The following is a 288,358-nucleotide window of genomic DNA, read 5'->3' as shown; positions in this document are numbered from 1 at the left end:
AGACAACGTGGTGGCCGACTGCCTATCCCGCCCCGCTGTCCACGGCGCCCACCTGGCAGTGGACTATGCTCAACTGGCAGCGGAGCAACGCACCGACCCCGATCTGCTCTCTGCGCCCACAACCCTACCAGGGCTGCGACTGACCGATGTCGCCTGCGGCCTGTCCGCCGTCACAGTCAAATGCAACACCTCCTTGGCGCAACCCCGCCCCATAGTCCCGGCGTCCTGGCAAAAACGGGTGTTCGACATCGTCCACGGCCTCTCACACCCCGGCACCCGCGCGTCCATTAAACTGGTGGCCAACCGATTTGTCTGGCGCGGCCTGCGCAAAGATGTGCGCATCTGGTCCAGATCCTGCATAGCTTGCCAGCGTGCCAAAATCCACTAGCACGTCAAAGCCCCACTCGAGGAGTTCACCGTGCCAGAAAGAAGGTTCGACCACGTCCACATCGACCTCGTCGGCCCCCTGCCGCCATCACAAGGTCACACGCACCTGCTGACAATCGTGGACCGTACCACCCGCTGGCCCGAGGCCATTCCACTGACGTCCACCACCACCGCCGACATCGCGAGGGCGTTCATCGGTACCTGGGTCGCTCGGTTCGGCGTCCCCTCTGACATGACATCGGATAGAGGCCCGCAGTTCACCTCTGATCTGTGGGCCGCCATCGCCCGAAACCTCGGGGTGGCCGTTCACCGCACCACGGCTTACCACCCCCAAGCCAATGGACTGTGCGAGCGATTCCACAGGTCCATGAAGGCGTCCCTCCGCGCCAGCCTCGAGGACGAGGCTTGGATCGACCGCCTCCCGTGGGAGCTACTCGGCCTACGCTCCGCGGTCAAGGAAGACCTGCAAGCCTCAGCGGCAGAACTCGTGTACGGCCAGCCGCTGCGTGTACCCGGAGAGTTCCTGCCCACCGCCACGACCCCCTGGTCGGCTGACCAGCAAAGCCACGCTTTTGCCAACCAAGCACAACAGTTCGCTCCGGTACCCACCGGCCAGCACGACGAACCAGCAACCCGCGTACCACCTAGCCTGCACATGGCCAAATTTGTTTTCGTGTGCCATGATGCCCACCGAGGACCTCTACGGCCCCCATACGACGGACCCTACAAGGTACTCCAGACGGGGAACAAGTCCTCGAAGTGGGCGGCAGAACTGACAAGGTGTCGGTCGACCGGCTCAAGCTGGCGCACCTAGAGCCCGACGAACCCTTTCAAGTGGGCCAACCCCCACCGCGGGGCAGACCGCCTAAGAGCCCGATGCGTCCAACCGCCCCACTCCCGACACCAACCGCCAAGAGCCGTTCCGGCCGTGCCATCAAGCCGCCACGCCGGTTCGTACACTCCCTACTAGCGGATTCTGGGGGGAGCTGTGTGGCGTACCGATCACAGAAAGGACACAATCCGCTTTCCGGTCCGTAGACTATAAATCAGGCGTCATGCCTTTAAGAAGGATCACACCTTTAAGAAACTCGATCTGCAACATAGTTAAGCCCAGAGCGGGGGAGGAACAGTCGAAGCTGTGCACTGATGAAAGGCAGTCGTACTTTGTGTAGTCTCTGACTCCATTTTGTGTTCAGCATGCAGCCTCAACAATTAAACCTTTTCTGTTGAACCTCTCCGAGTTCAGTATTTTTTGCTCGGAGCACGTAGACTCCTACAGGTGCATTTAAGGGGAGGCTGGACAAGCATATGAGGGAGAAGGGAATAGAGGGTAACGCTGATAGATTTAGATGAGGAAAGATGGGAGGAAGCTCGTGCGGAGCATAAACACCGACATGGACTGGTTGGGCTGATTGGCCTGTTTGTGTGCCGTATATTCTATGTAATCCTATGTAAAAGAAAGAGAGAGATAGGCAATGTCAGAGATATTGTGGTTGATTAGAACATCAGTACTTTTGTATATACTGAGATTTTTTCCCGTATACAATAAGAATTCAAAAGCAGGTCATTGTTTACATAAGTATTTAATTATGTAGCTGTGCAACCTACTTATCCAGTTGCAGTGGATAAGAGAAACACTAATTATTTATTTTCCAGTGATCAATCAAGAAACACTTGCTTTATATTCTCTAAGCAAAAAAACGTATTTCTTTCCATATTCTCTCATTGGAGGTGTGCAGCCTTCCTCCATTATAACAGTATAATCTAACTCACTGTAAAAAATACAATATATTCGGCACTGGTTTGTCACACTTCTGACATCATACCATCATACAAATCGGAACTCTCCAATCAGCAGTGAGGAAAATCTAATAAAAAGCAGAAACTAAACCAACCAAATCATTGAAAAAAATCAAAATCCTTTCACCTGCCATATTGTTTCTCACTAACCTCAGAACACTGATGCAAATAAAGTTTTCTAATATATCAAAAACATAAACAATACAAAGCTTATCCTGACTCATGCAATTGCCTGTATGATGCCTACGGGTTGTGCAGCCTGGCCCTCAATTTCCTTCCAGCCCCTCTCCTTCTGTTCATCTTTGCTCCTGTTATTTTTTACTTCCCAACAGCCCTCTAAATGGTGCATGTGCGCATTCTTTATCTCTAATGCTCATCTCTCTACCCCCGACCAACATGGAGGAGGTTAGAGATAGGGAGGGGTAAGGCCATGAAGGGATTTAAACAAAAGGATGAGAATTTTAAATCTGAGGTATTGGGAGTCTGGGAGCCAATGGTAGGCCAGCAAGGACAGGGTGATGGGTGAGTGGGTTAGCTATTGGTGCTGCGTTCCTGAGGTGGGCTCAAATCCAGCCCAGACTAATGTAATGAAAATCTCCTTTTGCTGCAAGCTGGAAAGGCCCTATGTGAAATGAGATTACCAGTTTCAAACCCATTTACAATGGGTTTTAGTACACAGATTAAAATGACCTATAATTTAGCACAAATTGACAGTAACACTCAATTACCCTTAGAAGCCCGAAGGTTGGGTTGTGTAATAGGAAATGCCCTGCAGAGGTTGTAGCCAAAGCACATTGTTAAAAGAGAGTGAAGAGAAAGACATTGTCACATGCAGCAGTGTAACCACGGCCTACCTGCAGCTCCACATTAATGCCATTCCTCCTTCTCTGCCCATTTTCTGAATACAGCTACAGACATCATCCAAAACTAAAATAACAACAGAAAACGCTGGAAACACTCAGCAGGCCAGGCAGCATCCGTGGAGAGAGAAACAGAGTTGACGTTTCAGGTCTGGGACCCTTCATCAGAAATCATCCAAAACTACATCGGCAAGAACTGACAAACTTATACCCAGCACCCTGAATCACCGCAATCCTTTTACCTGCTGCAAACTTTCTCCCAGCACCACCAACTCCATTCTTTTCACTCAGCATCTCCTCACTCTCCTCCACCACTGCATTCCACGACCACTGCACTGGTCTCGTTCCTACCCATCAATGCACATTTTACCAATCTCACATCTCTTTCATCTATACTCCATACCTATCAGCCTTTCATCTTCTCCCAGTCCTTCCCGCTGCCTTTTGCATATAAACCAATGCCTCACTCCTCCCCTCTTCTACTTCTTTAGCAGTACCCCAAAAATGAAATATTCACCAATATAAATTCCATATATGTAAAATTATAACAATACTACATACACATAGTAAATGTGCCTATTTATACAAATTCTATAAACTATTCTATAAATAACTTTTCATTTGCCATTTAATCTATTTCACATTTGTTTACTTTTAACTGGAGCTTGTTGAGATACCGCGGCAAACGTGGGAGTCGAGACAGAGCTATTGAAAACACAGCTTCTTTATTCTGACCACATGGCAAAAAGGAACTAGAAAAGCCCGCGCATCCACTTAAATACTTCCCAGACAGGAAGTGCTCCCGGCAGCCTGTCCCTGCGGGAAACAAGTTGCTGGAGGAAAGGGCCCCCGGCTGGGGGCTTCTGCTTAGACTGTCTGTGCCGCCGTGAGCGGATTATGTCCAGTGGTGGCGTGTCGCCACAAGCTGTCCTTTTCTTGTCAAATCTTTACAATTATATAACAACCTAATTATATGCATAGAATCATAGAATGGTTACGCACAGTAGGAGGCCATTCAGCCCATCCTGGCTCTCTGCAAGAGCACTTTAGCTAGTCCCAATCCCCTGCCCTTTCTCCGTAGCCCTGCAAATTTTCTTCCTTCAGGTACTTATCTAATTCCCTTTTGAAAGCCGCGATTGAATCTGCCTCCACCACCCAGTGCAGTCCAGGTCATAACCACTCGCAGCGTAAAAAGGTATTTCCTCATGTCGCCTTTGGATCTTCTGTCAATCACCTTAAATCTGTGACCTCTGGTTCTCTTCCCTTCCGCCAATGGGAACAGTTTCTCTCTATCTACTCTGTCTAGACGCCTCAGTCAGATTCTTCAGTCAGTAAAATAAATATATTATATATATTTATATATATATATCTATATATACACATTTTTATTTTCCCAGCATTTACTTTATACCCGACACCCACAAAGCTATAATTCTCCTATCCGTATTATAACATCTTCTGACTCCCTATGAGTAATGTCACAGGACATCCACCAACAGATTAAACAAATCTTACATCCAACATCATCACACTCCAGATGACAAACTTTGTTAAATACAAAATAATCGTTTGAATAAAAAACCTCCCATTGACCTGGAGCCTTAAATTTACAAGCAGCTATGATTGACCTCTGAACGACTTCAGGAACTTACAAGCAACTACAATTACCTAGATTTGTCCATTGAGATCACTTCTCCACAGGAAGTACTTGAGCAAGGGGTAGACCAGGTTCACTGTTAAACATCACAACCATCCTCTTGATAACCAGGTTACTCGTGAGCGACATAATTGGAGATTTGTCAGCTCCATTTAAAAAACAGAACTGTACAAGAGAGCCAAGCGTTTACTGTTTCAATCTAAACTACCTCCCTTCACCCATTTATTTTTTCAACAAAAATTCCTCCATACCCAGATTAGCTTAAACTCTGTAATCCAGTAGCTAAAGTAGCAGATTTGCTTTCTGTGGCAAAACCCAAATTATAGGGTTGATGATTGTAACCCTGCCCTCCTGGTGGAACCCGGTGGGCGGGCATTAAAATTGCCCGCCGACATCCTCCACTCCACTCGCAGGCTACGATGTTAACCTGCTCTTCTGAGCAGGCGAGAAGAACACCTGCAGTAAATCAGCGGGATCCTTCTTTAAATATGCAGTCAGGCTCCCAAGACATAATTGTCAGGGTTGGGGAGCCACGGGGCCGTGTAGATACGGGGCCGTGCTCTCCGGGCAAGGTAGGTTCTGGACCCAAGTGCAGAAACCAGGCTAGAGGCAGGTATACAATCTTAAGGAACAGTACTTTATTCATTACTTAACTAGATTCACACATAACTAGATTCATACAAGGAACACAACAGCATACGTAAGAACTCGAGACAGGAACACCACAGCATACATAGAACTCGAGACAAGAACAATATACATAGAACTCGAGACAAGTTACAAAACGGCTAGTCAAGAATAGGAACTCAGGACAGCTTCCATGAGGCAACCTACTTGTCCATACTGAGCTGGGATAAGCTTACCACAAGCGCAACCAGCTTGCCGAGACGAGACTCCAGACAAGCTATCACGAGGGGCTGCCGCAGGGGTAACAGGCTTATCAATACAGAGCTCAAGACAAGCGCCAGCATGGCAACATGCTAGTCCAGCCCAGCACCTTATCAAGACTAAGAACAACAAGAACACAGGCTTAGTTACATCTTAAATACAGAGCTCGAGAGAACCATGGCAACCAGCTAGTCAAAGCCAGGAGCCACAGAGCGAAGGCTAGTCCCCGGATCCCCGGTTAGGACTGAGCAAAGAGGGAAGCAACCACAGAACTTATATACCAAGAAAACCAGGTGAAACCCATGAACAGCTAACAGGCCGTTAAGAATTAACACAGGAGGCTAGGAACAATTAACAAAGGGCTAGAAACAAACAAGTGAAGGTGCCATCTAGAGGCTACAGAAGGAACTGACTGGCACCCTCACAGTAATGGGGGCAGCACTTGTGGCTTTCCATCAGGCCAACCTAACGGAAACAGGAGTCGGAGCTAGAAAAAGCCCAGAAAGGCTAAGGGCTAGTAATTTGTTATAGCCAAGAAATGGCCAGTGTTTAGACTAAAAATGGTTAAGTAGCGCCAATTGAAAATCATCTAGGCTGCATGCAAAATTCGTCCTCACTCCTCATTAAAATGATTGCAGTCATGATTCTTGTGTAAAAACCCAAGCTCATTGGCGTTACACTGAAAAGATGGACCAATATCGGGGGCAGTCTAAACACAAGTAATGATTGCCACAGGCTTTTTTCACTGCTTAAAGGGGAGGTTCATTGATACTGCAGCAGCTCATTCCCAGCACTGCTGGGTGTGCAGCTGCCTCAGCAACCATAAGAAGGACAAGGAGAAGGAGCACTTACTTACAAATCCTGATGGCAGATTGCTGCCCCAAGGAGAGAGCCCGGAGGTTTTCCGATGAAGATTTGGAGGCATTGGTTTTAGCAGTGGAGAGAAGGCAGGCAGTCCTGTACCCGCCAACTGGCAGGAGGCCCTCGCCACAAGTCTGTCGGACTATATGGAGGGAAGCGGCACACCACATCATGGGCAGCACTGTGGTCCCCAGGACCCACACCCAGTGCAGGAAAAAGTTTAATGAGCTCACACATGTGGTCAGGGTGAGTGAAGGCTTCAACAAATGCTACATATCACCATATGTACCACAAGCTTCACAAACTGTTCAATGCACCACACCCCCAGCACTCACCCACCAACAATCTCTACCTAGCAACACTGACAACCACATCTCACACCTTGCACACAATGACAGCTATTCAACTATGGCAGGCACAAGGGTCAATAGTTATTAGAATTCATGCGATATGTGTGATATGTTTATAGATAAATTTATTAATTGTGTTTGGAATAGTTTGTGGTCTCTCTCATTTCACCTTTGTGCCCAGGAGGATGCTGTGATATGGCATGAGGCAGGGATTGTATGATGAGGATGTGGTCAGCTACGGGGATCTGGGGTTTCGTTCATGCGAATCGGAGTCTGATGAGCCGGTCACAGACAGCTGGTCCAGAAGGCCGATTGTCTCGCTGCCTCCGCCGTAGATCCTGGAGGGCGAGGGCCACTGCTACTGCAGCCCCTGTGACTTTTAGCAAGTGTTGTAGGTTGGAGCTTTTTAGAAATATGTATGGAGTTTTGTACTTGTCACAACACTCCCTGATATCAAAGAACCTTGAAATGAATAAAGAAAACTCTTCCGTGTGATGGGCGATGATCCCTTTAAATAGCATCACTGGAGCCAGCTTCCTGCTGCTGCACGCCACCTGAAGCTGTCGTTGTTTACTCCAGCTGGTAAGTTCATTGGCTGTAATGAAGTTGGGAGATCGGGTGTCAAGTGAGCGTTGCACATGTCATTATCTCCATGATGGCGAGGTCCCCGGCGATCGCATTCAGTGGCAGCGCTACCGGCAACACCGATATGGCGTGCGGCACTAGAACTGGCATCAGATGGCGTTAAAGCTCTCAATGGCGTTTTAGCGCCATCTTGTGGTGCTAACGTGTGGCACAAACCACACAAATTTCTGCGCCTAAGTCTTTTTACTTTCTTTTTAAAACTTTCCTTGTGGGGCCAGAAGGAGCTGGAGTGCCCCAAGGAAAGTTTAGGCCACCTATGCCCCAGGCTCCCCCCTCCCCGATAGACTGACACGAACAGCTCCTCCAGTCCCCAGCAGAGGCCTCCTGCTGTCTGACATTCCGTTTTGCGGTTTCAGGCAGGAAATGGACCAGGGCATGCAGATAGGGCCTGGGAGTTAAAATCCCCTGGGCCTCATGCTGCCGAGGTCAGGAAGCTTTACTGCTCACCTCGGCTAACACCTGCCCAATTTCCACCCCGAGTTAAAATTGAGGCTTATATTATTATTTACAAACCGTGTCTTTATCAGGTACAACAGTGCTGACAACATAGCTTTTGATTTAAAAGAGAGCACTTTTGGCATAGCAGACAGCAGCAGATTATACTAGAAATTGGATATATACTCAAAAAGGAAAGATTTGAAGGGCTACAGGGAAAGAGCGGAGGAGTGGGACCAATGTTCCCTCTAATTTTTTTTTGGGTGCCCGGCCCATTAATATTTTCGCACATGTGCGGTTTTTCCATTTAAAAGCTGGTGAGCTGGCTAGCTCTTTCAAAGAGCTGGCACAGGCATGATGGGTCGAATGGCCTCCTTCTGTGCTGTAAGATTCTATGATTCTACAATACTGTATAGAAGATTAAAGGCTGAACTCTAGTTTATAAATAATGCATGTGTACCAGAGCACTATACTTTTGCACCCTGCATTTTTTTATTCTAATCTGTGACGCAAAATGCGTTGTAGTGCCAGATAAACACATTTTTATTTTGCGTTGATTTTGCTGTACTTTTTCATTTCTCGTGGGAAAGTATTTTACAAGAATATTACTTATCCAGCAGATGGCAGTAATAAATCTACTCTTTTCTGCGTACAGGAGCAAAATAAATCCAACTTTTACAAAGTGGCACTATCACAAAATGTTTGACGTTATTGAAACAAACACATTCAGTGGTTAAAATTAAACTGAATGTGTGCATTATATACACATCACTGAATACAAATGTTAGTTTAATCATTCTTTAAACACGCCAAAAATTATATCCACTCCTTTTTATAATATTTCAAACTAAAACATAAACCCCATTCACTGCCCCTTTGTATTCTGCAACAAATCTAAAACTGGTTCATTGTAAAAAAGTAACTTCCATTTAAAATTTCTAACTACACCACAAATATTCAAAAATCATTGACTTCAGGATTGCTTCCACTAGAGGGAGTAAAATGCAATGTTAAAACTAAAACATTGCAAGAATAACACACTCTAAGATGCTACCCACAGGTGAGGTATTGTACAGCCAGATGGTGAGTAAATCTCTCTTCAGTCTCTTTCAACAATGCGCCAACCTCTGCTGGGCATTTCCTATTACACCACCCAACCTTTGGGCATCTGAGGGTAATTGAAGTTTACTATCAATTTGTTCTAAATTATAGGTAGTTTTGATCTGTGTACTAAAACCCATCATAAGCGGGTTTGAAACTAGTAATCACATTGCACATGGGGCCTTTCCAGCTATCAGCAAAGGGAGACTTTCATTACATTAGTCTGGGCTGGATTTGAGGCCACCTCAGGAGCGCAGCACCAATAGCTAACCCACTACACCATTTATTTCCCCAACTAAATAGAACAGCACTATAGTAATGACTTTTCTATTTAAATCATATCTTGTACTTGGCCAAAGTCTGAATTACATACACAGACACTCAGGGCCAGCATGCATGTTCACAAATGTGTCTGCCAATAGAGGTAAAAAATTGGGACTGCGTTTTTAAAAGTAGGATTCTTGATGAATATGTTCTTTTTGAAAATAATAAACTTTGATATCGAAACTCATAATTAGAAGTCCCCACGTTGAAATAATTAAAGTTGTTCAGATTTTCAATGCATATTCATATAGCTGGTTCAGAAAAAGAAATGAATCCCTGGACTATGTGAATCTACTAATAAGAACCGAAAATGTTGGAAATACATAGAAGGAGCATCAGCATTTGTAAATTGAGAAGACAGTTTAAAGTTTCTTATACTTGAAACATTAACCTGTTTTTTCTCTTTACAGATGCAGATTGACATGCTGCGCATTTCCAGCATTTTCTGTTTTGATTTCAGGTGTCGAGCAAATGCAGTTTTTCTTTTTATGTGAACCTACAGGTTTGCATCCATTTGAAGGCCAAGTCAAATTGGATTAAATTTGTGAAAATAAACAAATTAGATACAATTTGATTTAAAATAGTACCACCTTCTTCAACATAGCAGCCACTAGTGTCTATATACTGTATGACATTAACATTTTTGCATCACTGCTATTACATATAGATTGACAGTTCTCAAGTGAGCCTGCTTGGCAATATGCCATATTATTTCTACTAGTGGACTAACTAGAGTTGGGTCAGTTCAAGGTCAAAACAAACAAAAACTGATTGCTCACTTAAAGAATTTTGTGTGGTACAGTCCTGGGAAGACAGATTTATTTAAAGAAATTGTAAATAATGCAATATGACATTCATTTCATATACTTAGTAGAGGCATTAAATTGTTCCCACTATTATAATTATCTTTCTGTTTACATCAGAAATATTTTTCTTACAATATGGAAGAATCAGGCTTTTTGCCAAAATGTGGAGAAAAATGAGAATGCAAAGGAAACGACAATCTAAATAAACTCTCTCAGATAAAGGAAGAAAGGAATCACTTGGTGCTAGTGAGTGGTAGGAGAGGGGCAAAAGAGAATGAAAAAGCCTGAACATAGAAGAGAAAGTGACGGAGAAAGAGTCCTTCCTGGCTCTGTGGCAAAATAAATAACTGATATTCTCTAATTCCGCCCAACTGAAGATTTACCCTTTAGAGTCTCACTATCCGTACTCCTTTTAAAACAATATTGCAAAGAATTATGGTCACTTTAGCTACTCATTTGTTTTGTTGACTTGGTAAACAGTTAGTTCAGCGATGAATGTTGATGACATCACGGGGATACCAGCCTGGAAAGTCACCAAGTTCTACAGTGCGTAGAAACCAAACTAATATGTATCGCTGATGCTGCAGGATCATTACATTACTGATTGTCTCTACTAATGTTAATCCAGTTGCCTGTTACTGAGCTTCATTAACTTGTTCAGGGCAAATGTTGTAACCAAAAACTATCCAAACGCAAATGACAAACAACAAGAATGTTCAGCATTTACTGCTGAAAAATGCTGTTTACAAAGTGAACAAAACAAATAGATATTAGAGTTGACTATAATTCTTGAGAACTATTTAATTTTTAAAAGCAGCCCCAATAATAAAAAGAAGATAAGCTAAAAATTTACATAACACAATCTACCTTTTTAAAAAAATATATAGTATTTTCCATCCTGCCACAATGTATATACAAACAGAAAGGTTAGAAAATACTGTACCTTCAGGCCTATCCATGCTCACCCTGTCTATTAGATGGTGCAATCCCATGCACTACCTTCCCCGGCTGCTGGTAATGTTAACCCCTGGGGGAGGCAAAGCAAATTGGTCAATTTCAAGATAAGCTCAGGAAATTCTGCCTTGACTCACTAAGTAATCACGCAAGCTACAGGAAACCATGGTTGCCAATAATGCATAGTTAAACTAATCCCCAAATGTCCTAATTTCCTTACGATCATAAGATTGGCAGTGGCCCTTGGGAGCACTGTGGGGCCGGGTGGAACACTGCTGCTCCTCCTGGTTCCACATCAAACCCCCCCCAGAAAATTACTCACTTTTTTGGTGGTGGCTGCTCGCTAGGCCACATCCGCGCCTGGAATACCTGAGCAGAGCAGGCGTCCAATTTCCCTGAGGCATCAGGCTCCTCATGAGCAATGGGCTTAACATCTGTTTTAGGCGGCTGGCCCGGACGCAAGAAAAGTGGCCTGACCAAATACCTGGTTGGACGTCTTTCAGGTGTCCTAGGGGCACAGGATGTAAAACAGGTGCAACGAAGTCCAGTTTCTACCACCTAACGTGCTAATCCATTTCACCACCCTGTTACCCGACATGTAGCTAGCTTATATTTGACTGGATTTTACCATACTGTTATTGAACAGTAGATGAGGCAACACAAGCCCTTAGTAAGCTTCCTTTAAAATAAACTGAGTTGATGCTGGCTATTATTTCCATGCCCCTGATATTTAGCTGCCTCTAGACAATCTTAGGTGTAGTTGAGATAACACTCAAAATATCATGCTATTTTGGACTGACACTGTGGGGAAGATTCTATATTAATTATGAAAACATGGTATTCTTTTAGACAGTGAGATACCACCCAAAACTGCAATTGCGCATACGTACATTTTCATTTGTATGCACAGCAAATGCAGTTATATGCCACTCATTCTGCTGGTGAATGGTCACAAAATTGCAGCTAAGACCAAGCCACAAGGTTTGTATACATATCAAAGTATTTTTTGGCTCAGATAGACTTTATGGGGGTGATTTTCCCAGCCTGAGGAGGCGGGACAGTTGGGAAATCGCAAAAAGTGAGGGCGGGTTCGGAACCCGCCTCCAACCCGCCTCCGCGCAATTTTGCCAGAGGCGGGTTTCATGGGTGCGATTCGGTCCCGCCTGTAATGTATATACCTTTAAGGGGGGAACTACTTCTTACAGCTCATGTATACTGTAGTACCTGCAGTGACCACACCTGTATATAGCACTGAGTAGTAATCTGTACAGTCAGTTCCACTGTGAGCCACGTTGAGTAAACACCTGTTGTACCGTTTCTCCTGCAGTCTGTGTCTTATTATACACAGACACAACATTGACGATGAGGCAAGTTCGAACCTACCTGCAACTCTGCATCACCTCCCGGGGATTCGTTCCTGGAGATCAGTGGATTGGAGGTCAAGGCCAGAGACTCGGGCGTCGACCACGGGCAACCGCCCAGTCATCCAGCAGAGACTCGAGAATTGCGGGGGAGGCTGTCGAGAGCCAGGCTTGGCTTTCCAGTCGAGGTGGTCCAGCGAAACGGGCTGGCAACAGGTAGTGCGCAGACCCTTCCCGGACAGCGGCGGGCTACAGCCCGACCGAGCGGCACAGCAAAGGGCCGAGCAGCGTCGACGGGGGAGGGAGAGAGAGGGCAGAGCGCACAGGGCGCAGCCGGTGTTCAGGGGCCGAGCAGCGTCGAAGAGAGGGAGAGAGAGACGCGCAGAAACCCGCGAGGCGCCGGCATTGCCACGAGGACCGCCGAGAGCAGCGTTGGCAGCAGCGCAGGAGAAGCGCGCGAAACCTACAGGGTGCCGCCATTGCCACGAGAACCGCTGGGAGCGGCGTTGGCAGCAGCGGGGGAGGAAGGAAAGCGCGGGAGATGCCATTTTAAGCCATTGGGAGATGCCATTTTAAACCACACCCAAAATGCCGAAGAGTGGCAGTATCACCGCATTTGACAATGAAGTCAAAGATTGGACTACATATGTCGAACAAATAGAGGTGTACTGCAAGGCAAATGAGGTGTCAGATGACAAGCGTCGGTATTGTTAAATTTAATGGGTGCAAAGACGTATGGTTTATTACAAAATCTAGTAACCCCAACGAAGCCAATGGAAGAGAGTTTTGAAGACATAGTAACGATACTACAGGGACATTTAAACCCCACACCGCTGCTGATAGCAGAAAGATTCCAGTTTCACAAACGGAACCAGCATAAGGATGAAAGCAATGCTGATTATTTAACAGAACTGCGCAAACTATCGAAACACTGCCAGTTTGGAGCGGGACTGGCAGATACCTTAAGGGACAAGTTTGTGTGTGGGCTTCAAAGTGAAGGAACCCAGAAACAGCTTTTATCTGAAAAGGACCTTACGCTGGAAAAGGCTTTCAGCATTGCGGTATCATATGAAGCAGCAGCACGGGGCGCTGCAGAGATACAACAGAGACCGCAAGAATATGGCACAAACGAAATGTCATACAGAACAGAGAAGTGCTATCGCTGCGGCAGAACAACACACGACCGGAATGATTGCTGGTTCAAAGACAAAGTGTGCAGACAGTGTGGAAAAGTAGGACACATAGCACAAGTCTGCAGGTCGGGGAAGAAAACCAGCAATAAGAAACCTACCAAAGGAAAGTACCAGAAGGTACATAAGATGACGGAGAATAGTTCAGACGAACAAAAGAGTGATAACGACTCCGAAAGCAGGGAACTGAGTTGTCTGAAACTACATAATGTGATCACAACGGAGGATCACCGAACCATTTGGGTCACTCTCAAGATAGCAGGAGTCCAGGTAAAGATGGAATTGGACACAGGATCAGCCCTAACAGTCATAAACCGATGGGACTACGAGCGGCTATTCTCACACATACCCTTGAGAGACACAAAAATTATTTTGAAGACGTACATGGGGCAAAAAGTCTACCCCAAAGGAAAAATAAGGGAGACCGTTATATATAACGGTAAGGAAACACCAAAACTAGACCTGTATGTATTGCAAGATGGAGGACCACCATTACTGGGACGTGAATGGATCCGGAAAATACAACTGGATTGGCATTCCATACAGGCACTGACTGTGGCTGACAAAAAGGATGACGACGTCACACCTGGGCGACTGTCAAAGATCCTAACTGACGTGAAAGAAGTGTTCCAGCAAGGACTCGGAAAACTAAAAGGCATGACAGCGACAATTAAAATTGAAGAAAACGCAAGTCCAAAATTTTTTAAGGCCAGACCGGTAACTTATGCGATCCGCCCAGCCGTCGAAGCAGAGCTGGAGAGTTTGGAACGTTCAGGTGTACTGTCCAAGGTAGACTGGAGTGAGTGGGCTACACCCATCGTCCCTGTGATGAAAAAGTCGTTGAGCAGCACGCCTGGGGAACCAAGGAAGGTTCGCATCTGTGGGGACTTTAAGGTTGTAATCTCTGGATTACTCCCGGTGCCACGTGCTAGTGAGTATAGGAATAGGAGGATAGAGCAGATGAATGCGTGGCTAAAGAGTTGGTGCAGGAGGGAGGGCTTTAGTTTCATGGATCACTGGGCCTGCTTCTGGGAAAGGTGGGACTTGTACAAGTCAGACGGGTTGCACCTGAACCAGAGCGGGACAAATATCCTTGCGGGGAGGTTTGCTAGCACTGTTCGGGGGGGGGGGTTTAAACTAAAATGGCAGGGGGTTGGGAACCTGAGCAGGGAGACAGAGGAAAGGAAAACAGGGATAAAAGCAAAAGATAGGAAGCAGAAAAACAAAAGTGGCAGTCAGAGAAATCAACGGTTTAAATCAAACGTGGCCACAGTAAATAATAATTCTAATAGGTCTAAGAGTGTTAAAAAAACAAGCCTGAAGGCTTTGTGTCTTAATGCGAGGAGCATTTGTAATAAGGTGGATGAATTGGCTGCGCAAATAGAGGTAAACGAATACGATTTGGTTGGGATTACAGAAACGTGGCTCAAGGATGGCCAAGACTGGGAACTCAACATCCAGGGGTATTCGATATTCAGGAAAGATAGGCAAAAAGGAAAGGGAGGTGGGGTAGCATTACTGGTTAAAGAAGGGATTAATACAATTGTAATGAAGGATATTAGCTCTGATGATGTGGAATCTGTATGGGTAGAATTGAGAAATACTAAGGGGAAAAAAACATTAGTGGGAGTGGTATATAGACCTCCAAACAGTAAGGTGGAGGTTGGGGATGGCATTAAAAGGGAAATTAAAGAAGCGTGCAATAAGGGCACAGCAGTCATCATGGGTGACTTTAATCTACATATAGATTGGGCCAACCAAATTAGTAACAATACTGTGGAGGAGGAATTCCTGGAGTGTTTACGGGATGGTTTCCTGGACCAATATGTCAAGGAACCAACCAGAGATCAGGCCATCTTAGACTGGGTATTATGTAACGAGAAAGGATTAATTAGCAATCTTGTTGTACGAGGCCCCTTGGGTCGGAGCGATCATAATATGATCGAATTCTTCATTAAGATGGAGAATGAAGTAGTTGACTCAGAGACAAGGGTCCTCAATTTAAATAAAGGAAACTACGATGGTCTGAGGAGCGAGTTGGGTAGGATTGAGTGGGGAATGGCGCTCAAAGGGTTGACGGTGGATAGGCAATGGCAAACATTCAAAGACCGAATGGATGAGCTACAGAATTTGTTCATCCCAGTTTGGCATAAAAATAAAACAAAAAAGGTGACTCAACCGTGGCTAACAAGGGAAATTAGGGATAGCATAAGATCCAAGGAGAGGACATATAAATTGGCTAGAAAAAGCAATAATCCTGAGGATTGGGAGCAGTTTAGGAGTCAACAAAGGAGGACAAAGGGATTAATTAAGAAAGGGAAAATAGAATATGAGAGTAAGCTATCAGGGAACATAAAAACTGACTGTAAAAGCTTTTATAGATATGTGAAGAGAAAAAGATTAGTGAAGTCAAGCGTAGGTCCCTTACAGTCAGAATCAGGGGAATTTATAATGGGAAACAAGGAAATGGCAGATCAACTAAATACATACTTTGGTTCTGTCTTCACAAAGGAGGACACAAATAACCTCCCAGAGATGCCGGGGAACATAGGGTCTGATGAAAGAGAGGAACTGAAAGAAATCAGTATTTGTAGGAAAATGGTGTTAGGAAAATTGATGGGACTAAAGGCCGATAAATCCCCAGGGCCTGATGGTTTACATCCCAGGGTACTTAAGGAAGTGGCCCTAGAGATAGTAGATGCATTACTGGTCATCTTCCAGAACTCGATAGACTCTGGAACGGTACCCATGGATTGGAGGGTAGCTAATGTCACCCCACTATTCAAAAAAGGTGGTAGAGAAAAAGCGGGGAATTATAGACCGGTAAGCCTGACATCGGTAGTGGGGAAAATGCTAGAGTCTATTATAAAAGATGTAATAGCAGAGCACTTGGAAAGCAGTGACAGGATCGGACAAAGTCAACATGGATTTACAAAAGGTAAATCATGCTTGACTAATCTACTGGAATTTTTTGAGGATGTAACTGGTAAAATAGATAGGGGAGAACCAGTGGATGTGGTGTATTTGGACTTTCAGAAGGCTTTCGATAAGGTCCCACACAAGAGATTAGCGTGCAAAATTAAGGCACATGGGATTGGGGGCAAGGTATTGACTTGGATAGAGAACTGGTTGGCGGACAGAAGGCAAAGAGTTGGAATAAACGGGTCATTTTCCGAGTGGCAGGCAGTGACTAGTGGGGTACCGCAAGGATCGGTCCTAGGACCCCAGCTGTTCACAATATATATTAATGATCTGGATGAGGGAATTGGATGTAATATCTCCAAATTTGCAGACGACACAAAGCTGGGCGGGAGGGTAAGCTGCGAGGAGGATGTCAGGAAACTCCAGTACGATTTGGACAGGTTGAGTGATTGGGCAGAAACATGGCAAATGCACTATAATGTGGATAAATGTGAGGTTATCCACTTTGGTGGCAAAAACAGGAAGGCAGATTATTATTTGAATGGCAATAGATTGGGAGAAGGGGAAGTGCAAAGAGACCTGGGCGTCCTTGTGCACCAGTCGCTGAAGGTAAGCATGCAGGTGCAGCAGGCGGTTAAGAAGGCAAATGGTATGTTGGCCTTCTTAGCAAGAGGGTTCGAGTACAGGAACAAGGATGTCTTGCTACAGTTGTACAGGGCCTTGGTGAGACCGCACCTTGAGTATTGTGTGCAGTTTTGGTCACCTTACCTGAGGAAGGACGTTCTTGCCATGGAGGGAGTGCAGCAAAGATTCACCAGGCTGATACCTGGGATGGCAGGAATGACGTATGAGGAGAGATTGTGTCGATTGGGCTTATACTCACTGGAGTCTAGAAGATTGAGAGGGGATCTCATCGAAACCTATAAAATTCTGTCAGGTCTGGACAGACTAGATGCAGGAAGGATGTTTCTGATGGCCGGGGAGTCCAGAACCAGGGGTCATAGTCTAAGGATAAGGGGTAAGCCATTTAGGACTGAAATGAGGAGGAATTTCTTCACCCAGAGAGTGGTGAACCTGTGGAATTCTCTGCCACAGAGGGCGGTGGAGGCTAGTTCATTAAATATATTCAAGAAAGAGTTGGATATATTTCTTGAGGCTAAAGGGATCAAGGGATATGGGGAAAAGGCAGGGACAGGGTACTGAATTTGGATGATCAGCCATGATCACATTGAATGGCGGAGCAGGCTCGAAGGGCCGAATGGCCTACTCCTGCTCCTATCTTCTATGTTTCTATGTTTCTATGTAACAGTGAACCCGGTCCTTCACACCGTACAATATCCACTTCCGCGGATTGAAGATATTTTCGCCTCGCTATCTGGAGGGAAACGCTTCACTAAGATTGATCTGGCCCAGGCGTATCTGCAAATGGAGGGAGAAGAAGCATCAAAAAAATACCTCACAATCAACACCCATAAAGGTCTCTACCAATACAACCAGCTGGTATTTGGGGTAGCATCAGCTCCGGCTATTTGGCAGAGGGCAATGGAACAAGTCCTGCAAGGGATCACAGGGACCCAGTGTTATTTGGACGACATCCTGGTCACGGGCGAAAAATACAGTGATCACCTTGCCAACCTGGAGCAGGTGCTCACTAGATTGCAGGAATATGGGCTCCGAGCTAACCGCCCCAAATGCAAGTTTTTTAGAAAACAGATCTCGTATTGTGGCCACGTTATCAATAATGAGGGGTTACATAAGTCCCCAGAGAAGATTGAGGCAGTAGTCAAGGCTCCAGCACCGGAAAATGTGTTACAACTGAGGTCGTTCCTCGGGCTGGTAAACTACTACCATAAGTTCTTGCCAAATTTGTCTACAATACTACACCCACTGAACACCCTACTGCAAACTGGGGTGCCATGGAAGTGGAGTGACGAATGTAGACGAGCTTTCCAGAAGAGCAAAACAATAATCACATCAAAAGAGGTATTGGCCCATTACAACCCAGCATTACCAATTCGGTTGGCATGTGATGCGTCACCCTACGGCATTGGAGCGGTGCTGTCGCACAAATTTTCGGATGGCTCAGAGAGGCCAATAGCCTTTGCGTCACGATCACTAACCTCAGCCAAGCGTAACTACGCCCAGATTGACAGGGAGGCCCTCAGCCTAGTGTGGGGAGTGAAAAAGTTCAATCACTATCTGCATGGGCAGAAATTCACCTTGCTGACAGATCACCAGCCTCTTGTCTCCATTTTTAATCCGAAGAAGGGCGTTCCGGTGATGATTGCGCAACGACTACAAAGATGGTCACTTTTTCTAGGGGCGCACCACTATGAGATTGAATATAAGGGCACGAAACAGCATGGAAATGCTGATGGGCTATCACGCCTGCCACTGCTTACTACGGAGGAAGCACCAGCAGTGGATCCTGTCGAAATATTCCATTCGACTATAGTTGAATACCTACCGGTAACTAACGCTTGTATCAAAAAGGAAACCCGAAATGACCCGACACTGTCTCGGGTATATGATTTGACGGTGAAGGGATGGCCAGCACATGGCGACTCACTGTTGCCAGCATTCTCGACAAGGAGAGAACAGCTGTCAGTGTGCCGGGGGACCTTGATGTGTGGATCCCGAGTGGTAATTCCACCCAAGTTAAGGGATAGAGTGCTCAATGAGCTTCATGAGGGTCACCTGGGAGGGGTAAAAATGAAAAGCCTAGCCAGGGCTTATGTGTGGTGGCCGGGAATCGATAAACAAATCGAGGACCTGACCAAGAGCTGCTCAGGATGCCAGAAAGTCCAAAATGCACCACCACAGGCCCCTCTACACCCATGGGAGTGGCCCTCATCTCCATGGCAATGGGTGCATATTGATTTTGCTGGTCCATTCATGGACTCAATAGCCTAGAAATTCAGTTGGCTGCGCCAGCCGTTAGCGCCTTAGGAGGAGCAGATCTCGAGCGCTAGGTGCTTAGCGCCCGGGCGCAGTGCGATCTGCGCCTCGCCCCAACTTCAGTAGACATTTAGCGCCGGCGCAAAGTCTTTGCGCGCGCTCATCTGCGCGCGCAGATCATGATGTCATTTCGTCGTGCAACGCCCTTTGTGCGCCAGGAACCGGAACTTCACTCGCGCCGCCCCATTGTGCGCCGGGCGGCCCTAACGACTGTTGAGTGGAACGGTACACAGCCGAGGCGGGCCGCGGGGAGCGCAAATTAAAGGGCACTTACCCTGCACTATAAAGGGCAGCCATTTTGCAGCATTCACTCTTGTGCAACGGATTTTTGGAGAGATACCAAGGAAGAGAGCTTACTGCTTTGGCCCAACACTAGGACAGATATTTTTGGCTTCAGGCCAGAGCTTTGCAATTATCTTTGCCTTCATTGAGATCTCAGTGTTTGCCAGCATATTATGGGGGCTGCATTGGGTGCCAACGCTGAGTTTCAGCATTATGTCGGAAGGGCTTACAGACGCCGTGAGAGAGTGGCAGCCCTGGCTAGACACAGAGGGGGCAACAGGCGTCGCCAAGTGAGGCCTTACCCACCCAGGGTATACCGCCAGCAGTTCTCCTATCTCAACATGTCTGCCGCGCAGTGTGTTAGGAGGCTGCGATTCAGAAGGGAGGTGGTTGCAGACATCTGCCAGCTGCTTCACAGAGATCTGCGTCCACAGCTGATGCGCAGGACGTCTCTGTCGGTGGCAGTGAAGGTGACGGTGGCTCTCAACTTCTATGCCACCGGCTCCTTCCAATCCGCTGCTGGGGACATCGCTATCATCTCCCAGTTCGCCGTGCATTGCTGCATCCGCCAGGTGACCGAAGCCCTTTTCAGAAGGAGACGTCAATTCATCTCCTTCCCCATGACCCTGGACAAGCAGCAGCAGCGTGCAGTGGGATTTACAAGAATAGCGGGCTTCCCCATGGTGCAGGGCGCCATTGACTGCACGCATGTGGCTTTGCGGGCACCTCTGGAGCATGCCGAGGATTACCGCAACCGGAAGGGCTACCATTCCCTCAATGTACAGCTGGTGTGTGACCACAGGCAGCGCATCCTAGCTGTCAATGCCCGCTTTCCAGGCAGCAGCCACGATGCCTTTATCCTGCGACAGACAACTGTGGCTGACATGTTCCAGGCACAGCCTCACCAAAGAGGATGGCTTATCGGGGACAAAGGCTATCCTTTGTGTACCTGGCTCATGACCCCGCTCCGCGTGCCCAGGACACCTGCTGAAGAGGCATACAACGAGAGCCATCAAGCGACCAGGAACCTCATCGAACAAACAATCGGCGTCCTGAAGCAACGGTTCCGCTGTCTCGACCGCTCCGGGGGAGCCCTCCAGTATTCGCAGGAGCGAGTCTCCCAATTCGTCGTCGTTTGCTGCATGCTGCACAACCTGGCTATCCGCAGGACTCAGGCACTGCCACCTCACGTTGGACCACCACCTCAGGAGGAGGAGCAGGAGGAGCATGAGGAGGAGGAGGAGGAGGAGTACCAGCCCAGGAGGGAGGCAGAAGGTCCAAGGGCCGCCCGTTGGCGGCTTATTGAACGTCACTTCTAGGCCCCCTGTCAGGGAATGGCTTGTGCCAATGAAAGAACATGATTGCAGCCGCTCCGCAAGCCCTCAGCCGGTTAAGGCAACAAACACTTCAAAGATCAAACATGGACAATGTGAATAAATAAAATGGTTTATTGTACAAACTCAGGGCCCTTCCCACATGAAAACCAACAACACACGAAACCCCCAAAAAACACTCACACACATGACTCACTCCCACAACCTGGGGAGGATTAACAAAAGATGTAAACAAAAATGGCCTTCATCCTCGGCCTTCACAAAACACCCATTCCAAAAAACAAAACATTTGGACACACCCTCTACTTTGTGGCCCGTGAGGGCGATGCCTTCTGCAAACTTTGGCGGCCCCTGCACGCCCTGCTGCTCCTCCTCAAAGTGAGGCCAGTGGCTGCTGCAAGGCTGGGGGAAGGCTCCTGAGGGGCACATGTCGTGACAGCAGATGCCCTTGGGGGTCGGCCTAGACGAGGTCTGGCCCTCGAGGGGCCGGCTGGTGAATGCTGCAGCTGTGGCTGGGCAGCATCAGTCGCTGTAGCAGCTCGTGGCAGCTCCACTGGGGGAGTGGCAGTGGCGGCTGGAGGAATGGGGGCAAGCTGGCGGATGGCAGGCGCTCGCTGGTCGCCTGAGACACTGGCACTCGCCCAGGCCAGCACTGCAGCATGCGCAGCAATCTGCCGAGGGACAGACCGCTGTGCTGCTGCAGCGCGGCGGGTGCCCTGGCGATGCCTGGCTGACACAGCGAGTGTGGCAGCAGTGAGTGCCCGTGTTGCCCTGTTCTGTGACCGCATCAGAGCAGCCAGTGACTGCACGGCACCACTGATCACCTGGCCAGTCGCTGCCTGAGCCGCCCCGAATTCCGCCCGACTCGCTGCCTGATCTGCCCCGAATTCCGCCAAACTGGTGGCCTGTGAGGCCCCGAATTCGGTCACACTCCGAGACAGGGACTCGATGGCCTCAGGCATCTGTGCCACTACCCCCATGAGCTCCGTGTGCCGGCACTCCGAGTCCGCAGACATGTCCTCGAGGAGGCGCATCTCCTCGGTGTTGACCGTCTCCGGACTGGAGGCCGGACTCTCCCTCTGGGGAGAAGGCCGCCAAGCTGGCCGACCCTTCCTGCGTTGCTGGACGCCGCTGGGCCCAGCAATTGGACTCCCCTCCGACCCTTCCCCCCTCTGGGGAGAAGGCCGCTGAGCTTCCACCCCCCTCCCGCATTTCTGCAGGCCGCTGGTCCCAGGAGCTACACTCCCGTCCGACACTTCCCCCAGGCTCCCCTCCAGGGAAGATGTCTCCCCTACATTGGCATGGCTTGCCGCGGCTGAGGGTTCCCCTGATGGGCCGCCTTCCTCTTGCTCCTCCTCCTCCTCCTCTTCTGAGGGGCTGTCACTGGCAACTTCAGGGACCTCCTCCTCACCATCTGAAAGCAGGAAGGCACAAGAGTAGTGATGTAAGAAAAAGGAGTCTTACCATCAAGTAACTTTAAAGTAAGCTTTAAGTAACTTATAAACACACTATATACAAGAGAGGTCTTTACCATGCCTCTGGTAGAAGCCTCTTACAATACTGAACAGACCAGTATTTATACCAGTCTAACAGGAAGTGACATGACAGGAAGTGAGCTATGTACACTGTTCATAGTTCATAGTTCACAGTTCACAGGAAGTGATGACATAACTTCCCGGAAGTTATTATTATTATCACATTCTTCCCTCCTGCAGGATTAGGAGGCTGTGGTCTACCTTTTGGTCCGCAGCTGCCGAACAAGGAAGAGTCGCACCCGTTTGGATTCCCGTCGTAGAGGGTCGCTGGTCCGCTTACATGCGGTTGGCCATTGGTCAGAGTCTGTGTGGCCTGGATTGCCCTGTGAAGGGTCGGGGAGATCATGGCTTCGAGTACGAGCCCCAATAGGTTCAAAGTCGGACTGCCTCTGTTCAGAGGGAGGTGCAGAGCTGGTCTGTGGCGGATCAGTACTTTCATGCGCGGTACTGGGAGGGTCGCAACCTTGAGTACGGGCTTCTACCGGCAACAAGCTAGTTGGTGTCCGATCAGGATCCTGGAGAGGGGTACCCGATAGGTCCCAAGAGTTTCCTGGTGAAATGCCATCACCCGATGTCCCACTAGGTCCTGGTGGGCAGGGAGCCAGATCCCGTAATGATACGGTAGATTCTCGGCCGTCGGAATATCGTATGTTTGCATAGGTGGGGTTGGCATCGGTTAGTTCGACCTCGTCTATGAGAGGGTCATTTTTAGACGTCCGAACATATCTTCGGAGTAATACAGGTCCAGGAGTAGTTAGCCATGACGGGAGTGATCTCCCATGAGATGAGCGACGCTGGAATCCAAAGAACCGCTCATGAGGTGTAGTATTTGTGGCTGTAGAAAGCAGGGACCGTATAGAGTGCAATGCATCCGGAAGCACTGTTTCCCATTGCTGGTCTGGTAGGCCCCGAGATCTTAAAGCGAGACGTACGGAATTCCAGATGATACCGTTATACCTCTCTACCTGCCCATTTCCGATGGGATGGTATGGTGTTGTTTTGCTTGTAGCAATTCCCCGTTCTGAGAGGTAGTCCTTGAGTTCCCTTGACATAAAGGATGGACCCCGATCTGAGTGAATATAAGCCGGCATGCCACAGAGAGAAAATACCTGCTCAAGGCAGCGGATTACTGGGGACGCCAGCATATTGGAGCAGGGGAAGGCAAACGGAAAACGTGAATATTCGTCGATCATGGTGAGCAAATATGTGTTCCGAGTTGAAGAGGGCACTGGGCCCTTAAAATCGATGCTAAGTCGTTGCATCGGTTGGGTTGCATGTATGAGTATACCATCTGAGGGGCGGAAGAACTGAGGTTTTAATTCCGCACAAAGCCGGCATTCTGAGCATACTTTCTTTACATCTCCAGTGGAAAAAGGGAGATTCCGTGATCGTACGAAATGTAGCATGCGCGTAACGCCAGGATGACACAATCCATTGTGGACATCCATGAGAGTAGAGGATGACATAGTGGAGCAGAATGCCCGTGTGAGGGTGTCCGGGGCCACATTCTCCTTGCCAGGCCGATAGAGAATGGTATAACCAAAAGAGGCCAGTTCCATCCTCCAAAGTTGTATTTTATTATTCTTAATTTTGGTTCGTTTTCGATTATCGAGCATGAAGGCGACTGATCGTTGGTCCGTGATCAATGTAAAGTGCTGGCGAGCTAGAAAATGGTTCCACTTCCGTACTGCCTCTATGATGGCTGTGGCTTCTTTCTCAACCGGAGGATAATGTAGCTCGGCACCTTGTAAGGTCCTGGACATAAATGCTACAGGACGACCTTCCTGATTCAGAGTAGCCGAGATCGCCACCTCCGAGGCATCACATTCAACCACGAAAGGGAGATTCTCATCGATGGAGTGAAGAGCCGCTTTCTCCAACTGTTTTTTGAGAAGGTTAAAGGCTGCAACAGCCGCTGTTCCCAGTGGAAATGATCTAGCATGCAGCAAGGGTTGGATTTTGTCCAAAAAATGAGGAATCCATTTAGCGTAGTATGCAAACAGACCGAGAGCCCGACGTAAAGAAGCCGGATTCTTAGGTGACGGGAGCTCTTGGAGCGGGCGAAGTCTTTCTGGGTCTGGCTTAATGATACCATTGCCTACGCAGTAGCCAAGGATGTTGATGGTCGGTTGCGACTCAACAGATTTGGATTCATTCAGGGTCAAATTACGGCGATGGAGGGCATCCCGAAATTTTTGGAGGTTGGCGTCGTGTTCCTGTTGATCGTGACCTGCAATGGTAATGTTATCAAGATAGGGAAAAGTGTCCCTTAGGTTTTCCTGCTTAACCAGGCCATCCATTGCCCGTTGGAAGACAGCCACTCCATTAGTAACCCCGAATGGGAGGCGACGAAATTGGTACAGCCGTCCATTAGCCTCAAAGGCCGTGTACTGCTTATCTGAGGCCTTCAAGGGTACCTGATGATAGGCACTTTTTAAATCGTAAGTTGAGAACACTTTGTATTCGGCCAGTTTATCAACCATATCATCAATGCGTGGCAATGGGTAGGTGTCCAAGTCAGTATATTGATTGATGGTTTGCGAATAATCGATGCATAGTCGCTGTTTGTGAGGTTTTAGAGGGTTCTTGACAATGACGACTTGAGCCCGCCAGGGCGACGAACATGGTTCGATGATATCCTCTGCTAGAAGTCGAGAGATTTCAGCCGCAATAAAAGATTGGTCTTCCTGATTAAAGCGCCGCGATTTCGTTATTATTGGTTTGCATCGAGGCAGAATACTGGCAAATAATGAGGGTTCATCAAGTGAAGCTGCTGACAATGCACAAAACGGTAATTTAGACGGTATATTAGAAATAGTAAGTCCGGGTTTGGATCCACCAAACTCAATGGTGAGTTTCTTATGCTGTTTTTGGAAGTCCAGCCCTAAGAGGAGATCACTACATAAGTCCTTGAGCACCGAAAGTCGGGTGGAGGGATACATACGACCATGAAGTGTCATATCAACAACACAAAAGCCGGAGATTCTGGTACTAAGTGATGACTGAGCCATCGCAATTGCCTGGTCCGATGGGAAGACATGTAGTTTCAATTTTGCAACAATCTGTTCCTTAATGAAACTATCAGTACTTCCTGAGTCAATTAAGGCATCTAAGGTATGCCCTTTAATTGAAATTTTTGTGGCTGCATGAGACAGGTTCTGTGGGCAAGCAGCTGTAATTGGTGTCATTGCACAGAGAGTGGCTAAAACTCTCGGTGTGCTTCTTCGGGAGAGAGCTCGAGAGGAAGCTTGATAGGTCCTAGCTGGAGTATCTTGATAGGCCCTAATTGGGGCAGTTCGATAGGCCTTAGCTGGATTGGCCCTCGTAGAGGCCCTTGATAGGCAAACTTTAGCAAAGTGTCCTTTTTTTTGCAATAACTGCAGATTGCATTGCGAGCAGGGCAGGCTTTCCTAGGGTGAAAAGCATCTCCACAAAAGAAGCACTCCTTCCTAGATTGCCAAGAGGCTGCTAAAGTGGGGTCATCCTCCTCTTCATCAGAATTAGATTCCTCCATGATAGGGTTCACCTGAGACCGCTTGAATTGTCTGGTTGCAGCTACAGCAGCAGATCGAGATCTGGGCAGCTGATAGAGGTCTGCATTTCTCTTTGCCAAATCCAGAGAACAAGCTAGGTCAAAAGCTTTTTGTAGCTCAAGTGTTTTACTTTCTAGTAGATGCTGGCGTATAAATGGAGAGGCAATCCCGCAGATGAAAGATTCACGAATCATTTCTTTGCGGTACAGCTCAGCTGAGGCTGCCTGAAAGTTACAATCTATGCTGAGCCTGCGAAGTTCTTGCAGGAATTCGTCAATTGATTCCCCTGGCCCTTGTTGGGCTGTGGCCAGTAGATGTCTAGCATAGACCTCATTTGGGGTCTTGGCATACAGTTTCTTAAGTGCCCGAATCACCTCATCGTAATTATCCCATTCATCAACATATTCGAACACTTTTGGGGTCACATAATTGATAAGTATCCTCAATCTAGCAGGAGCATCCGCTTTACATTCATCCAGAAAATTCTCAAAAGTACGGTACCAATGCTTCCATACCCTGCCAGCTGCTGGTGTATTCGGGTCCAAGTCCAGACGAATAGGTCTAAGGATTCTCTCCATGATGGGTGGTTCCCTGGATCCTTAACTCCGAGTTTGTCCGAAGGTCTAGTATTTGTGAGTGTAAATATTTAAGTTACTTAAATTGATGTAAGAAAAAGGAGTCTTACCATCAAGTAACTTTAAAGTAAGCTTTAAGTAACTTATAAACACACTATATACAAGAGAGGTCTTTACCATGCCTCTGGTAGAAGCCTCTTACAATACTGAACAGACCAGTATTTATACCAGTCTAACAGGAAGTGACATATGACAGGAAGTGAGGTATGTACACAGTTCACAGTTCATAGTTCACAGTTCACAGGAAGTGATGACATAACTTCCCGGAAGTTATTATTATTATCACAAGTAGCTTTAGAGTGAGGAGAGGGCATCAGCGAGGGATGCATGAGTGGTGGCATTCAGCGCATTGGTCGGACAGTGGCAAAGGATGTAGATCTGATGCGCAAGTGGGACGAGAGAGGTCCAAAAGGTGATGGCCTTACCATTGGTGCCCAGAACAGGGTCGGCATCTCCAGATGCAACGGGGCCAATCACCCGGGCACCCATGATGCGCTCCATGCGCTGTTGCAGCTCGGTGAGCTGCTGGATCTGGGGTCCGCCTCCCCCGGTCTCAGTCCGGCTCCTCTTATTATTGGCCAGCTTGGCCTGCAAGAGAAAGGACGGCCTCTAAGTACAGTGTGTAGCCCTGATCTTGTGTGCACTGCCTCCCATGGTGGAATAGCCTGGCCAGTGTGTAGCCCTGATCTTGTGTGCACTGCCTCCCATGGTGGAATAGCCTGGCCAGTGTGTAGCCCTGATCTTGTGTGCACTGCCTCCCATGGTGGAATAGCCTGGCCAGTGTGTAGCCCTGATCTTGTGTGCACTGCCTCCCATGGTGGAATAGCCTGGCCAGTGTGTAGCCCTGATCTTGTGTGCACTGCCTCCCATGGTGGAATAACCTGGCCAGTGTGTAGCCCTGATCTTGTGTGCACTGCCTCCCATGGTGGAATAGCCTGGCCAGTGTATTAAGTGCACAATGTGCAATTGATGTTCATGACTGTCCCATAGCTGCTGCATGAGGGCTGGCCATTAGGGCTTTCAGGTCCCTTTGCCCATAATGTGAGGTGCACATGCAAGGATGAGGAGGACACTGGAAAGGGTACTCACCCTGACAATCCTGGCGAGGTCATTTAGCTTTTTGCGGCATTGTACAGCGCTCCTGGGGACCTCACTGTTGGATGTCACCCTGGTGGCGACATGCCTCCAGGCTTTCCGGTAGACGCGGGCCGCCGGCTTCTTCCCATTGTCCGGAAACAAAATATGGCGTCTCTTCTCCACAGCGCCAACCAGCACCCTCAGATCATGCTCTGAGAAGCGCTGCGCTCGTTCACGGGCCTTCTCCATCCTTTCAGGCGCTATTTGGGTCCAGCAGCAGTGTTCAGGCCTAGCTGGAGGGCTGCAGTGTCCAGGGCGTGGCAGCAGACCAACTCGACCCTTCCCCCTTAAGAGCTGGCTGGCGCCAGGGTGTCTGCTGTCAATCAAGAAATGGCCACACCTGCGCTGCGCCCGGCCTCGGCGGTATCGCTCAGCACCGCCGGCTTAGCGCCTAAAGAGAGCCGTGCATCGCCAGTTTTAGCGCTCGAGCAAACTCTTAGGGCGAAGCTAATGAATATCGGCGAAGTGGCCTCGAATTTGCGCCGGGCGCAAACTTTAGCGGCCGCCCGACTTTACCGCCCCAAAAGTGGCTATAATGAATTTCTAGGCCAATGTTTTTAATAGCCGTGGATGCGCACTCGAAATGGCCTGAGGTCATCAAAATGTCCTCCACCACCACGGAGAAAACTATTGCAGTCCTACGGACCATTTTTGCCAGGAATGGCTTGCCAGAACAGATTTGCTCCGACAACGGACCACAGTTTGTGTCCGAAGAGTTCCGGAGGTTCTTGAAAAGAATGGGGTAAGGCATTACACATCCGCCCCGTATCATCCAGCCACAAATGGATTGGCTGAGAGGTTCGTACAAACCTTTAAGAAGGCAATAAAGGCTATGTACAATGACAACATTCCGCTGCAGCACAAGGTGGACAATTTCCTGTTCGCCTACCGGAATGCGACACATGCAGTCACCAACCAGGCTTCAGCCATGATGTTCTTTGACTGAAGGTTAAGATCTCGCCTGGATTTGCTCAGACCAAACGTACGAAGAGATGTTGAGAGTAAGCAATTCCAGCACATCCATGAGAAGTCAACAAGGAGCTTCAATGTAGGGCAACCAGTCTTGGCCCGCGACTACCGAACAGAAAAATGGCAGCCAGGAACGATATGCACACGGCAGGGCCCACTAATGTACACAGTGGATGTTGGGGAGAGCATCGTGAGACGCCATGCTGACCAGATCCTAGAGTCACAGGAACAAGTCAACCCCATGCCTTGCCCATACGTACCTGGTGATGAACCCGACGTACAGGTCGCATCTACCCCAGAAACAGTAGCATCGAAAGCTGATGAACCAACCGACGACAGGGAGCCAGAATCGCCTCCGCACCAAGAGCAAGACACTCGGGAAAGGCGCTATCCAGAAAGGATCAGGAAGCCTCCCCAAAGACTGAATATATAAATAGACTATTTTCAGCTAATGTTGCATGTTAAAAGTGTTAATTGTAATTAGTTTGATATTTAATTGTTAAATGAGTGTTATGGTACTGTTAATCTAAAAGGGGAGGAATTGTAATGTATATACCTTTAAGGGGGGAACAACTTCTTACAGCTCATGTATACTGTAGTACCGGCAGTGACCACACCTGTATATAGCACTGAGTAGTAATCTGTACAATCAGTTCCACTGTGAGCCACGTTGAGTAAACACCTGTTGTACCGTTCCTCCTGCAGTCTGTGTCTTATTATACACAGACACAACACCGCCTCCATAGAGTCATATAGTCATAGAGTTATACAGCACAGAAAGAGGCCCTTCGGCCCATCGTGTCCACGCCGGCCATCAAGCCCTGTCTATTCTAATCCAATTTTCCAGCACTTGGTCCATCGCCTTGTATGCTATGGCGTTTCAAGTGCTCATCTAAATGCTTCTTGAATGTTGTGCAGGTTCCTGCCTCTACCACCCTTTCAGGCAGTGAGTTCCAGATTCCAACCACCCTCTGGGTGAAAAAGTTCTTCCTCAAATCCCCTCTAAACCTCCTGCACCTTACCTTGAAACTATGCCCCCTGGTTATTGACCCTTCTACTAAGGGGAAAAGTTTCTTTCTAGCTACCCTATCTAAGCCCCTCATAATTTTGTACACCTCAATCAGGTCCCCCCTCAGCCTTCTCTGCTCCAAGGAAAACAACCCCAGCCTGTCCAGTCTCTCTTCATAGCTGAAGCGCTCCAGCCCAGGTAACATCCTGGTGAATCTCCTCTGCACCCACTCCAATGCAATCACATCCCTCCTATAGTGTGGCGACCAGAACTGCACACAATATTCCAGCTGTGGCCTAACTAACGTTTTGTGCAGCACCATCATAACCTCCCTGCTCTTATATTCTGGCGGTAGAGGCCAGTTCATTAAATATATTCAAGAAAGAGTTGGATATATTTCTTAAGGCTAAAGGGATCAAGGGATATGGGGAGAAGGCAGGGACAGGGTACTGAATTTGGATGATCAGCCATGATCTCATTGAATGGCGGAGCAGGCTCGAAGGGCCGAATGGCCTACTCCTGCTCCTATCTTCTATGTTTCTATGTTTCTATGCCTCGGCTAATGAAGGCAAGTATCCCATATGCCTTTTTAACCACCTTATCTACCTGTTCTGCTGCCTTCAGGGATCTATGTACATGCACACCAAGGTCCCTCTGATCCTCTGTCCTTCCTAGGGTCCTACCATTCATTGTGTATTCCCTTGCCTTGTTAGTCCTCCCAAAATGCATCACCTCACACTTTTCAGGGTTAAATTCCATTTGCCACTGTTCTGTCCATCTGACTAACCCGTCTATATCATCCTGTATCAGTCGGGAGAGGTAGTTAAGACCCTTAAATAGTGGTTAAGGGCCTCTATAATCCTATTTTGCCAGGCCTTTGTTATTTTACCACATTTTCAACGTGTTGCACGACCCTCCTAAACCACGCCAGCTAATCCTGGCGGGTTGACAAGTGGGTGGCCGCCTCACAGCTGCAGCTCCATTAAAATGGAGCTTTCAACAGGGATCAGTTGCAGGTGGCAGAACTTTTGTTGCACAGGTCTTTCAGCACTTTTAGCCGGCCTACTGAAGTCGGAGGTACTGCAGCTTTTATCTCTCCCCGCTTGGACTGAGCGCTTCCCCAATGGAGGTATCGGCCAGCGTCATGGGAACCATTTATTTCCTTTCATCATGGACCTCAGATTCGGATGAGGAGCAGCCATGGCAGCAGCAGAACCAGGCAGCCTAGCAGCAACAGCAGCAGGAGTGCCAATCTCCTGCTCACCAACCTGATGGTGCATTGGGCAGAAGGCGCCAGCGCATGGAATCAAATTGTCGTAAGAGATAACCCCCTCTCAGGGTTTACAGACAGAGGATGAGCTACCTCAACATGACTGAGCAGCAGTGACAAAGGAGGCTGAGAGTTTCACGAGAGGTTGTCGGAGACATCTGCGCACTGCTGCAACCAAACCTGGAGCCCAGAGGAGCGGGTGGACACCCCTTACCAGTAGCTGTCAAAGTCACCATCGCACTCAATTTTTTTGCCTCAGGCTCCTTCCAGGGATCATCAGCAGACATCAGCAGCATCTCCCAGTCGGCCGCCCACAGTTGCATCATGCAGGTTACCGATGTCCTTTTCGCAAAGGCACAAAATTGCATCCACTTCTCAAGGGATCAAGCAAGTGTAACCGCCTGTTTGGTTGGCTTTGCAAATATGGCAGACTTGCCAATGGTTCAGGGTGTCATAGACTGCACCCCATCACAACCCAGCTATCTTTGTCAACCGCAAGGGCTTCCACTCCCTCAACATACAGCTGGTGTGTAACCACAAGAAGGAGATTTGGCATGTTTGCGCCAAGTTCTGTGGTAGTTGCCATGACTCGTTCATCCTGTGGAACTCTAGTGTTCCTCGGCTCTTCAATCCGCCAAACCAACGTAATGGATGGCTCCTTGGTGACAAGGGCTACCCCCTGAAGAAGTGGCTATTGACGCTGATCAGGAGGCCAGCTAACGAGGCTGAGGAGCGCTACAATGCCAGCCACATTTTGACAAGGTCCATCATCGAACAAACCATTGGCGATTCCGATGCCTTGACAGATCAGGTGGAGCCCTGCAGTACTCAGCAGCCAGGGCCTGTAGAATGGTCGTGGTCTGCTGTGCACTGCACAACATCGCACAGCGTCGTGGCTTGCAGCTTCTTGATGAGCGAGTGGCTCGGGATGATGATGATGATGAGGAGGAGGAGGCGGAGGTGACGACTGAGCGGCAGCAGCACACGAGCAGATTGCTGGCCGTGATGCAAGGGATGCACTAATCCTGGCCAGATTTCCATAGGCTGCCCATTGTGGCACATGTGCTTGGCTCCTTAACACATGATAGACAATGGACATGACTCTCTGGCCTCCTTTCACTCTGACCACCAACCTGAGAATGCAAGTGTCGCGGGGCCCACAATGTGAAGCTGCCTAAGCTGAAATAACAAATGCCATCACGCCAAGTTTGCCATCACCTCATTTTAATACATTCACACAGGGATGGCATTTCATCAATAAGCAGAAACAATCACCCAATCTGCACACAGATCTGGAGGTTATATCCCTTGCCAGCTGGACCCACACAGCCTTGGTTTCTTTGGGAGGCCTCTTCCTCCCAGATGAGGGGAAGAGCACCTAACTGCTAGCTCTCGCCCCCTCAACCAGGATACCCAGCACCTCATCCAAGAACCTTGGGGAGGCCCTTGCCTTGGAGCTGGCCATTCTTCAATGAGATAAAAGTTTTGAGGTGGTGCAGCATCAACCAAAAACCGGTGGAATGAGCCAAGGCAGTAACCAGCCCTTAAATGAAGCTGGATAAGTGACATCAGCAGAGGTGAGTTTCAGTCCCAAAAGACTCATTGGCCCAGGGGAACCCACACCTCTGAAATTAACTGGCCAATTAGGGGAAAATCACAAATTTTTCCCACCTGACAGTGGAGGCGGGTTTGGAACCCACCCAAACCGAAACCCGCCTCCAATGGGAAAATCGCCCCCCTGGATTCCAGTGAAAAATTGTGGTATGTGTCCTCCACTACATTACCAACAATATTAAGATCACTCAGCTCAAGCCTTTGCAAAGCCATTGCTTTCACCAGATGCGACTGGTGCATTCGATATACTGCATCTATCTATACTTATTGTCCCTGTCCTCAACCTTTCTCCAGAAGCACAGCACCATTTAACATAGGACAGAATGTTTTTTTAATGGCACAAAAAACTGCAACATACATTGTCTTGCTAAACATAAACACTGCTGTTTCAAAAATGGTAGAATCCTGCAGTGTATAGCAAAATAGAAGTAACTGTGCCTCAATTTACCTTGAATTAATTTCACAAAAATCATGATGGGTACAGATCTGAGCTCATCCATCCAAAATTTTGAAAGCTTACATTCCCCTCATCACATCATCTAACTGTCTCTTGATGGAACCTAAGATTTTTGCCTCCACGACACAACTTGGCAGATCATTCAAAGTGTTGGTCACTCTTTGTGGGAAGAATTTCTTCCTGATATCTGTCCTAACTTTCCTTTTTATAAGTTTTAACCTATGCCCCCTTGTTCTAGTATCCTAATAGACTTTGAAGTAGTGCTCCAGATTTGTCTTTGCTGTTTAATATCTTGTATATTGCAAAGGTCCCTTTTATTTGCCTCGTGTCTCTGAATTGGCTTTGTGAAAAAAATTGAAGTTTTTTTTGGTCTAGTTTTGGCTTGGTGATTTTACCTTTAAATCCAGTCACTGTACATAAGGGGATCAACAGTCTGGGTTGAGGGAGGGCGGAAAATGAGATTTCCGATGGGTGGGTGGGAATTTGGGGTGGAACCTGAATCCTCCGGGTTTCCATCCCATTTGCACTCTGTCCCAATTGTTGGTAGATGTGAGTCCTCTGCCCACCCTCCATGTTCTAGAACTGCTTTGGGGCATATCTGGGGGTGTTCCCAGGCTACCCCAGAATTGGCCCAGTGGAATTCTTGCCAGCTCAGTTCCATTGAGGCCCTTCTAAAGGCCACCCATTCCTAGGGATGTTAGTTTTTAGTCCTTTAAGCTAGACTCAAACCACTGTCTAGATAGCAAAGTCCTTAAATTTACATACAATATTTCTGTTAATGGAGGTCATATTCTTCTTCGTTGAATACTTCAAGTAAGTATTGATTGACTATATTAACTATTCTCTGCTCATTCTCAGTTTCATCCCCATTTGGAATACTTTAAGTATGTCACCTCTTCCATGACTGTACTTTTACTGTTAAGAATTTTACCACGGTGAGCTTCAAACCCAATATCCTGTCTATAAAAAAGACCATTACTTCCACATCAGCTGCATTTACCATCTCCACCCAACTTCAGCCCCAAAGCTGTTGAAACGTTTACTTATGCCTTCATCATCTCTAAATGTGATTACTCCAACACTCTCATTTCTGGTCTCCCATTCTCCATTAACTCCAGCCTGTCCAAACCACTACAACATGTATTGTACTCACCAATTTGCCACTTCCAGGGGGAGGGGGGGGAGAAATCAGGCGCAGGATATTGCATCTGGAAATTGGTCCCCTCAATGTCCATTTTGCGCCCAAAAAACAGGCACGACAGGGACCAATTCCCCCATTATGTTTAAAAATTATAGTGGCTCAAGGAATAAACCAGAAAAGCTATTTTTATTTTAATGGTACCAATTGCGCAAAAATAGGGATATTTATTTGTAAAAATATTTCCTGTGATTTTTTTAAAATAATATAAATGTATGAATCGGTGTTTTAAAGAATCCTTACTTAAAAATAAACTTGAACAACAAATGAATTAAAAAAAACAGAGCTTTTGATATTACCATATGGCTACCCTCTTCAAATAATTGCAGCAGTTTTTATCCATAGTTTGAAATGTGAGATACATAGAAAGGTAAGTTATATTTTAAAATTCCCATCCTCGTGTTCGAATCCCTTCATGGCCTCACCCGCTATCTCTGTAACCTCTTCTAACCCTCTGAGAACTCTGTGTTCCTCCAACTCTGGCCTCTTGTGCATCCCCTACCACCTTTGCCCCATCATTGGCAGCCGTACCTTCGGCTGCTGAGGCCCTAAGCCCTGGAATTCCATAGGAACAGGAGTAGGCCAATGAGCCCCTTGAGCCTGTTCCGCCATTCAATGAGATCATGCCTCATCTGTGACCTAACTCCATACACCCACCTTTGTCCCATATCCCTTAATACCTTCAGTTAACAAAAATCTAGAGATCTCAGATTTAAAATTAACAATTGATCTAGCATCAATTGCTGTTTGTGGAAGAGAGTTCCAAACTTCTACCACCCTTTGTGTGTAGAAGTGTTTCCTAATTTCACTCCTCAAAGGTCTGGCTCTAATTTTTGGACTATGCCCCCTAGTTCTAGAATCCCCAACCAGCGGAAATAGATTTATCTACCCTATCTGTTCCCCTTAATATCTTGAAAACTTCGATCAGCTCGCCCTTAACCATCTAAATTCTAGGGAATCCAACCCTAATTTGTGTAATCTCTCCTCGTAATTTAACCCTTGGAGTCCAGGTATCATTCTGGTAAACCTATGTTGCACCCCCTCCAAGGCCAATATATCCTTCCTAAGGTGCGGTGCCCAGAACTGCTCACAGTACTCCAGGTGTGGTCTAACCAGGGCTTTGTATAGGTGCAGCATAACTGCTACTCCCTTGTATTCTAGTCCTCTAGATATAAAGGCCAGCATTCTATTATGTCCGTGTGTAATTGAGACACGGACTGCAGGAGTAGGTTACAACAGGTGTTTACTGAGTGGAGACAAAAGTGGAACTACTATGCAAAGTTACTATACAGGCTTATATACAGGGGTGGTCACTACTGGTGCTGCAGTATACAGGGGCTGCAGAATATAGTTCCTTCTGCAAAGTACATACACTACAATTCCTCCCCTTTTAGCTAAACAGTACATAACATTCGATTAATAAGTAAATAACATATTTACAATTACAGTTGCTAGATACATTAGCTGAAGTTAAGCAATTATAAGTTCAGTCTTTGAGGAGGCTTCCTGATTCTGTCTGGATAACGCCTCTTTGGGGTATCAGGTTCTTCTGGCAAAGTTGATTCGGGATCAACGTCGTTGTTTGGTTCGTCTGCTTCCAATATCACCGATTCTGGGGTAGATGCAATTGGTACTTCGGTTTCATCACCAGGTGTATCGGATCGTGGTGTGGTATTGACGTTTTCCAGTGACTCTAGAATCTGGTCAGCATGGCATCTTACAATGCTCTCTCCAACGTCCATGGTATACATTAGAGGTCCTTGCCGTGTGCAGATCGTTCCTGGCTGCCATTTCTCTGTGCGTTAGTCCCGGGCCAAAATTGGTTGACCTATCTTAAAACTCCTGGTCGGCCTTTCATTCATATTCTGAAACTGCCTGTTCTCCACATCTCTTCTGATGTTTGGCTTAACCAAATCCAAGCGGCATCGTAGTCTTCGATTGAAGAACATCATGGCTGGAGTTTGGTTGGTAACCGCATGTGTCGCATTCCGGTAGGCAAACAAGAAGTTATCCACCTTGTGTTGTAGGGGTATGTCTTCATTACACATTGCCTTGATAGCCTTCTTGAATGTTTGAACGAACCTCTCAGCCAATCCATTGGTGGCTGGATGATATGGGACGGATGTGTAATGCTTAACACCATTGTTCTTTAAGAACCTCCGGAACTCTTCAGACACAAACTGTGGTCCATTGTTGGAGCAAATCTGTTCAGGCAGCCCATTTCTGGCGAATATGGTTCGTAAGACTGTGATAGTTTTTTCTGTGGTGGTTGAGGACATTTTTATTACCTCTGGCCACTTTGAATGTGCATCCACCGCAATTAGAAACATCGAGTCCATAAATGGACCAGCAAAATCAATGTGTACCCTTTGCCATGGAGATGAGGGCCACTCCCATGGATGTAGAGGGGCTTGTGGTGGGGCGTTTTGGACCTTCTGGCATCCTGTACAGCTCTTGGTCATCTCTTCGATTTCTCTATCGATTCCCAGCCACCACACAAACGCTCTGGCTAAGTTCTTCATTTTTACTCCTCCCAGATGACCCTCATGAAGCTCATATGCCATATGGTGTAAAGTCCACTCCCAAAGTCCCAAAGACTTCCAGGCTATGCTGGATAAGATTTTGCAAGGAACTGTAAATTTATGCAATCAAGATGATGTGCTGATCGCAACAAGCAGCAAGGAAGAAAATCTAGACGTGTTAGATTTAGTGCTTCAAAGTTTGAATTCTCACAATGTCAAATTGAAAAGGAGCAAATGTGCTTTTGTGCAGCCTGAGGTTGTGTACCTTGATCTGAAAGTTGATGCAAATGGCTTGCAACCAGTTAAGGAAAAGGTTGATGCTGTCATCAGCATTCCAAAGCCACAGAAAGTGTATGAGTTAAGGGGCTAGATTTTCAGTATAGACAGTTTTGGGGCGCTAACCTTAGCGCCCGCCCGAAGTTAGTGCCCGCCCCAAAGTAGCGCCCCGTTGCCGGAAATTCAGTGGCTTCGCCCTAAGAGGTTGGTGGAGCGCTAAAAGAGGCGTTCCACTACTATCTTTAGGCGCTAAGCCGGCGGTGCAGAGCGCAACACCCGAGCTCGGGTGCAGCGCACGGCAGACACTCTGGTGCCAGTGAGCTCTTAAAGGGGAAGGGTGCATGTGTTTTTTCAAAGGCAGAGTCTGGGGGGGAAAAGAGGAGGAGGAGGAGGAGGAGGAGGAGGAGGTGGAGGAGGAGGAGGAGGAGGAGGAGTAGGTGGTGGTGGTGGTGATGGTGGTGGTGGTGGTGGTGGTGGTGGTGGCCGGAAACATAAATAAACCGTTCACAACAACACACTGGATCCTTCCACACAACACATGCAGACTGCCTTTTATAGTGCAGGAGGAGTGCCCTTTAATTTGCGCTCCCCAGGGTGTGTTGCGTTCCATTTTACAAACGCTCTGGACGCCAGCCGCACAATGGGGCGGTCCGACTGAAGTTTGGATTCGGGGCGGCCAAAGGGCGTTGCACGAGGATGTGACGTCATTTTCTGCGCGCGCATCCGGGCGGCCGCTAAACTTTGCGCCGGTGCTAACGGGCAACTTAATTTGGGGCGGGGCGCAAACTGCGCTGCGCCCGGGCGCTACACGCATAGCGCCCGAAAATCACTTCTCTTAAGGCGCTAACTGCTGGCGCAAGCAACTGAAAATCTAGCCCAAGATCTTTTCTTGGAATGGTCCAGTACTACGCACGTTTCTTACCTGAGTTAGCAGCCATGTTAGCTCTATTGCACAAGCTCCTCAAGAAGGATGTCCAGTGGAAGTGGACAAAAGCGCAACAGGAAGCTTACGACGCTTGTAAGAGAAGTCTCTCTAGCGCTGCTCTATTTGTGCGCTACGACACAGAGCGTGAGCTTAAGCTTAAGTTAGCGTGTGATGCTTCTAGCTATGGTGTGGGAGCTGCCATGAACCACGTAATGGATGATGGCCAAGAGAAACCAATTGCATTCGCATCACCCTCACAAAGAGCAAATTGAAAAGGAAGCACTCGCAGTAGTGTTTGGAATCAAGAAAGTCCAACAGTTCCTGATCAGCAGAAACTTTACCCTGATAACCGATCACATACTGCTCCGAGCAATATTGGGGCCCAATTCTGCTATCCCTGCAATGGCCGCATCAAGAATGCAACATTGGGCAGTGTCGTTGTCACAATATGACTACACGATTGAATATCACACTTCAAAGCAAAACACAATCGCAGATGCCTTGTCCAGGTTGCTTCATGAAGACTCATGTGTTGGGAGTGAAGGTGAGATTTTCATGCTAGGTGCAGTTGACAAAAGACTTTTCTGTGAATGCAACTGAGATTGCAAATGAGACTCAAAAGGATTCAGTACTGAAGGGTGTATGAAAATACCTTAAATGGATGTACTGATCAGTGTCTGGACACAATTGAAACCATTCCATAACCGTTGTACTGAATTGTCTTATGAGCAAGTTTGTATCAAGTGGGGAAACAGAGTGTAATGTTATCTTATATCGTAGTATTAAGAAGCTTACGAGTAGATATCGTTGAGTACTCTTTATTAGGTCTTGAGTCAGTGCCAGCTCGTGTAGTACTGCCGCATGGCCAAGATGGCTTCCTATTTATCCGACTGCCATCAAGCAGCTGTCTTTACTACAGCTACCGTCAAGCAGCTGTCTTTATTACAGCTACAGTTATCTGTACATCTTTCCCCCTCAACGATGACATAAACAGTAAACACCATAACAAAACATAACACATATTAACAACATATAAAAACAGTCAGTGTAACTACTATTAATTACTATTAACAACATGTAAAAACTGTCAGTGTAACTATACCTTGCAATAACTGCCGGTACATATAAACACTACCCACACCCAGAAGTCCATTAGCTGTTTACAGTCTTTCCCTTGTCTACAGGTTGAGTCTAACGACAGGCTTTCTGGTGCGCTGTGACCTGCATAGCTGAGCGGGTATTTGCTGGGCCAACCCAGTTGTGTCCATTAAGTTCATGTCTGTACCACATGGATCCCTTGTCTCATTGTCACCCCTGTGTACTTCATCACTTTGTGGCATTGCCTTCATCTCGTCACTCTGTTGGATTTCCATCATCAGCTCATCCTCTCTGTCCTCCTGCGGCTGATAGGTCTCGGTGGTGTTCAGTAGGTGCCTCCTGTTTCTGCGATACACATTGCCATTCTCTGTCATGACACTGTATGACCTGGGGGCAACCTGTTGTAGAACGGTGGCTCTTTGATTCCATGACCCAGGCCCTTCAATGCGAACTACATCCTGCTCCTGTAGAGGCACTAGTGCAGTGGCTGTGCGGTCATGGAGCGTTTTTTGTTTCCGCTGAAGTTTCCGGGCCTTGTCTGCCCATACCTCATCTCTGTGATCAGGTGTGACATGCCTGGGAAGTCGAGTACGGATCTTGCGACCCAGTAAGAGCTCAGCTGGAGACTTGCCACTTTCCAGCGGGGCCGCCCTGTACGACATCATGGCCAGATATGGGTCAGTGTTGCTGTGTGCTGCTTTCTTTAATAGTCTTTTCACAATCTGCACCCCCTTCTCCGCTTTTCCATTGGCTTGAGGGTAGAGCGGGCTGGAGGTTACATGCTTAAACTCATACTCTGTAGCAAACGACTGAAACTCATGACTGGCATAGGGAGAGCCATTATCGGAGACCAGAGTTAGAGGGATGCCCTGCCTGGAAAAGATTGACTTCAGGTGAGTTATCACAGCACTTGACGTGGTGCTGGGTAGGAGAGCAATCTCAGGATAATTAGAGTAATAATCAATAACTAACAAATAGTCTTTTCCTTCGTAGTGAAAAATATCAGTTTCTACCTTTTCCCAAGGTTGTGATGGGAGCTCTGTGGTAATGAAGGGCTCTTTTGTTTGCTTGTAGTGATACTCCTGACATGTAGCACACTCACTGATCATCTGGTCAATATCAGAGTTCATGTTTGGCCAGTAGAGTGCCTCACGTGCTCTCCTTTTTGACTTTTCCACACCCAGGTGCCCTTCATGTATCCTGTTAAGCATTTCTCGTCGCATAGAGATGGGCACTACAATCCTGTCATACTTAGAAACATACAAACATAGAAACATAGAAGATAGGAGCAGGAGTAGGCCATTCGGCCCTTCGAGCCTGCTCCGCCATTCAATGTGATCATGGCTGATCATCCAAATTCAGTACCCTGTCCCTGCCTTTTCCCCATATCCCTTGATCCCTTTAGCCTCAAGGAATATATCCAACTCTTTCTTGAATATATTTAATGAACTAGCCTCCACCGCCCTCTGTGGCAGAGAATTCCACAGGTTCACCACTCTCTGGGTGAAGAAATTCCTCCTCATTTCAGTCCTAAATGGCTTACCCCTTATCCTTAGACTATGACCCCTGGTTCTGGACTCCCCAGCCATCAGAAACATCCTTCCTGCATCTAGTCTGTCCAGACCTGACAGAATTTTATAGGTTTCGATGAGATCCCCTCTCAATCTTCTAAACTCCAGTGAGTATAAGCCCAATCGACACAATCTCTCCTCATACGTCATTCCTGCCATCCCAGGTATCAGCCTGGTGAATCTTCGCTGCACTCCCTCCATGGCAAGAACGTCCTTCCTCAGGTAAGGTGACCAAAACTGCACACAATACTCAAGGTGCGGTCTCACCAAGGCCCTGTACAACTGTAGCAAGACATCCTTGTTCCTGTACTCGAACCCTCTTGCTACGAAGGCCAACATACCATTTGCCTTCTTAACCGCCTGCTGCACCTGCATGCTTACCTTCAGCGACTGGTGCACAAGGACACCCAGGTCTCTTTGCACTTCCCCTTCTCCCAATCTATTGCCATTCAAATAATAATCTGCCTTCCTGTTTTTGCCACCAAAGTGGATAACCTCACATTTATCCACATTATAGTGCATTTGCCATGTTTCTGCCCAATCACCCAACCTGTCCAAATCGTACTGGAGTTTCCCGACATCCTCCTCGCAGCTTACCCTCCCGCCCAGCTTTGTGTCGTCTGCAAATTTGGAGATATTACATCCAATTCCCTCGTCCAGATCATTAATATATATTGTGAACAGCTGGGGTCCTAGGACCAATCCTTGCGGTACCCCACTAGTCACTGCCTGCCACTCGGAAAACGACCCATTTATTCCAACTCTTTGCTTTCTGTCCGCCAACCAGTTCTCTATCCAAGTCAATACCTTGCCCCCAATCCCATGTGCCTTAATTTTGCACGCTAATCTCTTATGTGGGACCTTATCGAAAGCCTTCTGAAAGTCCAAATACACCACATCCACTGGTTTTCCCCTATCTATTTTACCAGTTACATCCTCAAAAAATTCCAGTAGATTAGTCAAGCATGATTTACCTTTTGTAAATCCATGTTGACTTTGTCCGATCCTGTCACTGCTTTCCAAGTGCTCTGCTATTACATCTTTTATAATAGACTGTAGCATTTTCCCCACTACCGATGTCAGGCTTACCGGTTTATAATTCCCCGCTTTTTCTCTACCACCTTTTTTGAATAGTGGGGTAACATTAGCTACCCTCCAATCCATGGGTACCGTTCCAGAGTCTATCGAGTTCTGGAAGATGACCAGTAATGCATCTACTATCTCTAGGGCCACTTCCTTAAGTACCCTGGGATGTAGACCATCAGGCCCTGGGGATTTATCGGCCTTCAGTCCCATCAACTTTCCTAACACCATTTTCCTACAAATACTGATTTCTTTCAGTTCCTCTCTTTCATCAGACCCTGTGTTCCCTGGCATCTCTGGGAGGTTATTTGTGTCCTCTTTTGTGAAGACAGAACCAAAATATGTATTTAGTTGGTCTGCCATTTCCTTGTTTCCCATTATAAATTCCCCTGATTCTGACTGTAAGGGACCTACGCTTGGCTTCACCAATCTTTTTCTCTTCACATATCTATAAAAGCTTTTACAGTCAGTTTTTATGTTCCCTGATAGCTTACTCTCATTTTCTATTTTCCCTTTCTTAATTAATCCCTTTGTCCTCCTTTGTTGACTCCTAAACTGCTCCCAATCCTCAGGATTATTGCTTTTTCCAGCCAATTTATATGTCCTCTCCTTGGATCTTATGCTATCCCTAATTTCCCTTGTTAGCCACGGTTGAGTCACCTTTTTTGTTTTATTTTTATGCCAAACTGGGATGAACAAATTCTGTAGCTCATCCATTCGGTCTTTGAATGTTTGCCATTGCCTATCCACCGTCAACCCTTTGAGCGCCATTCCCCACTCAGTCCTACCCAACTCGCTCCTCAGACCATCGTAGTTTCCTTTATTTAAATTGAGGACCCTTGTCTCTGAGTCAACTACTTCATTCTCCATCTTAATGAAGAATTCGATCATATTATGATCGCTCCGACCCAAGGGGACTCGTACAACAAGATTGCTAATTAATCCTTTCTCGTTACATAATACCCAGTCTAAGATGGCCTGATCTCTGGTTGGTTCCTCGACATATTGGTCCAGGAAACCATCCCGTAAACACTCCAGGAATTCCTCCTCCACGGTATTGTTATTAATTTGGTTGGCCCAATCTATATGTAGATTAAAGTCACCCATGATGACTGCTGTGCCCTTATTGCACGCTTCTTTAATTTCCCTTTTAATGCCATCCCCTAACCTCCATCTTACTGTTTGGAGGTCTATATACCACTCCCACTAATGTTTTTTTCCCCTTAGTATTTCTCAATTCTACCCATACAGATTCCAAATCATCAGAGCTAATATCCTTCATTACAATTGTATTAATTCCTTCTTTAACCAGTAATGCTACCCCACCTCCCTTTCCTTTTTGCCTATCTTTCCTGAATATCGAATATCCCTGGATGTTGAGTTCCCAGTCTTGGCCATCCTTGAGCCACGTTTCTGTAATCCCAACCAAATCGTATTCGTTTACCTCTATTTGCGCAGCCAATTCATCCACCTTATTACAAATGCTCCTCGTATTAAGCCACAAAGCCTTCAGGCTTGTTTTTTTAACGCTCTTAGACCTATTAGAATTATTATTTACTGTGGCCACGTTTGATTTAAACCGTTGATTTCTCTGACTGCCACTTTTGTTTTTCTCCTTCCTATCTTTTGCTTTTATCCCTTGTGATGAAATATTCCATTCATCACTCATCAGTATTTCTCTGCCTGTGACTGTGGTTGGTTTCAGTTTCATTTCCATTGTATTGTACTGTGTGTAGGGCTCCGCCCATACCTGGCTCCTATGTAAGCTGGCCCAGCCTGCAGCACATCCAGTACGGCAGACCTCTGGATGGAAGATACATTCTCCTCTGTGTGTTACCTTCTAAGTCAATAAAAGCCTTGTTTTGTTTCGCTAACATCGAGTCTCGGATTTATTGAGGCACATCAATTTTATTGACTTAATTTTCAACACAATGGATCAACTCTTGAAACCTGAACGTTTGGATTTGGACCAGCATGCTTCGGACGCATTGGCACGCTTCGGACACTGGTTTATGTGTATGGAATTCTTCCTGGACAATTCTGCAGCCGTCAAAGACGCTACGGACGCTGCGAGTATGAAACTCGGAATTCTGCGGAATTGGGTAAGCCACCGAGTTTACCCCCTCATCCAAGACGCCGACACGTACCCGGCCGCCTGCGACATCTTAAAGGCGCATTACCAGCAGCCTACGAATGAGGTGTATGCTAGGCACCTGCTCGCTACTCGCGCACAGCGACCTGGGGAATCGGTGGAGGAGTTCCTAGGCACCCTGAAAACGCTTGGCAAAGACTGCAAGTGCCAAGATGTAAAAGCCGCAGTGTACACTGACGAGCTTGTTCACGATGCCTTTATCACAGGCCTCAGCTCCACTTACATCCGGCAGAGACTGCTGGAAAAAACGGGATTGGACCTGAAACAGGCTGCGGACACAGTACGATCCCTGGATGTGGCCCAGAGAAACTCGGACGCCTACTCTTCAGCCCGCGCCGTCCACGCCGCCACATGTGCACCAAGGGCGCCGCCATCTTGGAAGGCATCTTCCCCGCCCGGCAGCCCGACACCGTTGGGGCCCCGCTCTCCCCCCAGAAGCCCTACGACAGCCGCGACGCGTCGGGGACCCAACTGCTACTTCTGCGGGCAGCCGAAGCACACCAGAAACCTGTGCCCGGCGAAAGGCACCACCTGCTTTAAGTGCGGTAAGAAGGGGCACTTCGGGAAGGTGTGCAGAGGGAACCCCGCCGGAAAACCTGCCACCGCCGCGTGTGCGCCGTGGGAGCGGCCATCTTGGACGCCATCTTGCCCGACCTCGTGGGGTCCGCCATCTTGTGAGCAGACAGCGTGGACGCCATCTTGTCTCGATCAGGGCCCTACAGTGGCATCGGTCACAGTGGACCAGACCAGGCCGCACCCACTATCCAAATCAATGGTGGACATCGAGGTAAACGGGTGCAGGGTTAAATGCTTAATTGACAGTGGAAGCACGGAGAGTTTTATCCACCCTGAACTGGTACAACAACTCTCCCTAAAGGTGGTCCCTACTCGGGGTACCATCTCCATGGCTGATAAAACCCAGACATCGACCATTATGGGTTACTGCACGGTACAATTGTCCGTTAACGGAACTGTATACGATAATTTTAAAGTATTAATCATGAAGAATCTATGTGCGAGCGTGATCTTGGGCCTGGATTTCCAGTGCTACCACCAAAGCATCACGCTCAATTACGGTGGGTCCCAGCCGCCCCTCACAGTGTGCGGTCTGGCTACCCTGAAGGTAAAGCCGCCTTCGCTATTCGCGAACCTTACCCCTAACTGCCGGCCATTAGCGACCAAAAGCAGGAGGTACAGCTGGGAGGACAGGCGGTTTATCACGACCGAGGTAGACAGGCTCCTGAAAGAGCGCATCATTGAACGCAGCAACAGCCCGTGGCGCGCCCAAGTGGTGGTGGTAAGGGGTAGCGAGAAGAAACGGATGGTGATCGACTATAGCCAAACGATCAACAGGTACACCCAACTAGACGCCTACCCGCTACCCCGCATATCAGAAATGGTGAACCAAATCGCCCAATACCGGGTGTTCTCCACCATCGACCTCAAGTCAGCGTACCACCAGCTCCCTATCAGACCAGAGGACCGCCCGTACACCGCCTTCGAGGCGAACGGACGCCTCTACCAATTCCTCAGAGACCCCTTTGGGGTGACGAATGGGGTCTCGGTCTTCCAGAGGGAGATGGACCGCATGGTCGATGACCACCACTTGCAGGCAACCTTCCCCTACCTCGACAACGTCACCATCTGCGGTCACAACCAGCAGGATCACGACTCGAACCTCGAGAGGTTCCTGAAAAACCGCACAAAAACTCAACCTCACCTACAACGAGGACAAGTGCGTTTACAACACCACGCGCCTCTGCATACTAGGCAGCGTGGTGGAGAATGGGGAAATCGGACCAGACCCTGACTGATTGCGCCCCCTACGGGAGCTGCCCCTGCCCAACACTCCCAAAGCCCTGAAAAGGTGCCTGGGGTTATTTTCTTATTATTCCCAATGGGTACCCAACTACTCCGACAAAGCCCGCCTCCTCTTGAAAGCACCCTCTTTTCCGCTCTCTGCTGAGGCCCATGCCACCTTCAAAAGCATTAAGCAGGATATTGAGCAGGCCACGCTACAGGCAGTGGACGAGAACACTCCCTTTCAAGTGGAAAGTGATGTGATGCGCTATCAATTACTCATAAAAGACTGAGAGTTAGAAGAGTAACCAAAGGCTTTTATTAACAACAGAATGGAGGTCTGCCTCGCGTGGTTGACCGGTCCATGATACTAAGGGCTGGGGAGCAGTCACCTTTATACTAGGACCTGTGGGAGGAGTCAGCCGAGGCATGTCCAGGCATGTACACAGTGGAATACAAACAGGACAAACAGGAATACAAACAGTGGTTTACCACATGATGCATCTGACTTTGCCTTGGCGGCCACCCTCAACCAGGCGGGGCGGCCCGTAGCTTTCTTCTCGAGGACCCTCCAAGGGCCCGAGATCAGACACTCCTCCGTAGAAAAGGAGGCCCAAGCCATCGTGGAGGCAGTGCGCCACTGGCGCCACTACCTAGCCGGCAAACGCTTCACCCTACTTACCGACCAGCGGTCGGTAGCGTTTATGTTCAATAATAAACAGAGGGGGAAGATTAAAAATGATAAGATTCTTAGGTGGCGGATCGAGCTCTCCACCTTCGATTATGACATCATTTACCGGCCAGGGGCCCTTAATGAATCCCCTGACGCCCTCTCACGAGGGATGTGTGCCAGCGCCACCGGGGATCGGCTACAGACCCTCCACAATGACCTCTGCCACCCAGGGGTCACGCGGCTGTTCCACTTCATAAAGTCCCGCAACTTACCCTACTCGATTGAGGAAGTTCGGTCCCTGACCAGGAACTGTCGCACTTGCGCTGAGTGCAAGCCTCGGTTCTACCGCCCAGATAGAGCCCACTTAATCAAAGCTACACGGCCCTTTGAGCGGCTCAGCTTAGATTTCAAGGGCCCCCTCCCGTCCGTCGACCGCAATGTTTACTTCCTGAACATTGTGGACGAATACTCCCGGTTCCCATTCGCCTTCCCCTGCCCAGACATGACCAGCGCCACGGTCATTAAATGCCTCAACAGCCTGTTCTGCCTGTTCGGTATGCCGAGCTACATCCATACGGATAGGGGGGCGTCCTTCATGAGTGAAGAGCTTCGCCAGTACATGCTGTCCAGGGGGATCGCCACGAGCCGTACCACCAGCTACAACCCCCGGGGTAACGGTCAAGTGGAGCGAGAGAACGGGACAGTATGGAAAGCAGTCACTCTAGCTCTAAGGACCAAAGGCCTCCCTATCTCCCGCTGGCAGGAAGTCCTCCCAGATGTGCTCCATTCGATACGCTCGCTATTGTGTACTGCCACTAATGCCACGCCTCATGAGCGAATGTTTGTCTTTCCCCGGAAATCCACTTCAGGCGTATCCATGCCGTCATGGCTCTCCACCCCAGGTCGGGTATTCGTGTGAAGGCATGTGAGGGGCCACAAGACGGACCCTCTCGTGGAGTCAGTGCACCTACTCCACGCCAACCCCCAATACGCGTATGTCCGGCACGCCGACGGAAGGGAGGACACCGTGTCCATAAAAGACGTCGCCCCAGCCGGTAACGACAACAACCACGACAACAGCAGCAACAACGACCACAGCAACTCTTACCCACCCACTACTCTTTCATCACCCCCGGAAGAACACCGACCAACTACCCCTTCAACAACCCTGGCGGCACCCCCAGCAGAGACCCAGGAGGCCACCGGGGACACCCAGCCGACACCCGTGGCACCACAACAACCACGTCGGTCGCAGAGGACTATCAAACCCCCGAACAGACTAAATCTATAGAAGGGGTGAATGTGATGAAATATTCCATTCATCACTCATCAGTATTTCTCTGCCTGTGACTGTAGTTGGTTTCAGTTTCATTTCCATTGTATTGTACTGTGTGTAGGGCTCCGCCCATACCTGGCTCCTATGTAAGCTGGCCCAGCCTGCAGCACATCCAGTATGGCAGACCTCTGGATGGAAGATACATTCTCCTCTGTGTGTTACCTTCTAAGTCAATAAAAGCCTTGTTTTGTTTCGCTAACATCGAGTCTCGGATTTATTGAGGCACATCATCCCTGTTTTCCTTTCCTCTGTCTCCCTGCTCAGGTTCCCAACCCCCTGCCATTTTAGTTTAAACCCCCCCCCCCCCGAACAGTGCTAGCAAACCTCCCCGCAAGGATATTTGTCCCGCTCTGGTTCAGGTGCAACCCGTCCGACTTGTACAAGTCCCACCTTTCCCAGAAGCAGGCCCAGTGATCCAGGAAACTAAAGCCCTCCCTCCTGCACCAACTCTTTAGCCACGCATTCATCTGCTCTATCCTCCTATTCCTATACTCGCTAGCACGTGGCACCGGGAGTAATCCAGAGATTACAACGTTTGAGGTCCTGCTCTTTAATCTGCTACCTAGCTCCCTAAATTCTTGTTGCAGGACCTCATCCCTCTTCCTACCTATGTCGTTGGTCCCAATGTGAACCACGACCTCTGCCTGTTCACCCTCCCCCTTCAGAATGCCCTGCAGCCGTTCAGTGACATTGACATAGGCAGTAGTCCATTGACCACAGAAAGCTCAGACTGAATATGATGATATTGTTTACATGACCCTTTCTTCCAACCCTCTTGAAGATTTCTCATCACTTTCCTCAGAACAGGGTCCTTTGATGTCTCTGTGGTTATCTTTGATAGTTGTTCCTATGAGGCAGGCAATGCTGCATAGACCATATCCACATGAAGGGCCGCATCCTCTTCTGTTTCACTGTTTTTTGTGGCACGAGGCACAGCCCTGGATAGTGTATCTGCAATGAACATTTGTGTCCCTGGCACATATGTGAGCTCAAAATCATAACATTGTAGTCTCATCATTAGGCGCTGTATCCGTGATGACATGTCACACAGATTCTTTTTTGCGATCCCTAGCAGTGGCTTATGGTCAGTTTCTAGGATAACCTTGGGAAGTCCATAGATGTTGGTATGAAATTTTTCACACCCAAATGCCAAGCCCAGGCACTCCTTCTCTATTTGCGCATACTGGCACTCTGTAGCCGTCATGGAGCGTGACGCATATGCCACTGGTCGCCATTCTCCTTCATCTTCCTGTAGAAGGACAGCCCCTAATCCATCCTTAGAGGCATCTGTGGACACTTTTGTCCTCTTTTCAGGGCAGAAGAACTTCAGTAGGGGTTCACTTGCTAGAATGTGTAGCAGCCCCTTCCATTCATTCTCATGTTCATGTCCCCATTGGAACTCAGTCTCTTGGTGCAGCAGTTTTCTCAAGTGAGCGGTTTTCACTGCCAGATTTGGAATGAATTTCCCTAGGTAATTAACCATGCCAAGGGCCCGCTGAACCCCTTTCTTGTCCTTCGGTTTTTCCATGTCATGTATGGCCTTTACCTTTGACTTGTCTGGCTGAATCCCTTCTGCAGAAATCCTGTCCCCGAGGAATGTGATTTCATTGACGCTGAACTGACATTTGTCTTTATTTAGTTTTGAGTCCATACTGCCGTATCCTCTGAAGTGTTTTTTCCAGTCTGGTGTCGTGCTCTCCCTGAGTGGAGCCCCATACTACCAGATCATCCACGTACACCCGCACACCATCCAGGCCCACGATGATTTGCTCCATTGCTCTGTGGAAGATTTCTGGGGCGGAGCTAATGCCGAAGGGCAGGCGCTGGTAAGAATATCGACCAAACGGGGTGTTAAAGGTGCACAGCTTAGTACTTTCTTCATCAAGTTTCAGCTGCCAGAATCCATGCGAGGCGTCCATCTTGGAGAAGAATTTTGCTCCTGTCATTTCGCTGACTATTTCCTCTCTCTTTGGGATTTGATAGTGCTCTCTTTTTATATTAGCGTTAAGGTCCTTGGGATCCATGCAGACACGCAATTTATCAGTCTTTTTTGAATTGACGCAAACCATTGAATTTACCCAGTCAGTCGGTTCCTCAGTCTTCTTTATGACACCATGGCCTAGAAATTCAGTTGCGTGCACCAGCCGTTAGCGCCTTAAGAGGAGTAGACTTCGAGCGCTAGGCACTTAGCGGCCGGGCGCAGCGCGATCTGCGCCTACGCCCAACTTCAGTAGACATTTAGCGCCGGCGCAAAGTGTTTGCGCGCGCTCAGCTGCGCGCGCAGCTTATGACGTCATTTCGTCGTGCAACGCCCTTTGTGCGCCCCAAACCGGAACTTCAGTCACACCCGCCCAATGTGGGCGTGGCGGTGCTAAGAACTGTGAAGTAGAACGCAGCAGAGGCCCTGCGGGCCTCGGGGAGCGCTAATTAAAGGGCACTTACACTGAACTATAAAGGCCAGCCATTTTGCTGCAATGACTTTTGTGCAACGGATTTCTGGACAGAGACCAAGGAAGAGACCTTACTGATTTGGCCCAACATAGGAGAGGTATTTTTGGCTTCTGGCCAGAGCTTGGAAATTTGCCTCATTGTGATTTCATTGTTTGCCAGTATATTATGGGGGCTGCATGGGGTGCCAACCCTCAGTTCCAGCATTATGTGCGAAGGGCTCGCAGACGCTGTGTGAGAGGGGCAGCCATGCCTAGACGCAGAGGGGGCATCAGGCGTCGGCAACGTAGGCCTTACCCACTCAGGGAATACCGCCAGCAGGTGTCCTATCTCACCATGACTGCCGCGCAGTGTGTTAAGAGGCTGCGCTTCAGAAGGGAGGTGGTTGCAGAGATCTGCCAGCTGCTTCACAGAGATCTGCGTCCACAGCTGATGTGCAGGACGTCTCTGTCGGTGGAAGTGAAGGTCACGGTGGCTCTGAACTTTTATGCAAGCGGCTCCTTCCAAGCCGCTGCTGGGGACATAGCTAACATATCCCAGTTCGCCGTGCATCGCTGCATCCGGCAGGTCACCGATGCCCTGTTCACAAGGAGACACCAATTCATCTCCTTTCCCATGACCCTGGAGAGGCAGGAGCAGCGTGCAGTCGGATTTGCGAGGATCGCGGACTTCCCCATGGTGCAGGGCGCCATTGACTGCACGCATGTGGCTTTGCGGGCACCTAGCGACAATGCCGAGGATTACCGCAACCGGAAGGGCTACCATTCCCTCAATGTACAGCTGGTGTGTGACAACAGGCAGCGCATCCTAGCTGTCAATGCCCGCTTTCCAGGCAGCAGCCACGATGCATTTATCCTGCGCCAGACTACTGTAGCTGACATGTTCCAGGCACAGCCTCCCCCAAGAGGATGGCTTATCGGGGACAAAGGCTATCCTTTGTGTACATGGCTCATGACCCCGCTCCGCGCGCCCAGGACCCCTGCTGAGGAGGCATACAACGAAAGCCATCAAGCCACAAGGAACATCATAGAGCAAACGATTGGCGTCCTCAAGCAACGGTTCCGCTGCCTGGATCGCTCCGGCGGATCTCTGCAGTATTCGCCGGATAGAGTCTCCCAGTTCGTCGTCGTTTGCTGCATGCTGCACAACCTGGCTATCCGCAGGACTCAGGCACTGCCACCTCACGTTGGACCACCACCTCAGGAGGAGGAGCAGGAGGACCATGAGGAGGAGGAGGAGGAGGAGTACCAGCCCAGGAGGGAGCCACAAGGTCCAAGGGCCGTCCGTCGGCGGCTTATTGAACGACACTTCTAGGCCCCCTGTCAGGGAATGGCTTGTGGCAATGAAGGGACATGAATGCAGCCGCTCCGCAAGCCCTCAGCCGGTTAACGCAACAACCACTTCAAACATCAAACATGGACAAGCTGAATAAAGAAAAAGCTTTATTGAACAAACTCAGGGCCCTTCCCACATGAAACCCAAAAACAGACAACACCCCCAAAAAACAGTCAAACACATGACTCACTCCCACAACCTGGGGAGGAATAACAAAACTTTTCCATCCAAATGGCCTTCATCCTCGGCCTTACCAAAACAACCACCCCCATATAAAAAAATATTTGGCAACACCCTCTACTTTGTGTGCCGAGAGGGCGAGTCCTTGTCCAGCCTTTTCCGGCCCCTGGCCGACCTGCTGCTCCGCCTCAACCTGGGCCCTGTGGGTGCTGCAAGGCTGGGGGAAGGCTCCTGAGGGGCACATGGCGTGACGGCAGATGCCCTTGGGGGTCGGCCTAGACGAGCTCTGGCCCTCGAGGGGCCGGCTGCTGACTGCTGCAGCTGTGGCTGGGCAGCATCAGTCTCTCCAGCAGCTCGTGGCAGCTTCACTGGGGGAGTGGCAGTAGCGGCTGCAGCAATGGGGGCAAGCTGGCTGATGCCAGGCGCTCGCTGCTCGCCTGAGACACTGGCACTTGGCCGGGCTGGCACTGCAGCAAGCGCAGCAATCTGCTGACGGCCAGACCGCTGTGCTGCTGCAGCACGGCGGGTGCCCTGGCGATGCCTGGCTGACACAGCGAGTGTGGCAGCAGTGAGTGCCCGTACTGCCCTGGTCTGTGCCCGCATCAGACCAGCCAGTGACTGCACGGCACCACTGATCAACTGGCCACTCGCTGCCTGTGCTGCCCTGAAGTCGTCCCGACTCGCGTCCTGTGCTGCCCTGAATTCGGCCCGACTCGCGTCCTGTGCTGCCCCGAATTGCTCGAAACCCCTGGCCTGTGAGGCCCCGAAATCGGACACACTATGAGCCAGGGACTCAATGGCCTCAGGCAACCATGCCACAACCCCCATGAACTCGGTGTGCCGGCGATCCGAGTCCGCGGACATTTGATCGAGGAGGCGCACCTCCTGGGCGAGGACCGTCTCCGGACTGGAGGCCGGACTCTCCCTCTGGGGAGGAGGCCGCCGAGCTGCCCGACCCTTCCCGCGTGGCTGGACGCCACTGGGCACAGGAACTACACTCCCCTGCAACACTTCCCCCCTCTGGGGAGAAGGCCGCCGAGCTGCCCGACCCTTCCCGCGTGGCTGGACGCCACTGGGCACAGGAGCTACACCCCCCTCCAACACTTCCCCCTGGCTCTCCTCCAGGGAAGACGTGTCCCCTCCATTGCCATCCCCTGGCGCGGATGAGGGTTCCCCCGATGGGCCGCCTTCCTCTTGCTCCTCCTCATCCTCCTCTTCCGAGGGACTGTCACTGGCAGCTTCAGGGACCTCCTCCTCACCAGCTGAAAGCAGGAAGGCACAAGAGTAGCTTTAGAGTGAGGACAGGGCGTCAGCGAGGGAGGCATGAGTGGTGGCATTCAGCGCATTGGTCGGACAGTGGCAAAGGATGTAGATCTGAAGCGCAAGGGGAACGAGAGAGGTCCAAAAGGTGATGTCCTTACCATTGGGGCCCAGCACAGGGTCGGCATCTCCACATGCAACGGGACCAATCAGTCGGCCACCTATGAGTTGACCCACGCGCTCCTCCAGGTCACTGAGCTGCTGGAACTGGGGACGGCCTCCCCCGGTGTCAGTCCGGCTCCTCAGATTCTGGGCCAGCTTGGCCTGCAAGAGAAAGGACGGCCTCTAAGTACAGTGTGGTGCCCTGTTGTTGTGTGCACTGCCTCCCATGGTCGAATAGCTTGGCCAGTGTGGTGCCCTGTTGCTGTATGCACTGCCTCCTATGGTCAAATAGCTTGGCCAGTGTGGTGCCCTGTTGCTGTATGCACTGCCTCCCATGGTCGAATAGCTTGGCCAATGTGGTGCCCTGTTGCTGTATGCACTGCCTCCCATGGTCGAATAGCTTGGCCAGTGTGTAAAGTGCAGAAAGTGCAATTGATGTTCATGCCAGTGCCATAGCTGCTGGATGAGGGCTGGCCATTAGGGCTTTGAGGTCCCTTTGCCCATAATGTGAGGTGCACATGCAAGGATGAGGAGGACACTGGAAAGGGTACTCACCCTGACAATCCGAGTGAGGTCGTTAAACTTTTTCCGGCATTGGACACCAGTCCTGGGGACATCGCAGGTGGCTGTGACCCTCTGGGCGACATCCCTCCAGGCTTTCCTGGACACCCTGGTGGCAGGCTTCTTGCCACTGTCCGGGAACAAGATATGGCGTCTCCTCTCCAAAACCCTAACCAGCACCTTTAAATCATGGGCAGAGAAGCGCTGCGCTTGCTCACGGGCCCTCTGCATCCTTCCTGGCGCTATTTCTCTCCAGCAGCATTGTTTAGGCCTAGCTGGAGGGCTGCAGTATCCAGGGCGTGGCAGCAGACCAAGTCGACCCTTCCCCCTTTAAGAGCTGGCCGGCGTCAGGGTGTCTGCTGTCAATCAAGAAATGACCGCACCTGCGCTGCGCCCGGCCTCGGCGGTATCACTCTGCACCGCCGGCTTAGCGCCTAAAGATAGCCGTGCATCGCCAGTTTTAGCGCTCGAGCAAACTCCTTGGCCAAAGCTACTGAATATCGGCGAAGTGGCCTCCACTTTGCGCCGGGCGCAAACTTTAGCGGCCGCCCGACTTTACCGCCCCAGAAGTGGCTATACTGAATTTCTAGGCCCTAGTCCCTCCATGCGGTCTAGCTCTTTCTGCAGTTTCTCACGGAGGGCCACCGGAACTCTCCTGGGTGCGTGAATCACAGGTTGATGGAGTATGTAAAGGGCAGTTCTCCGAAACCCTGAAATACATCCGCGTACTTGTGTGTTATAGCATCATCATCATGCTTTATATTTGTACTGTCTTGGGGGGCACTCTGCACACAGTTCAGTTCATTAATAGTATAGACTCGTTTTACCAAGCCCAAATCCACACATGCCTTATCCCTCAACAGTGACTCATGTCCTTCAGGCACTATAACAAACGTCAATGGGTGAATGCGATTTTTTACCTTAACATTCAGCCTACACGTTCCTTTTGTTTCAATACTTTGTCCATTGTACGCCTTCAAAGCCACTGTCTTGTTCAGTATTTTTGGTCTCACTTTGAGATTCCGTGCATCACTCCAGCTTATGAGGTTTGCCTTAGCACCTGTATCTAGCTTGAAGGGAACAATGGTGCCATTTACCAGCAAGGGGGCTATCTAAACTTCAGTCTTTAGTCCTACGGAATGTACTTCCTTTTCCATATCTTTACCCTGTTTTAAGTCATTTTGCACCATTCCAACATACAAAGTCTCCGATTCCGTGTCTTCAGTCTCAATAGCATGCACTGTCTTTTTACCTTCGGTTTTCTCTTCCCAAAAGCACATTTTAGCAAAGTGATTCCTGCCTTTACATTTTGCGCAGTTCTGCCCATAAGCCGGACACTGTCTTGCCACGTGTCTATTGCCACACCGTCTGCAATCGTATGGCGTCATAGTCCTGAACTCTGTGCACCCTCTTGTGTCCCTTCTGTGTACTACATCCACTGGTAGGTTGTCCTGTCCCAGCGCTCTCACGCCCGTTGCTGTCGTTCTCCCATCGAATTTTTGCGTGTGCATGGCTGAGAGTTCACTAGCATGACATATTTTTACTGCAGCATCCAAAGTTAAGTCATTGTCCCTAAGCATTCTCTCCCTCACCTTCTTGTCAAGTATTCCGAAAACGACCTGATCGCGTATCATCGATTCCTTCAAGTCTCCAAAGTTACATGTTTGTGCTTTTGTTTTTAAGTCCGTCAGAAAAACATCAAAGGATTCTCCTTGCTTTTGCCCGCGGGAGCGAAAAACAGATCTCTCGAACGTTTCATTCTTTTTAGGTGTGCAGTATTTATCGAACAAATCTATCACCTTGTCCAGATCATTTTTGTCTCCTTCAGCTGCGAATGTAAATGTATTATACAGCTCGATTGCCTGCGAGCCAGCCACTGTTAGCAACAAAGCTACCTTACGTGTTCCAGAGCTAGTCGTGACGTCGATCACTGTGAGGTAGAGAAGAAAGCATTGTTTGAATTCGCGCCAATTTTCGTCCAAATTTCCTTCAAGTTGCAGGCTAGTCGGTGGTTTTATCCCTTCCATTGTTGTGGTATGCCCGTATCGTGCGTTCTATAAATCCTGGTACCATGTAATGTTATCTTATATCGTAGTATTAAGAAGCTTACGAGTAGATATCGTTGAGTACTCTTTATTAGGTCTTGAGTCAGTGCCAGCTCGTGTAGTACTGCCGCATGGCCAAGATGGCTTCCTATTTATCTGACTGCAGTCAAGCAGCTGTCTTTACTACAGCTAAAGTTATCTGTACACAGAGTGGTGGTACTTACTCCTTTGAGTTTGGAACCAAAACAAAACAGCCCGAAAATTGGATCAACACCAAAGCCTTATATCAAGATGACTGCGGAAACCTGTTATTAAAGGGGATTTGTAGTTCATTTAAAAGAAAAAAAGCCAGAAGTTTTTGTTATGTGGTAGATGTAATACTGGGAAAAGTCGAAACATAGTTTTGTTGTACTTGAGAAGGGAATATGTGCCTTTTTTTTCCAGGGGAAAGCAGTTTACAGTATTATCACATGACTTGTCACATGGTTTAGTAAGAGCTTGCTCAGTTTGCTCTGGCCTAGTAAAGCAAGCACATTGGTGTTTTTTCATGTTAATTATATGAAATGAAGGGAGCCTCAGTCTGCCCAGATTGATGGAGCGGCCAGCTTTGGCCAAGGTCTACCACAGGCAGCAGGAATGGGGAGGCGGCGGCAGCGAGCGAGCAAAGGTCGGATAGACCGGGCCGGGCAGCGCAGTGAGCGGCGTCTGCTGACGTCAGTGCAGCGGTTGCGAGGGGCGCGGCTCTGCGCACCCTGTGACCGAGAGCCCAGCCCAGCGGCGGCAGCAGCCACAACAACACGAACACAAGCCACCTGCATTCGCCCAGCCTCCGCGACATGGCGGCCACTACCATCGCCACCCAGAGGGGCCCGGTAAGATCGCTCTCTCTTTCCCTCCCCTCTCTCTCTCTCACAGCAGGTATCCTCCACTGTCAAGTGATGGCGGAGGCTGGGCCTGTTCCTCCTCCCCACTGAATATCGCTGCCCTGGGCCCCGGCCCCGGGGAGAGTGCCGGTGACATCCTCCTCCCCTCGCCTTGTTGTGAGCGGACTGTCCGGCTTCGGTGGGGGGGTGGGGACAAGCTCCACTGCGGCAGGTCCCCAGGGGGGGTTGGCTGCACCATCCTGCCGCGGTTACCAGGCCACGGCTCATGTACCCTGGAGTTGGTCCCCTTGTGTTTTTATTTTATTTTACAGCTGTTTCGCAATTCATTGTGTGAAACGTAACAGCGAGAAGGAGCCTGGTGTTTATTAGCTTCTCATCTGTTTTAAGGTTGCTCAAAGGACCATGGTGGTCTTCAGGAAAACAAAACTTGGACAGGTTCGGCCTGGGAAGCTGAAAAGCTGTCATTTTCATCAGGATATGGCCAGTAAATTATAGTTGGGATGTGTTTTGATGAGACAAGTCACTGTTTGTAAATACAGTTTGCTTCGTCTGTCCCCTGAAGGCTATGCCATCCTTTGAGTATTTTTTCAGATTACAGTGTTGCGCTGAGGAATAGGTTAAAACAAATCTATCTATTGTAGGGTTGCCAACTCTGGATGTATTCCTGGAGATTTTATCACATGACCCCCACCACCAACCACCCCGTCCCCCGCTCCTGCTATTGGTCGCCCAATGAATTCATCCTCACTGAGCACCACCTTCCGCTGGAGATGGAGCACGCGGTGTCCGCCGGCGAGCTCGAGCTCTTTCGAGACCGGTGGGCGCCGCGGGGACTGGAGTGCGTAGTTGGTTTAAACCACCAGATTTTAATTTAATGGGTTAAGTTTTGTTTTGGGGTTTATTGGATTGGGTGTATTTGTTTAATGTTTTTGTTTTATTGATTTAAACAAAAGAGGAGCACCACCTTCCTATGCTAATTGGAAATTAAACAGTCTCTTAATTACCTGATTGGATAATCCTTGAATCAGTCAAAGCCTCTTTTGCCATCTCCAATATTTTTTATATACCTAAAACAAAAATGTTCAAATAAAATGAAAATGCACAATTTTTTAATGCCCCTATGATTTTTCTCTCTGGTTGCTTGCAACAGTGTCCAAGTCAATCTTTAATTTCTGGAGACTCCAGATCAATCCTGGAGAGTTGACCACCATAATCTATCTTGCAAGATAATAAGTGGGGCTCTACTCGGCCATCTCACAATCACCACCATTTTGATGGAAAGATAGTGAGCTTGTGCAGTAAACATTTTCATTCTGTCCATTTGTTAAATTGTTCAGCTCACATCACCCAATAGCTGAATTTTTGGACCAGTTTTCCATTCATGTTGAGAATATAGCAAGAGAGCTAGGAACTTCAGTTTTTATTTCCACTTTGGCTAAGGCTCAAGAGTTCTGAATTGATAAATAATACAGCAGTTGGCAGTGTATACTATACACTACCAACTCTATAAATGGGGCATTATTCAAATTGATGGTGTGTAGCAGGAAGTTAAAAGAAGTGAACATTCAACAAAGAAGACAGAGCATTCCTTTTTAAGGTTATTAGTTGACTTCATGTGGCAGTCGGTGATTAGGCTGGTTTTTGAACTTGCGTTTATGGTCGTTGGATCTGATTGGTCCATGTTAACTATCCACAGTTACTTGACAAGGACCAATCGGAAAGCTAGGAAGAACTATTCTGCATTCAGAAAATTTTGCCTTCTAATTTCTTGGCCGCCATCCCACCCTGTGCCAGTTGTGCACATCATGCTGCTAAGTCGCTGCGTCCTACAAGGAAATATATAAAGTTGATGTGGTGACTGCACCTTGAATTTTCTTTTCATCCTTGTCTAACATCTGCATAGCACCTCCCCAAAGCAGTACTGCTGAGATTGGGAACTCGGTGTGGAATTCTAGCCTCTGGAACATTTTAACAGGTCTTTCACCCATTTATAAAGCTTACAAAACTGTTTTCAAATCTTGTTTTAAATGTTTACTGTTAATACATTTTTTTAAATGACACTTTTAAAGAGAGGTGACTATTGTCCTGAGAACACAACATCCACTTGTTTGGTGTATATTGAGTGATCAAGTTGGAAATTGTGCTCTTGATTTAAAAACACACTCACTTGAGATGCTGGGTTTTGCTTCAAAATTGGCTAGTATAAATTGGAAAAATCCTTTCTAACATTTCCTGTATTTTATGCTTCAACATATTTTGACATTGGAGTTACTGCACTGTATGTAAACAGGGCATTTCTCATGCTTGTTTAGCAGTGCATCAGGTAAGCTGCCGGAGTTTTCTAGGTACCAATGTAACTGCACAGCTAAAACCATTATCTAGTTAACTGAGAACCAGTCAATATTGTTATAGAGACTCGCAGATTTGAATTACAGAAAACCTAGAAATACATGGTCACTTTTGTAGGCGTTACCATTCTGGTGGCATGGGTTGATAAATTCTGGTTAGTTACACTCTGAATGTTGTCAAGTGACATAAGAACATAAAAAATAGGAGCAGGAGTAGGCCATTCGGCCCCTCGAGCCTGCTCTGCCATTTAATAAGATCATGGCTGATCTGATCTTGGCCTCAACTCCACTTTCCCGCCCGCTCCCCATAACCCTCGACTCCCCTGTAGCTCAAATATCTGTCTATCTCAGCCTTGAATATATTCAATGACTCCGCCTCCACAGCTCTCTGGGGTAGAGAATTCCAAAGATTCACGACCCTCAGAGAGAAGAAATTCCTCCTCATCTCCGTTTTAAATGAGTGACTCCTTATTCTGAAACTATGCCCCCTAGTTCTAGATTCCCCCACGAGGGGAAACATCCTACCTGCATCTACCCTGTCAAGCCCCCTCAAAATCTTTTGTGTTTCAATAAGATCACCTCTCATTCTTCTAAACACCAATGAGTATAGGCCCAACCTGCTCAACCTTTCCTCATAAGACAACCCCTTCATCTCAGGAATTAACCTCGTGAACCTTCTCTGAACTGCCTCTAAAGCAAGTATATCCCTCCTTAAATAAGGAGACCAAAACTGCACGCAGTACTCCAGGTGTGGTCTCACCAACGCCCTGTACAATTGTAGCAAGACTTCCCTACTTTTATACTCCAGCCCCCTTGCAATAAAGGTCAACATTCCATTAGCCTTCCTAATTACTTGCTGTACCTGCATGTTAACTTTGTGTTTCATGTACAAGGAGCCCCAGAACCCTCTGTACCGCAGCATTTTGTAGTCTCCATTTAAATAATTTGCTTTTTTATTCTTCCTACCGAAGTGGATAACTTCACATTTCCCCACATTAAACTCCATCTGCTAAATTTTTGCCCACTCACTTAACCTATCTATATCCCTTTGCAGACACTGTGTCCTCCTCACAACTTGCTTTTCCACCTATCTTTGTATTATCAGCAAATTTGGCTATAGTACACTCGGTCCCTTCATCCAAGTCATTAATATAGATTGTAAATAGTTGAGGCCCCAGCACTGATCCCTGCGGCACACCACTAGTTACAGTTCGCCAACCTGAAAATGACTCATTTATCCCGACTCTTTGTTTTCTGTTAGTTAGTCAATCCTCTATCCATCCATGCTAATATATTACCCCCAACCCCGTGAGCTCTTATCTTGTGCAGTAACCTTTTATGTGGCACCTTATCGAATGCCTTCTGGAAATCCAAATACACCCCATGTACTGGTTCCCCTTTATTCACACTGCTCGTTACATCCTCAAAGAACTCTAGTAAATTTGTCAAACACGATTTCCCTTTCGTGACGTGATGAATGTTTCAAAATAATTGGCTAGCATTGCAGCTAATAGCATTAACCTTTTGACAGGTAATAACATTTATGATGCTTTACTGCCAGTTGATGTGGAGTATGTGGCAAGCAGCTAAATACCGTATATACATTTTGCTTTTTCGTTTAAGGTGTTCATTGGAGAGTTGCCACAGGACTTCCTTCGCATCGTACCAACTCAGCAACAGCAGCAAGTACAACTCGATGCACAGGCAGCGCAACAATTACAGTTTGGCACTGGTATGGCTACTATGGGCAGACTAAGCATCACTGTGGTACAGGTAGGGAATGTTTACTTTTTACATTTTTTTTTATATGCACAGAAACCTTGCTTTGCTACCAGGAGTAAATGGAGTGTTTTCTCTGTTCATGTAAGGATGTTTGTGTAAACCGTGTACATCCAGATCTACTTATTTGCTAGCAATAATAAAGAAAGGTTGATGTGCCAGTTCAGAGCAGCACAAGTGGTAAAGTAGCCATCTATGCTCCCATGACCCCATGCAGGTTGTCTTCTGTGACAGGGTAAATCATCTCCGCTCATTCTTGTGCTACCCTTGATAACTGTGAAGTGTTGCTGTAATTTAATTAGAAGACAGTTTATCTTGCCTGTGCTACCTAAACTTGGAGCTCAATACAGATCACATTGATTTATTGCTGTTTTTGACTCTGAACTGGACTGTATACTGCAGTGTGCTGCTTGACATTTTCCTCATGGTGGGAAGAATTGATTTGAGGTCATTTGTACAAGGACAGTTTAACTTAGTTTTTAAGAATTATGTTCTGAATCATGATTTCTGTAAACTGTGGATTAAAGAACAAATTTGAAAATTTTTGTATCCCAATTCACTTAACCAGCAATTTCAAATAAAATCTACAAAAAACACTCAATAAAAACCTACATTTATTCAAAACCAGCTATTCATAATATATATTAATGATCTGGACGAGGGAACTAGATGTAATATTTCCAAGTTTGCAGATGACACAAAGCTGGGTGGGTGTGTGTGCTGTGAGGAGGATGCAGAGAAACTCCAGTATGATTTGGACAGGTTGGGTGATTGGGCAGATGCTTGGCAGATGCAGTATAATGTGGATAAATGCGAGGTTATCCACTTTGGTGGCAAAAACAGGAAGGCAGATTACCTGAATGGCAATAGATTGGGAGAAGGGGAAGTGCAACGAGACCTGGGTGTCCTTTTGCACCAATCGCTGAAGGTAAGCATGCAGGTGCAGCAGGCGGTTAAGAAGGCAAATGGTATGTTGGCCTTCGTAGCAAGAGGGTTCGAGTACAGGAGCAAGGATATCTTGCTGCAGTTGTACAGGGCCTTGGTGAGACCACACCTTGAGTATTGTGTACAGTTTTGGTCGCCTTATCTGAGGAAGGATGTTCTTGCCATGGAGGGAGTGCAACGAAGATTCACCAGACTGATACCTGGGATGGCAGGAATGACGTATGAAGAGAGATTGGGTCGATTAGGCTTATATTCACTAGAGTTTAGAAGAATGAGGGGGGATCTCATTGAAACATAAAGTTCTAACAGGACTGGACAGACTAGATGCAGGAATGATGTTCCCGATGGCCGGGGAGTCCAGAACCAGGGGTCACAGTCTAAGGATAAGGGGTAAGCCATTTAGGACAGAGATGAGGAGGAATTTCTTCACCCAGAGAGTGGTGAACCTGTGGAATTCTCTACCACAGAAGGCAGTTGAGGCCAATTCATTAAATATATTCAAGAAGGAGTTAGATATATTTCTTAAGGCTAAAGGGATATGGGGAGAAGGCAGGGACAGGGTACTGAATTTGGATGATCAGCCATGATCACATTGAATGGCGGAGCAGGCTCGAGGGGCCGAATGGCCTACTCCTGCTCTTCTATGTTTCTATTTCACACACATTATGACTAAGATGTTCTGTTTTCACTTGATATTGACAAAGAAATTACCTTTTTTTGAACAGTAGAGTATTTAATTGAATATGCTTGGATCAATAATTCTTATACAGCAGTAGTAAATAGGAACTACTTTGGAATTTTGCTATAAATATTATTGGAGCATAGATCATAGACAGGACCGCTGATCTGCAGTGACCGAATAAGTCAATATGAATTTTTTATTTAATATGGCATTCTAAAATTTATACTAGTGTTTTGAGGATCATGCTGTGATCCTGCTAATTTTCCCATGAAAATGATTAATCATGGCCTTAAACATAGATTTAGATGGGTATATTGGAATGAATTGAAGTAAAATTGCAGTCTTTGCTTTCCCTCTTTCAGGGCAAGATACTCATATTTTACTGCTAACATATGGGGAAACTGTCAAAATAAAAGACTCACTTCATCAAATTGAACCTTTTTATCATTGATGCATTGTGGCTTTCTTTTCCTCATTCTCCTTCCTCAGCCCTAAGACCTGCCACTTCAGGACTCCTTGCACCATGGAAATACACTGCTAAGGTCTGTTTTAGGGGTCAATCAGGAGTCATCTTCATAGCGAGTTCCATGGATGCTGCCTGGCCTGCTAAGTATTTCCAGCATTTTCTGTTGTTATTTCAGATTTCCAGCATCCGCAGTATTTTGCAATTATATTAAAACAGTTATATGCTGTTTCAGTGCCTCTGCTGCTCTGATAGTGAAATTTAGAAGAGGAAGTGACTGCATATGAGCTCTGAGCTGGTTACAGTTACAAAAGTTGGCAAATTGGCTAATCTTTACAGTTCTCTCTTCTAATCTGGGACTTTGGTCACACATTGTAACTGTTTAGTTCTAATCTTTCCTTCTTGCTGCCAGCCTCTCCTCTTTGGGTTAAGCCACATTACACATAATATCCATGTGATAGAATTCTTGGTGTATTGGATCAGATTGCAAAAGAATGTTTTCCAATTTATGTACCAAATAACCATTAGTAGACACCAAATTAATTTGAATGAAAGCACCACTATTTGTGCATAAAAGCCAAAGGAGGGGATATTTGGAGTGAAAACCAAAAGCTTGGTCAAAACGTTGGGTTATAAAGAGGGCCTTTAAAGGAGGAGAGGGAGGTGGAAAGGCATGGGTGTTTAGAGAGAGAATTCCAGAGCATGGCACCTAGATGGCTGAAGTTATGGACATCAGTGGGAGACAGAAGGGCCGGGAGATGCACAAGAGGCCAGAGTTGGAGGAATTTTTTAAAAATTTGTTTTTATGCGACGTGCGCATCGCTGGCAAAGCCAGCATTTATTGCCCATCTCTAATTGCCCTTGAGAAGGTGGTGGTGAGCCGCCTTCATGAACCGCTGCAGTCCGTGTGGTGAAGGTACTCCCATAGTGCTGTTAGGTAGGGAGTTCCAAGATTTTGACCCAGTGACGATGAAGGATCGGCAATATACTTCTAAGTCAGGATGGTGTGTGACTTGGAGGGAAACTTGGAGGTGGTGGTGTTTCCATGCGCCTGCTGCCCTTGTCCTTCCAGGTGGAAGAGTTCGCAGGTTTAGGAGGTGCTGCAGTGCATCTTGTAGATGGTACACACTGCAGCCACGGTGCGCCAGTGGTGCAGGGAGTGAATGTTTAAGGTGGTGGATGGGGTGCCACTCAAGCAGGCTGCTTTGTCCTGGCTGGTGTCGAGCTTCTTGAGTGTTGTTGGAGATGCACTCATCCAGGCAAGTGGAGAATATTCCATCACACTCCTTACTTGTGCCTTGTAGATGTTAGAAAGGCTTTGGGGAGTCGGGAGGTGAGACACTCGCTGCAGAATACCCAGCCTCTGACCTGCTCTTGTCGCCACAGTATTTATGTGGCTGGTCCAGTTAAGTTTCTGGTCAGTGGTGACCCCCAGGATGTTGATAGTGGGGGATTCGACGATGGTAATGCCGTTGAATGTCAAGGGGAGGTGGTTAGACTCTCGCTTGTTGGAGATAGTCATTGCCTGGCACTTCTGTGGCGCGAATGTTACCTGCCACTTATCAGCCCAAGCCTGAACATTGTCCAGGTCTTGTTGCATGTGGGCACGGACTGCTTCATTATCTGAGGAGTTGTAAATGGCGCTGAACACTGTGCAGTCATCAGCGAACATCTCCATTTCTGACCTTATGTTGAAGGGAAGGTCATTGATGAAGCAGCTGAAGATGGTTGGGCCTAGGACACTGCCCTGAGGAACTCCTGCAGCGATGTCCTGGGGCTGTGATGATTGACCTCCATCTTCCTTTGTGCTAGGTATGACTCCAGCCAGTGGAGTGTTTTCCCCCCGATTCCCATTGACTTCTGTTTTACTAGGGCTCCTTGATGCCACACTCTGTCAAATGCTGCCTTGCTGTAAAGGGCAGTCACTCTCACCTCACCTAGAATTCAGCTCCTTTGTCCATGTTTGGACCAAGGCTGTAATGAGGTCTGGAACCAAGTGGTCTTGGCGGAACCCAAACTAGGCATCAGTGAGCAGGTTTTTGGTGAGTAAGTGCCGCTTGATAGCACTGTCGATGACAACTTCCATCACTTGGCTGCTGATTGAGAGTAGACTGAAGGGGTGGTAATTGGCCGGGTTGGATTTGTCCTGCTTTTTGTAGACAGGACATAGCTGGGCAGTTTTCCAAATTGTCAGTTAGATGCCAGTGTTGTAGCTGTAGAGGAGCGGCTAGTTCTGGAGCACAAGTCTTCAGCACGAGAGCCGGGATGTTGTTGGGGCCCATAACCTTTGCTGTACCCAGTGCGCTCAGCTGTTTCTTGATATCACGTGGAATGAATCGAATTGGCTGAAGACTGGCTTCTGTGATGGTGGGGACCTCGGGAGTAGGCCGATATGGATCATGCACTCTGCACTTCTGGCTGTAGATGGTTGCAAACGCTTCAGCCTGGGCTCCACCATCATTGAGGATGGGGATATTCATGGAGCCTCCTCCTCCCATTAGTTGTTTAATGGTCTACCACCATTCACAACTGGATGTGGCAGGACTGCAGAGCTTTGATCTGATCTGTTGATTGCGGGACTGCTTAGCCCTGTCTATAGCATGCTGCTTCTGCTTTTTAGCATCATGTAGTCCTGTGTTGCAGCTTCCCCAGGTTGGTACTGGTACTGCTCCTTATTGAACCAGGGCTGGTCCCCTAGCTTGATGGTAATGGTAGAGCAAGGGATATGCCGGACCATGAGGTTACAGATTGTGGTGGAATACAATTCTGCTGCTGCTGATGGCCCACAGCGCCTCATGGATGCCCAGTTTTGAGCTGCTAGATCTGTTCTGAATGTATCCCATTTAGCACAGTGGTAGTGCCACACAGCACGATGGAGGGTGTCCTCGGTGTGAAGACGGGACTTCATCTCCACAATGACTGTGCGGTGGTCACTGCTACCAATACTGTCATGGACGACAGGTAGATTGGTGAGGACGAGGTCAAGTAGGTTTTTCCCTCGTGCTGGTTCTCTCGCAGGCCCAAACTGGCAGTTATGTCCTTCAGGACTTGGTCAGTAGTGGTGCTACCGAGTCACTCTTGGTGATGAACATTGAAGTCCCCCACCCAGAGTACATTCTGTGCCCTTGCTACTCTGTGCTGCTTCCAATGGAGAGGTTGGTAAGGCTGAAGGAGGTTGGAGATGGGGAGGGCATGGTTATGAAGGGATTTAAACACGAAGATGAGAAATATAAATTAAAGGTGTTGGGGTCCTGGAGCCAATATAGGTGAGGGGTGCGCAGGACTCGGTGTGGCATAGGATACAGGCAGCAGGGTTTTGAATGAGCTGAAGTTTAGAGGTTGGGGAGGCTGGCACTAATAGTTGAGTCTGGAGGTGACAAAAGCATGGATGAGGGTTTCAGCAGCAGATAGGCTGAGGTAGGGGCAGATGCAGGCAGTGTTATGGAGGTGGAAGTAGGCGGTCTTTGTGTTGGAGAGCATATGTGATGCTGTAAATGTGAACAACCTGGTGAGGAGGGGGATGAAATTGGAGGCAAGGGGCCGATCAGGGCCGAAAATGATGGCTTCGGTCTTCCAACTATTTAAAATTGCGGCTCATCCAAGACTGGATGTCGGACAAGCAGTTTCACAATACATAGGCAGTGGAGGGACTGAGAGAGGTAGAGCTAGGTGTCATCAGCGTATTACTATCATTCAAGGATGGTGAAGGCCATAAGAACATAAGAAATAGGAGCAGGAGTAGGCCATACGGCCCCTCGAGTCTGCTCTGCCATTCAATAAGATCATGGCTGATTGTCGACCTCAACTCCACTTTCCCGCCCGATCTCCATATCCCTTCATTCCCCTAGAGTCCAAAAATCTGTCTGTCTCAGCCTTGAATATACTCGAAGACTCAGCATTCACAGCCCTCTGGGGCAGAGAATTCCAAAGATTCACAACCCTCTGAGTGAAGAAATTCCTCCTCATCTCAGTCTTAAATGGCCTACCCCTTATCCTGAGACTATGCCCCCTAGTTCTAGACACTCCAGCCAGGGGAAACAGCCTCTCAGCATCTACCCTGTCAATCCCCTTCAGAATGTTGTATGTTTCAATGAGATCACCTCTCATTCTTCTAAACTCCAGCGTATAGGCCCATTCTACACAATCTCTCATCATAGGACAGCCCTCTCATCCCAGGAATCAATCTAGTGAACCTTTGTTGCACCGCCTCCAAGGCAATTATATCCTTCCTTAGATAAGGAAACCAAAATGGCGCAGTACTCCAGGTGTGGTTTCACCAAGGCCCTGTACAATTGCAGCAAGACTTCCTTACTCTTATACTCCAACCTGCTTGCAGTAAAGACCAACATGCTATTTGCCTTCCTTATTGCTTGCTGTACCTACATGCTAGCTTTCTGTGTTTCTTGCACGAGGACATCCAAATCTCTCTGAACACTTGAAAGTTTCTCACCATTTAAAAAATATTCTGTTTTTCTATTCTTCCTACCAAAGGGAACAACCTCACATTTCTCTACATTAAACTCCATCTGCCACCTTACTGCCCACTCACTTAGTCTATCTATATCCCTTTGCAGACTCTGTGTTCTCCTCACGGCTTACTGTCCCAGCTAGCTTTGTATCATCAGCAAACTTGGATACATTACACTCGGTCCCTTCATCTAGGTTCCCCTTTATCCACCCTGCTAGTTACATTCTCAAAAAACTCTCATAAATTTGTCAGACACGATTTCCCTTTCATAAAACCATGTTGACTCTGCCTAACGTTATGATTTTCTAAGTTACTTGATGCCACTTCCTTAACAGTGGATTCCAGCATTTTCCCACGACTGATGTCAGGCTAACTGGCCTATAATTTTTTTTTTTTTTCCCCTCTCCCTCCTTTCTTGAATAGCGGTGTTACATTTGCGACCTTCCAATCCGCTGGGACTGTTCTAGAATCTACTATTTCTACTATGCATCCACTATTTCTTCAGCCACCTCTTTTAGAACCCTAGGATGTAGGCTGTCCGGTCATGGGGATTTGTCAGCTTTTAGTCCCATTAGTTTCTCTAGTACTAATGAGTAGGGTGGTCCTGGCTAGGTAAGACTGCACAGTTTTAGCAGGTTAAACTCCAGCAGTATTCCTGTGCGCACTTGGGGTTCCCTATGCCCAGACTCTCTGGACTTGGATATGTAGTGGGCTATGTCCTTATAAGGACAAAGTGCAGTTAATTGCAGCTACTGCAAACTCTACTGATGTAGATTTATAAGTATCTTGCTTTGGAGATGGTGATGGATTTCTGAGCATGTTTCAGTCATTTGGCTAAACGAAATAAGCTTGTGCCCATTAAGCATGCCCCAGAGTAGAGTGTCTGAAGCTAACTCTTATCTATAGCTTTATTAAACTTCTGACCGAGACCAAAAATTCAGATCATAAGATTAAGCATTTTATGGTTAGTGCTCCTGCACAAAGTTCTTAAGTTTGAGGAAATATTCAACTAGAAACAGGCACTTGTTAGAAGACCCTCTCTTTCCCCCCACACACCTCAAAGTTGAAAGACACATAGAGATTCTTTTTACAAAGACATTTTAAGTTAAGATTATGTTGCATTGTGATCTTGATGTCCTTTCCACTTTAAAAATATTTTGACATGTATTGAAATTTCTGTATGATTACTTCAGAACATTGGTTGGCAATGAAGGACATCAAGAAAGATCCATGTTCAGAATTGAGTTTGTTTCATTCAATATATCCAGAGGTTCAGGTTCTAAGCAACTGGGGCCCAATCAGATGACCGATTCTCTCTTTCCATTACCTCTCAATTAAGGTTGCCACAGGTTATAGCTTTCTGTTTGGGATAAGGGGAGTGGTGAGAAACTAGGAGGATGGAGAGACAGAGAGGGGAATTTTCAGCAATTGTTAGAGTAGAGGCTCAAGTAACAACAACAGGCTATTAACAATTACCTATTCGAGATTGAATTTTTATGCCTAAGCAAGTAATTCTAGAGGCTCGCAGGGCCGAATGGCTTACTTGTACATTATTTTTTGAAGAAATAGGAGCAATTGTTTGAAAAATGTTCTCCTCTAGACAGTTACAAGTGGCAGTGAGTAGCTACTGGCTTAAAAAAAAATGGTATAATTATGGAGCAGATTAGAAAGAAATCAAGTTCATTTCTCCAGCTGAAGGTAGGCAAAAACTATTCCATCGGTGCTGTGCCCTCTCCCTTTCCCCCCCCCCCCCCCCCCCCCAAAAAAAAAATTGAAAAGCTTTTGATATCCTCTCAACAAAAGAAAATGTGCGTTTACAAAATTACTGTTTGTGTTCAGTGATTCAGAAAAGCTGCCATCTGGATCTCTCTTAATGCTGATGGCTACATTTAGGTAGTGATCTGTGATTCCCAGCAGCATTAAATGTTTGGCTTTGAAACGAGTGTTTAAATATTACATCGGAAAATGTAATTATTCTCCTTTAGTCTTTTTTACTCATTCCTCTCCTCCTGTCGAGCAAAAAGACAGCATGCCATTCACTAATGGAAGGAAACAGCATTACCTGGTCTGGCATCCATTTGAAGCAACAGCAGCCTAAGAGCAGCATGAAGTGACATATACTTCATTACTTTATAGTATCAGTCTTTGTACTTCATAGAAAAGATGGGTTTGTTTTATGCGTACCTGTAGTTTGGAATGAATTGTCCCCTATATGAATAGTGAATCCATAAACATATAAATCACCTTCTGAAAACCTTTTATAGTCCAAACCCTGACTGGGATCTGTTTCAAATATCAATTTCAGGCAGAAAAGTGTCACCTACCACTAGTTAGAGCTCAATGTTAACCCCTTAGTACCCCACATTTTACAATGGATGACTTGTGAAGCTTTGGAAAAGAGATCTTACTCTCGGCCTCATCAGGACAAGAGTTTATTCAACTAGTATCTGGTAAAACTTGACCATATTTTCTGCATTGCATAGAAATGATCTAACTCTGTCTATAAATTCCATAGGCAAAACTGGCAAAAAACTATGGGATGACCCGCATGGACCCATACTGCAGAATACGTCTCGGGTATGCAGTATATGAGACACCTACAGCACACAATGGGGCAAAAAACCCAAGATGGAACAAAGTTATTCCGTGCACTGTGCCACCTGGTGTTGATTCATTTTACTTGGAGATATTTGATGAGGTGAGATTCTGAACTGGGTTTTTATTGCATATTATTCATAAGTTATGTATGTTGCTTTTCAGTATAGCAAACTATGCTAAGAAACCATATTTTTGGTTACTGCTTTAAATGTCTGAAGTTTTTAGACTTGCTGACTTTAGATAGCAGACTTATTTAAAATTATGCTGTCAATTGTTTACTACGGTTTTAGTAATTACTGGTATTGTAACTTGTGTGTTATGTTTTATCATATACACAGTAGGAAAAGGGGCTAAAAACTTAATTTTGAAGTAAGGAGAAATTCTGTTGATGCATAATATTTCCCCAAATGGGCCTGATTTTTGCACAGGAAAAGTCCAGGCTGTGGTCTGGGGCCTGCTAGAATATAATGGTGTTTTACAAAGTTGCCCTAAGATGGGAATGAGGGATGCTGAGCCATACAGTTTTTATGTGCTAAGCAGATGTGTATTTTTTGACTCCATCCCAATATCCTGAACTATTTTGTAATTCCTCATGGTAATTGATATATCCAGTGGTGCTCAAAATTTACATGCATTTAAATTGTAATTTCATGTTGTCCTCTGTTAGAACCTTCCTTTTTAACAGACCAACTCGGAAGGAAAAAAAATCTATTTTCAAAACTTGCCTGTTATTGCATCAGTGTATCTTTTCTATTGAAACATGACTTGTATTTTTATACCTGCAGCGAGCTTTTTCCATGGATGATAGAATTGCGTGGACTCACATAACTGTCCCTGAACTACTAAAAGAAGGGAAAGTAGTGGATGAGTGGTACAGTCTTAGTGGGAGGCAGGGTGACGACAAAGAAGGAATGATCAACCTCGTTCTGTCTTACGCAGTAAGTGGAACATGTAGATTTCACTTATTTTAAACTTTTTGCTTCTAAGGTTTTGATGGAGTGATACATTTCAAGAACTGTTTAACAAATGAACACTGCAATTTAAGATTAAAAATGTAGATTACAAGAACAATGATATAGGTGATATTTAAAGACTTCCATTAGAAAACTAAAACTGGAATCCAAATTAGTTATATCAGAATAATTCAAAGATGGAAACAAACATAAGCTTATTAAACTTTCACTTCCTTACCTAAATTACAGATTGTAGTTTAAGGAGTTTTCTAAAAGTTATATTAAAAATAATTGTTACATATAACCTTTTGCCAAAGCCTCAATTCTCAGATCTGTTAGAACTAGGCATGACTTGACCTCACAAGCTGGGTCTACAGTCCTTGGATGATTAGGTACAGTTCTTGTCAAGACTCTCCATTGATGCTGTTGCAGTGTGCTGGTCATACCTTGTGAAGCATTGTATTCTGTTTAAGGGTCCCCACCGTAGGAAGAATTTACTAGCCTTTCCAAAGAGCTCATTGTTGATTCACCAGGATACTACCTGAGATAAAAGACTTAGTTATGATCAGACACTAGGTAAACTTGGGTTATAGTTCCTGGAGATAGAGGTTAAGGGGTAATTTAAATTGAGATGTTGGAAGCAAGGAGGCTAGATAAGGAATGACTGTTCCCTCTGATAAATTAAAGCAAATTTAGGGAAAAAATTCTTCATGCAAAGGGTTGTGCGAATGCAGAATGCATTGCCCTATAAGGCCGTATTGGCTGAATCAATTGAGGTTTTTAAAGGGGAGATGGATGCCCACTTGGGAAGTAATGGTATTAAAGGATGTGCAGAAAGGGTAGGGATTTGAAATTAAAAAGATAAAAGTTGTTGTGGCTAACAAAATGGCAGAGCAGGCTTGATGGCTGGCCTATTCTTCCTATGTTTGACTCTTTAGGGAAACAAACTGCTAAGTAAAGGTTGTCTGTTTTCAGTGGCAAATACTCTGTCGCGAAAATTATCTGCTATAAAGGCACATGGTGGGATGTAGACAAATGTTTCATAAGAACCTAAGAAATAGGAGCAGGAGTCGGCCATTTGGCCCCTCGAGCCTGCTCCGCCATTCAATAAGATCATGGCTGATCTTCTACTTCATCTCCACTTTCTTGCACTATCCCCATATTCCTTGATTCCCTTCATATCCAAAAATCTATTGATCTCTGTCTTGAATATACTCCATGACTGAACTGCCACAGCCCTCGTGTAGAGAATTCTAAGATTCACCACCCTCTGAGTGAAGAAATTTCCCCTCATCTCAGTCCTAAATGGCCAACCCATCATTCTGAGACTGTGATTCCTGATTCTAGACTCCCCAGCCAGGGGAAACATCCTCCCTGCATCTACCATCAAGCCCTGTAAGAATTTTGTATGTTTCAATGAGATCACCTCTCATTCTTCTAAACTCTAGAGAATATAGGCCTAGTCTACTCAATCTCTCCTCATAGGATAATATCCCCATCCCAGGAATCGGTCTGATGAACCTTCATTACACTCTCTCTATGGATGGTATATCCTTCCTTGGGTAAGGAGACCAAAACTGTACACAATACTCCAGGTGTGGTCTCACCAGGGCCCTATATAATTGCAGTAAGACGTCTTTACTCTTATACTCATGATCTAACCTTAGGGGGCAATGTTTTGCTTTATTTGCAAAATTGATTTTATTGCAGCTTCAAACCTAGCTATGTTAATTGTGTGAGTGTGTGTGTGTGTTGTAATAAATCCATAGAACATCCTGTCCCTGGAAGATTCGAGCCTTTTGTCAGACTAAGATACAGAATGGGGTTAACAATCATTTAAACTTGCACTACTTTTGAGCTTTAATCTTGTATGGTCTTCAATTTCTTATGTTTAAGACCATAATGTTCCTGTGTTTTGTTTTTGGTATGTTAAGTTGCCTGTTGTAGAAGACTAGCTGCAGTATTTTGTTCACAATTTGAATTGGGCCACTCCTAAAGCACCTTCAAAATTTTTATATATTTCAAATTACAATACAGGAAACTTTGTGATATCCAGGACCGGCGTGTTGCCGATCTATCAAAACTGCCGGACATACAAAGTTAATGTTGAAGCATACGGAGGTTTTCATCTCCATATCTGACAACAAACACTGTTGCTTAGCAACAGCTTCTAAAGAGTTGGCTGCAGCTGCAAGTGTCTGTAGCTGAAGCTGTTGCTATAGCTACAGACCTTGCAGTGGCTGACTGGGGGGGAAAAAAAAAGAACAAGATCTAAAAAAAAAAAAAACTTACAGAAAACGGTTCCTGATTTTTGCCGTTAGATCGAGTATTCCGGACATACAACCTCCGGATAAACCAAAGTTTCCTGTACTTAGAATCATAGATGTTTATTACACAGAAGGAAGCCATTGTGTCTGTGCTGGACAAAAAAGAGCTATCCAGCCTAGTCCCACTTTCCAACTCTTGGTCTGTAGCCCTGTAGGTTACGGCACTTCAAGCGCATATCCAAGTACTTTATAAATGTGATGAGGGTTTCTGCCTCTACCACCTTTCAGGCAGTGAGTTCCAAACCCCCACCACCCTCTGGGTGAGAAAAGTTCTCCTCAACTCCTTCTACCAATTACTTTAAATCTATGCCCCCTGGTTATTGACCTCTCTGCTAAGGGAAATAGGTCCTTCCTATCCACTCTATCTCAGCCCCTCATAATTTTATACACCTCAATCAAGTCTCCCCTCAGCCTCCTCTAATCCAAGGAAAACAACCCCAGCCTATCTAATCTTTCCTCATAGCTAAAATTCTCCAGTCCTGGCAACATCCTCGTAAATCTCCTCTGTACCCTCTCTAGTGCAATCACATCTTTCCTTTAATTTGGTGATCAGTACTCTAGCTGTGGCCTATCTAGTGTTTTATACAGTTCAAGCATAACCTCCCTGCTCTTGCCTTTATTAGCCGAGGCTTAGAATACAAGTATCCTGTATGCCTTCTTAACCAACTTGTCTACCTATCCTGCTACCTTCAGGGATCTGTGGACATGCACTCCAAGGTCCCTCTGTTCCTTTACGCTTTTCAGTATCCTACCATTTATTGTGTATTCCCTTGCCTTGTTGGTCCTCCCCAAATATATTATCTCACACTTCTCCATATTGAATTCCATTTGCCATGTTTCTGTCCACCTGACCGGTCCATTGATATCTTCCTGCAGTCAACATCTTTCTTCATCACTATCAACCACACGGCCAAATTTTGTATCATCGGCAAACTTCTTAATATTGCTCCCTACATTGAAGTCTAAATCATTGATATATACCACAAAAAGCAAGGGACCATTGGAAACAAACTTGCAGTCACAAAAACACCCATTACCCTTTGCTTCCTGCCACTGAGCCAATTTTGGATCCAATTTGCCACTTTCCCTTGGATCCCATGGGATTTTACTTTTCTGACCAGTCTGCCATGTGGAACCTTGTCAAAAGCCTTGCTAAAATCCATGTAGACTACATCAAACGTGCTACCCTCATCGACCCTCCTGGTTACCTCCTCAAAAAAATGTAATCAAGTTAGTCAGACACAACCTTCTCTTAACAAATCCATGCTGACTGTCCTTGATTAATTCGTGCCTTTCTAAATAACGATTGATATTTGTGTCTCAGACTTTATTCCAGTAATTTGCCCAGCACCGAGGTTAGGCTGACTGGCCTGCAATTACTCAGTCTAGCCCTTTCTCCCTTTTTAAATAACTGTACAATGTTAGCAGCCCTCCGGCACCACGCCTGTAGCCAGAGAGGATTGGAAAGTGATGGTCAGAGCCTCCGATATTTCCTCCCTTGCTTCTCTTAACAGCCTTCATCCGCGCCTGGCGAATCTACTTTCAAAGATGCTAAACTCCTTAATATTTCCACTCTCTCTCTCTCTCTCTCTCTGTTTATCTCCTAATATTTTACAATCCTCCTCCTTAACTACAATGTCTGCATCGTCCTTTTCTTTTGTGAAGACAGATACAAAGTATTCATTAAGAACCGTACCCATGTCTTTTGCCTCCACACACAGGTTACCTTTTTATCTCTAATAGGCCCTACTCTTTCTTTAGTTATCCTCTTGCTCTTTATATATTTATAAAACATCTTTGGGTTTCCCTTGATTTTATTTGCCAATATTTTTTCATGCCCTCTCTGCTTTCCTAATTTCCTTTTTAATTTCATCGCTGCAATTTCGATACTCCTCTAGACTTTCTGCAGTATTGAGCGCTCGGTATCTGATAAAAGCTTCCTTTTTTGTCCTTCTCCTACCCTGTATGCTCCTTGACATCCAGGGGGCTCTAGATTTGTGAGTCCTATCCTTTTTCTTTGTGGAAACATATTTGCTCTGAACCCTCGTGCCCTCCTGCTTGAATGGCTCCCACTGCTCTTGACACTGATTTACCTTCAAGTAGCTGTTTCCAGTCCATTTTTGCTAAATCACATCTCTGCTTAGTAAAGTTAGCTTTTCCCCAATTGAGAACTTTTACTCCTCGTCTATCTTTGTTCTTTTCCGTAACCATGCTAAATCTAACTGAATCATGATCACTACCACCAAAATGCTCTCCCACTGATACCCCTTCCACCTGTCCAGCTTCATTCCCTAAAACTAAGTCCAGAACCGCCCCCTCTCTAGTTGGGCTTGCTATGTACTGGCTAAAAAAGTTCTCCTGAATGCATTTTAAGAATTCTGTGCCCTCTATACCTTTTACACTGATTCTATCCCAGTTAATATTAGGGTAGTTGAAATCCCTTACTATTAAATGTCCTATTGTTTCTGCACTTCAGAAATTTGCCTACATATTTGCTCTTCTATCTCCCTCACTGTTTGGGGGTCTATAGTATACTCCCAGCAGTGTGAGTGCTCCTTTTTTTGTTCTTCAGTTCAACCCATATGGCTTCATTTGATCCTTCTGTACATTTTCTAAATGTTTGGGTTCTGTCCAACACACAATTTTCTTTAAGAAATTTTTGTAAGTTTTACCCAGTTTTCATATATTCAGACAATTTGTCTACTGTGTAGGTTTTACTTGTAACTGTACAGTTGAAACGAGGATTGTGTGACACAACTTTTTGTTCAAATTCTTTCAATCTCTCAATACTTTCATTTTTACCTTGTTTTGGGGAGGAAAATACTCCTTCCATAATTAATTTTTTGTTGTATTCCAACAGACACTGCCGCCAAACATGTTGGTGCAGCCACAGCCAGTAGTGTTAATGCCCACTGTCTATCAACAAGGACTAGGATATGTGCCTATTACAGGTATGGTTAAACCTTTCCAAATTCTTTTTACGGTGCGGAGGGAGTTTTTTGGTCTTTCCCTTGCCCCTACCCAAAGAAAGTGTGGAATAGTATTGATTGTTGCGGAAGGCTGAAAGATGAGATGTGATTGTTGCCTTCTTGCTAGCCTCGATATAACTTTTTTAATGTAAAGACCAAGTAAATGTTCCGATACATCTATTTGAAATCGCTGAAATTTGAAATCTATTTTTCATTGCTGTTTAATTTAACGTAATGAGGTCGATAATGCAGTTCTGGTGCAGTATCACTGGGGCCGCCATGAATCGTGGGCTGTGCCCAGTTGGGCTTGACATACCTTTGTGACTCTCCCTGCGCCTCATCCTTAAGGGGTTCAGGAGCCAAAATGTCGAGTACCAGCAGCTATTTAAGGATTGTTGGCTGCTCTTAAAGAGCCACTATGTTTCTTCAACAGAAAAACAGTTTGAGATACAATAACCTATTTGACCTTTTGAAGGCCAAGGAAGGATGACCCTATTGGGAGGAGAGGGCTATTGAGAAGAAAAATATTTTTTTTTTAAACAAATCTCCCTTAAAATGCACATTTTAAATGCCAGGCACCTAGTGCACTACACACTGCTCCAGCGCAAAGGATGTGTAGCAGGCCTCAGGCCGCCTCTATGCCTGACAGTACAGGCCTCCCAAGCTCTAAGGCTGTGGTGTTTTGAATCACTGGCATCAGATAATTGGCCCCCAAATGCTTTTGTACACTTGATATGGAAGTTCATTAATTTAAAAATGCAGTACAGTTGCATTGTATCTGAAAGTACATATAATTGTAACTATATGTACTACAGGTTGAGCGTCTGAAATCCAGAGTCCTGGAATCTGGGACGATTGGTGGCAGGGTCGTCCGGAATCCGTAAAATGTTCTGGAATCCAGGGAGGGAGGGAGGCTTACCATGCATTGTGAAGAAGCGAGGACTAGAAGGTGACGTCCAAAAACCGAAAATATCACAACCTGGGCCCAGGCATTTCCGGACTCGGAACGTGTTTCTGATGTCCGAAGTCTGGAAACGCCAGGGCCCAGGTTGCGATATTTCCGGACTTCGGACATCAGAAACACGTTCCGAAGTCTGGAAAAACATGAAAACTGGCTCGGCCTCCGTCCCGAGGTTGCCGGATTCAGGATGCTCAACCTGTACTAAAATAAAGTAGTAATTGAGTTTATTTGTATCTGTGTAAATAGGCAAGTATATGCTGAAGTTTGTTGGCTGGCTGACCAGCTGATGCTTCTGCAATGCGAGAATGGTGTTACTAGTCTTTTAGTCCTTCAGTATTGTACTGACTAAGAAAAAGTGTAATGGTGAGCACACTAAATTTTTGCGCAGCTGCATTGAAACAGTTTATTTACCCACTAGAATTTCTGTAAAATAAATTAAATTTTCATTTTGTGTCCACTTGAAGTGTCCATTAGAACTCAGGATTTTGTTCTTATAAATGTGTTCTCAATTTGTTCTTGGAGAATGCATTTTGAGCAAGACAACACTAGAGTGAAAGTACTAGTGGTTACAGCTCTTTGTGGTGGTAGTAGCCTCAAATAAATCGTTACTGTGTGCCTTTGCAGCACAGTTATTACTGTAGCTGTAGCAGATGGGTCCTGCTCTGCTGCAAAAGATTGGACACCCATGCTGCAGTTACCTGAGTCTCTACGTCTGTTGTTTAGCAGATGCATCCTTTGTAGGACTGCCAAAAATACTATTATTCCATAGATTTAATGGTAAAATAAAGTCCCAAAACTTTACCCCAAATTTGGGTAGATTTTGTCAGGATCCCATTTCAACATGGAGTCTCACTCATTTGGGATGTGGATCAGAGATCGGGGTGCAAAGTTCAGTACGCCAGATCTGCAGCTCACGATTTCTAGTGGTGATTGAAAAATCTGGAGTTCTGTGAGCTGGATGCAATGTCCTCTGCACCCAGTTCTTGTGTCTGCATTTCAATTGAGCAAGGTTCCACACTGACAGCAGAACTGTGGAAAATGTACTTTTGTATTATGGCAAGGCTTGTGATGATTGCATTCTTTCTGCAATATATTCAGATGATAAATTACTGAATCCAAATAAAAACCTGTTGGGTAGGATGCTGGTTCATTCCTCAGCATTTACGCAGATGTCCAACTTGAGTTCGGGTTCTTGTATTTTTTTCCCCCTACAGCATCTCCATTAGGAGAGCGATTTGCATGTTCTTGCATGGTTCAATGTGTACGCTAGCTCTGCAAAAGAAACCTGTGAAGTATAATTTAGCTGTTAACAGGCTAGTATTACTTTACTTCCAGAGACAGAATATATATAATTGCTCTTTTCTTAAAACAGTATCATTTCCATAAAGTTATTTTAAAAACTGGAACTCCTATGGCTCATTAACTTCATCATCTGATACTAAACTATTATCAACTAGGAAGGTCCCAGATTCATTTCCCATATTTATGAATTTATTTCTTGGCTGAGGAGGCATTTGGAATGTGACAATTTTCTGCAGCATATGTGGGCTTGGCAGGTGAAGAGAGGTTATTGCACCTTATTGTTGAGGACAGGATTGAGTTCAGCTATGATTTCCCCTCAAATAGGCTACCAACATTCATTGGACTCCTGCATGGAAGTACCACCAAAAGGTGTCAATGCTTGTGGAAGGATACCTCGGCATGAACCATTGCATTCAGGAGAGTAGGGAGTAAACAGGGAGCAGTGATTCAAAACTTAAACACTCATGGCTTTTTTTTCCCCTCCGTTGGATGTTGTAGTGTTAATTCAAATTTTGGTAGCTTAATTATTTTCCTTTTTGTATCTCTTCCCTCTGCCCAGCCCCCCCCTTTTTTTTGGTCTATATATTTCTACCACTATTGCCCCTTCACCTAACTGGGAGTTTGTTTGAGTTTTCCGTGTCAGCTAAATGTACAATATGGAACAGAATGATCCATAGAATGCCCAGTTACTGTGTGATGCCCTATCCAGTAACCTGGGTGTGAACTAGTTTAATTTGCCTAGTGATAGGATATGAGATTGAATCCCAGTCAAGGTCGGAACTGTGGTCCTATGGCTAAAGTCCACTCTGCTACTAAACTAGTATTTGGGGGTCTCTTCCCACCAAAACCTCACCAGTGACCTATGAACACCTGTACAACTTCTAGAATCAGTCTGTTATTTAGAATGTTTGAAATTGGTTAATGGCACCTATTTTGAGCTCAAGCCCTTTGTGTTAAATTTGATTTCTGGTTTGAATTGTCATTTTCTTTTCCTTTTCACCTGTTCTGAACCTTTTGGAACTATCTAATTAAAATGTAATGCAATTTTCCAGGTGCTAAGAATTTGCAAGAAATATAACATTGGATGAGTAAAAAGGAGCTTACCAACCTATGGTACTTTTTAATATTGTTCAAAATCTGAGCGGGCTGTACAGAAATCTACCATACTAGTTTCAGCAGCACAGAGCAGGAAGAATTTGCTGACATAGAAGATAGGAGCAGGAGTAGGCCATTCGGCCCCTCGAGTCTGCTCCACCATTCAATAAGATCATGGCTGATCATCCAAATTCAGTACCCTGTCCCTGCCTTCTCCCCATATCCCTTGATCCTTTTAGCCTTAAGAAATATATCCAACTCCTTCTTGAATATATTTAATAAATTGGCCTCCACTGCCTTCTGTGGTAGAGAATTTCACAGGTTCACCACTCTCTGGGTGAAGAAATTCCTCCTCATCTCTGTCCTAAATGGCTTACCCCTTATCCTTAGACTGTGACCCCTGGTTCTGGACTCCCCGACCATCGGGAACATCCTTCCTGCATCCAGTCTGTCCAGTCCTGTTAGAATTTTATAAGTTTCAATGAGATCCCCTCTCATTCTTCTAAACTCCAGCGACAAACTGTAGTAGCTTTGCTCATCTCTGAAGTGTGCACAACTCTTTAGCTGTAACTTTAGGAGCTACTGTCTTGATTTGATAAGCGATTGTGCCAATCCAGCAAACCAGAATCCATAAGGGTATTGTTTTTTTTTAAACTACAGGACACTGCACTGATGATGAAACCAGATGGCAGATTAAATATTCTTGATTGATTTGAACTGTCAGATCAACATAGAAAATTAACATAAAATAGTGGTGGATTTAGAAATTATGCAGTGCTGAGGGCAGGAGAGTTATTTTCTCGGGCATCTGATGGAATTACCTTCTCCCCCCCCCTTTGATAATTTTAGTTGGTTTGATTTCCAACATTATGCAGCCTATTGTCGTTCTGCCTTTAAAGCCAAAATTAATTTATCCTGAAATAAAATTAGTGTATGAACTTAACAGTTCTCATCATTAAGATAGGCATGTCAACACTCAGAGAGTGGTGAACCTGTGGAACTCATTGCCACAGAGGGCAGTGTACGCCAGCTCATTAAATATATTTAAGAGGGAATTAGATATATTTCTACGGGCAAAAGGGGTTAAGGGTTACGGAGAGAAGGCGGGGACGGGATACTGAATTAAAGGATCAGCCATGATCTCATTAAATGGCGGAGCAGGCACGAAGGGCCGAATGGCCTACTCCTGCTCCTATCTTCTATGTATCTATGTATGTATATGAAAAACTAGCAAGCGGTGAAAGGCCTTCGGACACAAGACAAGGTGTTCTATTTAAAGTGCAATGGGACATGAGCTAGCCATAGCTTGAACTGCAGGAATATTCAAGTTGGTTATTCTTATTGCTATGGTAAAAGAAAAAGCCGAGTGCACACATGCATAATTTGCAGCAGTGGCAGATCTAGAAATTATGCAGTGTTGAGGGCAGGAGAGTTACTTTCTAGGGCATCTGGTGGAATGAACCTTCTCTCTTTCTCTCCTCCCCCCCCTCCCTTTGATTTTGATAACTTTATTTGGTTTGATTTCCAACATTATGCAGCCTACTGTCCTTTAGCCTTTAATGCCAAAATAAATTTATCCTGAAATAAAAATAGTTGGATGAACTTAACCAGTTTATTTTAACTGTAAAGTTATCACCTCTGTTAAAATAGTACAGGAAACTCTCGATTTACCGGCACCTAAATAACCGGAAAAATGCAGGAGTAGGTTCAGGTAAGTTTTACTTCATATTAGTGGCCGTTCCTGGATCTGTGGCCGTGTAACCGGGGTTCCTGCACCTGTTGCTATGCAACAGGGACGCCTGGATCTGTGGCCGGGGTTCCTGCACCTGTTGCTATGCAACAGGGACGCCTGGATCTGCGGCCGTGTACGGGGCTCTCGTACCTTTTACTATACCTCTCTGTAATCCGGACTTTTTGATAAACCGGCACCACGCTGGTCCCGTCAGTGCCGGATAATAAAGAGTTTCCTGTAGGTGGAAGAATGTCAAACAAACTATTATAAGCTTCTATTTTTCCTTTTATAAAATTGTGTGTATAGCAATATGATCTTTCACTTTGAAACATTGCATTTGACGTTTTGGAAAATTGATTGAAGATTACCCACTGCACCATAATCTTAATAACAAAAGCACCATTTACAACAACCTGCATTTATGTAAATGCCTTTAACGTCAAAAAACATCCCAAGGCGTTTCAGAAATAAATAAACACCAAGTCAAAGGAGATATTAGGAGTGGTGACCAAAAGCTTGGTCAAAGAGATGCACTTTAAGGAGGGGAGAGGGAGGTCAAGAGGCAGAAAATTCTCGAGTTTGGTTCTTGGGTGGCTGACGGTACAATTGCCAATGGTCTGGTGAAGGGGGTGGGGGAGGGCAGGATGAACTAAAGGCTGGAGCCAGAGGAAGAGAGTTTGGTGGGGGATGTAGGGCTGATGGTGGTTAGAGATAGGGAGGGGTGAGACTGTAAAGGGATTTAAACACTCAGATGAGAATTTTAAATTGGTGTCATTGGGGGACTGGGAACCGATGTAGGTCTACGAGGACAGGGGTGATGGGTGCGCGTGGCTTGGTGCGGAATAAGTTACAGGTAGCAGAGTTTTGGATGAGCTGAAGTTTAGAGGGTGGTGGATGGGAAGCCAGCCAGGAAAACATTGGAAGAGTTGACGGAGGCATGAATGAAGGATTTCGGCAAGCAGGTGGGCTGAGGTAGCAGCAGAGACGGGGTTGTATTTAGTCAATAAAACATAGTGACCACTGTTTCTTTTAAATAGTCTGATGGTAACTAGTTGATAACATTTCACAAAATATTCTGATACTATGTTAAGTAGCACTTGGTAATAGCATTCCTTGAACTAATAATCCAGAGAACATGAATTCAAATCCCACCATGGTAGTCTGAACATGAATTTTTTTAAAATCACAAAAATCTGTAAGGTACACAATTTCTGACAAGTCGAGCATGATGACTTCAGCTTTCCACGGTTGAGTTGAAGGGAGCCTTGCTTGTCAATGATTTGATGTCCGATAAGCAGTTGGACAGCACATTAATGGTTAGGAGCCAAGGGTGGTGGCAGAGACATGGAGCTGGGGGTCATTGGCATATGTGCAAAAGCTAACTTCATGCCTACAAATGATATAATTGAGGGGCAGCATTTAGACAAGGATGGCAGTGAACTGAAGATGGTGCATTGGGGCATAGCCAAGTTGAATGCATGAGAAGCTGGCTTCGTTAGAGCAGATAGGATTGAAATTGGGATTAGGAACCAAGTTAAGATGGTTGCAGTCACGTAGGATGTCACTGGGAACTTTGACCAAATCTATCTTGGTGACATAGGCAAGTTGGAAATTGGCTTCTAAACGGGAGTCCTGAGAGGTGGACACAGAGCTGAGTGGTGCGGATGCAACTGAGGACTTGAGTTATGGGAAGTCAAAGGCTTTTTATAAAAGGAGTGATGATGGCAGTCTTGAAGGATGAGGTGGGAGAGGGAGACAGAGCATAAAGGAGAGGAAACCTTTGTCTGTGAGCATTGAGCCGAGAAGGGAAAGTTATCAAAAGGAGTCAAAGGCGCAGGAAAGAAAGAAAAAAACTTGCATTTATATAGTGCCTTTCATAATCTCTGTGCTTTACAGCCAGTGAAGTACTTTTTGAAGTATAGTCACTGTTGTAATGTAGAGAAACCTGGCAGCCAATTTGCACACAGCAGGGTCCCACAAACAGCAATGAGATAAATGACCAAATAATCTGTTTTATATAAATACAGGTTGTTGGTGCTGGCTGAGACAAATGTTGGCTTGGACACTGAGTCTTCCCCTGCTCTTCTTCGAAAAGTGTCATGGTGTGGCAGAGCCACCAAGGGACTCTGATCTAATGTACATAATTATCTTTAACAAATTGTTAGCTACAGACTGAATCTGTATCTTTGTTCATATTATTGCATGTACATAGCGCGGTCCCTTTTAAGAATGAGACCAAACGCGATGACGTCATCACGTTGGTCACGTGCTCCTCCAGCGGCAGGAAAACGTGATGACGTCAGGCTAGGGAGCTGCCCTAGCCAGTCCTCGTGGAGCCAGGCTAGGGAGCCGCCCTAGCCAGTCCTCGTGGAGCCAGCGAAGAGTACAGACCTGTTATTTAGTTCTCCTGCACTTGCATGTTAAACTCTGTTAAATAGTATTAAACATCGTTTGTTTGATAGACTGACTCAACCTCAGTCCTTTAGTTAGGAATCTAGCCATTCCTACAATGGGATCTTTTATGTTCACCTGAGAGGGCAGACAGGGCTTTGGTTTAATATCTCAGTCAAAAGATGGCCCTGCACTGAAACATAGAAGATAGGAGCAGGAGTAGGCCATTCGGCCCCTCGAGCCTGTTCCACCATTTAATGAGATCATGGCTGATCATCCAAATTCAGTACCCTGTCCCTGCTTTCTCCCTATATCCCTTGATCCCTTTAGCCTTAAGAAATATATCTAACTCCTTCTTGAATATATTTAATGAATTGGCCTCAACTGCCTTGTGTGGTAGAGAATTCCACAGGTTCACCACTCTCTGGGTGAAGAAATTCCTCCTCATCTCAGTCCTAAATGGCTTACCCCTTATCCTTAGACTGTGACCCCTGGTTCTGGACTCCCCCGCCATCGGGAACATCCTTCCTGCGTCTAGTCTGTCTAGTCCTGTTAGAATTTTATAAGTTTCAATGAGATCCCTCTCATTCTTCTAAACCCCAGTGAATATAAGCCTAATCGACCCAATCTCTCCTCATACGTCATTCCTGCCATCCCAGGTATCAATCTGGTGAATCTTCGCTGCACTCTCTCCATGGCAAGAACATCCTTCCTCAGATAAGGTGATCAAAATTGCACACACTACTCAAGGTATGATCTCACCAAGGCCCTGTACAACTGCAGCAAGACATCCTTGCTCCTGTGCTCAAATCCTCTTGCTATGAAGGCCAACATACCATTTTGCCTTCTTAACCGCCTGCTGCTCCTGCATGCTTAATTTCAGCGACTGGTGCACAAGGACACCCAGGGCTCATTGCACTTCCCCTTTTCCCAATCTATTGCCGTTCAGATAATAATCTGTCTTCCTGTTTTTGCCACCGAAGTGGATAACCTCGCATTTATCCACATTGGGCAAATGCAGTATAATCACCCAACCTGAAGTGTCAGACTGGAATATGTGCTCAATTCTATGAACCCCATGACCACCTAACTCTGAGGCAAGAATGCCACCATAAACCATGACTGACACTTAAAAGTTGGTCTTGTGAAAGAAACGAGCTTGGATGGGGGAGAAGCTGTAGTGATATGGGGTCAGGGCTGTGGTATATGGGGCATATTGTGAGGGGGTGGGGGAAATGGAGTCTGGGATGGGGTAAGAGGCAGCTGCGGCTCCAAACGGTGGTCTCAATCTTTGAAATCAAGAAAAACCATGAGTTCCTCACACTTGGTGTTTGTGGTGATGTGGGGAGCAGAGGAAGATAAGATTTTGCACTCTTAGCTTAACCCTGGAATGGTGTGAAGATTGAATGAGGAGATTGAGGGAAGATATGCATTTGGTGACCAAACCAGATCTGGCAATGAACAACTAGAGAGGACATGCATCAGGTGAGCTCCAGCCTGTTGGCCTCCACTTTAAAGGCACAGAGATGAGAAGTATACCAGAGGGATGGTGGGTTGGGATTTGAATGGGATCCTTGAGAGCTGAAGTAAAGTCCAAGTCATTACTTCAGGGCGTGGTAACTGGTGAGGCAGAAAGGATTGAATGAGGTGAGATGATTCTGGGGAAAAATCTTTGGGGTAGAAATTGGACCTCATTCACCCATAGGGCCAATTTCAGGAACTGCGGTCCAAAGGACACCTGAAAGATGTCAGACCCAATATTCAGGTGTCCCAAGCGGCCGCCTAAAATGGGCATTGGGCTCCTGCATATCTAAACGAGCTGCCTGTGGAGGCATGACTGGCACCGGCAGCTCGCCAAATTAATAATGAGACCTGATGTCCAATTTCAGGCCCAAAAACAGGCCTAACCTACAGGAATTTCATCCTCTAACTAACTTCCAAGTGTGGCAAGAGTGCCTCAAGCAGCAGAGGTAGCAAGCACTGGAACAGTTTTTAAGAATTCTTATTGGTTAAAGACTTGGTTTTGTGCTCCTGCTATGCCCACATCATGATCTAAGGTTTCTCATAAATGCTTTTACTGAGCATTAGTGTTTAACCTGTTTAAAACAGGTGGTTCTGTGCTGCAAGCTAGCACCAAAGTGAAACCATGGTTTTAATGTCTGTTTTTCTGTACTATATTGATCTGATTCATTTGTATTTGGAGGTTGAACAGATTATTACATAACATGCCATTCAACTTGAAATGCTTTATTGCCCACGGCAACTAATACGGCCCTTGTCTAATGCCATACTGTTAAAAGGACAGTGGCCCAATGGTTCTTTCCCTGCTTTGATGATTTGTTGACTTGTGCAGCTTTAACTACATTCAGAAAATGAAGACCACACCTACTAGAGCTAATGTTAGTTTTTTGATCTTTTCATAAGAATCCGAGCTGAGGGTTAGAATTTGTAATGCATGGGATAATGATAGTTGTGGCTTGTAAGTTCTTTCATTTAAAAAAAAAAAACTGGGTATGACTTGCTTTCTAATTAATCCTAAATTTTCTGACATGTGATTAATGTTGCTTCTTGGTGTTTTTGCTGCTTTAATTTCCTTATTACACAATTCAGGGCTTGAGTATTTTGCATTGGGTAAGTTTTGAGACACATTTACTGCCTTTCATCACAGGCTAAATCTGTGCATGAACACATTCAGTATGCCATTTGCTTGTATACTTTAAAGTGGCTGTTTCATAAGCATTTGTTTGCAAGATATCAGTAAATGATGGATGGCTTATAGTATAACCAATTTGGTTTTGGTAATTTTGCTGTGCTTTGCATACTAAATCTACACCACCAACAAATAAATTACAGATACTATGTTCTACTGGTATAGTGAGTAAAGACCATAAAAATACACATTTCTGTGCTCCAAACTTTACTCAGTCAGGTAAAAGTGGTGTGTCCAGTAATGCTCTACATTGAAACCCCCTTTTCCTGAAAGTTTGTGCATAAGCCTGTCTGTTGATTTGTTGAGGTGCTAGTTTCAACCATTTACACTAGGTGTAACATACAGGGAATTCAAGTTCACTTAACACTTTTTTAAAAAGTGTCTTGTCCACAAAATTATTACAGTACTCAAATAGATATTTTTTTAAACCTGTCAATGACTGTGTTGGTGCTGCAACTGGGATCATTCTTGCATAAATTAACTTCCAAAAGTAATGTTTAGAACTGGCTTTATATATTCTGCTTCCTTTATTTAGAATTTTTTTTATGTTTTTGGAAACCTACTAATAGAATCACTTGTAAAATTGCAGCTTCCTTAAAGCATACTGTTTTGGACAGTGCCCTTTTAGTAGGGAAGATTAAATTATATAGTACTGACAAAAATTACTGTTTCCTTTTAAAATCCCTAAGGAACCAATACCTTGATAGTCAGTATTTAATATTTGAATGATGAAAATTACACTGATCATTAAAGTATCACCTGTTACATTTGCAATGAATTTGCATAATCCATAAACTGGACTAAGTAGACTAAATTGCAAGCATTAATGTCTAAATAAATTTGCCTTCAAATTAGTATAAACAATTGAAATACCATAAGTACAGACTACTGCTGCAATACAGTGCCAATGTATGTGTTTATAATACATACGTATTAGAGTGTGTACGTACAGGTACTTACATGCAGTAAATTAAATCCAGTCTGATGTCCCTTAATGGATTCTTTTACCCTCACTATTTAGCATTTGGTAACTTACCTATATATGAAATGTCACTGCTTACAGCTTGAAATTCGCATGCTAAGCCATTTCCCATATCATTGCTAAAGTTCTCATTTGCTCCTGATTTCTGGCATGTCATTGTATTAAATACCATATTCCTTCATTTACCAGGAGTGCCAACTGTCTACACACAAGGAATGATCCCAGTTGCAGCACCAACACAGGTATCTGCTCCACAAAGTCTGTACAGTGAGGAAGATCTCAAATCCATCCAAGATATGTTCCCTAACATGGACAGAGAAGTGATCCGCTCAGTGCTGGAGGCACAGAGGGGCAACAAGGATGCAGCAATTAATTCTTTGCTCCAGATCAATGAAGAATCCTAGGAGTATGTGCAGTCACTTGTCAATGCCCCATAATAACCAACGTATCTCTGCATCAAAGACTTTGAGCTTTCTCGCTTAAGAATGCACGTGTCCGGTAAACAGCACATTGTACAAAGTTTGTAACTGTATTAAACATAAAAAGCATTCCATAATCTAAGTGCATATGTTTAAGTTCAGAAAGGCTGGTAAAATCATCTCGTGTGGTTATCGTATACCCAAAGTTTCCCGACTGAGCTTAGTTGAACTTGATGCTTATGTTTTTGAAGTATGTCTGTCGTGCATTCTGCAGCATTCAGTGCAGATCGTCCACTTGTCAAGTGCTTTGACAATTGTCTGTTATTTCTGAGTTTATTAAAAATGTATATAATTAATTGGAAATATGCAGTTGGTTTTAATCTTGCACCACTGAGTTGAAATTGTCATGGACTGAAGCATTAGCATTGGCCACTTGCATTTCACAATCCCAAATTTCCATTATAAAAACACAAAATAATTTCATACATTGTATTGTTGGCATGAGGCTAGAAGTAGCATTCAATATGACCGGTGAACCAGATCATTTGCAATTGAACATGAAGCATAGCCATTTAGGTGAGGTACCAAAACTGCACCAGCAGCACCTGTCATCTTCAGAAGTGGACAGACCAGGAGAAATTTGGAGCGTAAAGTGGAGGAAACAAAAAACAAAGCTGAGAAGTTGAAGAATATGCCAGCTTCTGTTGACTAGCAATAACTACTCAAGTTGTGCTTATGAGGCCCATATCACTACCAGACATCTCCAGCCTTCATTGCGTGTTACTGTATCCTAATACCCTCCTACTTCTTGCTACATGCAAAGGGTGGTAGAAGTTTGAAACTCTTCTGTAAATGGCAATTGATGCTTGGTCAATTGTTAATTTTAAATGAGATTGATATTTTTGTTAACCAAAGGTATTAACATATGGAGTTAGGTCACAGATCAGCCATGTTATTGAACAGTGCAACAGGCCTGAGGGGCTAAATAGCCTACTGCTGTTCCTATGTTCCTATTATACATGATCATCACCAAGATCGCTCCATTCTACTATATTACCTGCCCCTACCTTGTGCTCCTCCACCACTGAGATGACCTTTGTTACCTCAAGACTCAATTACCATGGTGCCCTCTGTGCTGATCTCCTATGCTTCATAAACTGCAACTTGTCTAAAACGCTGCTGCATGGATCCTGTTCTGGTCCCCCCATCCTCACTGACCTATCCTGTCTCCTTGTGTCTCAATGCATACAATTCAAAATCCTTGTCTTTAAATCTCTTTCATAGTCTTGCCCCACACTCTGCAATCTTCTTTATTCCCCTCCAAAATGCTCCATTCCACATCTCTAACCGTCTGAACATTTTCCACACTTTTGCTCCCACCCATTGGTGCCACAGCCTTCAACTGCTTCAGTTATGCTCTTTGGAACTCTGCCACCTCTTCTCTCTATCCTAAATCCTTTATATCTAATTTCATATCTGTGGCTCCTTGTTCTAGACTTCTTGACCATTGGAAACTGTCTACTTCCATAATATTAGTCATCTCTGTCCTTGCCTCAGTCATGCCTTTGTTACCTCCAGACTACAATGCACTCCTGGTCCATCTCCCATCAATGTTCCACTCTAAGGTGTGCGGGCATGCCAGCTGCTCACCAGTTATTGCCACTGAAAAAGATATTGTGCAGCAAATTTAAAGGGACCACACATGGAAAAAAAAAATTAGAGGGAACATTGCCTCCCATTCTCGGTAAACTTGAGCTCATCCAAAACTCTGCTGCCCATATCCTAACTCGCTCCCAGTTCCGTTCAACCGTCACTTCCATGCTTGCTGACCTAGATGGGCTCCCTGTCCAGAAGCACATAGATTTTAAAATTCTCATCCTTGTGTTCAAATCCTGTGCTCCAATTCTGGCCTCTTGTGCATCCTGATTGTTGGCTCTGGAATTCCCTCCTTAAACCTCTCCTTTAAGTTGCTCCTGAAAAACCTACCTCTGACCCAGCTTTGTCACCTGTCATATCTGTGGCTCGGTGTCAAATTTTGTCCAATAATGCTCCTGTGAAGTGCTTTGGGATGTTTTTACAACATTAAAAGTGCTATATAAATGAAAGAAGTTGATGTTTCTATCAACACCCATCCCTTCATAATTATAAACCTTGATCAAATCACTCCATAATCTCCTGTGTTCTAATTAAAAACCCCAATTTTTCAAGTTTTTCCTTGCACCAGGTAGCGTTCTAGTGAAACAGTGCTGTACCCTCTCTGTTGCCTCAACAGCATTACTATAGTGTTGAATCCAGAGTTGCAAAATACACCAACAGTGGTTTTACTACAGCTATATAGATTCGCCATTACATACTGACTTTTATATTCCATTCCTCTTGCCATAAAACTCAGTATTCTGTTATTTCTTTTATGGCCTTAACAACTTGTGGTGCTGTTTTTAATGGCCTAGATTTTGTGGTGGGTATGACTGCGTACTCCGAGTACGCATGTGCTAAATCCCGAACTTGCGCTCTGGGCCAATGTCTTGTGAACCTGAACCTCCAAATCCCTCTGCTCTTCTAAATAATCTAGCCTTTCCCCCCCCCCATTCAAATTAGAATAATTACTTTCATTTTATTTTAGTATAACTTCCAAATTTGGACACTGCTCCCTCTAGCCTTATATCCGAATCATTGACATACACAGCAGTCCCAGAACAGAACCCTGTGGAACACCACTATTCCCTTCCAACCGCTCTAGGAGGAGGTCCTAAATTCCTACGGTTTCCTCCCTTCTAACCAGTTTTTATCTAATTTTCTACCCTTCCCCTAATTCCATACCCCTTAATCTTCTCCAATAATCTCCTGTGCGATATCTTGTCAAAGAATTTCTAAATATCATGCACACCACATCCACTGTATTTCTCCCATCCACTTTGTTATCCCCTCTTATCAGGTTTGTCAAGCAAATCTTCTTTTCTGATGTGTTGGCTGCTTCTAATTATTTTCTATTCATGATGTAATTTCAAATTTAAAGGTCCCAAAATTTTCCCCATCACAGAAAAACTAACTGGCCTTTAATTACCTGGGTTAGCAGAGCCTCCTGTTTTGCAAGTGGGTATTACATTGGCCACTCTCCAGTCCTCCAGCACACATTCACTCTCTCTCAATAGAGCCCTGAAATGAGTTACACGAATGTTGCCCCTTTAAAAAGTGTTGAGCCTGCCAGTGGCCTCTAGGGGGAGTTGTGTATGTTTCCTGGGTTTGCTTATTTGCATTCCCATTGGTTTTAAAACTGTGATGTGGAGATGCACCCGGTGTTGGACTGGGGTGGACAAATGTAGGAAGTCACACAACACCAAGTTATAGTCCAACAGCTTTATTTGAAATCACAAGCTTTCGGAGCGCTGCTCCTTCCACTTCACCTGACGAAGGAGCAGCGCTCCGAAAGCTTGTGATTTCAAATAAAGCTGTTGGTACTATAACCTGGTGTTGTGTAGTTTTAAAACTGGTGTAAGCAGCTGAATGACTGAAAACTTCTGTGCAGCCTTTACAGAGTTCAGCAGCAGACAGGTAGGACAGGAACAGTGCTTGGCTCTTTCACTTCACACTCTAATAACTTCACTGCATGTCTTACTGATACTTTTATTACACTTGTACAGAATTAGGACCACACAAGCAACATCTGCACCTAGAGGGCACCAAGTCAGACAAAAACACACAACTTCACTCAGACATCCAAGCCCTGTTGGAAGGGACACCTGGGTTTGAGCGCCACCTAAATCATTCCGAATGATCACTCATGCCATTTAGAGGGGTGACTGCCTACACCCTCACCTCCAGGACTTAAACAGTGCTGCAAAAAGTTCTACACTCTCAGCTGGGTAGCAAGGTACTTCACATCTCTTCCATTTTTTCTTTTCCCACCCTTGGCACCAGCACACTCTTCACCCTCTTACAGTAAATGCTGCACAAGTCTCCTTTGCTCCATTTTGTGCTAATGGTCTCCCTTCACAATCGCAGCATACATGCTCGAGAAGGCCAGACTGTGATGGTCTACCCTGTAAGGAGCAAGTGCAGGTGGCTGTAGGCATAATGGAAAACAATGGCTTTAAACATTGAATATAGTTTTACAGGCAGGAAACAAAGAGCTCCAGTCTCTTCTGCGCCAAATACTCATTTCCACCATGATCAGCTGATCCTAGGAGCTGCTGTGCCTCATAGAATTGAGTGCAACTTACCCGGAGTGCAGTAGCACAGGAAACTCAGTTACTTCACCACTGGCTCTCTCGCTGACATATGAAAATATGTCCACTGAGCCAGCAGAACATGGGAAGGCTCAGAAGCACAATGAAGCTCAGAAGTCATTCAAAAGCAAAAATTGGGTTGAGCGACTTCCATCCACCTCTAACATTTATTACACTATTCCTGCACCTGAAACAGCAAGGAAATTCACCTCACAATGCTGCTCGTGTTCAATGTATTGCCTTGCAGAATAGCTTGACCCAGCGGATTCTTACTTAGATTCAAGAAATACCTGGACTGATACAGTAATGGAGAGATGTACAGCTCTGTAAAAATATTTTTCCTTGGGCAACAAGATCCAACCTTAGAAACAAATGAGATGTATTGGGAAAGGCAGTGCATTTTTCAGGAGTCTTCAATGGCCTACTTCATCTTAGTTTAGGTCCCTCGTCATCTGCATTCAGCATTTTCTTTGGTATGACCTGGTAGTTAAAACCAAATTGCAAAGTATGAGGAAAGTTAAGAAATAGTCGACAGTGAGGTGACCTAACTGGAGTTTAAGATCACAAAAGAGATTGACAATTTGGTACAGGCAAATTATTCTGTTTCTCTCCACGGATGCTGCCTGACCTGCTGAGTGTTTCCAGCACTTTGTTATTTCAAATTATTCACTATACTGAAATGTGCAAACACCAGCTAAAAATTAGTGAGGGAAATAAATCAGTTATAACTTTTAAATAGAAAACTACTAGACAAAAGAAAATGTTGAAAATCAATAAAAGATTTCTAGAAGGGTGGTGATGTGCATTTGCACCAAGTTTAAAATTCAGACTGTAATTCACATCTCTATATTATCATGGTAAGTATATTTTTACTGACTGGATTTCCTCACCGCAAGTGAAAAATGTAATCTACTGAGAAAATAATCAATTCTACATTAAATTGCCACCAAATCTTATTGGTTAAAAGCACGTAAATGTTACTGGAAAAAGTGTTCGAGTGATAGTGAAACGTGATGTAGATGAGCTTGAAATCACTCAAAAAAGGACAGAATTATTGACCTTTTCCTATTCCTAAATTTGTTCTTTGCCTGTGACATTATTTGATATGAGGAAGACATGGAAGGGTCAGTCTGTTCTCAGAAGTGGGGGTGAAGACCCACAGTTTCAATTCATCCAATCCTTTTGAATGTGTTAGCCGTTCCATTACAATTAATGAAATTGATATTTACTGCAGTTGTTCCTTTAAAATTCTTCAGAATACAAAAGGGATTATACACAAGATGAAGAGTTGTTCAAGGGAAATACAGGTACTAAAATAAGTGTTGCAAATTTCCCAGATCTATAAATAAAAAGACAAGGTGCAAATGTTACATTGGAACATGTGCAATTCACAACTCGTAATGTCAGTGGAAGAAAAACTGAACATAGAAACATAGAAGATAGGTGCAGGAGTAGGCCATTCAGCCCCTCGAGCCTGCTCCGCCATTCAATGAGATCATGGTTGATCATCCAAACTCAGTACCCTGTCCCTGCCTTCTCCCCATATCCCTTGATCCCTTTAGCCTCAAGAAATATATCCAACTCCTTCTTGAATATATTTAATGAATTGGCCTCCACTGCTTTCTGTGGTAGAGAATTCCACAGGTTCACCTCTCTCTGGGTGAAGAAATTCCTTCTCATCTCTGTCCTAAATGGCTTACTCCTTATCCTTAGACTGTGACCCCTGATTCTGGACTCCCCGGCCATCAGGAACATCCTTCCTGCATCCAGTCTGTCTAGTCCTGTTAGAATTTTATAAGTTTCAATGAGATCCACTCTCATTCTTCTAAGCCCAATCGATCCAATCTCTCCTCATACGTCATTCCTGCCATCCCAAGTATCAGTCTGGTGAATCTTCGCTGCACTCCCTCCATGGCAAGAACAGCCTTCCTCAGATAAGGCGACCAAAACTGCACACAATACTCAAAGTGAAGCCAGTCACTTAAAAGGTATCTTTGTATAGAGGAAGAAAGATATTGTACTCTGGATAAAATAATCAGATGTTTAATAGACTGTTTACCCACAGATTGAGAGCAAATAAAGGGTACTGGATAAGAAGCTGGATAAAATTAAGGAAGCATCGAATATTTGTAGATGCAGTGTTAGACTGAGAGATGCTAAGGAGTTAGTGCTTGGACCTTGTTGTTTATCATCTAAATAAATGGCCTGGATGCAGAAACCAATTGTAAGCATGTTACATTTGCAGACAACAGTAAAATAGGGAAAACAGCAAGGGTGGAGAATACAGTTAATGATTTCCAGAAGGATTTAGATCAATTATGCAATTGGGAAGACAAATAGATTAGTAGCAGAATAAAAACCAGACACACTGCAAAGGGATCAGAATGAGCAGAAACCTACAAAGAGACCAGAGAGTGACAGTTGAATAGTCACTTGCAATAAGACAGCAGGGAAATGTATTTAAAATGGTAGTGTTGGAAAATATGAGGCACAGTGGAGCATAGGGCTTCACAGGGTTGTGCTGAGGCTTAAAAAAATTATAATGCACTGGTCAGACCATATTTGGAGTATTGTGTACAATTTTGGTTGCTACACTTCAATGGGGATATACATGCATTAGTGAGTGTTCCCAAGTATAAAGAGGAAGATTTATAAAGACGATAGAAGTCCAAGATCTACAGGATGCATAGAAAGTTAAAGAAGAATGTCCTTGAATTATATAAAGTATTTAGTATAGACAAGCTTTACCCAAAATATTACTTCAAAGTATGGCAAAATTGAAAACACAAACATTGGGAAAAAATGTCGACTCAAAAGGATGAAATACTTGACCTACCAAATTAGATAGCAGAATCAGACAATGCAGTTGAATGCTAGATTGCTGTACCAGAGAGTGATGATCTGCAGCGAGGAGGGGTGCATAAGAGGCTGGAGTCTGAGAAACGGAGTTATGATTAGGGCAAAGTATGTTTGGGAGAAAATGTGACCACCTACCCCTGCAAATAGTTTTGGATAACTAACTGCGAACATGCAAAGGCAAGTGTGTCATCTCTCAAATGACAGACCACAACACTAAACTATGTGATTAATCTCAAAAATCTGCAGTAAGCAAAGTGGAGATAGTGAGATTGGTTTATCTACAATACAGGAAAGGGAATCTTTTGCATACAGAACAGGAAGCCATTTAGCCCATCACAACTGTACAGCTCTCTGAAAGAGCTATCCATTCAGTAATATTCCCCTGCCCTTTCCCAGATCCTTTACAAATTGTTCTTCTATTATTGCTTCAGCATTCCATGTCCCAACAATTCTCTGCTTGAAAAAAGGTTCTTCTAACCACTCCCTTTGATCTTTTGGAAATGATTTTAAATTTACACCCTCTAGTTATTGACTCATTAACCAGTGCAAATAGTTTTTTGAATTTACTAGATCAAAACCCAATCAGGTTTCCTCTTGACCGTTTACATTTTAATAAGAGACCCAGTTTCTCAAATCTCTTCTCAAAACTAAAGCCTTTTATCCCTGGTATCACCTTACTGAATATTTTCTGCACCCTCTCCATGCACATTTCCTAAAGTAATTTGTGTAGGTTTAGCATCAACTCTGCTTTTGTACTCTTATGCCCCATTTAGAAAAAAACAGGTTCACCTTGGCTTTCTTAACTATATCTTTATCAACTGGTCATCTCGCTTTATGATCCATTGATCCACAGGAGGCCAGATGAGTGTAGAGTTTAGCCTCAGCAAGAATTAAGCCTTAGAGGAAGTTTAGCACTGAGGTGCAGTCGGACAGTTCTTCTTTCTACAATGAATTGCGTGTGAAGTAAATGGAGTTTAATTCTTTCACGAATGGGCGTTCAGGCTATTATCTACATGAAGTTAGACAAAGAGGGATAGCAGTGCAGAAAGCCAATGTGAAATGCAGGGAGTATGAGTCATCTAGGCTCTTCAGTGTATCCAGGGGTAGCACATTTGCACTATATGTCAAAAAAATCAATGTATAATCTCTGTGTTGGAGCAGGAATTGGCCACACTTCTCGGCATCAGAGGACGAGGGATTTCTTGATTATATTCTCCAGAATGTTGTCACCCAGAAAAGGATAATGAAGAGTGAAAGATAAGGGTGCTGGATTGAAAAAAGTTACATTCCAATGAGTTGGGGGGGTCTTGTCCAAATTAACTGGGCCGATAAATTCACAGATCAACAGTTCAGCAGTGCGAAATCTTAATTAATAGATGAATAGTGTGAAAAATATATTTCTAAGGCAAAAGGGGTACATCAAAGAAGAGTTCTGTGGATAAGGAGATTAAAACTACACAAACTATAAAGAGAGACATATGAAAGTAGTGCTAAAAATACTAAAAGATAATTATGAGTATAGAAAGTGTACTGGGACGAGGTTTCATATTCCAAGATTTCTGATCACTTTTTTTCTTCATAAAAGAATTATGGGATTGAGTTATATTTCAGAGTTGTTTTAAAAGAAAATAAATTCACCCAGGTTCAAAGGTATATTGAAGCCAGATGGGCCAGTTTGTGGAATTCACAACTGATACAATGAGGCTCAATTGTCTCATCTCAGGCCCATTATCCAGGATAGCCCCATTCCTATTGAGAACAAGAAATGTCATCTTTAAATTCACACCCTCAGAGGGGGAGAAAAGTGGACGAGAAGTAGCTGGTTTTATTTTCAGACCTACAATAAATCACTACAGGTGGCAGGTCAGCATCCCAGACCACCACCTAGCCGAGAACACACAAAGGGACACATGGGCAATAGGCTTTGAACAGAAAACGGAGACACAGTCCTTGGTCCAAAGCTGGAAGCTAAAATGCAGGTGGTCTGTATTTGCAGTTCATAGTCTGAAGGAAAGGTAATGCCAAAAAACAAGCAGCTCAGCTCGCAAAAGGAATAGGGAACATGGATAATTATTCTTTCCAATATATTCAAGCAAAGAAATGAGATTGAGCCAAGTGGAATTTTCTTTGACTATACATTCACTTGCTGTCTGTGAAATAAAGCAGCTCAACAATTCATATCTGACCTCATCTTACCAAGTGTTTCTCAGTCTGCCTCCAAAAAGATTGGAAAAACACAATACCCAATTCAGCTCACAAACTGTTACATTATTGTCTAGATATTGAGTACCATGCGCACCTTCCTAAAAGCAAGATGCCAAGATAGCTTACAGGAGTAATCATCACTACTGTAGTGAGAGAATATCTAAGACAGACCCATAACTTGCAACAGAAGGGATATGAATAAGGAATATGTAAAAAGACTAGCAGGTAAGATGAAAGAAATGGTAAAAAAAAAATCCAGTCATTTGTGGGACCTTGCTGTGCACAACATATATGCCCATATTACAACTGTGAGTACACTTCAAAAGTACTTCATTTACTGTGAAACACTTTGAAACATCTGAGAATGTGAAAGGTGGTATATTGATAAAAGTTCTTTTTGGGGAAAAAAAAAAGTAGAACTAAGGATGGCTAAGTCAATGGGCTCTCATGTCATGCCTTCTAAGCTGTTGAAAAAAGTCAAAGGTGAGATAGCAGAAGCTCTGGCCACAACTACACAAATTGCACTGCTGGACTGGAGGATAGCCTTTGTTCAAGAAGGGAGAATGATAAAACTAGTAATGTTTAGAATTTGTAATTCAAGATAAAATTAGTGAGCATTTGAAATGCATGGGCTAATCAAGGATCACAGCACCCAGCATGAATTTTTTTTTAAACTTGTCAAATGTGACTTGAGTTTTTTGTTTGAAGAAGTGATCAATTGGATAGATAAAAGAATGCAGTATATGTAGTCTATATGGATTTTCAGAAGGCAAGCAAGAGGCTTTGGGGAAAATAAATCATGTGTATAAGAAGAAATGTAGCATCATGGATAGCAAATTGGTTGATGGACAGGAAACAAAGATGCAATAAATAGGTGTTGCTCAGACTGGAGAAAGGTTGGAAGTGGTGTGCCCTCAGGGTCAGTGCTAGGTCCACTTTTGTTCTGGGAAAAATTATGGGACTTGGGTATAGTAAACACAATCTTAAAATTTACTGACAACACAAAAGTAGGGAGTTTGGCAAACAGTGATTATTGTTAAAAGCAGCAGTTGTGTTAAAAGAAAGACAGACAGGACAGGTTAGCAGAATGGGCTGGAGTGCCTTAATTCCATCACCAAGCGTCTTATGCAACACCTCATTAAATGCCTTCCGAAAATTCAGACATCCACTGCATTTCCTTTATCTATATTCTCTTTCCTCAAAAAGAACTAATGTGGTCAGGCACAATTTGCCTTTCACAAACCCACAATGCCTGTTCTTAATTAGCCCAAGTGTTTCTAGGTATCAATTTTATCTTGTATTATGACCTCTAGAAGTTTACTCACTAGATACTAGGCAGACCGGTCTATATAATTACCTCTTAACCCTTTCTCCCTTTTGGAACAGAGGTGCTACATTGGCAACCCTCATCTGCTGACAACTTCCATATGTCCTATGTCCGACTCCAAACATTCAAGAAGTATGCCTTCAGGGCCCATTGCTTTTTCCACCATTCTCTTCAGAACTACTTCTCATCTATAAGAGTACTACCTGTCATCTATAATTACCCCATCATTTCCTGTTGTACCCTTTAATTCTCACAATCACACTTCTGAAAATTGAGGCAAAGCCCTCATTTAGTATCTGACATCCTTTATCCTCCATAAGATTTCACTCAACTGTATTTTACTTTGTGATTATAAAATCCTTTACTATATTTCTTTGGTCCCTACCAGTCTTTCTTCATGTCCGCTCTTAACCGTTCTAATTTTTTTTGCTTCCCTTCTATATTCTGCACATTTTCTTTTGTATTATTAGCCCTAAATTTATCATATGCCTGTCTCATTTTAATGCATGGATTAGTACAAGGAACACCAGTATTTGCTGCACTACCGTTTCTTCTTGTGGAAATAGGTCTAGTGTTTGTGCATGGTCTCAATTTTGCCAATTTTTCAAGGCTAGTTCCCTTTTTCTCTCATTGGAATCTGATTTTCTCCAAGTATCTTTATCTTTGACTGCTCCTTCTCCGTTTTTATTTTGAGCCTAATTATGTTATGGTTGCTGTTCTCTAGATGTTCCATATACACAACTTACCTACTTGTCCCACTTTCTGAACATTGTTCAAACCCCTAGAATAAAAACTGAAAATACAAAGCAAGTCAGTCAGCATGTTTAAAGAGAAAAGCTGACATTTTGATATTGTACCCTTTCAGAACTGGGTTTCAGCAATTTCGGTTGTATTTTCGACTGCCATCACTTGCAGATTTCCTTTTTGTTTTGCCACTTGCTTTACTTTTACCCCAGTTTAGCTTCGGATAACTCAAGTCACCCACTATTATGTCTGTTGTTGCTGAATTTTTCTCTAATTTGTCTATACATCTCTATCTTCTTTCTATTGTTCAGCAGTCTATAATATACTCCCAAAAAAGCATCAGTTGCCTTCTTATTCCTTAACTCTAACCAAATAGATTCAGCTTTTGCACTATCCTTGCTTTTCTGGATATATATTAATGACTTGGATGTGAGTATACAGGGCACAATTTCAAAATTTGCAGATGACTAATATAGTGAACAGTGAGGAGCTAGTGCTAGACTTCAAGAGAAGAGACAGGCTGGCGGAATTGGTGGACATGTGGCAAATGAAATTTAACACAGAAAAGAGTGAAGTGATATTTTGGTAGAAAGAATGAAGAGAGGAAATATAAACTAAAGGGTACAATCCTAAAGGGGGTGCATGAACAGAGAGACCTAGGAGTATATGTGCACAAATCGTTGAAGGTGCACGGCAGGTTGAGAAAGCAGTTAAAAAAGTTTACGGGATCCTGGGCTCCATGGATAGAAGTAGAGTACAAAAGCGTGGAAATGATGATGAACCTTTATAAAACACTGGTTCAGCCTCAACTGGAGTAGTGTGTCCAATTCTGGGCACCGCACTTTAGGAAGGATGTGAAGGCCTTACAGAGGGTGCAAAAAAGATTTACGAGAATGATTCCAGGGATGAGGGACTTCAGTTATGTGGATAGACTGGAGAAGCTGGGGTTGTTCTCCTTAGAGCAGAGAAGATTGAGGAGATTTGATAGAGGTGTTCAAAATCATGAGCAATCTGGAGAGAGAGAAACTGTTCCCATTGGTAGAAGGGTCGAGAACCAGAGGACACAGATTTAAGATGATTGGCAGAAGAACCAAAGGCAACATGGGGAAAACTTTACTCAGCGAGTGGTTAGGATCTGGAATGCAATGCCTGAAAGGGTGGTGGAGGCAAACTCAATCACGGCTTTCAAAAGGGAGTTGGATGAATACCTGAAGGAAACATTTTTGCATGGCTACGGGGAAAGGGACTAGCTTAAGTACTCTTGCAGAGCCGGCATGGACTTGACGGGCTGAATGGTTGCAGCACGGAAGGCGGCCATTCTGATTCTATCCCTATTATAGTGCTCTAATGGAATTTTTGGTAACAGTCACCCTTCCTCCCTTTTTCGCTACTCTATCCCTCTCGGAATATTTTGTAACTAGGAATGTTCAGCTCCAACTCTTCTAGCCTACCGTTAATAACGTTATCTACCGCCATTTCAATTTGTGCCTGTAGCTCACAAATCTTAGTCACAATACTTTGTGCACTTACATCCACATGCAAACAGACAAGTTTGAATTGTCAGTCTTGTTTTAATCCCTCCTTCTGATCAGTTCTTTATAATTATCCTATACACCTAGTTTTGCTTTCCTTTCTGCTTCTCCATTTTGTTTCCCTTCTCTATGCCGTATTAGTTTACATCATCCACCACAGCATTAGTTACTTGGCCAGTGAGGATACTGGTTGTAGCCCTATTTGCATGAAGCCCATCTATCCTGTATAGGCCATTCCTGCCCCCAAACTCATCCAATGTCCGTGTTTGAACCCTTCCCTCCAGCTTTGCATTTAACTCACTTATTTTACAATTCTAATTAGTGTGTGGCACTACGAATAATCCTGAGATTACTACACTCAAAAGTCCTGCTCTTTAAATTATCTTCTAATTGCTGAAACTCCCTTTGAGTGCCTCCAATGTAATTGATTCCAACATCAACTACTGTTAGCTGTTCCCATTCACTCTCCAAAATCTTTTACACCCATTTTGTGATATCTCTTCTTACATTTGGTAGGCAACACAACATTCAGGATTCTTGGTTATAGCTGCAATGGTGCCCGTCTATTCCCCAAACTATGGAACCCCCTGTTGTGACTGTGCTTCTGCACTTCACTTACCAATTTGGCCATCACTTTTTGTTCATGATTTTGTTTGTGTCGTCATTGTCTCACATATTCAGCACTGAATACCGATGTTAAATTAACACTGACGAGAGCCCTGCACTGCTTATTATCTCCTCTTACTCTGACGGTTACTCTAATTCACTGTGCCATACAGGATGACCCATCTCCTGGAATGTGCATACCAAGAACCCTTGTGCCTCCCAATGTTATGGAGTGTCACCAGCTGCTCCTCAAGCTCTGAAACTTTGCTCAAACTCAAGCAGAGACGGTACGTGTGGTCCTCCCAGCGGTTTCTCAACTGAGTGATTTAACCCATCAAATTTAACTTTGGACCCACTCCCTCCAAGGCTAAACTCGCACTGAAGCTTAACTCTACACTTGTCACCTTTTACATTTGACTGGTTTCTCGTTGCTCGAGACTAATTGGTCACCATTAAGCTCAAGCCTGTACTGTCTTAACTTACACAATAGCCTAATTGCCACAGTTATAAAAAAACTTAATTATACCATTTATGTAACCAATTAATTAATCTGCATCAGTTCAAACTAGCAGGACCTGAATTTACTCCAAAGTAGAGATTTATAAACAACTGCATGGAACTCCCTGCTGATAATCTCAGGCGTGTGTGTATGAAAACCAAACCTTACCGGATCCTTTGAGCAACCAAATGCAATCCATTTTATTTATTTATTTATTTTTTATTTAAGTAAAGCAGTTCAAAGCAACTTGTAAGCAACCCTTTTTATTCAGCAACCCAACATTTTAATCAAACCATTATACATCTTTTAAAAAGGGGCACGTTACTAAAAATTGCTTTAGTTCACTTTATAGTGCATGATAAGTTTAAATATTTTTTTAAAAAACAGGTTCCCAAGGATTGCAACTACTTTTGTGGATAAATTTCAAATAGTAAGCTCAAGAATAGTATTGGCAAGCCAATTATGGGCGAGTTTGTTTTCGTACATCCAAGCAATGAGGAAGCATTTGGCAATAATTTGCTCCACTGGACATGTGACTAATAATTACTGGGTCACCATGCTCATAACTTAAACAATTCACTTTTGTACAACTTAAGCAATTCACTTTATTGCAAACTTTAACTAATGGCATATTATTTTTAACAAGGTATATTTACATTGTATATTGGATGTACATCTGAAATAGGACAAATGAAAAATGTATCATACAACCAGAATAATCTGACAGTAAGAAGCCAATACTTTTTACATTTTGTACTTGCTTGCGTGAGTGGTTAATGTCCATCCTAGCGCAGTATTAAAAAAAATTGTTGCCATGTTTTCATGCAACTGAACACACAAACATTGCAAATGAAGATTGTCAAGACAGAACAGATTATTTTTTCCTATTTGGCAGCCACAGCCAAATAACACCTCTATTTCCCAATGTTTTGGTTTGGAAACATTTCACCCTTCCCCCTCCCATCTTTTAGAACACTTAAAAAAAAATTGTATACTATAATCCTACCACAGTTTTAAATGATTGCTACACTGGGATGTCTCAACATCCCAGCCTTCAAGTATGTGATCAGCTATTTCAGAAGATTAAGTGGTGAATCAAGCATTGACAGCTGAATTTGGATTTCACTGCCCCACAGCAATTAGGAAGATCACAGAAAATTGCATTGCTTGGTTTGACGATTTTTTCCAAATACGTGTAGAACTCTAAACCCAAGCTGTCACTTTTTTAAAACCAGTGATGAAGTTGACAAAAAATATTCCATTGACTTTTGAATGTATTAAGGTGCTTGGAGGGTCGAACAATATAGTTACTATAGATGCTGCAAAGAACAGGCCACACAAATAGGTGAGTGCACATCTCATTTTACTTTCCTGGAACAGACACTATTTTCTAATGTGAAAGGATTCTTCCACAAATTCATCATGCATTACCATCATTTCGTTTCTGACTTAAACCAGTACCATAGGCACTTTGTCAAATGACACTTTTTCAAAACTGCCTTAGCTTAACCCAATACTAGCTGCCACTTCCATTAACAGTACAGTAAGGTCCCAATGAATAAGGGTCAACCTGTCATAACACTTTAAATCCCTGAATTTAAAAGTTGGAGTTAACCTCTTTCTTGTCGTACTTTATCAAAGTCGGGCTCTTCTCCACTCCTTCGAAGTTTATGCCAACAGAGCCACTTTTAGCCAACTAATGTTACATTAAGTGCTCAGTTATCAGTTCACCCTGATTAAGTTCTATTGCCCTGGCAACTGAAATAAAGGGGTCATGTTAAAAACAAATCAATTAGTTGGTTCAATAGAATTTTTAAAAATAGTAAAAATAAGATAGTTTAAATCAGTCAGGCAATGTACTGATGCAGATCTTTAGCAAAGAGAAATGTACACAAGCCACATGCAATTCAAGGCTAATCTTCAGTGTTCTTCACCCTTGATTTGAACAATTTCTTGGTCTGAAAATGTAAAATACAGAGGGATGAACAAGCTTATGGCTGTTCAGTGACATACCAAATGACCAACTAGTCTTCAGTAACAAATATGTTTAAACTCCGTATCAAAGAGCTTGCAATACTAATGTTCTAGAATTCAAGAAATGTTTACAAATAAAACCTGAAGCAAAGAGCCACTGTTGAACATTTACAATTAGATTTTTCTCTAGCAACTGGTTTAATATAGGCAACTCGATCAAAATAACACTTTTACATTTGCATTTCACTTCTACAATTTACTTTGCCCACTTGGAAGAAACACTGAAAGTTAAAATTTTATACAAGATGAAAAAAAGTATGAAAACTTCTAAACACTTTGGTCACACTATGTGTTCCAATTGGTATACTTCAATTATATACGTCAGGTTTAAGTATACACATTTTTATAAAATACTCTACTCTTATAACCATTTAACTATGGCAACAATACTAATTATCACGTGAGTGGCAAGATATTTAATGGACTGATCATCCTGTTTATAAGAACATGTATTTGATACAAATGCACGCAAGAGTTCTTTGTATCTGCCAACATGTAATACCCTCATTTATACATTTCATTCAAACTCTTCTTTGCACATCCATCTTAAAAAATCTGATAAGAATATTGCTGGTCCTGATCCCATGTGAATTTAGTGCAGCAGTGGCTGGCTTTGACAGGCCTAGGCCCAGTGCCTCCAGTGAACCCCACTGATACCCCTGGATAGTAGCTGCTCAAGCTGGAGTTGACAACAGCAGACAGAATTAATCATGCAGGGCCATTAACTGAAGCTTCAGGTGACAGGACTTGTTGAGTTGCCCTAAAAAAAAACACAAAAAGCAAATTTTCAGCAAGATGGGATGAAATGTTATATCCATGAGCAAAAAGTCAAATTTGTGTTCAATTATAAACAAAACATTTCTAGTTAGAGCAAAGGAAAAAGCAACCTTGTATAGCTAACAATCAGTGACATTCATACTATAAATTAGCTCCTTTCTTCCCACACATGGTGCACTTATTGAAGACTACAAGGGATACAGGGAATGTTCATAACTTTCAACAGCCAAGCAGGAATTATATGGTTTTAAAGTCAATTAAAATTATGCATGAGATGATTAAATTGCCCAGGTACCATTAGCTTCTGAACTACAGGGTTTGGGGTTTCAGTCTCACCAAAGCATTAGCATTAATTTGAATCCACTTACCTCAATGAGAACTAGTTTGATCAGTTCTTGGCTATGCTGCTAGGTGGAATGGAAGCGCATTATTGGGCTTTCTGATTTGCATAGAATCTACAGTACAGAAACGGGTCATTTGGCCCAACTGGTTTATGCCGATGTTTCTATGCCACACAACCCTTCTTCCACCCAAATGACCTCTTCCCAATCACCCCCCCCCCCCCATATCATGCTATTCCCATCCCCCATATATGTGCAACACACCTCTCCTTAAATGCATCAATGCTTTTTGCTTCAACCACTCCATGTGGCAGCGTGTTCCACTAGAGAAATGACTCCTAAATTGTCTATTTGATCGGTTAGTGGCCATCTTATATTTATGCCCCCTTGTTCTGGACTCACCCACAAGTGTAAACAGTTTTGTAGTCTTAGCTAGATTTGAAGCCAGGTTCTAGAAATGTAAGAATTGCATGCTAACCCACTTTGCCACTCTTTTCCAGTTTTATATTTCTCCCTGAATTAGAACACAAGAACAAGAACACAAGAAATAGGAGCAGCCACTCGAGGCGGCACTGCCATTCAATAAGATCATGGCCGATAAGGATTTTTAAAAAATACAGACGAAATCAGATGTGAACAGGAAGACCTTTCGCGGGTCAAAAATAAAACAGAGTTCGTAACCAGAACAGTAGGTTTAATCAGCAAAACAATTTTTGAAGAGACAACTGGCATATTTTCAACCATCTTCATGAAGTATCATGCTAAAGTCAACTTGCATCATTAGCACCTCCTTGCCCATGGAACATCATTCAGCAATCTGAATGTAACATAAGCAAATGCTGCCCATCAGTGTATTAAGATGAAGTGCACTCTATACCAAACTAAATACAGGTGTACATCACCACCAGAACTGCAGTATACCAATGTTAAACACAGCAAAACCTGGAAATGTTAATGCTAATTTTAGAGTTCTTCATTCTGGGGATGGGAGGAGGAGAAAAGATAGTATAGGGGAGGGAGATTATCTACTTTAATCTTAAATTCAGAAGGATTAGCAATCATACAACAATAATGGCAATTGACAGATCCAACATATTAACCTGGTTACTGAGCACCATTGTGCTGCAAAAAACAGCTGGAAGAATAGGAAATTGTCAGTTAGGATACAGCTATGAAAGGTCATCTTCACCAAGAGCTGCATGTTGGTTCATCTGGTTCATCACATAAAATCCAAGTTGCAGACATAATAGCCTTTTCCAAATGTAGCAACAGTAGACAAGCTTGTTGCATACAATCTTTAGTGCTTACAACTTGAAATCCATTTAGACACCAGAATAGACAATACTTCAGTCTTCAACAAAGGTAGGTTACTTTCTTTGTATAAATGATTTGGACTTGGGAATTGGAAATACAGTAATCCCTCCCCAACCGCAGGGGATATGTCCCCGAAATCCCCCATGGTTGGTAAAACCGCAGTTGGCAAATAAGACCCTATGGGAAAAATGGGGTTAGGGGGAACGCGGCTGCATTTACACTCGTCAGAGCCTATGTAAGTTGCTTGTTCTTTTAATAAACACAAATAAAATACACAATAACCTAACAAAAGCAATAAATGTTCAAATAAAAAAAATCAACTGGGCGGTTTCTTGAATTCTGTGACGGATGGTTGACTCATTTTTTTCTGAATATCTTTTTGGACCTGCTTGTATGGTCTCATTAAATCCTCCAAACCTCGCTTGAATTTTAAACTATGCTCCAAGAATGGGTCAATCTCCATAAAGAGGTCCGAGAGATTGGCAAGGAGCATTGCCTTGCTAAGGTTGGCACTTGTCATCTTCGACTTCTCCACCATATCCTCATCTTTGTCCTTGCCCTCTGCCTCACAAGAATGCTGTATCAGCTCATCAAGGTCCTCCTCCATCAACTCCTCGCCGTGCAACTCAAGGAGCTCCTCGATGTCATCAGGCTGTATGTCGGCCAGCCCCTCGCCTCCCAAACGTCGCGCATCCTTCACAATGCGCTGAACTTCAGCGTCAACTGTAGGGAAGCCTCGGAAGTCATTCACTGCCTCCTTCCAAAGTTTACCCCAGCAAGCGTTGATTGTCGTCCTTTTCAGTTCATCCATCAAATCTTTTATGTTGGTGATGCAGTCAGCGATGGTGTAATCCTTCCAACAAGTTTTCACCGTCAGTGTTGCGTCATCCTCCATAGCCTCCATCATGCGGTCAAAGCTGCGTCGTATGTAGTATGCCTTGAAGGTGGCTATCACACCTTGGTCCATGGGTTGAAGGAATGTCGTCGTGCTGGGAGGCAGGAAGACGACTTCAATATTAGGGTGGGCGAATTGGAGTGCTGGCGGGTGGCAGTCGAGGATGAGTAGGACCTTGAAGGCCAGATTTTCTCACAAGGTACCGCTCCACATCATGCACAAAGCAGTTATGAAAGCAGTCCATAAAGACTGCAGCAGTAACCCATGCCTTGCGGTTAGAACGGCAAAAGGCAGGTAGATAGTTTTTGTTTTTGCCCTTCAGAGCGCAGGGATTAAGAGAGCGGTAGAGCAGCATCGGCTTCACTATACAGTCTCCCTCGGCGTGAGCACAAAGGAGAAGGGTCACCTTATTAGCCACCTTTCCTCAGTGCGGCATCGGCTGGAGGCAGAGCAGAGCGACTACAAAAGGCCCCAGAGGCTCAGGTAGGCCTCAGTGCGGCATCGGCAGCAGGCGGAGCAGAGCGACTACAAAAGGCCCCAGAGGCTCAGGTAGGCGTACCAATCTCCAATCTCAGGCAAGGAGAGAGGTAAAAAGTATTTGAGGTGTGACGTCACCACAAAACAGGTAGGTGATTGGTTGGAGTATTTCTCTCGTTTTAAAACTTTAAGTCTGTGGTTTATAGTTTTTATAAGGTTGCTGTGGTGTAGCGGGGACAGTTTGTAAACCAGGGCCCTTAAATCTATCATTTAACTGTAGTGAAATTGGTGGGATTCATTTAATTTTAATTAATTAAAGGGTAAGTCATGGCAGGACAGCCCAGCCCCGTAGTGTGCTCCTCCTGCTCTATGTGGGAAATCAGGGATGCTTCCTGCGTCCCTGACGACCATGTGTGCGGGAAGTGTGTCCAGCTGCAGCTACTGACAGACCGCCTTGCGGCACTGGAGCTGCGGATGGATTCATTTTGGAGCATTCGCGATGCTGAGGACGTTGTGAATATCACATATAGCGAGTTGGTCACACCGCAGGTAAAGGGTGTACAGGCAGGAAGGAAATGTGTGACCAGCAGGCAGAGTAAGAGGCGCAGGCAGGTAGTGCAGGAATCCCCTGCAGCCATCCCCCTCTCCAACAGATATACCACTTTGAATACTGTTGGGGGGGATGACTCATCAGGGGAAGGCAGCAGCAGCCAACTTCCTGGCACCATGGGTGGCTCTGCTGCACAGGCTGGGAGGAAAAAGAGTGGAAGAGCTATAGTGATAGGGGACTCAATTGTAAGGGGAATAGATAGGCGTTTTTGCAGCCGCAATCGAGACTCCAGGATGGTGTGTTGCCTCCCTGGTGCAAGGGTCAAGGACGTCTCGGAGCGGCTGCAGAACATTTTGGAGGGGGGAGGGTGAACAGCCAGTTGTCGTGGTGCACATAGGCACCAACAATATAGGTAAAAAAACAGGATGAGGTCCTAAAAGCAGAATATAGGGAGTTAGGAGGTAAATTAAAAAAATAGGACCTCAAAAGGTAGTAATCTCAGGATTGCTACCAGTGCCACGTGCTAGTCAGAGTAGAAATAGGAGGATATTTCAAATGAATACGTGGCTAGAGGAATGGTGCAAGGAGGAGGGATTCAAATTCCTTGGACATTGGAACCGGTTCTGGGAGAGGTGGGACCAGTACAAACGGGACGGTTTGCACCTGGGCAGGGCCGGGACCGATGTCCTAGGGGGAGTGTTTGCTAGTGCTGTTCGGGGGGGTTTAAACTAAAATGGCAGGGGGTTGGGAACCTGAGCATGGAGACAGAGGAAAGGAAAACAGGGATAAAAGCAAAAGATAGGAAGGAGAAAAACAAAAGTGGCAGTCAGAGAAATCAACGGTTTAAATCAAACGTGGCCACAGTAAATAATAATTCTAATAGGTCTAAGAGCGTTAAAAAAACAAGCTTGAAGGCTTTGTGTCTTAATGCGAGGAGCATTTGTAATAAGGTGGATGAATTGGCTGCGCAAATAGAGGTAAACGGATATGATTTGGTTGGGATTACGGAAACGTGGCTCAAGGATGGCCAAGGCTGGGAACTCAACATCCAGGGGTATTCGATATTCAGGAAAGATAGGCAAAAAGGAAAGGGAGGTGGGGTAGCATTACTGGTTAAAGAAGGGATTAATACAATTGTAATGAAGGATATTAGCTCTGATGACGTGGAATCTGTATGGGTAGAATTGAGAAATACTAAGGGGAAAAAAACATTAGTGCGAGTGGTAGATAGACCTCCAAACAGTAAGGCGGAGGTTGGGGATGGCATTAAAAAGGGAAATTAAAGAAGCGTGCAATAAGGGCACAGCAGTCATCATGGGTGACTTTAATCTCCATATAGATTGGGCTAACCAAATTAGTAACAATAATGTGGAGGAGGAATTCCTGGAGTGTTTACAGGATGGTTTCCTGGACCAATATGTCGAAGAACCAACCAGAAATCAGGCTATCTTAGACTGGGTATTATGTAACGAGAAAGGATTAATTAGCAATCTTGTTGTATGAGGCCCCTTGGGTCGGAGCGATCATAATATGATCGAATTCTTCATTAAGATGGAGAATGAAGTAGTTGACTCAGAGACAAGGGTCCTCAATTTAAATAAAGGAAACTACGATGGTCTGAGGAGCGAGTTGGGTAGGATTGATTGGGGAATGGCACTCAAAGGGCTGACGGTGGATAGGCAATGGCAAACATTCAAAGACTGAATGGATGAGCTACAGAATTTGTTCATCCCAGTTTGGCATAAAAATAAAACAAAAAAGGTGACTCAACCGTGGCTAACAAGGGAAATTAGGGATAGCGTAAGATCCAAGGAGAGGACATATAAATTGGCTAGAAAAAGCAATAATCCTGAGGATGGGGAGCAGTTTAGGAGACAACAAAGGAGGACAAAGGGATTAATTACGAAAGGGAAAATAGAGTATGAGAGTAAGCTAGCAGGGAACATAAAAACTGACTGTAAAAGCTTTTATAGATATGTGAAGAGAAAAAGATTGGTGAAGTCAAGCGTAGGTCCCTTACAGTCAGAATCGGGGGAATTTATAATGGGGAGCAAAGAAATGGCGGACCAACTAAATACATACTTTGGTTCTGTCTTCACAAAGGAGGACACAAATAACCTCCCAGAGATGTCGGGGAACATAGGGTCTGATGAAAGGGAGGAACTGAAAGAAATCAGTATTTGTAGGGAAATGGTGTTAGGAAAATTGATGGGACTGAAGACCGATAAATCCCCAGGGCCTGATGGTCTACATCCCAGGGTACTTAAGGAAGTGGCCCTAGAGATAGTAGATGCATTGCTGGTCATCTTCCAGAACTCGATAGACTCTGGAACGGTACCCATGGATTGGAGGGTAGCTAATGTTCCCCACTATTCAAAAAAGGTGGTAGAGAAAAAGTGGGGAATTATAGACCGGTAAGCCTGACATCGGTAGTGGGGAAAATGCTGGAGTCTATTATAAAAGATGTAATAGCAGAGCACTTGGAAAGCAGTGACAGGATCGGACAAAGTCAACATGGATTTACAAAAGGTAAATCATGCTTGACTAATCTACTGGAATTTTGAGGATGTAACTGGTAAAATAGATAAGGGAGAACCAGTGGATGTGGTGTATTTGGACTTTCAGAAGGCTTTCGATAAGGTCCCACATAAGAGATTGGCGTGCAAAATTAAGGCACATGGGATTGGGGGCAAGGTATTGACTTGGATAGAGAACTGGTTGGCGGACAGAAAGCAGAGAGTTGGAATAAACGGGTCTTTTTCCGAGTGGCAGGCAGTGACTAGTGGGGTACCGCAAGGATCGGTCCTAGGACCCCAGCTGTTCACAATATATATTAATGATCTGGACAAGGGAATTGGATGTAATATCTCTAAATTTGCCGACGACACAAAGCTGGGTGGGAGGGTAAGCTGTGAGGAGGATGTCGTGAAACTCCAGTACGATTTGGACAGATTGGGTGATTGGGCAGAAACATGCAAATGCACAATAATGTGGATAAATGTGAGGTTATCCACTTTGGTGGCAAAAACAGGAAGGCAGATTATTATTTGAATGGCAATAGATTGGGAGAAGGGGAAGTGCAAAGAGACCTGGGTGTTATTGTGCACCAGTCGTTGAAGGTAAGCATGCAGGTGCAGCAGGCGGTTAAGGCGGCAAATGGTAGGTTGGCCTTCGTAGCAAGAGGGTTCGAGTGCAGGAACAAGGATGTCTTGCTACAGTTGTACAGGGCCTTGGTGAGACCGCACCTTGAGTATTGTGTGCAGTTTTGGTCACCTTACCCGAGGAAGGACGTTCTTGCCATGGAGGGAGTGCAGCGAAGATTCACCAGGCTGATACCCGGGATGGCAGGAATGACGTACGAGGAGAGATTGTATCGATTGGGCTTATACTCACTGGAGTTTAGAAGATTGAGGGGGGATCTCATCGAAACCTATAAAACTCTGTCAGGGCTGGACAGACTAGCTGCAGGAAGGATGTTTCGGATGGCCGGGGAGTCCAGAACCAGGGGTCATAGTCTAAGGATAAGGGGTAAGCCATTTAGGACTGAAATGAGGAGGAACTTCTTCACCCAGAGAGTGGTGAACCTGTGGAATTCTCTGCCACAGAGGGCAGTGGAGGCCAGTTCATTAAATATATTCAAGAAGGAGTTGGATATATTTCTTAAGGCTAAAGGGATCAAGGGATATGGGGAGAAAGTAGGGACAGGGTACTGAATTTGGATGATCAGCCATGATCTCACTGAATGGCAGAGCAGGCTCGAAGGGCCGAATGGCCTACTCCTGCTCCTATCTTCTATGTTTCTATGTTGAATCCCGAAGCATACTTCTCAGCCTTTGCGATGAAAGTTCAGGAAGGCATCCGCTTCCAGAAGAGACCAGTCTCATCCGCATTAAATACCTGCTCCGGTAGGTAACCCTTCTCGGCGATCAACTTCTTCAGCTCCTCCGGGAACTTGGCAGCGGCCTCGTGATCGGCTGAGGCCGATTCCCCCACAACCTTGAGGTTAGTCAAGGCAAACCTCTTAATTTTTCAACCAGCCCTTACTCGCTTGAAACTTTGTCATCTATACTTTCCCCAGCAGCCACAGTAAGATGCTTGTAGATACTAAGGGCCTTCTTATGTACCCATGCGGAATTAACATTTGCTTTTTTCTGGTTCTGGTCTTCCAATCAGATATTAAATGCCTTCTCCATTTTTTTCAAGCTTATGGTCCCGTGGCATAAACGACACTTTAGCACTTTTCGAAGAGCCACCCGCAAAACTAGCCCTTATCGACACCTCTTTTTTTTATGGTTCTAATGGTGGACTCATTAACCCCCATTAGTCGTCCAACCAACGCTGTACTTTCACCACGGGCAAGTCTATTAACGACATCGAATTTCCTATCTAAGGTTGGTACATTCTTTGCCCTTTTTGCTACTGATTCACCTTTACCAGAGATTACGCTTAAGGGCCATGATTAAGGGCTAAACGTTCACACACACACACAGTACAGGTACAGTATATCCATGAGTGGAGCGAGGCCACGTGTGGTAGTAATTATGCTGAAAAGAGCGGGGCGGATGAATGAAGTCTCGTGTTTGGAAGCGCGACCCCTGAAACTTGAAAATTAAAAACCGCGTATACGCAAAATTCACTGCTGCGGTTGGCAAAAATTGTCGCAGAGAGGAAACCGTGTATACGTGAAATCCGCGTATGGCAAAACAGCGGTTGGGGGCGGGATTCCTGTACAGTATCAAAATTTGTGGATGACACCAAATGGCATGTATAGTTAATACTAAGGAAGACGGCTACAAAATACAGTATGACATCAACAAACTTGCAGAATGGATATGTAAAAGGCAAATGCATTTGAATATAGGTAAGTGAAAGGTGGTGCATTTTGGTAGGAGGAATAAGGAGAATACTCCTTGGAAAATAAGAGTCTAAATGGGGTAGAGGTGCAAAGGGATTAGGGGTACAAATTCGCAAATCATTAAAAGTAGCAACACAGCATAACAGCTTTAAAAAGTGCAAACAAAGCATTGGGGTTCATTTCTAGAGGGACAGAATTCAAAAGCAGAGAAAGTATGTTAAACCTATATAGAACCTTGATTAAACCAGAGTACTGTGCAGAATTAACAGGGTTTATTGCTTCACACAGAGCTCAGAAGCTCCGTATGTTTTAACATTAGCGCTGGTTTCTCCAGCATTGATGGAACGGCAACAGCTTGGTCCCGTCAGTGCCGGATACCAGGAAGTTTCCTGTAGAAGCACTCCAGAAGTGCAAAAAAGGTTTACAAGGATGATGCCAGAACTGAGAGAGCACAACTATCCGTGACAGTCAAAAAACAAGGTGCCATAAATATGAGTGTGACTAATAAGGCCTATTGCTGTGCTGTAAAATTCTATGTAATGTACTTAATGCATGACAGTGACAGTCCCTAAGCCTCCAATATACTCGATTAAAAAAGCACAATTTGTCCATCTATAAAAAATTTCAATGTGAAATCACACTATTTTGTCTCTTTCCTCTTGGATAACAAACTTGCCTTATCCCATGTAATCATAGTTACATTTTAACCAGTCAGTCCACATTCATCCAATTTAACCACTTTCAAAAAGTGAATTAGATGCGTGAAATATTATTTGAAGACTACCACAATCTTTCATATATAAAGCACATCATGCTACATTGGGAAAGGGAAAAATCAGTCCCAGAACCCAGCTGCGCATTACATGCATATTTTATTTAAACTTAAAACTAAACTTGAAGGTGTTTCTTTCAGAATATCTGCTGTCACCAGCTGGAGAAAATCAAGATCTCCTTTGAAACAAAGTGTGAAGACACAGGTAGCCATGGAAACATAGCCAAGTACACATTCCACAGTATAGAAATGCAGATTACCTTTAAGGCAACAGGGATGAGGGGTTGTTGGAGAAAAGGGGAATAGAACAGCAGCATACAAGCTCAAAGTAATGAGTTTAGTGTCTCATTAAGGAAAGGGAGGAGGACAGAGTGCTGGTGTGCATGCTGCTAAGTTGAAACCAGTTACTTTAAATAGAATTCAAGCTCTGGATTTTGTGCAACGGAAAGCATCTGTCCTGCTATGCTCCTCAGTGTAAATGCTTAATTTTCAGTAGCGTATTAAAAGACTTGCATTTATATAGCGCCTTTCACGACCTCAGGACATCGCAAAGCACTCGACAGTCAATGAAGTACTTTTGTAATGTAGGATTAATCATCTAAAAATGAAAAACTGCAATTGTGCTATACGTAAACAAAACTAGCGTTAGTCCAGCAGGCTGCCTACAGGGTTGCTGTACCAACGAGCATGTGTCAAATTGGTAGAAATGCCAAGAGGTGAATATCCATATTCACAATTCTCCAAAATTAGTGAAACACCAGGGCCCAGTCCAAGCAATCTAGGGCCAGAATCACATTTGCTACTCAGGAAGTTGGAACGAAGAGGTTAATTTTTCCATCAATACTGGTTACTTTGTTCAGAACAACAAGATCTTACACGTGTCTCCATTTTCTTTGGTGTCATGCAACTGATGTAAACCCATGTACTATTGAAATATAACTTACATGGACATCTTGTAATTACATTACAGTATAATGGCATAAACTGGATTTACCCCCAAATGTATTCTTGGGTTATATAATTCAATATAATTGGTTGTGATTTATTTAAATATTCAGAACGGGGAAATATTTCTGTACAATAGGAAAACATAGGCAACTTGCATCAGTGACAGCTGAACTGAATGAGTCACTCTAATCAAGTGAGCAAGACTTTAATAACACTCTACACTGAAAAAAACCCAAAAATCGCTCACTTGCAATTCTACAATACAAATATTGGGCTCAGAATGTGGGTACTAGTTTAATTATTTTATACATTATATGCTACATTGAAATGCTTCCCTGACAATTTATAAACAAAAATAGATTTTTTGCTTTAGAATGAGATTCCCATGTTTCCTAATAACAATCAATGGCTAAGATTAAGACGGTCTTAAGCAAGCCATGCTCATAATTTAAATCAATGCTATAAGTAATTTTCCTTTTCTGGAGTTATTCAACACCCTAGGTAATTTAATTTGTTTGGATTACATAGGATATACAGCACACAAACAGGCTATTCGGCCCAACCAGTCCATGCCAGCATTTATGCTCCACTCGAGCCTCCTCTTGCCTTTCCTCCTCTATCAGCGTTACCCTCTATTCCCTTCTCCCTCATATGCTTATCTAGCTTCCCCTTAAATGCATCTATACTATTCGCTTCAACCACTCTCTGTGGTAACGAGTTCCACATTCAACCACTCTCTGGGTAAAGAAGTTTCTTTTGAATTCCCTATTGGATTTCTTGGTGACTATCTTATATTGATGGCCTCTAGTTATGCTCTTCCCCACAAGTGGAAACACTCTCGCTGTGTATACTCTATCAAAACATTTCATAATTTTAAAGATCTCTATTAGGCCACCCCTCAGCCTTCTCTTATCAAGAGAAAAGAGACCCAGCCTGTTTATCCTTTCTCGATAGGTATACCCTCACATAGTATTAAAGCCTAAACTATTTAATAGTAACAGTATACTTAATTCATGTTTGATAATGCGTAACTCAGGAGTATTTGAAACTAATCGCCAGAGAGGACAGTTAGATAATGCATTGTGATCCACATTCATTTGCACAATGTGTGCCCACTGCATTTCCATTGAAAAAATGTGGCATGGAACTATTGGAAATAAATTAGCAATACAGACGCTATATACTGCGTGAGTATAATGCAGACTGCCGTGGAAGCTTACTTGACTTCTTCCATTGACGTCACATTGTCAACGGGCCCATTCAAGGTATCTTTTGCTCGAGATTTTATATTCTCTTCAGAAGGCTTCAAGCTGTTGATAAAATAGTTTGTGCTAAATATGGAAACTAAATGGCAGTGACACATTCATTCTACGAACAATCAATCTTTACTCTTGTAAACTGAAAATCATCTGCTTTTAGTACTGATATATGCATATATGACTTTACTGAAGAAAATGCAAACCATAAATCATTCCAATATAAAAATTGTGTGGAGAAAAAATTGAAATGGTACAATTCATGCTACGGTATAATTAATAGCCACACTACTATCTAAAGCAAAAGCCGGCTAGTAGTCATTCTATGCAGCTGCAGTTGTGTCGACTGCGACTGGTTAACTTTGAAAAACAAACTTGGGAGTCACCCCCTCCCCCCTTTTGTTTCCATAGAAAAAATTAAGTAATGTGGAGCATCAATGTCCTACTGTTCTGTACTGAAACTATGGTCCTCATGCCAGTTAAGAGGGATTTCATTAGACCACAATTAGAAATTCTTCAATAACTCATGCAGCTGATTATTTGAATTTCACACACGAAGTACGATAATTAAGATGCCTTTAAGATACAGCTTTAAACTAAAGTTGACTATATAGTAGCAACAAAGCCGATGTAGCAAATAATCCTAGATTCAAGCCTGCTTGCACATCCATTTACAAAGCAATGGGTTCCTCTAAGAAAACTAGTAAACTACAAGTTAACCTTTCAGATTTTATCAGGCACAGTTAAATTCATTATAATTTGAAATGTGCATACCCATCTGTTCGATAATCATTAGACTGCGATGTTGGAGTCACTTTCGGAGCTTCTAAGTTTTCCGGTAATACATATTTTGAAGAAACATCTTCAGAGGTAGACAACTTTACTTCCTCACTAAACAGAAAAAGACAAGTTGATCAATAAAGTTTTCAAAACAATAAAATGCATGTCCTATCACACAAGTTATGAAAGTCACTCTCCAATCATGCAGTATGTGAAAATCTTCACATGCAAATGAAAGAAAAGCATGAATAAATGAGGATCAGCTTGCAGGCACTTTAAACTTTAATGTAGTATTTTGGATGTTGTCTCAAAATCATGCCATAATATGAAAAGGAATCTATGCTTACACATACAGCATTCAGTTAATTTAGACTTAATTGTAATACATACCGATAGGATTTCAACACTCTGAAGCCACAAGCACGAGAGAAAGAGAAAGGAAGCTTAAATTGTGAAAGACTCCAACTAAGCAAGTATGATCTTGTTTTTGATTTTCAAAAAAGTTTCACACTCAAATGTTAACTGAATACAGCTGCATTAAAACATCTGGTATACTTCCATTATACTGTAAGAAGCCACTACCTAAATGTTTCCACACAACAGATCAAAAGTCTCATCATAAGCAGAATAGACAATTTTTTTCTGTAAGGAAATCTTTAGTTTTATGTCACAAAATGCAATATGCTAAAATATTAGATCATAAACTAAATATACAACTGTAATAAATGGCAGATATTCACAGACTATGTGCTACTACAGAAAGTCCCAGCGTCACAATTTTTGAAACTTTTATGACAAAGCACATTTCGAATTTCCTTCACCTAATCTAAATAAACCAGTGACAATATTTAAAAACTGTATCCAAGTGACTTGTCATGTGGGGAATGGTTACTTTTCTCTAGGTCAACTACAGGAAACTTTCGATTAACCGGCCCCTAAATAACCAGAACGCTCTATCCACCGGCAAAATTCAGGAGTCGGTTCAGGTAACTTTTTTTTTTTTTTTTACTTTTAGTGACTTTTTTTTACTCCATTTGTTGCTGTGCAAGGGTGTAGCTGAAGCTGTTGCTAAGCTACAGAGACGCTTGCAACTTGTGCCGATTGTTTTGAAGCTGTAAGCAACAAGGTTTGTTGCTTTATACGGAGCTCTGAGCTCCGTTTCTTTTACTATAGCGTTCGGTTATCCGGAATTGATGATGAACCGGCAACACGTCGGTCCCGTCCGTGCCGGATACCAGAAAGTTTCCTGTATATGGATATATAAAAACAGCTTAGTTTTTGCATCAGCTGAAGTTCAGGCATTAGTGATCAAGATTAACTAGAAGACCCGATCTCAAATCCAGCTTCTTTTTTAAAATACCAACATTGTACTTACATAAGAACATAAGAAATAGGAGCAGGAATAGGCCATTTGGCCCTTCGAGCCTGCTTCGCCATTCAATATCATGGCTGATCTTCTACCTCATCTCCACTTTCCTGAACTATCCCCGTATCACTGGATTCCCTTAATATTCAAAAATCTATCGATCTCTGTCTTGAATATACTCAACCAGAGCCTTACACTATTACAGTTCTCAAAACATTTATGCCGAGGTGCAAGTGGGGAGCATGTAGTTTTTCGAGCTGCTTTTTGTACATTCAAATACATGGATAAAATTTATGAATTTCCTGTACTCTAGTAATCTTTCACTGATTTGAAAGAAGTAACTGTTGCATCAATTCTTTTTATATCAGAGGATAATAGAAAGGCAGGCTTGCATTCTGCCAAGTGTTTTTGGAAAAAGTAGTGACTGCGGTACAGTTGCTATTTAAAGAACTGAGCGACAGTATAGCTGATACTCTGAAATGAGTTGCATTACATTGCACTTCCGGTACCAATACATCACCAGATGTGCAATGTAATGTATGCATTTTCACACATAAAATGTAATATTTTAGCTAGGTATAGCAAACAGAACATGTACAACAGCATCTGCAACACAAAGTAATATTGTCTGAATAAAATATATACATTTAAATTTTCCTTGAAAACCAAAAGCCCATCCAAAAGTAGGGAGATAATGTTAAAATGTATATAGAAACTTGGTTAGCCCACATTTGGGAGTACTGTGTACAGTTCTGGTACCCATACTGCAAAAAGGACATTGAAGCACTCAAAAAGGTGCAGAGAACATTTACAAATGTTATCAGAATTGAGAGGATGCAACCATCAGGAAAGACTGAGCAGGCTGGCTTTTTTCACTGGAAAACAGAAGACCAAGAGGGAGACCTGATAGAGAACTTTAAAATTATGAAATAGTTCAATAGGGTGGATGCCAAGAAACCACTGCCACTTATGGATGAGCCCAGAGCAAGGGGGCATAAATATAAGATAGCCACTAACAGATCAAATAAAGAACTTAGGAAGAATTCTTTATACAGTGATAAAAATATTGAACCCAATATTGGAGTGGTTGAAGCAGATAGCATTGACACCTTAAAGGGGAGGGTTAATGTATATACACGAGGGAGAAGGGAATAGAAGGGCATTAGGGGCAGGGTGGGAGGAGGTAATTAAAGTGGGAGGAAGGCTCATGTGGAGCATAAACACTGGCAAAGACTAGTTGGGCCCAAGGGCCTGTTTTTTGCACTGTAGATTCTATGTAATTCAGCTCAGAGAATGCTCTGTTATTCTCATGGATGTATTAAATGATTCAGTAGGTCTTTATTTGATTCCTAGCAGAAATCCAGTCATAAATGCATTGAGAACAGTTTAGTGATGCAAGGTGCAAATATCTATTTAACTGTAAATTGCAAGACCTGAAGAAATGAGGGCATCAAGAAAATGCAAGACAAATAAAACTTGAGTTTAAGAATGGAAAGGTCCCATGCATCAAAATTTACTTTCCGCTTACGACAGATATTTGAAACATTTATCACCCTTCAAATCATCATCTTCTCTACATCACATAATTCATCCCCTCCCTCATCTTCAGTCAAAATCCAAATCAAATTTAATAAACAACAGACGAGATTGGAATGTCATTTTGTATTGTCAGTATTTTGAGTCCCAATATTATGGACAATCACTGAAGTTTGTACGTTAACCTTCATCGTGAGAATCTGACTAACATCATGAAATGCCCCAATTCAATTTTGTGGGGTTTTAAGTTAGGAATGGAGGAAGAAAAAAAGTTCACTAAATATTCAAAAAAAGACAATGAATACAAGATCGAAACACTCAATATTCTGGGGGATTTCAGTACACTCAACCTACCTTTTAAACACAGCAGTTTCAGTTTTGGCATCTACAGTAAGGCTGACTGTCTCTTTCATGGAGCCATTTGTAACTGTCTCTGTTATTTGGTCTGTAGCCACCTCCTCATCCTCTCCATCAGACAAGTTGGCTTCTACATTTAATGTGGTTGACACTGCTCTTTGTTCCTTGCAGGCAAGCTGTGAGGTTGCAACAAAATCTGTAGTTTGAAGACAGGATTAAAGATCTGTAGAGCTCCATAACTAGGCATGTAGATGGAGATCACATTTGAAAACTTGGTTGACCTTTACCTCAGACAATGTACAATGGTGTAATATGTGTTTTACTTTAAATGATTTGTTTAACACATTAAGCTCATCTGACAGCATAGGTACCAATTTTTTTTTTTGAAGCACAATTGAAGAGTACAATTTACCAAGAAAAATCAGAATATATAACATTTTATAATTGTATTAGGTTTTATTGTATTGTATTTTCTTCCTCTAAAAAAAATCAAATTTATTTTCACCTCTTAACTAGTAAACTTTTAAATTTTATACAAGTTTTTTTAAATAAGATATAAAGACATTTAATATAGAAAGGGGGGGGGGGGTGGAGAAAGAAATAATTGATAAACTAATCAACTAGAAAGGATAAAACACCTGGTCTGCATCATGCATATTAAAAGTAGTTAGGGAAGAGATAGCAGAGGCCCAGTTACATATATAAACAAATAGAAAAGGGAATAGTGCTAGAAGAATGGTGGGCAGCTAATGTTCTATCTCCCTTTTTTAAATATAGGAATCACAAGTCCAGGGAACTATAGACCAATTAGCTTAACATCGGTAGTAGGAAAGATATTGGAATCCTTACTCAGAGATCCTCTCTCCAGAAAACATCTAGAAACTGAAAATAATAGAAGTCAGCATGGATTCCAAAAGGGAAGGGCATGCTTGACCAACATTATTGAATTCTTTGAAGAAGTAACAAAGGGTAGGTAAGGGTAATGCAGTAGACGTAACATATTTGGATTTCCAAAAGGCCTTCGATAAGGTACTGCATAGTAGACTCATGACTTAGGTCAGAACATGGAGTCAGGGGACCAGCAGCAGAATGGATAGCAAACTGGCCTCAAAGCAGAAGAGGTTAAAAGGTAGTTACTCAGATTGGCAAAAGGTGGTTTTACACAAGGATCGGTGCTGGGACCACTGATGTTCACTATTTACATAAACGAATTATACTCAAGAATCAGGAGTCCAATTTTGAAATTTGCAGATTACATCAAATTGGCAGGTGTAGTTAATAAAGGAGGACTGTGACAAAACACAGGAAGACATTAATAAACTTGCAGAATGGGTGTATAATTGGCAAAATAACTTCAATATCCATCTCAGCCTACTCCTGAGGTCCCCACCATCACAGAAGCCAGTCTCCAGTCAATTCGATTCACTCCACATGATATCAAGAAACGACTCAGCGCACTGGATACAGCAAAGGCTATGGGCCCCAACAAAATCCCAGCTGTAGTGCTGAAGACTTGTGCTCCAGAACTAGCTGCGCCTCTAGCCAAGCTATTCCAGTACATCTACAACACTGGCATCTACCCAGCAAAGTGGAAAATTGCCCAGATATGTCCTGTCCACAAAAAAAGGACACATCTAATCTGGAAGATTACCGCCCCATCAGCCTACACTCAATCATCAGCAAAGTGATGGAAGGAGTCATTGGGAGTGCTATCAACTGGCACGTACTCACCAATAACCTGCTCACCAATGCTCAGTTTATATTCTGTCAGGGCCACTCAGCTCCAAACCTCACTACAGCCTTGGTCTAAACATGGACATGGACAAAATAGCCAAATTTCAGAAGTGAGGCGAGACTAACTGCCCTCGACATCAAGGCGGCATTTGACCGAGTTTGGCATCAAGGAGCCCTAGTAAAACTAAAAGTCAATGGGGACCCAGCACAAAGGAAGATGGTTGTGGTTGTTGGAGGTCAATCATCTCAGCCCCAGGACATCACTGCAGGAGTTCCTCAGGGCAGTGTACTAGGTCCAACCATCTTCAGCTACTTCATCAATAACCTTCCCTCTATCATAAGGTCAGAAGTGGGGATGTTCGCTGATGATTGCAGACAGTGTTCAGTTCCATTCGCAACCCCTCAGATAATGAAACAGTCCGTGCCCGCATGCAACAAAACATGGACAACATTCAGGTTTAGGCTGATGTGGCAAGTAACATTCGCACCACACAAGTGTTAGGTATTGATTATCCAACACGAGACAGTCTAACCACCTCCACATCACATTCAATGGCATTACCATCGTCAAATCTGCCACCATTGACGAGAAACTTAACTGGACCAGCCACATAAATACTGTGGCTACAAGAGCAGGTCAGAAGCTGGGTATTCTGCAGCGAGTGTTTCAGCTCCTGACTCCCCACCATCTACAAGACACAAATCAGGAGGTGTGATGGGATACTCTCCACTTGCCTGGATGAGTTGAGCTCCAACACTCAAGAAGCTTGACACCATCCAGGACAAGGCAGCCTGCTTGACTGGTACCCCATTCACCACCTTAAACATTCACTCCCTCCACCACTGCACATTGTGGCTGCAGTGTGTACCATTTACAAGATGCACTGCAGCAACTCGCCAAGGCCTCTTCAACAGCACCTCTGCCACCTAGAAGGACAAGGGCAGCAGGCGCATGGGAACACCACCACCTGTAAGTTCCCCAAGTCACACACCATCCTGACTTGGAAACATATTGTTGTTCCTTTATCGTCGCTAGGTCAAAATCCTGGAACTCCCTCCCTAACAGCACTGTGGGAGTACCTTCACCACACGGACTGCAGCAGTTCAAGGCAGCAGCTCACTGCCACCTTAGAGGGCAATTAGGGATGGGCAATAAATGCTGGCGATGCCCACATCCCGTAAATGAATTAAAAAAGACATAGAAAAGTGTGAGGTGCTACATTTTGGGAGGGAGAATAAGGAGGCCTCATCCTCCTTGGAAAATAAGTATCTAAATGGGGAAGAGGAACAAAGGGATCTGGGGATAGATACACAAATCACAAAGTAGCAACGCAGGTTAATACGGTCATTAAAAAAACAAAGCACTGGTGTTCATTTCTAGAGCGATAGAATTGAAAATCAGAAGTTATGTTAAACTTGGAGAGAACCTTGGTTAGACCACACTTGGAGTACTGTGAACAGTTCTGGTCTCCATATTATAGAATCACAGATATAACAACAGAAAATGCTGGAAAAACTCAGCAGGCCAGGCAACATCCGTGGAGAGAGAAATAGAGTCAACGTTTCAGGTTGAAACCCTTCGTCAGGACTGAAAAAGCACAGGACATGAAACAGATTAAAAGGCCAGTTTGGGGGCTGGGAAATGGGGATGAAAGAACAAGAGAAGAAGAGACATTAAGAGGTATTCAAAACGAGGCGAGATGGTGATAGTACTAGTAAAGAGACAAAAGACAGCTCTAGATTAGGAGTAAAATGCGCTGGCAGAATGACAGACAGCTGCCATGTGGGCAAGAAAAAAAGGGGGGGGGGGGAAGGGCACAAAACAAAGGTGTGGATAAAAAATGTAAAAATATAATGGGGGCCGAGGTTATGATCTGAAATCGAGTCCGGAAGGCTGTAAAGTGCCTAATCGGAAGAGGAGGTGCTGTTCCTCGAGCTTACGCTGGGTTTCCATGGAACAATGCAAGAGCCCGAGTACGGTGAGGTCTGAATGGGAATGGGGCGGTGAATTAAAATGACAGGCGACCGGAAGCTCGGAGTCACCCTTGCGGACTGAACGGAGGTGTTCCGCAAAGCAGTCACCCAATCTGCATTTGGTCTCCCCAATGTAGAGGAGACCACATCGTGAGCAGCGAATACAGTATACCAAATTGCAAGAAATACAAGTAGATCGCTGTTTCACCTGGAAGGGGTGTTTGGAGCCCTGGACAGTAGGAAGGGGGGAGGTATAGGGGCAGGTGTTACATCTCCTGCGCTTGCACGGGAAGGTGTCGGGTGAAGGCGCTGGGGGTGATAGAGAAGTGGACTAGGGTGTCTCGGAGGGAGTGGTCCCTACGGAATGCTGAAAGGGGAGGGGAGGTGAGGGGAAGATGTGTTTGGTGGCAGGATCACGTTGGAGGTGGCGGAAATGGCAGAGGATGATCCGTTGAATGTGGAGGCTGGTGGGGTGAAAGGTGAGGACAAGGGGAGCCCTATCGTGGTTCCGGGAGGGAGGGGCAGGGGTGAGGGCAGAAGTGCGGGAGATAGAACGGACACGGTTGAGGGCCGTGTCAACCACGGTCGAGGGCAGTGTCAACCACGGTAGAGGGGAATCCTCGGTTGAGGAAAAGGGAAGACGTCGAAAGCACTGGTGTGGAAGGTGGCATCGTCGGAGCAGATGCGGCGGAGACGGAAAAACTGGGAGAATGGAATAGAGTCCTTACAGGGGGCGGGGTGGGAGGAAGTGTAGTCCAGGTAGCTGTGAGAGTCAGTGGGCTTGCAGTGAATGTTGGTCAATAACCTATCCCCAGAGATGGAGACGGAGAAGTCGAGGAAGGGAAGAGTCGGAGATGGACCATGTGAAGGTGAGGGAAGGGTGGAAATTGGAGGCAAAGTGAATGAAATTGTCTCGTTCAGGGCAAGAGCAGGAAACGGCACCGATACAGTCATCAATGTACCGGAAAAAGAGGTGAGGGAGGGGGCCAGAGTAGGACTGGAACAAAGTGTTCCACATACCCAACGAAAAGGCAAGGGATAACCTGCTGACAAGGGTGGTGCTGTTGTTGTTTGGCGAACCGACCTCTACCTAGCGGAAGCTGAATGCCAACTCTCCGACAGCTCCTCCTACCTCCACCTGGACCATGACCCCACTACCGAACATCAAACCACCATTTCCAAGACTGTCACTGACCTCATCTCCTCTGGAGATCTTCCCCCTGCGGCCACCAACCTCACAGTTCCCCAACCCCGCACAGCCCGCTTCTACCTTCTTCCCAAGATCCACAAACAGGACTGCCCTGATAGGCTGAAACGATGGGTCTGTTCTTACCCCATGGAACTTATCTCTTCCTATCTCGACTCTATCTTTTCTCCCCTTGTCCAATCTCTTACCACCGACATCTGCGACTCTTCTGACGCCCTCCGCCACTTTAACAGTTTCCAGTTTCCTGGCCCCTACCGCCTCCTTTTCACCATGGACGTACAATCCCTCTACACCTCCATCCCCCACCAGGATGGCCTGAGGGCGCTCCGTTTCTTCCTTGAAGAGGCCCAACCAGTCCCCATCCACCACCACCCTCCTCCGCCTGGCTGAACTTGTTCTCACATCGAACAACTTCTCCTTTGACTCCACTCATTTCCTCCAAATCAAAGGTGCTGCTATGGGTACCCACATGGGTCCTAGCAATGCCTGCCTTTTCATGGGATATGTGGAACTCTCTTTGTTCCAGTCCTACTCGGGTCCCCTCCCTCAGCTCTTTTTCCGGTACATTGATGATGCATCGGTTCCGTTTCCTGCTCTCGCCCTGAACTAGACAATTTCATTCACTTTGCCTCCAATTTCCACCCTTCCCTCACCTTCACATGGTCCATCTCCGACTCTTCCCTTCCTTGACTTCTCCGTCTCCATCTCTGGGGATAGGTTATTGACTAACATTCACTACAAGCCCACTGACTCCCACAGCTACCTGGACTACACTTCCTCCCACCCCGCCTCCTGTAAGGACTCTATTCCATTCTCCCAGTTTCTCCGTCTCCACCGCATCTGCTCCGACGATGCCACCTTCCACACCAGTGCTTCCGACATGTCTTCCTTTTTCCTCAACCGAGGATTCCCCTCTACCGTGGTTGACACGGCCCTCGACCGTGTCCGTTCTATCTCCTGCACTTCTGCCCTCACCCCTGCCCCTCCCTCCCGGAACCACGATAAGGTTCCCCTTGTCCTCACCTTTCACCCCACCAGCCTCCACATTCAATGGATGAACCTCTGCCATTTCCGCCACCTCCAACGTGATCCCACCACCAAACTCATCTTCCCCTCCCCTCCCAGCATTCTGTAGGGACTGCTCCCTCCGAGACACCCTAGTCCACTCCTCTATCACCCCTTCCCCTTGCACCTTCCCGTGCAAGCGCAGGAGATGTAACACCTCCCCCCTTCCCACTGTCCAGGGCTCCAAACACCCCTTCCAGGTGAAACAACGATTTACTTGTACTTCTTGCAATTTGGTGTACTGTATTCGCTGCTCACGATGTGGTCTCCTCTACATTGGGGAGACCAAACACAGATTGGGTGACTGCTTTGCGGAACACCTCCGTTCAGTCCATAAGGGTGACCCCGAGCTTCTGGTCGCCTGTCATTTTAACTCACCGCTCCATTCCCACTCTGACCTCACCGTCCTCGGGCTCTTGCATTGTTCCACGGAAACCCAGCGTAAGCTCGAGGAACAGCACCTCATCTTCCGATTAGGCACTTTACAGCCTTCTGGACTTAATATCGAGTTCAACAATTTCAGATCATAACCTCGGCCCCTATTACATTTTTACATATTTTTATCCACACCTTTGTTTTGTGCCCTTCCCCCCCTTTTTTTCTCTCCCACATGGCAGCTGTCTCTCATTCTGCCAGCGCATTTCACTCCTAATCTAGAGACATCTTTTGTCTCTTTACTAGTCCTATCACCATCTCATCTCGTTTTGAATACCTCTTAATGTCTCTTCACTTCTCTTTTGTTCTTTCATCCCCATTTCCCAACCCCCAAACTGGCCTTTTAATCTGTTTCATTTCCTGTGTTTTTTCAGTCCCGATGAAGGGTTTCGACCTGAAACGTTGACTCTATTTCTCTCTCCACGGATGTTGCCTGGCCTGCGGAGTTTTTCCAGCATTTTCTGTTGTTATTTCGGATTTCCAGCATCCGCAGTATTTTGCTATCGTTATAGAATCACAGAATGGTTACAGCACAGAAGGTGGCCAGTCAAGCCCAGGCCGGCTCTCTGCAAGAGCACTTCAGCTCAGTCTCATTCACCCGCCCTTTCCCTGTAGCCCTGCAAATTTTTTTCCTTCAGGTACTTATCCAATTCCCTTTTGAAAGCCACAATTGAGTCTGCCTCCACCACCCTTTCAGGCAGTGCGTTCCAGATCCTAACCACTCGCTGCGTGAAAAAGTTTTCCCCTCATGTCGCCTTTGGTTCTTTTGCCAATCACCTTAAATCTCTGTCCTCTGGTTCTCGACCCTTCCGTCAATGGGAACAGTTTCTCTCTATCTACTCTATCTAGACCCCTCATGATTTTGAATACCTCCATCAAATCTGCTCTTAACCTTCTCTGCTCTAAGGAGAACAACCCCAGCTTCTCTAGTCTATTCATGTAACTGAAATCCCTCATATCTGAAATCATTCTCGTAAATCCTTTCTGCACCCTCTAAGGCCTTCACATCCTTCCTAAAGTGCAGTGCCCAGAATTGGACACAGTACTCCAGTTGAGGCCGAACCAGTGTTTTATAAAGGTTCATCATAACTTCCTTGCCTTTGTACCCTATGCCTCTATTTATGAAGCCCAGTATCCCGTCTGCTTTTTCTAACCGCTTTCTCAACCTGCCCTACAACCTTCAATGATTTGTGCACATATACCCCCAGGTCTCTCTGTTCATGCACCCACTTTAGGATTGTACCCTTTAGTTTATATTGCCTCTCCTCGTTCTTCCTGCTAAAATGTATCACTTCGCACTTTTCTGCATTAAATTTCATGTGCCACGTGCGTCTCCCCATTTCACCAGCCTGTCTTGGTCGTCTTGAAGTCTATCACTATCCTCCGCACTGTTTACTATACTTCCAAGTTTTGTGTCATCTGCAAATTTTGAAATTGTGCCCTGTAATCCCAAGTCTAAGTCATTAATATATATCAAGAAAAGCAGTGGTCCTAGTACTGGGGAACACCACTGCATACATTCCTCCAGTCCGAGAAACAACCGTTCACCACTACTCTGTTTCCTGTCACTTAGTCAATTTCATATCCATATAAAGGATACAGAGACACTGTAAAAGGTACAAGAAAGAATTACTAGAATGATACCAGAACTGAGAGGTTATACCCATCGAGAAAGATTGAACAGGCTGGGGCTCTTTTCTCTAGAAAAAAGACTGAGGGGTGACCTGATAGAGGTCTTTAAGATTATGAAAGATTTTGATACAGTAGACAGAGAAGACGTTTCCACTTGAGGACAAGACCAGAATTAGGGGCCATAAATATACGATAGTCACTAAAAAATCCAATCGGGAATTCAGGAGAAATTTCTTTACCCAGAGCGTGGTGAAATTGTGCAGCTCGCTACAAGGAATCGTTGAGACGAATAGCTTAGATGCATTTAAGGGGAAGATAAATAAACACATGAAGGAGAAAGGAATACAACGATATGGTGATGGGGTTAGCTGAAGGGGGGGGTGAGAGGAGGCTTGTGTGGAGCATAAACACCAGCATGGACCTGTTGGGCTGAATTACTATGTAGAAAGCCAATTTCAAACATGCTGAATTGCATATTACATTATATTTATTCAGTAACACTATTTTCAGTTTATAGGCAAGTTACCCGTACAGCTTTCTCCATTTTTATAACATTTAAAAAAACTTATCAATTCAACATCTGTGACAAGCAAGGAGGAAGATTACCTTCAGGATGTGTCGTTACACTATTGTGATGGGGATCCACTGGGTCAGAACTGGTTTCCATATCAACCGGGGAGCTACTTCTTAAAGGATCTTTTGAACTGAATGGAAAAATATTTGGTTTATTTCAACTTACTCTTTGGTATTTACCAAATGCATACTCCTTTACACAACATGCAACATTACGGCCAATGACAACATTTGGAACTGCCTGCCTTAGGTATCCATATTATGATGCTAGGTACTTGGGAGTCCTTAATGCAATTTTTTTTTTTTTTTTTTTTTTTTTTTGAAGTGGGGCAATTTCTATCTTCTCATCTAAAATGTTATCTCCTACAGCAAGAGATTCACAGAATGCTACTGCAAGATGGGAAGAGATTCACAGAATGCTACTGCAAGGTGGGATTCAGTCAGCAAAGGAGTGCAACAGATGCTGCATCTAATGCATCAGTTTTGGAACTCAGGACAGGCGGAGTTAGTTCCCAATAATGCTGTTCTGAATTACTCCAGCTGTAAGCAAATTGAGGGTTGGGGTTCAGAAACAGAGGTAAGTAATGCCAATGTAAAGTAAGCAGAAGTTACAATGTGTGCATACTCTTGTTTATTATTGTTCCCATAGAAATGCCATTTCCTGGTTATCCACCGGAGCAAAAAACACAGCCTCTAGCTAGTGCTGCAACAGGAAAATGCATTTGAACTGGGGAAAAAAACAAGGCAATGGTTAGGTCTGCCCTGCAATGGCTCAGTGAGCAAATACACCACATGGTGTGGTACCGAGTCATAGAGACCATAAGGCTTCCAGGTTCACACTGCTAACTCAACATGAAGCATATTACAGCTGGCAGCAGTGATGGTGCTACATTAGGCCTAAATGTCTGAGTTTTTCTTTGGGGGGGGGGGGGGAAAGAGAGGGGAGGAAAGGGAGAAAACAAATCAGGTGATACAGACCCTTTAAGATTGCACTTACGTTATCAATTTTGCATCACAACCTGACTCGAGGGGAGGGGTGCAAGATGGTAGCCTCACTCCTCTTGGGTTTTAAGTCACATTAATTAGGGTGCAGATGAGAAATATAGAAAAATAGGAGTAGGCCATTCGGTCCTTTGATCCTGCTCCGCCATTTAGTATCATGGCTGACCCTCTCTCAATACCATATTCCCGCTCTCTCCCCATACCCCTTGACGCCTTTTGCGTCTAGAAATCCATCTATCTCCTTCTTAAATATATTCAGTGACTTGGCCTCCACAGGTTCACCACCCTCTGAGTGAAGGCATTTCTCCTCATCTCAGTCCTAAATGTCCTGAGACGGTGACCCCTCATTCTAGACCCCCCCCCAGCCAGGGGAAACATCCTCCCTGCATCCAGTCTGTCTAGCCCGGTCAGAATTTTATACGTTTCAATGAGATCCCCTCTCATTCTTCTAAACTCTAGTGAATACAGCCTAGTCGACCCAGTCTCTCCTCATACGACAGTCCTGCCATCCCAGGAATCAGTCTGGTGAACCTTCGCTGCACTCCCTCTATGGCAAGTATATCCTTTCTTAGGTAAGGAGACCAAAACTGCACACAGTACTCCAGGTGTGGTCTCACCAAGGCCCTGTATAACTGTAGTAAGACAGCCTTGCTTCTGTACTCAAATCCTCTTGCAATGAAGGCCAACATACCATTTGCTTTCCTAACTGCTTGCTGCACCTTCATGTTTGCTTTCAGTGACTGGTGTACAAGGACACCCAGGTCCCTTTGTACATCAACATTTCCCAATCTATCACCATTTAAATAATACTATGTCTTTCTGTTTTTCCGATTCTTTAACAACTGGTCTTGGATCAATAACCAGAGCTTACAAGTACTCTAAAACATCTGCAACCTTTATGCTGTTATTTTGGTCAGGTGATCTTTCCTTACTCTAATGTATTCAAGAGCTTATTTTGAAACGTTCTTTGACAGCTGGAGGTAGCAGAGATTTCAAGTGACAGTGTAACACAAAATACATTTATTTTAATAGAACCAGGTAGGTTGGACAAAATCTTGGTACACGAGATTGAACTTCTTTCAATAAATGTTATATTACACACTAAAGGAAAGGGAATTGGTGTGCGGGTAAGAGACCAAAGGCAAAAATCAAAGAGAAGGTTTTAGGAAGATCCTAAAGCATGGAAAGAAGTAATGTGGTAAAATACTATTGGAAGGGAGTTTCAGAGGACTGGCGCGTATTGCTCAATGATCGGCCTCCAATAGTAGATTGGAGGGGAGCATTAATAATCATGAATACAACCCGCAACAGGATTTTTTTTGGATGTGCAGAATATTACCTTAATTGAGATGAAAAATCAGAAAAAGTAGCCCATCCAGTTTCCTGCGAGACGGATTGGCCTGAACTCCACAAAGCAGCTTCACTAGAATTTGCTGCAGTTATATTTGCAGTTTCCATAGGCACTTCAAAGTTTGCTGTCCATCCTGGGGCTGTAAAAACAGTTATTGCAATTAGCAAAGGTGCTTGCTCGACTGAGTGAATAAAACCTTTGGGTGGTTCTGGGACATTCCCAGTCTTTTCAATTATAGTTAATATACTTTGACAGTTCTAACTGTTGTTCATTCCTTAGCTTCCTATTTTGTCATTTAATTTCTCTAATCACCTTCTAACCTGCCCCCATACACCATTGTCTAACAATGGGAGACAGGCAACTGTGCCAGAGGCCTCTATCAATGCTATGTTGACACAAGTAGTCAATTCACTAATTTGGATGAACACTTGAAATGCCATAGCATACAAGGCTACGGGCCAAATGCTGGAAAATGGGATTAGATTAGACAGGGCTTGATGGCCGGCGCGGACGAAATGGGCCGAAGGGCCTCTTTCTGTGCTGTATAACTCTATGACTCTATAATTCTCTTCTCTAGCAGAGGGGAGGGTTATCAAAGTCTCCAGTACGTTGTCTAAGTGCCAATAGTTTATCATGTGATTTAGCAGGTTTATGACTATAGGGGCCATCAGTCAAGCCTAATCTTGTCTTTACATTCATATTTCCAGAAGGGTCATAGGAGACCAATCAGAACTACTAATACTAAATCCAACTGCAATACCCCTCCCACCATTCTGGCTGAGATCTGCTACTTGGTACAGACCTGGAATGTTTCCAGTCAGTACAGTCCAGTACAACATCCAATGTATTTTACCCAGCGTCACTAAAATTGCATTTTAATAGTTCAACGGCAACAAAGTTTGTTACACCTCTGTGATCTTGATCTGAATCTAACCAATGCTTATGATGTCCTCATTATGTCCTTTCCTGTAGCTCGAACTTAACAGAAATAAGCTTAGGGCATCACAAAACATCTCCCACAGCACACAAATTTAGAATATTCGGCACCAAACAGCAGAGATCAACATAAAGAAAATGAAAAATTCCATCATAGTTGAGACTACACAGTGCATTTACAGTGTCCCAGAGGTTAGAAAATGTACATAACCACTACATCAGGGAATGGCTGAATCTGATATTTGGTTAAAAAGGACACACGTCAAGCAACAAATCCTCATTACAAGGGTAGAGAGAGAAAACCATTTTATTCCATAGCAAGGTCATTCCAGTTTGAATACAATAATGAAAGATAAGAAGTTATATTAAAAGTCTCCATGGCACAAATTGAGTATTTGATTTGTGAATAAGAGCAATTGTGCAGTTTAGAAGAGCATTCCTCAAATATTTAAGTTTCACAATGGTTGTATCCACATCATTCTAAGATCAACCAAAATGCATCAGGGATGCATTGCAATCGCTACTTGCCATCATTTGTATCTACTTCCATTCTTTCATCTGGATTGGCACTACTGGGCTCAAATGAATTATTCCGTTTATCCCCATCTTCATCTTCAGAATCTGTGCTTTCTTCACTGTCTGTGCTGCCCGAACTTCTGCACAAAATAGAAAATAAAGTTGTTGTAAATTTTGATTTAAGTGTCAAAAAAGCTTTTTAAAACTTTTATTTCTTGGTATTAGCTGAACCAAGCCAAGGCAAGGGGGAAAAAGGTGGGAGGGAGAGGAGGGAGATGGTGGAGAGCGGGGGGGGGGGGGGGGGGGGGGGAGAGAAAGAGGAGAGAGGAGGGGGGGGGGAGGACGAGGAGGAAGGGGGGGGGAGGACGAGGAGAGAGGGGGGGGAGGAAGAGGAGAGAGGGGGGGGAGGAAGAGGAGAGAGGGGGGGGAGGAAGAGGAGAGAGGGGGGGAGGAAGAGGAGAGAGGGGGGGAGGAAGAGGAGAGAGGGGGGGAGGAAGAGGAGAGAGGGGGGGAGGAAGAGGAGAGAGGGGGGAGGAAGAGGAGAGAGGGGGGGAGGAAGAGGAGAGAGGGGGGGAGGAAGAGGAGAGAGGGGGGGAGGAAGAGGAGAGAGGGGGGAGGAAGAGGAGGGGGAGGAAGAGGAGAGAGGAGGGGGAGGAAGAGGAGAGAGGAGGGGGAGGAAGAGGAGAGAGGAGGGGGAGGAAGAGGAGAGAGGAGGGGGAGGAAGAGGAGAGAGGAGGGGGAGGAAGAGGAGAGAGGAGGGGGAGGAAGAGGAGAGAGGAGGGGGAGGAAGAGGAGAGAGGGGGGGAGGAAGAGGAGAGAGGGGGGGAGGAAGAGGAGAGAGGGGGGGAGGAAGAGGAGAGAGGGGGGGAGGAAAGAGGAGAGAGGGGGGGAGGAAGAGGAGAGAGGGGGGAGGAAGAGGAGAGAGGGGGGAGGAAGAGGAGAGAGGGGGGGAGGAAGAGGAGAGAGGGGGGGAGGAAGAGGAGAGAGGGGGGGAGGAAGAGGAGAGAGGGGGGGAGGAAGAGGAGAGAGGGGGGGAGAAGAGGAGAGAGGGGGGGAGGAAGAGGAGAGAGGGGGGGAGGAAGAGGAGAGAGGGGGGGAGGAAGAGGAGAGAGGGGGGGAGGAAGAGGAGAGAGGGGGGGAGGAAGAGGAGAGAGGGGGGGAGGAAGAGGAGAGAGGGGGGGAGGAAGAGGAGAGAGGGGGGGAGGAAGAGGAGAGAGGGGGGGAGGAAGAGGAGAGAGGGGGGGAGGAAGAGGAGAGAGGGGGGGAGGAAGAGGAGAGAGGGGGGGAGGAAGAGGAGAGAGGGGGGGGAGGAAGAGGAGAGAGGGGGGGGAGGAAGAGGAGAGAGGGGGGGAGGAAGAGGAGAGAGGGGGGAGGAAGAGGAGAGAGGGGGGGAGGAAGAGGAGAGAGGGGGGGAGGAAGAGGAGAGAGGGGGGGAGGAAGAGGAGAGAGGGGGGGAGGAAGAGGAGAGGGGGGAGGAAGAGGAGAGAGGGGGGGAGGAAGAGGAGAGAGGGGGGGAGGAAGAGGAGAGAGGGGGGGAGGAAGAGGAGAGAGGGGGGGAGGAAGGGGAGAGAGGGGGGAGGAAGGGGAGAGAGGGGGGAGGAAGGGGAGAGAGGGGGAGGAGGGGAGAGAGGGGGGAGGAAGGGGAGAGAGGGGGGAGGAAGAGGAGAGAGGGGGGAGGAAGAGGAGAGAGGGGGGAGGAAGAGGAGAGAGGGGGAGGAAGAGGAGAGAGGGGGGAGGAAGAGGAGAGAGGGGGGAGGAAGAGGAGAGAGGGGGGAGGAAGAGGAGAGAGGGGGGAGGAAGAGGAGAGAGGGGGGAGGAAGAGGAGAGAGGGGGGAGGAAGAGGAGAGAGGGGGAGGAAGAGGAGAGAGGGGGGAGGAAGAGGAGAGAGGGGGGAGGAAGAGGAGAGAGGGGGAGGAAGAGGAGAGAGGGGGGAGGAAGAGGAGAGAGGGGGGAGGAAGAGGAGAGAGGGGGGAGGAAGAGGAGAGAGGGGGGAGGAAGAGGAGAGAGGGGGGAGGAAGAGGAGAGAGGGGGGGAGGAAGAGGTGAGAGGGGGGGAGGAAGAGGAGAGGGGGGAGGAAGAGGAGAGAGGGGGGGAGGAAGAGGAGAGAGGGGGGGAGGAAGAGGAGAGAGGGGGGGAGGAAGAGGAGAGGGGGGAGGAAGAGGAGAGAGGGGGGGAGGAAGAGGAGAGAGGGGGGGAGGAAGGGGAGAGAGGGGGGAGGAAGGGGGAGAGTGGGGGAGGAAGGGGAGAGAGGGGGGAGGAAGGGGAGAGAGGGGGGAGGAAGGGGAGAGAGGGGGGAGGAAGGGGAGAGGGGGGAGGAAGGGGAGAGAGGGGGGAGGTAGGGGAGAGAGGGGGGAGGAAGGGGAGAGAGGGGGGAGGAAGGGGAGAGAGGGGGGGAGGAGAGAGGGGGGGAGGAAGAGGAGAGAGGGGGGAGGAAGAGGAGAGAGGGGGGAGGAAGAGGAGAGAGGGGGGAGGAAGAGGAGAGAGGGGGGAGGAAGAGGAGGAGGGGGGAGGAAGAGGAGAGAGGGGGAGGAGGAGGAGAGGGGGGAGGAAGAGGAGAGAGGGGGGGAGGAGAGGAGAGGGGGGAGGAAGAGGAGAGAGGGGGAGGAAGAGGAGAGAGGGGGGAGGAAGAGGAGAGAGGGGGGAGGAAGAGGAGAGAGGGGGGAGGAAGAGGAGAGAGGGGGGAGGAAGAGGAGAGAGGGGGGAGGAAGAGGAGAGAGGGGGGAGGAAGAGGAGAGAGGGGGGAGGAAGAGGAGAGAGGGGGGAGGAAGAGAGGGGGGGAGGAAGAGGAGAGGGGGGAAGGGGGGGAGGAAGGGGAGAGAGGGGGGGGAGGAAGGGGAGGGGGGGGGAAGGAAGAGAGACAGAATGAATGGAGGGGCAGGAAAGTGAGTGAAACAGGGTTGAATGCCATCAAAAAAGAGAGCTAACACAAAGACTTGGCCTTGTGGAAGGGAAGGAGTGATCCCCTAACATATCAATGCAGTTAAAAGACAACAATGGATTCAAATGCATTTCAAGTCCCAATCACTAGAAATTATGCTGTTAAATTAGCAGTAAATCTACTAATGAATAAATTGTCTTTTTGTCAAAAGTAGTTCGGTTATCGCCACACGCTAACTTACCTGTGTCGATTTTGTGTATCTTGTGCGAAAGTTACATCCTTTTCATCCCAAATATCATCTTCATCAGAACCGCTGTCATCAAATTGTTGAATCCTTTCTTTACAGCAGGCCTCAAATAGAGCTACGTTAGCCTGGACCAAGATGGCAAAATGTCAGAAGTTCACAACAGAATAAAATTCAACTTAAGACTCCAAAATGCAACGAACCAGCCACTATTTCTGGGGAGTAATATCCTTTCACTTCAGTTCCCGACAAGATAAATCCAATCTGAATCCTTCATACCAATTAAGTGAAGTGAAGAGGTGAAAAAAAAGCACGAAGATGTGCTGACTTAACTGGATTTTGGGCAGGGGGTAAAATCACATTTCACCTAAACACAATTCTTTCACCTCCACTGCAATGGTTTTCAAACTTTGTGTGGCAGACTCCTGCAAATACTAACACACTCCTAGGAACCCTCTATCCCAACTTCCAAAAGAGAATAGTGCTTCAATTTCAGAAAACACAATAATTTACACGGACAGAAACAATGGGCAAATAAGTTAACAAATACACAATAAAGATATAGAAATCTAATGACTGTGGTTTTCCCTAGGGTCTATTCAACGCAGTATGAAAACATATTCTCTTGTGAGCTGAATTGCAGCCCAGTCAAATAGGGTAAAGTTCTTTTACAGTCACGGGTTCCAACAGGTTTTGGTTTTACGCACATCACTGAAATTTGACACAATTAGCACTTTACAGTAATTGTGCACTACATTTACAGCACTGTAAAGGGGTGGCGTTGCTGCCTCCCGAAGCCACGCATGCCCAAAATATGTTGTTTCTATGGATATCTCTAGTAGCTTCACTCCATAGCAACAAATAGAGTTGGAATTAAATGGCTCAACTTGCCTGTGAAGCCCAGTGAAACAGTAGGAGATATGTATTTTGGAAAATAAAGTTACATTGATTCAGTAGATAATTTCTCTTTGAGATACTTATTCAGGCCAATTGTCTATCACGCACTGAATTCAACATAAATACAACTTGCAAGTGTTATCCTTTCACTTAGAAACCCATCTCCCAGCTGTCATCCTCACTTCATGGCTAACCTAAAAGGGAATCCAAAGATCTTCTATAGGCATATTAACAGTAAAAGGGCTGTCAGAGTGGTGGTGGGGGCGATTAGGGACAAAAATGGAGATCTATTGGTGGAGCAGAAGGCATGGCTAAGGTACTAAACGAGTACTTTGCAATGTCTACCAAGGAAGGGGACTTTGCCAACGCTATGGTAAACGATGAGATAAAAATAGATAGAGGTACAGTACTAGGAAGGCTGCCAGTACTTAAAGTAGATAAGTCACCCAGTCTGGATGGGATGCATCCTAGTTTGCTGAGGGAAGGGTATAATTTGTGGAGATGCTGACCATAATCTTCCAATCCTCTTTAGATACAGGGGTGGTGCCAAAGGACTGGAGGATCGCAAATGTTTCTCCCCTTTTTTGAACGGGAGTGTAAGATAAACCTGGCAATTACAGGCCAGTCAGTTTAACATTGGTTGGGGGGGGGGGGGGGGGGAAGCTTTTAGAAACAATCATCTGGGAGAAAATTATCAGCCACTTGGACAAGCATTGACTAATAAATGAGAGCCAGCACGATTTGCTACGGACAAATTGTGTTTGACTAAGGGCGGATGAGGGCAGTGCAGTTGATATTGTGTATATGGCGTTTGATAAGTACCACATATTAGGCTTGTTGGCAAAATTGAAGCCTATTGGATAAAAGGGACAGTAGCAGCATGGATACAAAATTGGTTAAGGGATAGAAAACAAAGTTGAGGCGAATGGCTGTTTTTCCAGACTGGAGGGAGGTATACAGTAGAGATTCCCCCAGTTCAGTACTAGGACTACTGCTGTTTTTGATATACATTAATGACAGACTTGGGGGTACAGGACACAAAATTTGGAAGTGTAGTAAACAGTGAGGAAGTTTGTAATAGACTTCAAGAGGACATAGATAGACTGGTGGAATGGGCGGATACATGGCAGAAAATTCAACGCAGAAAAGTGTGAGGTGATACATTCTGATTGGAAGAATGAGGAAAGGCAATACATGCTAAAATGGTACAATTTTAAAGTTGCTGCAAGAGGAGATAGATCTGGAGGAGCATGTGCACAAATCTTTGAAGATGGCAAGACAGGTTAACAAAGCAGTTAATAAAGCATACGGGATCCTGGGCTTTAGAGGCATAGAGTAGAAAAGCCAAGAAGTTATGCTAAAACTATATACAACACTATTTCAGCCCCAGCTGGAGTATTGTGGCCATTTCTGGGCACCACACTTTAGGAAGGGTGTGAATGCTTTGGAGAGGGTACAGAAGAGATTTACTAGAATGGTTCCAGGGATGAGGGGTTACAGTTACGTGGATAGACTGGGGAAGCTGGGGTTGTTCTCCTTCAAGCAGAGAAGGCCAAGAGGAGATTTAATAGAGGTGCTTAAAATCATGAAGGGTTTAGATAGAGTAAATAAAGAGAAACTGTTTCCAATGGCTGAATGTCACTAACCAGAGGCATAGATTTAAGGTGATTGGCAAAAGAACCAGAGGTGACATGAGGGAAAACATTTTTACACAATGAGTGATTATGATTTGGAATGCACTACCTGATGGGGTGGTGGATAGTAGATACAGATTCAATAGTGGCCTTCTAAAGGGAATTGGATAAATTGCAGGAATATGGGGAAAGAGCATGGGAGTGGGACTAACTGGATTACTCTTCGAAGGAGCCGGCGCAGACTTAATGGGCTGAATGGCCTCCTTCTGTGCTGTACTGTGCTATGATTCTATGAGCAATGCCATGTTGCCTACTAGTGTACAAAGTTACACCAGAGAAATCTGGAGCTGTAATACAGCCCTAGTTGAAATATTTCAATATAGTTTTGTACCTCCATTTGATGCAGCTCTGCTATCTAACACAGATGCAGTCAATTACAGCGATCCTACAGCCAATCTGGAGGAGATCAGCTAGTTCACCACAGAGATAAATCAAATTTGGGACCTTCCTGGTTTCTATAGCTCAGCTATTCACTGGATGTCAGAAGACCTTAAGAAATTGGTAGCTATGTTTTGCAATTTCTTCTTGCCCAAATTCTTTTCTAGATAGTTGTCCACAACACACACCCTCCCAAATTTAACAAAAACAAAATACTTACACTCTCATTTGTATTCAATGAAAAGTTGATATCAGCAATTCTTTCGAAGGGAACGCTGCAAATGATTCAAAATGTTGTCTAGGGTTACAATACTGTAGTTACAATACTAAACTGACTTTAAGCAATGTGAACTAAGTACAGGAAACTCTTTGGTATCCAGCACCGACGGGACCAGAGTGATGCCGGTTGATTAAAAATCCCAGATGACGGAGAGGGTTATCTACCGAGGCTATTTTTAACAAAGAGTCAAACTCCTGTTAGAGGTGTTCGGACTTCTGACAGTGCCAAGAAGCCGAGTAGTGGCAGTTTGGAGAACTACCCACACTGACTAACTTGGCCACCGCAGGAGACTCGGACTCGGCAACATTTCCGGTTATTGAGGTGTTTTCGGAGTATGAATTTTGCCGGTTAATAGAGAATTCCGGATATTTAGGTGCCGTTTAAACGAGAGTTTCCTGTAGTTTTATAAAGAATAGGGTTATCATATACAGATTATCTGTCTCAGCATAGAGCACCTTTAAAATGCTAATCGAGAAGTTACCCAAGTTTATAGTTAATAAAGGCACAAGAAAATCTGTAATCGATCCATGTCAGTTCATACAAATGTTACAAAGTAATTCTTTACTACTGCTTGCATTTTGCACAATGAGAAAAACCAAGTAACTTATTTTTCAGCACACATTTCAGGCTCCAACAGCAAACATAAAACTTAAACAAATATTACTTAGATATATTTTAGTTGTCGGGTGGGAAAAAAATACTGCATCTAAATAAAATTACCTACCTCTATCATCATTCTTTGAATGTAGTTTGTCTACCACATGATAGGATAGGCCTACTGTCCACAAGTTAGAGCATCACATGGACAATATTCTTCCAGGTATTTATACTCCATAAGTGTCTTCTCTTTTCAAAGCATAAAAGGCCTGCCAGCAGACCAAACCCAAGTTCTTTTCAGAGGCAGCCGCCTACGGTGCGAGTTACTCTTACTAATACCTCTATTTATATAGCGCCTTTAACTTGGTTAAACATACCAAGACGCTGCACAGTTGGGGTAAGATCCAAGCATGAATATGATGAGGACAAGGAGGTCAAAGCAGCCATCAAAGTAAAGATATCAAAATTAACTCCCAGTAAGAAATGGTGATGATGAAGGAGGACGAGAAGAATTTATGTAAAGGATAAGCTGCATTCAAAGAACAAGGATGGCAATTGAAGGAAACTTAAATGATCATTTATCTTCCACATACCAGGATTGTATCAACGGTGCAAAAAAAACGTACGACAGATCTTTTGAAGATTAGGCCCGTCTCAAGGACTAACAAACAGGATTTTTCTTTGGAAGAGGTGTCCAGAAAATAGTGCTTAAAAGGTATGAGAATTTCTCCACATAACCAACTAATAAATGACAGTCTGCAGTGGCGCGATACTGAGTCACAAGGTAGCTGAAACTAGAATGAAATTACTTCTTGCATACTGGCAAATTGTTGATCAAATTGAGCAAGATATTCTATAGTGCATTTGGCAAAGTATTTTTGCATCATGGCGTTGTCTAATGTTTTAGCACTAATTGAAACAATCTAGGTTTATACAAGTTTCAGTTTTAGCAAGAAAGATAAGATTTTTAAAATAAACCTAATTTAATTTTCCACTTAAAAATTAGAGAATGGCTCAATCCAAGTCTGACATAAAATATGGTGGCTTTAACACTAGAGTTTGAAGCTCAATAATGCAACATGCCGAAATTGAGCGTGCTCTTTTTCTGGGCTTGCCACTAAGTGCAGGTGGAAGCTCATGTTGTGATTGCAAACAAATGTTGAAGCTAAAGCAAGAATGTTACAATAAATAATTTTTACAGGAGTTGCCTTGAAACTACTAAAACAGTTCATTTGATCACATGCCTTTTGAGTGAATATTTTTGATGTGCAAGATATCCACCATTGAAGATCAAAGACGTCCAGTTAAAAGTCTGTCCCTCTCAAAAGCACCACCATCCATGGAACATCTCGAAAGAAACTGCTATCATTCAGAGTCAGTGGACGCAGCTATCAAGAGATCTAGCTCTAACACAGAGCTGAGAAATGAAGTCTTCATGGAGTAGTTAATTCCAAATAAGTGAAAACTACTAAGGAATTACAGCCTTCCTTAGGAACACACGATCAAAGGGCATACAGTATGAATCCTTCCCAGTGTCCTATTGGTTTTTTGTTCTAGATTACTTAGGCCTGGTTTTACAATGATCTTTTTGGTCCCAAAAGAAATGCTTTGCCCAAGAAGTAGACAGCCTGCTAATCTGGAGATGTCAATTGCTTGGCTGTCATTTCTTGGAAGGCTTTGGCTGACAGTTAAATCATGTATGCAACTTATTACCCAAATAGAAGTTGCTCGCAAAGGGGTCTAACAATTTTTTTTTTTTTTTTTTTTTTAATTTTTTTTAAATTAAAAAAAAAATAAGACTTCAAGAGAACGTGTATGCAATCAGGCGTGCCTACAGAACAGGATCCTATGTGCAGAGTGCATTTCCACATCAAGATCATTGCAACAAAATACTGAAAATACATCCAGATATAGCTTTTGCAACACAAAATTAAAGTCTTTTCCTTGAACCCAAAAGGCTGACATAGTGGGAACAAGATGGCCTTTTTTTGTTTTAAGTAATTAAGTAATGCAATGGGATGGAAGTGCAAATTACATACTAGACTCCTTGGCGCTGCAACCAGTAACCTTTTTTCTTGGTAAATGTGGTTATGATCAACAAGTACTGGTTCAGCTTCTGTGGCATATTGCAGTAAGAGGATTTTCTATTTGATGAGAGCCGCCTAAAGCCTCAACAGCAATTGACCATTCTGCTCTGAGCAAAGCCACAGATGCTCCTCCGTCCTTACAATGGGGTTAGTCTCTTTCCTCTCCCCACCTCAACAGGCTCTCGCTCTCCATTCCCATTTAGCCCCACCCCTATATCACATCTCACCCTTACTCTTCTTGCCCATACCAAATCTCCCCTCCCTTTCCCCTGCTGTACAAGGTCTCTTCCCTAACGGTCTATTTTTCTCTGACTACCCTTCCTTAATCGCTTTCTCAAGATCTCTTTCTTTCTTTAAAGGGGGTCCATCTCCCTCCTTTCTTCAAGATCTCTCTACTCTTTCCTCATTTGTCTTTCTCCTTCTTCCTTCCCCCAAAATACTAGTCTCTTTCTCCCCATAACCAAGCAGCACTGTTGAAATAAAGCTTGTTCATCAGAAGCTCACTTCTGTGCGCATGCAAATCAGGATTAATGCCGATTTTTAATGGCTTGTCAAACTTTTCAGGCTAGAAAATCCCATCAAAATTAATTTTCAGGTTCACGCACCCCTTTAATAGTTAATGCCGATATTGCCAAGACTGCTAAACAATGTCTCCCTCCCGACTCTATTTTTGGATCATTTAATATTCTTAGCCTTTTTTCTCGTCTGCATTTCTCTTTCCGTCTTTTGCAGTATTTAATAGTTCTCACTATATCAACCTGTGTCAACAGTCTTTAGGTGATAACTTGTGCTGCTGCTACAGTTTCTTTATACAGAGGGCTGGCACCCCGCTCCTGAAGTTTGACGTCATTTTGTCACTACTAGCTTGGACTCAAAGGACCAAGACCATTAGTAGATGACTAAGAGATTGAACTAATCTCCAGACTAACACACCAACATAGATATCATGTGCAAGTGAAGTGGCCACGGCATGCAAATGACACTTATGTCCAGATCGCTCCTTTCTCTCAGGTCTTGACTGATTGATTAGCTTCTTTATACAAGTTTGCATGAGACTCTTGGGAATTTTTTTTTAATTTTTTTAAATAAATTGAAAGACCCCAGCGCATCCTTTTTGTTGTTTTACATATAGTCCTTACATTGGGCCTTTGAAACTGGATAGTCAACTAGTCAGATTGTGATTATACAGCAGCAGATCACAATTCTAAGGGGTCCAGTTGGTTGCTTTGGCAGCTTGTGGAACAGTTGGCGCCAAATTTATATATTAGTATTTACCTTTATGGGAATAAAGTGGGGTGGGCAAAAAATAACAATCATTGTGGCTGTATCTTGGAATTATTTTTCTGGAATATGATTGCGTAGATCTTCTATGGTGGAAAAATTTCAAATTGTGGAGATAAATGGGTACATGTTACAGCTGAATAGTAAAAGTAGAAGAGAGAGCTAGACCAATGAGGAAAAAAAAATGACAGCACGATGGGCATGATGCAGGTGACAGATTTGACTTACAAGAGAAACAAAATAAATTTTCTTAAAAGATATGCATTACTGGAGTTGGCACTGACCCAAGTGGGATTAATGCCTACAGATTAGTCAACATTTGGTGCTGCTACATCCATAAAAATGTGCAATGCCGTTTGATTCCAGATGGCGTGTGTAAAATTCTTCAATAGTATTCCATCGTGCTTCCTTTGTAAAAGCACATTAATTGCACTGTATCCTGGAATTAAGAGGCATATTTTGTCCATCTAACTAACCTCCTTGTTAATTGTGTATTAGTGTTGATATTGACAAAGTTTAGCTTCAAGCCCATCTTCAAAAGGAGATCAAAGGAAAATTAGATTTATAAGATGGATTTTTTGCTGCAAGGGTGAGATCAGTGGTTTCCAACCAAGTTTTGAGGCAAGGAAGGTGTTTTGATGGGACTGTTTGAGATTCAAAACACATCCCCAAGGCCATCTGCAACACCCCAAGTCTTGACCATCTCAGTTCTTGAAAGACAGACAACTTATCTTTTTTGTGTTTAGATTTCTCATTTACTGGTTTACCCTGATTGAATTTGGTGAGGCTGGAGGTTTGGACTAAGTTATCTTTTTAGCATTGTTGCCTCACCGGTGGATAAAACTTAATCAGAACAGAAGATTTGTTAGTATCTGCAACTTGAGATTATAGTCTACTCCTCTTAATTAAAAGTTCCTCAACTTGAATAATCTTAATTCAAATTGGGCAAAAAACAGTTCCTGTGCTGTTTTATTTATATTGCTCTTCAAGTTTTTGAGGAAAACTTACTTAATTAGCAGTTGGCTGTCTATTCAAATTAATGTGGATATTCATTAAAACTTTTGAGGCCTCTTAAGGCTCCATGGTATATATCCATGATGACAAAGAGTTGGACACAGATTTAAACTACCAAAAGGACAATTCTCCAAGTTTTTTTTAGGTGCAGACTTGTGACAAGATACAGAAACCTCTGGTATGTATAAAAAAAAAACTTCTAATCCAGGTTAAAAAAAAAAAATATCATACTTTATACTATTTGCTTAATTATGATGGTTCATATTTGAATTTGAAAATATTTTAGTTTGTAAGCTTATGAATTTGTGTGGCAATATTCTATTTTCTGAGGAGATAGAAAAAAAACGTAGAATAAGTCCACGTAAAGTGCAATATGGAATTTACCTCAATTGAGCTAATTGTTAGACCCGGACTGCGTTAAACCTCTGCATGGGCAGAAGACACAAGATGTACCCTTCCATTCACAGGAAGCACTGTACGACTGTGGGAAGAGAAAATTATACTTTAAAGGCCCAAACCATAACAAGAATCACCAGTACATTGTTGAAATAGTTCACCAGTTTATATATTATCCAGCAGCGGAAACATCTTTTCACAAGGGCTTAGATTCTCAGTCATTGAATATATTTGTTTATTCCAATTATTCAATTTTCTCTAGAGTTACAAGGTTCTTCACTTTACAGGTAACATATCATATTCCATCTGTACTTGGCCTATCACTGAGAAATCTGCATCAGAAGTAAAAAAGGGCTCCAAACTTTGCCCACTGCTAAAGAAAATCTATTTGGGGTCTTCTGAACAGAATCTATGGCAGACCATAGGGAAGATGGAACTTGAATACAGAAAAGGTCTGGCAGGTAAGTAACTTCAATATATCCAAGGAAGAGCCACAATCTGAAACTTCAGGAACAGCAAGTAAAAGGTACATCCAAAATGGATGTCATGTGGACATCATATTTTTGAGAAATCACTGCATATGCAGGCGTGCCAAAAAGCAGTACATCGTCGCCCTTGCCTTCCCATTGTTTAGGAATTGCAATTAAAATTCAGCAAGGCTCGAAACTTCCAAGTTGGCTGGAAGAAAACAATCAGTCTGTGTAGTAAAAATTGTCAGCGTCAAAGGCCGTAGCTGGGCACTGACCAAGATGACTCCATAAACACTCCGAAGGCAAGTCCAAACCCAATGTTTTTCTAGATTGGGTCAAAACAGTTATAAGCGATGGAAATCACAAATTTAACAAGAAAATTCCTTATGTAAAGACTTCAGCAAGGGGTGGAAAGAGAACAGCACCATTGCCAGTGAACAACCCAGAGTTAATTCTAGATCCAGGTCATCCGAGAGTCATGACTCAAACTGGCACTTGAACCAAGGACCACCGTAAAAGTTTGCTTCTTGCAACTGATGTTTGAGCTTCTATGCAGCCAGGGTTTTAGAAGCCACATATCAGACACTTTAAGACCTTGGTCAGCTGGCTTTAATGGAAAGACCATTGACTGAAATCTATCAAGAGAACATTAGAATTTCCTCCTGGTGAAAGTTTTCTTTGAAAATTAATTAGGGAGGGAATTTCCAGTAACATTTTCTGAGCCCCATCATTTCAGGCATTTTACTCCTGGCCTTCATAATCATGTGGGGAATCAGAAAGGACAAAATGGCAGAGAATTTTCTATGCCAAGATAAACCATGGAGAACAAAATTCCTGTGTTACAAAACCTGGAGCAGCATCTCTTCATTGAAACAAAATAGATTTGTACAAAAGATTTGTACCAATTTCCACCCTTCCCTCACCTTCACATGGTCCATCTCTGACCCTTCCCTTCCTCGACTTAACCTATCCCCAGAGGTGGAGATGGAGATCGACCAATATTCACTACAAGCCCACTGACTCCCACAGCTACCTGGACTACACTTCCTCCCACCCCGCCTCCTGTAAGGACTCTATTCCATTCTCCCAGTTTCTCCGTCTCCGCCGTATCTGCTCCGACGATGCCACCTTCCACACCAGTGCTTCCGACATGTCTTCCTTTTTCCGCAACCGAGGATGATTCCCCTCTACCGTGGTTGACACGGCCCTCGACCGTGTCCGTTCTATCTCCTGCACTTCTGCCCTCACCCCTGCCCCTCCCGGAACCACGATAAGGTTCCCCTTGTCCTCACCTTTCACCCCACCAGCCTCCACATTCAACGGATCATCCTCCGCCATTTCCGCTACCTCCAAAGTGATCCCACCACCAAACGCATCTTCCCCTCCCCTTTCAGCATTCCGTAGGGACCGCTCCCACCGAGACACCCTAGTCCACTCCTCTATCACCTCCCCCCTTCCCACTGTCCAGGGCCCCAAACACACCTTCCAGGTGAAACGGCGATTTACTTGTACTTCTTGCAATCTAGTATACTGTATTTGCTGCTCACGATGCAGTCTCCTCTACATTGGGGAGACCAAACACAGATTGGGTGACCGCTTTGTGGAACACCTCCGTTCAGTCCGTAAGGGTGACCCCGAGCTTCCGGTCGCCTGTCATTTTAATTCACCGCTCCATTCCCACTCGGACCTCACCGTCCTTGGCTTCTTGCATTGTTCCACGGAAGCTCAACGTAAACTCGAGGAACAGCACCTCATCTTCCGATTAGGCACTTTGCAGCCTTCCGGACTCAATATAGAGTTCAACAATTTCAGATCATAACCTCGGCCCCTATTACATTTTTACTTATATTTTTTTCCACCCCTTTGTTTTGGGTCTTCCCTTCCCCCCCACCTTTCCTTTTTTTTCCTCTCTTCTCTCCCACATGGCAGCTGTCTCTTATCCTGCCAGTACACTTCACACCTAATCTGAGCCGTCTTTTGTCTCCACTGTCCTATTAACATCTCGTCTGGTTTTGAATACCTCTTACTGTCTCTTTTACTTCTTTTGTTCTATCGCAGCCCTGACTTCGATCTATTTTATTTCCTTTCCAGTTTTGAAAAAGGGTTTCGACCCGAAACGTCAGCTCTATTTTCTCTCCACGGATGTTGCCTGGCCTGCTGAGTTTTTCCAGCATTTTCTGTTGTTATTTTGTACAAAAGGCAGGCATCTACATTAGATCTACTAACAAAGTTCAAACTTTTTGAACATAAATATTGGACAGTAACTTCCTGCGCACCCCCCACCCCCACAAAATGAGACATGTTCATGCAGTTTGCCACATACTGAGCTCTTTGGGGAGGTATGTTATTATAAGAGAAGGAAATAAATCACTCATCGGTGCTTTTGCACATCTGTTGTGACAGGTTCAAAAGTAGCAGTGGCAGAAATCTCAAATGTTAGCCTTCCTGGGCAGGGAACGGTGTATAGTGTGGGAAAATAATCGAGCAAGGCTGGAGTAGCACTACATGTTTAGCGCTAATGCAAATATTTATGGAATGGGAAGATTAAGGTTGCAATCCACAGCTCTGTTTAACACCGGGACGCTAATGTACCACACAGGAAGACGCCAAGTATAGGCTGTGATATTTCCCCACAGGGCAGGGGAAAGAAAGAAAAAAGTACAGCTATGTCTAGCACTCGTGATAGCCAGTCAATAGATGCAGACCTAATGTAAAAAAAGACATGGAGAGAAGTTCTAAAATAAACTATACTTCCTAGGTTGGGGATGAAGAAAGAAGCTCTGCATTATACAGGAAATGTGTACGAAATTTGTCACAGTTGCACACCAATAGAAAAATGGGACAGGGTCTCGTGTTGACTAAAAGATCAGGGCTTTACTCTAAGCCAGTACGAACTTCCTTTCAATTTTTCACTTTTTTACTCTTCTGTCTTAAACAGAGAATTCATTAGCGTACAGTTCAACAGGCAGAGGCAACTCTTCAATATTTCATTCAAGTGGGCATTGCTTTATGTCTGGGCACAGGCACTACGCATCAGTAGGCTGCTCAACTGGAGGGAGATGGAAGTGACATAATTATGTATTCACACATTTACCTACACTGCTTCTGATAAAAGACAACAAAGAGTTGTTGTGGGAGTCAAGCAATTGAAATAATCAGTAGCAATGCAGTATTTTAATGTCAGGAGCTAACCGTGATCAGCATTTACTATCAGATCTGTCTGAAGATGGCCTCAGTAGGATGCAACTTAAAATGTTGAAATATGGCACCCGAATCTTAGATTAAAATTTCACATTGAACTCTTAAAGCCCAAAAGAACTTCAATAAAAACTCCTCTCTGCAAATCCAGGGATCACAGGGAGGATTTGAAACAAGTGTATGCCCAAACACAATCAAGACTTTTCTGGTGTGGTTGCTGGAGAGGTGCTGTTGATGATGGCACAGAAAGAACAATGGTGCAGTGTAAAGCTGAGCATTACAGAGTGGAGAAAAGCAAGATGAAGTGACTGCTCAAGATTCAATTCTCTTTGAGGGGACATGCACCAGACCATTTCCCCCATATATTGGGTGAGCTGCATCCTATTGAGGTTAAATAAATGAGTAGTAGTTAATTTTTTTTTATTTTTTTTTATAAAAAGTGTGAAAATGAAAATGATTATAACCTAGTGAAGCTGAAGGCTGAACTACAGTTCTACAGTTGGGGCATTTGAGCCAAAAACATTATGCACACCATACATTTTATGTAGCTATAAGGTACTATGAAAATCAGAGGAGATATCAATAGTTAATTGACCACAATTCATGAATAATTCTGCAATATTTCCTTTAGGACCAATCGAGGTCAGATTTTAAAATTTACTAATCAATAATCAAGAATGTTGATCTGAATTGTTTAATTTAATACACGACAACAGGGGTGTCCAACACACAAGCTCCTTTAACCAGCCCACAAAGCTTCTGCTGGTTCCTTACATCTTTCTGCACAAAGATGGTTTCAACTTCAGCCGCTTAAACCTGAGGCCTGAAGATCTGTAAAAGGACCTTCCACCTGTCTAAATCTACCATAGAATGGTTACAGCACAGGAGGAGGCCATTCGCCCATTGAGCCTTTGCCAGCTCTCTCCAATCAAGGAGCAGCCTTTTTCCACCAATTAGGAAAGAGCCTTTACCAGTCCTCCAGACTTGGGGGTTTACAGAGCAGACGCTAGAGGTTCCCAGTTTTCAAGCTTATGGGAAAGTGGAGGATGGGATGGAGGAAAAGGAGAATGCTTGAATATTTTGACTATGGGGGTGGGGGGGGAAAGGAGAGAGAATGGATCTTAATTTTGTAAAGATGGGAATGTTTGCACATTGGGGTGTTTGGATTTTCTGTGCATGGGGGCTCACATTTCTGTGCAGCCTAGTCACTGGTTTGGAGACGTGTATCCAGCTCCCAGTTCCGAAAAGTTGGACACCCCTTAGTGTTCCTGTTATCTTACTAAACCAAAATAAATAGAGAACCAGAGATTCATGATTTGAAGTTTCAAGCACAAGGTTAAAATACATCAGCTGTGCAATGCATGCTAGATAGAACTAAAGTCTGTTCCCAAAGCAGGAAAAAAAGCCCAAAGCACCAAAGCAGTTTAAAAACATGTAGGACTGTTAAAAATTAAAGATTCAATATACCCAATGGAAGGTTGCTGTACAAGCAGTAAAACAGAAAAGGAAAACAGAAGGATAGTACCAATCTCCCCTCAATTATTTACATAATTTCCATTTCAACAAACGTCATGCTACTACATAAAGATCCATAGGTAGCCACCCAAATCAAGCTATTTAAACCAGTTTCAAACAAGGCATACTTACTTCACTATGTCCTCCTGATCAGCAAACTCCTCATCGTTGAAGCCGAACTGGTCAATAAAATTGGACGTCATTTGTTGCATCTGATAATCAGAAAAGGCCTGGCAAACCCAGGACCAATGACAGGGATATAATCTTGATATTCAGTCATATAAGGAAATTCACTTAAAGGGGACCCAAACCTTCGAGTAGAAACAGCAGCTACCAGAGATTTCAAAAAGCTAAGTTTTAACTGGTCTCCATAGCTGTAAATGAGAATTACAAAGCAACATGTTCACAATGTTTTTTTTAAATCTTGCTCATTTTCTCTCTTCTCCTGAAGGTGGTGTTTTGTGACAAGTGACTATCCTTCATACGTGAAGTGGTGCGCCGATAACAACCTGGCCCTTAACATCAAGAAAACCAAGGAAATCATTGTGGACTTCAGGAAGTCTAAAGGCGGAAGTCACACCCCCATCCACATCCATGGGGCTGTGGTGGAAAGCTTTAAGCTCCTCGGAGTCCACATCACAGAAGACCTCTCCTGGTCCCTCAATACCTCCTCTTTGGTGAAGAAGGCCCAGCAGCGCCTATATTTCCTAAGGAGGCTGAAGGGATATAACCTGTCACCCCTGATCCTCTCTAACTTTTACCGCTGTACAATAGAGAGCATCCTGACGAACTGTATCAGTGTGGTATGGCAGCTGTAGCTCCTATGACCGGAAAGCCCTGCAGCGGGTAGCCAAAACTGCCCAACGCATTACCGGCACCCGGCTACTCACCATAGAGAGCATCTACCAGAAACGCTGTTTACGGAGGTCACTGACCATCATCAAAGACCCTACCCACCCCAGCCACAGTTTGTTCGCCCCCCTGCCATCTGGGAGACGCTACAGATGCATTCGCACCCAAACGACCAGATTTAGGAACAGCTTCTTTCCCAGGGCTGTCATCCTACTGAACTTTACAAATAAACTCTAAAGCCTGCACATCTGCCAATGCACTTTATGTTTATGTATTACAAGCCAAATGAATGTTGAATATTAAATGTCTTAATCAAAATGTACACTCTCGGGAGCCACAAGCCTACATTTCGTTGTACTGCACTTGTGCACTAACAATGACAATAAAGTTGATTATTTGATTTATTTAGTTGAACTTAAACTCCAAGTGTTGGCAAACTATTCAAACCATGGGTGGCATCACAGTGAAGTCCAGGCATGTCCTCATCCCATATCCAAATTTTCACTTTCCTGGGGTAAGCACTGGATAATAATCAGGAAACTGAATCCATGCTGATTTTTTCCCCCCTTCTTGCCCAGTTAGAGGCCAATTGACACATCCTAGATTAAATAACTCAGCGCAGATCAGGGAATAAGCATAATTCACACTGCGGTCATAGAGCCCAATTTATGAGAGATTAAACCAGATCACCCAGCAGCAAAAATTAACATGGGAGGGAACTAAATCTATTTCACATCCACCCTATTTAGCAGGATCTATATCCTGGAACTCCCTACCGAACAGCATCGTGGGAGTGCCTTCACAGACTGCAGCGCTTCAAGAAAGGCAACTAGGGATTGGCAATAAATGTCGACTTGCCAGCGATGCCCACATCGTGAAGAATGAAGAAAAATGTTTCTGAATGTCTAAATACACAAATAGTTTGAATTTGCTTTGTAATCTTGTTCAATTTTAACTTTCCAGTGCCCCGTTTAGACAATAGATCTGCCCAAGACATCGGTGGCACGCTCTTGGAATGAGATTTTCACTTGCTGCCTCGATCCAAAAGTGGTATCAGAAAGTATAAACATAACATCCTGGCGAGAACATGGGTCTGGTCGGTCATTTCAAATTCCGGCCCACAAGTGGGCTGAGCCTTTAGCCTGCCTGTATAAGTGGAGCTCAGTCTCACCCAACTCTGGCCTTCCAGATATCAAGGAAGGTCTGCAACTAGTCTGGTAAAGTTTCAAAAGCGGCTTCGGACTTGCTTTGTGTGCGAGATTCTCCAATCTTATCAAATGTGGGCGGGATTATGAGAGAGAATAAACAGAAACCAGCACGCATTATTGAACTTCTGCCATTGTAAAAAATAGACTTGCATTTAGGTAACATTTTGTAATGTCTCAAACATCTCAAAGCAATTCACATACAATGAATGACTTTGAAGTGCAGTGACTTAACCAAGCTGCCATTCTGCACACATCAATATTCCACAAACAGCAATTAAATTAATGACCGGTTACTGGTTTTGGTGGTGTTAATTGAGGAATGCATGCTACCAGGACACCAGTAGAAAATTTAGTGCCATGGGATCTTCACTGTCCACCTGAACCAACAAAGTAGGCAAACAAATCTTTGGCTTTTACATTTGATCTGAAGGACAGCATCCCTGACAATGCAACGCTCCTTCAGACCTGCTGTGACTGTCAGCCTTAACTATGTGCTCAAGCCCAGTCTAAGGCTTGAACACAAAACAAGTCTGACTTAGTGGTGAGGGTGATACCCCTGAACCAAGTGGACACGTTACAAGAGACTTAGCAATATAAAAAGGAATAGTACATTCCCTTATCTAAGGGTACCTTTAGTCTATGTTGACTGTTGAAAGTAGCAGCCAAATCCTATTCTCACTCACTGCACAGCAATCAAATCATTTGTGACTGTAAACAATTTACTCGAATACTTCCCACTCACAAATTCTGGTACAGGTCTTATAAATCCATAAATTATTGTTTGAATACATGTAGCGTCAACATATCCGCTCCAAGGCAAGGGAAAAAACAAGCTACATCCAATGAGGATTTGTGCAATTCACATGACAACTCCAAAAAGGGTTTTATGCGCCAAATATCAACAGGAAAAGTAAATTCTCTAAACATCTGTCTCAAAACAAGACTGCGGAAAGGTTATCCATTCTACTCAGTGCCTTAACCAATGATGCATTGGATCGCACTGTTAAGGAGCTACCTCAAAAGTGGCTACTTTGGGCATTTACAAAGTTACTGGCTGCGCCTCTTCACAGATGATATTGTAGTATTGGTGAATTCACCTCGGAATGTAGTACATTCTACTCACTACCTTGAACAATAGACTAACTAGTGGGACACGGTAGTGGGTGTGGGATTATAAATGGCTCATGGGTAAGATACAGGAGCACCTGACTCGTGTTTATTCAAAGCAATACTGGAAAGGGGGCGGGGAAATTCCTCAATAGATACTATCTTCAGCATAGACAGAGGTTCAACACACTACATCGAGGAGGTGTTAAGGGCACTGACAGAGCAGAGATTAGTCATGCTTCAAAGAATAAACACTGTGTATCATTCTTAAATATGATTTTACATAGAGCAATGGATTTAAAAATAGCTTTAGTTAGCTGTATCTGAGAGTGGTATTCTTTGTCTCTGTGGCCAAGTAGCCAATAGAAAAATCTGGCTAATTATCCACATTCCCACGGCGCTCATCTGGCCTAGCTGATTTCCTTTGCTCGCTATTTTTCTCTGCATTCAGAAGGTAGCCGTGTCAGAATATTACTCAATATTTTGCTCAGATCTGAGGGAGTGCTGTCTTTCAGATGAGATGTTAAACTGAGGCCCCTCTCAGGTGGACGTAAAAGATCCCATGGCACTATTTTGAAGATGGTATGGGGAGCTTTCGGCGGCGTCCTTGCCTATATTTATCCCTCAACCAACATCTAAAACCGATCATTTGGCCATTTCTTTCATTACTGTTTGTGGGACCTTGCTGTGCACAAATTGGCTGCCACATTTCCTACATTACAACAGTGACTACACTTCAAATTTGCTTCATTGACTGTACAGCACAAACTTTGGGACGTCCGGAGGTCGTGAAAGGTGCTATATAAATGCAAGTCTTTCTTTCTTTAATGGATATGAAGTTCTCAGATTGGGCAAAGCAGATGAATTTAATTAGAGCCAGTTTTAAACCTGCCCGCCCAGCAGACATTGCAGCAGGCGGGCAGTTAAAATGGCTGCAACAACTTACCTCCTCCAATCAGTTGCCTTTTCGTGGGTTGTAATTTTAAGCTGCTCTTTTGAACAGGCGAGAGGAACACCCGCCAGAATCCTGTAAGGTCCTTCTCTAAATATGTAGATCAGATTTAAATGACATCAACAAGGTCTGACTGCAATTTTAACTGGAGGCCTGCATGGGGAAGCCGTTTTGGTTTCCCTGCCAGGCCAACCTGGCAGTAAGAATAGCCGGTGCCAGAAGAGGCTCAGAAAGGTAGGTTTATTTATTGTTAACTTGTGGGCCATGAGGAGCTAAACAAATAAGATAGCTAATGCACCTAATGATGGTAGTTTGGAACCAGTCAATTTTCTGCAGTATACACAGTAATCCAATACCTGAGCAAGACAGGTCTACAGGAATTCAAGGCCCTGTTGCTGATTGTTCCATTTTGACTCTGACTGGCTGATCAAAGAGTGTGGACCCTTACAGCTGGTATACTCCAGCTCCAAGTAACCCTGCAAGCCGATACCCAAATAGATAGGATGGTCCTAGTTGGACAAGCGGAGGTAATCTTACCAGTGATCTGTGCTGGCAGGCTGCACAGCTTTAGTTGGTTAGAGTCCTGCCTTTTCCCAAGCTCATGCTCTGCCAACTTGTGCTAAGCTTAGAATGGACAGGAAATTGGGATGTGTCCCTACTGGGTGAAGGTGTGCCTTCCTTATTGGAAAAATAAAATAGCTGTGTAGATTTCTCTCAAACTTGTTTCAGAGACTCACTAACGTGCCAGACATCTGGCTGCACGACGTACTTTAAGTTTTTCATGACTTTTGCAGGCTGCAAATTATACTGAACTGATTAAATTGTTTCAGAAAAAAAACATTAAACTAGTTTAATTCTACATATCCTTCCCCTCCCTGAAAACATTGTTAAATTCCAGTACCAAGTATTTTATAGCAACTAAACTAGCCTGAGTATTTAAAATCTCAGATATTCTCAATATTTACAGCCACAGAATTTTTTCTAAAACAACTTTTTGACTAAGTTTGAGTTCCCTTAAGTTTTTCTTATTTTAAAAACACACCAATCGCTTGTTAATCTGAAATCAAGTTAACAATGATGTGTGTAACCTCTTAGTGAATTCAACATGACATTATGCTTGCCACAATAACATTGAAAACTAATCGGTGAACTGACCACCTACTTTACATGAGGTCATAGTTTTTATTTCCTAAGATGATTTAAAAAAAAGTAGTTTGCTTGCCCATAATCTTTCATTTCAATCCCCAAGAATTAAGGTCCTTCCAATAGATGGGGTACAGTTTTTATCCCCCCTCCCCAAATTGGGAGTTTTTATTTGAAAAGTTACCCAAGCTGAAGAACCATATGCCCTAAAATCTTTAATGAAGATGAAGGAAGGGGCATACTAGGCCCTTAGTACAGAATAAGCAATCATGGATATGATAAACTTCATCTGTTTTGGTTCTACTTTCAGCATTCTTTAAAAAAAAGAGACCAGAGAAAATGTTGGAAACTTAAATGAAAATTGAGCAAGTAATGTACTTAGTTAGCATTTTCAGAAAAACATCTCTTATAATGCATCAGAACTTTAATATTTAATATATTTGGAGGAGGATAAACAATTAAGGTTAATTTTAGAAGCTTTTTCATTTATATACTCATGCAAACCTTGTACTTGTATTTTACAAGTGAAAAAGAATTGTGTGAGTCACTCAGTAAAGAAAATACTTACTTGCTGTAACCCTGAGTCCGGAGCAAAACCCGGTTCTTTAAAATCAACTTCATCATCACTTGATGAATGTATATTGTGTGTGCTAACCTGGAATATAATTTACAGGATTAAGTGATTCCATTACAAACCCAACTGATTCCATTATAAACACAATTTCCTTTCTTTTAACATCTTCATGCAATTACCACACAATATAATACTTCATTGTTTAAAAATATTTTACAATTCCAAAGTCCTTTCAAGTTCAATACTTGAACTACATACAGTAGAACATGGCTTACATTTTTCACCTTTTTCTCCACAAACCACCTCCATTTCTCAGAAAAAGTGTTATTTTTGTAAAAGTAACCCAGGTTTGAACATAATTTTATCTCAACTCAAGTGTTTCTCCATATTTCAAAACTGTAAACTAGAATCTCACTTTACGGAAGAAAGCTCGGTTTGCCTTTTATCCAAAACTGGGATACAGGAGAGCCCAGTTCTAAGAACTGCATAATGGTCAACTGACTTTTCAGAATAATTTGATGACATTAACTTCATACTTTTAGAACAGTGCAGATGATCTAAAAACCAGACTCCAATTCAAAGTATGGGAATATTCTACATAACCTCTTTTGGAATAAAGGGCAAGTTTATTTAGCTGATGTTGATCCATTCATGACAGTCAACTTAGTGACCATAATTTCAATGTACATTTAGCCACATCTAATTCAACATCCCTGACCATAATTTTAGTTCAAACAGCACTGTTAAACATTAGCAATACTGAAGCCATCATCTTCAACCCTGCTACAAATTCTGTACCCTCGCCACTGACTTCACCCTCCTCCCAGGTCAGTGTCTCACACTAAAGCCAACTGTTTGCAGTCTTCAGTGTCCTATTGACCCTGAGCTGAGCTTCAAACTTCATATCTTTCTCACAAAGATAACCTTCTTCCACCTTTGTAAAATCACATCTTCATGTTTATGCCCAAATTGCTTTAAGTTTCTACTTCCTCCTAAACATCTTTCAATATCTGCATTTGTTTTCCGAAACCTACCAGGTCTACAGTATTCTTCTTATTGGTTTCTGCCAATGAACCTGTAGTGAATGTCTCCCATCTTTCCCTGTAGTCCTCACTAAGATCTGAAAATGCAAATAGTATTGAAGGCATTGTATCTGGCTTATTCATGAAGCACAAGATTGTAGAATTGAAACAATTGCCCACTGTCATGAGCAGTTCTACCAAAAATAATTTGTCCTTGGTTTATTTACTCAAAAAAAGTTTTTAAAAATTCCCTTTAAGAGGAAACAGCACAACGAATATGTTAATGTATGTAATTTCCAAATATTGCCCAGAGTTAAAACAGTTTGGTTGAGATGGGGCAAAGAGCAGAAACGGAACGATAAGTGCCACAGGTCACGATCTGCTCATTTACCAAGAGGTGCAGACATAACATTTTGTCTGCACGAGTTCTTCCTAGAAATTGTCTTACAAATAGGGTCAGAAAAATAAATGTCCCAGGACTGGGTGTTACTTTTTAATCGTCATATTTGCTCAGACCTTCATGGGCATTTGAAGCTCATGGACGAGATGTTTATCATCTCATCCGGAAAGGCATACGGAGACTGCATACTGGTTACCAAGCAACAAGATACGGTTCGTCTGATTCACCCAGAAATGTTCCATTCCAAAAAACTAAGAAAAGATGAAAGCAGCATTTTTAAAATGTTAGGTTAGCCCCTTGAAGACTGTTTTCTGCTCTCTTCTGCTGTATTTTGTTGTTTAGCATTTTTATCTGTATTCAGTTTAGTTTCTGCAAATAATTTTAAATTGAAAACGAACTTAATCAAGTTTAGCCAATACATTAACCTAGCATGACACTATTTTCTTTGTTTCAAATTGACAGGAGATATAGTGGGCATCCTATCTGTTCTCCAGCAACCTCAATCAGGATTTTTTAAGAGCTGGGCTGTACGAAGTCAATGCCGAAGAGACTAAAAGCCGTGGCTTTCAGTTCGTAATTGATAAAGTCTGCTTAAAGAATCTGTTGTCAAGTTGTTTACAGGGGAGAAGGAGAAGGGGCAGAGCTCAATCCATAACAATCTCTATATATGCTGGAGTTAAATACAGTTTCATTTTTCTCTCCACCCTTCCCAAAATGAAGAGTGAGGGAATTTAAATTGCTATGCAAGAGTTCAATTCATTGCAGTATTCTAAAATGTCCAATTAAACATGTGCTTTAAGCGAAATAGTCTAAAAATGAGTAGCAGCTGTACTGAAACACATGTTCACAAAAGAAACAAATAGGTAAAATATTGTACCTTTAAGTAGCTGATTCATTAGTACACTGTTTGGCCCCTTCTCAGCATTGTGTACAACAGCATTGGCTATCCGTGTTAAGTGGCCCATGTACCCTCTCCGTCTTCCACCTTCTGATCTGAAAAACAACAATCTGAATTTATCCGCTAGGCAAGGTACTTCCATTTATTCCAAACTAAGTTAGCCAAAGTAAAAGTGGGGTGGGCGGGAGGGAGAGGGAAGAGAAGGTTTCAAAAGAATGTTTCTAGCAATATATAAAGTTGCCAATTTTATGCAGATAGGAGAAGGGCAGAAATAAGTAACATGACATTATATATACAGTTTCAAGAATTTTCAGGGGACATAATCTTCCATGTGCAATTTGATTCAATAATCAGAGGCAGAGAATAATAAGCACGACAGATTTTATTAATGCCCTCTCCTCAAAAAGATCAGAGTTCGACTAAAAATATATACCATTACTACCTGTGGCTGAAGAGTGGTCTCCTTTTTGATGCTAGGATCCATACCATAATGAGATTTTTCAGTATAAGGTGGCACAAACACAAAGGGTAAAATAGACTACAATAACAATATAGCTACTCTGACTGCAGAGGGCTGGCATTTCAGATCATTACTAAGACAACTTTATCCACCATAATGGGACCTACAATCTTCTGTAGCAACAACGTAAGATATTAAAACAGTAATCTAAAGTAAAGGAGTTAGAGTTTAAATGATTATTCATCAGTTAATTATTCAATGGTGAATCTGCTGGTCACCGGGCCTAGATAACCTGTCAACAGGCTAGAAAATATGAATTTTCACAAGGTTAAAAGATAGATACAAATGAAGAACACCATCGTAGTTCACCAATCCAGAGAAAAACGCAATACCCTCCAACCGTCAATCATATGTGCTGTTTTTCCAAATGATTCCAACGTTTTTGTATCTACTACTATACTCAAAAGTCCATTCCATTCTTGTGTGAAGGACTTCTGACATCAGACTGGAATCTGCCCTTTGCCAGTCTGAACCAGTGTCCTTCGGACTACTATTTCGGTACAAATCAAAAGTGTTCCGGATTTACCTTCTCTACACCACTATGATTCTCTTTCAGTCTCCTCCTTTCAAGGTTAAAGAACCCCAATTTTTCCAGTCTTTCCTCACAGCTCAGTTCAGTGATCAGCCTAGTGTCTCTACGAAGGACCACTTTGAGGTCTTGAATATCACTTGTGTCTCAGTGACCAAAAACTGAACTGTATGCAATTATATTGCAGAGTCTTGTTTCAAAGTCAACTGCCTTACTCAGCCACGTAAATTTCATGTAGCATTGACACTACTGGAGTGGAATTTATTTCCAGTAACATCTAGGTCAGAGTACTTTAAAACAGCGCGGGAGCAGAGAGCCAGAATACTTCAAGTCTGGTAAATAGAGGCATGGCAGGGTAGCTCAGTCCCATGATTTGCACATTCTGTGCCATGTGGGATATCCTGGACACTTCTTGCGGCCTGGACGACCACGTGTGCAGGAAGTGTCGCCAACTGCAGCAACTTGAGCTCCGGGTTTCGGAGCTTGAGTGGCAGCTGGAGTCACTACAGTGCATCCGCGAGGCCGAGAAATACTTGGAAAGCACGTTTCTAGAAGTGGTCACCCCGCAGCCTCAGAATGTGCAGGCAGAGAGGGAATGGGTGACCGCCAGTCAGAGAAGGAGGACCAGGCAGGTATCCCCAGAGTGCATCTCACTTGCTCACCAGTTCAGTGTTCTGGAAACTGGTGGGGGTGATGGTTCCTCTGGGGAGAGCAGCCAGAGCCAAGACCACGGAAGGCTCAGCTGCACCGGGGGGGGGAGGGAGGAAGAAGAATGGAAGAGCAGTAGTGATAGGGGATTAATTGGTATGGGGAACCAATAGGTGTTGCTGTGGACGCACACGTGACTCCAGAATGGTATGTTGCCTTCCTGGTGCCAGGGTCAAGGATGTCACTGAGCAGCTGCAAGACACTGAGGGGGGAGGGTGAACAGCCAGAGGTCGTTGTCCATATCGGTACCAACGACATAGGCAGAAAGAGGGGCGAGGTCCTGCAGGTTGAGTTTAGGGAGCTAGGAAAGAGATTAAAAAGCAGGACCTCAAAGGTAGTAATCTCCGGATTACTCCCGGTGCCACGTGCTAGTGAGTACAGGAATAGGAGGATAGACAGATGAATGTGTGGCTGGAGAAATGGTGTAGGAGGGAGAGCTTTAGATTCCTGAGGCATTGGGACCATTTCTGGGGGAAGATGGGACTTGTACAAGCCGGACAGGTTACACCTCAACAAAGCTGGGGCCAACAGCCTCGTGGGGAGGTTTGCTAGTGCTGTGGGGGAGGGTTTAAACTAGCTTGGCAGGAGGAGTAGAAAAGAGGAATAAGGTGCATAAAAGAGTGAGTGTGTTGGATAGTACTAGAGAAGAAAGTAGTACTAGAGGCAGAATTAGCACCATATTAGATAGGAGCAGACAAGACTATAAAAAATTCAATAATGGGTTTAGAATGCATGTACGTAAACACACAGTGTGGTGAATAAGGTTGGTGAGCTACAAGCACAATTAGTCGTGTGGCAATATGATGTTGTGGCAATAACAGACGTGGCTTAAAAATGGTGAGGACTGGGCACTTAATATTCAAGGGTACAAGGTGTTCAGAAAAGATAGGGAAGAAAAAAAGGGAGGTAGAGGAGCAAATCTGCAGGGAAATCACAGAGATATGCAAGAGCTATAGAGTGGTGATATTCAGGGACTTTAATTACCCAAATATCGATTGGGATAATGCTAGGGTAAAGGGAAAGGAGGGGGGAATTGCTGAAATGTGTTCAGGAGAATTTCCTTGACCAGTATGTTCTTGGCCCATCTAAGAAGGAGGCATTGCTGGATCTGGTGCTGGGGAATGAGGTGGGCCAGGTTGACCAAGTGTCTGGGAGAACACTTGGGTATGAGTGATCATCGCATAATAAGATTTAGATTAGCAATGGAGGAGCAAGGAACATCTAGAGTGGAATTTCTAAATTGGAATAGGGCTAACTTCAATGGGATGCAAAAGGATCTAGCAAGGGTAAAATGGAACCAAATACTGACAGGGAAAACTGTAACAGAACAATGGGTGATCTTTAAGGAGTAGATGTTCCAAGTACAGGCTAGGTACATTCCAACAAGAGGGAAGGGTAAAGGAACCAAAGCAAGGGCTCCTTGGATGATGAGGGAGATAGATAGAGATGATGATGAAACAAAAAAAGAGGGTGTATGATGATTGTCAGGTGAATTCTTCGAGGGAGAACCAGACAAAATACAATAAGTTGAGAGGGGAAGTGAAGATGAAAATAAGATTGGCAAAGAGAGAATGAGAGTAGAATGGCAGTTAACATAAATGGGAACCCAAAAATCTTCTACCAGCATGTAAACAGTAAGCGGGTAGTAAGAGGCGGGGTGGGGCCTATTGGGGACAAAGAAGATGATATATGCTTAGAGGTGCAAGGCAAGGCTAGAATACTCAATGAGTACTTTGTATCGGTGTTTACTAAGGAGGTGGATGCTGACAAAATATCAGTAGAAGTAGAAAAGGTAGAAGCAATGGAAGGAGTGAAAATTGATAGACAGGATGTACTAGAAAGGCTGGGCATGCTTAGAGTGGATAAGTCACCTGGTCCAGATGGCTTGCATCCCAGGTTGCCAAGGGCATTGGGGGAGGAGATAGCGGAAGGGCTTGCTATAATTTTCCAATCTTCCCTAGATGCAGGGGAGGTGCCCGAGGATTGGAAAGTGGTAAATGTGACACCATTGTTCAAGAAAGGGTGTAAGGACAATCCTAGTAACTACAGGCCGGTCAGTTTAACATCAGTGGTGGGTAAAGTTTTAGAAACAATAATCAAGGAAAAAATTAACAAGCACTTGGAAAGGTTTAAGCTAATTAAGGGGAGCCAACACTGATTTGTAAAAGGCAGATCATGTTTGACTAATCTAATTGAATTTTTTGATGAAGTAACAGGGTGGATTGATGAAGGGAATGCAATGGATGTTGTCTACATGGATTTTCGGAAGGCGTTTGACAAAGTACCACATAGAAGGCTGGTTAACAAAATTGTGGCTCATGGAATAGGTGGGTCAGTGGCAGCTTGGATAAGGAATTGGCTTAAGGACAGAAAACAGCGAGTTGTGGTAAATAAATATATAAAGACCCAGTAGAATTTCTAAATTTGCCGATGACACCAAACTTGGGGGTATGGCAAACAGTGAAGATGATACCAATCGACTGCAACAGCACATAGAAAGGCTAGCAGAATGGGCAGATGGAATTTAATACAGAGAAGTGTGAAGTGATGCATTTTGGCAGATGGAATGGAGAGGCAATATACACTTTAACAATGGCACGGTTTTAAAGAGTGTGCAGGGACAGAGGGACCTGGGAGTTAATGTGCATAGGTTCCTGAAGGTGGCGGGACATATCGAGAGAGTGGTTAGCAAAGCATATGGGATCTTGGGCTTCATAAATAGAGGTATTGAGTACAAAAGCAGAGAAGTTATGCTGAACCTTTATAAAGCGCTGGTTAGGCCACAACTGGAGTATAGCATCCAGTTCTGGTCACCACACTTTAGGAAGGATGTGAAGGCCCTTGGGGGTGCAGAGGAGATTTACTAGAATGGTTCCGGGGATGGGGGATCTTAGCTACAAAGGACAGGCTGGAGAAGCTGCATTTGTTTTCATTAGAGCAAAGGAGGTTGAGGGGTGATTTGATAGAGATGTACAAGATTATGACGGGTTTCGATAGCCTAGACGGGGAAAGGCTGTTCCCACTAGTTGATGGTACAAGGACGAGGGGACACAGATTTAAGGTTTTGGGCAAGATCTACAGGGGGGATGTGAGGGAAAACTTTTTTTACGCAGCGAGTGGTGATGACCTGGAACTCGCTGTCGACGGAAGTGGTGGAAGCAGAGACACTCAATGTTTTCAAGGGGAGACTGGATAGGTGCATGAAGGAAATAAACTTGCAAGGCTACAGGGATAGAGCGGGGGAATGGGACTGACTGGATTACTCTAGAGAGCTGGCACGGACTCGATGGGTCAAATGGCCTGCTTCTGTGCCTTTATGACTGCGAGGTCACTTCAGTTCATATATTTGATGACACAGCTATTCATTTATATTTACGACACCTAAACTTAGCTGCAACAGAAATTGGGACACAGCCAAAAAGTAACTGGGTATCTATTTTGGTGTGTATTTAAGGAAGTTAGTATATTTTCAGTATTTAGCAGATTTGTACTGACCAAAGTACAACTACTTTTCTAAGAACTGCAAGTCACACTGTACAGCTTTGCCTGAAACCTGACTAGGGTTGCAAAATTCTGGGAATTTTTAAAAGAGGAAACTTTCCATGGGAATTTTCGGGAATTTTGAGTTTTTTTGCACACTGATGGTTTTTGTCTCTGACCCTTATATTATCTTTGTCGTCAAAATAGACATACTGTTCCATACAAATAAAAACAGGCTTTCAAAACTTTATTTAGGTTATAATTTTGAACTTTATTGAACCCCCACAAAAAAGACCCATCTACAGTGGGAGACTTTCAGAAGGGAAATAGAGAGAGTACAACGCCAACATGTTCCTGTAAAGGTCAAGGGCGGGACCAACAAGCAAAGGGAACCTTGGATGACAAGGGATATACAAAAATGCATTAGGAAAAAAAGGGGGGGCTTTTGGCAGTTACAAAAGACTAAGGACGGAGGAAGCCCTAGAGGAGTATAAAAAGTGCAGGGGCATACTTAAAAAAGAAATTAGGAGGGCAAGGAGGGGCCATGAAATAACACTGGCGAGCAAAATAAAGGAAAATCCTAAGATGTTTTATAAGTATATTAAGGGCAAGAGGATAACCAGGGAAAGGGTAGGGCCCATTAGGGACCAAAGTGGCAATCTGTGTGTAGAGCCAGATGATGTAGGCGGGGTCTTAAATGAATTTTTTGCATCTGTGTTCACTATGGAGAAAGGCGATGTAGACATAGAAATCGGGCAAGGGGACTGTGACATACTTGAACATATTAGCATCGAGAGGGAGGAGGTACTAGCGGTTTTAGCAGGCCAAAAAGTGGATAAATCCCCAGGCCCGGACAAGATGTATCCCAGGCTGTTGTGTGAGGTAAAGGAGGAGATTGCAGGGGCTCTGACACAAATTTTCAGAACCTCTCTGGCCACAGGGGATGTACCAGAGGACTGGAGAACAGCTAACGTAGTACCATTATTCAAGAAGGGTAGCAGGGATAAACCAGGGAATTACAGGCCAGTGAGCCTAACATCTGTGGTAGGGAAATTATTGGAAAAAATTCTGAGGGACAAAATTAGTCTCCACTTGGAGAGGCAAGGATTAATCGGGGATAGTCAGCATGGCTTTGTCAAGGGTAAATCATGTCTGACCAATCTGATTGAATTTTTCGAGGGGGTGACTAGGTGTGTGGATGAGGGAAATGCTGTGGATGTGGTTTACATGGACTTCAGTAAAGCTTTTGACAAGGTCCCGCATAGGAGACTGGTCAAGAAGGTAAGAGCCCATGGGATCCAGGGTGCCTTGGATCCTAAACTGGCTGAGTGGCAGGAGGCAGAGGTTGGTGGTCGAAGGTTGTTTGTGGCTGGAAGCCTGTGTCCAGTGGGGTACCTCAGGGATCGGTGCTGGGTCCCTTGCTGTTTGTGATATACATAAATGATTTGGATGAGAATGTAAAAGGTATGATCAGTAAGTTCGCAGATGACACGAAAATTGGTGGGGTGGTAAATTGCGAGGAGGAAAGCCTCAGGCTACAGGATGATATAAACGGGTTGGTCAGATGGGCGGAAAAGTGGCAAATGGAATTTAACCCTGAAAAGTGCGAGGTGATGCATTTTGGACGGACAAAGAAGGCAAGGGAATACACAATGAGTGGTAGGACCCTAGGAAGTACAGAGGGTCAGAGGGACCTTGGTGTACATGTACATAGATCCCTGAAGGCAGCGGAACAGGTAGATAAGGTGGTTAAAAAGGCATATGGGATACTTGCCTTTATTAGCCGAGGCATAGAATATAAGAGCAGGGAGGTTATGATGGAGCTGTACAAAACGCTGGTGAGGCCACAGCTGGAGTACTGTGTGCAGTTCTGGTCGCCTCACTATAGGAAGGATGTGATTGCTTTGGAGTGGGTGCAGAGAAGATTCACCAGGATGTTACCTGGGATGGAGCGCCTCAGCTATGAAGAAAGGCTAAACAGGCTGGGGTTGTTTTCCTTGGAGCAAAGGCGGCTGAGGGGGGACCTGATTGAGGTGTACAAAATGATGAGGGGCATAGATAGGGTAGATAAAGAGGAACTTTTCCCCTTAGTAGGGGGGTCAATAACAAGGGGGCATAGATTCAGGGTAAGGGGCAGGAGATTTAGAGGGGACTTGAGGAGGAACTGTTTCACCCAGAGGGTGGTTGGAATCTGGAACTCACTGCCTGAAAGGGTGGTAGAGGCAGGAACCCTCACAACATTCAAGAAGCATTTGGATGAGCACTTGAAATGCCATTGCATACAAGGCTATGGACCAAATGCTGGAAAATGGGATTAGACTGGACAGGGATTGATGGACGGCGCAGACACGATGGGCCGAAGGGCCTCTTTCTGTGCTGTAAAACTCTGACTCTATGACTCTATAAAATAAAATAAAAAGAGCGTCAGCTTATTTAGCCTGTAATTTGTCCTTATTTTGTCCCTTTGAGTCTTCTACTCCTCATTGCTCCTCCTGATTCTCTGACTCTGGCGTGTCCATTTCCTCCTCTGTGTCAGTGTCTAGCTGTGTGGTGGACACTTTTGTATCTGGCTCAATAAGTTGTAGGTTCGCCCGGATAGCCACCAGTTTCTCCACTCTCTTGTTAGTCAGCCTGTTGCGCACCTTTGTATGCGTATTCCCAAAAAGTGACCAGTTTCGTTCAGAGGCCGCTGATGAAGGTGGGATTTGGAGTATCACCGATGCAATAGGTGACAGGGCCTCAGGTGCACAAAGTCCCTTCCACCAGGTATGTGCACTGATATGCTTGCATGATTCCCATATCCCATCCCCATTCCAAAGACCTTGCTTGGTAGAGAACTTTGCCAGACTTCCCAGAACTTTGCCCACATCCAGATTGAGATGGTGTGAGAGGGTAGAAATCACACTAAGCGCTGTTGATCTGTTCTCCAGAAAGTATTGGTCTCCCAACATGCTTTGGGTCCAGCATGTATGCTGCAGCATGAATTGGCTTGACACAAAATTCTTGACGCGTCTGTATGAATTGAACAATTGCCTTCTCCTCTGCTTTGAGCAGCAGGGATGTGGGTAGGGCAATGTGATTTGTTCTTTTAAAATCAGTAAAAAGCCTGAGAACATCTGACAAGACAGCATCATCTCCTTCAATCTGAGCAATTGCAGATGCTACTGGTGAGAGTAGTTTAAGGCTGCTAACCACTCTCTCCCAAAACACATCATCCAGCAGTATTTTCTTGATGGTGGTTTCCATATCCCCAGACTGGGATATTGCCATTTCTTGCAGCGACTCCTTACCCTCCAGAAGGCTGTTGTACATTATGACAACACCACCCCATCTAGTGTTGTTGGGCAGCTTCAGTGTGGTGTTCTTGTTCTTTGTCATTTGCTTGGAGTTGTAGGTTGCTGCAACTACCTGTTTTCCCCTGACATACTTAACAACTTGCTTGGCTCTCTTGTACAGTGCTTCCATGGTTCTCAAACCCATGATGTCCTTGAGGAGCAGGTTAAGCCCATGAGCTGCGCACCCAATAGACGTAATATGAGGGTAGGCCTCCTCCACTTGAGCCCAAGCAGCCTTCATATTCGCAGCATTGTCAGTGACTACTGCAAAGACCTTTTGTGATCCAAGATCGTTGATGACCGCTTTCAGCTCATCAGCAATGTATGTGCCTGTGTGTCTGTTGTCCTTCGTGTCTGTGCTCTTGAAGAACACTGGGAGAGGAGTGGAGACGATGTAGTTTATGATGCCCTCCCCTCGTACATTTGACCACCCATCTGAGATAACTGCACCACAGTCTGCCATCGCTATCGTTTCTTTGAGCTTTCCTTGGACTCTGTTATACGCAGCCTCCAGCAAATAAGTAGACAAAGCATGTCTGGTGGGAGGACAGTATGCAGGGCGAATAACAGTGAAAAATCTCTTCCAGTACACATTGGCTGTGAGCATGAGGGGTGAGCCTGTTGCATATACAGCTCGAGCAAGGCACTCATCTGCAGCTCGAGCAAGGCACTCATCTGCATTCTTCTGGCTATGGTTATCCATTGTATCAAAGAACCTTCCAAGTGGGCCAGGAGTTGCTGATAAGGAGCCTGATGCTGAATGAGAACCATCATCTTCTTGAATGGAAGCAGAGGAACTCTGGGCTGACTGCTGTGAGCTTTGAGTGAAGTTGTTGCATTTGGATAAATGCTGCTGCATCTTTGTGGCATTCTTTACATATGGCTTTCTACAGTGTTTGCACATGTACACAGTCTTTCCATCTTTAATGCCTGGGGTAAAATCCTTCCACACATCCGACGGTAAACATGGCATTGTTCTATGCAGAGAAATAAAGGGCATTCATCTCTGTGTCGAACTGCGGTCGATCAGCACGATTGCAACAGGGCGAGTACATTTTTGCTGATGTTCCATGTGATGGAAGCATGACCTGTACACACACGACGCTACATCACCAATAGTGTATTATTTTGTATATTTTAAATTGAAGGACAACAGAGTTCAACAAGTAACTGGTTTATTTGGTATAAAAAGTCTGATTTACTTACTGCATCATCACAACATCAGCAGAAAACAAAATGACTTCCCTCAGGACCCCTAACCTGGATCTTAAAAAAAACTATAGCAGTCTTACAGATGCCTGCAGGCCAATCACAATTCGATATGCAAATATTACAAATAGAGGGAGCTAATCGCTCATCCAACCAATCAGGACACATTTGTTCACAGTCACACACAAAACTTGTAATTAAAACAAGCCAAGTAAGATAAACATATATTGATTAAGAAATTCCTTAATAATAAAATTACTGGGAAAAAAAGAAATATAAAAAAAACAATATTATGCTAGCATGTGCTTTTTTGGGCAAAATTCCCAAGCTAAACTTCCCATGGAAAATTTCCAGAAATTTACTGGAAACTTTCCACCCCTTTGCAACCCTAAACCTGACAATAACGAACTAAGAAGCATTCAAGAAAGCTTAAACATATGCTGCATTTTAAAATGTTCAATAAACCATGTAAACAAGTCAAAGTCAACTAATGAAAAATAGACAGACCAGTGCACTAAAAACACAAACAGCCTACAAGTTCAGAGCTATTTAGACTTTTTAAAAATTGCACCCACTACAGTGATTAGCACATCCTCTCCAGTTTATATTTTGACTATCATTTTTTTCAGTTCTGAAACTCAGTGACCCTTTTCTGTATTCACGCCTGTAATTATGGTTGCGTGAATCTCTACAAGACCAGGACAACTTGTAAAACAGTAGCAGGAAACTGGTAGCAAAATAGTTGAAAGACAAGTAAAACCAGCAATTGAACCAGAGTTTACATCTGAAACAGAGTTAGCAACACAAGCAAATAGCACAAATCCAGAAGGTGAACACTAATATTTCCATCTCCAGTACAGCTCACAATTTTATAAATGCTGTGATAGATTCACAAAATATACCAACCCAACTGCTGCAGGCAGCAAAAGAAAAACATTTACAGAAGTAACATGTTATATGAATCTATAGAAGCAAAGGTACTAACGCACATACAATCCAGGGCCAATGGTATGCCAGCTTCCAGAGTGAATACACACTAAAATTTGCGAAGATGGAAAATGTAGTTATTGAGCTTTATTTGCTGTACAACTTGTCGCAAAAACAAGAGCCATAGCACCAAACCCTGTAGCTACTCAAAACCAGAACATTTTGTAGTTGCATTCCTAGCTTAGAAGTTCAAACCGCGTTTGGCTGCATCTCGAATTGACATCAAGAGTTTTTCCCCCTCCCCCCATTTAATACCAGCTAGAACTTTAGGCAAGTTTATAGTTCAGTCATTTTAACTAGGACTACTAAAAATTATACTCTTCGTAACAAAATAATAGTAACAAACTTTTAAAATTCTCATCCTTGTTTTCAAATCCCTCCATAGCCTTGCCCCTCCCCATCTCTAATCTCCTCCAGCCCCACCCCCCAAAGTATCTGTGCTCCCCAAATTCTGGCCTCTTAAGCATCCCCAATTTTGATCGCTCCACCATTGGTGGCAAGAATTCCCTCCCTAAACCTCTTCACCTCTCTTTCCTCCTTTAAGACCTACGCCTTTGTCTGCCCCAATATCTCTCTACGTGGCTCGGTGTCAAATTTTGTTTTACAACACTCCTGTGAAGCACCTTGGGACATTTTACTATGTTACAGGTGCTATATAAATACAAGTTGTTGTTTGCATGGCTGCCTATTTTGATCAGTGTGTAAAACAATAGACAACTTATTCTGCATGTTCTTGAATTACCAAGAATTGGAACTGGGCAGGATAATACAGATCATGCCAAGCTATATGTATTATGTTGGCAGCTTTAAAAAGCCAAAGTTTAAATACTTATTTGGGACACACTTTTCATACTCCCAGGTGAGGGATGTCAATGCTGGGGAATGGCACATTCTGGCATCCAGCACTAGCACTGCCATAGCAGGTATAGCACAGACATGATGTACAGTAAACCTTCTACTGTATCCCAACAACATGCCTCTACCCCATCCTTGAAGTGCACCCCTTACCCACCAGTCTTTTTTCATATCAAATCACCTTAATGGCCTCTCTAAGAGTGCTAATTTGTGCCATTGACTGAACTCAACTAGGGACTGAGTCGAGATTTTCCAACTTCATTTCACATAGAATCCTTACAGCAAAAAGAAATGTCCACTTCATCAGTCGGGGTTGGATTCAAACCCAGGTCCCAAAAGGGAACAAATCACCACAACTCCCAGCACACTCACTCACACCACCCACCCCCACTAAAAATCATTTCTTCTCTTAGGTTATGTTAAAAACATTACTATTGATTTCAGCTCAATGTGCACTTGAGACTGAGTTTTCTAAACTACTTGAAACAAACCAATATATCACTTACTGTTCTTTTTCATTATTTTCCCACGCATCAAGTATTCTCTGAATTAATTGGCACTTCTGAAACAGCTGGATAATGAAAAACTGAGTTAATATATATATTCAGTGATTAAAACTAAAAATAATTTTTTTTCATGGATTTACTGACTTTTGGGACAATGGATCAGTTATGCCATTACCCCATCCACCACCTTAAACATTCACTCCCTCCACCACCAGCGCATCATGGCTGCAGTGTATACCATCTACAAGATACACTGCAGCAACTCGCCAAGGCTTCTTCGGCAGCACCTCCCAAACCCGCTACCTCTACCACCTAGAAGGACAAGGGCAGCAGGCGCATGGGAACACCACCACCTGCAAGTTCCCCTCCAAGTCACACACCATCCTGACTTGGAAACATATCGCCGTTCCTTCATCGCCGCGGAGTCAAAATCCAGGAGCTCCCTCCCTAACAGCACTGTGGGAGTACCTTCACCACACGGACTGCAGCGGTCCAAGAAGGCAGCTCACCACCACCTTCTCAAGGGCAATTAGGGAGGGCAATAAATGCTGGCCTTGCCAGCAATGTCCACATCCCAGGAATGAACGAATAAAATTTTTTAGACTCTGCTGTTGAGTCAACAAATACTCTGAATAGAAAGTGGAAGGCTTGTTGAAAATAGCTTATAAGCATACAACTAAGTGAAAAATCAAAAATAGACTATTTTTCAACTGCAAAAGTTTTATAATAAAAAAAAACAAAAAAAAAAACTGGCATTTGTAAGTTCACAAAAAACTTAAGATCCCATTTTTCAAACAGTCTAAAACACATCTTTACTGCTAAAATGGCAGATTCTGCCATCAACTTAAGGCACTTCTCCAAGCTTCCTATTCTAAAAGGCAATTTCTGGTTTATAATTCAGAATCCCATGGAACATACTGTCCATAAATGGACACAAATAATCTAAAATGTCCCAAAGGATAAAATCCCCTTCCCCCACCCCCCCAAAAAAACTAGATTTATTCAAAAGGCAGAGCCATAATTCAGACAATTCTACAAACTGGTAGCAAAGAAAATCAGACTTTTAAATACACTAGAAAATTCCCCACATCATTGCTTGTAGGATGAGCAGCAAAGATCCAGGAGCAACAGGGAAAGGTCAGGGCAACAGGGCAGAGACTGAGCAGCAGGACACTCAGAGTGGGCAAGAGTGCAGGGAACAACTGGCACACAAGTGTAGTGGTCCATCACAGAACAGGAGGCCCGAGTATCAAATAGTAGGGAAGTAAAGGGTAGGAGCAGCAGACAGTCCTGTTACACAGAATATATGGTGGTGATGGGGTCAGCAACATACTGGCAGGTATTATGCAAGTAAATTATGACTTAACTCTATTGGTGGGCTTTAAACAGGAAAATTGCATGACAGCTGAAAGGGAGCTGAAATTTTCTTTGTAGCACATGATTTCTATGAAACAACCACCAATAAAATATTAACCCAGGAGCCTCACTGGCCAGCACAGACACATGGGTCGAATGGCCTCCTTCTGTGCCATAAATGTCTATGATTCTATGATTTCTGACACTGACCAAATTAGAAAGGGGGACTGCATTTTATTCCTGGATTGGTATCCAATTGCTTGTTTCACAATGGAAATAGTAAACCAGTCAGAAAGCTTCTGCATTAAACTTCAGTCAGGTTATTTTTTTCCCACAGCAGAAACAATGAGCCGATCAGAAAGCACAAATATCCTACAATGAACCATCAGAAAGCTCGCTCAAGATACCTCAAACACCACACACACAATGTTTAAGTACAACAGTAACAAGTGTTTTTTTACTCTAATCAAGATTGAGTGGGGAGAAACATACTAGCAGGACTGACAGCTCACCTGACCAACATTCATTTTCACCAGTCAAATGATCCAATGTTAACTTATTGCAATGCCTAAAAACAAGGAAAAGGCTCTTACGTGTTTTATTAATATATTTTCTCTGGCAGTATCGGGATTATCCTCTATGTTGTTCTCTGTGCTGGTATCATGGGGTGGAGGGCTTCCTAAGATTGTTGCAATGCAAATTTCTACTTGTACATGAAGGAAATTATTCCATACGTATCTGAAGTACATATCCTTTTTTTAAAAATAAAAGCATCAATTAAATTTCTGGTTTTAGTGCACAACAAAAATTCATTTTAATGAAGTATCAGCTTGACGTTCTTAAAATATTCCAGCAAAATAATTATACATTGATAGATAGTTGTACTGATAATTGTTTACACAAGCAAATCATACAGCACAGCAGGTCGTCACTTGGCCCATCATGACTGTGCCGGCTTTGAAAGAGCTATCCGATTATTCTCACTCCCCTGCTCTTCCCCATAGCCCTGCAAATTTTTCCTTTGCAAGTGCAAATCCAATTCCACTTGAAATTACTATTTAATCTGTTTCCACCATCCTTTCAGGCAGTGCATTCCAGATCATAATAACCGGCTGTGTAAAAAAAAATTCTCATCTCTCCCTCTCTTCCCCCCTCACCCACGACCCCCACCCACCCCCCCCCCAATCCCCTGGTTTTTTTTAAACCAATTAAATTGAATGATGAAATTAGTAATCAGATAAGTGCATTTAAAATAAAAAAGGGGATATATTAAAATAAATTAATCAAACTCAAGGAAGATAAAACTCCATGTCCGGATGATTTGCATCCACGCACTTTAAAAGAATCTAGGGAAGAGATAGCAGAGGCATTACTACAAATTTAATAATTCGTCAGAAAAAGGTGTAGTGCCAGAGGACTGGGGGATAGCTAATGTAATACCGATATTTAAGAAGGGGGATATAGAACATGTCCAGGGAATTATAGAGCAGTCAGCTTAACATCGGTGGTAGGAAAAATAATGGAATCCCTACTAAAGGAGAAAATAGAAGAACATCTAGAAACGAATATAATAACGAATAATTAACATGGATTTCAAAAGGGAAAGTCTTGCCTGACCAACCTTATTGAATTTTTTGAAGAGGTAACAGATAGAGTAGGCAATAGCAATGCAGTAGATGTGACCTGGACTCTGTGTATCACGAGGTAGTCACACCAATTAGATTAATTAATGCAGATGTAGTCCGTGGCCAGGGTCAGGATGGTGTGACTAGAAGTGAGGCAGGTACGGGGATCCAGGAGGTAGTGTTGGAGGAACCGCAGCCCTTGCACTTGTCCAACAGGTTCGAGGCTCTTACTCCCTGTGGGGACAGGAGCAGGGACTGCAGGGAGGATGAGCAACCTGGCCACAGCACCGTGGAGCAGGGGGCCATTCAAGTGGGGGGGAGTTAAAAGAAATGTTGTAGTGGTAGGGGATAGTATCGTTAGGGGGATAGATAGAGTTCTTTGCAGCCGAGAGCGAGAGTCCCGAAGGCTGTGTTGCCTACCCGGTGCCAGGGTTAAGGACATCTCCTCTGGGCTGGAGAGAAACTTGGAGGGGGAGGATCCAGTTGTTGTGGTCCATGTTAGTACCAACGACATAGATAGGACAAGGAAGGAGGTTCTGCTGAGGGAGTTTGAGCAGCTAGGGGCCAAATTAAAAAGCAGAACCACAAGGGTAATAATCTCCGGATTATTACCTGAGCCACAAGCGAATTTGGCTAGGACAAATAAAATTAGAGAGTTAAATGCGTGGCTCAAAAACTGGTGTGGGAGAAATGGGTTTTGCTTCCTGGGACACTGGCACCAGTACTGGGGCAGGAGGGAGCTGTTCCGTCGGGACAGGCTTCACTTGGCCAGTGCTGGGACTAGAGTCCTGGCGGATCATATAACTAGGGCTGTAGAGAGGGCTTTAAACTAACTAGTGGGGGGGGGGAGGTTCCTAGAGAGCAAATAATAAAAATGACAACAGAGAAGGTCATAGACTTAGGTAGCAGTGTGGAAATTAAAAACCAGAGCGTGTCAGGAAGGGGCAGAAGGTATGGAGTAAAAGGTAAAGTAATAAAAAGGGCAAAAGCAGGAACTAAGTGTCACAAAACATCTTTGAAAGTTCTCTATCTGAATGCACGTAGCATTCGTAACAAAATAGACGAGTTAATGGCACAAATAACTACATATGGGTATGATCTTGTGGCCATTACAGAAACATGGCTGCAGGGTGACAATGCCTGGGAATTAAACATACCAGGTTATTTAACGATCAGGAAGGAAGGGGAGGTGGGGTGGCTATGTTAATAAAGGAAGGAATCACTAATACAGAGAAATGATACTGGGTCAAAAGATCTGGATAATGAAACAGTTTGGGTGGAGGTAAGGAATAATAAGGGGAAAAAAACACTAGTGGGCGTAGTCTATAGGCCTCCGAACAGTGGCAACTCTGTTGGACGGAGTATCAATCAGGAAATAGTTGAGGCTTGTAATAAGGGAACATCTATAATTATGGGGGATTTTAACTATCATATTAATTGGACAAATCAAATTGGGCAGGGCTGCCTTGAGGATGAGTTCATTGAGTGTATTAGGGATGGGTTTCTTGAGCAGTATGTAACTGAACCGACCAGGGGGCAAGCAACCTTAGATCTGGTCCTGTGTAACGAGACGGGATTAATTAACAATGTCCTAGTAAAGGGTCCCCTTGGAATGAGTGACCATAACATGGTTGAATTCCATATTCAATTAGAGGGTGAGAAGGTTGGATCTCAAACAAGCGTGCTAAGCTTGAGTAAAGGAGACTATGAAGGTATGAGAGCGGAATTGAGTAGAGTGGATTGGGAAAATAGATTAAAGGGTAAGACGATACATGATCAGTGGTGTACATTTAAGGAGTTATTTTACAACTTCCAAAAAAAATATATTCCACTGAGAAGGGTGTAAAAGAAGACAGCCATCCGTGGCTAAGTAAAGAAATTAAAGATAGCATTCGACTAAAAACAAGGGCATATAAGGTAGCCAAATCTAGTGGGAGGATAGAGGATTTGGAAAACTTTAAAAGACAGCAAAAAATAACAAAAAGATTGATTAAGAAAGGGAAGATAGATTATGAAAGTAAATTAGCAAAAAATATAAAAACAGATAGTAAGAGTTTTTATAGTTATATAAAAAGAAAAAGGGTGGCTAAAGTAAATGTTGGTCCCTTAGAGGATGAGACCGGGAAATTAATGGTGGGACATATGGAGATGGCAAAAACACTGAATGAATATTTTACATCAGTCTTTACAGTAGAAGACACTAAGAATATCCCAACACTGGACAAACAGGGGGCTAAAGGGGGGGGGGGGGGTGGAGGAGCTAAACACGATCAAAATCACTAAGGAAGTGGTACTTGGTAAAATAATGGGACTCAAGGCGGATAAATCACCTGGACCTGATGGCTTACATCCTAGGGTCTTGAGGGAAGTGGCGGTAGGGATTGTGGATGCATTGGTAATAATTTTCCAAAACTCCCTGGACTCGGCAAATGTCCCGGCAGACTGGAAAATTGCAAATGTAACACCCTTATTTAAAAAGGGCAGTAGACAGAAGGCTGGAAACTATAGACCGGTTAGCCTAACATCTGTGGTAGGTAAAATTTTATTAAGGAGACAGTAACAGGACATTTGGATAATCATAATTTAATAGGACAAAGTCAGCATGGTTTTATGAAGGGGAAGTCATGTTTGACAAATTTGCTGGAGTTCTTTGAGGAAGTAACATATAGGGTGGATAAAGGGGAACCAGTGGACGTAGTGTATTTAGACTTCCAAAAGGCATTTGACAAGGTGCCACACAAAAGATTATTGCTTAAGATAAAAAAATCACGGGATTGGGGGTAATATTCTGGCATGGATAGAGGATTGGCTATCTAACAGAAGGCAGAGAGTTGGGATAAATGGTTCATTCTCAGACTGGCAATCAGTAACTAGTGGTGTTCCGCAGGGGTCAGTGCTGGGTCCCCAACTCTTTACAATCTATATTAATGATTTGGAGGAGGGGACCGAGTGTAACATATCAAAGTTTGCAGATGATACTAAGATGGGAGGGAAAGTAGTGAGTGAGGAGGACATAAAAAACCTGCAAGGGGACATAGACAGGCTAAGTAAGTGGGCAGAGATTTGGCAGATGGAATACAATACTGGAAAGTGTGAGGTTATGCACTTTGGCAGGAAAAATCGTAGAGCAAGTTATTATCTTAATGGCAAGAAACTGGAAAGTACTGAAGTACAAAGGGATCTGGGGGTCCTGGTGCACGGAACTCAAAAGGTTAGTATGCAGGTGCAGCAAGTGATTAAGAAGGCCAATGGAATGTTGGCTTTCATTGCTAGGGGGATAGAATATAAAAATAGGGAGGGATTGCTTCAGTTGTACAAGGTATTGGTGAGACCGCACCTGGAATACTGCGTACAGTTTTGGTGTCCATACTTAAGAAAGGACATACTTGCTCTCGAGTCAGTACAAAGAAGGTTCACTCGGTTAATCCCGGGGATGAGGGGATGGACATATGAGGAGAGGTTGAGTAGATTGGGACTCTACTCATTGGAGTTCAGAAGAATGAAAGGCGATCTTATTGAAACATATAAGATTGTGAAGGGGTTGGATCGGGTGGAAGCGGGGGAAGATGTTCCCGATGATGGGTGAAACTAGAACTAGGGGGCGTAGTCTTAGAATAAGGGGCTGCTTTTTCAAAACTGAGATGAGGAGGAACTACTTCACTCAGAGGGTGGTAGGTCCATGGAATATGCTGCCCCAAAAAGCTGTAGAAGCTACATCATTACATAAATTTAAAACAGAAATAGACAGTTTCCTAGAAGTAAAGGGAATTAAAGGTTACGGGGAGCGGGCAGGAATTTGGACACGAGTCTAGGTTCGGATCGGTCATGGCCCTGTGGGTAGCGGAGCGGGCCCAGGGGCCGTGTAGCCTGATCCTGCTCCTATTGCGTGTGTCTAATTCTGTTAGATTCAGGAGATGGTTCTGTGATAGTGGATTGGCGGTTAGGATCAGATCAGCCATGATCTTATTGAATGGCGGAGCAGGCTCGAGGGGCCAATTGGCCTACTCCTGCTCCTATTTCTTATGTTCTTATGTTCTTATTTATCTGGATTTTCAAAAGGCCTTCGATAAGGTATTCCGTAATAGACGATGAACAAGGTCAGAGAATGCGGAGTCAGGGGACAAGTAGCAGAATGGATTGCTGGCTGGCTTCAGGACAGAAAGCTGAGAGTAGGAGTAAAGGGTAGCTATTCATAGTGGCAGAAGGTGGGTAGTGATGTTCCACAAGGATCAGTGCTGGGACCACTGCTGTTCACAACTTACATTAACAATTTAGACTTTGGAATCAAAAACACAATTTCTAAATTTGCAGAATACACCAAAAAAAATTTTTTGGGGGTGGGGGAAGGGTATTAGTCAATACTGAGGACTGCAACAAGTTACAGGAAGATATTAATAAACTTGCAGAATGGGCATATAATTAGCAAATGAAGTTCAACACAAATAAATGTGAGGTGTTACATTTTGGTAGGAAGAATAGGGAGGTCACTTATTACTTGGAGGGTGCGAATCTAGGTGGGGTAGAGGAACAAAGGGATCTCGGAGTACAAATACACAAATCACTAAAAGTTGCGACGTAGGTTAGCAAGGCCATAAAAAAAGCAAACCAAGCATTAGGGTTTATTTCTAGAGGGATAGAATTGAGAAGTAGGCAAGTTATGCTAAACCTTGGTTAGACCACACCTACGAGTACTGCATACAGTTCTGGTTGCCATATTATAAAAAGGATATAGAGGCACTGGAGAGGGTGCAGAGAAGATTTACAAGGATGACATCAGAAATGCAAGGGTATACATATCAGGAAAGGATGAACAGGCTGGGTCTCTTTTCTCTTGAAAAAAGGCTGAAGAGTGACCTAATAGAGGTCTTTAAAATTATGAAAGATTTTGATAGAGTGGATACAGGGAGAATGTTTCCACTTGTGGGGACGAGCAGAACTAGAGGCCATCAATATAAGATAGTCACCAAGAAATCCAATAGGGAATTCAGAAGAAACTTCTTTACCCAAAGAGTGGTGAGAATGTGGAACTCACTGCCACAGGGAGTGGTTGAAGTGAATAGTATAGGTGCATTTAAGGGGAGGCTAGCCAAGCAGATGAGGGAAAAAGGAATAGAGGGTTATACCTATAGATTTAGATGAAGAAAGACGGGAGGAGGCTCATGTGGAGCATAAACACTGGCATGGACTGGTTGGGCCGAATGGCCTGTTTCTGTATATCCTATGTAATCTTCAATCTGTGTCCTTTGGTTAACGACCCTCCTGCCAGTGGAAACAGTTTCTCCCAGCTTCTCTAGTCTCTCCACTAGAAGTCTCTCATCCCTGGTACAATTCTAGTACATCTCTTCTGTACATTTTCCAAGGCCTTGACATCCTTACTCTCCTCTGCACCCTATCCAAATGTGGTTTTCTAACTCCTGTCAGACTTAAGGTTACCTCCATAGATTGCTACAAAAAATACATTGTTTACAATATAATCTGTTCCCATTGTTCAAATTATTAAACAAGTCTCCATAAATTGAACATAAAACAGAAGCACTGGTTAGATCCTCACCAATAACACATCCATAGTGTTAAGTTCTACAAACTCTGCATTAATGCTGTGTGTGTTTGTTTGCAGAAGGCTGGCTACAAGTCTGACCACATTCAGACGCGTATTCCCCACTGGTGTGTCTAATACTCCCCAGGTAGTTTTCATTGCACTTTTCTACAAATAAAAGGAACAATGCGTTAAGACCAGACCATACAGATCATCAAATAAAATCAAAATGATCAGATTTTTATGCAAAGTTCTTTAATGAAATGCAACCGAACACTTAAAAAGTAGCTTGCTGTCTTTACATGCATTTAAGATTTTTCACCTTTCTCTAAATCTTCCAGATATGGCCAGTCCATTGGCTGTATAGATATCAATTCATTACTTCTAAAATTGGGTGCATAGTTTTGTGGTAAACACTTGATAGTGGTGTAATTCTGGTTGATGGTAACATTTTATTAATATAAAACCGAAGAGATTCTATTTCTCTCTTTCCTTCCATCCAATTTTAAGATTGTGCAAATTAAGTTTATTCAAAATATAGCCCTCTAGAACAGAGGCTAAACATCCAAAATTAAAAGCTTATTTTCATATTTGAGCTGTTCCTATACTTTTTTTTTTTTTAAATAGTTTTTGTGCTCTGCAAGACCGTATCTGACCTTTGCTCAGTGTTGCTGACCTTTAATTCTTACAATTAAGCACAAGTTTAGGCATGTATAATAACTGTTTCCCTGGCACTAGTCAGATCTTTGCTACACTAAATCTGCGTGCTAGTTCAACATTATAGTAACTGACTCCTTTCCCAAGTTGTTAACAGTGGCAGGTGGAAGCCAAATTACCAGGAAAACACAACAGTTTGAGTTCTTACATAACAGGGAACAAAAGCTTTTAAATTAGTTTGGTCACATTAGTGAAAAAGCCAGGTTTTAAGGGTAGAGATTATATACCTTAAATAAATTAACATTTATCAAACTACTGAAAGCTATTAAATCCATTTTACCTTAGGAGGCTCAAGTAGTATCTGATGGAAGTCTTTAAGTCTTTGTCTAATGGCTTGTAATGTGCTATTACTCACAGAAAAGGCTGCATGGTTCATACCAGTTGGACAGATCTCTAGCTGACCTTCAAAACTTGAAAAACAAGTGAAAATAGGTTTTGCATTATTGTTGTGCACATACGATGGGAAAAGACCACCCGATCCATCAAGCCTACCCAAACTGGAGCAAATATGGAGCAGCAGATTCACCTACAGCCCATCTCTTCAGTTATTTCCTGGGAAGGGTGAAAAAAAACCTGTGGCCAATTTAAGAAAATACTCTTGGGAATTCCTCCCCAATCCCCTATCAAGCAAGCGCCAGGAGACTACAGTAATTCAGAAGTCTGCCCATCATCCCACAACATACATTTTAGAACCTGAATGTCTCCCTCTCAGGAACTCATCTAGTTCCCTTTTGAAAGACTGCAGGGAGTCCATAGTCACTCCATGTTTCGAGAATCTGTTCTAGTAGGTAATAGCACTCTGTGAAAAGATATCCTGGCAACTAACCCAACTCTTTGCTTACGCAATTTATAATTATGACGCATTGTTCTCCCTATCCATTTTAAATAAGGAATCCTACTGGACAGAATATATTCCCTTCATTTTAAAAACCTCAATCATAACTCCTCTCAAGTCTATCTTTCTCTAATGAAAACAGCTCAACCCTGGAACCAATCTTGATACAAGAGCCTTCAAACTGGGTATCATTTTAATTGCCCTCCTCTGGAGCTTCTCCGGGGCCTCAATATCCCCCATTCTTCTTCTCAGGCAGTCCCTCGAAACCGAGGATGACTTGCTTCCACACTAAAAATGAGCTCTCATGTGACTGATGAGTCCAATGCGGGACCTACAGTCTCAGTCATAGGTGGGGCAGACGGTGGCTGAAGGGGCGGGGTGCTTGGGTTGACATGCGCTCCTTCCGCTGTTTGCACTTGGCTTCCGCTTGCTCCCGGCGAAGAGACTCGAGGTGATCAAAATCAGATACAATACTCCAAATGCAGCCATACCATGGCTTGTTACAGCTCAAATACACAATTCTTAGTTTTATATTGCACTGTCAATACACAATCTAACCTCCCAGTACCCAAAACCCTAATTACTTTCCCAATTCTTCGTCACACTGCTTGTGGGCCTGCAATGATTTATTCACTATGCCCGTGCATCCCCCTCTTGCTCCATAACCTTTAACAGATATCCCTGCATTATATATACACGTGCCTGGACTTTACTTCTGCATTGTATACACATGCTAGGAGTTTTTCCTAAACCCAAATGCATCACGCTGCATTGATCCTGAGAATTGCGCCTTTGTACAGCACAATTAAAGTGTAATTATGACATTTGACATTAAGTGTTATAAAGAAAGACTTGCATTTATATAGCGCTTTTCACGACCACTGGACATCTCAAAGCACTTTTGAAATGTAATCGTTGCTGTAATGTACAAAACTCGGCAGCCAATTTGCGCTCAGCAAGTTCCCACAAACAGCAATGAGTTAATGACCAGATAATCTGTTTAGTGATGTTGCTTGAGGGATAAATATTGGCCAGGACACCGGGGATAACTCCCCTGCTCTTCTTCGAAATAGTGGCACAGGATCTTTTACATCCACCTGAGTGGGTTTAATGTCTCATCCGAAAGACGGCACCTCCAACAGTGCAGCACTCACTCAGTACTGCACTGGAGTGTCAGCCTAGATTTTTGTGGTCAAGTCTCTGGAGTGGGACTTGAACCCACAGCCTTCTGACTCAGAGGCGAGGGTGCTACCAACTGAGCCACAGCTGACACAGCCTGTATAGTCAGAGACACCTGTCCCCTGTATACACATTGGGGGGTTGAATTTGCACTAGAGTTCTCTAGATCACCCAATGTAACCTGTATATTCCACACTCTCCATCTCATCTCTGCATCTCTAGTCACATTTCTGTATCTGCACATCTTTATATCTCTGTACCTCCACATCTGTCTCTCTCTACACTTTCTTTATCTCTTCCTGCAACTTTAATCTTTGCATCCTTTCTAATTAATATTAGAGCTCTGAATTATATGCAGAAATAACTTTGACTTACGCTGGTCTTCGAGTCTCCAGTAATGTTAACAATATTTGGATACAATTCACAATTGCCGATTCAGTCTTCTCCTTATCGAGGACATTTGTAAGCAAGTATTCTAAAGTTTCTTGCCTGGAAAAAATGGGTACTTTTAAAAGGTTAAACAAGCTTCTACTTTAACCACTACTATAAGTATCAACTTAAGCTGAGCCCATAGAAATCCTACAATTAAACCCACTGTGGAGATTTAAGCAACCAATTTGACCACTGAATTCTTCCGGGGTGGCTATAATTCAAGCTTCTTTGCAAGGTTGAATCCATCTTCCTTGGTCATCTAACGATCTTGCATAGAACAAATTACTCCTTTCAGATAACGGAATTAAAATCCTAGCTGGCATTCAACTGAGGTTCTAGCTAGTGATACGGGGGTACATGAATATCTTACAAAATCCAGTAAGTGATACTAATTTATTCTGCACAACCACTTCTGCTCAGTCAGAACTGTAATATTATTTTGTTGATATAAATGGATGAGTGCTTTTTTAAACTTGTGCTCCCGTATGTATATTTTAGTACCTGTACTCCTCATGCTTTATTCTTTAGTTACTACCATCTCAAGAGCCCAATATAATTTTGCTCCCAAAAGCGAGAGATCCATTATATCCTGTGAAGCAAATTAGTAGGTTGTGGATGGGTTAGTGGTATTTTTGGATTTGAATTCATAATTATGTGCATATATGGAAAGGACAAGCCAATGATCTTGATTATATATTCATTTAATTATGTAGTTGATTTTATTTCCCACCTTTTCAAGTTACATATATAGATGAAGATGGGAGGGAAGACGTTCCAGGATAGTTAGGTAGAAGGTAGGTTGCAAGTATTGCAAATAGCTCTACTGGGAGTCTGAAGGGCGGTGAGCTTGGGTGGTGTTGGGAGGACGATGCTGGGATCTGGAAGCACATGGAGGAGGGCTGGGTTGTGCAGAATTGGAGAAGTGAATGGGGAATACAAAGATTTCAGAGGGTGGCAAGTAAAGGGAGGGGGTTGTGGCAGTGATGGGAGAGCGCTGCAGGGGCAGATTGTTGGGTAGCAATAGGAAGAGTGCAAGTTGGACCTGGGCATGTGGGAGGACTGGGAAGAAGGTACCAGGGTGGGACTACCAAGAGTGGAGAGTGCTATGTGCTTAGTAGTTTGGGAAGTGATTAGGAAGGTAGTCTTGGTGTGTAGAAGGATTGGGATGGCAGTGATAGCAAGCTGCATTAGGGTTCTGAGATATGGGAGTTGTGCATCAGGTTGTGGCAGTGGTTAGATGAAAGAAGAGAGATGCGGCAGTGCTTGTTTTGGGGAAGGGGGTAAGGAGCTAGGGGTTGAGGTCCTGATTTTTGAGAGTACTAGGAGAACCGAGATACAGGGCCAGAAGCAGGAGGGAGCAATGAGGGTGGGTGTGAGGGCACAAACCTAAAAACTTTGGGCAGGAGCAGCAAAATGCAGTACAAGGAAAAAGATGGTGGAAAGCTATACCACGCAGATGGAGGCTCTGAGAAGCAGGAGAGAGAAAGGAAATGCACAGGATTTTGGGACAGTGAGCTGGAAAATACCATTATTTAGATGGAAAACCGAACTTGTAAAAGTGTTGTTTGTTATTCAAGTAATAGTGTTTTCCCCAGCCAGAATGGGTAATTCCGCTTCTGTGGAAAGAGAATCACGGTTCCAGTAAAGAAAAATGACCAGGAACTGGCTTAAAATTGGTTAAGTTTTTTTTAAAAGGCAGAAAAGGTTGTTAAAGCACTAAAATTACTCCCTGCACTTTTCTTTTTATATCTTGTTTTCTAAGTGCAATACTCCCTGTATACTATAAGTTTAATTCAGATGCGACAGGCAGGCATGGCAGAAGAAAGCAATTTCGGACAACGAAACCGGAAGCGTATGCTGTACATTAAACTTTTAATACAGTAACAACTATATTAAAAATCTTGTGTGCAGGCTCTTCCTGTCTGTGCCACTTGACTTCTCACGGACATGTTTTTAATCACACTTTGTCGCAATTTTTTGCCCTAAATTCCTATGTCAACATTTACAATGGAAACTGCCGACATTGTCACGATTATTGTAAAATCGGGTAGTTATGAAGGAAGTTTGAGCTGTTTCTCCCAACTCGAATGCCATTTTTTTTTTTTAACCATTAAGATCTAACTTTTTCTTTTAATTTGTTTAAATTTACAGGCCATCTCGCTCTCCCTTCTCAAATTCTTTTCTCATGCACTCGGACTGCCATTGCTCCTGCTAGCAGTCCATTGTCATCTACCTCCAATCAAAATTTGTTGAACTACCTGCTTTTTGGTTAGGAAATTGCCCTGCAGATCGGCCTGTTCGCCACTTTCTCTGCTCCTCGCCTTGGACTGTTGGCTACTGACTCCTTCTCGGCTGCCACTCAGCACTTCCATAGAACTCTGTCCTGTGCCCACAATGAAAATCACTTTGGAGATAAACTTCCTTTTTCCTTACTTTCTCTGCCTGCCTTTAAATCTTCTGAATAAGTTCCCCATCAATCAGCCTATTCCCAGCCCACGCTGCTTTCCAGCTCTGCCAGATGACTGCTAGGCTGTTCACAGCCAATACTGTTCCTCACCTCCTACGTATCGTATTAACGGTATACATAGAGTTGCTGGAGCTGAATTTAAACTCAGATGCAGTAGTAGGGCAGGAAACCGTGCCGTAATATGGCATTTATATGGCAGCAATGATCAGAATGATCCTTAAAAAAATCTTCAAATCAGCCAAATATGTAGTATGTTCAAAATCAAAGCACTTATCAACATATTTTGAATAATCATTTAAAAAAAGTTAACAAGAGTTACAACTACATTGCCAAATGTTTAATATAATTTCTGACGTGGGAAAATATTACAAAAAAATCTTTTAGTTAACCATCAATTATTACCAAATTAATGTCACTGGGATCCACAGAAACAAAGTCTTCATATAAAACCATTTATATCTACTCTGTACCCAAACTGATTTTATTTCGACATTTTAAGGTAAGGGTAGGATGCAATTCATTCAACTATTCTGGCAGTTGTGCATTGTGTCCAACAGGTTCTGCAACTCATTAATTTATATATTAGACAAATTTAAAAACAAAGCTCAGGAACGAGTTTGCTTTTCTGATCGCAAAAATAGTGCGTCTATTGTGGGGTACTCTTCCAAAACGTCTTGGGCATTATGGAATAAAGTCCATACATTTATAACCAATGACAGTTGGAAGAAGTAAAATCCTTCCCTTTCCCCCCTCCCCCACCAAATTCTGCTCTGGCCGGGGTTACCGTACTAGGGTCACTGGTTGCAGCTTCCTCTGGTTTCTAACCCCCATCCAGTGTCCCTTATTTTTCTCTTCCCCACCCCCCCCACATCCAGAGGCCTCCATTCCTCTTGCCTCTTACCACTCTCGTCTTCTCCCCTACCCTCTAATCCTTCACTAACTTCCATTTCCCTTTCAACTTCTAACAGTGCTTTATCGTCTTCCCTGCCTCCGTGCAGCCTCTACCTTCCCCCACCTGTAACCCCATTCTACCTTCAAACTCTGGTCCACAGCAGTGCCACCACTACAGGAGGGTATAATTACAGTTGACAAAAGGCAGCTTTCATTATAAACACATACATGGAAATTTACAATGGAAATAAAAACTACATAATGTACAACTCCAAAATAGTAACTGAATTATGTCTGCAGATTCTATCATTGTTCGCCCTCTAACCCTGCTTCACTTGAAGACTATACATGGTCTTAGCTCCTGTGCAAAGCCATGAGAGATCGACCAGTGTGCACACTTTTTACTTTTATACAATAAAAATGTACATTTATATAGTGCCTATATTATAAAAATGTCCCAAGGTGATTCACAGAAGCATAAATCAGACAAAAATTGACAAGTCAATGAAGGCAATATTAGGAGAGGAGATTAAAAGCTGTCAAAGTAGCAGATTTTAAGGAGGGACCTACAGGAGAGAGAGGTGGAGAAGTTAAGAAGGGAATTCCAGAGCTTAGGGCCTAGATGGGGAAGATAGAATGGCACAGCCGTTAATGGTGGGGTGAAAGGAGCTGGAGATGTACAAGAGGCAGAGTTGGAGGAACGCAGAGTTCTCTAAAGGGTTTTAGGGCAGAAGGAGGTTACAGAAATAAGTTGGGGCAGGGCCTGGAAAGGATCTGAACAAGAGGATGAGAATTTTGAATTGAAAGTGTTGGGGGACGCAGAACCAATGTAGATCTGTGAGTATAGGGGTGATGAGTTAGCGGGACATAGTGTGGGTTAGGATAGGGGACCCAGAATTTTGAATAAGCTGAAGTTTATGGAGGGTGAAGGAGCCAGGAGAGCATTGGAAAAGTCGAATCTGGAGGTAACAAAGGCATGAATGTGGGTTTCGGCAGCAGATGGATCATGTTATGGAGGTGGAAGTAGGCGGTCTGTATGATGGGAGAAGATATAGGGTCAGAAGCTCAGCTTGGGGTCGAATAGTACACCGAAAGTTGCTAATGGTCAGGTTCAACCTGAGAGTGGCTAGGGAGAAGAATGAAATTGGTGACAAGGGTACAGAGTTTGTGATGGGGCTAAAGTCAATAGATTTGATCCTTCAAATCTTTAACTGGAGGAACTTGTGGCTCATCCAGGATTGGATGTCGAAAAAGCAGTCTGGCAATACAGAGGCAGTGGAGGTGTCGAGAGGTGGAGAGCTAGACGTCTTCAGCACTCATGTGGAACCTGATGCCATGTCTTCAGATGGTGCTGCCGAGGGGCAGTATTTAGATGAGGTAGAGAAGGAGGCCAGGGGTAGACCCTTGAGGAACTAAAGGGGACGAGAAGATGCTTTGGATAGGTAGGAGTGGAACCAGGCGAGGGCAGTCCACTCAGCTAAACAATGGAGGAGAGGTGTTGGAGGATGATCGTGCCGAAGGCTGCAGAGAAGTCAAGAAAGGCGAGGAGTGATAATGCACCAAGGATAGTCACAGAGGATGTAATTTGTAAATTTGATTAAGGCTGTTTCAGTGCTGCAACAGGGGTTGAAACCCAATTGGAGTGTCAAAAATGAAGTTGCAAGAAAGAATAGCATAGATTTGGGAGGTAATAAGTTCAAAGACTTTGTACAGGAAAGGGAGGTTGGAGATAGATCAAATAGGGACTAGTGCCAGGTAGGGCAATAAATGCTGGCCTTGCCAGCGACGCCCACATTCCATTTTGAGCAACAGGGGAGTTTTATGGATTAACAATTGAGGCTATTGTGATGTCACAAAGGAATAGTCATGAATCTTAGTATACACAATGGATTTTGGCATTTAAGAAGCGAACATAAAGGCAATGTTGTGTGGGAGTACTTCCTATTCAAAATACATTTCCCTCCTGTACCCCCCCCCCCTCAAAAATTATACTCCTTATATACCTTATTGTTGAAAATATCTCTGCCTTCTGACAATACAAAAATCAAAACACTAACTCCAGTTTCACTCCGGAAATATAGATTACAAGGGCTTCATTAACTTTAAAAGGAGCACCACTTCAGACTAGGTGCAATCTTGCGCCACCTGACTCGAGATAAAATTACCACTAGCTGTATTCTAGCCCCAAGCCTGCTTGAAGCATCACTCCCACTGAAGAGGATGGAACTACTCTGGACAAGACTTGCCACGGTGACCTATCACCGAAGCAGTTCTGGGAATGTAGGGGACAGGGGAGTCGAGAGCTAAAACAGCAAGTGGCAAGAAGACAAATATCCAAGATCAGCATTTTTTTTTTTTTTTAAGAAAAAGTATGCTTTTGGTGGCCCGAGCTTACTCGCAATCATATGAGAAGGATACTGTAATAAAGAACTAACCACACTAGGCAATCTACATTCAAAGTCTTTTTCTTCAGAATTCAGTACCTCATAAATATGGTTTAACTCTACAAAAATCCATAATTTATGACTTTCAAAAAAATTACTACTTTATATTTATTGACAAAACATTTCAATGGTTACAATGCTTTTTATAAGAAATGTTGATTGTAAAATCAGATCAACAAAGAAATTACCAATTTTAAATAATCAAATACAAAGTCTAAAATATATATTCTTGAAGTAATATACTGCTCCCATTCTTTCAAAGAGTAAAATCATTGCTTTCTTAACTGACTTATATAAAATTTAAATAAAGAAATTTATATAAAGAAAATCTTCCTTACACATAAATTGCCTCTATCATTAAGACCACAATAACATTAAAACAACTTGATTACGTTAACATTTAAACAACTTCTATCAAACTACATACTTCTCTATCGTGGACAAAAGTGGATCTGGTTCTGGAGAGCTCTGCATTTGAATCACCTGGTCTCTGCTAAGGCGGATGATGTCACACAATGATTGCGATGCATTTGAATGCCTCTAAAAAATAAAATGTTAGATATTTGAAGTCATTTATTTTAGAACTCAGCAAAAATTCAGTTGCATTCAAAAAGAGCAAAGCAGCCATTTTTTCCACTTACAAGCCTGAAATTTAAACTTAGTGAATTGTTTTAACAGAGTATCATCCAGAGTAACAAATTCACCAAGTTACTAGTTCCGACGGAAGGTCATCAACCTGAAACGCTAATTCCGTTTCTCTCGCCACATGCTGCCAGACCTGCTGAGTATTTCTAGCATTTTGTTTTTATTTCACCATGTTACTAATTGCTTACAGTTACCATCTTTCTTTTAAAAATTAACCAAATATAACAAAATGCAGTGTGGTGTGATATTAAAAATATGAAATAGAATGCTAGATCAGTTACCCTAGGTATGATCTTCCTCTTCAAAAGGAAGTTCTACCTCCACATACAAATATATCGCCATCATCCCTCTGAGAAAAACACACGAGGACTAGACCCATCTAAAGAATTAGAATAAGCAGCAGTCAGGGACCCTCTCCCACAAAAGCAAAATACTGCGGATGCTGGAAATTTGAAATAAAAACAGAAAATGCTGGCAATACGCAGGCCAGGCAGCATCTGTGGAGAGAGAAACCGAGTTAACGTTTCAAGTCGATGTTCTGACGAAGGGTCATCGACCTGCAACGTTAACTCTGTTTCTCTCTCTACAGATGCTGCCTGGCCTGCTGAGTATTGCCAGCATTGTCTGTTTTTATTAGCCTCTCCCACACACTGCTGTATTTGAGACCTTATTCTACACCTGTAGGTCCTTGCCCAGAAAAGGCAGCAATAGCACTGAAGAGAAAAGTGAGGGGTAGAATAGGAACCTGCTTTGTGAACGAAAGCTCAACTTTTTATCCAGAAAAATATATGAGATGGACCATACCTAAAGTAGGTAAATATAACATTCTTCCTTATTTGTTCAAACCACCAAATAGACAAATAGGAACATACCAAAAGTAGTATAGAATTTGGTAGTGGGATTCTGAAGACCTACATCTTTTAGGCCAGCTTGGAGCACTGCAGCACCAAAGAGCTCATCCTGCCAGGAAGTAACACAAAGAGATACACTTCACTACCCACTGCTAACCACGGTTTAGTAATGGGTTACCTAAAGACTTTTTTTGAGGAACATCTGCTTAGACCAATGAAAATCTTCTTGTAAAGGCTATTACTGTGCAGATATTAATTGATTTTTCCTTCCAATGAATAAACATGAAGACAAGACAAATGAAATTCTAACAATTTTAAAAGGAAAATGGATGGGCTCAAGAACTGCCCGGTTTTCCAAATAAGGAAAAATATATCTATCACAAATGCATGCAATTCACTAACCTTCCGAGCAAAGGTGAGGGATAGTAGAGCAACTGTCTTGAGTTTTAAAGCAAAACTTATTTATGGGAACTCCGGTCAATAGGGTTGGCATTATTTTTGCTCAGCACCAAATCCTTGGAGAAGTAACCAGGAAAAAGGTTACAAATTAAGACAGGAGGCACCATGGGTGTTTTCCCACTGGAGTTCTATAAGGTGCAGGTGAACTTAAAACTGAACTTGCATCAACTAAAGTTGCAATAAAATTCCTGGCACATCACACCTCAGACTGGAATGGTAATCATAGTTGTAGTGGACAAAACTACTTCCACTTGGTGTAATCAGTTTACAAAGTGCAGGATTCACAAAGTCAACAATGGTCCAACAATTAACCGTTGTACTCCCAGTTCCTCGAAGCCAACCCTTTCAGCAGCTCAGAGACTTCTGGTTACTTTGTTACATTTGACTGGTCAAATAGGTCAGGATACTTCTAAGTTGGTCTTCTTCAGTCAATTAAATAGTGTGAATAATCTGGAGGGGGGAAACGAGACTGCCAGCCACTAAGGTGATATCTCAGAACTTGCAGCAGAACTCAAACTTTTGTTCTGAAATGTGGCAATGGAGTTTATGTTTTGATAATTCCCTTTGTCAAAAATCAAAATGATTCATTTATTTTGCTCGACTTTCCCAAGGGCACCAGTTTGTCTTGTTCTGTACCAACCCCAATCCAGACGTTGGATTGCATTAATTACCATGGCCTCAAGATGAAAAATTGTTTATTGATATAACTGACAATGATCACGTGAGCAGTATATTTTCACAACATTGATGCTTACTCAGCCTCTGAAGAGATCAGAAGCTGGTCAGTGTGCTCAAAGCTGGAGTCAGTTTAGGTGGAAGGTGTTACAAAGTTCACCCACATCCAGATGGGCTCCCACCCTACAAAGGAAGCAGGGATCAGAGGGCTCTCGCCACAACACAATTATGTCATGATCACTGGTAAAATGTGTCAAATGCACTCCAACCTACAACAGGGACACTGAAGAGGACCAGTATGCAACAAAGTTCAGTTGCATTGGATATCTGAATAATATCTTGTGTACAGCATAAAAAATTGCTGATGCAATCTGACCCAGAATACAGAGCCAACACTGCATCCAAAATCTCTTCCTGAATTAGAGCATTAATTGTGTGCATTAATGGTGCTAATCCTGACTACAAGAAGAGAGAAGGTACACTTGACCATCTGCAAATACGCTTCTCTGAATGATGGGTCTCGAGTTAGCTACAACTGGGATTTGTCTCCGTTGATCAACAATCCCAAATGTGGTAGCAGAACTAAGGCCTGCTGGATTACCATCAGCATTTCCCTGGAGGGCAGCCATACCAAATCAGTGTTCAAATACAGTGGATGATGGAAAACAACAATGAGACGTATGGTTTAAGTGCATCATTTGGCAGGATCCATGGCACTCTCACAAATTTTAAAATCAGGAAATGGCAAAGGCACAGTTAATCAAAGCCAGGGCTCAAGATAGCATTAGTAAGAGGTGGTATATGAACTTTGCAAGCAGACTATAAATAAAATCTTTCCATAAAGTGCAAAACAAATTTTTAAACTGAGAACGAACTTTGGGATCCAAAGTTTTTCTTGTATGGGAGACAGAAATCTCCTGCAAGAGGGCTGGCCTTGAACAAGACCTTCTACATAACAGAGTAGATCACCTGACCACTCAGAACATGAATCCAGCCACCCCACCCCCAACGTGAGGGGAGCAAAATCCTATTTGTATATGGAGGATGAACCAATAAAGGAGTACTTTATATTAACAAAAGAAAGTCTGACATTTAATACATCCAGCATTCTTCTATTCGCTATTTTGCTGTGCAGCGCACGAAGTGCATAACCATTCTTTTTTTTTTTAAAGCCATCTTAGCAATCCATCAGTTTGGTAATATATTACCTCTACTATGCCAAATGCCTTAAATGAACATACTTTGTAAGATGAAAATACCCACTCTCACCACCTATGCAGTGGAAGGCAACTATAATTCACAGTAAAAAAAAAGAACTGCATAAACTTTACATGCCACATATGTTGGTTATGCAATTAAAATTTAATTCAGAGATCCTGTAACATGCTGTTCACCCTGCAATTACTGCCATCAGCTGTGGCATCAGGGTTAACGGGGTATTGCCAAGTGGATGCCAGGTACTTCCCAACGGAGAAAAACAACTGTGAAGTCAATCCAGGACACCACTGGGAATCTATCTCCTAGCAGGCCAATCAAAACACCATTTGAGCAGAAACTTGGAATTAGGTTGCCCACCTTCCACTCCTGGCCACTGTACTGTCTTTCAATTTAAAAAATCCCTTGGAGGTGGGTGGGGGATGTAGATGGAATGAAGGGAAATGGTCATAAATTTGGGCAGGTGTCTTTTATAATATTTAATTAACTAATGATCCCAAATGAGATTGCAAACTGGGTACTAACTGTAGATCCTGGTAGAAAGCAAGCTAACTGGAGGGCTTTCGTAGTGAGCAAGTTATGAGCTGAAAAGCCTCATTCCAAACATCACATTCTTAGTGAAAGATAATAGGTAGCTTCCATAAGGAATGACAGGCATAGCTTTAATTAAACTTGAGTTAATCTGAAAGATGGAACTCTCCTCAATCTGAAGTGTTAAGTTCTCCAAGTATAGCCAATGCCTACATGACCCACTTGGCTGGTACAACCTGAACTGCAGGGAAAAGGCATAATGTGGAACTGTATTTCAGTATACAGCTGTTCAGAGAGGTGATTTGTCGTGACCAAATGAGCTTTTAGCAGCAATACCACATGTTTACATCTACTTACATCTTCATCCTGAGATGGGTGTACCATTTCTATTAGTTGCTGAATAATCTTTTCCTCATTCAACCACTGCAAAAATATAAAAATCACCAGTAAAAATAAAAGATAATTGCAAAAATAAAGCTGAAGTGAATGCTGAATCAGAAACTTCCTTCACTTATAATTTAGCCTGCATAACTAACAATACTTGGTTACTATAATGTGTTTCCTGAACATGGAAGTATATTTTTAAGCAAATACTTTAATAAATTTACAGGGTATATCACATCTAGGTTTGTTTTTATTATTCTGGTACACCAGTTTCACTGTGCACTACTTAGTTATTGATATTGCTGCTCAAACTTTTGTTCCTGCGTGCAGCCATTTTTTCTCCAATACTGGATTACTCCTATCCCCATCACTATCCACCCCCTGCCCCTGCCCTCTGGAAATCCCTCTGTCTTGCCACCTCTGCTTTCAAAAGCCTCCTTAGAGCCCTTCTTTGACTGTGTTGTCACACCTTCCCCAACCTCTTTCTTCCATCTCCTCCATCTTTCTGTAAAGTACTCCAAGACATATGCAAGCACTGTAGAAATTATTTAAGCCAAAACAACCAGTTAACAGCATATATCCAACACTTCTCAACTTACATTCAAAACATCCTGCCTTAGCTGTGGTGGTTCAATGCAGGTCAATAACCTGAGCAGCAAATCCATGAGCGCGGAGGTCCCTATGTGTTTCAACATCAAGCTTACAAATGCATCCCTCTTTCGCAAAAATGCGATAATCTGCAGAAGAAAAAGATCATATTGAAACAGTGTGCATCATAATCCAGCTCCAATACCTGCAAGCAGAAATTATATAATTCTCTCCTTCCCACCCACCTACCACCAAAACCAAGCACCCATCTTGGAGGCAATCAGCAAGATCTCTACTTCCAGCTTCACAAATGTTCAGAAACATTTTCTTTTATACAAGCATTAAGTATCGTTTCTTGTCCTAGTATGGCACAGTTAAAAAAGCCTTCAGAGAAAAACAGTTCAGGAGTTTTACAATATAGTTTACATTTCAGTTTTATGCAACAACTTGCATTTTTATAGCGCATTTAATGTAGAAAATTGTCCAAAGGGGCCTCATGGAGGTTTAATCAGAGAGAAATGGACACCAACCCAAAGGAGATGTTAGGAGGGATAACCAAAAGCTTGGTCAAAAAGGGTCTTAAAGGAGGAGGGAGGTGGAGAAGCAGGAGTGTTTAGGGAGGAAATTCCAGAATATAGGAACATACAAACAGGAGCAGGTCAGTCACCCCCTCGAGCCTGCACCACCATTCAATTAAATCATGGGTGATCTGTGCCTCAACTTCATTTACCCACTTTAGCACCATATCCCCCCCGATACTCTTACCTAATAAAAACGGTCAGTCTTCATGGCTGAAAGCACAGCTGCCAATGTTGGAAAGAAGGAAGGGAGATGCACAATAGGTCAGAATCAGCGGAAGTGCGTGAGGCAGGGGAAAAGCCATGAAGAGATTTAAACATGGAGGATGAGAATTTTAAGTTACAGGCATTAGGGGTGGGGGTGTCAACAGGGTTGTGAGGTGAGCGGGTCTTGGGGCAGGATACCATACCGGCAACAAAGTTTTGGATGAGCCAAGCTGAAGGTTACAGAAGGTGGAGGATAGGAAGCTTTTGGAATAGTTGAGTCCGACTGTAACAAAAGCATGGATGAGATTATCAGCAGCAGATGGGCTGAGGCAGATGATGTTAAGTAGGTGGTCTTTGTGATGGAGGGGATATGGGGTCAGAATCTTAGCTCGGGGTCGAATAGAACGCCAAGAATTCGAACATTCTGGATCGGTCTGAGATAATGGCTGGAAAGGGGGGTGGAATAGGTGGCTAGTGTATAGAGTTTGCAGCTGGGGCCAAAGACAATGGAGTCAGTCTTCTCAATTTTTAACTGGAGTATATTGCTGCTCATCCAGGACTGGATGTCAGCCAATCAAACTGACTACACAGGGAGTGGAGGGGTCAAGAGACGCGGTGGAGAGGTAGAGCTGAGTTGTCAGCGCACACGTGAAAGCTGACCCCATGTCTAAGGATGATGTCGCCAAAAGGCAGCATGTAAATGAGGAAGGGTGGGAGACTCAAGAGGCAACTAAGGAGGTGGGAAGAAAAACTATTGCTGGAGATGAAAGGCAGTGGAAAATGGAGGAGAAGCATTTGAGAAAGTTGGTGTGGTGTGTCAAAAGCTGCAGAGAGGTCAAGGAGGAATAATACACCAGTCATAGAGGGTGACATTTGTGACCTTGGCTAGGGCCGTGGGAGGGACAGAAACCTAACTGGAGAAATTCAAACATGAAGTTACAGGAAAGAGGGGCACAGATTTAGGAGACGACAACACATTCAAGTATTTGAGGGGAGAGGGTGGAGATAGGGTTTTAGTTTGCAAGGACAGAGCTTTTTTTTCTGGGGGGGGGGGGGTGGCAGGGTGATGATGCCACTTTTGAAAGGGAGGGGGCAGTACCATTTATAATGTCAGCTAGCAGGGGGACAAAGGAGGGAAGTTGGGCAGTCAGCAGTTTAGTACGAATGGGGTTAAGGGAGCAGGAGCAGAGTCTCCTGGACAAAATGAGCTTGAAGACATAAGTGGAGATAGGAGAGAAACTAGACAGAGACACGGGTTCAGGACTGATGGGGGAGAAGAGGTTGGCGAGGGATGTGGCTTGGTGGGCAACAGGAAGGGGAAAGCAGCAGAGGAGGCTTAATGGATGGTCTCAATCTCAGTGATAAAGAAGTTCACGTTGTTGAGGCGAGGGTGGAGGGGCAGAAGTTTATGGAGATGGTTGCTACAGAAGAAGAGGCTAGGGTTATTGTTGCTCTCCAGGCTGATTCTGGAGTAGTAGGCACTTTTGGCAGAGGAAAACAAAGTTTGATGTGGCCCGGCCAGATCTGGCTAAACCAGGTGTAAAGAAGACACGCTCAAGTCTGCGCCCTTGGACTTGAGGGAGCAAAGAAGGGGGCCATACCAGGGGGATCAATCGAGACTGGAGTGAGTAAAGCTTGCATTACACACATTGGATGTAAATAAAAGGAACTAAAAACCAAAGCAAATTTTAAAACAATAAATTTAATGCAGTAGCCAGGACAACTGTAGAAAGCAGATGGACAATGATTTTTTTTATTTAAAATTACAAGAAACAACTTGCTGCATTGGATTCGAGTCATTTCTATTTTGAATAAATGAGACACACATTAAAAGATTAGTGGGCCTGCAGGGGAAATCAACTTGACAAATACAAATTTTGTCCAATAATTGCGAAAGTACCCCAAATCAGAGAATAAGGACGTCAACACCAAAAGTTGATCATCATGTGTCAATTCACATAGGCTTATACCACAGTACTGTCTAAAGATAGCTGTGAGTTTAAGGCCTTCCTTAAAGGAGGACGATATAGATGTATGGACTTTCAGTATTAAGTATTTTTTTTCCCTACTCAACTACATACTAAAATATTCCCCCCCAAAAAAGCCGAAGATACGATTTATACCAATTCCCTGCCGAACATGAATCCCAGAAATTTGCATGAGACAGCCTGAACACAGAACCAAAGGAGCCTGTACTGTAAAATCAGTGCTGGTCACGTATCCAAGTGTTCAATGCAATAACTGCCACCTAGGACAAAAATATAACTACCAATTTATGAAAACCTTTATTCTTAAATTTCTATTATGTTGTTCAATGTTACAACTATGACAATGTTCTCTTGTGATGACAAATCTGAGACACTGGCTTTTTGTGCTTGTTGATAACATTTGGACAGCAGACCTATTTCTGAAGTTTCCCAGTAGTTGGGGGTCTATCAAGTAAAACCAATCCAGTCTTCAATAATCACTTTTTAGCACTTAAATCGGCACTTAATCTTTGAGGAAGACGTACAAGATTTGGGCACAATAATTTGAGACCACATTCACAATGGCTAAATGAGGGCTCAGTTCACTTACATCAACTGAGGCAGGGCAACAACAACAACTTGCATTTACATCGTGCAACGTCTCAAGGCGCCTCATAGTAGCGGTAAACAAAATTTGAAAGCAAGCCACATAAGGAGATATTAAGTCAGATGACAAAAAGCTTGATCATTTGCAACAAGTAAATGTACAGTGATTTTCATTCTATATTTTATATGAATGAAACTTGGAAATATCAGGCAATAGCTCTTAAAAAATACATAAATCATGCAATGTGTCCCTACCTGGTCAGGTTTCCTACTGATAAGAATGCTTAACACCTTACTAAAGAAACTGGCAAGCAAAGGGTTAAGAGGTGGCGCATTCTGCAGAAAGCTGTAAAGTCTTGTCAACAAAGGTTCATCTTCTGCCAGTCGGTCATTTAGCTGTGCTACATCTGAAGTAAGTAGTTCACACGATATGTTGGGGTACCTAAAAGAAAAAGAATTTTAAAACATTACATGCCAAATTTAATTAAGTCCCAGTTAGTATTTTGCAATAACTTGCACTTAATTTTACAATAGTACAATATCATTCTAACAGCCCATCCTACTTGTATTTTAAAATATTAACTTGCCTGCCAAGATATTTTCCTGTACAACAGACTTTTGCCATTTTAGGTGTCTCTCCATCAAAAAACTGCTCAGCTGCTGTTTGCTACAGGGCTCTCGGCAAGTAACATCTTTGGGAAGATATTAATCAGCAATCTTTTAAGTGCCAGGTTGGCTCAGTGGTAGCAGTCTCACCTCTGTGCCAGAAGGTTGTGGGTTCAAGTCTCACTCCAGGACTTAGCACATAATCTAGGCTGACAGGACAGTTTAGTACAGAGGGACTTGTGCATTGTAAGAGATGCCGTTTTTTGGATGACATAGTAAACTATCTGCTCATTCAGGTGGACACAAAAGATGCCATGACACTATTTAAAGAAGAGCATGGGAGTTCCCCAGGGGTCCCAGCCAACATTTATGCTTCACCTCAACAGGGCTCAGGTGGAAAAGGTAGTATAAATAATAATTGTAAAACAAACAAAAGGGAAGAGAGTAAAGTAAGAGTCAGAATTTGTGCTTTAAGCACAACAGGTAAAAGGAAAACTAAAAGATGCAAAAGTAAGCAAATCAGGAGACAAACAAGAAATGTGGGAGAAAAACAACAGGTTAGGGTGCGTGGCCCAAATAAGCATTCTTTATACAAACGCACGGAGTATAAGGAACAAAGTGAATGAATTGCAAACACAAATTCAACTTAGAAAGTACGACATGATAGCCATCACTGAGACATGGCTGCAAGATAGATTGGACTAGGAACTGAATAGATCAGGGTATAAGGTCCACAAAAAAGATAAGGAAACTGGTAGAGGGGAGGAGTAGCCTTAGTGATTAAGGATGAAATTACTTCACTGATAAGAGATGATATAATGAGGTAAGCAGGCAGAGGAGACTTTATGGGTAGAATTAAGAACTAGAAAAGTATTTAAGACTGTAGTGGGAGTTGTGTATAGGCCCCCTGGTAGCAGCTGTGAAGTGGCAGGATGTATAAATGCAGGGATTAGACAAGCATGTAGTAAAGGCAGAGTGGTTTTAATGAGGAATTTTAACTTTCATATAGATTGGGATAAGCAGAGTCGCTCACGTCAGAAAGGTAGTGAATTTCTTGTGTTCAGGATAGTTTTCTGTAACAATTTGACCTAGAACCAACAAGGGGTCAGGCCATATTATTAGATTTAATAATGAGCCAGAATTAGTTAACAGCCTAACGGTGTATGAACAGTTATCTAATAGCAATCATATGATCAAGTTCAATATTGTGTTTGAAAGGGAGAAACAAAAACAGCTACAGGGGTACTAAGCTTCTAGATTTAGGCAAGGCGTTGGGATGAGACAGAGACCGACAACTGTAAACTGGACAAATCTGTTAATGGGTAAAATGACAGACGATTAGTGGGAGGTGCTCAACGTGATACAGAACCAGTTTATACAGCTCAGAGGCAAGAGCTCTACTTGCCAAAAAAACAGCCATGAACGACGAAAGAGGTGAAAGACAACATTAAACTAAAAGAAAAGCATACAAGAATGCAAAAATTAGCACAGATCCTGGCGACTGGAAGAGATACAAAGAACAATAAAAGGTGACAAAACGGATAAGAAGAGCTACAAAAATGGAGTACAAAAAGAAACTTACAAAGGATATCAAAATCAACACTTTTTTTTTTTACAATTTTACTAGGAAAATGAAGGTGGTCAGGAGCAATGTGGGCCCCTTGAAAACTGGTAACAATAATATTGTAAATGAAAGTAAGGAAATGGCAGACATGAATAATTACTTTGCGTCAGTATGTACAGTAGAGGAAGAGGATAGCATGCCTGACATCCCAAGGAGGCAAATATTGAATAAGGGATACGTACTCAAAATTAACATAAGCAAAACAGTAATGAAGAAAATAATGGGACTAAAGAGTGACAAATCCCCAGGACGGGGGGTTTTAAAGTAGGTGAGCACATTGGAAGATTATAGTTAGGGCATCTGCAAAGTTCTCTTGATTCAGGAACCATTGCTTTACATTGGAAAATTATACATGCCACTCCGCTATTTAAGAAAGGCGAGAGGGGGTAACCAGGGAATTATAGATCAGTTAGACCCAACATTTGTTGTTGGGCAATTACTAGAGTCTATAATTAAGGATAGAGTGACTGAACACCTTGAAAAATTTTCAGCTGATCAGAGAGCCAGCATGGATTTGTAATGCGTAGGTCATGTCTGATGAACCTGATTGAATTTTTTGAAGGTAATTAAAGTAGTAGACAGGGGAATGTCTACGGATGTTATTTATACAGCCTTTCACATAGCCTTTGATAAAGTTCCTCATAAAGAGACTTGGCTAAAGTTGAAGCTCATGGAATTGAAGGCAAATTAGTGACTTGGATAGGAAACTGGCTGAGCAGCAGGAGAGAGAGAGAGTAGGGATAATGGGCAGGTACTCCAGTTAGCAGGATGTGACTAATGGTGTCCCACAGGGATCTGTGTTGGGGCCTCAGCTATTCACCATATTTATTAACTATTTAGATGATGGGAGAGAGAGCCACATATCCAAGTTTGTCGATCACACAAAGATAGGTGGCATTGCAAACAGTGTAGATGGAAGCATAAAATTACAAAAAGATACCAATAGTGAATGGGCAAAACTGTGGCAAATCGATTTCAATGCAGGCAAGTGTGAGGTCATCCACTTTGGACCTAAAAAGGATAGAACAGGGTACTTTCTAAATGGTGAAAAGTTAGAAAAAGGTGAAAGCTCAAATACATAGATTGAAATGTCATGGACAGGTACAGAAAATAATCAAAAAGGCTAATGGAATGTTTGGTTTTATAGTTGGCTCAGTGGCAGCACTCTCACCTTTGTGCCAGAAGATTGGCACATAATCTAGGCTGACAGGACAGTGTAGTACTGAGGGACTGGTGCATTGTCAGAGATGCCATCTTTTGAGAGTGGTCTGCACAGAGTGATCTTAAAGAGAGAGTGTTAAAGTTGGGAATTTGGAGCAGAGTGGGAAGGACGACTGTTCTGGACCGATGGACATTATGTGACATTCTGAACATTTTGTGTGTGCAGATAACACAATAACCGCCACCAGAGGGTGCTAACAGTTTGTATGCTGGAAAGGTCATCTGACCTTTCTTCCTGTGTGAGGTCATTTGACCTTCTTACCTTTCTTCCTGTTGACCCCAGGAAGCAGTTTTGCCAGGAAGAACCTGACTTGAGTAATGGAGAATTTGCTATGAGAAGTTCCACTTACAATCTAATGTAATCTGACTTCATATGTTATGCCAAACGCAATATCTGAGTGTATCTTTAGTTCTTAGCATAATAGCAATGTTGTCAGAGTAATATTTTGATAATACTATGTTTATAAAAGGTTAATATTTAATAGTTACAGAAGTTAGTTCAAATGTTAGTTAGTTATACAATTAGTCTATTCTACTGTTGTAAATATGTTTATATCGTGTAATATCGAATGTGTAGTATCGAATGTATAGTACTCAGTTTATGTACAAAACATACTTTGTCTTTGTTTACAGTTTCACAAATTTGTTCAAGTAAAAGCTTCAAAACAGCAAACGGCTTCAGGGAAGAATTATTTTGAATGAGTGTTTAACTTGCTGGATAGCTAGATAGGAGCACGTCTAGAGCGGCCAGTACAGTGAAAAGATAGCAATACGGCTAGCTGTGAAGAGCGGAGCAGGAGGAACCCAGAGTGAGCCTTAACCTGGTGGAGCACATCTACCTCACATCAACAGGTCAGAAGATAATAGCAAAAATGCTTTGCAGCAAGTAGAAGACCTTAAACAGGCAGACGAAACTGTAGAACGTGACAATCGGTCTATAAGCACCGGTTACTACAGGTCGCAAGTTGGCTCACGGTCATCGGGTGGTTCCAGAGTAAGCATAGCCCTCGCCAGAGCACGGGCTAAACTAGTAGCAGCTCAAGCCAGAGCTGCGCATACGGACAGTGAAATAGAAATAAAAGTAAGTTAGGCCCGTCTCAAAGCTGAATTCCAAGCGGAACAGGCCCGACACCAAGCGGAACAGGCCCATCACCAAGTGGAACGCCAGGCTGAACAGGCCCGTCTCCAAGCGGAACAGGCCCATCACCAAGTGGAACGCCAGGCTGAACAGGCCCGTCTCCAAGCCACATTAGACGCTCTGCAGCAACAAAAAGAGATGGATGCTGCATTAGCCGAGACACAAGTATTCGAGGCAATTTTGGAGGGAGCTGATCCCGAGACAGCTTACAAACCTTTAATTCCTGTTCTGTGGCAGAGTCCACGACAGCGCACCATAGATTACGTGAGCGACCATGCCGACATACAGTTTGCAGGAGAAAGGGATGGAGGCCCGCACATCTCTACAGACGCAAACACTTTGTATAACATGCCACAAGTTGCCAACCGACGTCAAAGCAGACGGCGTGCCTCAAGCCGCAGAGTCTCCGCCAGCAGAACGGAAGACACGGTGCAAAGGAATAGGACGCCGAATAGAGAAAGGCGGAGGCAAATCCCCTCTCGGTCCCTTGAGACCCCCAACAGAGCCCCCAGCCAAGGCAACCCTGGCCCAGGTCCCAGCACCTACGACCTCGCCAAATACCTTGCACGCACCCAGCTGGTGACTTCGGGGTTAATCAAGTTTGATGACAGGCCAGAGAATTATCGGGCTTGGAAGTCCTGCTTCCACGATGCCATATCGGGCTTAGACCTGTCGGCAGGACAAGAGCTCGGCCTCCTTATCAAGTGGCTCGGCCCAGAGTCCGCTGGACAGGCCTGCAGGATAAAAGCGGCCAATGTGGGGCAGCTGCCAGAGGGGTTGAAGAAGGCTTGGGTGAGGCTGGAAGAAAGCTACGGCTCGCCCGAAGCCATTGAAAGGGCTCTCTTTGACAGGTTGGAGAACTTTCCGAGGTTGACGAGTAAGGAACCCCAGAAGCTCCGCGACCTTGGAGATCTGCTGTCAGAACTCGAAGCCGCAAAGCAGGACGGCTACCTACCCGGTCTATCGTACTTAGACACTTCCAGAGGGGTAAGTCCCATCATTGAGAAGCTTCCATTTAACCTGCAGGAGAAGTGGATAACGTTTGGATCAAAGTTCAAGCTAAAGCACAACGTGGCGTTCCCACCATTCTCTGCGTTTGTTAAATTCATCCGTAAAGAAGCCAAAGCCAGGAACGACCCCAGCTTCAACAACTTCTCCTCCCAACCAGCACTTGCCAGAAGAGACAAGTTCGACAGACATGGAAAGACACCAATATCTGTCCACAGAATGCAAGTGTCCTCAACTGAGCACACAAAGACTCAGAAGAAACCTGAGGATATGAGCAAACAATGCCCTATCCACAACAAGCCCCATCCTTTAAAAAAGTGCAGAGGCTTCAGGGAGATGTCCCTGGAAGATCGGAAACAATATCTTAGAGAACTCTATATGTTTCAGGTGCTGCTCGTCCACGAGCCATCTCGCCAAGAACTGCAAGGTAGATGCAAAATGCAGTGAATGTGAAAGTGATCAGCACGTTTCGGCACTACACCCAGGCCCAGCTCCTTGGAAGTCAGAAGCGCCTCCTCCCGCATCAGAGCACGGCGGGGAGAGAGAGGGAGCTGCTGGTACGGAGATTACATCCAGGCGCACCGAAGTGTGTGGAGAAGGAGTGAGCGCAAGAGCATGCTCCAAGATATGCCTCGTTAATGTGTACCCTGCAGGATGTCGCCAGGAATCTGAAAAGATGTATGCCATACTAGATGAACAAAGCAATCGTTCTCTAGCAAGATCCGAGTTCTTCAACATCTTCAAGATCAAAGGAAGTCCGTCGCCTTACACGCTGAAGACGTGTGCTGGACTTTCAGAGACAGCCGGCAGGAGGGCCTGCGGTTACATTGTTGAGTCAGTCGGCGGGAAGATTAGTCTCCCCCTTCCTACACTCATCGAATGTAATCAAGTCCCCGACAACCGTTCCGAGATTCCCACTCCGAATGCAGCTCGTCATCACCGTCATCTGAGACGCATTGCAGACGAGATCCCACCTCTTGGCCCAGATGCAAGCATACTTCTGTTGTTGGGAAGAGACATCCTGAGGGTACATAAGATAAGGGAGCAGATCAACGGTCCACATGACGCCCCTTTCCCCCAAAGGCTAGACCTCGGCTGGGTCGTTGTTGGAGATGTGTGCCTCAAGGGCGCTCACAAGCCATCTCAAGTGAGCACACTCAAGACTTCCATCTTGGAGAATGGTCGTACAAGCTACCTTACCCCGTGCAGTGGACAGATCCGCGTGGTGTTTGACTCCAGTGCACCATATCAGGGCGTCTCTCTCAACGACATACTCCTCACAGGGCCTGATCTTAACAACAGCCTCTTGGGAGTGCTCATGAGATTCAGGAAAGAGCTCGTCGCCATCACTGCCGATATCCAGCACATGTTTCATTGCTTCGTGGTGAGAGAAGACCACAGAGACTTCCTCCACTTCCTGTGGTATCGGGACAATGACCCTAATAGAGACATTGTGGACTACAGAATGCGTGTCCATGTCTTTGGGAATAGCCCATCCCCTGCTGTCGCCATATACGGACTAAGGAGGGCTGCCAAGGAAGAAGACGACGACTTTGGCAGTGACGTGAGAGGGTTCATCGAACAAGAGTTCTATGTCGACGACGCACTGAAGTCATTCCCGACCGAAGCAGAGGCCATCAGTACCCTCGGACGAGCCCAGGAACTACTTGCACTATCCAACCTCAGGCTGCATAAGATAGCCTCTAACAGACCAGCGGTGATGGAGGCATTCCCCCCTGAAGATCGTGCTAAGGATGTCAAGGACCTAGACCTCTTCACTGATGACCTCCCCCTACAGCGTAGCCTAGGGGTGTTGTGGAACATAGCAACAGACACGTTCACGTTCCAAGTCCTAGACGCCAAGAAACCCTTCACACGTAGAGGAGTGCTCTCTACAGTCAACAGCCTATACGACCCTCTTGTCTTCTTAGCCCCTGTCACCATACAAGGCAGGCTGCTCCTCAGGGAACTCTCCACACGCAGTGAAGAGTGGGATTCACCTCTCCCTGAAGAGATGGAAGCAGAGTGGGACAGATGGAGAGACTCACTCCAAGACTTACAGGAGATCCGAATACCTCGCTGCTATTCGTCTTTCTCTCCCTTAAATGCCCAATTCAAAGAGCTTTGTGTCTTTGCAGACGCATCCGCTAAGGCCATTGCAAGTGTGGCTTATCTGAAGGTCACCACTCAAGAAGGACAAAGCAAAATCGGCTTCGTCTTTGATAGAGGCAAGTTGGCGCCCCAGCCAGACCTCACCATACCCAGATTGGAACTGTGCGCAGCAGTATTAGCTGTTGAGATTGCAGAGTTCATAGAAGATGAGATTGATCTGAAGTTCGACAGCATCACATATTATATAGACAGCAAAGTGGTGCTAGGATACATCCATAACCAAAGTAGACGGTTTTACGTATACGTGAACAACAGAGTCCAACGTATTCGACAGTCCACGTCCCCCGACCAGTGGAAGTACGTCCCTACAGACCTGAACCCAGCTGATCATGGGTCTAGATCTGTAACAGCGTCCCTACTCAGTAGCACTACTTGGCTGTCAGGACCTGCTTTTCTTCAGGATCCGTTCCCACACTTCTCCGAAATCAACGAGTCATTCAACCTACTCAACCCTGTTTCTGACTGCGAGATATGCCCACAGGTAACAGCGAACGTTACTCAAATCTGTAAGAACCTGATGAGCACCAAATGCTTCGAGCGTTTCTCCAAATGGAACACTCTCAAAGACGATAGCACGCCTAACCCATATAGCTCATACCTTCTCCCAGCCTACGCAAGGGAGTAACTGCCATGGGTGGCACATCTGTCGGAAGAGTCCCTCTGAAGAGGAGCTCAAGAGAGCCACAATCCTTGTGATAAAGAGTGTCCAACACGAGTGTTATTCAGAAGAGTTGAAGTGCATAGCAGCAGAACACAACCTACCCCCTCACAGCAGTCTACGGAAGCTGCATCCCATCGTCGACACCAACGGACCGTCTGAGGTGGTTCTTCTTTTGTCGCCAGAGGACTCCAGTGACAAGTAGAGTTCGGACTATGTGGAGTCGTTAATGACTCCAGACGGGGAGTGTTCTGGACCGATGGACATTATGTGACATTCTGAACATTTTGTGTGTGCAGATAGCACCCTCTGGTGGCGGTTATTGTGTTAAGTTTGTATGCTGGAAAGGTCATCTGACCTTTCTTCCTGTGTGAGGTCATTTGACTTTCTTCCTGTTGACCCCAGGAAGCAGTTTTGCCAGGAAGAACCTGACTTGAGTAATGGAGAATTTGCTATGAGAAGTTCCACTTACGATCTAATGTAATCTGACTTCATATGTTAGGCCAAACGCAATATCTGTATCTTTAGTTCTTAGCATAATAGCAATGTTGTCAGTAATATTTTGATAATACTATGTTTATAAAAGGTTAATATTTAATAGTTACAGAAGTTAGTTCAAATGTTAGTTAGTTATACAATTAGTCTATTCTACTGTTGCAAATATGTTTATATCTTATGTAATATCGAATGTATAGTACTCAGTTTATGTACAAAACATACTTTGTCTTTGTTTACAGTTTCACAAATTTGTTCAAGTAAAAGCTTCAAAACAGCAAACGGCTTCAGGGAAGAATTATTTTTGAATGAGTGTTTAACTTGCTGGATAGCTAGATAGGAGCACGTCTAGCGTGGCCAGTACAAGGACAGAGCAAGAGGAGTGGGCGGAGATAAAGGTAGGCCTGGAGCCCAGAGAGCATGGTAAGCGACATCTGTGGTGTATGTGCCTTTAAGAGCCCCAGGTGTGCTGTAATGCCGGTAATTGCCACTCGGGCTATATAAGCCTATATATTGTGTATATCCGTTAGGGAACCCCCCCCAAGACTTTGCTTAGTAAATACCTATGAACCAACTCCTGTCTTCAGTGTCTTTATCAACACACGGACACTACAGTGGCGACAAAGTGGAAACTGACTTGCCTGCAATTCGGCAGCACCTCAAGGACATCGATTCCTCGGGCGTCCAGAAGACTCAAGGAAGAGAGAGAAGCTGTGGTTTCACCAGCTGACCAAGCTGGTGGCAGGTACTGCGCTAATCCTTCCTGGGCGTCGGGCTGGGGCTCCAGCAGCTGGCTCTGCAGCTGAGACAGGCAGCGAAATCGGAGGCAAGCAATAACGGACTGGGAGGGAGCACTCGGGAGACGGCCGGCGCGGCAAGCAGGTCAGCGCTCAGACCTCCGGCGGGAACAAGTCTCCAACAGTAAATTTAAAAAGAGAACGGAAACCGCAGTAAACAGCGTTGTTATCGGCAGCAGCGGCGGGAAAGGCCATATCTTTGCTACAGAAAAGGAAAAAAAGCGCGGGAAGCGCCATATCTTTTCTGAAATGCCTAAATCTAGTAATATTGATGCTTTTGATAGCGAAATAGAGGATTGGACCACATACGTGGAAAGAGTAGAGGTATATTGCACTGCAAATGGAATAGAAGATGAAAAAAAAAGCTTCAGTACTTCTGAACTTAATGGGCGCAAAGACATACGGGCTGTTACGAAATTTAATCACTCCAGCCAAACCAAAGGACAAGAATTTTAAAGAAATTGTTGATACCCTGCAGGAGCACTTAAACCCAACACCGCTGCTGATAGCGGAACGATTCAAGTTCTTCAAGAGAAATCAACACAAGAATGAAACTAACGCTGATTACCTAACCGAATTAAGAAAGCTATCAAAGTACTGCCAATTCGGGGCAGGACTATCAGATTATCTTCGAGACAAATTCGTTTGCGGTCTCTTGAGTGAAGGAACACAAAAAAGACTGCTTTCTGAAAAAGATTTAACATTGGACAAAGCTTTCAGTATGGCTGTATCATACCAAGCAGCAGCAAAAGGAGCTGCAGATATACAACAAAAGACACAGGACTTCAGCACCCATGAAATGACACAGGGTTTCGAAAGATGTTATTGCTGCGGCAGATCCACCCATAACCAGAGGGATTGCTGGTTCAAGGACAAAGCATGCAGGCAATGCGGGAAGATTGGACACATTGCACGGGTATACCGATCTGGACAAAATAAATCCACTGACAGGAAAAAAAAAATCAATAAAGAAAAGTACAGGAAGGTACAAATGATGACGGACAGTAGCTCCGAAGACCAAAAGAGCGATAGCGACTTCGAAAACAAGAGACTAAGCTGTCTCAAATTACATAATGTACTTGCCAAAGATGATTACCAAACCATTTGGGTTACCCTCACAATAGCAGGGTCCCCAGTTAAAATGGAGCTAGATACAGGATCAGCTCTAACCGTAATAAATCGACGGGATTACGAGGCGCTATTTTCGCATATACCTCTAAGACACATCCATTATCTTAAAAACATATATGGGGCAGAAAGTATACCCCAAAGGAAAAATAAGGGTGCCTGTTGTATACAACGGCAAAGAAATACAAAAGTTGTATTTATACATTCTACAAGATGGTGGTCCACCGTTGTTGGGACGTGAATGGATCAGGAAGATACGTTTAGACTGGCACTCCATTCAGGCACTGACGGTGACCAGTAAGGAAAAAAACAATGATGACATCATACCTGAACGATTAAAAGACATCTTGGCCAACGCCAAAGAAGTGTTTCAAGAGAAACTAGGAACCTTGAAAGGCATCACCGCCTCAATAAAAGTGGAAGATGCAGCAATTCCCAAATTTTTTAAGGCAAGACCGGTGCCATACGCAATACGTCCAGCAGTCGAGGCAGAGCTGGAGAATTTGGAAAAAGCAGGCGTATTATCCAAAATAGATTGGAGCGAATGGGCAACACCCATCGTTCCAGTCATGAAAAAAGCTAAATCTGAAGAACAGAGAAAAATTCGCATCTGTGGTGACTTCAAGGTGACTGTAAACCCGGTCCTTCACACAGTACAGTATCCTCTTCCGAGGATAGAAGATATTTTCGCCTCACTATCCGGAGGGAAACGTTTCACCAAAATTTTGGCACAGGCATATCTACAGATGGAAGTTGAGGAGGCCTCTAAAAAGTATCTCACGATAAACACACACAAAGGCCTGTACCAGTACAATCGGCTGGTTTTCAGAGTAGCATCAGCTCCAGCTATCTGGCAAAGAGCTATGGAGCAAGTCCTGCAAGGGATTCCGGGGACTCGATGCTACCTAGACAACATCCTTATAACAGGAGAAAACGACAACGAGCACCTTGCCAATTTGGAGCAGGTGCTCACTAGGCTGAAAGAACGGGGCCTACGAGCGAATCGCCCCAAGTGCGAATTTTTCCAAAATCAGATATCATATTGTGGCCACATAATTAATAATGAAGGGTTGCATAAGTCACCTGAAAAAATTGAAGCAGTTATAAAAGCCCCAGCACCTGAAAATGTTTCACAATTAAGGTCGTTCCTGGGATTAATAAATTACTATCATAAATTTTTACCGAACTTATCAACTCTTCTACACCCTCTTAATGAACTTCTACAAACAGGAGTGATTTGGAAATGGAACGAAGACTGTAAACGTGCCTTCCATAAATGCAAAGACTTAATCACATCCAAAGAAGTTTTGGCTCATTACAACCCATCACTGCCAATCAGACTGGCGTGCGATGCATCCCCTTACGGCATAGGAGCAGTATTATCCCATAAATTCCCTGATGGCTCAGAACGGCCAATAACTTTTGCGTCACGCTCATTAAACTCAGCTGAGCGTAACTATGCCCAAATCGACAGGGAAGCACTCAGCCTGGTACGGGGAGTGAAGAAATTCAACCATTACCTACACGGACAAAAATTTACCTTGTTGACTGACCATCAACCCCTCATCTCCATATTCAACCCTAAAAAGGGTGTTCCCATTATGACAGCGCAAAGGCTACAGAGGTGGTCCCTTTTTCTAGGGGCACACCAATACAACATAGAATACAAAGGGTCAAAACAGCATGGGAATGCGGACGGTTTATCGCGCCTACCGTTGCCAACGGTAGAAGAGGCACCTACAGTAGACCCAGTAGAGATGTTCCACTCTACCATAGTGGAATGTCTACCAGTGACAAATTCTGCCATTGAAAGGGAGACGAGAAATGACCCGACTCTCTCACGGGTCTACGATTTAACAGTGAAGGAATGGCCAGCACATGGCGAACCACTGTTGCCAGCATTCTCGCAAAGAGGAGAACAGCTGTCAGTGTGCCGAGGAACCTTGATGTGTGGATCCAGAGTGGTGATTCCACCCAAACTCCAGGATAAAGTGTTAAAGGTGCTTCATGAGGGGCATCTGGGTGGAGTGAAAATGAAGAACCTAGCTAGGGCGTTTGTATGGTGGCCAGGTATCGATGGAGACATCGAAGAAATGACCAAGAGCTGCCTAGGATGCCAGAAGGTCCAAAACGCTCCACCACAAGCCCCTCTACATCCATGGGAGTGGCCCTCATCTCCATGGCAAAGGGTGCGCATTGATTTTGCTGGTCCCTTCATGGACTCAATGTTTTTAATTGTGGTGGATGCACATTCAAAGTGGCCAGAGGTAATAAAAATGTCCTCAACCACCACAGAAAAAACTATTACAGTCTTACGAACCATATTCGACAGGAATGGGCTGCCTGAACAGATTTGCTCTGACAATGGACCACAGTTTGTGTCTGAAGAGTTCCGGAGGTTCTTAAAGAACAATGGTGTTAAGCATTACACATCTGCCCCATATCATCCAGCCACTAATGGATTGGCTGAAAGGTTTGTCCAGACCTTCAAGAAGGCCATAAAGGCCATGGGTAATGAAGACATAAAACTTCAGCACAAGGTGGATAACTTCTTATTCGCATACAGGAATGCAACACATATGGTTACCAACCAAACTCCCGCCATGATGTTCTTCAATAGAAACCTAAGATGCCGGCTGGATTTGGTCAAGCCCAACATCAGAAGGGACGTGGAGAACCGGCAGTTTCAAGGCATGAATGAAAGGCCAACTAGGGCCTTCCATAGGTCAACAGGTTTTGGCCCGGGACTATCGTACCGAGAAATGGCAGTCTGGAACTATCTGCACACGACTAGGACCACTGATGTATACCGTGGACATCGGAGAAAGCATAATAAGGCGCCATGCTGACCAAATCATAAAGTCATCCGAAAAGGGACAACCTACACCACCACTCTATACATCTAACGATGAAGTAGAGATACCCATATCTACCTCCGATCCGGTGATACTGGAACCCGATGAACCCGACACTGGCATTCAAGCCGAATCAGCCTTGCCAGAAGAACCTACTACACCACCAGAAACTACTACACCCCCGAGGCGTTATCCGGACCGAGTCAGGAAGCCTCCTGAGCGACTAACTTATAATTAATTAACTACAGCAATGTATATTATTTTGCTTATAACATGTAATTAATAATTACTTAAAATATGATGTACTGGTTAGCTAAAAAGGGAAGGAATTGTGGTGTATGTGCCTTTAAGAGCCCCAGGTGTGCTGTAATGCCGGTAATTGCCACTCGGGCTATATAAGCCTGTATATTGTGTATATCCGTTAGAACCCCCCCCCCCCCAGACTTTGCTTAGTAAATACCTATGAACCAACTCCTGTCTTCAGTGTCTTTATCAACACACGGACACTACAACATCAGTACAAGGGAAGGAGCTAAAAAGAAAAAAATCACCAGCTACTCACCAATGTTTAAGACTTGGGTTTATTTCTGTTAAGTTAATTAATAGTCTATTAAATTAGAGGCATGGCAGGGCACCTCAGTCCTGTAGAATGCACATTTTGTGCCATGTGGGAACTCCAGGACGCTTCCCTGGACAATCACATGTGCAGGAACGACTTCAGCTGGAGGAGCTTGAGCTCCAGGTTTCAGAGCTTGAGCAGCAGCTGGCATCACTGCGCTGCCAAGGCTGAGAGCTACGTGGATAACACATTTCAGGGGGTGGTCACCCCGCAGCATAAGAGTGTGCAGGCAGAGAGGGAATGGGTGACCACCAAGCAGACAAGGAAGACCAAGCAGGTGGTGCATGAGTTCCCCTAGTGCATCTTACTCTAACCGGTATCCAAATACAGTGAGGGCAATGGCTCCTCTGGGGAGTACAGCCAGAGCCAAGTCCACAGCACCATGGGTGGCTCAGCTGTACAAGGGCCGGGGGGAAGGGGTGGGAGGGGAGGAGGAGGATCGGGAAACCAAGTGATAGGAGATTCAATAGTTAGAGGAATAGACAGGCATTTCTGCGGCCGCAGACATGATTCCAGGATGGTATGTTACCGCCAGGGTCAAGGATGTCACTGGGCGGCTGCAGGACATGGAGTGGGAAGGTGAACAGGCAGCGGTCGTGGTCCATATCGGTATCAACGACATAGGTAGAAAGACGGATGAGTTCCTGCAGGCAGATTTTAGGGCGCTAGGAAAGAGATTAAAAAGCAGGACCTCAAAAGGTAGTAATCTCCGGATTACTCTTGGTGCCACTAGCTAGTGAGTATAGAAATTGGAAGGTAGAGCAGATGAATGCGTGGCTGGAGAAATGGTGCAGGAGGGAGGGCTTTAGATTCCTGGGACATTGGGACCGGTTCTGGGGGAGGTGGAACCTGTACAGGCCAGATGGGTTGCACCTCAACAGAGCCGGGATGGATATCCACACAGGGGGGGGTTGCTAGTGCTGTTGGGGAGGGGGCTGGGCACCAGGATGTAGCATTAGAAAGGAGAAACAAGGTGCACAAAGGATTGAGAGAGACAGCACTACAGTATGAAATAATACAGTATTAGGTGGGGTCAAACTAAGAATACACGGTCTAAGATAGGTTTACAGTGCATGTGTGTAAGTACGCGAAGCATGGTAAATAAGGTTGGTGAGCTGCAGGTGCCAATAGCCACATGGGAATATGATGCCATGGCAATAATGGAGACCTGGCTCAAAAAAGGGCAGGATTGGGTACTAAATATTCCTGGATACAAGGTGTTCAAGAAAGATAGGGAAGGAAAAAAAGGAGGTGGGTAACAGTATTGACAATTATCCTAATATAGACTGGGATAGTAATAGTGTAAAGGGCAGAGAGGGGAAAGAATTTCTGAAGTGTGTTCAGGAGAACTTTCTTGATCAGTACTGTTCCAGCACAACAAGGAAGGAGGCATTACTGGATCTGGTTCTGGGGAATGAGCTGGGTCAAGTGGAGCAAGTGTCAGTAGGGAACCATTTAGGGACCAGTGATCACGTATCTTAAGTTTTTTTGATTAGCTATGGAAAAGGACAAGGAGCAATCTAGTGGACAAGTACCCGAGGGAAAAGAAAATTGCAGGGCCTCGGGGAAAGGGCAGCTTAAGTGCTCTTGCAGAGAGTCGGCACGGGCTCGATGGGCCAAATGGCCTCCTCCTGTGCTGCAACCATTCTATGACATCTAGTGGACTAGAACACAAGGGGGGAGAAGTTATGCTACAGCTATACAAAGCCCTGGTTAGACCACACCTGGAGAACAGTGTTCAGTTCTGGGCACCATGCCTTAGGAATGATATACTGGCCTTGGAGGTAGTGCAGCGTAGATTTACCAGAATGATACCTGGACTCCAAGAGTTAAATTAAGAACAAAGATTACACAAACTAAGGTTGTATTTTTTGGAATATAGAAGGTTAAGGGGTGATTTGATCGAAGTTTTCAGGATATTATGGGGAACTGATGGGTAGATAGAGAGAAACTATTTCCACTGGTTAGAGTGTCTAGGACTAGGGAACACTGCCTAAAAATTAGAGCCAGGCCTTTCAGGAGTGAAGTTAGGAAACACTTGTACACGCAAAGGGTGGTAGAAGTTTAGAACTCTTTCGCAAATGGCAATTGATGCTAGGTCAATTGTTAATTTTAAATCCGAGATGGCTAGATTTTTGTTATACAATGGTATGAAAGGATATGGGGCAAAGGCAGGTATATGGAGTTAGGTCACAGATCAGGCATGATCTCACTGAATGGTGGAACAGACTCAAGGGGCTAAATGACTTACTTCTGTTCCAATGTTCCTAACACCATGAAAACAGATCAACTGGTCATTTACCTCATTTACTGTTGGTGAAATCATGCTGTGCATAACTCGACTGCTACATTTTCCTACATAATAACAATGACTATGCTTCAAAAATAATTCTTGGCTTTGAAGCATTTTGAGACACAAGACATGAAAGACGTGGAAGTTCTTTCTTTCCCCTTAATGGATTCTGATCAGGATGGTGATAAAATTCAATGCAGCCAAGCAACTTTGTGAGCTATGTGGATTTTAAAAAAAAAACTAGATATTGAAAGTTGGGGGGAGAGAAGTTGGGGGGAGAGAACAAAGAGAAATCAGTGAGAATTTTATACTGACATTTTTCTCTTCACCTCCCAGGAGTCTTGCAACCAATATCGCTTGAAAATCCAAGCTGCCTCCTTGGTGGCTCAACAAACTTAAACAATGAGAAGCTGTAAGGTATAGAGCAGGAAGATCCCAGGTTTGACCTAGTCAGTGGTGAGTGACTCCATCCAAAGTTGTAGTAAGCAGGTATGACTGTTGGCCTCAACTCCTGTTTTTTTTGGTGGTGGTGGGGTGGGGGTTGGAAAGAGGGGAAAAGAAAAACACAAAATAACAACAGAAAATGCTGGAAAAACTCAGCAGGTCAGGCAACATCCGTGGAGAGAAATTTGAGTTGACGTTTCGGGTCGAACCCTTCTTCAAAACTGGAAAGAAAAGAAAATAGATCGAAGGCAGGGCTGCGATCGAACAAAAGAAGTGAAAGAAACAAAAGAAGTAAAAGAGCTAGACGAGATGGTAATAGGCTGAGATTAGGTGTAAAGTGTACTGGCAGGGCAAGAGATAGCTGCCAGGTGTGAGAGAGAAACAAAAGGGGGGGTGGGGGGGGGGGGGGGGGGGGGGGAAAGGAGTGGAAAAATTACAAGAAACAATGTGTAATAGGGGCCGAGGTTATGATCTGAAATTGTTGAACTCGATATTGAGTCCGGAAGGCTGCAGAGTGCCTAATCGGAAGATGAGGTGCTGTTCCTCGAGTTTACGTTGAGCTTCCATGGAACAATACAAGAGGCCAAGGACGGTGAGGTCCGAGTGGGAATGGAGCGGTGAATTAAAATGACAGGCGACCGGAAGCTCGGGGTCACCCTTACGGACTGAACGGAGGTGTTCCACAAAGCGGTCACCCAATCTGTGTTTGGTCTCCCCAATCACAGATCACAGAAACCCCACAGTGCAGATAGAGGCCATTTCGGCCCATCGAGCCTGCACTGACACATATCCCACCCGATCCCCGTAACCCCTACACCAACACATATCCCACCCTATCCCCATAACCCCACGTATTTAATCCCCCTAACACTAAGGGTCAATTTATCATAGCCAATCAACCTAACCTGCACATCTTTGGACTGTGGGAGGAAACCGGAGCACCCGGAGTAAACCCACGCAAACACGGGGAGAATGTGCAAACTCCACACAGACAGTTGCCCGAGGCCGGATTTGAACCCGGGTCCCTGGCGCTGTGAGGCAACAGTGCTAACCACTATGCCACCGTGCTGCCCGTTGTAGAGGAGACCGCATCGTGAGCAGCGAATACAGTATACTAGATTGCGAGAAGTACAAGTAAATCGCTGTTTCACCTGGAAGGGGTGTTTGGGGCCCTGGACAGTGGGAAGGGGGGAGGTATAGGGGCAGGTGTTACATCTCCTCCGCTTGCACAGGAAGGTGCCAGGCGAAGGGGAAGGGCTGTTTGGGGTGATAGAGGAGTGGATTAGGGTTTCTCGGAGGGAGCAGTCCATACGGAATGCTGGGAGGGGAGGGGAAGATACGTTTGGTGGTGGGATCACTTTGGAGGTAGCGGAAATGCCGGAGGATGATCCGTTGAATGTGGAGGCTGGTGGGGTGAAAGGTGAGGACAAGGGGAACCCTATCGTGGTTCCGGGAGGGAGGGGCAGGGGGGTGAGAGCAGAAGTGCAGGAGATAGAACTGACACGGTCGAAGGCAGTGTCAACCACGGTAGAGGGGAATCCTCGGTTGCGGAAAAAGGAAGACATGTCTGAAGCACTGGTGTGGTTAAACACAGCTCGGGTTCATGTTTCTAATTGCCAAACAACCTCTACGGAAAATCCAGATGTGGACATCAGGCGAGAACAGGATCGGACTTGGTTTTCATTCTCTTTCCCCACCCCCAGCCAGGGTAGACTATAAACATTCAATCCTTACATGCGAGTTAAGGTCATTTGGGCAACATACTGGAGGCCACCCAGTGTCTTTAGAACTGTATCCCAGCAGGTAATCAATGCCTTCAGGAGAAGGGAATCCCCACCAACCTCCTGAACTCCTTCCTGTATCAACTCCACCTTGTCAAAAAGACTGCACCCACATCTTGCCCTACACGAGATATCACTTTGGATTCAATCAAACAAGGCCAAGAAAACCTCTTTCTGATTACTTACTATCCCTCCCTCAGCTGTCAAATCTGGATTCCTGCATGTTGACCACCACTTGGAGGAAGATCCGAGGGAAGCAAAAGCACAAAATAGACTTTGGGGGTGGGAATTTCAATGTCCAAGAATGACTCAGTAGTACTGGAAGCACATATCTGCCAGGGCCTGTATCAGGCAGTGAAGGAACCAACATGAAGGGGCTGCCTACCTTACTATGTCCTCACCAACCTACCTGTCACAGTCCTATCTGTCCGTGACAGCATTGGCAGCAGTGACAACTACACAGTACATGTTAAGTGTCTTCATTGTGTATTTTGGCACTACCACTTAAATGGCCAGACTAAGGACAGATCTAGCAGCCCAAAAATCAGGCATCCATGGCACATTTAGACCATTAGCAGCAGTAAAATTGTTTACCACAATCCGTTACCTTATGGTCTGACATATCCCCCAGTCCTCCATTACATCAAGCCAAGAAATCAACTATGATTAATGGAAAGTGTACCACCCTATCAGGAGCAGGCACACCTTAGAATGAGGCTCCAGAATTGATCAATATATGAAAGCAAGAGCTGAATGTCAGAGAGAAACAAAAGTCGCTGCCCTCCACATCAAGGCAGCATTTGATGGTGTATGGCACCATTGCACCCTAGCAAAATTGAGGTCAATGGGGATCAAGAGGAAAACCTTCCAGTGGCAGAAGTCATGCCTGACACAGATGAAGATGGCCGTGCAAGTTAGAGGCTAACCATCACAACCCGAGGACATTGCTGAAGGTGCTCTTCAGAGAAATGTCCTCGGCCCAACCATCTTCAGCTGCTTCATCAATCCATCTCAAGGTGCGGAGTGGGGTAATTTGCTAACAGTTCCACAGTGCTCAGCTCCAGTCACAAATCCGGTGATAATGAAGCATTCCACACTACCCTAAAGCAGAACCTGGATAACATTTGGGTTTCAGCTGACTAAGTGAAAATATTTGTGCTTGTGCCACACAAGTGCCAGGTAATGACAATGATTAACATCTTAGGGAGAGTGACCTCTGACCAGAAGCTTAACAAGACAGCCATATCATTAATGAGGCTACAAGAGCAGGGCAGAGGCTGGGTACTCCGTGACAAGTGGCTCACCTTCTGACCTTTCAAAGACTCTCCATCATCTACAAGACTCAAGTCATGAGTCACCATTTGTGTGAATAGCTGTAGCCACAATAACAACCACTCGAAGCTTGACACCATCCAGGACAAAGCCGTTCTAATACTGGGCTCAATATCCATCCCTTTCACTAGCTGCATTATGTACTATCGGCACAATACAATGCAACAACTCGCTACCGTTACTTACTGGGGAACAGACTGCCAAGGCTTGACACTTATAACTTTAGATTCTAATTTTTCCTGATTAGTTTATCACAAACCCAAAATAATTTTGAATTGTTAACATTTGTATAAATAAAATGGAAATAAGCAATTGTAAAGAAAAAATTCTGGGTCATAAATTAACTATTTTTTTTAAAATTCCAAGTGCTCCAAAAATAACAAGTTTTAAAAAATATATATTTTCATTTCCAAACAGATCTTCTCAAAATTCAAAAGTATAGCTTAGACTACATCATTCTATTCAATTTGATGCCCTCAGCCGTATGAAAACGATAAGCAAAATCTTTATGGACTCCAATGGCATTACTGATAAGCTGAATACGTTTTATAAGGACAGAAGCATTATACCACATAAAAAACAATGACGTGGAATTTGCGGTGGGTAATAACAGCGAACGTATGCGCATCCTGAAGCTGCGGTCATTCACTGCTGAGATGCTAGGTGCGCTGTGCCACACCCCATCCCCCCCCCCCCCACAGCCAGCCATCAGTGTAATCAGGGAAATCAGTGAAACGACAAAAACTTGGGCTTTTCTACGGTAATATCGCTGTTAAATACCCCATTAAATGTTGGACCTTGTTGGATTAGGTGTAACTGGGGTTTTAACAGTGTATCGCCTGCTAAACAAACACTATGGCCCTGAAAAATTAATTTTAATTTTGTGGAGTGTCAAATTTCTCCATTTTAATAAAAATTACACATTTTTAAAGAAACTTTGAAAAAAAAAATTTTATTTTTTTATTTTTATAAAGTTGTTCATATTTATTTCAAGTTTACCTTTCCTCATGAGAGTCCCAGTCTTTGTTTTGCTCTAACATTTTTAAAAAGTTAGAATAAAAGGAGCTTCTTCACTTCCTGGTTCCCAGTCTGCGAGAATTCTGCATTGTGATTGGCTGCTTTGACAGTTTGTCAATGTCACAGCAGCTCACACTAGGGATTCCCCATTATCTTGCACCAATCTCAACTGAACGTCGAAAAAGCTGAACTTCACCAGAGTTCGCACGATCTCTGTGGGAAGCTTTCTTCGGGGCCAGCGGCGAACACCTTTGCTTCGCCGCTGACCGCAAATTACGGGCCACTGTAATGTTCTGTTGCCATGGTGTAGCAATGTTCATTCAAGTCCAAAACGTCTAATAATTGTGTCTTCCTGAGGTCACTTAGAGGGTTAACACTACTCATATAGAAAGATCTTGAAATCAATTGCAGGTATGAAGAAACCAACAGATAATAACTAATACTTTGATAAAAATTTGTCTGCGTGACACATCTCAAAACTTACATTTAGATATATGCGTAACATAGAAGGATGATCTTGCCATTTTTGTAGCAGTCTGAAATGAGGATTTCAGATGAACATGTAGGTTCAATTGTAGAAGACTATCAAATGGAATAATGCAAACCTCGAGTGTACGAAAGATTGCAAGATTTTTCAAAATGGCCACTTAGTCATGACTAATATTGGATCCTTAACTTCTAACTTTGGGTCAAAAGGATTATCAGTAGATTTTTTCCCACCCTTACTCATCAAAATCAAATTGTCACAACCATTTGTATCACATTCCTCATCAGCTATTTCAGTATACCATGATTCTGCTACAACACTCATTACAAACCTTCTACATTCAGAATTTTTGATGACCCAGTTATATTACCACTATTGTGTTGAACTGCTGCGATCTTCTTCCCTGCAGTACATTTCAGCTGATCTGATACTGCAGTAATGTTTGGGACACTACTTGGAAAAATTAGCCCAGCATTGTATTTGCAGAACACACCGATTCCTAATAAGTTTAAACACCTTTGTGAAGCCCACTGTACTACCTTGCCATTTCTAATTATTGAAAAGAGCTACCGACCTGCTAGTTCTTTTCAAATCAGTGGAAATTTCACTAGCGGTAACAGGAGAACGTGAAGAGTTCCATGCATTTAACAAAATGAGCATGTGTGGAAGTCTAATTTCTCCCATTCGACAGATATATGAAAGTGGGCAATGTAACCGGAGCTGTCCTACATTACAACAGTAACTACATTTCAAAAGGTACGTCACTGGCTGTAAAGCGCTTTAGGACGGCCAGTGGTCGTGAATAGCGCTATATAAATGCAAGTCTGTCTGTCTTGTATTGCTGTTATAAATGCACCCAATAAAGCATTCCATGTTGCAGATCTGAGTTATAACACTTACCCAGTGTGGTTGCACACATGCCAGCAGCCTTCCATCACCATGCCTAAACAACCATCCTTCATAAAACAGCCCATTAGGCAAGTGTCAGCAAACTATACCATAGTCATGGAGGGCATCACAGCCAAGCCTAAAAGAGCCTCTCACCTCAAGTCCAAAAATGCACTTCCCAGAAAGTGTTACTGCACACCAATGTGGTACCACATATCCTGGTTGATTGTAATTGCCATTAATACTGAAATCTTCAGAGCAAGTAACATTTTTGGATCATCTTGGTCTGTACTGCCCAGCAAGTGCTTTTATGCACTAAACCATCAAGTAGTTTGTAAGACCATCTTAGAAAGTGTTTTTTTTTTTTTTTTAATATAATTTATATGGGCAGTCTAACTTGGCTCTTTGAAAGATTTTTAATAGTCTAATACAATGACCAAAGTTACAAGCATTATTTAATTAACTAGTAAAATTTCAACCTGTAAAATATTCAATATGGAACTAACAGTGAAACTGTAGAAAACATTCAAAATCTCAAGTCAAATGTTTGGCAAGAGTAATAACCAATATTACCTTGGGTAATGTAAACTGAACTAAATTTTCACAATAATGCACAACTGCAATCACAATTAAGTACACGCATGGAATTATTTTTCCAGTTATGTCACAAGAATTTTGCACTCCTGATTGGCTAGTGAATAAAGGACCATGAAGCCAAAACAGGCTAGAAGACTACCCAGGTTCAATTTCTCATTTGCACTGTTAGTTGATTCTTAGTTAGGCTACTACAATTGACCTCACTACTCCCTCATGGGGAAAAATTCACTGTGGTTCTCACTCCTGATCCTTTTTCAGTGCCCACTAGAAGTACATGTATGGCTAATATGCAAGGACAGGATTTAACTCAACTGTTAAAACCACCATGATGAAACAGCCTGTCAAAATCACTCTCAGTTCACATATGAAAATAATCACTGGTGAGGTATCAGTGGGAAACCAGATGGCACTTTGGTTGGGCGGCGGGTGCGGAACAGAAATTAAATACAAATATTTTCAGCATTGGTGCTGCTTCACCACTTGAGCCACAAACAAATTCACAACGATTACAGGACTAATGTACTAGATTGTAATCTAATTTGTGCAAACGTCAATGAGCAACGATATATGCAAATAGCTGAAAAACATGAAAATCAGGACTTAAGGAACACTTCTTAAAGATACCAGACTCATCACCTTTAATGTACTTTACAAAACTAACAATGACATCTTCTGGCAATACATTAGTGCATGATAAATTTTCCTTTCTGAAGAAAATATTTAATGGGATAAACATTTCCCATCCTCAGCAAGTGAGAAGTGAAATGACAATAGATATTTCTAGCCTCCACATTAATGCCATTTAGCAAGCCTCATTTTTCAAAAATCAAATCTAGCTCAATATACTTCACTCAGCTATGGAAACATTCATTTGAAAGACATTCCCTACAATAACACTTTCTTACTTGTATCTCATCTTCTCATCCATATCGTCTGGTGGTTCCTGGGTGACATATGTGACTAGGTCTTCCATACTCTGTGATCTGACCAGAAAGTCCAACAGTTTACGGTTCTGAGCTTTACATTCCTGCAAAACATCTTCCTCATCCATTAGTTCAGTAAGGGTCACATCTTCCTTCTCCAGGAGAGTGTCTATATGGGATGATGTGTGAAGATCAAACTTCCAAAACATGATGCACTGATTTAGAAGATAATAAAAAGACAAAGTCACTAGGAGTACAGTTTTGCTTCAACAGAAAAAACACTATACTGATCACATCAGAAAACAGGGTGTGCTTCTCTTGGTAACTCAGTTAGTAAATGTATATCACACAATAAAAAGCAAAGTCAGAGAGTCAGGAAAGTTCGAAGTTCAATCTCTAGCCTGCGCCGAGTGATCTTATCTTAGACAGGGAAACATGACAGGCACTATATTTGAGTTTCAAAGTTGTTTAGGGGCGAGTAGAAGGCAAAAGAAACAGCCAGGAATCACAACAAATATCCAGGCACTCCTAAAGAAAGAAAATAAAATTAACTTGTGTATATATATGGCATTTTTCATGACTTTAGGAAATCCAAAAACACTTTACAGCCAATTAAGTATTTTTGAAGTGTAGTCACTGTTGTAATATAGGGAAATGCAGCAGCCAATTTGCACAGAAGGGGTGACAGTTTCATAAAGGCTCTTGAATTAGCAGACTATCAAGTTAAACAAAAAAGTTCAGGCTGAAAGACTCCATCACTTAGCACATTTTCTTATATAAAACCAATGGAAAGTGAGGATTATTAAATTGTAAGATCTGCTGTTCTTACTAGTTATGACTTAACCCCTGAAGCTTTTAGGTTCAGAATTTAAGAAATTGCAAAAAGCAATTTACAGCAAGTTAGTCATAGAATAAGATAGTTGTAAATTGTGGTCAGAAAGGAAGAATTTGTAGTAACTGATTAGAAAGGATTGATTTCTATGAGCAGTTTCAGATGATATACAGAAATGATTGCTTGATCAGGAATGAAAGCCCCCAAGGTAGTAAGCAAATGAGCAGATCACTATTAACTCAAAAATGCTAGATCCTAGAAGCCAAACAGGTGATCAGATTCATCCCACAAGTAAACCAGGAGGCAACTCACTTAGCAAGAATCCAGTATACAAGAACTGGGTGGCGTGTCAGAACTGGGAAAATTTAGCGATCTAACAGATTTTAAGTGCAGGGGCAGGGGAGGAAAGAACAAAAGGGAAGGTCTGTGATTGGGTGGAAGGCAGGAGAGCTTAAAAGACAAAAGGTAAGATAGTTCAAAGCAAAAGGAGATGGTAATGGGACAAGTAAAGAGGTGTAAATGAGAATGGCAGAATCATCAACAGTTGCCATTTGAAAAAATAAGGGCAGAGGTTATGATCTGAAATTGTTGAGTCCAGAAAGCTGTAAAATGCCTAATCAAAAAGGTGAGGTGCTGTTCCTCGAGCTCACGTTGAGCTTCGTTGGTACAGTGCAAGATGCCGAGGACCTTCTGAATGTGGAGGCTGGTGGGGTGAAATGTGAGGACAAGGGAAACGCCATCGTGGTTCTGGGAGGGAGGGGAAGGGGCGAGAGCAGAATTGCAGGAAATGGAACGGACATGGTCGAGGGCCATCCTCGGTTGAGGAAAAAGGAAGCTATATCGGAAACACTAGTATGGAAGGTGGCATCGTCAGAACAGATGAGACGGAGAAACTGGGATAATGGAACAGAGTCCTTACAGGAAGCAGGGTGGGAGGAAGTGTAGTCCAGGTAGCTGTGGGAGTCAGTGGGCTTGTAGTGGATATTTTTATACATCTTAGCCGTTTTGTTATAGGTCTAGTTATGCTAGTAACACTATTTTCAATTAGTAAGGAAATGGCCATGTAATTAAGTATAATGCAACAGTAATTCTTTGTGCTAGATTACTGGTGTGGGTTTCCACATTAAAAGGGATTCAACATTAAACTCATCAGTTGCAAAATATCAACTTCTCGTTTACCATTACTGTACTTTTAAAACAGCGAGCGCTGATTAACGCGTACTACCTTGAAGCAGGAAGCTAAAGTAACATTGCTAGAGATAGTCATTAACCCAAGGGTCCCTCAACATTAAATGCTTAGGTTAATTCAACTCCTGTCCAAGTAACCCTTTCAATCAAGCCACTAAGCCCAGTATCATTAGTACAGGTAGACTATCCTTTATCTGCACTTCCGAAAACCGAAAACCTCTAAAAACGGAAAGTTTTTTCGTGGAGCGTAAGTCGTGCGCACGACATGACCAGAGTGGCGCCAAACATGACAGGAGTGGTCCAGGAGCTCTGCCTTTCCCTGTGAGCAGGGCAGAGGGTCACAGAGTTCCCTCCTGGCGGCGGCAGTCGAGCCCCAGACCCCCGCTAAGTCAAGGAATTCAGATACGGAGCAAGGGGAGCCGGAAACCTCGATCTAACGGCAGAAATCAGCAGCCGTTTGGTTAGGTTTTTTTTCTTCCCCTAACATTTTTTTTTCTTACCCTAGCATTTTTTTTTTTTTTTTTATAAAAACAGTCAGGCTGTGGAAAGAGTCTCTGTAGCTTAGCAACAGCTTCAGAGACGCTGCCAAGGCAGGGCCCGAGTGTTTACAAGCTGTTGCTAAGCAACAGTGTTTGTTGTCAGATACGGAGATGAAAACCTTCTGAAATCCGAAAAATGAAACACAGCTGGTCTCAAGGTTTTCAGATAAAAGGATAGTCTACCTGTACTATTTAAACAAATACTGAAGAAATGAGAGAAAGTGGCTACAAGTACATTATTTAAACTTAAAGATTTTTCAAAATGGTTCCGGATATTGAGGCTCCCTTTAAGTGAAATGAAAGGCGATGTCTACAATAACCAACTTGCAGTAGAGAAAACGTAGAAATCAACATTCAATGTTGAAACATTAGCTAAGAAATAAAGCTGTTAATCCTAATACTTTGTAGCCATAAAAGTGGCCCTAATGGCAAAATACTCTTATTAAAAAATAGATTTAGCTTGATTTTAAAGTTGAAGCACCCAGAACTCCCCAATTAAAGATTGCAAGGACAACACATTCTTTTTTTTTTTTAAAAAGCAAAAATTCAATAGTGGGGTTTCACATATCTGGGGTGTTGGGAGATGAAGGTTCATGGTTAGGGTGCAATCTGTATACACAATATGATCAGGTTAGTGGGCAAAGAACACACAAACCATGTATCCTGACTCCTGACAGAGGACTAACTCGACAACCATTTAGTTAACCATTAAAAAAGCTCCAAGCCATACCAAGTCAGAAAGAAACAATTTGTAGGATAAGGAGAGAACTTCATGTATGGAAAATTAACTTCAAAGAATGAAGACTTCCCAATTTATGCAACCCAAACAAACAAACTATAGGGCCAGAATTTGCTGTAGCAGGTCATCTAAAGGAATCCGTCGTTAGTTACACTTGCACCTGCATCCTTCAACTCAAATATTTTGCCACAATGTTGCTGAAAGCACGAGCGGATAACAGCGCAGCAAGGAAAACTGCATCTGGGACTTGAGTGAACAGGGCAACCAACAGGGTATCTCCTTAACTAATGAGATTTAAGGATTGGGAAATAAACACTGAAAACGAGGGTGAATTAAAGGGGATGAATTCAATATCAAATAAGGTACAGAAAAGAGAAAGAGAGGGGGAATGAAGGTTGGATTGAGAGAGAGAGAGAGAGAGAGAGAGAGAGAGACAGAAAACATTTTTTAAATTAAAATCTCCCTAAAAAATTCTAAACCTGACAGAATGAAACTTCACACTTGTAATAGTTAATTTTTGGTGCCAGAGAGGCCAGAAAATTGCTGTGTCCCACAAGTGTAAAGAATGCATCAAGAAAACCCGTCAGACACACTGTATACCTTTACAATCATTTGTGAATGACTGCTTTAATTGCGAAAAATACCTTAGATTGTGCTTTGTCCCCATTTGGACTTCAAAGCAAACAAGAGAACTATAACATGGTTTGGTAATATTCTTTAGCAGTGCATCAGGACATGGGTCGTTCAAAATGTTGCACAGAATTACAAATTGGACTTTTGTTTTGAAAGAAATACTAAGTTGCATGAGATAGTGTGGTGAATCTGTTGTATTTGTTCTGGTTTCTGTTTAATTTTACAAAGTATTAACAGCACAGAAATAGGACATTCGGACCAATAGATCCATGCCGGTGTTTGTGCTCCACACAAGCCTCCTCCCACCCCTCTTCATCTAACCCCATCAACATATCCTTATATTCCTTTCTCCCTCATGTGTTTATCTAGCTTCCCCTTAAATGCATCTATGCTATTCGCCTCAACTACTCCTTGTGGTAGCGGGTTCCACATTCTAATCATTCTCTGGGTAAAGAAGTTTCTACTGAATTCCCTATTGAATTTATTTGTGACTATCTAATATTTATGTCCCCGAGTTCTGGTCTCACCTGCAAGTGGCAACATCTTCTCTACATCTACCTTATCAAACCCTTTCATAATCTTATAAACCTCCATCAGGTCACCCCTCAGTCTTCTCTTTTCGAGAGGAAAAAAGCCCCAGCCTGCTCAACCTTTCCTGATACCAGAACTGAGAGGTTATAGCTATCAATCTAGTAAATCTTTTTGCACCTTCTCCAGTGCCTCTATGTCCATTTTATAATATGGAGACCAGAACTGTTCACAGTACTCAAGTCTGGTCTAACCAAAGTACTATACAAGTTTAACATAACTTCTTCACTTTTCAATTCCCTCCCTCTAGAAATGAACCCCAGTGCTTTGTTTGCTTTTCTTATGGCCTTATTAACCTGCATCGCTGCTTTTAGTGATTTGTGTATCTGTACCCCCAGATCCGTCTGTTCTTCCACCCCATTTAGACACTTATTTTCCAAGGAGTATGTGACCTCCTTACTCTTCTGACCAAAATGTACCTCACATTTATCTATGTTGAAGTTCATTTGCCAATTACACATCTATTCTGCAAGTTTATTAAGGTCTTCCTGTATTTTGTTGCAGCCCTCCTCTATTTTAACTACACCCCCCCCCAACCAAAATGTGGCGTCATCCGCAAATTTTGAAACTTTATTTTACTTCCGATTCCAGAGTCCAAATTGTTTATGTAAATGGTGAATCACTATGGTCCCAGCATTGATCCTTGTGGAACAACTTCCCAATTTGAGTAGCTATCTTTAACCCCTACTCTGTTTTCTGTTTTGTAGCCAGCTTGCTATCTATTCTGCTACTTGACCCCTGACTCCACATGTTCTACTTCTTAATAGTGTGTAGCCCAAGATATACAATCTGTCAGTGTTATAGAATAGTTCAGTGTAGGAGGCCATTCGGCCCATCAAGTCTGCACTAGCTCTTTCGAAGAGCAATCCAGTTAGTCCCACTCCCCTGCTCTTTCCCCATGGCTCTGCAATTTTTTCTGCTTCAAGTATTTAACCAATTCCCTTTTGAAGGCTATTACTGAATCTTTATCCACCACCCTATGAGGCAGTGCATTCCAAATCCTAACCACTCGCTGCATCAAAGTTTTTCCTCATGTTTTTCTAATGTATTTAAGAAGTCTAAATTCAAAAATAGAACAAAAAAATCCTGAAGTAATTCTCTTTAAGACTAAAATTCCAGCCACTAAAGGCCTGCAGAAAGCTCAATTGAAACATTCAATTATAATGGCAGATGGTATACACAAAGGTGAAGTAGGAATCCAGAAAATCAGCATCAAAAACAGCCATATGCTTTACTTTTAGTTCAAGACTTTTTAAATTAAAGACAGCACTGGAATACCTAGTATTTTCAAGCAGGATGATCTTTTTAGTAAATGCATAAATCATTTTCTTTTTAAAATGTAGGTTACTGCAGTAAAACATTGAAACCACCATGGGATACTCACCTGTTTTTGGAAACTCAGTTACAAAATGGCAGTTCTGGCAAGGTTAAGGAGAGATGAATCCATAAGATTTAACGAAACTATATGCTGCAACCAAAAGAAAATTCATCAAACAGTGTCTGGACAAATAACTAGTTCTAAGAATACAAAGGACTAATTTGCCATAATTAAAAACTTAGAGAAAAGCACTCAAATTCAAACATTCCACTACCTCAGCTTTCTTGTTGGGAACATGCAAAAATAAATTTTGTAGATTCCAAATGAAATAATCACACAATTTTTGTTTTTTATATTTTTCAACATGGACAACGGCCACACCCACATATGACTATATAAAAAATTGAGCTTAAAACCCCTATAGTGAGCTAATGCTGGTTACACAAAATGCATGATGATATTTTCCCAAAGCTTAACTCATAACTCCACCAAACTTAATGAATATTTTACAGGTCTCTTCCGAGTTTATTCAGAACTAGCTCTGTCAAACCAATCATTTTGCAACTCTTAGCTTTACAGTAAATGCATTATAGGTCCAAAGATAACATACAGCACTAAACATATAAAAAGAAAACTCAGCAATTAGTCAGCACATACACGCAGACGATTACAAATAATTTACCTTGGTTATTACACTGTTAGGTCAATGTTTTATCAACTTTTGCCTTTCTAATCTAAAGGATCAGTTTCATCCAATTCACCAGTGCCGAACTCTACACAGAACATGAACACATGCTCATTATGCAGGATTTAAAAAGTCAACAATTCCCATTAAAAGGTTTTTTTTTTGGGGGGGGGGGGGGGGGGTGCTGGGAAGCAGAAAACAAGGTGGCACAGTATACGATTGCATTGTCCTTTCACCTTTAGGGCTTGGATCTGAAACACAGTCAGACTGATGGAATTAAAGTCTCCTCCCTGTCAAAAGCAAGGATTTTATATAACCTGAGATTGGACAATCTCAACGGACACAAAACTGTTCACAATTCAGCAATCTTTCTCAAAGGCCACAGAATGACTTGTTTGAGAAAGAAAACTGCACAGCAAGAGTAGACATTGCTTTGAGCTTCGGGTGAAGATGCATAGTTGGAATGGAGGGCAGAGTTTTATTCTGCTCCCAGGCAACAGTACAGATTTGATATGCCAAAAGGGCCTGTTTCTGTCCTATAACATTCTATTAATTTATAGAGAAGTTTCAGGTGCATTTGGTAGGTGTACAGTATTATTTACTATAGATACAGCCAGATTTTCTACTAGTACAAAAGTCACGCTCATCTTTGGGAACCAAAAGCAGTATGTTCAAAATAAAGTGATCTTACACAGAAGGAACATAATGTGGTTCGCTAAAAAGGTCAAAGTAATTAGAAAGGAAGGAGGTCATACTAAACCATATTATGAGGGGCTATTGTAATTCCGTAGTCTCCCAGTCTTCCTCAATTTACAATTCTCAACATTTAGGAACTTTCAAAAACTAAAGTACATTCAGGACTAAAAATTATGACAGTCATTGAACAGGAGGACAAGTTATTTAAGCAGGTCAGTGACATATTAATGGGTTTCAACAGTGTTAGGGCACTAATATGTGCATACAATTCTTTATACAGCAAGCTTACACTTTTCAGCTAGGCCTTTGCAGGTGGAGGAAAAAGTGAAATAAAGTGCTCCACTCAAAGGAGGCGACTGGATGGCAACTTATTATTTTTGGGCGGGTAGAGGGGGGATTAACGCACACACGCACACCAAGTGTATTTGTCTCGTTCTGGTGGACCTGTATTAAATGAGGCTAAAAACGGTGACCTGCTATCCTGGAAGCATAACTGTTTTGCCAAACTACTACAACAAAAGATAAGCACAAGCTAAAGGTATTTAACTCAACTTCAAAATACACACTAGCCAACCATAAAGGAGAACTCATCTATCCTTGCTTAGGTTTCTCAGTTCCTGTTGAGCTGCACTACTTATCCCACTTCCTTCTGCCAAACTCTGAAAAATTATGAAACAACTGGGCAAACATTGTCAACTGTGCCTACCGATATACAATGACAATTCAGTCATTTGCCTCTGATGGGACTCAAGTTCAACATCTTCACTGTCTTCTTGGGTTTTCCTCCCAAAATACATTACATCACACATCTTCAGTAAATTACATCTGCCACATCTTCCCATTCTTAATCCAACTGAAGTTTCATTTGCAGTCCTCCTTAGTGTTTGTAAAACATCCTATTTTTGTGTTAATATATATTTTATATACATCAAGAACACAGTTTAAAACACCTTAGTTACCCAGATAGGCTCAAAGAGCTGGGTATGGATACTTTAGAAAAGCGTAGACTCGGGGACAATTTGATCGAGGTTTATAAAATAATGAAGTCGACTAGGCCATGTTTATGTGGATCAATTATTTCAACTGAATAGGTTAGGGAGGACCGGGGTCACACATATACAAGTTATACAAGGCAAAACTAGGTTGGATGTTTAGGCGATTCTTTTTTTCCCCAGTGGACCTGTGGAACAAGTTTCCGGCTCGTGTGGTGAATGCTGATTTTATGTATTCCTTCAAGAGAGCTGAATCTGTGCTGGCTAGGGTGGAGATCACTTCATGAAAGAGGTAGGTATCCTGTAATATAAATTAGGATCGATGTGATTTCCTGGACTATTTTCAATCACCCAAAGAGATTGGAGAGCAATTTCAGATCCCCCCCCCCCCCCCCCCTAAATTGGGCTGGATTTTTAACTGGTTTTGCGTCTCTCCCAGGAGATTTCACGACTCCTGGCAGGTGGCCAATGTCTGTATTGTGAGGCATCACAACTACGTGGGGCAGGCTAGATGGACCGGTGTATCTTTTACTGTCTGACATTTTCATATGTTCATAACCAAAGTGGATCTAACACTAACCCTTCTCCAATCAGGATTGTCCCTAGGTATCATTGAATTGACATTCAGAGGCACTGAACTATAAAATTATGTCTGGAGCAGGCTAATTGTTGAACAATTGGGAGGTTTTTAAAATTCAGGGAGATTACCCTGAAAATGCCTATTCGTTTCTGCACTGATCAGTGTTCCCATTCTCAGACAGCAAAAGAGAAGCTGAAACAATGTGGCAACACTCCTCAGTTCCTGCAGTCTGTCTACTCCCCACATCCGAAGAGATGTTATTCACCTCGAAATGATGAAAGTTTGTGAATTCTAAATTGCAACTATGTATCTCAACATTGTGTCAAATTAAGGGGAACTGATAGGGTAGAAACTACTTCCACTGGTTGGGGAGTCTAGGACTAGGGGACATAGTCTAAAAAAAACAGCCAGGCCTTGCGGGAGTGAAGTTAGGAAAGACTTCTACACGCAAAGGGTGGTAGAAGTTTAGAACACGCTTCCACAAACGGCAAATGATGCTAGGTCAATTGTTAATTTAAAATTTGAGATTGATAAGATTCCATGGCACTATTTCGAAGAGGAGCAGGGCCAATACTTATCCCTTAATCAACGTCACTAAAACAGATTATCTGGTCATTATCACATTGCTGTTTGTGGGAGCTTGCTGTGCGCAAATTGGCTGCTGTGTTTCCTACATTACAACAGTGACTACACTTCAAAAAGTACTTCCCTGGCTGTAAAGCACTTTGGGGCGTCCAGTGATCGTGAAAGGCGCTATATAAATGCAAGTCTTTTTCTTTGATAGATTTCAGTTAACCAAAGGTATGAATGGATATGGGGTAAATGCGCATATATGGAGTTAGATCACAGATCAGCCAGGATCTCATGGAATGGCAGAACCGCCTCGAGGGGCTAAATGGCCTACTCCTGTTCCTATGTTTCTAAGAGTCTTTCTAAAAGCCATGGTTTCAATTTCTAATTAATCTGGGGTAGAATGTAAATGCAGAGTGAAAATGAAGATCAAGCAAACCTTTATGACTTGCACATATTACATTTCCCTCCCTGCTTGCACACTCAAGCCAAATCAGTCGATGTGCAATCCCGGTGTTCTATTTGACCCAGAACTTAGATTCAAATCCCACATCCAGTCTACCAGAGAGGCGTGTGAGGCTGTGGAATGCAGTACCAGAATCAGTGAGTGAAGCAGAGACTAAGTCAAAATTTAATAGAATAGGTAAGATGTTGAAGGAAATAGGAATAAAGGGATATGCTGAACAAAGTGACCACATTGGATTAGGACTACTGCGCGGCTGGAGAATAAACATAGACACAGAGTATTTGGGTCCAAATGCCCTTTGTGTTGTAAGTCTATGTTACTGATAATGGAGTAATGTGGCGGATCGCCACCTAAACGGGCGCAATCCACTTTTCCGTCCGTGGACAATAAATCGGGCACCTTGCCTTTAAGCATGCTGCCTTTAAGGCATGACAAAGGAGCGGGCGTCGCCCTCAGTGTGTACACAAAAGCGTGGGCGTCGTGCCATTCGGGTTTCAGTTTTAGCAGAGAGAAGAGCTGAGGCAGCCATCTCTCAAGAGACTGTAATAAAAAGCCATGTGTTCCTCAGATCGGTTCGGCCTCCATTCGTGTTCCGCGGCAGCCTCAACAGTAAGTCTGTTTGGGGCTATTTTTGATCACACCAGTTACAGTATTTACTTGTATATGCAAAGCTATTTGAAATACACTTTTTTAGTTAAATAAAACAATCTATTGTTAAGTACTTAACAGTTATTACCGCTTTAATTAAAGAACATATAATTGTACTACAAGAGGAATTATTCTTAGCAGTAATTATTGTGGCTGCAACATTTCACATCAGTGGAACAGGTAATATTTTACATCGAGAACTGGAAAGCAATCTTGTAACATGCGCAACCTAATTATGATGAGGTAGGACAGAACAGATAGGGGCAGGCTGTTCCCAGTCGTTGAGTGATCTAGAATGAGGGGGCAAAGGCAAGACATTTAGGACAGAGCAGGAGAAAGTTTTTTAGTTTTTTTTTTAAACACAGAGGGTTGCGAAGCTGAAGGCACTTCTGAAGCTGGGGGCTGAAGCCGAGGGCTGAAGCCGAAATCATGCCAACATTAAGAATAGGTTATACATGTGGTCGAAGGAAGAGAGAGAAAAGGGACATGGGAACAGGGGAGGCACGTGGGATTAGGACTACTGTTCATGAGGAAGACAAACACCAAAATGGACGGGTTGGGCCAAAAGGCGTGTTTCTGTGTCATAATTTCTAAGTAATTCTTTGTAATGTTTGCTCTGTTAAAGATGTTATACAAGCTCAAGAATGTGGTTGCCAATTCATGTCAAACTATGGGCAATTTTGTGGTGCTGTCCTTGCCCATTTAAGAATTGAATATATATATCCAGTGGCACTGGGCTGGATTTTACCAGCCAAGGCAGGTTTGGAGGTGGAACTGCCAGGAAAATGGGAGTGGGTAACAACCCCGCCTCCGTGCCATCTTCCCGGGAGGCGGGTCCCCGAGTCGCGCAGGGACCCATCTCCTCGAGGCGGGAAGGGGATTAGGGCCAATTAACTGCCTGCTAACAGGCGATTGAGGCTTATCCCCATTTTACGCCTGCAATTGTGGGCTTCCCAACGGAGCAATGGGAGTCTTTCAGAAAGGAAATTGAGAGAGTACAATGGCAACATGTTCCCGTAAAGGTCAAGGGAGGGACCAACAAGCCCAGGGAACCTTGGATGTCAAGGGATATACGAGAATGGATTAGGAAAAAAAGGGGGGCTTTTGGCAGATACAAAGGACTAAAGACAGAGGAAGCCCTAGAGGAGTATAAAAAGTGCAGGGGGATACTTAAAGAAATTAGGAGAGCGAGGAGGGGCCATGAAATAACACTGGCGATCAAAATAAAGGAAAATCCTACGGTGTTTTATAAGTATATTAAGGGCAAGAGGATAACTAGGGAAAGAGTAGGGCCCATTAGGGACCAAAGTGGCAAACTGTGTGTAGAGCCAGAGGATGTAGGTGGGGTTTTAAATGATTTTTTTGCATCTGTGTTCACTATGGAGAAGGACGATGTGGACATAGAAATCGGGCAGGGGGACTGTGATATACTTGAACATATTAGCATCGAGAGGGAGGAGGTACTAGCGGTTTTAGCAGGCTTAAAAGTGGATAAATCCCCAGGCCCGGACGAGATGTATCCCAGGCTACTATGTGAGGCAAAGGAGGAGATTGCAGGGGCTCGGACACAAATTTTCAGAACCTCTCTGGCCACAGGGGATGTGCCAGAGGACTGGATAACAGCTAACGTAGTACCATTATTCAAGAAGGGTAGTAGGGATAAACCAGGGAATTACAGGCCAGTGAGCCTAACATCAGTGGTAGGGAAATTATTGGAAAAAATTCTGAGGGACAGAATTGGTCTCCACTTGGAGATGCAGGGATTAATTAGGGATAGCCAGCATGGCTTTGTCAAGGGAAGATCATGTCTGACCAATTTGATTGAATTTTTCGAGGGGGTGACAAGGTGTGTGAATGAGGGTAGTGCAGTGGATGTGGTTTACATGGATTTCAGTAAGGCTTTTGAAAAAGTCCCGCATAGGAGACTGGTCAGGAAGGTAAGAGCCCATGGGATCCAGGGTGCCTTGGCACATTGGATCCAAAACTGGCTTAGTGGCAGAAGGCAGAGGGTGATGGTGGAAGGTTGTTTTTGTGACTGGAAGCCTGTGTCCAGTGGGGTACCGCAGGGATCGGTGCTGGGTCCCTTGCTGTTTGTGGTCTACATTAATGATTTGGATGTGAATGTAAAAGGTATGATCAGTAAGTTTGCAGATGACACGAAAATTGGTGGGGTGGTAAATAGCGAGGCGGGAAGCCTCAGGCTACAGGACGATATAGATGGGTTGGTCAGATGGGCAGAACAGTGGCAAATGGAATTTAACCCTGAAAAGTGTGAGGTGATGCATTTTGGACAGACTAACAAGGCAAGGGAATACACAATGAATGGTAAGACCCTAGGAAAGACAGAGGATCAGAGGGACCTTGGTGTGCATGTACATAGATCCCTGAAGGCAGAACAGGTGGATAAGGTGGTTAAAAAGGCATATGGGATACTTGCCTTCATTAGCCGAGGCATAGAATATAAGAGCAGGGAGGTTATGATGGAGCTGTACAAAACGCTGGTAAGGCCACAGCTGGAGTACTGTGTGCAGTTCTGGTCGCCACACTATAGGAAGGATGTGATTGCTTTGGAGAGGGTGCAGAGGAGATTTACCAGGATGCTACCTGGGCTGGAGCGCTTCAGCTATGAAGACTGGACAGGCTGGGGTTGTTTTCCTTGGAGCAGAGAAGGCTGAGGGGGGACCTGATTGAGGTGTACAAAATTATGAGGGGCATAGAAAGGAACTTTTCCCCTTAGTAGAGGGGTCAATAACAAGGGGGCATAGATTCAAGGTAAGGGGCAGGAGGTTTAGAGGGGATTTGAGGAAAAACTTTTTCACCCAGAGGGTGGTTGGAATCTGGAACTCACTGCCTGAAAGGGTGGTAGAGGCAGGAACCCTCACAGCATTCAAGAAGCATTTGGACGAGCACTTGAAATGCCATAGCATACAAGGCTACGGACCAAATGCTGGAAAATGGGATTAGATTAGACAGGGCTTGATGGCCGGTGCGGACGCAATGGGCCGAAGGGCCTCTTTCTGTGCTATATGACTCTATGGCTGCAAATCTCCCAGGGTCAGCAAGGCAAGCAGTGAGTCTGCGGGGGTGAGAGGGGTCGAAATGTCCGCTGTAGAGGTGAGTGATGGGTGCAAGTGTGGACAGGTAAGTACGAGAAGTGAGTGTAACTTGTTGGAAAAAGTTTCCTTACTTTTGCTTCTTTCTGCAGGCTTCAACCCTTGGGGATACGGAGGTGCCTCATCTCAACGGCAGAGATGACAGAATGGCTGCTGCATTCTCAGATGCAGCAGCCATCTGCTTTCTGCTGAGGGGGGTTTTGGTGAGCCTTCAGTGCAAGGGCTCACCTTAGAACAGAGATCGAGAAGCTGTCAAACACTGACAAAGCTGTCAAACGCTGACAATTCATGTCAAAAAATTTTCGACAATGAAGCTTCATATGCTGACATCATCGGTCTTCCCTCGATTGGCCGGTAAGCCCACAAGACGGGCTTAACAAGGTCAATCAAGGGAAAATAGCATGGGTTGGTTAGACGTCGCTGGGGGTGGGACTGAAACCCGAAAACCCACAGTCCTGCCCCCAACGTGCCTTGTTTGACAAAATCCAGCCCATTGTGTATAAGGAATAGGTTTAGAGCCGATATGGCTCAAACTGCAATTCCAATGCTTCATACAAGCCACTATAGTAAACAAATCATCTTCACTCATGCAACACATTTTGCATATTTGCAATGTAAAATCATTCTATACTATATATGTATGAATTAATAACTTTGGTATAGAGGACACCATCAAAATTTACACGATAAAAACAGGGAACATAGATCATAAAATTACATAACATTTACAGCACAGAAACAGGCCATTCAGCCCAACAGGTCTATACCAGTCTTTATGCTCTACATGAGCTTCCTCCCATCCTACTTCATCTAACCCTATCAGCATAACCTTCTATTCCTTTCTCCCTCATTAACTTATCTAGCTTTCCCTAAAATTCATCTATTCTATTCACCTCAACTACTTCATGTGGTAACAAGTTCCACATTCTAACCACTCTCTGGGTAAAGCTTTTCCTGAATTCCTTATTGGACTTATTAGTGGCTACCTTATATTTATGACCCCCACAAACAGAAACATTTTTTCTACGTCTACCCTATCAAACCCCTTTATAATTTTAAAGACCTCTATTAGTTAACCCCTCAGCCTTCTCTTTTCTAGAGAAAAGAGCCCCAGCCTATTCAGTCTTTCCTAATAGTTATATCCTCTCAGTTCTGGTATCATCCTTGTAAATCTTCTTTGTACCTTCTCCAGTGCCTCTATATCCTTTTTGTAATATGGAGTCCAGATTCAGATTCCTAAATATGGTGTAGTGTCCTGATTTTAATAAGGTCACTGCCTGTTTTGGGCAGAGCACGGCCGGATCTATTTTGAGGCCTGTTCAAAAATTGCAGTGGGTGGAATTGTGGTTAACTGAAGACAACAAAATAAAACTTCAGGAGAACAGACAGCTTAGCAGATTGGGCTGATGGATGTCAAATAAAATTCAAAGCAGAGAAATGTGAAATGCTGCATTTTGGAAAGGAGAGGGCATATGCATTAAATGGTAAAACTTTAAAAGTAGAGGAGCTGAGAAATTTAGGGTTTCAAATATACAAATCTTTAAAGTTGAAGCTCAAGTTGATAAAGCGGTTAAAATTGCTATATTTTACTAACTGTAGAAAAGCAAAGAGGTAATGATAAGCCTATATAAATCATTTATTAGGCCACAGCCAGAATATCGTACACAGTTTTGAGCGCCTAACTTTACAAAGGATGTCAAGGCCATGGAGAGGGTGCAAATGAGATTCCATTTGATATCGAGGATGATGGGAACAGGAGTAGGCCATTCAGCCCTTCGAGCTTGTTCAGCCATTCAATCAGATCATGACTAATCTGTATGTCAACTTAATTTATCCACCTTTGACCCATATCCTTTGATACCCTTACCTAACAAAAATCTATCGATCTCAGCCTTTAAAATTTCAACTGACCCAGCATCCACAGCCTACTGAGGGAAGAGAGTTCCAAATTTCCACTAGCTTTTGCTTCTCGATTTCACTCCCGAATCTAATTTTAAGATTGTGCCCTCTTGTTCTGAATTCCACCACCAGACGAATGTTTCTCTACTGAATCTTTTTGCCATTTTAAACACCTTAATTAGATCATCCCTCAGCCGCGTCAGCAAGGGCTGAGTCAGAAGGTTGTGGGTTCAAGTCCCACTCCAGAGACTTGAGCACAAAAACCTAGACTGACACTCCAGTGCAGTATTGAGGGAGTGCTGGACTGTCGGAGGTGCCGTTAATACAGAGGCCCCTTCTGCTCTCTCAGGTAGACGTAAAAGATCTCTCAGCACCATTCTGATGATGATCAGGGGAGTTATCCCCGGTGTTCTGGCCAATATTTATCTCTCAAACATCATTAAAACAGACTCTCTGATCATTGTCACATTACTGTTTGTGGGAGCTTGCTGTACACAAATCAGATGCCGCATTTCCTACATTACAACAGTGGCTATACTTCAAAAGGTACTTCATTGGTTATAATGCGCTTTGGGACATCCCGAGGTCATGAAAGGCGCTATATAAATGCAAGCCTCTCTGTTTCCTTTCTCAACCTTCTATACTCAAGGGAATACAAGTCAAGTTTATGTACAAGTGATAATGTAATCCTTTACACCCCAGTATCATTCTGGTAAATCTGCACTACATCCCTTCCAAGGCCAATGTAACAACAACTTGCATTTATATAGCGCCTTTAACGTCCCAAGGCGCTTCACAGGAGTGTTATCAAACAAAATTTGACACCAAGCCACACAAGGGGATATTGGTTTTAAGGAGCATCTTAAAGACGGAAAGAGGAGGTCAAGCGACGGAGAGGTTTAGGGAGGGAATTCCAGATCTTGAGGCCTTGGCAGCTGAAGGCACGACCGCCAATGGTGGAGCGATTAAAATCGTAAAATCGGGGATACACAAGAGACCAGAATTGGAAGAGCGCAGATATCTCTGGAGGATTGTAGGGTTGGAGGAGGTTACCGAGATAGGGAGGGGCGAGGCCGTGGAGGGATTTGAAAACAAGTATGAGAATTTTTTTTAAATCGAGGCATTTTTTAACTGGGAGCCATTGTACCTCAGCAAGCACAGGGGTGATGGGCGAACAGGACTTAGTGCGAGTTAGGATACGCGCAGAGATTTGGGTCAGCTTAAGTTTATGGAGAGTGGAAATTGGGAGGCCGGCCAGGAGTGCATTAGAATAGTCAAGTCTAGAGGTAACAGGCAGGATGAGGCGTCCAGCAGCAGATGAGCGGAGGCAGGAGTGGAGTCGGGCGATGTTACGGAGGTGAAAATAGGCAGTCTTCGTGATGACATGGATATGTGGTCTGAAACTCACCTCCCGGACCAGATAAATGCGTAGAAAATATCGGAGGCATCCGCCCACGGGAAGCCTCCGATCGCAAATTCAGGCCCAATATATCCTCTTGACGCAAGGTTCCCAGAACTGAACGCAGTACTCCAGATGGGATCTGACCAAGGCTCTATGCAACTGAAGCACAACTTCATCACCTTTGTATTCCAGCCCCCTTGAGACAAAGGCCAACATTGCATTAGCCTTCGATTCGTTTAATACAGAGACATGACTGGAGGAAGTGGGATCTTTTCATTATAAAAAAGTTTCAGAGGAGAGCCAATCGAGGGGCTGGAATGATGAGGAGTTTGATAAGGTAAATAGGGAAAAACTCTTTCCACCATTTGGTGAATCTGTAACTAGAGGGCATAGATTTAAGACCATCACCAAATGTATGAAGATGTTAGAAGAATTTTATTTTAAAAAAAGGTCGTTAGAACCTGGAATGCCCTACCTAAAGCAGTTGTGGAAGTAACATTCCTAAAAGCTTTTAAAGGAAAGTTGCTACATCAGAGGGTGCACAGATCGCCTCCTTCTGTGCTGTAAACATAGAAAATAGGAGCAGGAGTAGGCCATTCGGCCCCTCGAGCCTGCTCCGCCATTCAATGAGATTATGGCTGATCATCCAAACTCAGTACCCTGTCCCTGCCTTCTCCCCATATCCCTTGATCCCTTTAGCCTTAAGAAATATATCTAACTCCTTCTTGAATATATTTAATGAATTGGCCTCAACTGCCTTCTGTGGTAGAGAATTCCACAGGTTCTCCACTCTCTGGGTGAAGAAATTCCTCCTCATCTCTGTCCTAAATGGCTTACCCCTTATCTTTAGACTGTGACCCCTGGTTCTGGACTCCCCCCGCCATCGGGAACACCCTTCCTGCATCTAGTCTGTCTAATCCTGTTAGAATTTTATAGGTTTCAATGAGATCCCCTCTCATTCTTCTATACCTACTCATGAATGCACACAAGGAAGAATGCACACCTTTCTAAGTTTCCAAGTAAAGTTCATTATACAGAGACTAGCTGGGGAGCCCCGCGTTGCGAGGGCAATTTTGGGGCGCTTGGTCTCCCTGCCCCTGTGTCCCCCCCCTCTCCCGGTCATGTCCTCCCTCTCCCTGTCCTATCCCTCCCTTCCCTACCCTCCCCTCCCTCCCGTCTCCCTCCCCTCGCCCCCCACTCCCCTCTGTCCCTCTCTCCGGCCCCTCCCCCTGCCTAGCGCCTGAGGTCCGGTGCCGTTCCGATAGCAGGAATGCTGAGCGGCGGCCGGCGCCGGGAGCGGGCTCTCGCGGGCGGCGCGAGCACCCCCGCGATTTCCCGAGGCTCGCCCCCCCCCCCCCCCCCGCGATTTCCCGAGGCTCTCCACCCCCCCCCCATTAAATTGTTATTTAATTCCCTAACACATCATTAAAATATTTACCTTAGTTCCCTAACACACAGAAAGTGTGGGGGAAAAAATCAAGATGGCGGCCACTCACCTCGGTTCAGAAGGATAAGGCCCGCCCACACACGCACCGATCGGTCGACCGGTCAGGTCACCGAAGCGTAGGATTGATCAATCGTCGAGTCACTCGACACTCAACTGTAGGAAGGAACCCGCCGTCCGATTGGTGGACCTCGACGTCACACGGTCGCTAATGAGATACTAATGAGCGGAACGCTGAACGTTTTTGGGATACCGCGGGCGGGATTTTTGTCCGGCCGAAACGTAAATACGCCTATGACCGGTCCGGAATCGCAAGCTTTCTTTTGAGGCGACGCGCGCGTCGGTACGCTCTAACTTTCAAACGTATAGAGAACGGACAGACAGAAGAGCCGCTTTATATATATAGATTATTATATGAGCTGGATCACAAAACTTAACCAATTTTCCATCCTTTGCAGATGGCAATAAAGCAGATGATGGTTAGAATCCCAGAGATTAAATTATACAAATAAAACATTTTGAAGCAGAATATGAAGTATACCAAGAACTAATTTTGAATTGCCATACAAAAATTGTAAATATAAAAACACAAATAATTTGCATGAAACATTATTCTATGGTCACTTATCCAAACACAAATACTGATCGTCAAAAAGGAGTGCACTGTCACTGGTAGATAAGTCTTACTTTGCATTTAAAATCAATAAACTTTCCACACACTGTTGGGTTCAGCAAATACTGTTTCACCAGAACCAGACTGCAACCAAATAAACCGCTTCACTGTAAACAACTCGGCATCAATATTTTGCACAACAGATGGATTCAAACAAAGTGACAGGCAGAACTTTCTCTAGCAATGGAGATTGCAGTGGGGGGGGGAAAAAGGAGGCGGGCAAGAAATAAAACAATTCATACAAGCTCGTGGCCAACAATATTTTCTGCAAGAGAAATTTTGCATAAAAAGTCAGGAACTTAATTTTGAAATGGAAAGTGGAAGGATTCCAAAATTGGTAGGTACGGCATTTATTTTGAGAAGCAAAAAAAATTATAGAAATGTTTACAATTCCTAAGTTAGTATCAATTTACTTCCTACTTCAGTGTTATCCAATAGAAATCACGCCATAACTACAGGTGCGGCTAGTCAAACGCCATTTTAACCACATGCACTAAAATTGTAGAACACATACGTAAATGTACTTCACGTGTATATTTACTTAAACAGCTACCATTCAGTAACCAAGGAAGTAAAGAACACTCTGATCAAAAAACATTTCCTCACTGCTTGCCATTTTACCAGCAAATGCACAAAAGTACACATGCATGCGCCATGTAAATGAATATCACATGCCAATGACACATCTATTGCTTATTTTCTATTTGCTAATCAAAAATGTCATTACCCACATCTGGATTCCCAATTAGCCACATGTGGCTAGTGGCTAACGCAAGACAATGCTGTCCGAGTTGAAAGTGTTTTTATTTTTTTTTTAAACTCCCTTCTAGCTGAGGAGAGCAATGTAGGGGATTAGACAGACACTACTGATCTATTCAACTCGTTTACAAGGAATAACACTAATTTTCACTGAGAAATGAAAAATTCCATTAAGAAGTTAACTTTCACAAATGTTACTTAGGATAGAGGTGGGGATTTGAAGAAAGGTTGGCAGTGAAATAGAAGTGCAGAACAATAGGCCACCACTCAAAATTGTTCTAAGACACTAAAAAGGAAGAAAATTATAGTTTTAAATATATATATATTTTTTTTTTTTTTAAATACACAATTCTATTTAAACCTTATTACACCATCCAGGATACCTAATATTTTGGATCCAGACAGAGAAATAAGCAAAATGTAAATTCTCTGACCAGGGAAGAGAGTTATCTGCTCCAAAAAATAAAAATGAGAGTACTTGGTTCCCTGATTGCTCACCAAGTTTATCTAGTAAGTAGCTGTGCTATAAAGACCAGGAATGTCACACGTTCAATCACCAGCGTAGGTTGAGCTAGTTGATCAAAGCTGGGGAGGTGGTAATGAATCTACAATTGTCCTTGTCTGTGTTAAAGGAGGAAAAGAGAAATATCAGATCCTGATTACTACCCAATGAACCCTGCTAGAAATGCACACATGGATGTTGGGCGAGGACTGGATCAGGCGCAGCTGTGACACGCATTCAGTGGAATAGCCTTGCAATCCTTACCATCAACATTCACATTTGACCATAGCACCAGCAAGTGGCTTGATACTGTACCTCAACATGGAGTCAAAGATTTCTGAGAAGGGGGAAAAAATAGAACACTTTCCTGCTCTTAACTCACCGCTCCATCTTGATGGAATGATAGTTTCTGGGACCTACGTGTTGAAGGTCAGTTTCTGAATGCTAGTGTTAATAGCTTTGACTCATCCTATTTTAGTAATGTAATAATATTTCAGTAGAAAGTTGTGAATCAGGTAATCATAAACAAGATGATACATTAACATTTACAATCAGTACCACAGTTCAAGTTCAGTAGATAGAATTCAGTTTCTATTAAATATCAAATTATATAACTTAAGTAACTCAAGTTTTTGGTTTTGAAATCCAGACACCCAATTTAAACTATATATGTTTGTTAGTATATAAAAGTACTAAACTATTAGAGCTCAAATAGTTTTAAAATAATCCTGTGAATATGGTATTCAGAATGTGTACATGCAGGAGCAAGACATCAGCAATTATAGAACATTACAAACTAGGTTCTATTCAAACACCAACTGTCCAAGTAAGCCAAAAAAAAACCTCATTAAACTCTGATATAGAAATTAAGCAAGAATACCACTGCTAGACATTTTGAAAATCTCTTATTTCAGTTTCGACGTAAAAAGCTGTTTCTGTACCGAGATAGGGCACGTAGTGATTTTCAACAATAAGGCTGCAAGTCCAAAGGTCAGTGAATCAAAGCATTATTTTGCTTTCACCCAATCCACGGTTTAGACTTGGGAGCTCTGAAATACAAAGCATGATAGAAGGGGTCAGAACAAAATACCATACCAGACAAAAGTGAACGGTCCACAAATGAGGTTTGCAGGCAAACAACTGAAAATTATTCCAGGAACAACACTCAAAACCCAGAAAACAAATCACAGGTAGCACCCTTTCATATATATAATATATATGTGATATAAATATGTACAGCAAACACAGAGCTGCAATTCAGTCAAATCAGCTCCAGCAAAAAAAACACAAGGATGAGTATCCGAACCCAAAGATGAAATTAAAACCATCAGCTCACGGGTTACCCTTTCCTCATTAAATTCTCTAGAAATGTGCTCTTCCACCCATTATGTTTAAGAGGCATTCCATGATGCAAGACCTGAAGCCTCACTTTATCGTAGTTGGTTATAGCAAGTGTGCAAGAAAAGGTCTGATCCCCATGCAATCTCTATTCTAGTACTGCTATTGAAGAGTATTCAATATAATTTCAATCATGTCAGTCAGGTTATACTGACCACTCAGGCTTCAAAAATGTGCATCACACATCATGTCATTCCTACATTCTGCTCACAATTTATAGGAAGCTGTAGCAGATGGTATATAATCTACATACCTTGGAGAAACCCATCACATTATCTGTGGCGAGGGAGTTGACAGAGGGGGGAGTAGAAAAGTCAAACTCACCAGTAAGCCAATGGAAACATAGTCCAACTCATTGGGCTCGGCACCGGATCCACTTTTCATACCAAAACCAACATGTAACTGAACTAGACCACATTATGGGTGGATCTTCATGGACAGTTGGAATTGCTTTGGGTCTGGGAAGTTTGTACTGTACTTACTTTGTGGCAGAAAATTCTCAGTCTTAATCAATGATTTCACACTTTCCACGATGTTACACATCAAATTTAGTTCCCACGACTTAAAGCATTTGCGAGTCACAATTATTCCCCGAAACAAACTGAAACCTGCATTACATCTAATGAATGCACCATGATGCTCTAATACAAAACAATGTCTGTGTGGAGTTTGCACATTCTCCTCGTGTTTGCGTGGGTTTCCTCCGGGTGCTCCGGTTTCCTCCCACAGTCCAAAGATGTGCGAGTTAGGTTGATTGGCTATGATAAATTGACCCTTAGTGTTAGGGGGATTAAATACGTGGGGTTACGGGGATAGGGTGGGATATGTGTTGGTGTAGGGGTTACGGGGATCGGGTGGGATATGTGTCGGTGCAGGCTCGATGGGCCGAAATGGCCTCTATCTGCACTGTGGGGATTCTGTGATTCTGTGAATGGTGGGCCTCAGATTTCATTTTCTCAGACAAGTGGACATAATTTAATTATGTATTCCTAATCTATGATGAGTTTTGAACAAATTGGCAATTAAGAGTAGACAGCATAGTTTAATATTCATGACTGCATAATGGTGTTGTCTATTGAACATGCATTACAAGGGAGCATAAGAAATATATATACATCAAAGGGCTGATCATTTTTAAACATTAGATATTAAACTTGGTAAAGCAGCCAGACAAGAAAATATTCTCAAAAGCCAGAGCTCCATTCAAAATTCCAAACTTAAAACTTTAAAATAGCATGACACAGCAAATCTAGATCAACTCATAATTTAATGTCTTATAAAGTGCTTTTTCTACCACCACACACTTAAAAGTTAGTCTGCAGTATTTTTACCAGAAAGACAATTTCCTAATTATATAACTGATTATTTCAGAGAACCAAAAATTATCCATTTCAATTTGCTACAACTTGTAAATTAAAACAAAATATACAGCTACAAAAATAATGATAAAGTACAGCAATTGCTTAGATATGAATTTTGTATGGTGTCAAACCTGTACTGTTGTCATAAGCACAGACTATGTTTTGACAGTCAATCTCAACCATCCCTCTACAATGAGCAAAACTCAGAAATGAATCAATCTACCACTTACCGATAAATGTATTAGAAAGCAGCTAGACCAAAATACTTTTTTTTTTTAAAAACACTCCTTCTATACGAGAGCTTCTGCCCATTAGGCTTTCCCAACAACAGAAAGGGAGGGGGGGGGGGGTGGCGGCATTAGTGGGACAGCAACAACCTCCGCTCTGCAGTTACAGAAGCTAAAACACAAGCAACAGGGCCCGGTCGCAGCACAAACTCCCCTCCTCCCTTCTTCCTTATCTGTGAAATAAAATACAGTGAGAAGCATTACATTGATACGTACCCAACGGTTTCATAAATCTATTATGCGTAGTTATTAAAGCGAGAGAAGTTATTATCGAGAATAACGTAAAAAGAGAGGGCGGTGAAATAAAGTATTTACTTAATTTAAAAATATAGATCTATATATGTAGCGAGCTCGGCGGGAAAGCACAGCAACAAGCCCGAGTTTCCAAGATGGCGCCTTCGCCTGTGCGGGTCAAGCCTCCGAGCGGACGGATGCGGCTTGTTTTGACAATCCCAGCACCCTCTGCGCCGAAGCAAACCGAACCTGTCAATCAAGCGGCGCCTCCACCTCCCCGCCCCTTTCGAACCAGGAGATCCGAGCGTTCTTCCGCCAAAACCCGGAGAAGCGACCAATCGGCGGGGGGAACCTTCCCGCTGACGTTCTCAATCAAAACTGAAAGACTTCAGTCAGGAACGAATCGAGGCCGTCCAATCAAAAACGTGCGCTTGAGCCGCGGCGAGACCCCGCCCCTCAGGCCCTGTCCGGTTGCTGTTGAAAATGGCTGCACAGCGGCCGCAGACTGTCAATGGGCGGAGTAGACGTCAATCAAGAAATATGCTGGAAGTTTATTTTGGCGAAAGCCAAGGGAGGTGGCGAGAAGGGGTGATATTTCAGGAAGAGAAATAACGAAATCTTTAAACACAGCTGACTGCCCGAGCAGAGCGAAAATGAAAACAGGAGAGCGTCATAAATTAACACTTTTCAAACGGGACAGCAGTCCTGGTTTAAAGGCGCGATGCCACCGTGGGTAGTTTTTTTGTGAACAAGTTTAGTTCCTGTAAGAGGCTGCTTTGCAAATCTGACCATTTTGAATTTTGAGAAACACTTCTGTCATACCAGTGTCTTTCCTAAGCTGTTTGTTTTAATAAAATCATAGAATGATATAGCACAGAAGGAGCCGTTCGACCTACCATGTCTGTGCTGGCTCTGGCAGAGTTATCCAATTAGTCCCATTCCCCTGCTCTTTCCCCGTAGCCGTTTTTTTCCTCAAAATATTTATCCAATTCCTGTTGAATATTACTATTGAATTTATTTCTACCACCCTTTCAGGCAGTGCAACAACTTGTGTAACAAAAATGTGTCTTCATATCACCTCTGGTTCTTTTGCCAATTACCTTAAATCTGTGTCCTCTGGTTACTGACCCCTCTGCCACTGTAAACAGTTTCTCCTTAGTTACTCTTTCAAAACGGTTCCTGATTTTGAACACCACTATCAAATTTCCTCTTGACCATCTCTGCTCTAAGGAGAACAACCCTAGCTTACCCAGTCGCTCCACATAACAAATCCCTCATCCCTGGTACCATTCTAGTAAATCTCTTCTGCACCCTCTCCAACACCTTGATATCCTTCCTAAAATGTGGTGCCCAGAAATGAACACAATACTCCAGCTGAGGCTTAACCAGTGTTGTAGAAAGGTTTAGCATAACTTCCTTGCGTTTGTACTCTATTCCTCTATTAATAAAGCCAACGGTCCCATATACGTTTTAACAGCCTTCTCAACTTGTCCAGCCACCTTCAAAGATTTGTGTACATACACCCTCAGATCACTCTGTTCCTGCATCCCCTCTAAAATTGTACCATTTAGTTCATATTCCCTGTCGTGAATCTTATCATGACTCATGAACTAACACTGGGAGGCCAGCTGGTGGCGCCGTCCAAGGTGTATAAATACTCAGGCATGGGCCCAGCTTGCTTAGGATGTTTCTGTAACCAGGAACTAGTGATGTAACTAGAAATCTCATGGTTTTGAAACAGTTGATTAAAGCCTTGTTTTATACTCAAACCAAGTGCTCAGTAGTCTTTTTACATCATTCCCTTTTCTAATTTTTCCTACCAAAATGTATTCCTTCACACTTCTCTGCATTAAATTTAATCTGCCATGTGTCTGTGCTCCCAAAGTCTGCTGCTATCCTCTTCATTGTTTACTACTTTTCTGAGTTACCTAGAACATAAGAAATAGGAGCAGGAGTAGGCCAATCGGCCCCTCGAGCCTGCTCCGCCATTCAATAAGATCATGGCTGATCTGATCCTAACCGCCAATCCACTATCACAGAACCATCTCCTGAATCTAACAGAATTAGACACACGCAATAGGAGCAGGATCAGGCTACACGGTCCCTGGGTCCGCTCCGCTACCCACAGGGCCATGACCGATCCGAACCTAGACTCATGTCCAAATTCCTGCCCGCTCCCCGTAACCCTTAATTCCCTTTACTTCTAGGAAACTGTCTATTTCTGTTTTAAATTTATGTAATGATGTAGCTTCTACAGCTTTTTGGGGCAGCATACTCCATGGACCTACCACCCTCTGAAGTAGTTCCTCCTCATCTCAGTTTTGAAAGAGCAGCCCCTTATTCTAAGACTATGCCCCCTAGTTCTAGTTTCACCCATCATCGGGAACATCTTCCCCGCATCCACCCGATCCAACCCCTTCACAATCTTATATGTTTCAATAAGATCGCCTCTCATTCTTCTGAACTCCAACGAGTAGAGTCCCAATCTACTCAACCTCTCCTCATATGTCCATCCCCTCATCCCCGGGATTAACCGAGTGAACCTTCTTTGTACGGACTCGAGAACAAGTATGTCCTTTCTTAAGTATGGACACCAAAACTGTACGCAGTATTCCAGGTGCGGTCTCGCCAATACCTTGTACAACTGAAGCAGTACCTCCCTATTTTTATATTCTATCCCCCTAGCAATGAAAGCCAACATTCCATTGGCCTTCTTAATCACTTACTGCACCTGCATACTAACCTTTTGAGTTTTGTGCACCAGGACCCCCAGATCCCTTTGTACTTCAATACTTTCCAGTTTCTTGCCATTAAGATAATAACTTGCTCTACGATTTTTCCTGCCAAAGTGCATAACCTCACACTTTCCAGTATTGTATTCCATCTGCCAAATCTCTGCCCACTTACTTAGCCTGTCGATGTCCCCTTGCAGGTTTTTTATGTCCTCCTCACTCACCACTTTCCCTCCCATCTTAGTATCATCTGCAAACTTTGATATGTTACACTCGGTCCCCTCCTCCAAATCATTAATATAGATTGTAAAGAATTGGGGACCCAGCACTGACCCCTGCGGAACACCACTAGTTACTGATTGCCAGTCTGAGAATGAACCATTTATCCCAACTCTCTGCCTTCTGTTAGATAGCCAATCCTCTATCCATGCCAGAATATTACCCCCAATCCCGTGACTTTTTATCTTAAGCAATAATCTTTTGTGTGGCACCTTGTCAAATGCCTTTTGGAAGTCTAAATACACTACGTCCACTGGTTCCCCTTTATCCACCCTATACGTTACTTCCTCAAAGAACTGCAGCAAATTTGTCAAACATGACTTCCCCTTCATAAAACCATGCTGACTTTGCCCTATTAAATTATGATTATCCAAATGTCCTGTTACTGTCTCCTTAATAATGGACTCCAAAATTTTACCTACCACAGATGTTAGGCTAACCGGTCTATAGTTTCCAGCCTTCTGTCTACTGCCCTTTTTAAATAAGGGTGTTACATTAGCAGTTTTCCAGTCTGCCGGGACCTTTGCCGAGTCCAGGGAGTTTTGGAAAATTATTACCAATGCATCCACAATCCCTACCGCCACTTCCCTCAAGACCCTAGGATGTAAGCCATCAGGTCCAGGTGATTTTTCCGCCTTGAGTCCCATTATTTTACCGAGTACCACTTCCTTAGTGATTTTGATCGTGTTTAGCTCCTCCCCCCCTTTAGCCCCCTAGCCACTGACTCCATCCCTCTCCCTAACATATTTCTGAGGCTGAACTGCACTGTTCCCAACCTTGTATATATTTGACCCTGAAATGAGCTTCTGACCACATATCCGCGGCATAACTAAGACCGTCTATTTCCATCTCCATAACATCGCCCGTCTCCGCCCTTGCCCCAGCTCATCCGCTGCCGAAACCCTCATCCATGCCTTTGTTACCTCTAGATTTGACTGTTCCAACGCACTCATGGCTGATCTCCCACGTTCTACCCTACGTAAATTTGAGGTTATCCAAAACTCGGCTGCCAGTGTCCTAACTTGCACCAAGTCCTGTTCACCCATCACCCCTGTTCTCGCTGACCTACATTGGCTCCCAGTTAAACAACGCCTCGATTTCAAAATTCTCATCCTTGTTTTCAAATCCCTCCATGGCCTTGCCCCTCCCTATCACTGTAATCTCCAACAGCCCCACAACCCCCCTGAGATTTGCACTCCTCTAATTCTGCCCTCTTGAGCATCCCTGATTTTAGTCGCTCAACCATTGGTGGCTGTGCCTTCTGTTGCCTAGGCCCTAAGCACTGGAATTCCCTGCCTAAACCTCTCTGCCTCTCTTTCCTCCTTTTTAAGATGCTCCTTAACACCTACCTCTTTGACTGATCTGCCCTAATTTCTCCTTATGTGGCTCGGTGTCAAATTTTTTTGTCTTATAATACTCCTGTGAAGTGCTTTGGGACGTTTTACTCTGTTAAAGGCGCTATATAAATACAAGTTGTTGTTGTTGTGATATGTATTATTTGAAAAGTTTGAAATTATGCCCTGTATACCCAAGTCCAGGTCATTAATGTTTGTCAAAAAAAGTAGTGGAGCTAATACCGACCCCTGGGGAATACCACTGTATATAATCATAGAAATTTATGGCACAGAAGGAGGCCATTCGGCCCGTCTTGTCTGTGCCAGCCGAAAAAGAGCGATCCAGCTTAATGCCATTTTCCAGCTCTTGATTCGTAACCCTGTAGGTTACCGCACTTCAAGTGCATATTCAAGTACTTTTTAAATGTGATGAGGGTTTCTGCCTCTACCACCCTTTCAGGCAGTGAATTCCAGACCCCCACCACCCTCTGGGTGGAAAAAAGTTATCCTCAACTCCCCTCTAATCCTTTTACCAATTATTTTAGATCTATGCCCCCTGGTTATAGACCTCTCTGCTAAGGGAAATAGGTCCTTTCTATCCACTCTAGGCCCCTCATAATTTTATACACCTCAATTCAGTCTCCCCTCAGCCTCCTCTGCTTCAAAGAAAACAACCCCAGCCTATCCAATCTTTCCCTCCAGTCTGAAAAACAACCGTTCACCACTACTCTCTGCTTTCTGTCCCTTAGCCAATTTTGTATCCATGCTGCCACTATCCCTTTAATCCCATGGGCTTCAATTTTGCTAGCAAGTCTATTATGTGGTACTTTGTCAAACATCTTTTGAAAATCCATATACACAATATCAACCACACTACCATTATCCACCCTCTCCGTTACTTTATCAAAGAACTCGATCAAGTTAGTCAAACATGATTTATGTTTAACAAATCTTTGATGACTTTCATTTATTAGCCCATATTTTTCCACGTGTCAATTAATTTTGTCTCGGATTATTGTCTCTAAAAGTTTCCCCACTGCTGATGTTAGGCTTTCTGTAGTTTACATGCAAATTTGTTCCTCTATCGCCACCCCACTATTTGGTGGCCTATAGTATACATCCAGTGGCGTAATAGCGCCTCTATTGTTCCTTAATTCTAACCAAATAGACTCTGGCTGCGAAATTGGGAGGTTTAGCGCCAGCCATTAAGGCCAGTTTTGGGAAAAATGGCAGATGCCTCGCTTCCGCCCGCTTCCGATGGGATTCGCAGCGGCCACCATTTTGGGGAGGTCGGTAGCGCTGCCATTGCCTGCGCTCGGTTACAGATATTTAGATGAGGCAGATTGTGACGTCAGAGTGTGCGTCAAATCAGCATTGCACAATCTGCCATTTTTGACATAGCTGCTCCATTTAACCCCCTCTCCTAATCACGACCAGCTTACCAGGCATTCAGCAGCGGGAAGTACCCCCTGAACAGCGCTATTTAAAGAGATTATCAAGAACTTGCAGCTGACTTGTTTTTTGATTTGTACAGGCTCTGCGTAAGTTTGTGCAACTGTTTGAAGCTCTCTAAAGTTAGTTAAAGTTGCTGGTTAGTTAAAGTGACAGATTGTTGCTGCAAGTGGAGAACACCTTGTTTCTTATTTAAAGGCTTCTGCTCACACCACTTGCTCCCAGTCATGGGGGCTCGACTTGCAGTCCGCATCGTGCTCGAGTATGACGGAGGTGGAGTGGAGGCAGCGTGGAAGAGAACAAGATGCTCAGAGGGTGTAGTGTATGTAACCTTTCTACCTTTAAGAGAACTATTGTATGTAACCGTCCACCTTTAAGAGAACTATTTTAGGTGTTGCACTACTTTATCTTGGCTACTGTATACTGTAATACCGGTGGTGACCACACCGGTATATAAGTGCTGTGTAAGGATTTATTGGGCAGATTCGCCCTGACCTTCGAATAGTAAAGTCCTGTTAAAGTTACTCTTGTAGTCTGTGTATTAATTCACCATATAACCCACAGACTTTACAGTGACGACGGGTTCGATCTTACCCTGCGGCAGCGACACACCCGAAGCAGTTAACGAGCGTCGAGAAGAGGCACCCACCCTCGTCGTTCTGCTGAGAGAAGACTCGAGTCTGCAGAGCAAGGAAGAAGGAAGGATTCAGACACGAAGCCTTCCATCAGCAACAGGCTGTTATTGTCCCTTCTGCCACGGCGGTGAGTGAGCCGATCAGCCAAGAGAAGCAAGTCGGCCACGTTGACTGTGAGTAGGGGGAAAATAAAAAGAAACGGAGGATAAGGGCGGTGAACTCGACCACGGTCGGGGGAAAGGAGCCGGACAGAAGTCGGGCCCAGAGGCGCTGAGACTGGGGCAGCGTAGGGCACGGAAGCCGCGGTACAAGCGGGAACGCAGCCGGTGTGAGAGACCGGGCTACAAGCGGGAACGCAGCCGGTGTGAGAGACCGGGCTACAAGCGGGCTGGGAGACGCAACAGCGTCGTGAGACAGCTAGACCGCGACCGGCGAAAAAGGCTGGGCAGCTACCGAGGCCACAAGGCGCTGCGACCGGGATCGTAAGGCGCGGGAAGATATAAAAATAAATAAAACCGCGGAGAACTCAGCCGCAGCCGGGGGAGGAAAGGACCGGACTGCGAGAGGGCTGGGAGGCGCGATTGGAAGCCGCTGAGGGAGAGACAGAGCCCGAGTGAAGGGGGAACGGGACCGAGCGAGGGAGACCGAGCGAGATTCCGCCCAGCGGCTGGATATAAAAATAAATAAAACCGCGGAGAACTCAGCCGCAGCCGGGGGAGGAAAGGACCGGACTGCGAGAGGGCTGGGAGGCGCGATTGGAAGCCGCTGAGGGAGAGACAGAGCCCGAGTGAAGGGGGAACGGGACCGAGCGAGGAAGACCGAGCGAGATTCTGCCCAGCGGCTGGAACTGTTCGCCGCCAACGAGTTGTCCCCAGCGCCGGTTGCTGGCCAAGAAAAGGGAACAAGGAACGCACTGAAGCCGGCGCGCAGGCTGCGAACTCCGAAAGCCAGCGGTCGTCACCCGAAGGAAAGCTTACCCCTCCCGCCAGGGGAAGAAACGCGGGAAGCCGCCAGTAGGCGGGGAAGAAGACAGAAGCGGGAAACCGCCATTTTGAAAGTGGGCGGGGAAGAAGACAAGCGCGGGAAACCGCCACTTTTGGAAAAAAAAAAGTAACGAACAAATTCGTTGTGGTGTCTCAAAAAGATAATGAAGAATCACCTAAAGTCTAAGGAACATCGGGAGATGGTGGCGCTACTACGGAAAAAGGAGGACGAGAAGGAGGAACGGTGCATGCAGCTGGCAGCTGACAGTGGAGCCCAGAGAGTCTCCAAGAAGCAGAAAAGGAAAAGACGAAGCAGAAGATGATGACCATCTGAACCATTATCACCTCTACCAGGTCACGCACGTGGTCTCTCCGTACGGAGCCAAATCAGTTTGGAAGTAGAAAAGCTTCTCAAGGTACTCAAGCTTTTAGAAGTCAACAATGCTGGTTCAGAAGTGACGGAAGTTCAAGCTGTTAAGTCCAGTGAAGGACTATTGGATGAGTCACTCCAGCAACGTGAACCGACTACACCGAGACTGAATCTGTGAACTGTTTTCCGCAAAGACTGAATCTGTGAACTGTTTCCCGCAGAGACTGAATCTGTGAACTGTTTCCGCCGAGACTACATCTGTGAACTGTTTTTACATGAAGTTGGATATATGTTATGTTTAATGGGGAATAAGTATGTTGTAAGCTAAAAAGGGAGGATTGTAGTGTATGTAACCGTCCACCTTTAAGAGAACTATTTTAGGTGTTGCACTACTTTATCTTGGCTGCTGTATACTGTAATACCGGGAGTGACCACACCGGTATATAAGTGCTGTGTAAGGATTTATTGGGCAGATTCGCCCTGACCTTCGAATAGTAAAGTCCTGTTAAAGTTACTCTTGTAGTCTGTGTATTAATTCACCATATAACCCACAGACTTTACAGAGGGAGAAAGAGGAGGGGCAGGAGGGCTCTAAGCAGGAGGCCAAGAGCACTTCCCCTTCCTCCACTTAAACTAGGAACAGTGTATTAGGAGGCTCCAGTTCAACAAGGCGGTGGTCACAGAACTCTGCCCCCTCCTGCAACCAGACATGCAGCCTCAGAGCAAGGCGAAGACAGGTCTGTGAGTGGCCCTCAAGGTCACTGTGGCCCTCAACTTTTTCGCCACTGGTTCCTTCCATTCTGGAGCAGGAGACATAGCTAACATCTCGCAGTTCACTGTCCATCGCTGCATCCAGGAAGTTACAGAGGCTCTCTACTCCAGGAGAAGTAACTTCATTGTCTTCTCTCTGAACAGAGAGAAGCAGGAGGAGCACACATGTAGCTTTGCCAGGATAGCGGGCTTCCCCACGGGCAGGGCGCTGTCGACTGCACACACGTGGCTTTGCGGACACCGCACATCAATCCTGAGATGTTCTGTAACCGCAAAGACTATCACTCTCTTTTTAATGTGCAGTTGTTGTGCGACCACGCCCAGCGCTTCATGATGGTGAGGGTGAATGTCCGGTATCCTGGCAGCAGTCATGATGCCTTCATCCTGCGCCAGTCCAGTGTGCCAGCAATCTTTCAGCCACCACAATAAACCTATTTGGAGACAAGGGCTATCCGCTCTGCAACTGGCTGATGACTCCCCTCCGCAGCCCCGCCACTCATGGCCAGCACTCATATATAATGACAGCCATGCTGCCACCAGGGACATCATCAACAGACCATCGGGGTGCTAAAGCAATGGTTCTGCTGCCTTGACCACTTGAGAGGAGCCCTCCAGTACATGCTGGAGGGGGTGCCCCATTTTGTGGTGGTCTGCTGCATGCTTCACAACTCAGCCATCATGAACGTGCAGCCCTCGAAACCACGGATTCCGGGACCACCTCCGGAACCACCTCAGGAGGAAGAAGAGGCAGAGGGGGAGGAAAGAGGCAGACAGCACACCCCCGTTCTGGATGGGCTGCCCGTGACCACCTCATCAGACTCCAGTTCCAGTGAATGAAACTCCAGATCCCCCATTGCTCACCACTTCACCATCCTCTGTCACGGAACATCACAGCATCCTCCTGAGCATAAAGCTGAACTGCGAGCCACCACACAACACACATTCCAAACATAATTTATAAATGTATCAAATTCAAATAAAAAAAACTAAGCCAACTAATCAACCTTGAGCATTCCCATAGTGTCTGTCTTTTGTTTGTCTTTTCCTACTCTAGTGTTCCTACGAAGTGCTCCCGCAGTGGCTGCAGCATGGCCAGTGGAAGGCTGCTGACTTTTAGCTGGGGAGACGACCGGTGGCCTTGCAGGACGAACCCATGCAGCTCTGGCACCACCACAGCATGTGCGGCAGTAGTCTGGGCTAACTGGATGACAAGGACAATGGTGGAGTGGCAGTGGTGGGAGTAGAAATGCTGTCATCCTGAGAGAGGATAGCAGGTTCTTGCTTCTCGGAGCCACTACCATTCCTCCGGGGCAGCGCCTCAGCATTCCTGTCGTCTGTTGGAGGACAGATTGCTGGACTGCTGTGACACCCTGCAAGCCCCTTTCCACACTCTTAAACCCAGCCATGATGGCAGCAGTCTGAGCTTGCGTGGCAGCAAGCTGAGACTGCAGGAAAGCAGTCTGGGCTTCCACTTCAGCACTGAGATGTTGAGTTGTTTCCGCCTGTGCTGTAATGGAAGCTGCGAGATCGTTCATCACACCCAGCATCATGTTTGGGTCCACAAGTTCTGTAATGGAGTTGCCCATCATTTCTACCCTGGAAATCATGGGCTCCAAACTCTGCGCAAAAGCCTGTGCAATGTTGGAGCCGGACTCCTCCATGCTCCTTGACCCTGACAAGAGGCTGTCTGGCAGACGTGCCATTGTACCAAGCATGCCCTTCACCCTTCTTCTGTAGGCCGCCCCATTGAGGTCATCACATGAGTCCTGTGCAGCAGAACTCGTGCGCGACCTCTCCCTCTGAGGAGCTGGCACCTGAGCTACCCTTTCCCTCTGCTCTGGCTGCAGGCCACTCGTGCTCGGTGACTCACCGTGTACAGATCCCGCCTCTATACTGCCCTTTAAAGTACACGCAGTGCCATTTTCTGAGCTGGTGTCTGTGAGTCAGATCGAGTGATGGTGCCTCTTCTTCTCCTTCACTCTCCTCCTCTACAACATCGGGGATAGGCTAGACTGCTGGCAGTTCTTGGGTAGCTGAAAGGGGAAATGCACATGGGTCGGGTTGTGGTGAAGGGTGGTGGGGGAAAGCAAGATACACCATCAGCAGCTTGTAAGTGAGAAGAGATAGTGGGATGAGGTGGGAAGTGGGATGCAACAACAAGGATTAGGTATGAGCATGCCGTCATTGTCAGCAATGCTTTCCACTTCCCCGCTGGCCACGGACTCTGACTGCCACTCCAATTATTGCGAGCACCGATTCCTCCAGACCCGTGAGGTTCTCCATTCTGGCTTGCCTTCCACCCATCTGCTGGTGCTTCTGGCGGTTTTGCGCTACCTTGCCCTGCAAGAGAAGGGGAAGTGTGTCAGTGAGTGTGATGCAATGTGTTTGGGTGATGTGCCTGCCATAGTTGAATAGCTAGCAGTGTGTGCAAGGTATGAGATTTGGGTGTGAGTGGTGCAGCAGTGGTAAGTTTGTGAGGGTGAAGTGAAGCTACGATTGTGAGGTATGAGTGGCGATAACTAGAGATTGTTGGTAGGTGAGTGATGTGGGTGAGATGCATTGAGCCATGTATGAGACTTGTGGTGCAGATGGTGGGATATGGCATTTGAAGATGCATTCACTCACCTTGACCACTCATGTAAGGTCATTAAACGTCTTACAGACTGCAGCCAGGTCCTCGGGCGACAATGCTGGCATTGACGGCTATGGCTATCTGCTCCCATTGGCATTTTCAAATTTGCCTGGACGGTCTCCTGGCCTCCTGTGAAAATAGGACCTCTCTTCTCCTATCCAGCTCCTGCATCAAGGCCTCCGGTGCTGCATCAGGGAACTCGCTCCCTTGTTATGACATGAGTAGCTGTTTTGCACTGTCTTCCACAGTCAGTTGAATGAGCTCCTGCTGCAGAATGCACCTCCCCTTTAAGAAGTCTATTTAAGAAGTGCAGGCTAGCTTTCATTGGTGCTAGCCTTGCATGAACTTGGGACCCCTGCTGAGCGTTCAGCCACTCAGCAGCACGTTCAGCGCTGGGCTGAACCCCACAATCATTATAATTAACAGGGAACACATTCCTTTCAACAGGCGCGGGTTGATCATGCATCTCAATCCCCGCACCCGTTTTCGGCGGCAATCCAATTTCTAGGCCAAGGTACATCCTTGGAGATGATGCCAACAACATACAAGTCCACTCAAGCCTAGATGTCAGTTGCAGTGTGTCATTAATGGAGGTCTGGCCACCCTGAAGAAAGTTGCGTGCCCAGTGTCTGAATGGTTGAGTCACAGAGGAGACAGTCACATGGGGAAAGGTGGCTCACAATCGGAGCCAGTAGGGGTTACCCGAAGGGGCACAGGTGGCCAGCATAATCTCACCCCCATGGAGGAGACGGTGCTGGCCATTCTTGGGAAGGCAATCGCTGAGCCTGTGGCCAGCGGCGGGGCTGAAGCAATCCAAGATGACAGAATCCTCCTTATCTAATCCTCCTCTCACATCCCACTTCCCCCTCATCCCACTGTCTCTTCTGACTTACCAGCTGCAGATGGTGTATGCATACGCCTCTTGTTTTCCCAGCTCCCCTCACCACAACCTTACCCTTGTGCCTTTATCCTTTCAGATAGCCAAGAACTGCAACCTGACCATTCACTGGTGAAGGAGCAGGAAGACAGTGGTCATGAGTTCAGTTGCAGAGGACTCAGATGAGAACATTGATTGGGCAGCCTACAGAAGAAGGCTGATGGGTATGCACAATGAACTGCTTGGTGCATTGGCAGGCCTGAGTGCAATGTTGAGCATGGAGGAGTCCTGCACCAACCTTGCACAGCGATTTGTGTAGAGCTTGGAGCCCATGAGTTCCAGCATGGAATTGATGGCCATTGTGAACCCAACCATGATACAGGGTCTGATGGCCAATGTCTCAACTTCCATTGCAGCACTGGCGGAAGTGACCCAACGTCTGAGTGCTGTAGTGCAAGCTCAGACCTCTGTCATGCAAGCTCAGACTGCTCTCATTCAGGCTCCGCTTACTGCCACCCAAGCTCAAATTACTGCCATCGTGGCTGCGTTTACCAATGTTGAAAGGGGCTTGCATGGTGTCACAGCAGTCCAGCAATCTGTCCTCCAACAGATGACTAGGATTGCTGAAGCACCATCCTGGGGGAGTGGCAGTGGCTCCGTGGAGCACAAACCTACTTTCCCCTCAGGATGACAGCATTCATGCTCCCACCACTGCCACACCACGCTGTTGCCTGTCAGCCCAGCCTGCTGCGCCTCATGCCAAGTTGGTGCAGTCCACAGCCGGGCCTTCTAGGCCCACAGCTGGTCAAGGTCATCCTGCAGGGCCATCTGCAGTCTCCCCCACTGAAAGCCCCCAGTGTTCCACCAGCCATGGTGCAGCCACTGGGGGAGCACTTCATAGGAGCACTAGGACAAGCAAAGGCCCACAGAAGACCAGCACGAAGGGAATGCACAAGGGTGATTAATTGACTTTTTTATGTAATATTGGATAGATTGATGTATAAAGTTGGATTGGAATGATTTTTTTTGTGATGGCTTTCATTTCAGCATTGTAGCCAAGAGGACACTGTGATGGTTCATATCAGAGGGATGGTAAGCTGTGGGACTATTGGTGAATGTGGAATTGGCATTGGGTTCACTGGAACTGCAGTCAGATGAGTCGATCACGGACAGCCGGGCAGAAGGGGGCTGCCTGGTTTGCCTCCTCCCTTTCGCTTCCTCCTCTTCCGCTTCGGACTATGACGAATTTTGAGACGCGCTCTAGTAAGTACTGCAGGGCTCCTCCAGAGCAGTCCAGGCAGTGGAACCGTTGGGTCAGCACCCCAGTGGTCTGCTCTATGATGTTTTGTGTGGCAGCATGCTGGCCACGTGTGGTTGGATTGCGGAGCGGAGTCTTGAGCCAGGTAGTCAAGGGATAGACTTTGTCGCCCAGCAGACAACCTCAGGTTTGACGTAGTGGCTCAAAGCCTGAGGTAACTGCAGACTGATGCAGAATAAAATCATCATGACTGCTGCCAGGATACTGGGCATTCACCATGATATGCTGAGCATGGTTGCACACTAACTGCACATTTATCGAGCGGAAACCTTTGCGGTGTGGTACATTTCAGCATTTAGATGCGGTGCCCGTGAAGTCAAGTGCCTGCAGTCGATGGCGCCCTACACCATGGGCAAGCCCACTATCCTGGCAAAGCCACGTGCACGCTCTGTCTGCTTCTGAACTTTCCTCTCTTGGCATAAAGAGCATCTGTCACCTCTCTTGTGCAGCAGTAAACGGCAAACTGAGAGATGTTACATATGTCGCCTGCTCCAGCCTGGAAGGATCCCGACGCGAATGTTGAATCCGTGAATCTTAAGGTATGGTGTTCTTCAATAAATAGATGGAGACTGCAGATCAACAATCAACAGGTGTTTACTGGATGAGGGTAGTCTAAAAAACTAACAGTACAGATGCCTGCTCAAGGCTTATATACAGGTGTGGTCACTGCCAGTACTACAGTATACAGGAGCTGTAAAAGTAGTTCTCTCTTAAAGGTACATACACTACAATTCCTCCCCTTTTAGATTAACAGTACTATCACATTCAAATAACAGTTAACACTTTAACATGCACATTAACTGAAATAGTCCATTTATAAATTCAATCTTTGGGGCGGCTTCCTGATCCTTTCTGGATAGCGCCTTTCCTGAGTGTCTTGTTCTTGGTGCGGAGGCGATTCTGGCCCCCTGTCGTCGGTTAGTTCATCAGTTTCCGCTGCTACTGTTTCTGAGGTAGATGCTACCGGTATGTCGGGTTCATCCCCAGGTACGCGAGACATGGGGTTGACTCGTTCCTGTCACGCTAGGATCTGGTTGACATGGCGTCTCACAATGTTCTCCCCAACATCCACTGTGTACATTAGTGGCCCCTGCCATGTGCATATCGTTCCGGGTTGCCATTTCTCTGTTCGGTAGTCGCGGGCCAAGACTGGTTGTCCTACATTGAAGCTCCTTGTCGGCTTCTCATTGATGTGCTGGAATTGCTTATTCTCAACATTTCTTCGCGCATTTGGTCTGAGCAAATCCAGACGAGATCTCAACCTTCGGTTAAAGAACATCATGGCCGGGGTCTGGTTGGTAACTGCTGTTATGTATTGTGTGTTCTCCTCCCACCTGTGGTGGCGCTGTCACAGGAGATAAATGGTTGGGTGTTCTCTGTTAAGTTTAGCTCTCTTTGTTCGGAACTTGCCAGAACTTCCTTTCCTTCCAATAAAGCACTTCATGTTTGAATCTCTGAGTTCTGAGTCCTAAATTGTGTCTAGGTAGAAAGGTACCGACACAACAAGTGGCAACGAGGAGCGGATGAATCTGCGTACGTTACGGGTGCAGTGAGTAAACAGAAAATTTAATTTGAAACGTGAGATGGCTACTATATTAGGAAACATCGGTGATTTTGATGAAAATGTGGAGCAATGGAGCGCATATACGGAATGTTTTGACTATTTTGTATTGGCGAATGCGGTGGCAAATGAAAAGGTCATGCCTACCTTTGAGTGTAATCGGGCCGAAGACTTTCAATTTACTTCGCAGCCTCGTGCAGCCAGATAAGCCAGGAACTAAAACATATAAGCAACTAGTGGAAATTCTTGGAGCACATTTTTCACCAGAACCTCTGGTTATTGCTGAGAGATTTAGATTTCACAAACGGAATCAAGAGGAGGGGGAATCAGTGACGATGTTTATTGCTGCTTTAAAAAGGTTGTCGGAACACTGCCAGTTCAAGGAGGTGCTGAATGACACCATTAGAGACAGACTTGTGTGTGGTCTGCAAAATGCAACCACACAGAAGCGCCTTCTTACTGAGGACAACCTTACTCTTGAAAAGGCCATTGAAGTTAGTGTCTCCATGGAGATGGTGGAAAAGGAGGCTCACCAGTTGAGTTCAACAGGCAGAGTTCACAAGGTGTCATCTGAGCCTAAAGGTGCGCGGAACGGCACATGTTACCGTTGTGGGAAAACGGGCCATCATGCTAATGACTGCTGGTGTACGGAGCTGGAATGCCGAAATCGTGGCAAAAAGGGTCACATTGAACGCGCCTGTAGAGGTAAAAAAAGAACAGACAGCTGGGAAGCATGGAAGCAAAATGTCTGTATTTGGACAAGAGAGGAAAGAGTGTTCATTCAGTGCAGTATGATGGAACAAGCAAAACAGAGGGGAGCGACACCTCTGAGGAGGAAGAGGTGCACATACTGACGGTTGCAGGTGGTTCAAATGGCTACTGGGTGTCACCACTGGTGGAGGGACAATCAGTGTGGATGGAGGTGGACACAGGCGCGGCTGTGTCCCTTGTTTCAGACACTGTCTACAACAAAATGCTAAAGCATCTTACCCTTCAGCCAACAAACATTGTGCTAAAGACGTATACCGGCGAACCTGTGGCCATGAGAGGCGTCATTGAGGTGACAGTTAAATTGAACGGACAGACTGTAAAACTGCCACTGTATGTGGTAAAGGGAAATTACCCATCGCTACTGGGACGTGCGTGGCTAAAGAAAATCACACTGGACTGGCCTGCAGTCCGCATGATGTCAAAAGGGGAGTCAGGCCTGACTGCAGTGTTAAACAAACATGCAGAACTCTTCAATGGGGAACTTGGGAGCATGAAAAAGATCAGCGTGAGACTGGACATTAAACCTGACAGCAAGCCAAAGTTTCACAAAGCCCGAACTGTACCCTATGCAATTAGGCCAAAAGTTGAGGCTAACTTGGAGGCCTTAGTCGAGAATGGAGTCCTGGAGCCTGTGAGCGTGAGCAAATTGGCCACACCCATTGTTCCTGTCCTGAAAAAGGATGGATCTGTTCAAATCTGCAGGGATTTTGAAGTGACTATTAACCCGGTGCTGTCTGTGGAACAGTACCCTCTTCCCCTCATTGGTGATCTTTTTACGGGCCTGGCCGGAGGGCAAAAGTTCAGCAAAATAGACTTATGCCAGGCTTATCTACAAATGCATGTCGATGACAAATCAAAGGAGCTGCTGACAATTGTGACACACAAGGGGCTATACAGGTACTGCCGCCTTCCGTTTGGAATTACATCGGCCCCTGCTCTATTCCAAAGAGCAATGGATCAGATTTTGAGTGGACTGCCAGGAGTCCAGTGCTACCTGGACGACATCCTTGTCACTGGGACAAATGAGGAGGATCATCTTCTGAACTTGGATGCGACACTACAACGACAAAGAGTACGGACTCAGAGTTCGTAAAGACAAATGTGAATTCTTTCAGTCTTCAGTTGAGTACCTGGGGCATGTGATTGACGCTACTGGCCTGCATAAGGCACCGTCAAAGGTCAAGGCGATCGTGCAGGCCCCAGCACCCCAGAATGTGAGCCAGTTACGTTCATTTCTGGGGCTACTTAACTACTATGGGAAGTTTATTCCAGACTTGGCAACATTGCTGAAGCCGTTACATCAGTTGCTATGTCAAGGCAAAATATGGAAATGGACTGAACTGTGCAACGAAGCTTTTGCCCAAGCAAAGAAAGCATTGCTGAATTGGGAGGTCCTGACACACTTCGAACCAAAGCTACCCATGCAGCTAGCATGTGATGCATCACCATATGGTGTGGGAACAGTCATATCCCACATCATGCCTTCTGGGGAAGAGAAACCTATCTCCTTCGCATCACGCACCTTGAACAAGGCCGAGAGTAACTATGCGCAGATCGAGCGCGAGGCCTTGGGAATCGTTTTTGGAATTCGAAAATTTCATCAGTACCTGTTTGGGAGAAGGTTCACACTCCTGACGGACCACCGTCCATTGACTTCAATCTTCGGGCCCCACACCGGAATTCCGTCTCTCGCTGCAAGCAGGATGCAAAGGTGGGCTTTACTGTTGTCAGGACACACATACGACATCAAATATCGCAAATCAGACTTGCATGGCAACGTAGACGGTCTCTCGAGGCTACCCTTGCCTGTTACTCCCCCAGAGCCTCGTCAGATAGACATCTTCTACTTTAGACAAGTGGAGGGAGCACCTGTCACTGCAGTTCAGGTGCGAAGGTACACCCGCAACGATCCAGTCCTGTCTGAGGTAATGGACGATGTCATTCGAGGGAGAGCGATAGGAGATTCTCCTAGTTTGAAACCTTACGTTTCAAAAAGAAATGAGCTCTCCGTCCAGGCAGGTTGTCTTCTTTGGGGACGCCGTGTCATCATTCCGCCACCTCTGAGGGAACCTATACTGCAACAACTTCATACAGGCCACAGTGGGATGGTTCGGATGAAGGAAATGGCAAGAAGCTACTTCTGGTGGCCAGGTCTCGATGGGAATATTGAGGAGAAAGCCAAAACATGTTCCCCATGTCAAAGGGTCCAGAATGTTCCACAGCTGGCAACCCTACACCCCTGGGATTGGCCTGCAGAAGTGTGGCAGCGAGTACATGTGGACTTCGCCGGTCCTTTCGAAGGGAAGATGTTTATTGTGGTTGTGGACGCTCGTAGCAAGTGGCCGGAGGTCGCTGTGATGAGGTCTACCACGGCAGAGAAAACAATTGAGAAACTTGGTGAGATTTTCAGCCGTTATGGCTCACCAGAACAACTCGTAAGTGACAACGGTCCACAATTTGTATCACAGGAGTTTGCAACCTTCCTGCATGTGAATGGTGTCCAACACATCAGGTCTGCGCCCTATCATCCCTCTACTAATGGCCAGGCAGAAAGGTTTGTGCAAACTTTGAAGCACGCCTTGAAGGCATCGCAAGGTCAGGGCTCAATCCACCAACGTCTGAACAGCTTCCTGTTGTCCTACAGGAACGAGCCGCATGCCACAACCAAAACTTCCCCCGCTTCGCTCATGATGAAGAGGCAGTTGCGGACAAGTTTTGACTTACTCAAACCTCCAAGGGCAGAACAGGTTGTCCATTGTCAACAACAAGCTCAAGTTGAAAAGAGCCAAGGAGAGATGGTTTCATCCGGGAGAGCACGTCCTAGCTCGAAACTACAACACTGGACCGAAATGGGTTCCTGCTATGGTGATCGCGCAGACGGGCCCTGTGTCTTACACGGTTGAGACTGCTGAGGACGTCGTATGGAGAAGACACACAGATCAACTGTTGCTAGGAGCAGAGACAGCCACAGAGGCTGGTTGGCCTGAACTGTTTCCGGATGATACCGCAAACCAGCATCCTTTGCCACAGTGCTCTTCTCCAACACAGGAAGTCAAAGAGACTGTTCCACCTGTGCAAACTCCTGACTTTCAACTGACACAGGCACCTTCTCCATCCAGGCCTGTGTCAATGCCTACTGCTGTGGAAGCCAGCGATGACCGCCGGTATCCTGTCAGAGAGCGGCGGCCTCCAAGACGCTTGGATCTGTAGGCTTAGTGACTTACCCACAAGACTGGGGCAGAATAAACCCCAGGGTAAAGTCAGGGTTTGAGGCAGTCTACCTCTACCCTAGGTTCGTTGAGTGCATTGAAAGTAACTTACCTGTTGAGGAATAATGTGGACCTTCCATTTAAGAGGGGAGGAAATGTTGTGTATTGTGTGTTCTATTGTGTGTTCTCCTCCCACCTGTGGTGGCGCTGTCACAGGAGATAAATGGTTGGGTGTTCTCTGTTAAGTTTTAGCTCTCTTTGTTCGGAACTTTCCAGAACTTCCTTTCCTTCCAATAAAGCACTTCATGTTTGAATCTCTGAGTTCTGAGCCCTAAATTGTGTCTAGGTAGAAAGGTACCGACACAACAACTGCATGTGTCGCATTTCTGTAGGCTAACAGGAAATTGTCCACCTTATGCTGTAGTGGAATGTCATCATCGCACATGCCCCTTACTGCCTTTTTAAAGGTTTGTACGAACCTCTCAGCCAATCCATTTGTGGCTGGATGATACGGGGCGGATGTGTAATGCCTTACCCCATTCCTTCTCATAAATTTCCGAAACTCTGCGGACACAAACTGTGGTCCGTTATCAGAGCAAATCTGCTCTGGCAAGCTGTTCCTGGCAAATATGGTCCGTAGGACTGCAATCGTTTTCTCCATAGTGGTGGAGGACATTTTGATCACCTCAGGCCATTTCAAGTGCGCATCCACTGCTATTAAGAACATTGAGTCCATGAATGGACCAGCAAAATCAATATGCACCCGTTGCCATGGAGAGGAAGGCCACTCCCATGGGTGTAGAGGGGCATGTGGTGGTGCATTTTGGACCTTCTGGCATCCTGACCAGCTCTTTGTTAGGTCCTCGATTTGTTGATCGATCCCCGGCCACCACACAAGCCCTAGCAAGAGTTTTCATTTTCAGCCCTCCCAGATGGCCTTCGTGAAGCTCATTGAGCACTCTCTCCCTTAACTTGGGTGGAATTACCACTCGGGATCCACACATCACTGTCCCCTGGCATACTGACAGCTGTTCTCTTCTGGATGAGAATGCTGGCAGCAGTGAGTCGCCATGTGCTGGCCATCCCTTCACCGTCAAATCATATACCCGAGACAGTGTCGGATCATTTCGGGTCTCCTTCTCTATATCCGCGTTAGTTACTGGCAAGCGTTCAATTATCGACGAATAAAATATTTCGACAGGGTCCACTGCTGGTGCTTCCTCCGCAGTAGGCAGTGGCAAGCGTGATAGCCCATCAGCGTTTCCATGCTGTTTCGTGCCCTTATACTCTATTTCATATTGGTTCGCCCCTAGAAAAAGGGACCATCTTTGTAGCCGTTGTGCAATCATCACCGGAACGCCCTCCTTTGGATTAAAGATGGAGACAAGTGGTTGGTGGTCAGTCAGCAAGGTGAACTTCTGCCCATGCAGATAGTGGTTGAATTTTTTTACTCCCCATACTAGGCTGAGGGCCTCCCTGTCAATCTGGGCGTAGTTGCGCTCGGCTGAGGTTAGTGACCGAGACGCAAAGGCTACTGGCCTCTCCAAACCGTCTGGGAATTTGTGCGACAGCACCGCTCCAATACCATAGGGTGATGCATCACACGCCAACCGAATTGGTAGTGCTGGGTTGAAATGAGCCAACACCTCTTTTGATGTGATCAATTCTTTGCACTTCTGGAAAGCTCGTTTACATTCGTCATTCCACTTCCATGGTACCCCCGTTTGCAGTAGGGTGTTCAGTGGGTGTAATACTGTAGACAAATTTGGTAAGAACTTATGGTAGTAGTTCACCAGCCTGAGGAACGACCTCAGTTGTGACACATTTTCCGGTGCTGGAGCCTTGACTACTGCCTCAATCTTTTCAGGGGACTTATGTAACCCCTCTTCATCAATAACGTGGCCACAATACGAGATCTGCTTCTGGAAAAACTCGCACTTGTGGCGATTAGCTCGTAGCCCATATTCCTTTAATCTCGTGAGCACCTTCTCCAGGTTGGCGAGGTGATCACTGTCATTTTCGCCCGTGACCAGGATGTTGTCCAAATAACACTGGGTCCCTGGAATCCCTTGCAGGACTTGATCCATTGCCCTTTGCCAAATAGCCAGAGCCGATGCTACCCCGAACACCAGCCGGTTGTATTGGTAGAGACCTTTGTGAGTGTTGATCGTGAGGTATTGTTTCGAGGCTTCTTCTACCTCCATTTGCAGGTACACCTGGGCCAGATCAATCTTAGTGAAGCGTTTTCCTCCAGATAGCGAGGCAAAAATATCTTCAATCCACAGAAGCGGATATTGTACCGTGTGAAGGACTGGGTTCACTGTCACCTTAAAGTCCCCACAGATGCGAACCTTCTTTGGTTCCCCAGGCGTATTACTCAATGACCTCTTCATTACAGGAACGATGGGTGTAGCCCACTCGCTCCAGTCCACTTTGGACAGTACTCCAGAACGTTCCAAACCTTCCAGCTCTGCTTCGACGACTGGGCGGATCGCATAAGGCACCGGTCTGGCCTTAAAAAAACTTTGGGCTTGCATTTTCCTCTATTTTAATCGTCGCTGTTATGCCTTTTCGTGTTCCGAGTCCCTCCTGGAACACTTCTTGTGCGTCAGTTAGCATTTTTGACAGTCCTCCAGGTGTGACGTCGTCATCCTTTTTGGCCTCAACCTTCAGTGCCTGTATGGAATGCCAATCTAATTGTATCTTCCGTATCCATTCACGTCCTAGTAGTGGTGGTCCTCCATCTGGCAATACATATAGGTCCATTTTTGGTATTTCCTGGCCGTTGTATATCACGTTCACCCTTATTTTTCGTTTGGGGTAGACTTTTTGCCCCGTGTACGTCTTCAAGACAATCTCTGTAGCTTTCAAGGGTATATGTGAAAATAGCCGCTTGTAGTCCCTTCGGTTTATGACTGTTAGGGCTGATCCTATGTCCAATTCCATTTTCACTTGGACGCCGTCTGTCTTGAGCGTGACCCAGATAGTCTGGTGATCCTTCATTTTGATTACATTATGTAGTTTCAGACAACCCAGCTCCTTGCTTCCGGAGTCTGTATCACTTTTCTGTTCGTCTGAACTACTGTTCATCACCTTATTTACCTTTTTGTACTTCTCCTGTGGAGATTTCTTGCTGCTGGTTTTCTTCCCTGACCTGCAGACTCTTGCTATGTGTACTGCTTTTCCACACTGTCTGCACACTTGGTCCTTGAACCAACAATCCTTCTGGTCGTGTGTTGTTCTGCCGCAGCGATAACACTTCCCTGCTCCATATGACATTTCATTGGTGCCATATTCTTGCGGTCTCCGTTCTATCTCTGCAGCGCCCCGTGCGGCTGCTTCATGTGATACTGCCATGCTGAAAGCCTTGTCCAGCGTAAGATCCTTTTCTGATAGAAGCCGTTTCTGGGTTCCTTCACTTTGAAGCCCACACACAAACTTGTCCCTTAACGTATCTGCTAGTCCCATTCCAAACTGGCAGTGTTTCGATAGCTTGCGCAGTTCCGTTAAATACTCAGCATTACTTTCGTCTTTATGCTGGTTCCTTTTGTGGAACTTAAATCTTTCTATCAGCAGCGGTGTGGGGTTTAAGTGGTCCTGTAGGATTTCCACTATGCTTTCGAAATCCTTATCCACTGGCTTCTCTGGGGTTATTAGGTTTCGCAGTAAGCCATACGTTTTTGCACCCATGGAATGCAACAAAACCAGTGCTTTCCTGGCATCTGGCACTTCATTCGCTTTGCAGTACACCTCAATGCGTTCCACATATGTTGCCCAATCTTCGACTTCATTGTCGAACGCTGTGACACTGCCACTCTTTGGCATCCCTGGGTGTGGTTAGACTGGCTAAAATGGCGTCCCCCGCGCTCTCCCTTCTTCTCCGCTGGCTCAAAATGGTGTCTCCCACACTTTCCTGTCTTCCCCCGCTCGCCCTTCTTCTCCGCTGCGGCTTCAAAAATGGCGTCTCCCGCGCTCTCTCTTCTCCGCGGCTCAAATGGCGTCTCCCGTGCTTCCTTTCTTTCCCCGCGGACGCTACTCAGTCCTTGAGCCCTGGCTGCGCTCTGCGCGTTCTCCTGTGTGCCTCTCGTTGCCGCCGCTCGGTCCTGAACCCCGGCCCTGAACCCCGGCTGTGCTTTACCCTCTCTCTCTTTTTGTTTTCCGTCGATGCTGCTCGGTCTTCAACCCCCAGCTGCGCCCTGTGCGCTTTACCCTCTCTCTTACCCCGTTGACGCTGCTCGGCCTTTTCTGTGCCGTCGGTCGGCTCCAGCCGCCGCTGTCCGGGAAGGGTCTGCGCTGTACCTGTTGCCAGCCTGTTGGTGGATCATCGTGGCTGTAGAACCAAGCCCAGCTCTCAACAGCCTCCCCTGCGATGTTCACTCTCTGCCGGATGACTGGGCGGTTGCTCGTGGTCGACGCCCGTGCTTCTGGCCTCGACTTTCTTCCACTGTCCTCCCGGAGCGAATCCTTGGGAGGAAATGCAGAGTTGCAGGTAAATTCGAATCGACCTCGTCGCCACTGTTGAATCCGTGAATCTTAAGGTATGGTGTTCTTCAATAAATAGACGGAGACTGCAGATCAACAATCAACAGGTGTTTACTGGAGGAGGGTAGTCTAAAGACTAACAGTACAGATGCCTGCTCAAGGCTTATATACAGGTGTGGTCACTGCCGGTACTACAGTATACAGGAGCTGTAAAAGTAGTTCTCTCTTAAAGGTACATACACTACAGCGAAGAAATTCAGGGCCATGGTCACCTTCACAGCCACTGGCAGCGCTGTCCTTGCCCTGGTGTGAGGCTCCAGGTCTGGTTGCAAGAGGTGGCAGAATTCTGTGAGCACCTCCTTCGTAAAGTGCAGACACCTCATACACTGCTCCTGGCTCAGAATGAAGTAAGAGAATTGCTCTCGAAGACCCTAAGTGGGTCAGGCATCCCGCTGAGAGCCTTTCTCCCACTCCTCCTCCTTCTTCTGTGAACAGCTTGTCCTCGTCTTTGCTGCCTCTGTTCCATCTCCCTGTCATGCAGCAGGCCAAGGGGGATGACAACTGGAGTATCCATGACTGGGAGCAAGTGATCTGACCAGAACCCTTGAAATCAGAACCAAGGCCTTCTCCACTTGCAGCACCACTCCCTGTCACCTCACCAACTTTAAACAACCCTAGAAAGCTCCAGACTGATTTCTCCTAGCTTTGTGTAAGTTTGTGGAACAATCAGCAGCTAACCTTACAGTGGTTGCTGATCCCTTTAAATAACGCTGATGGGGGTCCTTGCTGCTGCTGAACCCATGTTCAGCTGTGCAAGGTTATCTCCAGAGTTGACAATGAAACGTCGGTGCTGACGTCAATCAGCATTGCATGCTGATTAATGTTACATCTGCGCACTCTGCATACTTCTGGGGCACACTCCTAATGCCTGTCCGACCGCCCTCAGCAAGATCGCATCCAGCGCAGCAGGCACCAGAAGTGTGGTGTGGCACAGATGTCATTTTCAGCACAAAACGGCACTCGTAGCGATGAAAATTTGGGCGCTACGGAGCCGAATTTCTAGCCCCTTACCTCAAACAGCCTAGCAACCATAGTGTGAGGAACTGTGGGCACAAAATGAACATCCCACAATCCTTATCAATGGCTCACTCAGTTAAAGATTTAATTCTCCCGCCTTCCAACCCCCATTCCCACATTGCCCCCACGCCCCCCCCCCCAAAAAAAACCTGAAGGTTACAGTTGAAAGTGCCTCATGGGTCACAAAATATAGCCAAAAGTGTTGGCGAAATTCCACAAAATCAGTTTTAAAAATTGATACATCACCACACCTTCTCCAGGTAAGGCCATCCATTTATGCTCTCATGTGGAAATAAATAAAACACGATGGGCTAGAAATTCATTATAGTCAAGGAATGGGCGGTGTTTACACTAAAATGGGGTAGTCTACAGACCACCTAATAGTGGAAGGGAGGTGGAGGAAGAAAAATGCAAACAAATTAGGGAAATGAGTAAAAAACATAGAATAATAATAATGGGGGATTTCAACTACCCAGATATTAATTGGACAGAAGAGGTAGGGAATGGAGTTCCTACAATATATACAGGACTCCTTTCTAACCCAATATCTAAAAAGCCCAACAAGGAAGGATTCGCTATTGGATCTAGTAATGGGGAATGAACCAGAGCAGATAAGAGAAGTAAAAGTAGGGGAACATCTAGGCAATAGTGACCATAATATAATATGCTTTAAGATAATAATTGAGAAGGACATAGGTATAACAAAGACCAGGGTAATAGATTGGAGAAAAGCTGATTTTTGAGGGGCTGAGAATAGAACTTGGGAAAATAAAATGGACAACAGTATTGGCAAACAATGACACAGAACAGCAATGGGAAATATTTAAAATGGTGTTCAACAGAGTCCAGGAAACATGTATTCCGCTAATAAACAAGAACAAGCTAAACACTAATGAGACACTGTGGATGAATAAAGCCATAAGGGAAAAATTGAGGATAAGGATATGGACAGCAGGGAAGAGCATGATAAGTGAGAATATGAAGGGATTAGGCGAGAAGTCAAAAAAACAATCAGGAAGGCAAAGAAAAACAATTAAATTAAATGATCAAGGAACATAAAACAAAATAGTAAAATATTTTACAGGCTCATAAATAAAAAAAGGAAGGTCGGGATGAGAATAGGCCACTAAGGGCTGGAGAGGATAATACCACAGGCAGCAATAGAGAGATATTAAATAATTACTTTGCTTCAGTATTTACCAGGGAGATAGAACAGGTGGAGATGACATCAGATGATGAGATTAATGAGTTAACTGCATTTAAAATAAAAAAGGAGATATACTAAATAAACTAATGAAACTCGAACAGGATAAAACCCCTGGTCCAGACAGATTACAGCCACAAATTTTAAGAGAATCTAGGGAAGAAATAGCAGCAGAGGTATCACTACACATATTTAGTATCTCATCAGAAAAAGGTGTAGTGCCAGAGGACTGGTGGATAGCTAATTTAATAATACCTATATTTAAGAAGGGAGATAGAACATGTCCAGGGAACTATAGGCCAGTCAGCTTAACATCAGTGGTAGGAAAAATAATGGAATCCCTACTAAAGGAGAAAATAGAAGAACATCTAGAAACAAAAAATATAATAATAGTCAGCATGGATTTCAAAAGGAAAAGTCTTGCTTGACCAATCCAATTGAAATTTTTGAAGAGTAACAGAGAGAGTAGACAAGGGTAATGGAGTAGATGTAATTTATCTAGATTTTCAAAAGGCCTTCGATAAGGTACCACATAACAGACTAATGAATAAGGTCAGGGAATGCGGAGTCAGGGGACAGGTAGCAGAATGGATAGTTAGCTGGCTTTAAGACAAAAAGCAGAGAGTAGGGGTAAAGGGTAGTTATTCAGAGTGGCAGAAGATGGGAAGTGGTGTTCCACAAGGATCAGTGCTGGGACCACTGTTGTTCACAATTTATATTAACGATTTAAACCTTGGAATCTAAATTTGCGGATGACACCAAATTGGGGTGGATAGCCAATACTGAGGAGGACTGCAACAAATTACAGGAGGACATTAATAAACTTGTAGAATGGGCATATCATTGGTAAATGAAATTTAACACAGATAAACGTGAGGTATTACATTTTGGTAAGAAAACTAGGGAGGTCACATATTACTTGGAAAATAAGAATCTAAATGGGGTAGAGGAACAAAGGGATCTCGGAGTACAAATACACAAGTAACTAAAAGTATCAACACAGTTTAACAAGGCCATAAAAAGCAAACCAATCACTAGGGTTTATTTCTAGAGGGATAGAATTGAAAAGTAGTGAAGTTATGCTAAACCTGTATCGAACCTTGGTTCAACCACACTTGGAGTACTGTGTGCAATTCTGATCGCCATATTATAAAAAGGATATAGAGGCACTGGAGTGGGTGCAGAGAATATTTACAAGGATAATACCAGAAATGCGAGGGTATACATATCAGAAAAGGATGAACAGGCTGGGCCTCTTTTCTCTTGAAAAAAGAAGGCTGAGGGGTGACCTAATAGAGGTCTATAAAGTTATGAAAGGTTTTGATAGGGTAGGTACAGAGAGAATGGACTGGATTTTGTCATTGGGGGCGGGCTGGGGTCGGGTCAGGTGGTCGGCAGGTCCCGCCCCTGCCTCCGATGTCAGGCGGGACAATTGAGGGATTTTGGCCTAATTGGGCACTTGATTTCCAGCAACTGGGAACCCCTGGCCCAATGATTGTTTTTGTAGTGTCCGAGTATAAATAATACACGGACTGCAGGAGAACAATAATAACAGGTATTTACTGAACAGAGGGTAACTTAAGACTGACGTACAGAAGCCTGCTATGGCTTTATATACAGGGGTGGTCACTGCCGGTACTGCAGTATAGAATCAGTTCTTCTCTTAAAGGTACATACACAACAATTCCTCCCCTTTTAGATAAACAGTACATAACATTCATTTAACAACTAAATAATAACTCATTACAATTACAATTTTCTCTGTACTATATACATCAACTGAAATAATCATTTATAAGTTCAGTCTTTGAGGAGGCTTCCTGATCCTGACTGGATAGCGCCTTTCTCGAGTATCCTGTTCTTGCGGCGGAGTCGATTCTGGCTCATTGTCATTGGTTGGTTCGTCAGCTTCCAATACCACTGCTTCTGAGGTAGACGCAATCTGTACTTCGGGTTGATCACCAGGTGCACCTGCTCGTGGTATGGGTTTGGCTTGTTCCTGTGACTCTAGAATCTGGTCAGCATGGCGTCTCACGATGCTCTCTCCAACATCCACTGTGTACATTAGTGGTCCCTGCTGTGTGCATATCGTTCCTGGCTGCCATTTTTCTGTTCGGTAGTCGCGGGCCAAGACTGGTTGCCCTATCTTGAAGCTCCTGGTTGGCTTCTCATTTATGTGCTGGAATTGCTTATCCTCAACATCTCGTCTTATGTTTGGTTTGAGCAAATCCAGGCGACATCTTAGCCTTCGGTTGAAGAACATTACGGCTGGAGCTTGGTTGATGACTGCATGTGTCGCATTCCGGTAAGCAAACAAGAAATTATCCACCTTGTGTTGTAGTGGTATGTCGTCATTATACATTGCCTTTATGGCCTTTTTAAAGGTCTGAACAAACCTCTCAGCCAATCCATTTGTGGCTGGATGATATGGGGCAGATGTGTAATGTTTCACCCCATTATTCCTCAGAAACCTCCGGAAATCCTCGGACACAAACGGTGGCCCATTGTCGGAGCAAATCTGTTCTGGCAAGCCATTCCTGGCGAAGATGGTCCGTAGGACTGCAATAGTTTTCTCCATGGTGGTGGAGGACATTTTGATGACCTCTGGCCATTTCGAATGGGCGTCCACAGCGATTAGGAACATTGAGTCCATAAATGGACCAGCAAAATCAATGTGTACCCGTTGCCATGGAGATGAGGGCCACTCCCATGGATGTAGCGGGGCCTGTGGTGGAGCGTTTTGGACCTTCTAGCATCCTGTGCCTCTCTTGGTCATATCCTCGATTTCTTGATCGATTCCCGGCCACCACACAAACGCCCTGGCTAGGCTCTTCATTTTTACCCCTCCCAGATGACCCTCATGAAGCTCATTGAGCACTCTATCTCTCAACTTGGGTGGAATTACCACTCGGGATCCACACATCAAGGTCCCCCGGCACACTGACAGCTGTTCTCTCCTTGTCGAGAATGCTGGCAACAGTGAGTCGCCATGTGCTGGCCATCCCTTCACCGTCAAATCATAGACCCGAGAGAGTGTCGGGTCATTTCGGGTTTCCTTCTCTATACTCGAGTTTGTAACAGGTAGACATTCGACACTGGTCGCATGGAATATCTCAACAGGGTCCACTGCAGGTGCTTCCTCTACCGTAGGCAACGGTAGGTGCGACAGCCCATCAGCGTTTCCATGCTGTTTCGTACCCTTGTACTCTATGTCGTACTGATGTGCCCCTAGAAAAAGTGACCATCTTTGCAGCCATTGCGCCGTCATCACCGGAACGCCCTTCTTTGGGTTAAAAATGGAGACCAGGGGCTGATGATCAGTCAGTAGGGTGAATTTCTGCCCGTGCAGATAGTGATTGAACTTCTTCACCCCCCACACCAGGCTGAGGGCCTCCCTGTCAATCTGGGCGTAGTTACGCTCGGCTGAGGTTAACGAGCGCGACGCAAAGGCTATTGGCCTCTCTGAACCGTCAAGGAATTTGTGTGACAGCACCGCTCCGATGCCATAGGGAGACGCATCACATGCTAACCGAATCGGTAGTGTTGGATTGTAGTGGGCCAATACTTCTTTTGAAGTGATTAGACATTTACATTTCTGAAAGGCACGCTTACACTCATCACTCCATTTCCATGTTACTCCAGTTTGCAGTAGGGCGTTCAGTGGGTGCAGAATTGTAGATAAATTCGGCAAGAACTTATGGTAGTAGTTCACCAACCCGAGGAACGACCTCAGTTGCGACACATTTTACGGTGCTGGAGCCTTGACTACAGCCTCAATCTTGTCTGGCGACTTATGCAACCCTTCCTCATCAATCATGTGGCCACAATACGAGATTTGTCTCCTGAAGAACTCTCGTTTGGGGCGGTTGGCTCGTAGCCCATATTCCTGTAATCTTGTGAGCACCTGCTCCAGGTTGGCAAGGTGTTCACTGTCATTTTCGCCCGTAACCAGGATGTTGTCCAAATAACACTGGGTCCCCAGGATCCCTTGCAGGACTTGTTCCATCACCCTCTGCCAAATAGCCGGGGCTGATGCTACCCCGAATACCAGTCGATTGTACTGGTAAAGGCCTTTGTGAGCGTTTATCGTGAGGTATTTCCTAGATGCTTCTTCCACCTCCATTTGTAGATACGCTTGGGCCAGATCAATCTTTGTAAAGCGTTTCCCTCCAGATAGTGAGGCGAAAATATCTTCTATCCGTGGAAGTGGATATTGTACTGTGTGCAGGACTGTGTTCACAGTTACCTTGAAGTCCCCACAGATGCGAACCTTCTTCGGTTCCCCAGGCGTGTTGCTCAATGATTTCTTCATTACAGGAACGATGGGTGTGGCCCACTCGCTCCAGTCCACCTTGGACAGCACACCCGAACGCTCCAGACTCTCCGGCTCTGCTTCAACGGCTGGGCGTTATCTTCGATTTTTATCATTGCCGTTACTCCTTTTAGAGTCCCAAGTCCTTGTTGGAACACCTCTTTCGCGTCAGTTAGAATTTTTGACAGTCGTCCAGGTGTGACGTCATCATCCTTTTTATCAGTCACAGTTAGCGCCTGAATGGAATGCCAATCCAATTGTATTTTTTGGATCCATTCACATCCCAATAATGGTGGTCCTCCATCTGGTAGTATGTATAGATACAGTTTCTGTGTTTCCTTGCCGTTGTATTCAACTGGCACCCTTATTTTTCCTCTGGGGTAGACTTTTTGCCCCGTGTATGTCTTCAATAAAATGGACGTGTCCTTCAAGGGTATGTGTGAGAATAGCCGCTCATAGTCTCGTCGATTCATGACAGTTAGGGCTGATCCTGTGTCCAATTCCATCTTTACTGGGGACCCTGCTATCATGAGGGTGACCCAAATGGTTCGGTGATCCTCCTTTGCGATCACGTTGTGTAACTTTAGACAACTTAGTCTCCTGCTCCCGGAGTCCTTATCACTCTCCTGATTTTCCGAACTACTGTCTGTCAATTTATTTACTTTCTTGTACTTTTCCTTAGTAGTTCTTGTAGTGTTGGTTTTCTTTCCCGACCTGCAGACTCTTGCTATGTGTCCCATTTTCCCACATTGCCTGCATACTTTGTCCTTAAACCAGCAGTCCTTCTGATCATGGGTTGTTCTGCCGCAGCGATAGCACTTTTCTGCTCCATACTCCATTTCATTAGTGCTGTATTCCTGTGGTTTCTTTTGTATTTCCGCAGCTCCCCGTGCTGCTGCTTCGTAGGATACTGCCACGCTGAAAGCCTGTTCTAGCGTTGGGTCCTTTTCTGAAAGTAGTCGTTTCTGGGTTCCTTCACTCTGGAGCCCGCAGACAAACTTATCCCGTAAGGTGTCTGCCAGTCCTGCTCCAAACTGGCAGTGCTTCGATAACTTGCGTAGTTCCGTAAGATAGTCAGCATTGCTCTCATCTTTGTGCTGGTTTCTTTTATGGAACTTGAATCTTTCTGCTATCAGCAGCGGTGTAGGGTTTAGGTGTTCCTGTAAGATATTAACAATCTCCTCAAAACTTTTCTCCATTGGTTTAGCTGGGGTAATTAAATTCCGCAATAGGCTGTACGTTCTCGCGCCCATCAAATTTAATAATACCGACGACGCCTTTCCATCGGCCACCTCATTTGCCTTGCAGTACACTTCAATTCTTTCCACATACGTGGTCCAGTCTTCTACCTCGTTGTCGAAAGCAGTGATACTGCCACTTTTCGGCATCTTGGGTGATTTAAAATGGCGCCTCCCACGCTTTTTCTTCTTCACCAATGCATTAAAATGGCGCCTCCCGCGCTTTTCCTTCCCCAATGGAATAAAATGGCGCCTCCCGCGCTTTTCCTTCTTCCCCTTGCTGCCACGCTGCTCCTAGCGTTCTGCAGAGTAATGGCGGCGACCCGTGGCTTCGGCACGTCTCACTTTTCCTTCCCCTTGTTTTATTTTCGCTACACTGCCCGGTTCTTGAGCACCGACCGCGTCCTGTGCGCTCCACCCTCTCTCTCTTTTCCTCCTGACGACGCTGCACGGCTCCTTTGCAGAGCCGCTCGATCGAGCTCGAGCCCGCCGCAGTCCGGAAGGGTCAGCGCACTACCTGCTACCAGCACGATTTGCTGGAACACCTTGACTGGGGAGCCAAGCCCAGCTCTCCACACCCTCTCCTGCAACTCTCCGAACTCCGATGGATCCTTGGGCGGTTGCCCGCGGTCGACGCCTGTTGTTCTGACTTCGACCTCCAAAAGCTTCTTCTCAGGGAAAGATCCCCGTGAGGTGATGCAGTACTGCAGGTGAGTTCGAACCTGTTCGTCGCCAATGTAGTGTCCGAGTATAAATAATACACGGACTGCAGGAGAACAATAATAACAGGTATTTATTGAACAGAGGGTAACTTAAGACTGACGTACAGAAGCCTGCTATGGCTTTATATACAGGGGTGGTCACTGCCGGTACTGCAGTATAGAATCAGTTCTTCTCTTAAAGGTACATACACAACAGTTTTGGTCCTGAAACTCGCCTCTGATGACGTCATCTATGCAGCTGCATTTAAGGCCTGCAAGCAACTTTGGTTCATTTTCTGCCTTACAACTTCTGGATTACACTTCTGATGGATTAGGGCTCCAACCATGGCAAGCTCCAGACCAAAGTGTGCTCCCCATTTTGCTGAGGACTCCCTCCAAGCTCTGATGGAGGGAGCAAGAGCTAATAAGGAAGTGCTGTTTCCTTCTTCAGGGAGGGAAAAAACCTCCCTAACAGACCAAAGCTGTGGTGGCTGCAAGTGGCACAGGAGGTGAATGCCATCTCAATGTACAGCAGAACTTGGCTGCAGTGCAGAAAGAGGTTTCATAACCTTCTCCGCACAGGAAAAGTGAGTATTCCATCACCATCACCCTCAATCTGATCCCCATCACCTCTCATCACCAGCACTCTGCTTTGTCAACCTCCTCCTCCACATCCCACTTGACCCTTACATCCCTGCATCCTTAACCATTCCCTCTCTCTCTCTGTATGTTCACATTCACTTAACTATTCGACTATGGAGCCCTCACTTAACTATTCGACTATGGAGCCCTCACACTCCCTATCACTGATGCTATGACAACAACTTACAAAACACAGGGAGGGCCCTTGGTCTTGGGACCTCACTCCATCTTTGTGTCCTTCTAAGCATCTATGCTATGGATTCTCTACACTCACTCCTTCATTCTCACTCAAACTCCACTTGTGTCGGAAAAGAGAGCCCACAATAAGAGGGAAAGGGTAAAAATAGGAGGAGGGCAACCCTCAATAGCCCAGCTCACCACTGCAGAGGAGGCGGCCCTGGAGATCGTGGGGGTCGAGGAGGATGCGCAAGTGGGGGACGGACAGTCGGGCGCATCAGAGCAAGCTGGTGACAGAATAGTTTTTCATCTCTCTCATTGACATTGCATGAGTGACTGATCTTGATTCTAATGCTGTAACAGATAGACTTTTGATAATCTGCACACTTCAATGTGCATGCAATGTTTATCTCACATGCCTAACTCTTTCCTTTACTCCCCCACAGGACCATTGACAGCCTCCCCCCCCACTGTCCAGGAGGAACAGTCTGAACCAGCAGACTCCTCAGAGGAAGCTGCAACGTCTGAGGGTGCAGCGTTAGCAGAATTAAGCACACCCAGCACCAGCGCAGACACTCGCACCACGGTGGGACCTTCGGGACATAGAGTAGTGTTGTCACCTGGTGTATCGCAGCTCACAAGTGAGCATCAGCAGATGGTGGAGACAGGGACAGCAGTAAAGGGTCCTCGTTGGAGGGTGCAGGACTCTCCCAGCTCAGCTGCATGTCGACCCTGTGCCTCCGGGTCCATCCAGAAGGAGAGCGGTGCTAGAACTCCAGGAACAGGTGCAGGAGTCTCTGGCAGGTTTTGTCTCCAGAGTCACTAAGTGTGGAGCGAATGGAGGAGTCCATCACTAACATGAGCAGAGCCTTTGTGGAGGCATTGGCACATGAACGCATCACCACGGAAAGGATGGCAACCTCCGTGGTAAGGCTGGCTACCGTAGAGGAGAGGATGGCTACGGTAGAGTAGAGGATGGCTACGACCATGGAGGAGCTAAGTCGCCAGGGTCTTGAAAACATGGTCATTGTTCATAATAGACTGACATCTCTTGAGGAGCGATGGTCAGCTATTGAGCAGAGAAACTAGAACTTCATGGAAGTCCTCTGGAGTAGGACTTCCAGTGCAGAAACGGATCCACTTGGCCCCCCTGAAGTGTAGCAAGGTGCTGTCAGGCCATTTGCTTGCACTGAAGTGGGACTGACCCATGAGAGGGATGTTGGTGGCAGACAACAAGGAAGTGGGGGCTCCTCTCCAAGCGCTCACACGACCATGCCACTGCAGAGCCCTTGGTTAGAGCCCCAGCTGAGTCCTCACCCAACTGAGATTGGTGTCTCAGCCCCTGCCCAGCCACAGGAGCAGCAGATTGTTGGTGAGCCCTCACAGGAGCAGCAGATTGTTGGTGAGCCCCCACAGGCTCGCAACCCCAGAGGACGCCCGCCAAAGGTGTTGAGGCAGGAGCAGCAGGAAAGTGAGCAAGGGGCCTCCACATCTGCTGAAGCCACAGGGGAAGGACCACATAGGAGCACGCATGAGAGGAAGATAAAGCACAAGTAGTCACAAGGGTAGTCACTTGGCTGTTCTGTTGTGTTTATTTTTGAAAAGCTATCCATGCATTTATGTGATAAAATAACTTGATGGCAAACTGTTGAAGTTGTGGGCTGTGTCATTGCGCAAATGGGACTTCCACATTGAGGGCTCAGGGCGACTTGGAATTGTCAGTATGGTGGTCAGAGTGATAGGAAGCCGCAGGTTCTTGCCCATTGTCTATGGTGTGGTAAGAAGGTGCGAAGCAAATGTGTTTGATTGGGCAGGCTAAGCAAATCTGGCCAAGATCAGTGCATCCCTTGCATCCCGGGCAGCAACATGCTCGCGTACTGCTGCCGCTGGTAGATGTGCCTTCGCAAGCTGTTCGTTGTCGCTCTCCTCATCCTCATCCTTATCTAAGGAGGCCATGCAATGAGCCACTTGTATCTCAGGCAGCTGCAAGCCACGATGCTGTGACATGTTGCAAAGTGCACAGCAGACCACAACGATTCTGGAGATCCTGGCTGCTGAGTACTGCAGGGCTCCTCCTGATCTATCAAGGCATCTGAATCACATCTTCAGCAAGTCGATGGTTTGCTCGATGATGGATCTGGTGGAAATGTGGCTGGAGTTGTAGCGCTTCTCAGCTTCATTTGATGGCCTCCTCAACAGCATCATTAGCTATGTCTTCAGGGGATAGCCCTTGTCTCCAAGTAGCCATCCGCAAAGTTGGTCCGGCAGACTGAAGAGAGGAGGAACACTAGACTGCCGCTGGATGAAGGAGTCATGGCAACTGCCAGGGTATTTGGCGTAAACATGCAAAATTTCCTTATTGTGGTTACACACCAGCTGCACATTAAGGGAGTGGAAGTCCTTGCGGTTGACAAAAATACCTGGATTGTGATGGGGTGCCTTAAGGGCCACATGTGTGCAGTCAACGACGCCCTGCACCCTTGGAAAGCCTGAAAGATTAGCAAATCCACCCGCACGCGCGGTTACACTTGCTTGATCCTTGAAGAAGTTGATGTAATTGTGCGCGTTGGCAAAGAGGGCATCGGTTACCTGCATGATGCAAGTGTGTGTGGCCGCCTGGGAGATGCTGCTGATGTCTGCTGTTGATCCCTGGAATGATGCTGAAGCAAAAAAGTTGAGTGCAGTGGTGACTGGCTCCAGGTTGACATGAATCTTGTCATTCATGTGGAAATGACTTATGAAGTAATACTGGGCAGCCTGCTGGTGGCGCTGTCCAGAGAGAGTATAAATACTCGGGCATGGGCCCAGCTTGCTCAGGACATTCGTTAACAGGAACTAGTGAAGGACACAACTAGATCTCCATGTTGAAAAACAGTTGATTAAAGCCTTGTTTAATACTCGGACCAAGTGCCTAGTAGTTTTCTTACGTCACAGGTCTTGCTGTAGCATTGCGCAGATGTCACCCACTACCTCTCGCGAAAGTCTGAGCCACCTTTGGCACTACTGCTCAGTCATGTTGAGGTAGCTCATCCTCTGTCTCTAAACCCTGTTTTGGGGTTATCTCCTGCGGCGACGTGCTTCCATGCGCTGGTGCCTTCTGGCCTGTGCAGCTTCAGCTGGGTGAGCAGCAGCTTGGCACTCCTGTTGGTGCTGCTGTTCCAGGTTCTGCTGCTGCCACGGCTGGTCTTCATCCAAATCTGATGTCCAGCAGGAAAGGAAATAAATGGTTCCCATGCTGCAGGTATATACCTCAGTTAAGGAAGCACTCAGTCAAGGTGGGGAGAGGGGTTTGCCAGGAGATCCCACTGGAGATGGAACTCGGCCTCAAAACTTCCACAATGAGTAGGCCTGCTAAAAGTTCTCCCAGACCTGAGAAAACAAACTTCTGCCACCTGCAAATGATCATTGTTTGTAAAATCCTTTTTAATGGTGGAGCTGCAGCTGTTAGTAAGCCATCCACTTGTGAGCCCGCCAAGATTAATTGGCGTGTTCCAGAGGAGCTGTGCAGCACGGGGGAAATGTGTTAAAGTTAGAAAGGCCTCTCAAAATGGCATTATAGAGGCAATTAAGTGCTTGTTAAAGGCTTTAAGGGCCTATCCCGCCTCTTGGAGGCGGGATCGAAACAGGGCCTGAAAGCCCACTTTTGAGAAAATTGGGCAGAGGCGGGCTGGAGGCGGGATCGGAGCCGCCCACCATTTTTTGCAAATTTAACACCTCACACGCCTCCAAACCCGCCTCCTCGGGCCTGGCAAAATCGAGCCCGATGTTTCCACTTGATGGGAAGAGAAAAACTAGAGGCCATCAATATAAGATGGTCACCAAAAAATCAAATAGGGAATTCAGTAGAAATTTCTTTACCCAGAGAGTAGTGAGAATGTGCAACTTGCTACCACAGGGAGTGGTTGAAGCGAATAGTACTGATGCATTTAAAGGGCGGTTAGATAAGCACATGAGGGAGAAGGGAATAGAGGGTTATGCTGATAGATTTAGATGAGGAAAGATGGGCGGAGGCTCAAGTGTGTTGTGTCTGGGTATAATAAGACACAGACTGCAGGAGAAATGATACAACAGATGTTTACTCAACGTGGCTCACAGTGGAACTGCCTGTACAGATTACTACTCAGTGCTATATACAGGTGTGGTCACTGCCGGTACTACAGTATACATGAGCTGTAAAAAGTAGTTCCCCCCCTTAAAGGTATATACATTACAATTCCTCCCCTTTTAGATTAACAGTACCATAACACTCATTTAACAATTAAATATCAAACTAATTACAATTAACACTTTTAACATGCAACATTAGCTGAAAATAGTCTATTTATATATTCAGTCTTTGGGGAGGCCTCCTGATCCTTTCTGGATAGCGCCTTTCCCGAGTGTCTTACTCTTGATGCGGAGGCGATTCTGGCCCCCTGTCGTCGGTTGGTTCATCAGCTTCCGATGCTACTGTTTCTGGGGTAGATGCGACCTGTACGTCAGGTTCATCACCAGGTACGTATGGGCGAGGCATGGGGTTGACTTGTTCCTGTGACTCTAGGATCTGGTCAGCATGGCGTCTCACAATGCTCTCCCCAACGTCCACTGTGTACATTAGTGGGCCCGTAAGATTCGCAATTTTCAGCAAAAATCACGCAAGAAAACTGGATAAAATAAGACTGTTTATTGACCAAAGTAAGCTTGCACAGAAAAACCTTTGATAAAAGGGCATACAAAATGGCCGTCAGGCCCCGTGATCAGTTTCTGAACCATTTTATTTCTGTTACTGCAAGCCAGACAGGCTTGTGGATTGAAGACAGTGAGCCCGCGAAAGCCAGTATCTGGGAACCGAAACTCAGAGGAACAGCATACATATTCAATGGATTACAAGTACAGGATGGGGCCCATCAAGATATGGGCGGACAATGCAAAATCACTCATACCCATTTATTGTACAAAGGAAAAACCGTTTAGCAGCCATCAAGGAAAATCTCCGGACCGATCAATATGCGAACCGAGCCGCGGTGACAATGCAAAAGACATTAAAAGACATTATCGGCCAGGAAGGCCAGTTTAAGTTATCACCGGCTCCGTTACAAGACAAAGTGCCCCTGCAGAGATTTCTGCCCGCCAAAATTAATACAAAGACAGGACTATGATTTGGCGGGAGATAAGACTGTCCCAAAAGAGTATAACTATGGATTGAAAGTCCATCTAAGTGACTTCGGACTTCGGGTTACTTGAACAACTTCACTTGACTGGACGGCGGCTGCTTCTTCTTCTTGGACGACTTCAACTTCTTCGGACGGGGCCAGGATCGGCGCCTCTTCCACTTCGGCAGATGCAGAATCGATGAAAACGTTTTCGTCTTTTTAAAGACGGACGGTTTCGGTAAAAGGACAACGTGGTCGGTGTTCAGCCAAACAAGGCTCGGCCACGACGAGAAGACGACGAGGGTGGCCCGGGTACTGGGGTCGGGAGATCATCGACGACCCAGGCCGACGGAGAAGAAACCCTCTGGAGGACTGGCGATCTAGGCCACAAGATTCTCCCATGTGCATAGCCTGCATCTGGGTCTGCTCCACGAACCCAAATTGACTTAGTGGATCTCAACCTTAACGAGCGCTCATCGAGGCTGTGTCTACCCCACCGCTTCGAGAGAGAGAGAATATCGACTGCGCCAGAAGTTTCCAAATCCACGTGACAACGGAAAGCGGTGCCAAAAAGGCTGCGAACCCCCTTTCTCGCGATTTCGAGAGTGGTGAGCATGATCCCAGGTTCCCCAGGTCGAAACTTAGTTTAGGTATAGGGGAGGGAGTTAAGGGAAATCGTAATGTGTTTCCCCTTTTACGACGTGCCGTGTGTTCCCCATTTCCATAGAGTCAAGTTCATAAATTTGTGCATGATTGTAGTTACTTTAATCTGTGCCTATGACATGTATTTTGTAATGCTTCAAACTGTTTAAAAATGAAAGCATCCATTTCGTGCTATTCAGCCTGGTCTATTGAGTTCTTTTCTCTGCACTGCTGTTCTCTGCATCTAAGTCCAAGGTCTAGAACCGTAGGGGGAGTGGGTCGAACCACTCAAGGGTAATTCTTGCACGAAGCCTGGCAGGAGGCCAGAACGGGCAAGAGAGCAGGAAAAAAAACCCTACAGGCCCTGCCGTGTGCATATCGTTCCTGGCTGCCATTTTTCTGTTCGGTAGTCGCGGGCCAAGACTGGTTGCCCTACATTGAAGCTCCTTGTTGGCTTCTCATGGATGTGCTGGAATTGCTTACTCTCAACATCTCTTCGTACGTTTGGCCTGAGCAAATCCAGGCAAGATCTTAACCTTCAGTTAAAGAACATCATGGCCGGGGCCTGATTGGTGACTGCATGTGTCGCATTCCAGTAGGCGAACAGGAAATTGTCCACCTTGTGCTGCAGCGGAATGTTGTCATTGTACATAGCCTTTATTGCCTTCTTAAAGGTTTGTACAACCCTCTCAGCCAATCAATTTGTGGCTGGATGATACGGGGCGGATGTGTAATGCCTTACCCCATTCTTTTTCAAGAACCTCCAGAGCTCTTCGGACACAAACTGTGGTCCGTTGTCGGAGCAAATCTGTTCTGGCAAGCCATTCCTGGCAAAAATGGTCCGTAGGACTGCAATAGTTTTCTCCGTGGTGGTGGAGGACATTTTGATGACCTCAGGCCATTTCGAGTGCGCATCCACGGCTATTAAAAACATTGAGTCCATGAATGGACCAGCAAAATCAATATGCACCCGTTGCCACGGAGATGAGGGCCACTCCCATGGGTGTAGAGGGGCCTGTGGTAGTGCATTTTGGACTTTCTGGCATCCTGAGCAGCTCTTGGTCAGGTCCTGGATTTGTTTATCGATTCCCGGCCACCACACATAAGCCCTGGCTAGGCTTTTCATTTTTACCCCTCCCAGATGACCCTCATGAAGCTCATTGAGCACTCTATCCCTTAACTTGGGTGGAATTACCACTCGGGATCCACACATCAAGGTCCCCCGGCACACTGACAGCTGTTCTCTCCTTGTCGAGAATGCTGGCAACAGTGAGTCGCCATGTGCTGGCCATCCCTTCCCCGTCAAATCATATACCCGAGACAGTGTCAGGTCATTTCGGGTTTCCTTTTCGATACAAGCGTTAGTTACCGGTAGGTATTCAACTATAGTCGAATGGAATATTTCGACAGGATCCACTGCTGGTGCTTCCTCCACAGTAGGCAGTGGCAGGCGTGATAGCCCATCAGCAATTCCATGCTGTTTCGAGCCCTTATATTCAATCTCATAGTGGTGCGCCCCTAGAAAAAGTGACCATCTTTGTAGTCGTTGCGCTGTCATCACTGGAACGCCCTTCTTCGGATTAAAAATGGAGACAAGAGGCTGGTGATCAGTCAGCAAGGTGAATTTCTGCCCGTGCAGATAGTGATTGAACTTTTTCACTCCCCACACTAGGCTGAGGGCCTCCCTGTCAATCTATGCGTAGTTACGCTCGGCTGAGGTTAGTGATCGTGACGCAAAGGCTATTGGCCTCTCTGAGCCGTCCGAGAATTTGTGCTACAGCACCGCTCCAATGCCGTAGGGTGACGCATCACATGCCAACCGAATTGGTAATGCTGGGTTGTAATGGGCCAATACCTCTTTCGATGTGATTAGTGTTTTGCTCTTCTGGAAAGCTCGTCTACATTCATCACTCCACTTCCATGGCACCCCAGTTTGCAGTAGGGTGTTCAGTGGGTGTAGTATTGTAGACAAATTTGGCAAGAACTTATGGTAGTAGTTTACCAGCCCGAGGAACGACCTCAGTTGTGACACATTTTCCGGTGCTGGAGCCTTGACTACTGCCTCAATCTTCTCTGGGGACTTGTGTAACCCCTCTTTATCGATAACGTGGCCACAATACGAGATCTGTTTTCTAAAAAACTCGCATTTGGGGCGGTTAGTTCGGAGCCCATATTCCTGCAATCTAGTGAGCACCTGCTCCAGGTTGGCAAGGTGATCACTGTCATTTTCGCCCGTGACCAGGATGTCGTCCAAATAACACTGGGTCCCTGGGATCCCTTGCAGTACTTGTTCTATTGCCCTCTGCCAAATAGCCGGAGCTGATGCTACCCCGAATACCAGCCGGTTGTATTGGTAGAGACCTTCATGGGTGTTGATTGTGAGGTATTTTTTTGATGCTTCTTCTACCTCCATTTGCAGATACGCCTGGGCCAGATCAATCTTAGTGAAGCATTTCCCTCCAGATAGCAAGGCGAAAATATCTTCAATCCGCGGAAGTGGATATTGTACGGTGTGAAGGATCGGGTTCACTGTTACCTTAAAGTCCCCACGGATGCGAACCTTCCTTGGTTCCCCAGGCGTGCTGCTCAACGACTTTTTCATCACAGGGACGATGGGTGTAGCCCACTCGCTCCAGTCTACCTTGGACAGTACACCTGAACATTCCAGACTCTCCAGCTCTGCTTCGACGGCTGGGCGGATCGCATAAGGTACCAGTCTGGCCTTAAAAAATTTTGGGCTTGCGTTTTCTTCAAGTTTAATCGTCGCTGTCATGCCTTTTAGTGTTCCGAGTCCTTGCTGGAACATTTCTTTCGCGTCAGGTTAGGATCTTTGACAGTCGCCCAGGTGTGACGTCGTCATCCTTTTTGTCAGCCACAGTCCATGCCTGTATGGAATGCCAATCCAGTAGTATTTTCCAGATCCATTCACGTCCCAGTAATGGTGGTCCTCCATCTTGCAATACATACAGGTCTAGTTTTGGTGTTTCCTTACCGGTCACCTATAACTGTCACCCTTATTTTTCCTTTGGGGTAGACTTTTTGCCCTGTGTACGTCTTCAAAATCTATTCTCCGTCATTTTATGTACCTTCTTGTACTTTCCTTTGGTAGGTTTCTTATTGCTGGTTTTCTTTCCCGACCTGCAGACTCGTGCTATGTGTCCTACTTTTCCACACTGTCTGCACACTTTGTCTTTGAACCAGCAATCATTCTGGTCGTGTGTTGTTCTGCCGCAGCGATAGCCCTTCTCTGTTCCATATGACATTTCGTTTGTGCCATATTCTTGCGGTCTCTGTTGTATCTCTGCAGCGCCCCGTGCTGCTGCTTCATATGATACCGCAATGCTGAAAGCCTTTTCCAGCGTAAGGTCCTTTTCAGATAAAAGCCGTTTCTGGGTTCCTTCAATTTGAAGCCCACACACAAACTTGTCCCTTAAGGTATCTGCCAGTCCCACTCCAAACTGGCAGTGTTTCGATAGTTTGCGCAGTTCTGTTAAATAATCAGCATTGCTTTCATCCTTATGCTGGTTCCGTTTGTGAAACTTGAATCTTTCTGCTATCAGCAGCGGTGTGGGGTTTAAATGTTCCTGTAGTATCGTTACTATGTCTTCAAAACTCTTTTCCATTGGCTTCGTTGGGGTTACTAGATTTCGTAATAAACCATACGTCTTTGCACCCATTAAATTTAACAATACCGACGCTTTCTTGTCATCTGACACCTCATTTGCCTTGCAGTACACCTCTATTCGTTCGACATATGTAGTCCAATCTTCGACTTCATTGTCAAATGCGGTGATGCTGCCACTCTTCGGCATTTTGGGTGTGGTTTAAAATGGCGTCTCCCAATGGCTTAAAATGGTGTCTCCCGCGTTTCCTTCCTCCCCTGCTGCTGCCAACGCCGCTCCCGGCGGTTCTCATGGCAATGGCGGCGCCCTGTAGGTTTCGCACGCTTCTCCTGCGCTGCTGCCAACGCCGCTCTCGGCGGTCCTCATGGCAATGGCGGCGTCTCACGGGTTTCTGCGCGTCTCTCTCTCCCTCTCTTCGACACTGCTCGGCCCCTGAACACCGGCTGCGCCCTGTGCACTCTGCCTTCTCTCTCTCTCCCCCGTCGACGCTGCTCGGCCCTTTGCTGTGCCGCTCGGTCGGGCTCTAGCCCGCCGCTGTCCGGGAAGGGTCTGCGCACTACCTGTTGCCAGCCCGTTTCGCTGGACCACCTCGACTGGAAAGCCAAGCCTGGCTCTCGACAGCCTCCCCCGCAATTCTCGAGTCTCTGCTGGATGACTGGGCGGTTGCCCGTGGTCGACGCCCGAGTCTCTGGCCTTGACCTCCAATCCACTGATCTCCAGGAACGAATCCCCGGGAGGTGATGCAGCGTTGCAGGTAGGTTCGAACTTGCCTTGTCGCCAATGATGTGTCCGGGTATAATAAGACACAGACTGCAGGAGAAACGATACAACAGGTGTTTACTCAATGTGGCTCACAGTGGAACTGCCTGTACAGATTACTACTCATTGCTATATACAGGTGTGGTCACTGCCGGTACTACAGTACACATGAGCTGTAAAAAGTAGTTCCCCCCTTAAAGGTATATACATTACAAAGTGGAGCATAAACAATGGCATAGACTGGTTGGGCTGAATGGCCTGTTTCTGTGCTGTATATCCTATGTAATCCTATGTAAAAATGGTTGAGTAGCGCCAGTTGAAAATCATCTAGACTGCACGCAAAATTTGTCCTCATTCCTCATTAAAATGATTGCAGTCATGATTCCAGTCTAAAAACCCAAGCTCATTGGCGTTATACTGAAAAGATGGAGCAATATCGGGTGTGGTCTAAATGCAAGTAATGATTGCCACAGGCTTTTTTCACTACTTAAAGGGGAGGACCGTTGATGCTGCAGCACCTCATTCTCAGCATTGTTGGGTGTGCAGCTGCCTCAACAACCATAAGAAGAACAAAGAGAAGGAGCACTTATTTACAAATGCTGATGGCAGATCGCCTCCCCAGGGAGAGAGCCTGGAAGTTTTCCGAGGAAGCTTTGGAGGCATTGGTTTTAGCGGTGGAGATAAGACGGGCGGTCCTGTACCAACTGGCAGGAGGCCCTCGCCACAAGTCTCCTAAACTATGCGCACCATGTCACGGGCAGCATTGTGGTCCCCAGGTCCCACACCTAGTGCAGGTGGAAGTTCAACGAGCTCACACAGGTGGTCAGAGTGAGTGAAAACTTCAACAAATGCTACATACCACCATCTGTACCACAAGCTTCACACACTGCTCAATGTACCCAGCACTCACCCACCAACAATCTCTGCCTAGCAACACTCACACCCACATCTCATACCTTGCACACAATGACATCTATTCAACCATGACAAGCACAAGGGTCAATAGTTATTAGAATTCATGTGATATGTTTATAGATACATTTATTAATGGTGTTTGGATTATTTTGTGGTCTCTCTCATTTCACCTTTGTGCCCAGGAGGATGCCGTGATATGGTGTGGGACAGGGATTGGATGATGGGCTATGGGGATCTGGGGTTTCATTCATGTGAATCGGAGTCTGATGAGCCGGTCATGGACAGCCCGTCTGGAAGGCCAATTATCTTGCTGCCTCTGCCCTCCCTTCTGTTCCTCCTCCTCCTGGTCCTCTTCCTCCTCATCTCCTCTGCCTCCTCCTCCTCGTCATCCTCGTCCTCTTCCTCATCCTCCTCTGTTTTGTCGTCCTCCCGAGGTATTCCCGCAATCCCCTGGCCCCCATGACTGTGAGGAATTGTTGTGAGCAGAAGCCTTTAACAAATAATGAGTGACCTCTGCACTTGAATCAACACTCCCTGTCACCAAAAAAATTGAAATAACTAAAGTGAACTGTTTCACTTGCAGGAAGTAGCAAACAGGCACTGAAACTGCAAAACCTTGTCAGGTACAGCTGATTGGGGATGGTGCCTTTAAATATCGCTGCTGCAGCCTGCTTTCTGCTTGTAGACACCAGCTCTCCCTATCATTGTTCTGCGCTGCCATTAACATAAGTGGCGAAATCCAATGTTGGCGTTCGGGCGTCCACTGAGCATTGCACACTCACTGACATCACGATCTCCATCATGGCGAGCTCCCTGGCGATCGAGGTTACCAGCAGCGCTACCGGCACCACCGATATGGCGTGCGGCGCTGGAACCGGCATCAGCTGTTGTTAAAGCTGTCAATGGTATTT

At 44.5% G+C, this 288,358-nt stretch overlaps 2 protein-coding genes across 15 annotated transcripts; one reads left to right on the top strand and one right to left on the bottom strand.

The window, feature by feature from the left end:
• The first annotated feature begins 56,484 nt into the window (after positions 1 to 56,484).
• On the top strand, positions 56,485 to 88,270 carry tollip (toll interacting protein). Of its 2 annotated transcripts, XM_086008025.1 has the most exons (7): positions 56,485 to 56,771; positions 60,755 to 60,904; positions 69,984 to 70,166; positions 70,852 to 71,004; positions 76,207 to 76,297; positions 86,407 to 86,427; positions 87,678 to 88,270. In XM_086008025.1, exons 1-7 carry the CDS (start codon positions 56,736 to 56,738, stop codon positions 87,890 to 87,892), a joined length of 849 nt encoding a protein of 282 aa, XP_085864151.1. In that variant the 5' UTR covers positions 56,485 to 56,735; the 3' UTR covers positions 87,893 to 88,270. The 2 variants fall into 2 exon arrangements, with proteins under 2 accessions (XP_085864151.1, XP_085864152.1); XM_086008026.1 differs by lacking the exon at positions 86,407 to 86,427 and having other exon boundaries at positions 56,520 to 56,771.
• Positions 88,271 to 102,152: 13,882 nt separating this feature from the next.
• Positions 102,153 to 243,935, bottom strand: ppp6r3 (protein phosphatase 6, regulatory subunit 3). Of its 13 annotated transcripts, XM_086008013.1 has the most exons (28): positions 243,602 to 243,921; positions 241,281 to 241,388; positions 240,336 to 240,458; positions 225,977 to 226,060; positions 220,056 to 220,288; positions 196,246 to 196,432; positions 192,644 to 192,781; positions 192,018 to 192,083; positions 187,712 to 187,824; positions 181,426 to 181,539; positions 179,317 to 179,446; positions 178,335 to 178,487; positions 171,752 to 171,910; positions 169,803 to 169,867; positions 157,653 to 157,768; positions 156,388 to 156,473; positions 155,348 to 155,434; positions 149,650 to 149,747; positions 138,900 to 138,954; positions 135,708 to 135,838; positions 132,601 to 132,728; positions 131,125 to 131,275; positions 128,817 to 128,914; positions 120,161 to 120,359; positions 117,295 to 117,312; positions 116,899 to 117,015; positions 116,089 to 116,178; positions 102,153 to 104,699 (listed from the first exon to the last, which is right to left on the bottom strand). In XM_086008013.1, exons 5-28 carry the CDS (start codon positions 220,280 to 220,282, stop codon positions 104,648 to 104,650), a joined length of 2,778 nt encoding a protein of 925 aa, XP_085864139.1. In that variant the 5' UTR covers positions 220,283 to 220,288; positions 225,977 to 226,060; positions 240,336 to 240,458; positions 241,281 to 241,388; positions 243,602 to 243,921; the 3' UTR covers positions 102,153 to 104,647. The 13 variants fall into 13 exon arrangements, with proteins under 13 accessions (XP_085864139.1, XP_085864144.1, XP_085864146.1 ...); XM_086008018.1 differs by lacking the exons at positions 240,336 to 240,458; positions 241,281 to 241,388 and adding an exon at positions 105,085 to 105,123 and having other exon boundaries at positions 243,602 to 243,932; XM_086008020.1 differs by lacking the exons at positions 240,336 to 240,458; positions 241,281 to 241,388 and adding an exon at positions 105,085 to 105,120 and having other exon boundaries at positions 243,602 to 243,932.
• Positions 243,936 to 288,358: the final 44,423 nt, after the last annotated feature.

The sequence above is a fragment of the Somniosus microcephalus genome, chromosome 15 (assembly GCF_052327205.1).
Source record: "Somniosus microcephalus isolate GS21.2 chromosome 15, FLI_Smic_1.0, whole genome shotgun sequence".
Lineage (NCBI taxonomy): Eukaryota > Metazoa > Chordata > Chondrichthyes > Squaliformes > Somniosidae > Somniosus > Somniosus microcephalus.
The sequence above is the reverse complement of the archived record's forward strand: the minus strand, read 5'-3'. Positions and strand labels throughout refer to the sequence as shown.

Bases quoted from the DNA above. Each gene is read 5' to 3' on its own strand.
- tollip (XM_086008025.1), top strand. From the start codon at position 56,736: ATGGCGGCCACTACCATCGCCACCCAGAGGGGCCCG. The intron at 56,772-60,754 runs GTAAGATCGCTC...TTTTCGTTTAAG, and splicing joins TCGCCACCCAGAGGGGCCCG to GTGTTCATTGGAGAGTTGCC. The intron at 71,005-76,206 runs GTAAGTGGAACA...GTATTCCAACAG, and splicing joins ACCTCGTTCTGTCTTACGCA to ACACTGCCGCCAAACATGTT.
- ppp6r3 (XM_086008013.1), bottom strand. From the start codon at position 220,282: ATGTTTTGGAAGTTTGATCTTCACACATCATCCCATATAGACACTCTC. The intron at 157,769-169,802 runs GTAAGTGATATA...GTTGTTTTTCAG, and splicing joins GAAAATAATGAAAAAGAACA to ATCAGAAGGTGGAAGACGGA. The intron at 138,955-149,649 runs GTAAGTATGCCT...AATCATTTGCAG, and splicing joins GATCAGGAGGACATAGTGAA to CGTTCCCTTCGAAAGAATTG.